General features: G+C 39.8%; 1 protein-coding gene across 2 annotated transcripts; it reads right to left on the bottom strand.

The window, feature by feature from the left end:
• Positions 1-16,061: 16,061 nt before the first annotated feature.
• Positions 16,062-153,528, bottom strand: CNTN6 (contactin 6). Of its 2 annotated transcripts, XM_090148467.1 has the most exons (24): positions 153,042-153,055; positions 131,233-131,367; positions 108,529-108,655; positions 101,249-101,424; positions 86,881-86,976; positions 79,943-80,146; positions 78,512-78,614; positions 71,755-71,939; positions 69,208-69,344; positions 65,775-65,904; positions 64,649-64,799; positions 50,117-50,244; positions 44,895-45,070; positions 44,437-44,554; positions 43,752-43,910; positions 43,510-43,659; positions 39,343-39,413; positions 36,715-36,949; positions 36,060-36,175; positions 34,912-35,098; positions 31,361-31,473; positions 29,950-30,118; positions 28,513-29,329; positions 16,062-16,451 (listed from the first exon to the last, which is right to left on the bottom strand). In XM_090148467.1, the coding sequence occupies exons 2-23, from the start codon at positions 131,285-131,287 to the stop codon at positions 29,229-29,231; spliced, it is 3,087 nt and encodes a 1,028-aa protein (XP_090004593.1). In that variant the 5' UTR covers positions 131,288-131,367; positions 153,042-153,055; the 3' UTR covers positions 16,062-16,451; positions 28,513-29,228. The 2 variants fall into 2 exon arrangements, with proteins under 2 accessions (XP_090004593.1, XP_031461532.2); XM_031605672.2 differs by lacking the exon at positions 16,062-16,451 and having other exon boundaries at positions 28,092-29,329; positions 101,249-101,373; positions 153,042-153,528.
• Positions 153,529-231,533: the final 78,005 nt, after the last annotated feature.

Here is a 231,533-nt window from a genome sequence, read left to right as displayed (position 1 = left end):
GAACTGAAATGAGCAACTGAAATCCAGCATGCCACTGACAGCCAACTTGCAATAACAGCTAGCCCGCAGAAGCCTTCAGGTTCACAAGAATGACTGATTTCCTTAGGAGAAGGCTGAATCTGCCCTTGCTAACGAGTCACTGGTTTCAGTGTGGGAAGACCCACTTCAGTTTCAAAAATCTCAAATTGACAAGTGAGCAGATGATGGAAGCGTCTCAAGTGCTGATGAGTTTGTATGCATAATGCACTGAAGTGCAAATAATTAAGAATTGCACTGATGATGGAGTTTTAATGTAGCTTCAAAATTCAGGTTAAAATTGCACAAACACTTCTTTCCATTAGCAAAGCTGCCCTAAGCCTTTCCTGCTGGCTCCTTCCCTGCCTTCCCTCCAGCTGCAGCTGTCAGTCTCCACAGTGCGGATTGCACTCATTTTGGGGGCTGTGCTGGGAGAAAGACAGATGTAATTATCCAGATTAAGAAACTCAAAGCACAACAGATCTTCAGGTTATTTTTTTTTATAACTCTGATCGTTCTCTGATCCACTTTACAGCACAGCCCCTGCATTATGACAAGAACAAGGAGTCAAAAGAGCGGGGAGGGGAAAGAAAGATAAAGTCCATCAATGTTTCTGCCTGAGAAGACACTCTTCCATCTTCTGTGGCTGTATATTGCTTGCTGTGACCACCAGCACAGGGCATCACAGCCTGTACTAAACCAGCATCCATCCTATGAATCACAGAATCACAGAGCAGCTCAGTTTGGAAGGGACCTCAAAGATTATGTAGTTCCAACATGCCTGCCATGGGCAGGGTTGCCAACCAGTAGATCAAGAGCTACATCATGCTGCATAGGGACTTGAGCATCTCCAGGGACGTTGTTCAGTAGCAAAGGTAAAGGTAAATTCTTTTTAATAAAATTGGAAATGAAATCTAAAACAATGCCGTATCTCCCTCCAAAGGAAGAAAAAGAAAAGAAAAAAATGAAGAAGAGTGTATCCATTGTGACAGAAAGTAATGAAAGTCCAGAATATTTGTCAAAATAGAAGTGATAAGCTGGCTCACCGACTGACCTGATCTGTACTCCGTGATGAAGGACCTGTCTGTTTCGTTGCTTTGTTTCCCTTTTAACATTTCACTGTCTTTTAAACATTTTTGGGGAAGTAAAAGAAATAAAACAAGTTGTTTTAGTTTGTATAGGCAGTTATAAAAGAAGTAGAGTTGTAGAAGATGCTTCTTCCTTTCTGTGAAACAACATGAGGATGGAGGAGTTGGAAAAATAGAAGTCTGACCATCTCAGCTCCAAAGCAAAGCAGTGTTCTCCTCCTAGCTCCCACTGGCACTGGTGGCCTCCCCAGCCCATGTACTGGGACAGTGGTTTACCTGTGAAGAGCTTGCCCTCGCTCCATGTCCTCCAAGCATCCAGCACCATCATTCAACAGGATGTTCTGCTCCTCCAGATCTTCCACATTGCAGATGTAATTGTTCCTCAACCCAGTTCTGTCAAAACGATCCAGTTAATTTGAGCACTTCTAATAGTAGAGGCTTTTGGTTTCTTTTTTCAACCTGGATGATTTTGACAGACTGTGGAACCGAGTGGGCAGGGGAATGAATTATGCTTGGACAGATGGTCCTTGAATTCATGGTGCTATTACTGCTTCCATGGTGGTGCTGCAATAAACCCAGTGGTGATCAGAGCTCTGTTACAGTAGGTGCTATGCAAGCAATGATGGAAATAACTCTTACTGTCCTGTAAGACAGAATACCCAAAAGGAGGATAAATTGGAGCTATGTTTGTGAAGTGACACATTCCCCTCAGTGCCACGAGCAATAATTCAGTCTAGGTCCTGTAGGGAAGCCCCAATGAGGACAAAAGATCTTTGTTTCTCAGCAGATTCAGGAGGTTTGCTGCTCCTGAGAGATGATTATAAATTAGGGGCCCATCCAGGCTCCCCTCAAGATGCAATCAATGCAGAGCTGCCTTTGGGTGTTAAAACCAGAAGAGCCTTTGACATGGTTCCTCATCCTTTCTCGTGGTTGGCCAAAGACCTAGTGGTCCCCACTGCACTGGAAATGGGGCCACTTTGTACTTGTCCTTAAGGGCAGGGCTCAGCACAGGGTCCAGCAGAGACCCAGCCCTTTGCTCTGCATGCTGTACAAACACACAGCATGACAAATTACCTGGCACGAAGTGTGCAGCCCAAGTGAACAACAAAGAGTTAGAAAGAAGCACTGTTTTCCCACTATTTAAGGAGAACCAGAACACAGTGAAACAGCAAGTGACATCCTCAGAGGTGAGTGCAATATGTTGCCAATTTTAGTTTTCTAATAATTAGACCATTGCTGACCATGGGTAGAATATTTGACAGAATTTTAAATTGATAGAATAGGTTGGTGTTTTTTTTTTTAATATCTTTTCACAATGCAGCATGTAAGACAGCTCTCTGAAAACTCTTGAGGTCTGGCTGTTTTCCTATTATTCTGGTATATGACAAAGTGATCTGCCAGGTAATACCAAGAGACAAGCCTTATGTAGGCATTCTATGTTATGGGCCCAGAATATATTCCCTGAAGCTCAGTGGAGATGTGTCCATCAACATGGGAGTATAATAGAGGAGGGGCAGTGCTGGGCACTTAAAGCTGAATTCTGAGGTTTCTGTGTTTTGGAACCTGCCTTACCTACATGGCTGCATTGCCAGGTGGTTTATCAGACTGCATAGGTTACATATATTTGGGATATCTTCAGATTTTGAGATAAAATGATGAGTGTACTTGTAAACAATCATCATAATTAACAGAACATTTCCAAAATGGCAGAAAGACAGATTGTTAAAAAGACACAAGATTCAGGTAACGTAGAGGAGCAAAACTGAGCTGTAACTCATCTGTTCTTGCCTGAATTTTGCAGTGGGAGCCTGGGGATGGCAGGAGGGCTCCTTTGGACTTCCTGCCAGGATCTAGCCTGCAGAGTTTGCCCAAGCTCACAAAGTGAGCCTGTCACAAGACCAAAGACTGAACTCTTTTCTATATACATTGAGGTGACCACAAAACCATCACTTGCTGCAACCCACAAGGCTCTTTCAAACCTTGCTAAATTAATTTGATTGTTTTAAGGGAGGGAAAACTGTTAATATAGTGGATAATATTTTAATTATCTTCTGTGTGCCGGGGAATTTATGTATTTTTTCTTATTTTTCCCTAGGCTACATAGAACTAACAGAATGTATAATCCTGCCCTAATTGCTGGTTGATCATTTCTTCTTCATTCACAGATTGTCTTACCCTAGAAAATGCCTCTGTGATATGAGGAAAGAGGTTAAAACTTTGTTAGATAAGGTCAGAAATTTCTCTGACAAGCACATGTATGTGGAATACTGATCCAGACTCATCAGAGATTGAAAGGTGAATGGGAATAATCACAACAAATATCACATCCCAACAGCTTACCTGTGGGTTTTCAGCTATGATTTTTCTCCATGCATTTCTGATTAATTAAACTAATACTGTATGATGCTGTTAGCAGGGCTCCTTATTCTTCCTTTGATTGTCTTAAAGCCAGTAAGTGGAGGTTGAACAATTATGCAATTAATGGCTCAATACAGTTGGCAAGTGTGTTGCTAGGGAGATGGTCAAAATGATTTTTTTGATTAGTACTGTAATTCAGGGTGGTCCCAAAGAGTGCTGTAGTTTGTGCCTTGTTTGCTGTCATCTCTGCTCTAGATGTCAGAGCGAGAGAACCTTGCTCATGTAGTTTTAAGAGCATAAAGAGAGTGGAATAGAGAACATTTTACTGTATTGATTTTTCACTTGTTTTTTTTTCCATCTTCCTCAAGCATTTTCTGGCCTTTTGAATCCTCCCTATCAATCATGTTCTTTTTCTTATTGTCGGAATAGTAGTAAGATGTTCTCTATAAATGTTTTTCCCTTATTATATAATGCCCTTAGTCAGGCTGAAGTCTATAATTATTTTCTGGTTTTGCCTTTGTCTGTAAACACCAGCATGAGATTTTCTCCTAACTCCTTCACAGTAGCACAGTCGTGATTTTATTTCCAAAGGACATCAGCTGGGCAGTTATAAACCCTCCTACCTAGCTCTGGGTAGCACGTGTCTGCCCATGACTGTGAAAAACCTTGTTGAAGAGCTGCTGACCGTATGTCCAAAGCAGGAGACTTTGGTGGTGGTTTGTGCACCAGTGCCTGGTAAGACCAGCTGTAGCCAGGACAGCTTTGCTAGTCTTTCACTGCAGGGCTGCAATGTCACTGTGCCAGGAAGCAGCTGGTTGTGCTGCAGGATACCTGCATGCAGGATCTCTGCTTCAGGCAATGGGAAATCAGCGTAACCTCCTCCCCCAGCTGTGAGGGGTTTGAACTGAACAAACTCGGGGTGTGAGTGACATAAGGTAGGCAAAGAGGTCTGGGGATATATGGAAGTGACAATAAGTGAGACCATAGATAAAACTATTTTGAAACATATTTATGCAGCATTTTCAGGTCACTTGGTAGATAAATACATTGAGGAAGGCCTATCACGATGCAGCCTTCTTAAATTTTTTGTGGTTTCTCTTCTGGCTGCTGCTAAGTTAACAGTAGTGTATTCATATGGCTGTAACAAAAGGTGGCAGATATCCTACAGATGGTGAGTAACACCACTTGCATCCTATCCCAGCTAACACACTATGATTCAGAATACAGCCTCGTAGCAGCAAAGCCTTCCTGTAACCATTGGCTGGCCGTTTCCAGCTGCAGTGAGTGATGAGAACAGACCAGTGGTCCCACAGCATGAAGGCTGCCTGCTTGAGTTCCCAGGACAGCTCTGAAAACTTTGGAGGCATCAACTTCCAGGCAAACTTCCTTTCCATTAACCTGAAGGATATTTGAAACCCTGCTCTTGCAATTAGCAGTGAGCCCTGTGGGAACAGAATCTAGCTTGCAGGCTTCGAGGGACTTGTGTGCTAGATGCTGAAGCTCCTCTGCAAGATGTGCTGTTATTGTGTTTTAATGACATGTCAGAGCGATAGCCTGGGGCGGCAGGAATCCATGGATGTGGGGGTCGTGTGCCTTTAAGATATCCACAAGATTTGGGATATTCACAAAGATTTTCTGAAAAAACAGTGTGTCATATTTTCCAGCGTATAAAGTTATCACTTTAGCAAAATGAAAATTCTGCTCTCCCTCCAGTCCTGGGAGAAAGGCTTGAAAGTGAAAATGGATGTGTTTGGACTGTGTGACTCAGCAAAACTGAAATGGAGCACTATGGCTGTGACCCTGCAGTTTCCCCTAATCTCCGTTCAAGCAAACCTCCCACAGAGTTGTACTGCAGTCACACCTGTCACTGAGCTCTGCGGCCAAGACTCGTACAGGTGACAATGGCTGTTCCTGGCTTTCATCTGCCTGCTCATTACAGTCCTTATTTTGACAGCAGGTTTAAAGGAAAAAAAAGATTATCTGAAGCTCCTTCTGCTAACGAACAGTTGCAGAGGTGGTAGAGGCCCACGGAGTGGACAAATGCCCTGTGCTCCAGGGTCCCACACTGAACGTCCCTTCTCCTGTTCCACCAACTGGAGGCTTTCTGCCTGGGCATCCTTCCTTGATGATGCAGTGATGTTGTCGTGTCAGCTGTCATCATGAAGAGCGAAAGTGGGAGATGTGACACGGTAAGGCAGACGTCTGGGTACGTAAACTTCCATGGCAAATCACTGTGAGGATCTGGAAGACAACTCGGATCGTTTTGCCAATTTGCGGTATGAAATCTGTGGCTGTGCTGCCACGAATCCCAACAAATAAATTTGTTCTCATTTCAGAGAGTTTGTACACCCACCCCAGCAGCCTCCTGTTCATGCTCTTGCTCTTTCCCTGCTTCGTTAGTATGAGTCTAAATCTCATCTTTCAGCATGATCAGTGTGGATGCTGCTGGCTGAGGCACCACGCGTCCCTGATTTACAGCACTGCCCGTGGGTCACAGGTTTGACGTTGAGCAGCTCATGTGTGATTAAATAAATATTCAGATGATGAGCAAAGCCCTTGTGTGGATGAGCGTCCCCGCAGGACCGAGTTAATGATGAATGAGTCATATCATTTAGACTAACCGATCGTGCCTTGTGTATCTGTTTATCAAGATAAACAGCTTGCTTCTGCTCCTGCTCAGAGTTTGCCATAGAAATGAAGGAACGGGAGCCTCAGCCTCCAGAAAAGTGTAGTGGGATATTATAAAAGGTATCTGGAGGTGAATCGAGTGCCTGCAGTACGGTTACATGAATGGCCACCCTATTTTTTTGGAAGAAAGAAGGCTCAGAGGGAATTGAGATGGGAATTTGGAAAATACATGGATTTCAGCTCGTAAAGCCACTCCTGAAGAGGAAGGTTGCACAGTAGAGCAAAACTGAAGCCATTTGGCTCTCAGATTTCTTTCTTAAATGAAAACGAATTAGCTGAATTGAACATATGAAAAAATGTATAATATGAGGCATTGTAACAACTGCTTTACTTGCAGGTAATAGGGAGAAAGCCCAAAGAGAGATATTACTTATTGAAACAGATTAATTAAAACAAATTCTACTTCAGCATGATGCTGAGGATACAGTTTAGTTAGATACCTGAATATCCACTGCTGTTCTGTCTCTGCGGTAAGGGTTTTCATTTTGTTGCTTTTCTCCTTCTAAAGATACCACAGAGACCAGAAAGAGAAGATTCTCTGAAGGCCAATTTGGTACCTCACTCACAGGGATTTGGACAATGTGGAGATGACTAATGCAGCTATTTCAGCTGGAAGAAAATACATTGAGTACACAGGGAGCAACTTTCCCCTTGATTCTTACTAACAGGGCTTACTGAATACACAGACTGCTGAGTTGTTTGATTTTAAATGCATCTTTTCAAGAGCAGTGAGCAAAGCAAGGCCAACTCCTCAGATAGCGAACAGAAATCTTGTCTGGATGGGTTTCTCTGCAGCCTTGTGTAAATGACAGATTAGTCACATCATTTTGACTAATTGATCTTGTCTTGTTATTTGTTTGTTAACAAGAAACCACTTACTGCTGTTCCCATTTTATGTTTATATAGAAATGAAGTTTGCACGGAGTTAACAGTTTGGTTTCCAATGGACTGTAATGGTAAAAGGCAACCATTCGTTTTCAGGTGTTTTTGTGCTCATGTAATCAAAACAGATTATTACATTAAGTGGCAAGCCTAAATTTGACTTGGTTCTAGCAGTTCTAGCAGTTCAAGCAGTCACTGCAACTAGAAAATGTAAGAATCTTGAAACATGCCCAGCAGGTACATGTTGGTTGCCAAGGTATTGCTGTAGCCTTGGGATGGGTTCATGCACCAAAAACAGCATTCAACAGGAAAAGAAAATGCAGAAAAATACGAAGGAAAAGTCAGAATGAGTCAGTTAGAATGGTTTGAAAATTTAAAGGAGGTGTAACACTGCAGAGGATTATCAGGAACAGAATGTGTCATGATGTAGGATGTAAGAAATGTTTTCTCGTTGCGTGATTCCTACCTGAAGGCAGCTGTGCTCATTGGCAGACCCCAGATCAGTTTAAACACAGGCTCCTTTGACGCTAAGATTGACTAACATCAGGAAAATGGCTGAAGGTATTTTTTTAACTGGAAAAGACCAGAGGAATTATTTTCATCTCAGTGCTCGGTATCACTTTGGGGAACACTTTGTGCTGAATGCATTGAAACAGGAGATGTAGAACAGGAGGAAATCACAGCCCGTCGCTGACTGCCATCAGGGTGACACTCCCCAACACCTGGAAGATGTGTAAAGCCTCTGGTGGAAAACTTCAGCAAACACAGCATCTTCACTGCAGGAGTACATCGTGCCCACTGCCCCCAGCGCCCTGCAGCGTGGCTGGATGGACAGCTTACATGACTTTTTTCCACCAGTTTTCAATGATCTCTATGATACAGTCCTGGCAAGTAGCTTCTATTTTACTTCAATATTGGTTTTAGCAACAGGAAGATTTTTACCGTCTGAAATATTAAACTCCTTTTAAAATATTAAGCAGTTAACATTCTTCTTTCAGTTCTTAAATTTGTCCTGAAGGCCCGGTGTGGGCTGTACGCATGGCAGGGTGCCCCCGGCGTGGGCTCCGCTCCTTGTGCAGAGGGAAGGGCTTTGCAGCAGGAATGACTTTGCTTTTGATCTGGTAGGATACAAATCCATTCCCATGAAGCTACAGGGCCAGGCTGATCAAAAGAACAACAGGCGGGTTGTTGTTCAGGTTTCTTTCTCCCCTTTCTGTTCCAGTTTTAACAAATGCAATTCATTACAACGCGAAGGTGGATAAATGACAAAACCTCATTTCGGTGCTAACCTCTGGGGGGAAAATGCTATCCCCGCTCATCTGCGGCGCTGAAAACAAAAGGGACAAATAAAAGAGCACCGTGAAGGGGCAGCTAAAAGGAGCTGATGTTGTTTTGGGGTGAGGTGTCCTCGCCCTCCCTCTGCCCCTTGCCTCTGCCCACATGGATGTACAACCGCAATCAGTGGCTGCTTTGCTTCCAGGATGCAAAGGGCAAAAGGTGTGACCAGGTTTGCAGGCCTTGTTATAGAATTTGTGGCATTTGTCTCAGCCCAGCCGCAGACCCCAGCTTCTGCTTCTGCAGTGCAATGGGTGAATGCTACAGAAATGCCCCAAAGCTTTTCCAAATGCCACCAGAGCACGGAGCTCTGCTCTGCTCGCCCTCAGAAATGGGAGAGGAAAGTAAACAGTTGGTGTTTGGAGCACTCACAGCCGAGTGTCTGTATTTCTAAGGGGGAAATGACATTTCATAAATACTGTGCTGCTCTCAACCTCCAATTTCTCTATATTCAATTCAGTTCTCAAATCTACTTTTTCAATTCAGAAGACTGAAATGTTAATCTAACAAGCAGTTTTATAAGCAGCATGTAGCTTTTCATTTAATCTGACAGTTGCATTTAAATGACCCTATAGCTCTGGGGCATTGCAGCAACCCTTATTTCATTATAACATTTCTATACAATAATAAATAATTCTATGCATGATAACTCTTGAAAGGAAATAACGCATGTATGGTATGGCTGGCACCCAGTACTGAAAGAATATGTGATGTTATGGAAATTTGTCTATGCACATCACAGAAACATCTATTCCCAGAGGCCAGAAATCAACAGAGCAGTAAAAATGAGCAGCTCCTCATGATGATTTACCATTTCCCTTGTCCTAGAGAGGCAAGTTTTTTGACTCCTGCATTGGGGCTGTCAGTGAGAAGTTTTGCTAATGATAGTTCCAGTAGATTTTAGCATTTGTAATTCTGAAGCCAGCTAAGAGTTTCTGTTCAGTGTGCCACTGAGTAGTTGTCAGCTGTTAATCAGCCAAAGTCAATTAGTGCTCCTGCCATGGATTTGTTCAGTGTATGACAGCACTGGATAGCTCTTTGGGACACGAAAGCAGCTAAGAAATGGGAAAGGAACTTTTCTAGAAATGGCTTGTTTCTATGCTTGAAATTCAGGACACTTCTGTAAGTTTTCACTATAATCTGTAAGCTGAAGGTCTATAAAAAACAGGGTCCTCACCACACCTTTGGTCTGGTTGCCTGTTGCCACTGGAAGCATCCTGGATGCTTATGGGGAATGTGAAGGGTATCTCACATATGGATAAAGGCAATGATGGCAAATATACCTCCTTTTTTGGGAGACCAAAATACTGAAGTGACATCTAACTTGCCTGCAGCCCACTGTTGGACAAGGAACCTGCTGAGGTACCTTCTGGTCTCATTTATCCCATGCCACTAAAAAGTGGGAGGAGAAGGACATTTCACAGCTTTTTGAAAGTCTAAGAAATGTTGGGCTGAGTCTTGATCAGAAAGCAGGTTGCGTTTCTTCATCTTGACTCTTCATACAACTCAAATCAGCCCAATTCCTCCTTATTTTCAAGGATCTGTTAAGAAATGAGCTTCCATGTTTATAAAAGTCCATTTTTTGTTTTTAGACTGCAGTTTGCAAGTTTATCTCAGGAGATATATTCCACAGAGCATTGAATATATGCACCTTCACAGACAATGGTGATTCATTAACTGGATGAAGTGTGGAGACTTTTGTTTGTTTTGTTGACACTTCCTTTCATATGGAAAAACCAGCCAAGTTTTCATCTATTCACGTTGTGTCACCTCTTGTAAAAGTCAATATGTCACTGTTTTCTGTATGTCAGCCGAGAATGATGGGAGTGCTGACTTTAAAGACAGGTCAGAAAGACATTGGGAAAAAAAAAAAGCAACAACCTTTGCTAGAGAGGAGTGATGCTAAATGTCAGAGAACAAAGATTCAGATGCAAGTGAGAGAGCTGACATGCAAAACGTGTATACTGTAGAGTTCAGAGATGGTTAAAATGTAAGAAAGTTTATAATATTATCCAGATCACAGAATGGCTTGGGTTGGAAGGGACCTCAAGGATCATGAAGCTCCAACCCCCCAGCTGCAGGCCGGGCTCCAACCTCCACATTTAATACCAGACCAGGCTCCATCCAACCTGGCCTTCAACACCTCCAGGGACAGGGCATCCACAGCTCTCTGGGCAGCTGTTCCAGTACCTCACCACTCTCATAGTAAAGAACTTTCCCCTGATATCCAACCTAAATCTTCCCTCCTTCAACTTAAAACCATTTCCCCTTGTCCTGCCATTATCTACCCTTATAGATAGTTTATTTCTCATCCTTACCCAAAGATATTTGATGGAGTATCTTTTAAGGCACAGAGATCTCTTCCTGCAGCATTGCAGCTCTGACCACGTAGTGCAGTGCTCAGCAGTGCTCTGCAGGCTGTTCAGCTTTTACCACCACTTGGAACTGTGTCTACTCAAAGCCGTTTCAGGATATTCTCTCCCTTCACATTAGTCCATTATCTCCAAATGGATTCAAACTAAAAGTTTGGCTTAAGGATGTCTTTGTCTAACCAGACCCTCATTAGAGCTGCGTATGGGGAAAGTAGAGGCACTGACTGGAAGCTCTTCAGACCTGGGAATTCTGTGCTGGCATTAGTCCCATTTCCATTTCTTTTCCCTTGCTGTTTTTGAAAATGTATGCAGCACCATAAGAGTGCAAAGCGCCACAGAAATCTTTACTGTGGTTTGCCTTTAACACGCAACAATTTCAGTCACAGAGTTGAGCAGAGACTCTCATTCATACAAGTAATTGCCATCACAAAGAACCATCCTCCCTGCAGTGAATGGTACGGAATTAGGATGCAGATATCTTTGCCTGCCACTCACTAGAGGTCACTGTTTTGGACTGATGAATCACAGTATCTGCCAGTGTATAGTTTAAGACCTGATTTTTGGATGTTCCTCCCTGTGACCTCTATTGTTGTGCCCATAGAGTAGCTTCAGTGCTGGAAATGAAAGGCAAGCACAAACTAAAAATATTGTGAGCATTGAATAATCTGGTTTTACCTTTATATTTCAAAGGATCTTTTACATTTTTCCATGAGCCACACGTTCAAAAGGACAACACCAACTATACTGGAGGCAGCAGTATGTTCATACGAAAAATTATCAATTCTTTAACTGAATTCAGGTGAAAGTACGAGTGAACTAGAATCATAGAATTGCTCAGGTTGGAAAAGACCTTAAAGATCATCAAGTCCAACTAGCTATTCTCCATTCTAGTAAGGTGCTGCAGAACCCTTCAGCTCCAGATCATTTGATTTTTTAAATATCTGTATTTAAATATCTGATTTTATGATACTCTGTTTATAGGATAATAAAACAAAATGAAAGCAATCTTCTGCCCATTCTATTTCTTTCCTGAACCTATTGTGGAAACATTAAAAAAAACCCACAAACTCAGCAGAACTCTTTTTAAACTCTAACATTTTACTTTCAGCTTTTTCTGACATTCCTTCTGAGGAACTTCAAGGGTCTCATATGCAAGGTGCTGAGAACTTTCATCAGCACGATGGTTTGAGTCATTGTGACTGACAGACACAATTATATAGACTATTGCACTGTGTAGCCCCACCTCCCCATTAATGGTTCAGGGAAGAATATATGTATCATATTAGCATAAATTTAATTTAGTGTCTCGTATAAAATGCAAATCAATAAGATTGAACTTTAAGAAGCATTTATTTAGTTTTCAATGCAGGGCTCTTTAGGGCAAGGATTTGTACCAGGGGTGAGGAATAAACAAATGAATATAAATCTGAGTAATTTGAAGTTCATCAATGGTGAAAATGCACAGTTAATGGTGGTGACTATGTTGAAAAACAGTGCTTTGTAGCTGAGAATTTGCTCTGTCTGTCGTCATTTCCATGGAAATAGGAGGCATTACTTTCAGAGTGATCTACTTGTACATATATATATAAAGTCAGAGCCCTTTATTTATCATAGGATTTGACTAACAAACGACTTCTGCCTTTGATTGCATGGGAAAAAAACATTTTATAGATGCCTCTATTGAGTTCTAAGGGTTGTTTAAAGTCATCTGCTCTTTTAAAGATGGAAGTTCAAGGGAAATAATTTCAAAGCACCTCAGACGAGAGAAACTGAAGTTGGCATCTCCTCTCATTTGTGTATTCCTCAGCTCTCATTTGAAAGAAGAAAAATTCTTGTTTTGTATGGAGAGGAGAACTGAGATAAAAATTGCCAAAAATTTGAATCAGCTCCAAAGGAATGGAAGCAGTATCACCTGCTGGGAATTGGCCGTTCCTTCATTTTAGATCTGGATGCAGAAAATACAACAAGAGTTGTAAACAGAGGTTAAATACAGGATACAGTGGTTCGACCTCTCCAGTTCTACAATGTCTCTCTTAAAGATGCTGCTCAAGGTAAAGCATTTAAATTAAATCTCTTTAGGAAATTTCAGCACAACTGAATTATTTAAGAAAACATGGTGAAAAGTTGTGCTTTTGTTTTGTTTCTTTTCAGCATCTTTAATTATAAACTACCAGCTATGCTCAAAGAACCATTCTGTCACTATGAACCTTTCTTTGAAGGTGGGAAGGGCCAAACCCAATCTAGGAGATTTTATAGAACTGGAGGATGCTTTCTATGTTTAGCTTAATATATTAAGTTCAAATAATGTTTCAGGAATTGAAAATGTATAAACAGCCTTCAACAGGAATTGCATGGGCTTTTTAATAGACACTTTGGGAGTCTGCTGCTTCTCTTCAGAGTTCCAATGAAAGACAGATACTGCAAAAATGGCCACATCCTTACTGAAGGATGCAGCACCTCGTACTTAGTCTTTCTAGATTTCATGAGGTTCATGTGAGCCAACTTTTCCAGCCTGTTGGGGTCCCTCTGGATGGCACCCCTTCCTTCTATCAAGTCAGAAGCACACCCCAGGTTGGTGTCATCCACAGACTTGCTGAGTGCACTCAATCCCATCATCTGTGATATTTATTTTATGTATCCACTGGGGGGGGGGGAAGTCCTGAACACAGCAAGAATCTTTATAAACCATTTGTCTGATCATAGAATGGCCTGGGATGAAAAGGACCACAATGATGATCTATTCCCAACCCTCTGCTATGTGCAGGTCACCAACCACCAGCCCAGGCTGCCCAGAGCCACATCCAGCCTGGCCTTGAATGCCTCCAGGGATGGGGCATCCACAGCCTCCTTGGTCATTTCTGCTTAGAAAATTGTCTTAAATTGTTATATTACATTGAACACACAAAGATAAGAAAAAAAAGTTCATTGATTAAAAGAAATAGATTGATGGCCCTTCATTTCCCATTGGCTCGCTTTCATTCCTCTGGTCTCAGGCACCTCCTGAGCTGTTCACAGGAATATGACACAATAATTTCAAACAGGATAAAGTGATTATATTAGATAATTTAGAATACTGTTGCATCATGGGAAAGCAGATTATGAGACAAAATGGTGTGTCAGCTTTATTCAGGAGAAAAGAGAATTGTATAGATTATTTTTCCTTCAGATCTAATATCTGCTGTTCACAGTAAGTGACTGTATTTTCTGCTTGGTCATAGTTAATTTTCTTTCTGTTTTTGACATATTTTCCTGATTTTCATAAAAATATTCTGTTATTATACTATTTATAAACTCACATTCTGTTTTAAAATAGCCTCCCAATTTCATTTATTTGCATCTTCATCTAGCTCCATTTTTTTTTCCAGTATATTTGGAGCTCAATGACTTAAGAATCCTCTCCAGAATGCTTAAACGAAAGCATTTGACAGCTCATTTTAGTCCTCTCTCAGCTAATCCTTTCCAGCTTGCACACCAGATCCGTGCTGCTCCTCTCTAACAGCTTGCCTCGAGCCTGGCCTTGAAAGGCAACTGCACAATAAAGTGTCTTCGACAAACATGCAGTAATTCGTTATTATTATCATGAAAGCAAATTAAGAATGATAAAGTTTCTGAAGATCACCCTTAATTAGCTGAGCAAATCATACCAGCAGGCCAATGCCCAACGAGCAGGTTTCTGCTTGCTGCCTTTCTGACTCTCACACTTACCATCCTGCCCTCTTGCATTTGATGTTTGATCAATATTATCAGAAACATGATCTGGCTGCCATTGAAGTGACTACAAAACTTTCTTTGTTTTGATTGGAAACATGACCGGGCTCAAAATTTTCATCTTTTAATTAACAAGAGGTTTTAAAGATAAGTCTCATTATATGGCTTCATTTGATCTCTGCAGTGACCTCTCAAAGCTATGTTTTTGAGCCCAGTGGTGCAGGGAGAGCCCTTTCCATGGGGGCAAAGGCAGCATAGCAGCAGCAGAATAAAACAGACAGCTCTGAAGATGTCCAGAGCTGAACAAAGAATAAAACTAATTAGATTACTTTATGGCAGTGTTTAATCTTTTTAAATGAATTGAAATCTGTTTTCCAACCCCCTTCCCTGGTGATTTCTCAGAGCTATAAAGTGTATTCTTTGTAGATGTAGTTCCCAAGGCTGAACAAAACCCTTGTGAAAATGTCTCACCATCTGATTTTCTCAATCCACTTTAGTAGATTAATGTCTAAACTGAATGCAGTATCCATGAGCACCTAGCATTCTCTGTTGTTTTCAATACACCTTCGTATAATCACTGGTCCCAAGGAAAGGATTAGTCTGTCATTTCTTACTATTAATTCATCTTCTTCAAATCCCTTTTCAATAAATCTCTGAAATTAAGACAAATGCTATAAATATGGGATTTAATTCAACAATATAGTTTTAGGATTCATTTCCTTTCAGAGTGGATTTGGTCTCAATGCTTTCGTAAGTCTATGGAGGTTATTCAGTTTCTCTTGCAATCTTTTCATCCCATCTATATGAAATATTAAACTTTCAGCATGTAATAATGATGTGTAAGACTGAGCTTACAGCAACTTAAAAATTTTTTTGCTTTTATTTCAGCAGGTGATGCACCAAGAGCAGGAGAGTTCTCAAATCCAACTGTTTTCTTTCAGGTGCTTTTGTTGCTGTTCATTTATAATTAAATATTCTTTAGTTGACTGTTCTTCTCAACATACTCTTATTTTACTTCAGCCTTGATGACTAAAGAATCTGAGCTTTGCCTGATCAATTTACCTGTAAACCATTGCTTTTCTTTTTTGAGCTCTGGGTTTAGGAGTGCTCTCGGGTCTTTTGGCTTCCCAGTTCTGCAGAGGATGGGAGCCACATTCCGCCTCTTAGCCCAGCTCAGCCTCCCCCCATGAGGCTATTGGAGAAGAAATCTGCATTTCTGAAAACACAATTTTAAGTGGAGCATGGAAGAGTTGCTTCCATGTCAGTTGCAGATCTGAAAATATAATTAAGTTTCTTAAAATCCCAGTCCATCCCACTCTTAAGCCAGTCCAGTGACTTCACATGAAAGGAATTGGTGGTTGTGCCTAACAACTATGTCTCATCTCTTTTCTCATCTCTTTCCTCTCTTGCCTTCTCCTTCTCCTACTTTTGGTGGTTCTAGATCTTCATGAAAAGCCTGAAAATAGATCATTATGCCAAGGTGAGGCTGAGGCTCCTCTGATTCTTCTTTTCATCACTGCAAAACTTAGTCAGGGTCAAACATACGAAGCTGCTGAAGGTTGTTCCTTTAGAAGAAGGAGCCTTCATTATTGCAGCTCTGAGGCAGAAACACATTGTAGACTTTACATATGATTTTAGTTTCTTGTTTGCTCTGCTTCACTTTCATTTCAAAATGGGAATGTAAAAATAGCAAGTGTCTTCATTTTGTTTATGGTTTATGTTCATCACTATGTAGGGCAAATTCCTCCTGGTTGCATGGCTTCAATCCATGTCTGATTCAACGTTTTCTTGCTTGATCTCTTTTTTGGTCAGTAATAAAAGTAGCTTTGGCAACAATCTACCTGATCCTTCTTGTGTTCTCTTCAATGGTTTTCATTACGTGGCTTTTCTGCAGTTATCACACAAACGTGCCACAGCCAACGCATACATCATAACAATAACACCAAGATACAGTAGTGGAAGCATCCTAAAGACATTCTCTGTTCTGGTGCAGCCCTTGTTTTCCCTTCAAACGAGCACAGAAAAAAAAAAAAAGAAAAAAAGAAAGAAAAAAGTCTGAAAGTTTCCTTTTTTTCCCCTTCTTTTTTATAAACTTTGTTTCTCCCTGCCTGGCAGGAGGGAGAAGCAGCTAATGTCTCCCTGCTGAAAGCATTAACTGATTGCATTGTTGCTTGAGCACAGCAGCTGTCCTTTTGCATTTAGACTCCCAGTGACAACAAAATTAAGGCAGCCTCCCCTTCTGTCAGGCAATAAAATGATTTTCTCAACTTCTTTATTTCTTCTGAGAACTTCTTAGTGCCTGCCGTTCTACGACTGCAGTAAGATGCTACAACCATAATGAAGGGGACCTTTTAATCAGTGTTTTCTGGAAAGTCAAATGGAAAACACAAAACAATGCAGATTCTAGTGTGCCCTGAGGACTGATTTCCCCCAGATTTTCTGTTTGCTTTAAATTTGTTGATGTGTGAGGGTGTTTAATCTCATTTATACCACAAATGCTATGCTGATTAATTGCCCATTGCTTTCTTGTGTCTGATAAAAAGGATCGTGCTATGACATCCACAGAAAAGAACAAATCCCCAGCAAAGAGGAAGGAGAGTGCTGCTGCATGGTCTTAATTTAATTTTTGAGTCTGGATGGACCCTAATATTTTGTAATATTCTTTGTACTACATCAAAATGAGTCCTTCCCAAATGATGCCTTCCGGGTAGTTTCAGCTGCCTAGATCTTAGGGCGATGTGGAAACTGAGTAAGAAAATAACTTTAAACTCAGTCCTTTTCTCTTCCAGTGACCTATTTTGGGTACTTTTCTTTAAGCAGACATCCTGCCTGCAATGAAAGTGCAATAGGAATGGAAGCTGCTGCTGAAAACTGAAATACATTTTTATTTTGAATGGATCTCTGTATCCTCAGTTTCTGATTTTACACATACTTAAATATGCATTCTTTTTAATGAGAGGAAAGAACAGTCTTCAATTTAATAATTTTTCTGGTTCTGATTGCATCTGTTTATGTGCAGTTTGTAGGTTCAGTGCGATGCACCAAAAGCATGGGCTCTACTATAACTTATGGGTTATGGGAGGGGGGAGGTTGGGAACCACAGTGTTAGGCTAAATCATCCACATTTGCCACAGCGGGATCCTTCACCTATTTTCTGAAACATTTAGTTTCATTTTTTTCCTCTGGATCTGACCCTCACAGCTCAGTGTGGGTAATTAGCCCCCTGCTTCTTCTGTAGCTACTAAAAACTGGGGGAAAATAAACGTTTCCATTTTAAACCATTATTGCAAAAGCACAGCCATGGAACACTGGAGATTCACTCATGATGTAAGGGCAATTCTCATAAAATGACACGCAGGCATTTGGATTCTTGCCTTCAGAATTAAGAACAGTATATTTTCTTAAGAAAAAAAAAAAAAAAAAGGAGAAAATGGAAAATGAGGCAGTTCTGTTTCCGTGGTTTCAGAGTAGGAATTCAGGTATTGAAATCTCAGCTTGTGGTGTTACCATCCTAAAATCACTTATGCAAGAAACTCTGATGTGAAATAATAACAATTAGCGTTCAAGTAAGCAGAGGAAGAGTCTTTGGTAAAGTGATTTCTTCTCCAGTGGTACCCAAAGGAAATGATCTCTGTATGGCAAGATAGTCAAGTGATGAACTTTTAAAAAACTGTTATTGCAGGACATCTGCAACGTGATTTGCCATCACACATCATCTTAATAGCACTTGAGAGCTTTCCCTCGCAAATCCCTTGACAAAATACCCTTCCAGTTAGTGCTTCTACGCCACTCAATTCAAAATTAAAGTTTAGACAATCAAGCAAAAGGTAAGATCTGCTGTTAGTGGCTGCTCAGTTCTGCCCTTTTTGCACGCTGACACAATTAGGCAGATACTTCATTAAAGCAGTCAATACCAAAATTAAGCCAGAATTTACCCAAACATCCAAGGCAGTATTGCACCACACAAAACTATGAATCTGCTGCTCTGTTTCTTGCTGAATCTATGGATTTAAAATTAAATCCCATTTTCTTCTTTCTACAAAGGAGGTATTAGAACAGACATTATTGGCTGAGAACATAATCCTGCAATGGTACCATGTCCAACTCATCCAATTTTCTTATGAAATTCGATGGTTTTCTTTAAGCTCCAGCTCTCTGCATCAACCAGTTGCATAAGGAGCTCAGCTATTCATTTCAGCAGAGCTGAAGTCCAGCCTCGACTTGGGTACACACTAAAGGCTCAAAAAAACCCTACATACACAACTGTTAAAGTTATTGCTCATTTTGGGGGAGAAATTGTGATTTTTGAATGCCACTGACAGTGAAGGCATTGAGTAATTCAGAGGGGAATAGAACTAATAGAACTAATAGAGAAACAACTCAGCATCCGTCGGCTTTGCTGGAGGAAGACCTGCTCTGAGCAAACACATTCACTGCTCCTTATTCACCCATCTCTCTCTTTTGCACTCCTCACAATTCTCAGAGATTAATCCAGAAATAAAGTTGCCTTTTTGTGAGTTTTTCTCAAGTTCCCCCTTTCCTATAAAGGTTTTATCTGCTCTTCTGTTGACTTGATGCCATTTTGCTTCAGAAATTCTGCTCAACCTCAGCTTTTCCAATAGCGCAAAAGCAGTTCTGAGAGCCCTTAAAGACATCATTAAAAATTTTATTTCCATGCCTTTCAAAGCCCCTGGAAATACGTATTGTATTACATGCCATCATCATAAACAGCATTTCTCTTAATGAAATAATCTCAGTCTAATCTTTCGGCAGTGTGAATATTCTAAAAGGAAGGTTTAAAGACGTAGATGCTAAATAAATTAAAGTGAGCTAAGGGAAGGTGCTTTATAACTCTAGAAATATTGCAAGCATTATTTAAAGCAGTGAATATTTTTACAGCCTCGTGAATGCTAATCTCTGGGAAATCTCAGGTAGCAAATATAGTTTTAATTCTCAATTTTAGTTATCACAATCTGGAACTGTAAATTAATTTCAACACTATAAAAAGTAATAGAGACGTTTATTTTCCTAAGCAATCTGGCTTATTCAGCTGCAGACTAAAACTGAATTAACGGTTCTGATATGATGAATACAAAGTTAGTGATGATGTGAAACACAAACAACGACAGTACCTGCTGGAAGAGTTATGCTGGAGTCCAACTTTTTCCTCATTAATAAACTCCATTACTATTTAAAAAATTATACTGAGCTTTCTAACTGGCACTTGAGTGCTCTCCTGGAGTCTTTTCTATAAGAAATAACACCATCTGCAGTATTGTTACAGCCTAAATGTACTTCTTCCTTTGGGGATGCATTAAATGCAGAATTCTGACATCTGTCACATTTGTATAACCAAGAAGTAAACTAAGGTAAAAACTTGGCAAAGTCATGGGATGTGATGGCCAGCGTTCAGTCCAGGGAGGGAGGTGAGGTTACAAAAGCCATCAGAAAATAGAAACAAAAGGGATCAGCGAGGAAACCACAAGGATGCCTCAGGAACAGAGTGTGATTCAAAGACAATAGTGCTGTTCAAGAGCCATTGGTACTGCCCTGTGTCAAAGAAGAGGTTTCTTATATGTTGAAGACTTGTACGGATACAGGAGTATTTTTGTAAGTCTACGTACAGGAGTGACATGGGAAGAGATGAAGCAGTGCAGAGGCATGCAAGACTGAAAATAGGATCAAGAAGGAAATAAAGCAGCTTGAGAAAAAGTAGCTGCCAGTGTCTGATCCTGTTGTGCATTAGCAAATGGCACTGTTACTGTTTATGACTGATTTCCCTAAGTAAGAAGGTATTGCCAAAGAAAGCTATTTTTTTTTCTCCCTAACAGAACCCATAGATTCCTCCATCTACAAATCAGGTTCACCTACAAATTACAAGTTCATCAACAAATGAGTTTTACTGCAATGGCCGGGCTATGTAGCTGATGGTTTAATTACAGGTACGTTGACTACATTCAAGTGAAGAGTCTGAGTATACTGATGCCTGTGAAAACCTAGCAGGGAAGATGGGATGATGGGGTCGGTAGCTCCAATGCTCCAAAGAACTCAACCTGGCCACGCTGCCCTCATGCTCAAAGTCACCTGAAAGCCCTCACAACTAGGAGTTGAATCACTCTGTACTCGTGGCATTAAACAAAAGTCAAAGCAAATAGCAAAGCAGGAAAAAAACTTCTCCAGGATTAACAAGAAATACCTTTAACTTGAGAGCTTGTGGACAAATTTGTCCCACTGCTGGGGATACTGAGGTGATGCCCTCCCCCCCAGGCCATACTGAAGGTGCTGCTGACATCTGCCTAAAGAGCATTGTCAGCTTCCACTGAGAACACAGCCACCTCCAGCAGCCCAGATAAAACTCTGCTCTGGGATGGAGGAGTGTGCATCTCCTCAACCAACCAGGGATGCTCCTGCATGGTAAGTACAACACAGAGGGACTCAGAGAGCTTTGGCTGCCTTCTTTGGAGGAAAATGCTCCAGTGAATGCAGAGCTATGAAAAGCTGGTTAGGAGAATTTGCCAGGGCCTTTCCTCTGCAAGAAGAGTTGCATCATAAAGTTAAAGCAGAACAAAAGGGTTACTAATTTAAAAGGACAACACATATGTACTTTAGCACCCAGCCAAAAAAATGTGTTTTTTTGTTTGTTTAAAACATTTACTGAATCTTGCATTGCCTAAACACAAAATATTATGCCAGTATTAAAGCCTGAAAATGAACATTATTTACTAGAAAGCATAGAAATATTTAGGTTTTGTTCTAAATCAGAAAAAACAATTTGAAAACTGGAAAGCACTAAAAACATTTCTGCACATCCCCAATTGGGACCTATGTTTATGACAGCTCTTTAAGAGCAATTCCCCCGAGAGCCTTGGTAATCCTGCAGTTATTTGGTTACCAGTAAACTGGTCTAATGCAAACTTTGCTTAGAAAATACATGGGCGTTTTAGTGCAATTCTTCAGGAGTGCCAGACAAATCAGGTACCTCTGGTAAAGCAGTACATGGTGTGCTTCCTATGCTGATATCTCCCTTCCTTGGAGGACACATGTCTTCCTGCCATTGCCTGCAGGGCTGAGAGAAGAGCACAGCTCCAGGCCCCATGAGTGATACTGGAAGCTTTAAGAAACACTGGAGATTGCACTGATTAAAACCCAATGGTGATATTTGACCAGGGACATTTAATTTTATTAAATGCCAAGCTGTGTACCAGCACAGACCAGAGTGCTTATGAATCAATAATTGTTGGCAGACTCATTTTATTTAAAGTTGGGAACTGCCACAAAGTGACCATATTTCAGTTGATATCTTTAATTTAGGAAAAGGAAAAAAAAAGAACTAAGTTGTAGGGATGGGGTGATGATAACCATGGCCATGATTTCATTTTACAGGTGCCTTTGAGTTATTTTATTGAGATGTTTTATATACAAGTTTTAAAGTACAAGGTGTGTTATCATTTTATTTCCTCGGAACAACTAATAAGCTGGAAAGCCAGCCAGATATTTATAGAGGGATATTTTTATAGAAGAAATCTTCCAGTGACTGGGGGGAGGGATGGAGAAGCACACACCACTCCTAATGTAGAGAAATGACTGGGAGCTCATACTTACGAATACAGTGCCATAGCTAAATTAGATAAATTATTATGGGCCCTAGATACCAATGTCTGCTGCTATACACTGCCTGCTGCAGAAACAGCCTTTTGATTTTCCTTCTCAGGGAGAGAGGGAAAAATGAAAAATGTATTACTCTTTTCATTACACAGCTCTCTATTTTCTGCTCCTTATATATGCGTTTATGTCTGTATCTACATGTGCATAGATATACACGCTTAGTTACCAGCTTTTATTTTTAATTTCCTTGCTACTGAGTGCACTCATCTCCTGTATGCGTGGGAAATGCTGGTGCCCCAGTGCTGCTCCACCACCAGGTACCAGCGGGCAGCTCCACCCACACTGCTTTTGGAGTGGTACATTTATTCTGAGAATGAGAATGAAACCTGCTGTAACTCCATAAAACCAAACCCTTTTCTCCAATAAACGCATGGCTTAATGCAAGAGACTTCAGTGTTTGCCAACCAACACAACAGGCACAGAATAGAGTGCTTCTCTTCTACATAGATACGGGGAGAAAGGTCTGTGTATTAGCCAGGAGAAAAAGGGATGCTCTGGGGAGTTTAGACTTTAGGAAGCTAATTCAAAAGCCACGTGTGACTCAGGAGCCTGGGAGGTTCTCTCTAATAGAGAGCATCTCCAATTGGAACAGTGTGGGTGCTCATAGATGTTCTCTATTTCTTGAGCCATGATGATTTTACTGTACAGATTTCACCACATAACATATACATGTATACATAAATAGGTACAGTAATGCTGCCTTGTAAACCTCATGGAGAGCAGATTACATGAAATAAGATTTAAGATGTTCCACTCCATACGTATTTCTCAGATTTCTTACAACCGCAAACGAGCATGAGACAGAATGGTGCAAAAACTTATTCAGAACCTATTTTGGAGGTATCAGAAAAACTTCCTTAATTCCAATAACGCTGAAGAAATGTTATTACCCTGTCAGGCAGCATAAAGCTGCATGTGTGCACACTGGGATGGGAGAGGGTGTAGGAAAGAAGATACTTTCCTCCCTATCAGTCAGTTATGCAGTAGGAATCAAACCTTTTTACCCCGCTCTGCACCACAGTCTGCCTCCTAGTTCCTGTGCTAGGAGCAGGAACACAAAAAAGTAGTTCCAGCTCAGCCAGAGGATGATTTTTATCAGCTCATTTTAGTCAATAAAGAATGGAGTCAATCACTCTTAGAAAACAGCACTTTGCAGTCCTTGTATACCGGGCCGGTACAATCACAGAATAAATCAATAACCACATTAATCAATGCAATGTAAACTGCTGATCTCTGTGGATAAATTGTACTGGTGTAAGAAGGCCCTCAAATAAATCCCAAACCCCCTCAAACTGCATAGGTCTTAAATCTACTGAGGGCAGAGGGACACGTGAAAGATCTGCCTCTGTAAAATCTTGAAGATGTTTCATGAAATCCAGGGTGGGGTTTTTTTGGTATCTCACTCTTTGTGTCTCAAAGTTATTCCAATTCATTTTTTAAGGACAGGATAAATCTATAGATACTGAAATATATTGGTGTACATAGAATAGGTTAAGCAAAGAAATAATACATTGGAGTGTTATTAACATGACATTCTAATTGCTACAGCACACACATTTTCAAGTACTAAGTGCTATGAACTGATAAAAAAAAAAAGTTCATACTGAAAAAGCCTGAATGATTGAAGCCATTTAGAAGCCCTTATTGTACCACGCTGTCAAAATGTCCAAGTGACCTTTTCTACATGGTAAATTTAACCAAGAGAGATTTTATACAAGCTATTTTAATAGCAATGTTTTCCCCCCACACACACCTTATAGTTTTGGGATTAGATAATGGTCAAATCAAGAGAAATGCCACATCTTTATACGTACTCTGAAGATGACTGGGGCATTACATGCCCAGTTTTTAGGTAGAGAGATATTTCTGGCATTAAATGAGGAGGTTGGTGGCCCTGCATGTGGCAGGGGGGTGGAGTTTCATGATCCTTGAGGTCCCTTCCAACCCTGGCCATTCTGTGATTCTGAAAGCATAAGTACAAATGCACAAAAGCTATACTGTTTTTCCATAACAATCCTTTGCAAAGTGGCAGCTTCCCAATAATCTACTCTCAGTGGCAGAAGGCAGCATGCAGATATCTGAGCCCAACAGAGCCACTCCTCAGGATAAATAATGCAAAGACAGTATTTTCATACTGTCCACACTTGGAAGACCACACTTGTACCAACATTCCAACAGTCCACTACAAATATTATCATACCTCAAACCACATTCACCCAAAGGCCATAGTGGAGCTGCATCAGCATAAAGCAATGCAAGCTTCCAGACAACTGATATTCAAGAACACTGGGATACACAGGATGGTACCTTGGACGTACAGATACCAGAGTGTAGGAAAGGCATTAGGGATACTTGTTGTAGGGCAAGATTCTGGATAGCTTTTACCCAGGGAAGTGCAAAGAGCACTTGGACATGAGTTCTCTTTTAAGACTAAATAGATAAAACCTGTATCAGCATCCTCAGCCACCAGCCCAGTGCATGCCAAAGCCTCTCTGAGCAGATTAATTCTGGGTTCTGCACAGCAAATCGTTGTGGGAAATTCTCTGTGACTGCAGTACATTCAGATATTAATAAAATCTTTCTTTGCTTTTGCAATGTATTTATACATAAGTGTGATTTAGAGCTCTGTGTCAAGTCCTCTCTAGCACTGCATTCCAATGACCTGCAAAAAACACAGGGTGTTTCTGCACATCAGGGTAATGCTGATTTAGGGGTTGGTACAATAGCATACACGGGCTATTTTATTTAGTTTCTTGGCATTCATATTCAGAAATTGCTCTATAAAGAAGGGAGGAGGCATTAAAGAAAGTTTAAATGATCTTAAATCACAGTGAAACATTGCATTTGGAACCAACTAAAACATTTGGATAGACTCAAAATTGCTTTTTTTTTTTTTCCCCAGGGACAAATATTTTGTTGATGTATTAAATTTAAAATGAAAATCTGACTGTGACTGTTTTAGTTTTTTGATACTTTGCTTATGTCATCAAAATATTATAGATATTACTCTTGCTGCTGTTGGAAATATCAGTCTTGTCTTGGATTTGGTCCTATGCTCTGAAATCTGGGAGGACTGCACCCAGCATTTCCAGTATAGGGCAAATAAGTGGGGTTGTTTTTCCTTTCCCTTCTCTCATCTTCCTTTTGACTTCTGGTTTTAGGGAATTTATATTTTTATTTTCAAATGTTTTCTATAACTGCAAGTAACAAAACTATTTTTGCAACCTTCCCCCACCCCTTCCAGTCAACCAAACTCTTTCTATTTCAGCACCAGATGTCTTAATAACATTTTATAAAGTTATAACATGAAATCATTCAAGTTGGCTACCTGGCCTTTCCAACACCTCTCTGTAGATTGACGAGTCCAGTTACATTTGGACATCCATTTTAGTGAAACAAACAAACAAAAAAATGATAGGGAAGAAGAGAACATGGGCCTCCACAATTTAACAAACTTCATTTATTTAGAAAGAGTAGAGGGCCATATTATTATTTAATGTTATTCTCTTAAGACTGCTTAGAAGCTGTGTTTTAAGGCACTCTTCTTTCGTTTGAGTTTCTCAACGCTAGGTAAATCTACTTTAGGAAGCACAGCAGCAGAACAAAATAGTGAATTAGATCAATTTAATTTCTGTTTGCTGAAGTAAACATCTCCTAAGGGAAAGAATGAAAAGATTATTTGCTAGAGCTGCACGTCTTGCTTGGTTTTAGTGGTTATGATGCCAAACACCTTACTCCCCCAGGCAGAAAGGAGAGCACTTGGCCACAATGGTGGAGCAGAGTTCTATGATAGACACTGGCCATACGGTGGCTCATGGAAGAGCTAGGAAACAGAAGCTGTAACCATCAGTCATTATTGCCTTGACTTTTTAAGGGTTCTTCCTGTGTAAGCACACGTGCATATCCCTCAACTGGAAGTCACTAGGCAGAATAGTTACTTGGTAATCCACTTACGTTCCAGCTCTAAGGAAGCTCAGCAAAAGAACAGCTTTATTCAAGTCAGCAATCTTCCAATTCCTAGGGTTTTCCCTTAATTTAAAAGGGGATTCTCCCACGGAAATAACAGAATAAGACAAATGTAGAAATTATGAGGTCAAATGCAGGTAAAGAGCCCGATTTGAAAATTATCTTTTAGAGAGAGAAAAACACCTTGCAAGGAAAATCAGTAATGCATGCAGAACTGAAAACAAATCTTAAGAAAACGTTTCCTTGTTTAGCTTCACTGCAAAGAAAAATATTCCTCGTTAGGGTATTAACAAGATTTCTAAGTACCATATCCACTTCATTCTACGCTGTTCTTTTCTACTGAAAGCTGTGTTAAAGCTCTTCCTAGTAACTCCTGCAATTAGTATCTTTGTAGAAATCTCAGAGGACAGGCTTCTAAAAGCAGCATTATATTTTTAGAACCTCCCTGTAATTAATCATCTATCAGGCCTCCTATACAGTTCCACACAACTGCTCTGCAGAAAATATTTCTTTCCTTGAATGAAAAGAACCTTTTTGTTTAAACTTAGTGAAAGAATCACATTTATGTTATAAAATAAGAGTTAAGTTACATTTACTGAAAAAAAAAAAATACCCCTTGCTTATTGGATGATAGAAAATCTGCATGCAGGCAAGCTGCAATGGCAGCAACAAGCTGCTGCTAGAGACCTGCTGGGATGGAATAATGCAAAAAGCTCTGTCAGAGTTCCACTGCAGTGGTCATCTTTTTGAAACGCTATGTTGAATTCAGTATGAGGATAATTGAATATCATCAGATGCAAGTAAAATTTATTTGTCCACAATAAAGAAAAGCCCACATTTCTACACTCAATTCTGTAGCCACAAGAACATGAAATACACTCTTCTGGCTTTGATAGCATCAACAGAAAAAGCAAATATTTAACAGAGAGTGCAATTCCTAGTGAAATACCTTGTCCTAGGGATTTAATATCCTTTTCATCCTCTGGAGTATTAAATCAAAACTGAACATCGTTTTATAATGCATGCTCTTGCTATGTGTTTATTATTTATGGTTTTACTTTATGTCAGAGCACGCGGAGTTCCCTCAGCACATCCCAGGCATCAAAATTTTGGTAACTTCCCATACAACTTCATATTTTAAGGGCAATATGTATGAAGAAAGGCTGAGGGAGTTGGGCTTGTTTAGCTTGGAGAAAAGGCGGCTCCACGGAGACCTCACTGAGGCCTTTCTGTACTCGAGGGGAGCTTATAAACAGGAGCAGAGCAACTCATTGCACAGTCTGATAGCAACAGGCTTTGGGGGAATGGCTTTACACTGAAAGAGGGGAGGTCTAGGTTAGATGCTAGCAAGAAATTCTTCACTCAGAGCTGTGGACATCCCATCCCTGGAGGAGCCCAAGGCCATGGATGAGGCCCGAGGCAGCCTGAGATGGGGGGGCAGCCACCCCACAGCAAGAGATTGGAACTGGGTGATGTTTAAGATCCCTTCCAACTTGAGCTACCCTACGATTAAGACTCTTGCTTCCACCTTTGCTTCCCATACGTGTGGATGTGAAATATCTTTCATTAAGTTTTTTAGAAGATCATCGTGCACAGCTTAAAGCATATTCTTCTGCTCATTCATGTGCTTACACAGTGCCATCTCCCTTTGAGACCTTTTCTTTCCAGAAATATTGGGGTAGGGAAGGAATTTGATTAATTTGTTGTTGCAAATGGTTACAAAGATGAGATAACATATTTGTCAGTAATGAAAAGAAAACAGACTTCAGAACGTAGTGGGAAGGATGAGAAGGTTCCCTAGTAGTGATGAGAGACAACAAATACCTTTTACAGGATGTTGTTAAAGCTGACAGCAGTGTGACTTCATGTTTTGAGCTCTATCTATTCACCTGAAAGTCATGCTCACCCTGGTGTTTCATTTGACATTCTGATAACTCAATAGATTGAAGGGTTTAATTAGATGCTTTTATTTATATTTCAAGATGATGAAAATCAGTTTTCTTCTTATTTCCCTTCACATCCATACCAGAGGTGAATCTACACTTTCAACCTACAGTGAAGAACAACAGTACCAGCCGAAGGAGAAATAAACATGATAGAAGACATATGTTTTAATCTCCCCTTTAAAAAAATTGTTGATCAGAACAGCCGTTGCATCAAACAACCTTTTAAAGCGTACATCTCAAATCATAAAAGGTTCCACCTTGTCCAAACCTGATTCAAGGCTTGCTGGTTCCATTGAAACTCCCTTAAATTCAAAGGTTTGGGGTTGGTCCATATACCTCCTTTTAATATGGTGTATCATTTCAGAAGAAAACAGTATTGCTCTGCTCATAAAGAAGCAAAATTGCTTTTGACAGGTTCTTAGAAATACCAGCCAAAGCATTCACAGGTAAGCCAACAGCCACGTATAGAAAAAAGAACCAAAAACTCACCCAGTTGGGGAAAGGGATCCCTGTTTGTGCAGCCCAGGTGCAAGAGATGCTCTCCTTGCAGCAGCTGGCCCTTATCTGAGCCCAGGGGGCCTCTACCCCTTCTGGTTAAGTGGGGAGCACATGTGCAAACAATTTGCTGTGCTGTCTGGGCCAGGCAAACCCCTTCACCAGGTGTTCAATCACCAGTCAAAGCCCTGAACTAACAGTTCCCCTACAAATATATTTCATAAAATGCATTCTATGGTAGTTCCTGTAATACAAAAAGTAAACAACTAACTGTTATTTATTTGAAATGCTTTTGGTGGTTTTTGTTTAGAGGTTACATTGAAGAACGTGAGATAATTAATATCCACATCACGAGCAATTTCAAGTCTCTTCTCAGTTTCCTCCTGGCACAAATCTTCCACATTTACTATACCATTAAATTGGAGTTTCAGTAAGAATTAGTAAAAAAAAATTGAGATCACTCTTTTCACAATCTCCAGTTATATTTGGTACCACTCTATTTAATTAAAGCATATACATTTATCTACGAATTTCAAAGCTTATATTTTTAAATTAATGCATTATTAATATTTACATTTCCTTATATGTGTACAATCTCTGTCTCCCTCCCCCATCCCCACTATTTTTCTTTACTGGAAATTTTGGTTGTGATAAAGTATTAAGACAGAATCTACAGGTAGCTCAATTTTTAGAGTCCATTGCTTCAGTCATCAAGGAAGGGAGTATATAAGAACAAAACTCAGGAGTAGGATCCCAGATGTCAATATATACAGTTCTCTTGGAGACAATTTTATTCCTCCGGAGCTTAAACCTGTAAAGATATAAGCATAAAAATAAGGAAATTTCTGTCCAAAAACATTTTCCTATGCAGTCTAGTCTAACAATGCTCTTTTTAAAAATATCTGCAAAATAAAATATCCAAAAGATGGCTGCTTCTTTTTCACTTTTAAGTTGTAGCAGCAATTCTAGGAAGTTTTGAATGGCCTTCCCATGCCCCCATATAGATATCTGCTGCATGCAGGAGGGTTTGGGTTGGTAAGTTATAACCCAGGGTTCCATTCTGCATGAGTAATAAGAGCAGAGCCTGGGCACCTGCACTAGCTGTGGAGTGCAGCTGAGGAGCTCTACCTTGGTGTATGCAGCAGCTCCAGATTGGATTAAAATCTGCAGTGTATACAAAAGCTGCAGAGTTGAGTTCAGTAAGAAAGCTTACGTCTCTGAAAAGCATTACAGATAAAGTCACATCTAGGTGTTGTGAAATAGTTTCTCCACTAATGAACATGGGAAAACTGGAGACTAATCTACGTTCCCCCAGTAGTACAAAGGGAGGTCAACAGTGGTAGCAAAAACTCTGTTAATCCTTTTTGGAGGCACACAGATTTCTTATTACACGCTCATATTCAGAGAAAGGAAATACAGTATCTCATGTACTTGATATTTTTGGGATCCTGATTTCCTCGCTGCTGCTGCCATCCCCACCATCACTGATGGTTCTTATTTCTATGAGGTAATCTTCTTCAGATGGCACCAGGAGTTCAGCTGAAGTGTTGTTTGTCTCCAGTATATGAGCTTTGCTGTGTCTGTTTTGTCTGTACAAAATCTAAACAAAAAAGGATTAGAGAACAGAGGTTACTCGATTACTTCAACTTTTATGTTGTTCTTTACACGGCTGAGAAATGAAAAGACAGAAGTTTGGACAGTAGCATCTGGGTTTCCACTTAGCACGTTTCTGCAATTAAATATGATGGACCCAGTGCCTGCCTGCACATAGGTCTCTGATTTTTCTCTGGGACAAGGTGTGGAGCAGCCCTGAGTCCACATGCCCTGGGGAGATGGAGATCCTACAGACTGTGATCAGATTGGGCCTTCTAGAAGCCTTTCTTCTTTATTAGCACTTGACAATTGACAAACTTTTTACATAGTTATGATAAAAAGAGCAATTGAAGAGCAAAGCAGAAGGAGAAATAGAGTTAATGGAGATTGTACAGAAAATATTGTGTCGAGTACTCACAGCACTCCCTCCACAACAAAATATAACAGGCAGTTATAACTGAGAAGCAGATATGCTAGATACAAGGGAAAAGAGCTTAAAAGTCTGATTTTAATGTCTTCCCCAGTGTGTGGGGCTATTCAAGCATGCTAACTAGACTGTAAGAGGATGTGATATCAAGAAAAATTGCAAGGTAGAATATTTTTTCTGTCCTTTTCCTCCCTCCATCGTTCATAGACGCTTAAATGCTGAGCAACGCAAGGATCTTGATCCTGACCACCTTTCCCCATTTAAGTGCTCTCCAAAGCCATTCTGACCACTTTTCAGGTTTTTCAGAAAGTCTTTGGGGGTTAGAGACACTGGAAACAAACTTTAAACTAAATGTTCCTGTTCTTAAAAAGCAGATTTATAGAACTGTTTTTTACTTCACCCACATTGATTTTATGTGGGTTTCTTCCTTTCTATTTTCAAAGTTATGATTATGAATCGTCAGAGTAAGGACTTTTAAACATATTTTATAACATCTCTTTAATTCTTAAGAGGGTGTTCTCTATTTCTTACAGGCGTGTGTGAAACTCCTTCAATGCAAGAACATTATTCAAGTAAGATTACAAGGGAAAAGGAACAAGAGGAGTCCAGTAATGGGAATAGAAAACTCTCGTGTTGGAATAAAGACCTCCAACTCCAAATGAGACATTCTTCCTTGCCTTGTATAAATGTCAGCCAACCATCCCAGTGACTCCAGAAAATTCACCTTTTCATGAGTAATGAATAGTCACATTCCAACAACTCACTTTTTTCACCTCTATTAAAAACAACGTGTATGATTAATGAGATAAAGCAATGACTTACTTTGTATCCTAGCACCTCTGATTCATTCTCCATTGTTTTCACGTGTTCCCAATTCAAGCAGATTTTGGAATTTGTCAGTTTCCATGCGATATTTGCTGGAGGTTGACTGGGAGCTTTAAAAAAAAAAAAAAAGATGATGATAATCACAAGATACAACTTTATATTACACAATCACAAGATACAACTTCATATTAATTTGCATAGTGTAATTGAATGAGACTCTGACATGGAAGTAGCAAATGCATGGGTGATTCAAGTCTAAAAGAGTGAAAAATATTTTCCAGTTCATCATTGCTCTCTTATTAGTCAGAATAAAGATCTATTCATAGCATAGAACCACTTACTGTGAGTTCATTTTGGAAATTAGGCAAAGCCTGACAGCGCCTGACAGTTCAAGTTACATTTGATAGATTTTATTTAAGTATTATGTTGTTCCTATCTATCTTTTAATGGACTAGAGAATGTTTTGCTGTATGGATTTCAGAAAAAAAGTTGAAACTAGGAGCAGAATACAAAAGGCTCGATTTTCATCGGCCATGAGAATAGGCTACAAAGAGTTACACATTAAAGTCTCCATGTGATCCATCATGAAACGTTGCAGGATTTTATAAATTCTCAGTATAATAGGCCGAGGGTAGATTTTCAAAGGGTTTTTATGCCCAAATGCCAGGACTTTGAAAATTTGCCTACGAGTGACAGAAATCGAATCCTGTGTGAACATGTGAAGTTGAAACTGTGCCTTTGAACTGACTGTCTCAGATTTACATCATCTCCATCTCCATGGTGTGCTCCCCAAATCCTGCCTGGGAGGAGAGTGCCAGGGGTGTCAGAGGAAGTAAGGATTTGAAAATAATTGAGAAAAGAGAGGAGAGATCTGGAGAACGGGCTTCTGGTTTGTAAAGGTCCCAGGCCTGACTTTAAAATGTTAAACTTCTGGGATTCTTCTTCACTCCCAACAATTCCTACATCCTGATGGTTAGCATACATAACTCAGGAGGCACTGCAGACTTGGTAATACTCCATCATCTGTTTATTTCCCACACAGAGAGAATGAATCAATGGCGTTTGTTGTTATGTATCCATCTGCTTCTGGACTGTGGAGAAGTTTAATCCACCTCACTGTCTGGAAAAGGAGGTGTTACTGGGTCACTCAGGTGAATCTAAGCAAATATCCTTCCATGAATCCTAAATCCATACTGTATAAAGATTATTTTTGATTTGAATGCATTTAAATACATTCACATGCATAAAACCACAAATTTACTTAATTTTTGTTTGAAACTTCTTTGCTGCTTTCATCAAATGTTTTAGATAAGGAATTTGGACACAAAACATTCATAAGATATAAAAGATGTCAAATTTTTAATTGATTGGGTACTTTGAAAACAGTTTGACGCCCTCAAATATGGGTGAACATCATCTGATTCAAAATCTTTTAACATCATAATTAAAACCATTTAAATTCCCAAACTTTGGGTTGAAAAAAACACCACTGGGTGACTTCCTAAGCTGAATTATCCAGTTTACATCTACAGTCAAGGACCAGAATAGGCAGTACTGGACAGCCCTTTCCCAAACCCACAGTGGTACGCATAAACAAGAACACTGTGAACAGCTCCTTAGATTTAAGATGACCAATCCTTTCCACAACTAACTTCTTATCAACATTATCAAGAACATTTGATAGTCAAGTTAATGAAGTTACTCATGTTTTAGGAAACCCTCGCAGGTTTTTTGAGTTGAAGTTTAAAGTTGCAAAGTATTTCTAATACGTACATCTGTTGAAATATGCACTAGTAATTAAAAAGCAGTGAAATCCCTTAAAACAATGATGACACATAAATAAAATAAGCAGAATAGCTGAGCCTTGTGACACTTCCTTGTAGAGCAGTATACATCATTTCTACTTTCCTAAGCAGTAAACTTACACCGCGATATCAACTTAGACATTAAACTGATCTTAGATAAGTACATTTCAATCAGAACTGCACCTATTTGGCTGAAGGCCCATTGTACTTTTAAGTTTTGCTTAGTCTATACAATAATGCCATGTATAGAACACTAGGAATCTTTGGCAATGAGTGTGAACACAGAGCTATTTGCTTGAAGCCAAAGCTCCTGCTGTATCGTTTAAATGCTCTTGATGTACTATCTCTTCTCATATTGAAAGTGCCTGCATCTTTCAGAAATGAGAGCTTAAAATTTTAATATACGTTTTTAAGTATTAAATAGGTTGTTTTGACTTTAATTTTTAAGTGAACTATTAGCACCATCCTGAGTTTGACAGAAGATGAAATCAATGTAAATCAAAATCAAATTTGTCCCGTTTTTGTTTTGCTTCTTGACTGATGTGTCATCTTTTCTTTCATACAAATATACATACAGATACAGACAATCATTTCCAGAGATGAGTCCATTTTACATTGCCTGTGAGAAAAGCCTTCCTTGAAATTTTACAAAATATTTTCTTTGGCTTTATTTTGACTACATTAAATTTTATCATGAACTCATTTAAGTAGTCAGCTCCTGTCCAGCACTTTCAAGTAATAACCTAGAGTAAATCATGGATAAGAGGACAAATGAGGAGAGACAGAAGATTCCTTTTTTGTGCAAAAGTGTTGATAAATTGGGAAAATGTAGTCCACTGAAAGTATAAAAAAAGTAGGGCATGTGGGTATATAGCAGATTAGCAAGATTTCCTGTTTTATGACTATTTCACTGTTAGTGAGCGTTTCCTTTACAGGTTCTATCCTGCAGAACAGCACTCCTGTATTATCTCAGAGGATGGCCCCATGAAAGCCTACATTTCACATAGCTTTTAATCTCACAAGTAGAAAAGCACATGTTTTTGCTTCTAAAATTGCAAGGAATTTAAGCGGTTACTGATTAAATAGCATTTAAGTGAATGTGCCACATACATTCCCCTCCGCACGGCACAACTTAGAGGACCCCAGAAATATCTGGAGAATTTAACAGTTTCCTTAAAAGAAAAAGAATAATAATAAAAAAATAGAAGCCATAATCCCATACCCAAATCTACAGTTTGACCTGTGGAATATCTTTCCTTAATTGACTTTGAATCTCTTTTGAAATTTTCTGAAAGCAAGTGGCACACTGTTGCATTTGAAAAGAAGATCCTTCCTAATTGTTGCTACTGCTGTAGGAACAAAAACACCCGTATTATCCAGTTTTGCAAGTGTAGAGAATTACCTGAGCACATACGCAGAATAGGGTAAAAGAAATCGGGGCTGATTTCAGTCACTGGGAACTGCAGCTTCCACTGAAACTGAACTGAACGCCAATCTAAATACTACATTAACATCTTGCATACCAGAATCTGAACAAACTCAACGTTGACCACAAAATTAGGAAACAAAGAAGAGACGGAGAAGTTTCTCAGTCACAGACTTCACTGCTTAATTTTATGAAGAAATTTGGGATCCCATTTTCCTCAGTATTGCAACATTTAGCAAGCTGGGTCATGGTAAGCTGAAATGTCACTATCCCACCTGGGAGTCTGCAACATTTGTTGTATAAAATTGAATACTCACGTGACTTTTTAGTGGTGACATTTACTGGGGCACTGGAGGGTCCCATCCCTGCTGTGTTGTAAGCCCGAACTGTTGCAAAATACACTGTGTTAGCTTTTAGGCCTGTGATATTTTTGGCTGTTACGTTCCCATTGACTCTGACTTTACCAGCTGTGCTTTCCTTCGGATCATCGGTCCAATATAAAACCTGAAAAGCCAAAACAAAGAAAAGGCAATTTATTGTTTTATATCAATTACAGGTTTGGCTGGCAAGTAGACAAGCTGCCACTGAAGATTTCAAGGAATACTGGATTTTTCATACTGGATTTTTCATATACAAAACTAGCAGGAAATAAAACCAAGCATGGATATTTATAGAGAAGAAATAAAATTTCAGAAACAGAATACAAATTAAGAAAGCAAATGAAATCCTTATAAAAGTCCAAAAGGAAAACTTTGATAACGTGAGATATTTTAAAAGCTTTTTGGTTTTAAAGTTTGAACAGATTTATAAAAAAAATCATTAAAAGATACAAAGAAACACTTATCTACATCATCGAAGAGGATTTTAATTATTTTGTATCCTGTCTAATTTTCTCTCTGTGACAGCCATTTAGCCATTCTTTGTTTTTTAATGAACATTTGATTTGGAAGGTTTGGGTATTACTACTCGCTGTAAACGGGGGAGAAGCTCAAAGCCTTTCAAGCACACCGCAGCAGAAGCTTTGGTTGGCAATAATGTGCATTCTCTTCTGTAAGGTATGATGGAGGTCCTGTGCGTGTTTGCTAAATATCAACTTCTCCCATCGTGCTCAGGCAGCCCTAAAGCTGTGTAAGAGGAGGGAGGATCAACCTTGTTTTGTGGAATGAAGAACAAGCACAAGTCCTTCTACAGTGGCCATCACAAATGATTAATCTTGAGGTTTTAATTTACATTACAAAAAGGCTGGGTGAGAACTGCAGTCCTGCTCTGTAAATGCTTGTGATTATCTCAGGTAAAATGCTGCTAATGAGAGTCAGGTGAAGAGCTGCATTATCTGCTGACTTGGCAGCAAGGAAAGAAAAACCAGAATACCAATATTGTTGGGGAAGTGATGTCTGCAAAGTGCCCAATCCCAGCCCCAACCCCCATCCCACCTCAACAACAGCAGCAGCAGCTGCTACCTCACCTCATAGCCCAGCACCCTGCCTGTGTGTCTGTTCCACGCAATGGGCTGCCAGGAGACCTCCACCTCTGCCGCAGAGATGCTCAGTGCTGAAGTGCCTGCTGGTGCTATCTGTGGCTCTGGATTGGGAGAGAAAAGGCAGCAAGCGGAGCATTTGTAGTGTCAGAAGGGTGTTGCATCAGAAAATTAGAGAGATTCAAGAAAAAGTCAAGACTTTTGGTGGAAGCAGCCCGGAGAGGATTGGGAAACCTGGTGTGAATCTTTATTTTGCTGCCCGTTTATTGTGGAACAGTAGCAAAACTGTAATTTTCCAAAATTGGTCATAACCTGTAATCTGGGACAGATTTTTAGAGATCATCTGTACTGAGTGGTCTGGGCTCTCTCTATATAAAATGTTCTGAATGTCTCCTGCTTTTTCTCATCCTGCTTGGTGGGAGCTCCTGAGACAAGTGTATTCAAACATGCCATCTACTTAAAGTAACTCTGAAAATCTTTTCCTTGCCTTTGTTCCCTCCAAATCCCCATCCTCTGTCCTGTGTCTCCTGAGAATCTGCAATGAGCAGCTTTGAACAGATTTCTTACCATCCGTATGGAGATCCGCATGATCACACCTGGGACCTATAGGCTCTACTTTACTAGTAAGAGTAACACACTTTACCATCTTCTCCAGAGTAGACGATGGATATGGAGCTCAGGGTCCCTTCTCCTTCATTGTTGTAGACGCCAACTTTCACTTCGAAAGGAGACAGAGGTGTAATGCTTTCATTCCTATACACATATTTACTTGCTTCTACGGGAGCCACCGCTGCTTTTGTCCACGTTGTTGAGCCAAGAGGACGAAACATAACAATATAGCCAAAACCACCTCCATTTTGTAGTTCTTCTGGCACCGGCTGTAGTGACAGGGCAGTCAGTCAATAAGCATTTGCAAGTATACACTGTTTTAATTGAATCTTCATTTTCTCAGAATATTTTAGGAGTATTGATTCAGTTGATTGTGCCTTAGAGAAGATAATAATGTTTGCTCCATCAGTCAATGTAATATTGAAATAAAAATCAAAATAATAAATCTATTGAGGCAATCAATTTAGAAACAAAAGATCTGATCAGCTCCATTAAAGTTATTCTCTTTCAGGCATGAAGTTTTCAAAATTAAAAGCAATTCACTCAGCACAGTTTATAGCTGAAATTCTTCCCCCAAGGGGCGTAGGAACACTAATTTTAAATGATTTTAAAAGAAAGAAAGAGATGGGAAAGGAGCAAATGTATGTAGAGGCACATGTCAGCTGTATAATTGCTTGTGCATATGTAGAGCATATATTTTTTTAGAACAAGGGAGAGTTTGGAGTGCACGAACGTTTTCTTATTTAAGTTTGTTTAGAACAGAAATGTTATTGCAAGCTAACATGACAAAATTAATGTTTCTATTAATAAAATCTCATGTCAAGATACGTATTAATGACTCATACCGAACAGGCAATTACATCGAGACTGTATCCAGAATGAACACTTCTATTTTCTTGGGAAAAAAAAATACTTCTATGCTGGCTTTTCAAAGCAAGAGAACATTTGTAAAACAAGAAAAGAACAGCAGTACATGGAGGAAGGAAGTTTTGCCAGCAAAATTTCATTTATTTTGGATGCTTTCATCAAAGCAAGGTGCCCAGAAAAACAGCCATGAAAAATGGTACAAAGGGCAAAACTGCTGCCCCTGAGGTTGGTCCTGGCTCCTCCATCAGGAGTGCTACTGGTGTGAGAAGGTGGGAGGGAAAAATCAGGGAAACATCAGTCAATTTCAGAGCACTGAATTTATTTATTTCTTCATGAATTACTTTGAATGTGATAGTAAGATTGTCAGATTATAACCCTGGTATGACATACTTAACAAACGTTGTCATCTCTTAGGTGTTTTACAGGCATTAATTCATCCATCTGCCCCCTTCCACTTCCTATCCAGACCCAAGAGAGTTAAAACTGAGAGCTGAGGGTGCAGTGGGGATTGATAAGAGCTCAAGCTACTTTCCAGAACATTTAGTTTGTTTTTGAGGCTTCTGTGACCTCAGATTTAATCAGAATGTTTAGTGAGTTCATCAGAGAAAGCCAGAGAGTCATATCCAGTGTTGTTCACTTATTAATTAGTATTTTTTCCGACTATTTTTCAGGACACGCCATGGAGTCCACCAGGATAATTTGATTGAGATCTCTCAGGCTGTTTTTCAATTTTCACATTCTGCTCCCAAAGAATAGATTGGTGGAGGAGAAGATGAAACACAACAGAGAAAGATGCACATGGAGGAAAACTCAGTTCAGTAAAAGCAAAGTTTCACTCTGTTTGGAGAATGGAAAGGGGAAAGCATGGCACTATTATTTATCTTGTGGAGATTCTGGATTTCATTTTTTTCCTCTGTCACTTCCCTTCCTCTCACATTGGTTAAATGGGAAAGTCATCAGCATACAGGACAACACAGGTAGATCATTCAGCTGATGAATAACATCACTTTTAAAATTAATTAATTTCTTTTCCTGTAAACTATGGACACAAGGTTGGCTTTTCTTTTGAAAAATAATGAAGTCAAGGAAAAGAACAGGTTTTTTTTAATGAATTAACATTTTCCATGACTTATGAAGGGAGATGGTAGTTTTGAAGCCGTGGCCCCAGTTGAGAATTAAATGAAGACCAGGTGCAGCTCGAGACACACAACTTTAAAGTCATGAAAAACACAGAGGTTGGACATTGGTTGTTGGCCATTTCATCAGGCTGGAGAAGGAGGGCTGCTTCCTTCTTTCTGCTCTCCACAATGACCTGCACTCCCTCACTGCAACTTGTAGGATGGTGCTAACGGTTCTGAAATTGTATATTCTCTCCTCTTGCTGGAGTGCTGGAGAATTAAAGGGTTCATCTCCTTTAACACATAATAGGATATGCCTTGTCAGCACAGTGCTCCAGAATGAAAAACATGTAAACAAAAGTATGAAAAACGTTAATGCAGAAAATGGCCAAGCAGATTAGTGTGTTAAGCACCTCCTGTACAATGGAGATAAGAGGGTTATACAGACTTCTAAACATCTTTATAACATGCTTCTTAAGCTGTTTATTTTTATAAATGGTTCACTATACCACAGAAAACTTGCTGTGTATCTTACAGACTGTTTCTTCTCCAGATGCAGGATGAATCTCAGGCTCAGCCCAAGCCAATAGCTGAAAGTCTCTGAATTTCAGCACAGCTGTGATTGTGCCCATAGAATCCCCCATCAGACAGCTCAAGTTAATTGAGTTACCAATTACCTCCCACGTGATGACCAGCTCAGAGCGGCTCCCTCCTCCTCCGCTGACATTCGTTGGTGCCACTGTGGGAACTGGAGGACAAAAAACATCAGGGCTGCAACAGCCACCACTGCTGGGGGTCTCCTCAACTGCAAGAATAAAGCTTTCCTCTCACATGCAGCTACTCTGCCACTCAACATGTGCAACAAGGGCTGCGTTCTATTACAGTGCATTTTAAGTGAACCGAAATGATGTTTGCACATTTTCAGGTTTTTAAGGCTGGAGCCACAGATGTATTTGATACATGAGTACCCTGGTTCAAAAAATTAATTAAAGAAGCTAGTAGCATCAAGTATCTGACATTATTATGCCTCATCAACTAATTGGCAAAATGCTGTTCCATTCAGACTGTAGCTGCAACACTACTGATTTACTAATTATGCATTTGTTCGGTAAACATGTTGTTGGAGCAATATATTAATTTTTTTTAATTGGCTGCATGCTTTCCTTAGGAAATTCAAAACTCATAATTTGCTGTTCTCCTTCTGCCAGGATTGTAAGAGACCCAATGTGCATCGATTGGAGCCTGATTTCCCCAGCGGTGCTCCAAGTGTGTGGCTGCAAAGGTCCATGGTTGAGGTCAAATATGTTGCTGTTGCGGGCTGAAGGGACTTTCATTTGTCTAATGGCTCTTGGTGGAGAGGCCAAGAAAGTATTTCTTGCCTCTTGCTCCATATCTCAATACCCATACTCACCTCATCAGCCTATAAACATTTCTGCTTTCTGGATGCTGAACTGTGATGTGATGGATGGGATTTAGACAGAGCAGCTTTGTTCCTATAGTATAATTTGCAATAAATTTACTTGTGAGGATGATGTAATGCTGTTTTTCTGCTACTGGAGAAGTATAAAAAGAAAGGGACAGCTGCACAACTTACAGAGGCAAAAACCCCCATAAGAGGGCATCTGTATTGTTTACCACCTCCAAACCTTTGCTATTATTTCCTGATGTTTCAAGATTGTTCTTACCTTCAGTCAGCTTCCACTGCCTAAAAATGGTGCTGAGATAAGGCCAAAGCTTTTTCAGCAGCTCTGGCAAGTTTTGCCATGATTGCCCATCCTTCCTCATGTCTTCCTCCTGGTGTTAAGCACAGCTACAGGAGGAGCAATAAAGGCAACAGCAGTTCACATTCCCAGAAAGGTTTGCGAACTGGCTGCCACTTCTTGGCTGAAACCCCCACCTAAATCTTTACCTGACTTAATTCTCTCTAGAAAAGTAGAGATTTTAAGGTGATTTTGTTGTGCACTCAGAAAAGAGAGTGAAGGTGCAAATGGACCTTTTTTGGGGAGTTCAGTGCAGGTGTTCCATTTTGTCACTCACAATCCATGTCTTTGTGCACATCAGAGATAAATAAGCTAAGACTGAAAAGAACATTAAAGGAAAAAAAGTAACAAAATGGATATTCAAGATTACTACTTCGCTGTTTCATGAATCAGCTCAGACAAATTCAGATCATGTCTTAAATGTATTCAGCACTTACTACTTTTGCATGGGAAAAAAACTGATACTAGTGCTCAGCAAAGCCTCAGCTGGGCCACAGGTGAGAAACAGATGAAAGATTACAGTTGAGTGCACCAGAAGAGCCTCAATTAATTCTCTGCTCCATCTTAATGGAACAAACGGTGGCTCATTTGCACCCACAGCTCTACTAATACTTAGATTCTAGCTGGCAAAATAGCCACTGTAACAGCAAAGTTGAAATTCTCCCTTCACTGCTGGTCTTTTGCTCTCCACACAGTGGTGCTGCATGCAGTTTCCTATTCTATTAAAAAATTGAAGACAAGTGTTACTCCTACTACACAAAGAGATGCTTTGAGGCAGAGCAATGGACAGCAGTGAAGGGATTCAGTAAAGGAAACCTGATGTGAGTCTTTCTGTTCCCTTTGCTGAGCTTCGGCTTGCACTAAACTGTAAGGAAATAATGTTCCTTATGCTACTGCCATGATAAATAATAGTAATTTTATTGTTTTTTTCTCTTTCTAGCCCCAGCCTGGTGAATCCTCCCAATAAAACTGATGAGAGCTGTTACTGATTGCATAGGTGGTTTGCAACACCACACTTCACAAAGCCCCAAGGCAACATCAGTGAGAAAGACCCTCTCAAGACTAATTTTGACTCCATGATCAATTGTGTGTTGGAAAGCATATATCTGTGATGCTCTGTGGGGAAATATAGAAAATTCAGCCTCTTCCTGTCTGAAGCTTTTCTTTAGCCTTCCGTTTCCACACTGCCCTTATTTCTCCCATGTGAAAGCTTCCTGGGGTTCTCCTGAGAGAGGAATGGGTGCACATCCCCTCTCCACCTGAGCACAGGATTGGTCCCTGCTGCAGGCTGACAGCTCTCCAGCCCTGTGCTGGTGAGCAGCCTGCAACCCTCTGCATTGCCATACTGGCCAGGTGGTCCTGACTGCTAATGAGCCTCATTTGATTTCTCCCTCTGCACCTGGCAAGCAGACAAAATCTATCAAAATTGGTGTTCTAACATTCAAATAGTTTTTTCTGGCACCAGTAATCAGAAGCATCTTTTACTTCAACAATAGGAAAAAAAAACCAAACCCTTTCTTATTAAATTTAAATCAACTGATTTAATACATTTTGAAGTAATTCTGCCTTGGGAAAAATATGGCAGGTAGACAAATAATGTGGTGGGTATTCTGAGAAGTAGATGGATCTGCCTCTTCAAGACTGTATGCACTTAAATTGCTCCAAAAGAAATGCCTCCTTTTTATGGAAAATACAACAGCTACAAAGAGCACAATAAGACTACTTGATAGAGCAACATCTCACGTAAAAAAAAAATAATTTCAAGACAATCACTGCCTCTAGCTATGTATTTTTTGCCTGTGATGAACATGAGCTTGCATGTGCTCATCAAAATCTACACCAGCAGAGGTGACCACTGTCACCATTGCTGTTGCCACTGCTCAAACACACCACCCACCCTTCGCTGTGGTCACATGCACTGTTTGTCTCCATAAATGTTCAGCAAGCATAAATGAATGTCAGTGAGTGTCATTTTTTCTGCATTTCACAGACCTTTGCTTCATACACACCATTCCGTCAGACTGCTCCTCTGCTGCCATCTGCCACATGGCAATAAAATGTAACAGAATACTGGTGGGAAGGTTCAACCTCTGCTGCCATACCACCAACATCTGCCTCTGATATCATGGAGCAACATAATAAAATAGGAGGCATTACTTTTGGAGCAGATCTCGCATTTTCTACTGTATAATCTACAGTATTAAATTTTGAGTTCAGTCTTGAAATGCAGCTTGCCAAGCTTCAGCACATGGCAAATGAGATAAAAAGAGAGGAGAAAGTGGATTGTAAAAGCTGCTTCCACTTCACTGCTCTCCATCCTACAGGTGTTGGTTTTATGGGTGGGAGAGAGTTGATACTCAGGGGGCTGAGAGAAACATAAAACAAAGCAAAGGTTTGAGCTTCAAATAAATTGTACCAAACAGAGAAGGTTAAAGGACTGACAGTGTTGGTCATCCAAGAATGAGCTTTCTTCCCATGAGGTTCCAAGTCCCGGAAGATAAATGTGTAAAGGTTAGACAGACTGATAGGAAAGATCCTGTTCTGGAGTCAGTAGAAGCTATTAGCCTCACTGGGCTTTGGATGTTGTAATTTATTTCCTCCAGTTAAAGCCAATATCCTGTCTCCACTGATGTTCAGATATCAAGCAGCCTAAGCAGCAAAGGCTTTATGTGCCAGAGAGCTGGCTTTATCATTTTTTGTTCAAGTCTCTGAGCAGAGTACAAGCACACTTATAACAGGAGGAAAACAGAAGTTGCTCCACAATTGCTTCAATGAAAGCTTGCATTCAGGCATGGGCGTTAGACGCAGTTGGGGGTGTATAAAAGCACAGCCCAGCTCCAGCCTTTATTGCTGGCTCAGGTGATTTTGTAGCTGGAGAAAAATGCACGTGGTATCAAGGCATGTCCAAGCATCACTCGCATCAGTATTGCAGGTCAAGGAGACATAAGAGCCACAAATCGGTAAAACACCAAAGAGGTATTTAAGAAACTCTGAAGTAGAGAGGCTTTGCTTCCACAAACCTCTCACAGTAGCAAACAGGCAATGTACCTGTGCTGAAAAACCTAAGAGAAACCAGGGATTTACCTGCTGCTTTGGTTTTCAGTAGAGCTGATGGCTTGCTTGGCTCCCCAGTTCCAACACTGTTGCTGGCAACCACACGGAACTCATACTCAACCCAAGGGCTTAAGTCAACCACTGTTGCTTTGTGAGTCCTACCATTGAGGACTTCAGGAACTAAAAGTAAAATAAACATGTCAATGAAACAATATTTTTGGAGTAATTAATGTTATATGCATAAAATACAAGGCAACTCTCAAATCATTCACCTGTTGAAGCTGCCTGCCATCCAACTGAGAAAGGAGTCCTTGTCTGAATGCTGTAGATCTGGACTGGACTATTGTTATCTATTCCAGATTTCCAGGATAACACAGCAGTAGTGCTAGAAATATGTTCAACTCTAACATCCTCTGGTGGGCCTGGGGGACCTAATGCAGAAAATATTTTAAGATAAATGTATTTAAAATAGAAGACAACGACTGAGGATAATCAAGAGTGCAAGGTGGTACCTTGTACAGACATCTGATTTCTACTAATGGCTACAGGATTTGCTCCCATCAAAGAATTTCTTTTGCTGTTGACAGTAGAAGGATTAGCTAAAATTTCAATCTTATCACTTAGTTGATCATAGAAAGTGATCTTTCATATTATCTCCAAAGAGTGGAAGATGACCTGGTGTCTTGATTTTTGCCAGCCTACATCATGACCCAGAGATGCCCAGCAAGGAGCAGGTGACACCATTCTTTTGAAAGAAGAGCACTTCCCTATCCCCTGCTCTGCTGAACTGCATAGCAAGAAAGAATAACCTCCAAAAAAGGCCAAGGCACAATTGCACGGATCTCCCACTGAGTTACCGAGATCTTAGACTGTCATCCTAGCACTTTTTAAACAACAGCTGATGCTAAGGAATACTAATTTCTCCAGAAGATATGTGTCTACATTTAATAAACATACCTCTTACAATTATATCTACTGCTGTAGATTGACTGTCTAAGGTTGTTTGCACCATGCACACATATTTCCCAGTATGATGAAGTTGAATATTTCTTATCATCAAATCTCCAACAGATTCCTGGAGATACAAAGAAAGTAAACTAATCACTCACAACGTGCTTTTCATACTGGACATTTTTATAAATTGCTCAATATTAATAAAGAATCCAGCTTTTAAATTAAAATATTCATAGCTATCATCAGTTTTTCTCATGTGGACATTTTTATTATGGCTTCACAAATAACTCAAGTGCCTTTATGAAATCTAAGAAAGAAAAATAAATGGCTGCAATCCTTTTAAAGAAACAGAGATTTGCCACGCATATAAATAGTGATGGAAAAATTATGAAAAATGCTTGTGTGGCCTAATGACTGTGGCAAATAGATTCATTAAGCACTAAAGAGTCTTAAAAACTTACTCCTCCAATTCTCTCAAAATGATGTATTCCTCTTTTGAAGTCAATTTTGTTGCCATTGAATGACCAGGAGAACGCCACAGCAATGGAGGGGTCATGAGAAACCTGGCATGGAAGGACTATGCTTTCTCCAACTGTTACATCCATGTTAGAAGGTGGAATAGTAATTACAGTCCTTTCTGTGGAAACAAAACAATTTCCTTTTTATTAAAATGCTTATAAAAATAGTAGATCTTGAATGAGCTTTGTACCATTGGCGAAATGATGTAAAATTGGCCCAGATGTTCCATAATAAAGAAGATTATATCTAATATGGTGATGACTTCAGAGCACTCTCACCCATGTGCAGCCTATTACTTCTGCAGTATCGATACGAGCACTCTGTGTGCTCTGAGAGTGAGCAGATGTCAGAGGCAACACGCTAAATTAGTCATATGTTACTCCGTAAATCCCATCGTCCGTAGATATGATTTCAGCTTAAAACGTGCAGAATTAATTATTGAGACTGTTAGAAATATACCCACAGTTCTTCAGGTTTGAAAACGCTTCCTTATAGGAAACTGCAGCAAAAACAAAATTGGCATCCATCTCCGCTTACTGTATATACAGTGAGATCTTTAATCTACATTCTTAGCAGTAGTTTACTGCAGAGTAGCTTACACTACAGCCTCAAAAAAGCTATCTCAACAGACAGAAAAAATATCTATGTAATCTTTTTTAACCCCTTAGACTGAGAAATAAAGCTGCAGATCTTATTAAGGGAACTAGTAGTTTGCTGAACGGGAAGGAAAGGGGTTTATATGGCTTCATTTTTGTTGTTATGACTGGCAGATAGATTAGAGATAACAACCACTTTGTTGTAGCAATTCCACTGAATAAAGCTTTTGTGCATGAAAATGTTATAAAATGGTGAGAATTGAGAGGCACATGAATAAAATGAGAGCAGAATCTATTCAACAGTATTAATGCGTTCCGAAAATAACATGAGAGGAGGAGAAGAAACCTTGCAGGAGTCGTATTAGTTTAGTGTTCATGCTGGCTTAACTCTATCTGTTATAAATGCATTCAAAAATTCAGAATTTTGGTTACCAAGGCTATGATTCCAAGGGGTTGGTGCATGATAGGGCATCCAACACTTCACCTTCAAGTACATTTTTGTTCAGATTGTTACCACCATTGTAGTAACCAAATAATATGTAGGTGCAAGCAGGCAATATGGACTGAAGCTTGATGGGCTTCTTCCCAGCATCTGACCTGCAGTGTTGGAGTGACTGTTACAGCAGTGGTCAAGAAACAGCAAGGTAGGGTGGTGTATATTCTGCCAACTTTTTGAAACAAAAATCTCCAGTTTCAATGACGTGCCTGCTGTAGATATCATACACCTTTATCAAAGGAAATCAAAGAGTTTGTCTGATTTCTATTGCTATAGGCCAATTAGGTGATTTTTTTTCTTTTGGATTCTTTTGGAATCACTGAGAAGCTGACTGTCAAAGGTCCCCATCATCTGGAGTCCAGATTTAGAGCACTTTATTAGATTTCCCTGTGTATTCTGATTGCTCTTCATGCAAAACCACCATCATGGCAGATCCATCCATTTGTCTGAAGTCAAGGACTGCAGAAATGTGAAAGCCTCAGATGACTGTCTTGAAGATACTTGATCATTAAGTTAAAGCAATCTCTCCCTCTCCCTGGAAGCAGAGTGTCAGTTGCAATAAATTCCAGATGATTCAAGGGCCATACTCTCTGTTGGCACAACTCCACTGATTTCAGCACACACTGGCAAAGAACTTGGCTCCATAAATCTCAAGCACAGTAATTCCATTGTGAAGTACAGTTAACTTTTACAGAATAATGTTGAAAAGTCTCTAAGAACTACAGAAAACCCCCACAAACTTTTACTTTCCTGCTCTTATTCTCCAGCGCTTCTTTTTCCCACAGCTGAAATAGATTACCATGAAAAACACTTGAGGTAAGAACTGAAGTAATGCTGTGTACATTAAAAGAAGAGTAAAGGAAGAAAGAAAGAAAGAATTCCTTGGTATAAGATAAAAACTGGAAAGATGGTTCTGTGATAGCTGGAACTGTCCTTTGCCACCTGCAGATGGAGAAGCATGATCTGGCCCCCAAGCCCATCATGTCATCCTCCAAGGCCATCCTGTGACAATCTCTCCATCCTTAAGCCTATAAACACTGTGCATCTTTACAATGAGCTGCTGAAGGCAAATAAGTCGGGAAGTAAAGAAACATTAATGTCTGGATAAGAGTGAATGGTTGTTACAGGCTTCAGGCCACTCAGAGAGACTCCCAGGTCCCAGATGAGTTCTCTGCTGACTGCTATGAACTGCTGCTGGTGTTTTATCTGTCCTGCTTAAAGATGACATGAGAATGCCTGATCTGCGTTGCATTGGTGGCAGCCTGAAGGTACCCCTGAATTCTGCCACCACAGTGAAGCTCCAAACCACAGCACCTACTCCAGGGATGAAATTCACTTTGTTTGCTTTGGTCCATTAAGCTTTAATAAAGCTTTGCACCACTATTGAATTTTCCATGTCAAATACTCCCTATCCTTCAAACTCCTCTTTAAAATACCTGCCCTTCACAAGCCCCACCTCACCTCTGTTGCCAGAAGAGTTAACACTACCTCAATTTGTAACTCCTACTTCTGTGCACTGGATGGCTGGTCACCAAGATTGGTGCATTTTAACTCTTCTGCTATGCACTGTGTACAATTACAGCAGTCTATAAATAAGTAAAACACTACAAATGAAATCAATTTTATTTCTATGGAAAAGTTGGAGCAAAACTAAGCAAGAATGATAGCAACAGGATTGCATAGAATTTATAATCAGATTCAACAGTTATGTTCTGAAATCCACAGAATACAAATAGAAAATGGTGCTCCATGCAGTAAAATGTTTAAGACTCCTCCAGAGTCAACGGGGCCATCAGTTTGCTGGGTGGGAACTTTTTGAAATTTTTTTAATCAGAAAGTTCCAAAATTATTCTGATTGCCTCTTAAGGTCACTGACATTATTTCTTGTGCCATTTGATTGTACTTCCAAGAGATCTGAAATGAGATAAATGCAATCCTGTTATGAAACAGTATTAGATGAATTGAAAATCCCAGAGATCATGTTAAAACCTATTGAATTCCTCCTTTTTAAGAGTTTTTTAGGAGTGCTAGCAAAAAAAACCACCCTATTTTGTTATGAGATTATCATCCTGTTGTGTCTTCTGTTCTAGCCTGCTCATAACCAGTGGCATCGCTGACGCAGAGTTGTTCACTTGTGTGTTATTTTCTGCTTCCTTTATGGAGCTGTCTTTAAGACGACCACCTCAAATACTTTGAAAAGCCTCTTACAGGCTCACGGCTCTACATTATCTATCTATCTTGTTTAGCAACTTCAGATGTGTATTAAATGGCAAGACCCATTCCAAAGGAGAAAACAGCTAAGATGGTGCGAGTGCTTGAGGTATAATAAAGATTTCTCACACAAAGAATAAACAACTCAATGAGCAGCAATAAACTTAATTTGCACATTAGATATGCTTTTCCAAGTTCTGACATTTCAGTTGAAAATAATGCTGAAGCAACGAGGCCTATAATTGAACAACCAAAACTTCTCCAGAGGGGAAACAAAAACAAATGTTCCCTGCAAACAAGATCAGTTTTATAACATGTTGTTACTCAGTGTTTTAATAAACTTCCTAAATGCCAAACAAAATATTTTTTTTCATTTTTTTTTAAATGGGATTTTTTCATATTGCTCCATTAGGATGTATACGTGGGGTAGCTGTAATGGTGTCTAACTTCAATGAAATCAGAGCCACCTTAACCCTAAAGTTCTTGGTGTATTCAGGGCTAGTTGTGCTGTAACATCAGCTCAGATTACACATTGCAATGCATCAATGTTAATTGCTCTTTTATAGTATGAAAACATACTATACAGTAGGTCAGGAAGAAGGACATTCCTGCAGGCTAGAGTAAATATTCTGAATTCATTGAAAATGAAAATATTAAGAAAAAAGGCAGTTACAAACTGCATGTAATAATGTGCTCTCCTTGTAACTGCAATCATTAACGTTAGCTCTTTTGCAAAACTGAAATATGTTTACTACAATCTCACAAGTTCCACACTTTAACTTTTCTTTCTCATTTAAAATCAACAAATATGAATACTTGCATAAGAAAATATCAGTACTGAAAAGATCATGCAGGAAAAAAGAGAAAGAAAAGACACTGTTTGCCTTAGTTTTCCTTCTTTTCTTCCCCTCATTGATCAGACATCAGAGGATACAGAGCACAGTCATTACAAATGCTGCTCACAGGAACAGCTACACAAACAATATCTCTTTTTATGTCCTTCAGCTCTGGACTGGCCCACCTGAGAGATAAGTTTGTACTAGCACTTTTTACTAATGGAGATGGACCATCCATCAGTGCTGCAAAAACTTGAAGCAAAAGGCTGCTTCGATGTGATAGACTTCAATGTTTCCCACAATGCATTTATCTGTGTTTCAAAGAAGGGTGGAAACTGCTGCAGGGAGGTAACCCGTGTGGAGCAGCACTGCCCTGGAGCACAGCCAGGGTGTGAAGTCACACCAGCAGCCCCATTGCAGCCCCTTATAACTGCCCATACTGAGAACCTCAAAGAGATGCTCTCCCTGTAAGGGTGCCAGAATAGCACCCAGCAGCTGAGTGGGTGGCTTCAGGATCTGCAGGGATGCAACAAATGCAACACAAATGACACATATCTGTGTCATGATGAAGGAAATAAAAGCACCTAATATTCAGATTAATTCCTAATGCCTTATTTCATTTTACACCTATTTTATAGTCTCTTCTGCAGGCTCAAATGTGACAGAAATTAAAAATGAGCAGAATAAACGCATGCAACAGGGGCATCATATTGGACCTGTGTTGTGCTAACCTCCGGATGCCCGATGCCTGCAACTTCTAAATAGTACTGCAGTGCAAAACATCACTATTAATGTTACTGTGCATTTCAGTTGGTATCTTGGGAGACCTCTCTGATAATCACACTGATCTGCTGTGGTCATGAGGTTTCTTTGCTACAGACATCGCTTGTTTTCAGCTGTAAACTGCAAGGAAAAACCTCTCAACAGCAACAGTGATTGGTATAGCCTTTGAGCATCCCAGCAAAACAAAACCAAACCCCACACTTTCTACTATTCACAAAGCACAAAGGAATATACTAAAGTACCTTTCACAATCAGGTTCCCTGAATTTCTGGCAACTCCAAACTGATTTGTTGCTATACAAGTGTACACCCCAGCATCTGATTTGGTGATGTTGTAGAGCCTGAGACTGCCATCCTCCAGTAAGAGAGCCCTGGGAAAACATACAAACAAACAAGCAATAAAAGAAGAATAAGAAAAAAAATCTTCTGTTACAGGAACTGCAATAAAAATGCAATCCTTCTTTTAATATTTAAATGCTTCCATTATGTTTCTTTTCTCTTTTACAGCAAGCTGGATATGCAGCAACTAATTTTCACCTCTGCTTGTTATTGATTTCTATATTGAGAATGTTATATTGACATACTGGAATTGACCATTAACTTATCCAGATCGCTTGTAGTAAAATTAGGAGTCTCAAGAGAAAGAAGGAAGACCCAACTTTTTATCTAATTGCCCTGTATTTTACCATGGGGGGCTTTCTTTCCAGATCCCAATGCTGAGATGCTATACTAATGTTATGTCTGAGGCCAGCTGCCCGTGCAATTTTGTCAGGATTATTAAAAGACATTAGCAGAGTAGCTAAGATGCTGAAATGCCATCTCACAAGCCAAGGAGCCAAATCAAATACACTGTTGTCTCCCAGGGCCCTCAAATCACCTTGTTAGTCACTATATTGTTCACATAAGTTTGCAGAGGATTGGGTAAATTGCATTTAATAGTAATTTCAGAACCACTCCTGAGTTTTGAGGACAAAATTAATTTTTAAGCTTGTTTACATGCTTCTTCATGTCAATGAGACACCTTTCGGATGCATGCCAGCAAAGTGCTCAGCGTGAATTTTCTGTAGGTAGTTTTCTGTAGGTAGGCTTTCACATTAGGCCTGGGACCTCTTCCTGTTACATATGGGGACAACAATTCACAACTCAGGGATTTCTTTCGTGAATATACAGAAATGGAATCGTTAGGCAATGAGCTTTAGGTCAGAATGACATTATTCCATAAGATTTTCTCAATTCGATGTCAGTTCTTCCATCCAGCTGTTACTCTTGGTAGATGTTGAAGCTTTTGATAACGTTTTGAGTTCAGAAGGACAGTGGGATGAAAGATCCTTGAATCTCATGAAGATGGGGTCGGGGTTTCAGTGCACAGCCTTTCCTGCTAGTAAGGCCCCTGTGTGTGCACACTCCTTAGTAGGCATCAGAGAATCTGCACTGCACAGGGATGAGCTGCACTCAGACATCACGCTTTGCTGGATCTGACAGAATGCAGACGTAAGTCATAAATCCCCAGGAAAAGATGTTTCATTCATTCCAGTGCTCACAGAAGCACTGCATTATTCTTTTATATTCCCCTTTTAATTGACATTTAAATCTAACACAAGAATTCTTTTATAAAAAGAAAATATCTAATTCATGCATCACAACTTGGGTATTTAATATTTATTACTGACAACATAAGATTGGATGATGCAATGAATTATTAAAGGAAATGAACAATAACAAGAGCAGTAGTTGAAGCTGGCAGTACTATCATAGCTGTTAAATCACAAAAACCATCACAGCACCTTTCTGTATTCCTCTCTTGTATTTACATGCTTGTAGCTATATGCATAACACACATCAGGCCTTGTTCTTCTTCCCATTACCTGTTTTCAGCCTCAGCTGAAGAAGTGCCAGATGTGGGTTTCAGAACCTGTCCTGGAGCAATGGGGCCAACCCATCCTGCACTGTGCCAAGGATGCAGAGTGGGGGCTGAACAGAGGTGATGTAGTGCCCACCTGATGAGGGGTGATGAGGGGAGAGGAGCTGAGAGGAAAAAGGATTCAGGTTGGAATGAAAAATCTTTGTTACCTTGGCAATAATCACCACTACTGCAGTGGTTGCTCGCCTGCAATTTGGAATATGATGAGAAAATAAGTTGGGCTTTAATAATATATCCATATTAAATTGGAGAAGAGCAATGAAGTACACTCTTCAATATAACGATGACTCAACCAAGTAACATTTTCAGATATGGATGAACAAGCAAGAAAGAATTTAACCTTTCCACTGGCATCACAATGCTGTGCATCAAACCGGGGGCTAGGAGTGCATCTCCTTGGTGCCCTGGTTGGCTGATGTATGGTGGCTTTATCATATAGCACCAACAGGTACTCAGATGTGATCAGCAAATGTTCACAGATTGGATACCTGATGTATAAGCTATCATGAGCCAGTACAGTGTCTGTCTCACCTCCAAATGCTGACGCCCTGTTATTTTAACTGCAGCTGTATGTAAAAGCATTAGGCACAAACTGGAATCTAGAAGTGGGAATGAGGAAAAGAAGACAATGCCAGTCCCCAAAATCTTATACTGTAAATATCTGGGAAAAACAGTCTGAAGAAATGCAGAATAATAAAGGAAGAAACTTTGAATGCACAAGCTCTGTGCTGAGTCCTCTACGGATTACTGGTTATGGTTTTTCCATGGAAGTTTAGTGATGCCTGGCTCAGATTTCTTTTTGTGTATTCTTTGTTAGGAGCTGGGATCTGAATAATTCACAGCTTTGTGGTTTACCCACTACCAGGGGTTGATACTCCAGTGCTGACAAGGCAGTGTTTGATCTGTAGAATTGTTGTTCTGAAACAATACTTCCACAACTCGGCGAGTTGAGATAGAATGGTTGTTTCAATGGATCAAAACAGAGCTTGGCAGAGATGAGCCAGGAGCTAATAAAAGCTCCAGAGCAGTGTGAAACCTGGCAGAGGTCACGTTACCTGAAGACAATTAGAGAGATAGTAGTACATATGATGCTTGGGCAGAATTTATGTAAAAGCAGAATGGAATCTGGAGTAATTGGCTGGCAGAGAAGAGAATTAAAGCAAAACAAAGAAAAAAGTAATTTACAGATGTACCGAGGTCTGTGTCAAGAGAGGGATGAGAAAGCAAAGCACAGCAGAAAATCAACATGATGCGTTTTGAATACAAGGGAAAAAGCTCTATGAAACACTGACCCCATTGCCACGTACAGCAAAGTTGCCATAAGGTTCCTCCAAGCCACGACTTTATGCTGTGGGTGGGTTCAGAGGGGCTTCACTTTGTCCTCTTCCATTTGTCTTTCAAATTACAGCACTGCGCTTCTGACCGCGATGGGAATGTTTCCTTTAATGGGCTTCGGATCAGGCTCTAACAAACAATTTAAGAAGAAGCTGTGAAATGCATGTCTCACCTGCTGAAAGGCTTGCTGAAAACCGCTACTTTTCACAACATTTTGCACTGTGTGAAGGCTATGGATAATAATTCTTACCACTTGCATCGGGAGACAAGGTAATTTCAAGTAATGAGACAAGATAGAAAAGTTTAACATGTTGGATAGAATGCCAGTGGAATATTTTCTCTGCCAGGAAAATGGGACTTTACTCAGTGAGCAAACAAGGGTTTGCCAAGGGACAAAAGCTGAAAGGTCTGCAGTGAATCTGGTGAATGTGTCCCTGCTATGGAGGAGGAAATGCAATGAACTGCTTGAGACACAGCTGCTCATGAAGTCCTGCTGCAGCAAGGGATTGCTTGGGCAGAAGCCTAAGTCTAAACTGGCATTTCTGAGTTACAAAGTGCTTAAGTACTTAACAGAGTGCTCTAATGCTGGTATTTCTGCCTGAATTATGCAGGTTCTATCTCTGGGTAAATAGCTCAATCAAGCAAAGATGCTATGAGGAAAAGACGAATAGAAAATTCAGTGATACAAACACATAGAAAGTTCCAGCACACAAGGGCTGGTTGGAAATACTCAGAAATATCATTCCCCATGTAACAAGCCTGGGAACCTACCCCACAGAGGTGGATATGGTGGATGAAGTTCCAGTGGATCATAAGAACATAAGGTAGCCATAAAGCCCAGTTCCAGGACACAGCTCTCCAATTCCGCAGCCGTTCCCATGGAAGAGGTGAGAGCAGGGACTCACAGTTCTGTCCCAGCACCAGGTGGGCTGCAATGCGGGTTTGGTTCCAGCAGCAGTGCCTTTCCAAGCAGGATGAAAACCACCTTCAAGAGGGGATCCAGAGCTCCTTGCATTTCTGTCAACCTTCAATCACGCAGCAGTTTGGGAGAAGTTTCTCCCCAGTTTATTAAGCACAGTGATGTCCTTTTGTTTGTTTTTAATCTACTAATTTCATGGGATTGATCCATGTCCTTGTCCTCCTTGAGTGACTCCATTAACATGCAAGATAAGTGCAGAAGTGAGAAGGGAAAACAAACAGGAGACTCAAGAGTCAAAACTCTGTCATGTTCAAAAAGAAGAGACTGCAATGCTTCTGCAGAAGACACGAGACTGGGAAGAAGTGAAAGCTCATTAAAATTGTCACACATACTTTTTAGGTAAAGAACTTGAGAAATCAGGCAGGGACGATAGATACAGCTTTTAATTAACCAGGCCAAACAAACCATCTCTGAAAGCGTTGCCTCATGTGAACAAAAGATTGTTGATGGCTATTTGCTTTGATCTTAAGGGCATGAAAGAATAATATGTATTTAACAAGGCTGATAGAAAAATAAAATCTGAGAAAAGAAAGAGGTGTCAACTCATTAGATTTTAAAGAGCAGCAGAGGTAATTTTGCACACAGCTGTATTGTTCAGCCAATCCATGTTAGAGAGGTACGATTCTAATTCATGGATGTGAATTGCATTAATTCAATACAGCAAAGGTCTTTGAAATCCCCATCAAAATCAGTTGAGCTGCATTGGTGTAATAGCAGGGGTGATTCAAACCTATGCCTGCAGATATCAGCGCTGCCAGTATTATAGTTATCTCTTCAAGGGCATAAAATAATTCCTCTCCAAATAAAGTAACCCTGATACTTGATGTACAGATTCACCCTTCTTTTCTCCTGTCTGCCTCCAACATCAAGTGTCTGACACCTCGTAATGTTATTGAAGCCATCACTGTGGCACTGTGCAGATAAAAAGGAACACGCTGGATCTGATGAAATCAGAGGCAAAGTAATTTTTATTATCTGAGAGATCCTATTTGTAACTATATCTTCTCAGTCTCACATTGGTGCTCGAGAGCAAAACCACTCTTGATTTCATAGGCTCTGAAAAGCCACATTGTTTATACATTTCTAGTGGGTATGCCAGCAGTCACCGAGACAATAACTGACTCTTCCAATTTTGCAAAGATTGGTAAAGCACGAGGGAGGCTGAATTAAAAAGTATGGGGGGAAGCGAGCGAAGGGCAGACGCATGAGCACAGCTCTCCAGTGACTCAGTTCTTACTGATTTATGCAGATGTAAATGTGAGTAAAGTTTGACTGAGTGAATGAATTGTACCTACGGATGACAGCTCTGGTATTTTTGAAAAGGTCCCACCGAGTCCCATCTGAGATCCAACTGTCTGTATTATATGTTAATGATCTTTGTACCTGTTTATCTATTCAGAGTGTAATTTGTATGCTAATAGTACTGCCATTTAATAAACTACGCTTAAACGAAGATTTTCCTTATCTGAACAGCTTCAAAGTTGACTGACAATTAACTGGAAATAAAATAAATACCATTAAAATCCATGTTAACTGTTTAGATCAAAACAAAATTACACAATCAAGCTGAATAGTCTTATTGAAGTATCTTAGAAAAGAATGCCATTAGCAATGGTAGAAGGTGTCAGCAAAACACTGTTACTATTTTCCAAAATCTCTCACTGTTCCTAAAAACAAACATTATTTTTGCATAGAATCTCTGCTATTTGAGATTGCACATATTTATGTTATTCAAATATATACAGGCATCTGAACTGAATTTTATGCCATCATGAAGCTTCAAGACAAATTATAATATTTTCAGGAGATGGCATTCCCATTAGCATAAAATAGTTATGGTTGCTAGGCCCTGTTTTTCAGATACTTGAGTGCTAAATGTGAGGCAGATGTCTTTATGTGACGGCCAAAGGAAAAAAGCAGCAAAACCATCAGTCTGCAGCTCTGTCTGAAGCTATTGCATTACTGTGTCACCAGTCTTGTAGCTGAGGAATCCTGGGCAGCAGCACCTCTATGTGTATGGGAAAGAAAGATGTGCCAACCAAGTAACTGGGTTAGTAATGAAAGAAAACAAAAGATCAGTGCCAAAACCGCTTCCATCCTTCCAGCTTTCTAAATCACTGTGATAGTTTTAAGCTGCTTGTGAGCCCTTTTATCCCCAGTCTGCTGCACCAAATAAACATGCACTGTTCTGGTCTTCTCCACATGGAGAAATGGGACTCATGTCGTATTACAAGATATGGCTCATTTATGGCTCTTCTCTCCTATGTCTGTCCTTGTCCTGTTTGAAATTTGCATCTAAAAAGCCAGTGCCATGAGATGTCAGATGAACTTGACTGAGACACGAGCTGCACCCCAGCAAGCACAGCCAAAAAGAGATATTTCTTGGTTATAGGTCTACCTCATGGGCAGGGCGTAATGAAACGTAGCATTTACATACCTGTACATCAACATGACAGTCATAGCTCACAAAAATAAGTGATAAAGAAATACAGTAAAAAGGAAAGGACCAAGAACCGGACTTCACAAATTCTGTGGTGAGAACCCACATAGAAATTAAACTGAATTGTCAGAGAAAAAAGTTTGCAATATTTTCTTTTTGCTGGCAAGTTCTGTTGCTTTTAAGAGACCTTTACATCAGAGAAAAGTTCTTCCAGCACAGGATGGTATGCCCACACTAATAGTACTCAATCTAATCCCACCATTAATCATTATTTTTATGATTCAGATCTTATCAGAGGCAGCCATTCATACAACCAAATTCACTCCAGATGTAAAACTAAGCCCTTAATGTGGGACTTAAGTAGAATTTAAACAGTACATAAGGCCCTGAATTACCCTCTGTGTGGGAGTTTAATTCACTTAGAGAAATCTTCTTCCCTCTCTGCTTGTCAGAATGTATTTCAAAAATAAAAGTACAATAAAACCTGCAGTTAACTTCAAATTGTTTTGTATATACAAGTGGCAAGTGACACCAGGTACACAGTGTGGTACTGGCTTGTTTTCACAGATCCTGAAGCAGCATGCTTGCGTGCATGCTCACACATAATAGACCTGCAGTACTGGGGATGCTCTTGCTGTAGCATGTTCTAATGTTGAAGCGATTAATTTTTAACAATCACATCAGGAAAGGGGTTTTGGAATGAGTTGTTTTAACTCCCTAGTGAACAGGTGAACTATTCCTAAGACGGCCCCAAAACCATGTTCTCCTCCACTGAGGAGCTCTGGCTGCTGCTTTACATTTGACTTTCTCTCTGAGCTCATCCCCTGAATCCCTCTGCTCTACTCAGCCTGACTGCATTCATCTTTGTTGATCTCAACCTCCACACCAATGGCCCAACTTAACTCTGCGCACCACTTTCCTGTCATGCTAATCAGTATCACTCTACTGCATCTTTCAACATCATCTCTCCAACATATGATGATCTATCTGTTGCTTCTTAACATTATTTTTAGGGCAAAACTTCTTCAATCAGGAATCTTTTATTTGGTCCTTGTGCAGTGTGGCACAGCATGTTTTCCACCCATTACTATTATTTCTGTATGCAATGGCAATATGCACACGAATAAGTGCAGCAGTAATGACGTACATGGCAGTACAACTTGGACTAGAAGTGGAGCACAGAAGGTTGCATTCTCTCATTATTTTTTTTTTTGCAAACTCCTAATTAGGAACCTTGATTCAAAGCCTGTTGAAGTCAATGGAAAAGCTCCAGTGAGATTAGCTGGCTTTGGATCAAATCCTAAACATCAATCAGAATATGTGCATGAAGCAGGGATAGAACATGAACTGAAAGGGAGAGAGGGCACAACACTGACACTCACTGGGGCTTAGTTTATTACAACTCCATATGACATAGAAGAGTGACAGATTGCTTGGGACATCTCAGCATGTAGGACAGCCCCTCAGAAAGGCTCACCTTAACAAGGTTCCCAGGAGCGGTCTAGGAACAATTTAAAATTGTATTACAGAGATGTCATACAGGAGGGAAATTGTAATAAATCCAGTATTGTGCAGGTTGTCATTCTTGGTTGAACGTGAGAACATATGGTTCATTTGCTTACTTGATGCTCATGCTATCTGATCTGCTAAACTCTATTGCATTAAGTAGTCAGTAATACATGATGAAATTAAGTTTATTGGCTTGTTCCATTATGAAACTCCCTAAGGAGAGAGAAGAGAAAAGGAAAGAAAAGCCCTTTTCCTCTGTCTTCCATTGCACTAATATTCTGCCTGCTGCCCGACAGAGTTCCATTGGGTCAAGTAGCAATGGGGGGGCCCCTTTTGTCTTCTCATTACTTTACAGTGGATCGACTTCAAATGAAAAGATAACAGAGAAAGAAGAAAGGGAAAAAACAAAGCAAGATAAGATTAAGAAGAAAATTAAAATACTGTCTTTTTCTTCCCCTCCTCTGTGCTCATTCTTCCTTCTCTCTGTATCTCTTTCCTCATCTTTCACTTAGTCATCTGCTTTCTAATCCCTGGCCTTTCCTCTCATCTCAAGGTGAAGGCAGAAATAACTGTAAACACAAAAAACACGAAGGAAATGTGAAGGTACTGCAGGTCAGTCAGACATTTTCTAGCATCCCTGTGGTGCTAAAATTTTTCTTATGCCAATATTATCATTTTTGCCGGATCACCAAAAGTTTCTGCTCATGCTTACTCACTCATCAGTGTGTACTGCAGTGTTTTATGGTCCTGATAGATTTGATGACATTATCAAGAAACGGGAAAAACCTTGCATGCTTACGTGTCCACCCAACAATGGAAACAGTAAAATAGCATGGCTGTTAGCAAACAAATATTCTAGAACTATAGTTTTCCTACTTTTACTGGTCTTTCACAATATCTTTTCAACTACCATTCAAGCAGAAACAGAAACCATTATAATCTGAGAATAAGATATTTTTAGCCAGAGTGTAGAACAATCCCTGAAACTTTCAGTGCTCCCTTGGGAAGGGTGTAACGATGGGTTTTGTTTGGTTACCACTGAATACGTAGTAGTAGCACAGCTAGAGAGTTGAAAACCCAAAGCAATTCTACACAGCAATCTCAGGTTTTGCAGCAGTTTTCATATCTTAATACGCAAGTTCAGACCAAACACGGTGGAAGGAGGCAGGTAAATTCGTGTCTTTGATTTCTGTCAGTCTAGTTGTTAGCAAGGAATGGAACTGAAGTGATTAATCAGATTTAGCAGATGTGGAATCAATTTCATTGGTTCCCTAAGCAAAATTAGAATTTCATCAAGAGAGAAGCTTAATTTGTATTCATGTTGACTTACAGTGATAGTGTCTAAGATATCTGGAATTGCTCTGATTGCTGATGCCCACACTTCAAGTGCTCTATTTAAAAGCTAAAATAGGAAATGAACTTCTTTACAAGCACACAGACAATGATAAGATAGAGGGGTTAAGGCATATCATCAAAGCTATGCAAAGCCTCTTGTGATGGAAAAGCAAAAGGGATAAAGTGGAGATACACCTAATCCAGGCTTCAGAAAGTGGACTTAAAAATAAAATAATAGCAACATTCATATCCCATTCCTATTCATCTAGCCACATCGATGTAGAAAGCTGGGAATAGAATGCTAAGTGCTGGAATAGTATAAGAAAATGTGGTGCATGTAAAACTTGCTACTAGCATACAAATGTCTGCACTACCTTTATCTGCAAACAGTGAGTGCATAAATCAGGGCAGTTTGTGGCACTAAGCAGCACGACAAGCAAAGCTTCTCTTTGTCTGTACTGTACAACTGTGTGACTTCAGTACACACTTTCTTTTCCAAACACTGTGGATGTTTCATTCCCCAGCTTTGTTCATCTAAAAGTTTGGCATCTCATTTGAGATGGAGGTGCCTGCCAAGAAAAAGTAAATAACTACCTTACACTGCATATTGACTTCAGCTAAATAAAAGTTAAGTAACATCAATCTCCTCCTTTGTTAGTAGAGTGCAGCAAAACTTGGAATTTTCAATCCGTTTTGTCATGATTCCTCCCCAAGCAGGACTTTTATTTATTTATTTTTTTAAATAATGGATATTCTGGAAGGTTTCGATACAAGCTAAACAAACAATGCTGACATTCTGGTAATTGAAATGTTTCATTGCAGTTTGTTGAACTGCCCTGACACATTTCTTCTCAAATTGGTTCAAGCTGAAATGCTATTTCACAGTACAATATGCTTTGTGTGTAGTATTTGAGCAGTAGATTGAGGACTTCTCATGTTTACCAATTAGTTTTCCTCATTTTTTTAAATCCTCCTTTCTCTAATTCCAACAGTAGCCCACAAGAAGACAGTCTTTATTTATTCTCTTTCTTGCAAATAACCAAAAAGTTTTAAAATTATGTATATACATACGTATTTTTGAGATGGGGATCTGACTCTCAACAGTGGAGCAGCAGAAAAAGAGCAGCAGCAGACAGCAGCTGGGCACACTGGAAAGGCTGAAGAAGAGCAATCATGCTCAAGAGACCCACGAGCAGCTGAGATGCAACACATGGCTATAAGAGGAGCCAACCCTTCAGCCAATGCAACCTGCTGGGTTGCTGCATCTCACCTGAGAGCAGGAGAATCCCCCCAGCTTGAGCCTCCAAAAAGCAGCTGTAAGACCTCAGCAATTAGCAGGTCATCTTTCTGCCCTCATAATGGTAGGCTCCAGCCACAACATCTGCTCAGAATCACACAGAATTCTTGCAACACAGCTTTTCATTTCAGCTGTTTCAACCATTCTTCCATATTTCCTCTGAGAAATGGCAATAACTTGAATGCAAAATACCAACGGCAAGTGTGGCATGGGAGAGAGAATATGCCAGGGTAGAGCAGCTTTACTTATGGCCAAAAATCAATTACCATCCTTCATTGAGATAGGGCTGAACACAATCCTGCATGCAAGACCTGGAGCCAACAAGTATTGAGCATGTTTTATTGACATACTTCTTGCCCAGTCCTCAGGAAAGGATTTAAATTATGAATATTTGCTTATTACTGATTATTAATGCATGGAAAGTGCTGTATATGACTAATGCATTTTTTCAGCCTACCTCATTTCTCTGTTTTCCCTAAGCAGTCTTCATTTAAATTCTGAGTGGAGTGAATCATATGTTTATATGCATTCACTACAGTGTTTGGGGATCCTCATCTCATGCTGAGGGAATGGCACCTCTCCCTGGTAAGTACATAGGGTTCCAATTCCCGTTTATTAAAATGCTTCAATCAAAAAGAATTTTTCAGGAATATGTTTGCCATGAGGCTCCCACCAACGGCACTAAAAAGACAAGCATTCATGATGAGATCAGTATCTAGACTAGAAAATTTGCTGTGTTTAATATATTAATTGTTCTCCCTTTACGTATTTTCTCTCTACTTCTCCTCTGTGGGCATGTGAGATGATAGCAGTGAGGTGTGAGATGAAGAAAACTCCCTTTGGACTTACTGAGAATAGCTAACATCAAAACAGCTCACACCTGTGTCAAACTCCACAGCTTGGCATGATCCCGAGGAGCAGGTTGGGGATCACAGGAAGGAGAGAGCAGGTAGAAAGAGCTTGGGTTAGTCAGCTGCAGGATTTCCTTTTGATTCCCGTATTTGATAACCTCAAGTTCTGTCTCTAAAGCAGCCAGCTGCATGAGGCAAGGATAAACCCCACTATTCAGGGAGTGACTCCTGACAGTGGATTTCAATTATTTTAGAGAATCTTGAAATAGAGTACTTAATCAGATAAGGATCAGGAAGCAGATCTGATAGAGGTACAGACAGTTTCCTTTGCCATCTAACGTGAAAATTTATTAATGTGGGAATGTTTTGAAGGATTTTTGTACATGATTCAAAAGTAATGAAGTATTCTGTACAAGCAAGAGCACAAAAGTAGTTGAAGACCTGGGCAAAGATGTTTTTGAGCTACAGAGAAGTTGGGAAAAAGAAGTGGGGCTGAAGAAAGCTGTCTGTGCCCTGGGAAGGGGCTGTAGGCTGAGGACCTTCTCCAAGCTCTGCAGCTTGGCACACAAAGAGGAAATCAAGTATAAAATATTTCACAGTGCTTATGTTCATAGGATGGATGTGTTTTTTTTTTTAACTCTTCCTAGTTAGCACATTTCTACTTATGTACTTAACTGACATTAATATAATATTGCAAAATAACACTGCTTTAAGAGCTCATAGGATCAAACAGAGCAGTGATCATATATGCCACAACCATCACAAATAAACTATTACAAGTCTAAGGAGGAAGGTGAATAAGAAAGAATATCCTTTTCCCCTTAGGGTGAAACAAGACTAGCTGCTGTATTTCTGTAACAAAAGATCAAATTTGTCCAAGTCATTCCCAGGAAGCTATGGGGTTTGACTTATTTTGCAACGTGTCCATCACAGTTCTGCTGTCAGAACCATGTGGGATTGGTATTTTCTTTCTTTTTCCCTCCAGCATACATAGCCCAACCTGACTTAAAAAAAAAAAAAAAAAAAAAGCTAGAAGAGGAATCTACAGAGATTACAAATGCTGCATAATAACATGAGAACTGATACAAGCAAAGGTTTAGTTAAAACAGTGTGTTTGTACGTGACATGGCAGGATTTAATCATACACACTAGTAAGTCAAAGCAGGTTTTTATGAGCAAAGATGTGTGATTTTAGTACTTTAATTAGCTGTGAAGAGGAATTACAGCCATACAAAACCTCTTTTCATTTCTGCTTTCTATCACAAAGATGTCTGTGAAAAACACCATACAGATGATTTACTTTACTTTCTCTAAAGCTGTGGCATTATCTATTTTGTCATTTAATAATCCCAAAGCCTCAAATTCTACCCCGCACCAGTGGACACACAGGCAATAATGCTTTGCACATGAAGTGTTCTAAAATCCTCCCATTCACTTCAGTGCAAATCCTGCTCCTTTTGTTTACTTTTGCTCAGCAGCAAAGGCCTTATGGGATGCTTAAAAATTACAGCGTGCTTATAATTATTGTTAGTGAATTAATACAGGAGTATAAGTAAATACTGTACACAGTATGTGAGTATTTTTTATGAGTAGATCAGATGGGGAATATCACTGTGCTGGGACTTCAAGGTCTAAGCTTAATTCAGTGATTTGAATTGTAAGTTTTAGATGGTGCTCTCTTCACTCCTGTTGCCTGACATCAGAAAATTCAGAGCTTACTCACGGCAAACTGCATAACTGAGCATGCAGTGTGCTGTGGTAGACCACATCCAATAGGAAAGAATAGGCATTTTTGTCAGATAGACCGTGCAATCAAAATGCAAATAGGAATACCTGAGCGAGCACTAGTTAGAAAAGTATTCTTAGTTAATAGCTGAGTAGTTAAATGGAAAATAAAACTGGCATTATTCAAGAGACGGAAAAACCACTGGAAATTTCTCTACATTCTCTAGCACAGATTGCTTGCCCAGTTTTTTCTGTTTCGCTGCAAGTGCCTCAGTGAAATCTCTCCTCAGCTTTGCACTTTCTTGCACACAGCTTAAATTCACTTTTATCAGCATTGTACACCACAGCAGTATGGGATAGGAAAATACTTCCTTGCATCACAGTTTGAGATAAAGTTGTTTTAGAGAACTGAAGTGATATTCCATACGTGACCCAAAGTAGCATCTTTGAACAACTGGTACTGTCTGCAAAATCTGGTGTTTGACACCCAGAACTTTATGAATTACTAGCTCTGGTTTAGGCTTTGAAAGTGATGATGTGATAGAATGGTGTTGCTGTTACGTCTGTGAACTGAAGGAGCTGCTGAGGAAGATTTCACTTCTTAGACACCGCTGCCTATTCTGCCTGTTTGCCTTCATTTCTATATAATAGGAATATCTATTATATCTAGAATATAATATATGGGGATAGAATTGTTTTACACCGTGTCTGCTATTCACAACTTACTCACGTCTGTAAGTTACTTTTAGTTTTGATACTTTAGTGTTTAATTGCTATCAGCAGGTAATACTATAGTGAATTTGTGGCAACTCACAAACCAGCTATTTAGCCAGGACAGACCCCAAGCCAGCAAAGCCCTGCACAAGACCATGCTACCACATACCAGTGTGTAAGGGAGCACTCTGGCACACTGATCCAGTGGCTCAGTACTGCCTGAACAGCACAGACAGAGGATATGGAGGATGATTTAGGCATGGGTTGTTGTACAACCTGTACAGATGCCAAGCAATTATGCTGCAGCCTGGGGGTACGTTCCACTTCCCTGAAGCCTCCACTGATGTCTCCTACATGAAGCTGATTCACTCAGGCTTTTGCACGTGGCAAACAGTTGGCTTTAATAGCGTTGCAGTGAGTTAACTGCTGATGAACACAAACGTATGTATCATACAATTACCCCAGCGTATTCAGTTTGTCTTTGTTCTCAATCAGCTTTCTATCTGCAGGACTGTATGGCTATTGCTAAAGAAGAACAGGCCTCTGGCATCAAAGCTTTCCATCAATAAGCTGTCAAAAGCAATACGAACTCAGCTGTGTTGCGGTGATGTTTAAATGATATTAAAACAAAGAACACCCAACAATCCAGCAGCTGCTTTATTACAGTACCTTTTGTTCAGGCGCAGCACCTCGGGGCCCTTTCTCCAGTCAATAGCTGCTCTGGGAGAAGCACTTGGTCTACAACCAATGGTGACTTCACCACCAACTTGAACAACAGATGTTTTTTTCACTGGATTTTTGGAAAAATCGGGGGCTGCCGCTAAGAATAAAGAAGAGCAGAATGCAGCTGATGAGTTATTAAACAAACTTGCTGAATTCTTTTGAGTAACACAGTAGGTGAACTCAGTAATTGCTTTGCTTTTTGGGTTTCTACAGAAGTGGATGTGTCAAACACGTGGAATATATCTGAGTCAAAAAGCATGGAATTCACTGAGTCTTATTTACACTGCTCTTCTGAACTCTCTAGTGAGACACCTCTCCTTGGGATTCTCTGTAGACTGGGACAACATGTCTGTCTGGGGTAAGGGAGGCTCCTGAGCCACATCAGCAGTAGGGACAGAGCTCACTCCTGACCCCAGTCACTGCTCTTCACCCACAGCGTTTAGAGGATTCAATTACAAACACCATTTTTCAGTGACTGTCAGTTCATCTGTTTTCTGAAAGCATTATGCACAGATCTGTCCAGTAATCTATGGGAAAATTCTCTCGGAGAAAGAGAAAACAAGTCCTGTACAACAGTTAGGTGCTCCCAAAATCAGTGTTTCACTGCTTTCAGTGGCACTTAGCTGTAGAACAGCCTTTATGTTTTGATATCTATACTGGAATACTTTTCACAGTTTGTGAAAGAATCCCATTTTATGTGCATCTCTGGTTATTCTTCATGAGATTATTTGTCGTGTTATGTTTTTATATAAACACATGCCATATGTGCTTTATGTAATATTAAAACTTTTCCCACTTTCTGAAATTATTTTTAAAGCTGCAAAATAGCTATGAATAGCTCAAAATACAAAGTGAGAAGCATTATTTAAACTTGGAAGAGATCACATGTGGGATTAGAAATTTCCCCCAAAACAGCCATGAAACCAATAAACATTTACATACAGTTTGTGAAATTCAAGCAGCAAAAAAATAGGAACAACCTTGAATTGCCAGGTAAAATTTAGCCATTTTTTTTATCTCAGATTTTAAAGGGAGTGTCCCATTACATGCCATTTTAATGCCATTTACTCACCTATGACCCTCAATTCAGCACTGGCATAAATAGTATCGTACTTGTTTTCTGCCACACATTGATAGAGGCCAGAGTCTGACATATTCAGCATCGGTATGATAAGAGTTCCATTTTCCACCTGAATTCTCTCCTGATAAAGGAAGAATAATCAATCAAAAAACAAAAGAAAGAAAGAAAGAAAAAGATTAACATAGCTAATAAACATACAACAAACATACAATCCCAAACATTTTTGGTATCACACTGTTGCACCTGATCATAACTCAGGAGTAGAGGTGCTATTTTCTTTGAAAATTTAGAAGTGAACAAGTGATCAGTTACAATAGTTGTTATCTTTCCAGACCTCCTAACTCATGGTCTAAACCCCCCTATTCTATTAATCCAATGATCATAACTGAAGGTGATCAGAAAACCTCCCCAGGTGACAGAGGTATTCAAATAGCCAAAAAGTCTGAAGTATCATTGGATCCACTGAGAATGTTCTGAATCGTAGAATGGCCTGGGTTGAAAAGGACCACAGTGCCCATCTAGTCCCAACCCCCTGCTGTGTGCAGGGTCACCAGCCACCAACCAGGCTGCCCAGAGCCACATCCAGCCTGGCCTTGAATGCCTACAGGGATGGGGCATCCACAGCCTCCTTGGGCAACCTGTTCCAGTGCCTCACCATCCTCTGGGTGAAAAAGCTCTCTGCTGAAAGCCAACTCCTAAATTTCTATTGGAGCACATAGGCAGCTGTTCAGCTCAGAGGAACATGTTCCTCATGGCTTGAATTTCTATTTACATACACTGCTTTGGTGTAATTCTGCTGAAATAGAGAAAACTGCACAATAGGTAAATTTGGACAAGAGGTTGATTTTTGTGTACTAAGTTATTTTGGCAAATTAAAAAGCCTGTTTCATGATACAAGCATAACTTAAAGCCAAATATTCTGTGATTTAATTGTTACTAGTCTTGGAGAGCTCTGGCTGCACTGCAAGTGTAACACTGAGAAGGAAGAGCAAGTACATTCTCCAAAACAGATCTGCGAGGAAGAACCCCACAACAGGCAATATAAATTCCATCACCAAGTGCAAATCTGAAACAACAGATATTGCTATTATTATTATGCCTCTTCTTTACTCCGGCTCTACTGCCTCTGAAACAGTAATGGGAACACACGTTAAGCAGTACAGTCCTTTGCTGAACAGCTAGAAGCATCTATAAGATCTCTGTGAAGCGCAGAACAGATTAGCCCTCTGCATCCCTGCGGGAGATTTCTCTCTGTGCTTGCAGAGAGGAGGGTGCCACCTACTGAGCCATGGAGCTCTGTGTTTTAGTGCTCTGTCTTTTCCTTGGAGGTCTCCCAACCAAGAACTGACTGAGTCCAATCTTGTTCAGCTCAGAAATTTGATGTGATCACAGCCTGCGGCTGTATGGTTGGTGTATTGCAAGCTAATTAACAACATTACATTACTTATCTACTGTTAATTTTTTGAGGCTCTTGCTACAAATATCTTCTGCGTACTTAGTTTTACCTTCAGGCTGTTTGCTATCCTCTTGGTGCATTCTATTTTTACAAACATCCTTTGAATACAAAACCCCCTTCTGAAGCAAACTTGCATTTCATACACATGCTGAATCCCACTCCATTCTCAGCTGGCTCTTTTGAACTACACAGACAAAGAGAAGAATAAAGCACACCATGTACACAAGCAGGAATACTGCAGAGATGACCAACCAGGTGGTCAGGGAAAAGGGCTTTACAGAGAGCAGATGATATCCACAGAATCAGCCCCGAGATGGAAAGCATCATATTTCCAACAAGCAGGGTGCTGTGATGGTCTGAATATTTTATTACACATCTCTTGTACTTTCACCTGCAAACTATCCATTTCATCCATTGAGCAATAACATTCAGTATTTTGTTGCCTGAAGTATTCCATTTACAATATACTGTAAGCACTGTGAAAATGTTTCTGTAGAGTTTTATCCTTTTTTTTTTTTTTTATTGAAACGATGCAATTGTAGAGTGGCAGGCTTTAAATATCACTGTCTTCAAAGAGAAAAACTAGATAATCTTGTGTAGGAACAGGCAACAATATGAGTAAAATTACTGGGTTCTGAAAAACTGCAATCCAAGTAAATTCTGGGTAGCTTTCTCAGGTGCTGGTTGAGCTCTGTTTAGGACTAAGCCAAAAGAAGATCACATGGAAGATTGGACCCCCTTCCAATTTTTTCAAATAAGCACCAGTAAATCAAACAAAGTGTAAGTTCTGCACCCTAGCAGGTACAGAACACATTTATTTTGGAAGTGCTTCTGTATCTGTTCTTGTTAGACAGAAACTAATCACAGTATTATTTTTTTCCTATCAAGTAAAAAATGCATTACAAATGAGCCACGCCATTTCACGCTCAATAGATGCTGCACGGATGCTAATAAAAAGGGAAACGTGGCCTCAGCAGAACACAAATGCAGCAAAGAATCTCTTGTCACAGAAGTCGGAAGACTGGAAGATGGATGTACCAAAGCTTGGCCGCCACAAAAGAATAATTATACTGCTCTCAAAGAGCCAAAGCTGAGTTCTCAGAAACCAAACTGCATAAGTAACTGATCAGCTCTTTTAAATGTCTGAACTCCAATTGATTTCCTCTCTCATCCCCCACTCGTACCACTCTACTGCTTCCTTCTCCACTTTGGTCTTTCTTTGTCTTTTAAGTGAGTTTATCATTTATTCCCCTTTTTCTAGTTACGTTGTGGTTGGACTCAATGATCTTTAAGGTCTTTTCCAACCTGAGCAATTCTATGATTCTATGATTCTTATAACTTTATATGGTCTTCTTTGGTCTGTTATTCCACTAGTGGGTGTCAGCTGTCTACTAATCAGTTAATAACCGATTACTCAATTAAGTTAATAACTGATAACTCAATCAGTTAATAACTGATTTTCATGGCTAATTCAGTTAAAGGATTAATATGCACAAGAACAGCCATACTGCATCAGACCAGAGGTCCATCCAGCCTCCAGGTTAAGAGCAGAAGCCACAGAACCAAGCAGTTATTGGGCTGATCAGATTGCTCTGAAATACTCTTCCACAGCCAGCCAATTAGGGCAGGCATCCTACAGGCTTCCCAAACTACACATGGCCTACACATGCGTTCACTATTTATGGACAGACCCTTATTTCACTAGTTATAATGGTGATTTATTAACCCGTCTATACTTAGTGTCACATCTTGTAGCACTCAGATGCTTTGCGAGATAAATTATAACTGACATTTTCAATATATATGAACTCAAAGTACCGAGGCTTTATGTTGCAAAGTTTATGATGTTACACTAATTATCATTTCTGAAACTTATTACATTTATGAAACTAGTAACATATTTTACAGTGAACGTCATAACTAAACCCTGTAAAAATAAGACAAGAAGTTAAAAAGACAGAGCCTTACCTCTGACATGAGAGGCTGGCCATTTTTTAACCAGCTGTAGGAAGGGGTTGGTTTTCCTTTTGCCTTACATTCCCAAAACAAACTGTCATAGAGAGACAGAAAGGCATTTTCGATTTTTTTATCCCACTCAGGGAGTGCTGAAAAGAACATGCAAACCATTTTAAGCAGGAGGAAAAAATGATTTTGCTGGAAGTATGCTGCTGTTAATTAATGAACTGAGCTAAGCTAATTAGTATTTGACCAAAACATTCACGTTGCCTTACAAGTAAATTCTGCACAACAGATCTCCTGGCATTGAACTTCAAGACTAACTTGGGAAGATGTCAGAAATTAAGTGATCAGCAGATTCAGTTTAGACATTGTTTTTCATGGCCAAAATTTGCAGAAATGGTTATTTTAGATGCCCAGAAGTCTGGACACTCCTCTCCAGGTGCTATAATCTGTGTACCAAAAGTAGAAAAATCCAAACTATTAGTCACTAGCTAATCAAATTCACAGACTATAAGTGCTACCCACTGTGTTTTACACGCATACCTGAGATGATGGTTTTACATCACAGGTTCTTCAGGTATAACTTACAAGGGACGCTATGCAAAGGAACTGGGGTTATTCAAAACAGCTTCTGAACACTTGTGATGCACTGACAAAAGGTATTACTTTATAAAAACAAACAAACAAGCAAACAGAATATGCAAGAATCACAACGAAGCTCTGTAAACATCCAAATAAACACAGAAGGATGGAGCTGAGGAGGAGTTAGCATGAGGCTGACATACAAAATAGTTGTAATATATTGGTGAATATGAGAGCCAGGGAGAATGACCAATGCCCAGCAGGCTCTGAGATGCACCAAAGCCGCTGACAAATGTGGTTCTACATTGCATCCCCCTGTGCCTCAGGTGAGTGGCTGATGTCTCAGCATCCCACGAAAGATTCTTGGCTAGGTTAAGTCATAAATCTGTGTGTGCATATACTCCAATTTCTTATATACAGTAATTTCATTTCAGGAAGAGATTTGTTATCTTTTAAGATGAGCAGAACAAGCTTCTAAAAAATAATCATTAAATAAACCTACCTCCATAGCACAACCCTATGGGGATAGCCCATGGCTGTGCCCCAATGAATCACCTTGACACTACTACAATGCCTTCACAGGGCATGAAAGTCTACTAAAGACAGACCTCTCCACGCTCAAAAGTGACTCTAATTACACGTTGCCTTTATTGCTCTCAGAGCCTAAGACATATGCACAAAGCAGCATCCAGTGCCCAACAAAGAAACCCTATTTCCTAAAGATGAGCTGCTTATACAGTGAGTAAAACACAGCAGCACATGAACTAAGAGGAAGTCAATTATGTAGATAACATGCAAGTGCACTCCTAATATGATAAAAATTCTTGTGCAAATTCTTCACTTTCTGTTTACATATTTACTATGAACAGCCAAAGCACAATTAATGAGTATATTCTTTCAAACTGTAAGAACTGATTAAAATTTTGTAGTTGCCTATGTTGTTATCAGTCACGTCCAGGTAGTTTAGTAAAATTAATTTTACTGGAATTCTTTGACATTCTGTGCAAATTAGTGAGCAATATGAGCAAAAATAACCCCTTAAAAGCAAAAAAAATAATTAAATATTCAAAGCAGCAGCAGACTGCTCTATTCCCAGCATAGATCTTGATGTTAGCCATGGCAGCAGGAGTGGTAGCTTATTAGCAAAGCTTGCATTGCTTTCTTCGTGAAGGTCTTCTCACCAGATATTAATTGGAGGCACATAGTCTAGCTTTTCTGTAATTCCTTTTTTATTAAGAAGTTTTATTTTTTCTCTTATTTTCAAAGACCCATAAGGTAAGGAAAAGACCTCCATATCTCTTACTCACACACAAACATTGCTTTTTTTTCCTGAGTATTAAAAACAGGACTAAAGAGTATATAATTTGCTTTGGCTAAGGGGAACATCATGCATAACTTGGACCAGAGGAAATTAATGCGTAGGATGGGAAGGGAAATGGGAGAACAGTTTCACAGAAATATTATTGCCTGCTTTTACACAAGGAGGAAGGAGAGGGAGGCAACAAGATGAGTTTCCCCTGCTTTGCCCTCATCTGTTTCTGGAGAAGCATCGTTCAGCTAGAACTCATACGAACCAAAATCTCATGAATCCTTCCCTAATCTGCATCAGGGGCAGCACAGTTTTTTCTGCTGCTGTGAGCTACTGAGAGTAAATCTTTTTGCCTGCCCTTAATGTTTCATGTAAATGTACCAGGGATTTTTTTTTCTGCTTTGTATTAACCTTTACAACTTCATCATGGCACAGCCCACACTTTCAATCTGAGTTTTAATGCAAAATATCTTTATTTGCTGAGGATATAATTCAGTGAAGGTCACTGCAGACCTGCAATCATTTTTTAATCAGCTTAACCTGAACTACATTTCATATCTCCAGTAAGGGGCTAATAGACTTCATCTACAAAATACATCTGAATGTTATCAGGCCATGTAGAGGAAAAAAAAAAAAAAGAAGAAGAAATTAATCAATCTGCTTACCATAGACGAATAATTGACCTCTTGCAATGTTTCTGCCTCGAATGTTTTCTGCAATGCACTCATAAGAGCCTTCATCTTCTTGCTGAACATCTGGGATTTCAAGAACTCCTTTGTTTTTGTCGTGTTTGATTTTCTTTGTCAACGAGCTTCCATCAGACCTCCTCCAGCTGATATTAGGGACTGGACTAAATAATTATGTTTGTTAGAGAAAGAGTGAGTGTTTGTTACAGAAAAAAAGATAATGTGAAATCCCTTTGTAAGAATCATATTTCAAAAAAGAAATCATTTCAGTTTCTAAGAGCGACTTGCAGAGGTTCATAAGATTGAGGTTTTATAACTCACCCAACCTATTTAGGGACACAAGCCTAACTGTGGTGTGAAGCCCTCAATGATTGCTTGTAAAGCCAATTTTTATTTTCCCCACAGTAACTGTGAGAGTTCGGTGAAGGGACAATTCTGGAGGTCCAAAAAAACACTACAGAAACACAGAATAATTGACTTGTTTTGGAGAAAACAAATTCCCTCCGGCAACAGAGGTATTTTCACTCCTCAAAATAAGAAACATTGCACAAGAATTCAAAGAAGCTAAAAAAGACCAATAAATCTAGGTATAAAAAATGGGATCTGAAGTAGAGGAGGGCAGGAAGACAGTTGAGCAAGGAAGTGGAGAGCATGAGAGGCTGAAAGGAGATAGAGACTAAAGAGAATATTTCTTGTTTCATGTTTTCATTTTCATTTACATTTAGATCAATGTATTCTATATGATAAAAACAGGCAAGTGTAAAGAAGGCTACAAATAATTCTTGGATTCCTGGTAATATCATACACCATACAAGCTTCGCTATCATGATCTATTATGTCACCAGAACACTTTGAAATATTAATAGCGTTGGATTTCACAGTTGCCTTCTGCTACAGCAAACCAAAGTAAGCTGCTTTTTTTCTAAGCAAACGAGCAGTGACATTTTGAACAGCTTCTTACAGTGGTTTTGATTAAGACTGCCATCTATTCCATCGGAAGTCACATCAACAACAAACACTTGGTGCTGAACTTTAAAGCACGACGTCCATAGAAATCAGAAGCCCACGCTGCCCTCACCTGTCAGTCCCTAAGTTCTCTGGCCTGCAGCACTGATGTACAAAGCATTTTTAACAGAGACCGTAACTGCTCATATTTTGAATTATTTAGGTCCTTGGCTCGAACTCTTTTTTTATTGACCAAGGAAATCAAGTCACCAATATATAATGGAAAAAGTACTTAATGCTGTAAGCTCAGGTCTAGCTCCTGTGCTTTGAGACTAGAGCCCATAGCAAATGCAATACTTTGCTTAGCATGATTCCCTACTAGGAACTCTGAGGGGACTGACTGTTTGCCCAACACACTGGTCAGCGCTGTAGAAAGTACCATCTCCCCACCAACCTTTGTGTGATATTTCTCATGCAAAATTTCTCTAAACAGAGTTTTTTTAGTCATTTAAAAGAAAACTCTTGTGCAGAACAGGCCCTTCCCAGTGCTGCCATGATCAAGCCAGGAAAACAGCCAGAGGTACTCTGCAGCCTCGTGATGGACTGACACAGACCATTGACAACATGAAGGAGAGCACTGCTGGCTTTAAAACACTACTGCATATTAAACAATGGGTGAATAGCTGCTGTATAATGGAATCCTGCAGTACTCTGAACGCCAGAAGCATTTAACTGCTTATTTTAAAGGCACCTCTTCTGTTTATCTTTTTTTTTCCCCCATATTTTTTTCCCAAATTAAAGGAAGCTAATGTTTATGCAGGAGAAGAAAAGCAATTATGCATTCATTTATATCCTGCTATCTGAAAATCCTTCATCTAAATATTTCCTATTCTATGAGTTTATTTTCCATAGCATGACTATGAATGAAGGGAAGCCTGCACTGACACTAAGGCCAGAGGCAGGGCTCTGTGGAAAAAGACCCCTCCGTCAACTTGTCAACTCAAGTTTACCAAAGCTGGCACTGAAAACGTTGTCCTTTTTTCCTTCTCCACACCAGATACTTATAATGACATCCTTGGGGATGTTTCAAGACAAACTCTCCTCCCTGTCAGCCCCATCCTTCCTAACAAGGCTGCCTCTGATGCCAGCTGCAGCAGGATGACATAGAAAACCGTTTGGGTTAGCAACTTGACTGTCTTTAAATGCATAATTGCAATAAATACTTAACTGCACTTTGTTCTTCTGGGAAAGCGTGTGCTGAGCAGCCTAGTTTTGTCAGAATAAGGAATTCATTTGTCAGGAGAACAGCCCCTCACCAACCTAAAGGTTCAGCAAGCAGCTGCAGGAGGAGCCACAGCTGAGCCTTTGGTACCATGGGGCTGGAGGAGGTCTGCATTTCTTCATTGCCTGCATTACCTCCATCCTCACCTTAGGATTTCCAGGAGCTTTAATCACTGTTTTGCAAAAGGCAGGGTTTGGGGTGGTTTCACCTTCTTCCAAAGTTAGTATATACTTTATTTAAATATATATATATCAGCACTAATATTACGGGGTGTCTGAAACATTTCAAGCTGAGAAAATCTGAATGGCTTTAAAAAGAATGAATGTAGAATTTACTTCAATGGTTTTGCCTAGCTTCAGAAATACACCCTTGTGAGCTTCTGCAGGATGATGCATGGAGGTTGGAACTAGATGATATTTAAGGTCTCTTCCAACCCAAGGCATTTTATGACTGTACTTCTCATAACCACTCTATTGAAGGTCATTATCTGACATTCCAACACAGACTGGTATTTTCCCATACAGATTTGGGGTGTCTGCTTTTTGTAGTGGTTTCTAACAACCAAATTAGATGGAGAATTAAGTAATTGCTTGGGGTTAGGAAGTTTTTGAATGCGTAAAGAAACAATGAGTGTACTTATTTATTACACTTCACAGGCAAGTCTTGCTTTCACCTGAGTAAATAAGAAAACAGTGCATAAATATGAGAGTGTCTCTGTACATAAATCTATAGTATATTTGAAGTCTTCAGAGCCTCCAGGAGTACTGAGCTCAGCTACTAATTTAATTTATACTCTACCATACCCATGGCAGGATCATAAAACCGTAAGTTACCAACTTCGAAAGAAAAGGAGATGGAAAATATTTTTTGGTTAGTGACAAGTCTTGTCACACTGAACATCAGATTAATCCCTCCATAGCATCACACCCCCACACCACGAGGACAGACCCACTTTCCCATGGCAGAGGCTCAGCAGCCAGCTGATGCATGGCACCTTGACCACAGCTTTAGCCCTCTGCATCTGAGGGCACTTCACAAAAACATTAAATCACAGAATGGCGTAGGTTGGAAGGGACCCCAAGGATCATCAAGTTCCAACCCTCTGCCACAGGCAGGGCCACCAGCTGGCTTCAATAATGAAATCTCCAGCTTCAATAATGAAGACAATACCTCGTTAAACAAATGCTTCTATTTGACTTGATGTATTACTTTGGAAACAACAAAGAATCCACGTTCTCTGAAACCTGATATCATCTTTCCTTCTCCTGTGGTCACAGGCTATTCACATTAACTCCTGTGAGACTGGCCCTTGCAGAGCTGTTTGCTCATCTCTTAAGGTACAAATTCTCTGGTATTTGTTCTATCAGGAATGCAGGCTGAAAGTAGCAAACTTTACTTGTACTAGAAAAACTGATTCACATCATGTATGGTTTTTAGAATTCTGTGCTTGATCCCTCTACAGCCTCTTGCATAAAATCTTAAAGATGTTTTTAAAAGAAGTGAAGCTTGGAGTTGTGACGTCAATTTAGTAAAGATGGTTATTTGGAACCCACTTGTGGCTGCGTTGTGTATTTGTACTAACAGCCTCTAGAAAAGCTCAGCTCTGAATATGTAAACAATAGGAAGATGTAGCATCTTCCCCTGGAAAGAAAAAAATAGAGTATTTTGGGTTAAAAGAAATCCTGTTTTGTATTATTCAATATGCTTTTTTACAACCTCAGCTAACAATGACCCATCTGCAAGGATTCTGAACAGATTATCTCCTTATCTTAACAAATTAAATGCAGGCACAATTTAATAACTGTGCACATCCAGTACTGAAACTATTTCTATTAGTACACGAGAAAAAAGTTACTTGAGAAGAAATCTATAGAAAAGGACAGTAAGTCAGCTGAACTAATCTGTGAGCAACTCCTTCCATGGCACTCAGTCCACTCAGACAGTGAGCCATAATTTAGATATATGGCAAGATTAATATAGCTTGATCCAAAACATGACTTTTAATACTGGCATAGTATTAAACACTGTCAACATAATGAATCTTATTGCAGAACACAAAGTCTCATCTCTTCTAATAAATTGCCACAGGCTGCAGCATCTGAGATGGTCACATTAGCGTTTCATATTTCAGTTTTCCCTCTTCAAAGAATTAAGCTATAATGTGCAGTTGTGTTCTGTTTGAATTCTCCATGCCAATCACCATAGAGATGCATGCTACTCACACTCCTTTTGTGCAGCCACATAGCATCACAGTGAGGAATAATTTACTTCTCCAAAGCTGCTATTCACAGTTTCTGTACTACAAGAAGAGCTTGCCCAAGCGCTCTGTCCATTTGAGATCCATTCCTCCAAACCGTCTCTCTGGGAATAAATAGCATCTCTTTGGCCTCCCTGTATTTATTTTCATCAAACAGGCAAGGGCTGTGTGACATCCACATTTTCATGCAAAATGCATGAACAGAGCTTTGCAACAGATTGCAATGGGGAGATCCACAAATGCTTCGTGCCAGGGGGGTGCAGTAAGTGTTGAGCACCCCAAAAGCACCCTCAAGAGGTGCACGGAATGCATTACCTCTGGGCACCCTATGGTCTGGTTGCATTTAGTTGGGTGACTTGGAGCTCCCTCAGGTAAAAAGGGCTTAAAACTCAGCCTTTGGTCAATCTGGTCTCCTCTACTTGTGTTTTAAATGCAGAAGTGCTTTTTAAGCAGCATCCAAGAGGTATGATTTGCTGTTCCGTATAGAAAAGAGATGCTATTTCTCTAAATACCGTGAAAGTACTTTCATTTAAGACTTTTGGAGACCAAAACCGCAGCAGGTTGCCTATAATCTGCCTTAGATGTGAAAGATTTCTGTTATTCAAAGTGCGAGGCAGCAGCAGCTGACAGCTTTGTCTGAACCAGTGGACTAACAGTATGAATATAGAAAATTATGGATAATGGGAAAGCAGTTCTGAAATCCAAGAGAGATAATAACCGTTAGTGCTTGTGGCAGATCAGAGGTATAGTTCAACAAATGCTGAGCTGAATTGATTTTAACATAAACAGACAATAGTAGAGGCTAGAGTTTTGGTGGAATTGAGGCATGTAAAGGTGCAGATGACCGCATCGCTGCACTTGTGAGTGCCTGACTACAATTGCAAACAGCTGGAGGTAGGAAGCTTAGTGATTGAACACCACCGCTAATTACCTACATACCTTTAAAAAGCTGGCCTCACTAATGAGTTAAGAGTATTTCACCTGTAATCTGTTTTTCTTGCTTTATTCACATACAAATTTCAGCTCCGAAATAATGCTTTTTCCCCACTGACTGAAAATGTACTTCAAAGCTCTTGTTCAGAGAAAAAACTCAGATGAAAAACTGGAGACATCTAACCTGCTACAAAAGGCTGGAAAGGAGAAATTCTGCAGCACTCTAGCAAGAGCCTTTCCTTACGTACATCAGGTGTGATGCACCTACACAGGCAGGAGGTGATGTGTTGGCTGAGATATTTCATTATCCATATCCTTGCAGAACACATTGCCCATGCTTATAATGTTGTTAAAACAGCAAAGCTAACATGACCTGTCTTCATCCCTCCATTGGGAAGGCTCTGTTTTGTACGTATTATTTTCTGGTTTTGAAATGCTTTTGTGTAGTCAATATACCACTGCTAAATGCTTCCTGTGCAACAGATGGAAATCTATAGTGACAACTTGTGGTGTAAAGCCTGCACTGACTCACACTGAATTAAAGAGGTATTTAAAGAGAAGTAGCTTGATTGTTTGGAAAGGAAAACCAGATTTAGCAGGAATGTTCCAGTCTGGGACTTGTTTAGGGCCAAGAAATTCGTATGCTTTTGAATATGACTGCAGAAATATTTTCTGTCCAACTAACTTGGGGGCTAATTTTCATTTCTATAAGAACTTCATCTGTAAGGCAAGGCCATACCTCATCTTACTAGCTTTATTTGCTTTATTTTTCTACTTCTCAGCATAGGTTCCACAGGAACTTTTGATTAATTTGTGCTGCCTGCAAGTTAGGCTTTTAACCTCCGGAAAAGCTCTAAACACTTTAAAAGCCTTAAAAAGGATTGTCAAAGCGAACTTAAGCTAGAGGTCGGCAATTTAAGGTTATTTTAGCTCTTCCATGGAAAAAGGGACACACTGGAAAGGCGAGTTACACATTCAGTTAACCATCTGCTCTCAGAATACAGAGCATCTCTCTTCATTTGAGCACTCTACTGCTTCTGCAAAGGAGGACACCCATGTAAGGAGCCCAGGCACAATGCACTGTAGCTTCCCAGGGCTCCTCAGCATCCCTTTGGAGAAAAGGGTGATGAGAGCCACGTGGGACCCATTCCAGAAAGTCTCAGGAACACATTGCACAGAAATAAGCCAAGATAAAGTTAAAAAAAAAAATTATATTTTCATGTTCTGACAAAAAAATCTGCTATGCCACTTACGAAGAAACAATTTCTCACTGTACAACTATGTTAGAAACCGCAATTAATAAAAAACAGGAATCTTACTTTCCAAGGGCAAAACATTCCAGTTTAACAGACGAGCCCTTTGCTGCGTATGTCGTTTCTGGAAAACGTGCTTCAATCTTTGGTTCATACTCTCCCATCACACCTGTTGAACATCAAAACAGCTAGCACTCCAGTTGAGCTTCAGACCTGTCTAGCACAACAGAATTTCAGTGTAAAAGAAAGGATGGCATTAATAGTGTTAGAGCCTTATGCTTCACCCATGGACATCCACATGTGATGTCTGAAGACTAGTTTTCAGTGTTTGGGTGAAATCCAAATCTGTGCTGAAAAGCTCGATGTGAAATGTGCAAATTCTTCATATTTGAATTGGTGAAGCATGTGCAAGTGCAGTATCTACGTGCATTAGGATTTCAGGGAGAATTTAGGGCTCACACCTTTTGTTAGTTGCTAATAAGCAATGCCTATGACATATGTCACTAAGTTGCCACTTCTAAGGACACCAGGTAGTTCTGAGCACAACTCAAAATTAAGGGGTTCTGTGTCCAAACTAATTACGAAACACTTCAAGCTTCTTAAAAATAACCAGATGTGAACTCTGGGCTTGAGAAAGGCTAATGTAATTGGATATAGTTATCACATCCCCAAATCTCATCAAGTATCTGATAAACCAGATAATCCAGTATCAGTTTAAGGGCATTTGACCTTGCAGCAGGTTTGGGATTGCTTTAGAAAACTGAATTTTTAGCTGAAATTCTTAAAAAATGCATTAATCTTTCAGTACAACTCATAGAATCATGAACGATGAAAATCAGTCTCCCTCAGAGTCTTAGCCCAGATCTCACGCAGAAAAATGAATTGGTTCTTATTTTACATTGAACAGGGGCCCATCTAACACAACATGTGCTATTTTGTACAGTTCCCTTGAGACTGCCTGCTTAGGACTCAATCCAGAGGCTACCAAAGAGAATAGGAGAAGATTAAGAGACTGATGAGACTGAGAAAAGGAATAAAGCACGATGATGAGAAGGAAGAAAATAGGCATAAAAGATCTAAAGTATTTACATGCGGTACCAAATTATTAACTTTCGATTTTGGGAATTCTAACTTCATTTAGCATGATCAGATGGAATGTTATAAAGCAGCACAGTCTCTAAGTGTGAGTATTATGCAATAATGCACAGCTGAGTTTTATTTATACCAGAAATATAACACTGTACTGACTTTGGTAACAACTTGTCACTGCTGCTTTGCAAGCAGCACAAATACTTTGAAATGTAGGTGAGCAAACTTACAAAACCAACCTTGTGTAAAGATCTCCCAGGTATGCACTTCTCCATGCAAACATTTATTTAGAGGCACTGCTGAAAAGGTATTTGTATACGTGCAGGTGAGTCCCTCACCTCAGGAACTCACTCAGAACAGCTTTCTAGATCTGATAGTTGAGCTATACCTAATAGTGAGTGTACTTACCATCACTGCGCAGGGTGAGGGGAGTGGGTGGCCCCTGAACACTCTGCCCAGCCTTGGAGTTGGTCACCACACAGGTGTAATTGCCCACATCCCACGGCTCTACTTTGGCAATGTACAGATTTCCCGTTTCTTGTGAAACAAAACGCCGTCTGTCCTCCTGAACGTATAAGGTGCTGTTGTTGAAGGTCCATGCAAAAGACAAGCCTGGAAAAGAGCAATATACGTCATGCATCCTCAGATTTGCTTGCTTCTTGTTAATGCTTTTGCTGGTTGAAAGAAGGAGCCCGTTACGGGGCAGACCATTGGGGATGCACAAATTAGCACAGGCAGGATAAGCACTGCTTCAGTTCTAAACTTACTTCGAGCCATTTCAGAAGGTCACAGAAGTTTCTGTCCCTTGCTGCTTTTCATTTTCCTGTTTCAGCCTATTTTTAGGTAGAAATGGCAGTGCTGCAATGCCATGAGAAAGCTGGCTTAGTAAATAATTCCTATCTATAGCAACTTCCCTCTCAATACTGAGAGCCAATTGCTGATCATGCAGCACTGCTACTCCTTTCTCCACTCCACATGTGGAGAAAGGAAACAAGTAACAGAACATCAACAGATTCTCACTGAGGGAAAGAACCCCGCTGCATCCAAACATCTGGGACATTAATATCTACACACCACTCCTTCTCTGCTTATTTCCTTATCTTCCAAACTTGCAACTGCTCCATACTTCTTGTCCTGTTCTGACTTCCTAACCTTATTCTGCTGCTTTCTTCCATAGCATTTCACACTGCACACCTTAAAAAGGTACATCCATAGCTTAGCCACTTTAAAACTTATTTGGCCAGCAGGACAGAGCTCTATGAGCTTGCCATCCTGCTGCCCCAACCCTGAGTTTCCATCAATGCCAGAGGTTTCCTGCCCACCCCATGCCCAATACTGGGCTGCAGTATTCAGCTCTGCAATGGCAGCAGCAGGACAGAAATTCTGTCATTAACAAGGCCCAGTAAATCAGAACTTCTAAAATCTACCAGTTTAGCTCCCTCTAATTAAATGTATAATTCATAAGCTAACAGTGCTCTGCCAACAGCTTCATTTTTGCACATTTCCCCTATCAAATATAGCATTTGAAAAAGATTATTTACATTTCTTTCCCCTCCCTCAGTTGCAGCATAGGTACAGGATGATAATAAGTCTGCAAACTCCAGTAGTTTTGTGGAGTTTTATTTTATCATCTTCTAACATTTTAGAACTCTCATTAGAAATGACACGTCTCCAGGGAGCAATCAGTGACACTTTCTATCCTTGGCTAAATTCTGCAATAGGCTCTGTTTTATTACAGTATCCTTTTATTATTATTATTATTATTTTTTGACATACAGTAAGCCCAGAAGATGCAACAGGTCCTAAAGCAGTGTAATATATGTGTGTACATAATTGAACAGTATAGCTGGACACCCATCAGGCTTTCCATGCCAAGACAAGTAACCCAAAAGTGAGTTAAATAGGAAAAAGGGGTTTGATGGTTCACTTCCTAGAGTCCAGTTCCAGTGCTGGCAGTTACAGGGCTGATGAGAGCCCTGACCCATGGAAAGACTTCTAGGTCATCCTATGGCACACCATCCAAACCCTGCTGTGGCTCCTGCACCACCCAATGGTACAGCAAGCTTCTCCATGTACAACAGGGTATACGAACCTTAATGAAAACCTATTAAAAGTAGCTTTATGCTGCACAGAGCTTGTTCAATCTACCTATCAGTAGGTAGGACAGCCAGTTCTCATCTCTTATGGTTTCAGCACAGGGGTTTCCACCTGATGATCTTGCAGAGTCTCCATTACATTCTGTCTGTACTGAACCATTGCCTCAGTGCCTATTAATATTCTCATTAACTAGGAATGAGTTCAGGCCTCTTCTTTTCATATTTCAATTCCCTCTCTCCCCACAACGAGGCATATAAACATTGCCACTCTTCTCACTGCAGGCTCATCATCACCAGCTCCCAGACCTTACTTGCCTAGAGCCTAATTCAGATCCATTAAACTCTGTAGAAGCTCTAATTTTAATTGACTTCAGTGGGAGCTGAATGAAATCTCAAGAAAAAGATCCAAACTTTGGAGATCAAACTTCTTTCCTCTTCTAAAGCATAGCCCCAGCAGGATACTCCCTCACACAGCATCTTTTCACAGAAAGCTATGATAAGCAAAAAATATTAATAGATTCAATAGACCAGAAAATGTGATATTACATTAAAGAAGGAGTTACTTTTACTTAAATGTTTCCATTTTGGGTCACTTGGAATAGATCTGATTTGTGCTCCTTTCTTTTTCCTCCTTTAATGGCTCTGGTACAAGGTCCATGCCATCACTTTTGGGTTATACTCATTTACATGAGTAAATCAGCAGCTGGGAAGGCTCTGGTGAAAATAATGGTGAACAGAAGGTAGCAGAGACATAGAAGGGAAATTATCTAAAAAATGTAGCAACCTGCTAATGAAGTCTAGCTAAAATAGACTTGAAAATCGCTGCCACCAGCTATTTTAGTGAGGAATAAGAAGTTACCTTTCTAAAGTTTATTTTGCTTTCCATTTTGCCATAGAACTTCTGAAAATAAGAGCTGCTGGGTTCACATCCCTAACAAAAATCCAGAGCTGTTGAATTTCAGAGGCTGCTATGAAAAGGCTTCAGTAAGGGTCTTACACAACCCTTCGCCATTATCAGCACCAATTATTTTTTTTGTTCCCAATTCATTTTCCCCTTGCACAGAGCCTTGTATATCTGCCACTTTCCCTCTAGGTTGACTACTTATGTGACATTGAAAACAAATCAACATGCTTCAAAGTAAGGGAGCAGAAGGGGACCAATTAGGCCAATTTTTGTTATTCTCTTTTCACTGTGGTTAACCTGTGATGCTTTAGAAAAGTAAACTATACGAATGCACAGAAAGCAGAAAAGAAAAAAAGGGCTGGGGAAGAGAGGTCTTCTAAACCCTACATAGGGTTAACTCCTTCCACAATCTATGAGGTTGATTCTTCCACTTCACAAAAACCAGGAAATCCCAGGACCTTACAACTAACTTTCCTCAAGTCCTTTCCTCAAGTGCTAAGACTGCATAGATAAACACCCACCTGTGCCCCGAGGGGGAATGCTTTTAAACTGAGACAGGGGAAGTTTAGGTTAGATATTAGGAGGAAGTTTTTCACACAGAAGGTGGTGAGGCACTGGAACAGGTTGCCCAAGGAGGCTGTGGATGCCCCATCCCTGCAGGCATTCAAGGCCAGGCTGGATGTGGCTCTGGGCAGCCTGGGCTGCTGGTTGGCGACCTGCACATAGCAGGGAGTTGGGAATAGATCACCATTGTGGTCCTTTTCATCCCAGGCCATTCTATGACCAGACAAATGGTTTATAAAGACTCTTGCGGTGTTCAGGACTTTTTTTCAACCCCCAGTGGATAAATAAAATAAACATCACAGATGATGGGATTGATCATTGTGGTCCTTTTCAACCCAGGCCATTCTATGATTCTATGAAAGTTAGCCAAGTTTTATATAAATATAAAAGCATCTTTAGAAATGTTTAGAGAAACAAGCTGAAGCACATTTGGGCAGTCTCTGTTCAGTCGTGCTTTAGGTAAGAGCCAAAACAGCAGAAGTTGATCACACCTTTTGTTTTAATCTTCTTAAGGAAATCACATACAGTAATGTCAGGCTTGTTCTAAAGTCAGGAAAAATGAGTATGATCTCCTCCTGGGTTGGAAAAGATCCCTGCTAACCTTATGACAGCCTTACGCCCAGAAATGACCCCACTTCCTACAAATAATGACAGAATACAACATTCACAGCACTTTACAAGTTTCAAGACTTAGTTCAGAAAAACTCCAACAGAAGAGAGAATGAAGTAAAATTTATATCATTTCTACCCTCAATTTTTTAATTTAACACTTGTGTTGGTCTCACAGACAAGCTTAGAAAACATCAATCACCTTCCTGTAATTAATTTTTTAATTCTGCCCAGCTACTGCCTAATAATGCACTACAGCTCCTTTTTCACTTGTGCAGCCGATTGGCCTTAGCCCAAATTAACACGTTTGAGCTCTGAACACTGGAAAATGATATTTGCTCTCTAAAGTAATCCTGGTGCCATTATTGACTCTGTGGGAAGAAGGTGCCTTGAGTGCACAGAACTGCATTTACTTCAAAGGGGCCGCGTGGCAGCGAAGGGATAATTACAGCAACATAGACTTCATTATGCACATACCAGCTCATAGGCTTTTTTTATTAGTGCTGCAACCCTAATTGTTTGGATCTTAATCGAAGACAGGTGACTGTGCAGGATTTGTCTCACTCCTCACCCAGGCCCCAAGCAGTGAGCCCAGCTCAGCTCTCAGCACCAGGAGGGAGCACTGCCAGCTCAGGGCACAGCTGGGAAGGGGGGCAGCTGATAACCATCTCTGATTTATCAGTCTGGGGAATATAACATTTCAGAGCTCTCCTCCTCAGCCCAAGCAAATTCAGATCAATATTGCTGGTTCTGCGGGAGGAGAGCACAGGATGGTCTCAGGGAAGGATTAAAGATTCATAGGAGAGCTCAGAAACAGGAGCAGAGGGAAAGCTGCTCTAAAGCAGTGATTAAGGCACTCAGCTTTGTAAAGGAAGATACACATCAATCCATCACTTGGAAATTATGCATGTTATCAGATGGTTGTTTAATACAAAATGCAGAAACAACATGAGGAAGCAGTCAAAGAGCCTTTCACACAGAAAAGTACTGCTCATCTCATCTCCACATACCCACTCTTCTGTCCCCTATGCCCTTCTGCCAGCTGAGGACTCAACATCTGACTCCACTGAGCAGGCTTCAGAGCTCTCACTTCTTTAAGAGCCTTTTTGGTTTTTTTAATCCAGCTCTGCTGTTGTTACAGCAGTACAGAAAAAGCCCACTGAGTCAGCATCCCAGCTTTGAGCCCCAGCAGCCCTCATGCATGAGTAAATGCAAATGCACAAGTGATCCTGCTGCTTCTAACAAGATTAGCAACTTTCTTAAGGCTCTGCAGGGATCCAGCTTGGAGGAAACAAGCCTTATATCACACTTCACCTCTAACAAAACAAACGAGGAACAGCCCAGCCCATAGTTCTGTGTCAAGTATTACCACTTAGGGAACAACTCCTTAATCACAGGCAGGTCAGGCTCATACTCAGCAACAGAACTGAAAGCTTCTTCAGGCTTTCTTCCTCCCTCACAGATGCTTTTCAATACTTAACTCTATACAAGATGCTTCTCTCTTTCTTGTAAGTAATAAAGAAACAGCATATGTTATATGTTATGTGCATATACAGAGAAAAAAATTGCTGACCTAAAGAACTTTAGCTGCAGAAAAGATGCGTCCTAAAGAGAGAAATACAGCTTACCTCTCCACCCTTATACCCTAGAGCCTCACTAACAAGCAGAGTAGGGTCAGATGCTGAACTTTATAAGGTGTGTTAATGAGCCTCATAAATAACAACAGCTGAGGCTGAAGAGCAGCAGGTGCATAAATAGGTAAGAAGGGAGGGGTGGAGAAAGTAAGAGCTGGGGTGTGTAATTGTTGTTTAAATGACTGTTCTATTTATTTATTTTGGTCTTTTGGTCAACAGATCCCACCACCTCTAGCTTAAACCTAGTGACAGAGGTGTTGTTTATGGACAGGGTGCTGTTTTTTTTTTTTTTCCATGCAATTAACATGAAGTAAGCTCACTTACTACTGACATACTCATTCTTGCTTTACCAAATCATAATTTTATCTATCAGCAGGAAGAAGACAGACAGCTTACTGTCTCATGGATGGATGCATTGTCTTTGTCCCACTGATACATTTCAGGAACTCTTTGAAGCTTTCTCTGCTCTTAAGGGCCACATTTCACTTCATCTCCTTGATTACATACCTCTTTCATAGAGCTGCAAGCACTAAGTGAACTGATGTTTCCGTTCAAGACTTGTGGGTTTTAAATTGACTGATGGGTTTCTCTACTTCTTTGATATACTGCATCCTCCTTATAGATTACAATTTACCTTCTTCTTATGGGAACAGCTATTTCTTAAGAAGGATTGAGAAAAACGTACTGAGAGCAGGACGTTGGTGCTGGCTCACAACATGCTGCTTCTCCTGTGGGTGTGTGGTTATAGCTGAAAGCAGGAGGTGAGTGCTATAAGAACTGTTGATTCCCTCAATCCAGTAACCGTACTGTTGATGATCTGCACCTCTTTAATGTGCATCTATTTTTCCAGGATAAGATTTCTGATCATCTTCAGCTGGTTATGTTAGAAAACTGTAGTCATTGCTCTGAACCTCACAAGATAAGCACTTATAATGTGAGTTCTGGCACCTCCAAAATAGGATTTGAAAATGCAGACGGCTAAGAACTTGCAAAAGTCACTGTTGGGGAAAAAAAGAATCTCAAAAAATAGCTTTCAAGTGCTTCTTGCTTCTATCAGATGCAAAAAGTGGAGTTAATAAGAAACAGTACTGCTCCAACAATAGTCTACACACATGCTCAAGCCTTTGTATTGGTCTGAAAACACTGATGTTGTAGGTGGATTGTAGCTATATAGGAGGGGTACGAATAATGCACCCCTTGTTTAAGGATAGCTTACATTAAAGAAACCAGAAACATAACATGAAAGGTACTCTTAGCTCATTGCATGTCCCCAGAACTTTACCTTGTCCAGAGCAATAGCAGCAATGGTAATAGAATAAGCCCAAATCCATTCTTTGGGCTGCACCCAACTCACAGAATCACAGAATTGCCAGGGTTGGAAGGGACCTCAAGGATCGTGAATCTCCAACCCCCCTGCCACATGCAGGGCCACCAACCATCCCACCTAATGCTAGACCAGGCTGCCCAGGGCCCCATACAATCTGGCCTTGAACACCTCCAGGGACGGGGCATCCACAAACTCAGAGCTACTCCACGTACCTCCATGATGTGGTGGAGGACCACAGAGCAGAACCACTCCTTGTCCTTCTCTGACTGACACTGTGCTTCTTGTTTTCATTTCAAAATTCTCAAGATCTGAAGAGAGAAGGAGAAAACAAAATTGTGTTATAGTCAGATTTACTCCGAGCTACGTTCCAAAATATGCAGTGCTTATAGATTACTCAACAATATACATTTCAGTGGTATAAAATCTCACTATGCAAACTGAAGTACTGTATGGACAAATAGCTCATCCAGCCTCCTACCTGGTCCTTCAGCAACCATAAAATAATTATTTATGAACCACTTAAACCTTAACAAGTGATTTTTATATTAATTACAATTCCTCTTTGTAAAGCTAGTGTATTCTGTGAGTTTTTCTAGTGACACATCAAAATTTAGTCGTCTTAATCTGCACGAATAAGAAAAAAACATTTTGGGTTGTTTCCTTTTTTTTATATCAATTAAACACAGGTGTGTGTTTCTGTAAGTATAAATGATAATTAAACCTCATCAAAACTCCCACAAAGTGTGTGTTTAAGTGATAAAAGTATGCCATGTTTTCAATGAGCATGTTCTTTCCTAAAGCTGTCTCTGGTAAGTGGGCATGTTTTTAATTGACTTGAATGAACCTTAGCAGTGGTTTGAAAGGGGAGGATAAGAACACTTTCATTGAGAAAAAAAAAAAAAAAAAATCACATGATGCCCCAGGGAAATTGGTGCAAAAACACTGATGCCTGGACTTCCATGGGTGATTTTCATGTGTGCTTATCAATTTTTAAATTATTTTTACTGAATCTAATACAGTATGTTCTACTTTCTCCCATTTCACTAAAATGTAGAAGTCTCTCAGTCTCATTCTTTTTAAAAAAAAAAGAAAACAGTTCAGTTTCAGGACATGATGTAACAGATGTTCTTTAAAAACAGATTATTTTTTGATCCAGTTGTCACCCTAATAAGCTGATTTACTACTTTTGTCAGAGCACTTTGGGAAGCAATCGTTTGAAATAAATTCAAAATGTTTTAATAACATAAGATTTAAGGGGAAGCTGCAGCTCTTAAGTCAACGTGGTGTGCTGCAGGTTCTTGTTTCAAACAATTGTTCCATTTTTCATCAGCTGAACAACTACCTGATCCAGAGTTCAATAGAAAGAAACAGTTCTCATTGGTCAAAGCCATCACGATTACTACCTGTACAGCCTCAGCTATTTATGTCAATATATCAATTTTCTCTCCCTTAGTTGAACCTTACAGAGTAAATTTTTCTTTTCCTCCTCTTCATCTCCTATATATTGGTCTCCTATGAAGACATTGTCTACCCAGAGGTGACTGAATTGAATTAGGCAGTGGTGGCACCTCCTCACACTGTCACAGCCACAATAGATGGTACCTGTCAATACACAGGAAAGTGTTTTAAACTCTGATGTTCTTTTAATTGCCTGCCACCTAGACTGGCCTTGCAGTCCAGAGGGACACCAAAAAAAGAGAGAGATGAATGGAGTGAAACTATAAACATTTTTCTCCCTCTCTTTAATACTAATTGGGAAAGAAAACAATAGCATGCCTTCATAAGAGTTTTGATTCGTATCCAAAATATACTTATCCAACTTCTGAATGTGTGGATTGATTTATTGACCTGTTCTGAAAATTCGCTCTGAGAAAACTGATTGTATTTCTTTTTCTTTCCTGTGGGTTAAATTATTTCTGAGAAGGAGAAGACCGGAACAAATGTTGGTCCTTGGACCTAATGGCAAATCAGCACAGGGGAACTGCCCAAGGCATGTGTTCTGTGTGCTGTGGGAAGAGACATCAGCTCCATATGTGTTAGAGGAGTTAGGAAAAAGATGGGGAAAAGTCAGAACATTCAGATGCTAGCAATGAAAACAGCTGCATCTCCCATTCCTATCACATTCCTTTTCTTGATTTGCTAATGCAACACGTCGTGCAGTTCCTACAGAAAAACAGATTAAAAATAATTGCAAATCTTTACACTCGTATGACAAATATATGTAGCACAACCAGTGGTGTTCATTACGGTTAATCAGATCTACATTTCTGCTGAGAACAAAATTTTACTGGGAAAGAAAGAAAGAAAAAGGAAGTCCGGTGCTGCAGTTAACAAAAGGTTTTCATGACAGTTCAGAATTAACTATGGGATACTTTAGTCTGAAACTGGCATAGTTTCTGGAAAGTAATAAGTTGCTAGTAGCAATTCTTAGTTTAATGACACAATATGTCAAGGTATCATTTTACCCATTTAAGAAACTGTCACCTGTCCATGTTCACCCATTAAGATAATGGCAAGTTTTCCTGGTTTGAGCACTGAAAAAGTAGAAGTACTAGATGGCTCACGGGTTGTGTTATTTTATAATTAGCAGGACTAATTACATGTGGTGAAAAATTTAACTTTGTCTTTTTAACCTCTGAAGCACCCAATTCTGCATGCAGGAGCACTCCCACTTCCAGAGTATGCTTATACTTTGGTTATACACAGCAGCCCATCTTTTCCTGCTGCTGGAGAGATTTTTGTCTTCTTATCAATAGTAAACGGCAGGTATAAAAAATGTTATGGGGACACACTAGTGATCATTTAATCTACTCATCATGTCCATCACAGGTTTGAGTACACATATATCCTTCCAAACAGATAATTATCTAACCCATTAGACTCCTAGGGACAGACATTTCCTTTAGATGATCCATTCCAGTGCTTGGCTCTGGACTCATCACACTACAAGCAGCTCTCACTCCCAGACCTGTAATAAATCTAAACAGGAATGATCCTTTTCTTCCTCCACCTCAGGTCATTATTGGTAGGTAGATAATTGTACAAAATATTCAATGTTTGTCTAATAAAGAATCATTGCAAAAATCCCTGAAAGAGCAAAACAAAACAACAGAAAAAGCAAAAATGATTCGTTGTAGGAGTCATTCTTCTTTCATTCTTCATCTTTAAGGGACCTTCTTTCCAGGCAGGCTCCATCTCCCACAAAATACTGCAACACCTCATTCAGAAAGTTATCAGTAATGAGTTACAGAATTGTCTGTCTTCAATACATAGCCCAGGGTGACACCCAGGAAGGAGGCAGACCATCAGGAAAAACGTTTCTTTTGGCTGGAAGCGATCTTTTTGCTCAAAAGATTTTTGCATCTATTTTACCCTCTTTGTGTATTTGCAATGATTAATAGCAGCCTAAAGTGTGCTAAGCAAAGAAAAGAACTTGAAGATGAATAAAAATGCAATATTTATATTTGCTCGTTATTCTGAATATCTGGCTGCTTCCCAAAACCACATCTTTGCCTCAAGCACACGCTTACACCAACAGTGCACAACCACCCCATCCTCCCTGTTACTCCCACCTAACATAGCTCTATAACGTAACATGACATAACCTAATAAAGCATAATGCTGCTTGTCAAAAAGACTATCAAAAGATAGCTAAGATCAGGTGTTTGGCACACATTTAGATTGCTAATATGCACTTAGGAATAGTGTGACTATTTAACAGATGGTATACTTGCTAACTTCAGTGTTTCTGCAGAGATCTATAAATAAATTATCACCTAGTTCCTCTATTCTTTGCATTTATCTCACTTTATGAACAATGAGTGCCCTCACTGCTCTATCAGCTACAAGTTTTAACAAACAAAACTTTGTTCAGCACAGCCCGTGTTGGCAGATTACTATCAGTGTAGCACAATTAATCAGCTGGATGCAATAACGAGGTCATGTAGGCTAAGCAAAATGCTCAGGTGAACAAATGATTCTTCACGGGGAGAGTGGAAATATATGAACTCAGCTGTGTGTGGCAAAGAGTCATCATCTTCAGCTGGGAACATTTGCAGACCTAAGCAGGAAAGGTATGTGCCTGAAACATGGGAAACATCTGTTATTTTGTGGAACGTGGATCAGAGAACGACAAGGCTTCCTTTGATGGAGGTGGGAATAGCTGGGGTGGAGGCACGCAGCTCCTTACCTGGTATGAATGCACAGGCAGGGAGGAGTAATGGGCCACAGCTTGTTTCAGCTGGTGTAAATCATTAGGACCCCACCGAGGTCAGGGAAACGATGCTGATTTATGCTAGCAGAGGGTATGGCTTGCAAGTTTTCACTGTAGGTACTCAATTACAATAAAACCAGGAAGTGACAGGAACACTGCTTATAGGTAAGGCTGACCATCACCATCGCTCTAGTGAGCACTGAGCTGCAATGAGAGGCCAAGCACCTGCACAGGTATGGTTTGGTGCTTCCCTCAAGTGACAGATGCTGATCTGCAGAGACTGGCAGGTGTCAGTGTAACAGATAAACAGAAATTCTTCCTGCTCAAGTACTTCTGTTAGTAGGTTAATTGTTAGATTCAGCCACACCTGGAAAATGTGAATTTTCTTTATTTATCTTAAAACTCAACACTGCTGCTTGGGTAGTGAAAACATCACTCTTCTAATTTCTCCCCAGCTATTATTCATTATAACAATCAGAAAGATCAGTGCAGTGGAATGGCAATACAGGTAGGGTAACAATAAAATGACTACTGTGATGGAAAGGTGTTACAAAGGAAAGGTGCTCACCTGCCTCTGAAGACCTAGGTTCTCAATAGAAACTCCACAAGGGATGGATCTCCAACCAGACAGCCTTCCCCAGTGGCAGTCAGCCCTTAAATGGGGTCTAAGAGGTGCAGCCAGGCTGTACCCCTTCTGCTCACACAGCTGAATTGCCTTCAGCTGTGCTCCCAGGGCTGACCGGGTCCTTTTCCAGATGCTCCATCAGTGGTTCAGGCAGACTCAATAGTTACCATACACTCACACATCTGCATTTTTTTCTTAATGTAAAACTACCTTTAAAAGAGTTCAACTTACATGCCAGCATGTGTAAAAGCAGAAATAATTTTCCTAGGATTTGAGAATCACTTTTTAAACTTCTATCACAGGAATAAAAAGTAATTGCAAGTAACAACTCATTCCTTCCAGCCTCTTTGCTGTGTGTTTTAAGTTCCTCAACCTGCTCAGGGATGCGTGTAACCCTTCTTGATTGGTCTGGCATAAGAACGGGCATCTTCATCCCACTGAATAATAAACAAGGAAGCTGGGATATTTTATTATATAAAATTGTTACAGACAATTAGAAAAAGTCCAATTCATCATCTTACATAATTACTAACAATTCATTTGAATTATTGTAATTTCATGCTTTCTTGAATTTTTGATTTTTTTTTTCCCTAAGTGTTTTGTCATTACATAATCCCAACTATTACAGTTGGAATTGCTTGTTATTGAAATGTGCAATGAATGCTAAGGCATTAGATGCAAGAACACTTTATAAATCAGCTCCGCTCCTGAGGATGAATCAATAAACTTTTCCACGTTTCGGTGGGGCTCTGTCAAATTGTGATGTATTGCATCTGTTCCTATTTCTTCTGCTTCTCCTATTGGCTGTGATATATTGCAATAGGATCGGTGTTCCTGGATGTGATGTATCACAATAGAAATTCTCTTGCAGCAAAATGGGATAAAATTATGACCTCAGCAGTTTTTAAAAGAAGCTCATTGTTATGATTTGCTATAAGCATTTCTAACACCTGTGTTATGGGCTGACAATTAGTTACCTTCACTTTCCCTTGACTGTAATAAATTAGGGGGCCCATTGGTAATTCTTGGCTTGAACTCCAGGCCTGATTCAGAGGCATAAGGTCTGCTGCAGGTGCAAGTAGAAATCCTTATTGCATCCCTATCTCAACTTCTAGGCTATCCCATACTTGGACATATTTTGTTTTTGTGTTGTTGTTGTTTTCCTTTACATGCAGCGAACAAAAACACTTTAAATACAAACTGTGCTCTTTACCAAAAGACTGTGATAATCTTTATCAGATCTCTCCAGGAGAAGTTCTGCATTCAGAAGTCCCTTGTTTCTGCTCAGTCCTGTGGTACTGAATAGCTCGTTAAGAGATTAGCACAAATCTCTGTTAATTTAGTTACCAGTAGAGTGTGTTAAGGAAATCTTTCTCCACATGCTTCCCAAGGGAATGGCCACTTACTTTCTGCAACTTTCACTGTTAAGTAAACTCTCTTCTCAGCTTTTAGAACTGTAGTAAACTTGCTAAACAAATCCTCCAACAATTCCTTTGTCCTGATAATAGTGTCAATACTATTAATCATTTCCCTCTACCATCTAATCTCAATTTTTTAAATGTTGTAATTGATTTTCCATGAATTCAATTCTACAATTAAGAGCTGTGTTATCTCTAATTAAGGTGTCTGAAAGCTGCTTAGCATTTCCCATTTCCTGATTTTTAAATACTTGTGTTTTCCACTAAATACATAATGAGTTCAGTTCCTTCCTACTGAAATGTATGAAAACCTCTGCTCTGTCAGTGCTGAGGCATCGCAGGGACTGCAGGACTTGAAGGACCTGAATGTCCCCTTTCATCAGGATGGGTTAAAAATCAGCCATAATTCACATTTTTTTTCTTTTTAGTTGTTCCCCTGCGCATCCCATGAGAAGGCCACCAGCAGAGCCCTGCTGCCAAACCCAGAATGAAATGTGCAGTCACCAGGTCTTGTCCTTTTCCAATGCTGCATAATCGACCAAGGACCTTCATCAGGGCTTCTTTATTTAGTTAAATTGCTTTGGAGCTTCTAAGGGGAGCGGAGCTGTAATTTACGCATTAGGATGCACACTGGCCCCAGGTCTTCAATTCAGCTTAAATGGTATGAATAGCCAATCCAGGCACTAATTTTCAAGGTGGAGAATAATAATTTCTGCCACAGCCTGATTGTCTTTTTCAATTAAAGAGTGAAAATGCCCTTTACAAAGTAATATCAAGCTTCTCTAGAGGAAAAAATGGAAGGTCACAATTAAATTAAACGGAGAGAATGAGGGGGAAAAATCCCAACTTGGTTTTTGCTCAGGCACCAAGAATCTGGTGCGAAGAAATATGTGCCATGAAGCTGTGCTGCTGGTCTACATCTGCTTTTTGTTATTTTTTCCCCTTTTAGAGATTTAGCAGCATAAAATATTCAAGCTTTCTTTTGATCTGAACACAGGCATCGCACAGAGCAGTAAGTGTTGCTGCAGCCTTAGGGCTCTTACGCTAAACTCCAGCTACAGGCTGGAGGCACGGTGGAGGATCCGGCCCTCTCAAAGGGAGGGGGACATAAGAAATTCATTTTTTAATATTTTATTCGCAAACAGTTTACTCACTTGTCACAGCAGAGTTCATTTGTCACCTGTCATCACAGAGTCACTTCGCCGTCTGCGTGAGTTTTCTCCAGATTGGAGTGCTCTTAAAAACAGATTTCTCTCTCCAGTGTAAATCTCATGGGCCAGATTTCTCCCTGACAGAGCTGTGCTGCTTTGACTGACCCACACCGGGGGTGGCCTGGGCCCCCTGTGTCCATCCACCTCATGGCAGAGGTGCTGACTATATCCAACATTGGCTTCTTTCATCATGTGCCTTAAAACTTCTGTATTAGACAGGATCGACCTTCATCATAAAAATAACTAGTAAATTAATTACATTGCTTTTAGTCAGTCATTCCAAACAATTTAATACGTATATTCTTGTTCTCTCAAGCTTCAATCTCTAATTTATTTATTTATTTATTTATTTATTGTCAGACTGAAGAATGAGGGAGTTGATGCGGACACTATGAATGTTTCATTCAATAACTTATTGGAATTTAAGTCATATCATGTGCAATGGAAGTAGGGCAGATAAAAAGAAAATCACCCAGACTGCAAGTACAGACTGGTTTTATCCTTCAAAAATATTAAATTTTATTAATCAGAATCTAACATCTTTGGGACCCGCCACTGCTTTTTTTCCCAACCACATCTCAATCACATATATTGCTTTTCCAATACAACTTGCAGTGGGCTGATTTAGGATAACCACTTTTATAGGAACCGCAGAATAGTGAGAAATATATAACTAAAAGATAATCTTCAAATACTTATGCATTCCATATTACTACTTTATCTGAGTAGCCTTATGCCTGTAAAGCTCCTTCCAACATCTCTGTAATGGATGTCTCCATTTTAAAGATAAAAAAATTCTTGTATGAAAGGAGTGAGAGCCAGGTATAATAGAAGTTTAAGGAACTAAAAATTAGACACTGGTGCAACTCAACCTGATAGGATGAAAGAGGTTTAACAAAGTGTACTGATACAGCATAGCCTTGAATGGTGGTTAGACTCACTGAGAGAGATGAGTTTAAAAGCATTTGAGAGGAAAAAATGCATCTCGGGTCTGTGATGCTGCCTGGTCTGGTGCCATCAAATGAAAGCAGAATGTTGCTGCCATCAACTCTGGTTCAAGTGTTTAACAAGAAAGGGGAGGATGTGACTGTGTGTGATGTTGATTCCCTCGAGATGGGCTCTGGGAACACACAGGACTCGAACCTTTGGGAAACATCTGACAAAATAAAAGCCCTCTACTATGTAGACATCTCCTTATCTTCTGGTTTTAAGATTACAAGGTGTTCTTTGTGTCTTCAGGAACATCCGGATGTTTGCATAATCCTATTCTTGTAGTATCTGAGCTTTAGAACAGAAATGCTATCATTAGCCTGCCTGATCCTGTCAGCAAGCAGGGGAACGTGTCCCAGGCTCCTGCTTCATCACTGCTGAAGGGCGGCTGATGACTCTTTGAGTCTGAGTGTGCATAGAATGCTGTGAAGAATAAATACTGGAAATCTTAGCAGACAAACAGATGAACACAGCGAGGTCTGGTCTGGTTTTTGGTCTTTGTGCAAGGATGCTGCATCAGTTATAGTCAGTTCTCCGCAAGAATTTTGCTTAAAGCAACCTCTTAAGGAAACACAATGCTTGGATTCAAGGTGGCTGGAGCAGTACATCAACCCATTTTGAAGCAAAGCATGGCAGGATCCCATCATGTCTTTCCTAATTTTGTGCAGACTTGAGGAGGAGGAGGGAAAAAAAAAAAAAAAAGATAAAAGAAAGCCTGAGGTTGCTTGGTCTGCTCCATGGAGAGCATCCATTAAGGCAAAGGCCTTGGTGCAGAGCTGCTGCAGTGAATGTTGGAGAACTGGCACAAAGTGTCCATAGCAATCAGAGCTGATAAATGAAAGTTCAGTTTGTTTTTACTCCAGGCTGAGTTCTGAGAAAATATGGGATGTATTTCCAAGTAATAATCTGATGGTATACTTAGTATGATTCATTTTATTCAGAAGCTTGCTCTCCACCTGCCTGTACAAAGGGAAAAGCAAATGCTGCTGCTGTAGCTGTGTTGCACTGTTTGACTGGTTAGGAGCCCAGAAGGCAATTTTGAGCTGTAAGCCTATTTAGACAGGAGGGATGACAGTAGCATTTCCATCCTCCAGACAGGATCATTGCTACTGCAAGCTGCATTTTATTCTCACCTGCCCACAGAAAGATGCGGATTGTGTGGTGTTGCCAGGGCCATTGGGAGGGCTGGGTGAACCACTGCTCTCTCTCTGTCCACACATCTGCAAGTCAAGATGTGTTTCTGCAGTATGTGTAAGGCAGACTTTCAAGACTGAGAGGTAAGTTGTATTACTTGGCTTTTGGGGTGTCCCTAGAGAGGACAGGGGAACGCAGTACATCAGGAAGAAGTTGTTCAGTGAGCAGTTTGCCATCCCTGCCCCACTTCTCAGTGCTACGTTGAGGAGCACACAGCTCCTTCTGAATCAGAAAGAAGTTGCAGTGCTCACTGTTCAGCACGAGCTGCGAGGCAGCCCCATCAGCATGGCAGCCCTGCTTGGGCTGATGAATTAACACTCAGCTTAAGGATTGAGACAGCTTTGCTCAGGGTGGTAGTTACAACATCTTGCACACCTTCTAATCAAATACAGTTGTTACAGGGGGATTTCTGGGCACACACAATACTGAGGTACAGCCAATGCAGAATAGTGTGTGCTATTTAGACTAGAATCCATGCTTGTGCAGACTTTGCAAATTCAGACTATCTGATCTGATTTAAGTGCATTGATTTTTCCATTTTCTATTTCAAAGCATATGCTACAAGTAAAAAGGGTTATGACATTTTGAGACATGCTGTATTGCTTTGCGATGTTTGTGTAATTTGTGTGCAGTCAAAGGTAAATAACATGATGAAGTAATCAGATGAAAAGTGGGCTTTCATGCTAGCTGAGCATCTCACAGACAGTCACTCTAAAACGGCTTTGCAAATGCTTCAGACTGTCACAATCTAGCAAAGACTAAACGGACTTGATTGCTTTTAATCTTTCCCCTAAAATGGTTAAATACTACCAACAGATTATTATTTTTCTTCTCAGAATGGAAATACTCTGTCCAGGAGGAATTATTGCCTCTTCAATTTGTGATTTCAGCAAAACCGTGTCATCATTTGTCTATCTGATAAAAGGCACTTGGGATCTCCAGGTTTCTTCCAAGTGCTCCAAAACCATCACTCTCATTCATGCTGCCCTGAACATTGTCCTCACTGGCCAAGAGGAGGGAGGATGTATGTTCTTAGAAAAACACTACTTAGAAAAAGGCAAAAGCAAAACCCCTGACCGCTCCACTGAAAGCCACGACAGTATGACTGCATCCCAAAAATGTCAAGGAACAATCCTTCCTTACTCCATAGCACTGGGAAAAAAAAAATGTTTATAAGAGGTCTACTGTCCTGTGTTATTCAGGACAAAATGACTAAACCTATTCATGAATTTAAATTGTTGTCATTGTTTCTCAGAATTCATGTTTAATTAATGAGACCTGAGGTCTGAGAAAGCTGCAATCATCACAACAGCCTACCAGCAATACTAGAACAATGGGACCGAGAATCTCATTTAAGATCCCCAGCCAACCAAATGTTTTCAATAAGTACTGAGTTTTCTGGGCTTATGTCTGGAATACTTATGGATCAGGTTCACATACGATTCTTTCTCATGGGAGAGTACAGTTTTTCTAGTTTGTTCAATTGCACTTCTTACTCCTGCTATCCATCTCTTAATGTCTCTATCACAGACACATATGAGAACTAAAAGAGTTACTAACTGGCCAGGACTGTCTGTTTCACTGCAACTAGTTATGGAGATTTCCCTCAAGACCAATTGCTTGCATACAGTTACTTTTACTTAAAACTGATGAAATAATTAAAACAAATCCCCTGTGTGCCTGCAATACAATTCTGGTTGCAGCAGTATTTAAGCAGTTCTCTGTAACAGGTTTGTTTGTCTTTTTATTAAGGTGTGAAATGCAATTTAGAAGACCTACATAAATAAGAACAGATTTATGCTGTCATCAGTATACATGCAGGTACAGCTTGGTTGTCTTCGCCCTCTCTTTTACTCTGAGTTGAAGCTCCACTGGTGCCCTTGTGTTGGATTCCAGTTACAAGTGTGGAGATGGAAAAGCACAGTGCAGGTGGTGGTTGTGACTTGGGAGCACATCTGGGGGAGGCTTCAGTGCCTGCCCGGCTCTGGCTTCACAAACTGGGCTTTGACATCCATGTTTCTTATCCAGCCTGCAGATCTAAATCACCAACTTCACTGCTTGCAGGACACACATTTAGCTTTTCAAAATGTACTGCTTGGGTAGCTGGAGATGCACAGGATTTATAGGGAGCTTTCAACTTTATTTATGACAAAACAAACCTTCACCGGGAAGTACGAATAACACAGGGCTGCCATGCTATGCATCCTGCAAATGCATTTATGTGCTCCTGCTCTGCTCTCTCTCGCTGGTGCTGTCTCTCATTTTCAGCCTGTAGCTTTAATAATCTATGCCACTTCCTTCTGTACAATATTCCTCCTGCAGCTTTCATTTGACAGCTCTGTTTTTAATAGAGGATAAGCATGAAACTCTAGCTGAATCTGAAGACGTATTTCTAATCTCATACAGCATTTATTTTGCTTCTCAGAGAGCTTGCTATCTTGAAGAAAGGAAAAAGTATTTTTCACATATTGAGATGTACAATAGGTTTCCAAAGGTATCATTAATTCAAACTCCAACTCAAAGTTACCTTGTACTGAGAAGACAAATGCATAAATGCTGTTACCCAGATAATAGGCTTGATTCAATTATTTATCATGGTGACTGCTGTAACATGCCAGTCCCATTCAAGGAAGAGTCCCATTTTGTTTGGTACTGAATGGAAGTGTCATAACAACAACATGCCTGCCTGCCCAGGTTTTAAGATGTAATCTGTAGTACTGGGTGAAGCAAACATGTAAATTGGATGTCAACATGAAAATAAGAAACAGGGAAATGTTAACTGTGAAGTAACTGTTACAAGGTAATTCGTTCCACTATTATTGTTATCAGGTCATTTTAGCATTTTCTATGTACTGTGTTCTTTTTTCTCTTGTAAGACATATAAAGACTCATACTTTCAAAGTGGTATCACTGAACTGAAGCATTTTTCTGTATACTTTGGTTTGCAAATGTAAATGGCATTTTAATTTATCTGTCCTATTTCTTTGATATGGGAAAGGATGAACACTTCTGTTTCTGGCAATGGAAAAATTACATCCTTCTTGGAAATGGGATATTTTTACTGCTATGCAGCTAGAGGATCAAAGCAGGATGGGAGCTGTAGTTTTGTCTGCTGCCATGGACAAATGAGACCCCATTTTGTTGTGAACTGCTCCCTGCAGTAACTTTGGGAAGAGTCTTGGTGGGAACATGGAGCCTAAGAAAAGGAACTGCTTGATATTTAGCCCATCTGACTGTCCTGTATTGGCTTGAGACACTGAGATAGTAGGGAGTTATGTGCTTCAGAGGGAATGCTTCACCAGCATGGACTATTAAAGAAGTTGTCTTTAACAGCTGAAAATACTTAAGGCCACTGACAAAGTCCATTTTCTAGCAAAGAGTTTCTCTAGTTGCTCAGGAGCATTGATTGAATGATGTTGGAATACACTTTGCCTCAGGGTGGCTAGAAATCCACAGGCAAACCAAAGTGCTTCTAGGAGTTTGAGTCAGGGACAGATTTTTCCAAAAGAACTTTGGAAATTAGTGAGGAATGTGAGATGCTGACCAATGACCAGAGCCTTTTCATCTTCCACTTTTCCTGGATATTCCTTTTTTTTTTTTTTAAGATTTCTTTCTTTTTTTTTTTTTTTGTCCTTTGAGTCTTCATGTGAAGGTGTTCCTTCTCTTTAAGTCTTTTCCCCACTCCTTCCTGACCTCTCATGTTTCCTTGTGGGTTACAGATTCTACAGTTAATCCTGAGGCCACCCATTCTTCTTTAGAACTAAAACAGGATTTGTTCTGTCACTAAACACTTCTTATCTTCAAGCCTCAAAATCATTTCCCATATAGAGAAGTGGCTTACAAAGATGCTTCAGAAAAAGTGGAAAAAGTAATGAATCAAAATTTTGCTTTCCATCTGACCAGCTTCTGGGAATCAAAAGCTCTTTGAGAAATTCAGGGTAAAACATTATTAAACAAGACTCTAGTGATATACCATTTGATCTGCTCTACCAAAAGAGAGTCTGTGAACCATCCTGACCTCTAATGTCTCCTTTGTATAACCCCTGTGACACGAGATTTGCTATGAGTAATGGAAGAAGATTAATAATTAATACATTTTCTGGTGTCTGAAATAGCGGCACAAGGTTGGCTTTCGGCACATGTTTTATTAATGAGGTTGAAAACAATTGCTTTCTCCCAGCAACAGATAGCTCAGACTTTGATACTGAAGAAATCGGAGTGGAAGCAATATCCGTTTTTTTCAGAGGTGGGTTATTTATTTATTTATTTGTTGTTTTCTTTAGCTTTGTTTCCCCAGGGCATCAACACAACTCAGTCACCACACGTAAGCGGTGCAGAAAAGGTTGTGAAATTGTGAGGAAGTGAAATGGGGAGCAAGGCTGAAATAAGATGTAAACTGGCTCAAGACAGCATACGTGCTCTGTCCAACTGAGCTGAAATACGACACGCTGCAGAGCCTAGCAGCATCACTTTGCATGCGGTGGAAGGGGAAAGAATCCTACTCTGTTAATACAACAAAATGTCAGTGTGGCAATTAGGGGAACAGTGTTTTGTACCCTTCCTTATGGACCTCCTCATGCTCAGCCTAGCTTTCAGACACATTCCCCCCACACAACTGTTCTTACCTGCAATGCAGCACAGAAACCAGTCTTAAAAAAGTGGGAACACCTCTAAGTGAAAATAACTGCATTCATCTTTCTTTAGCTTTCAATTTTCTAAAAGTTACTCTTGTTCCTGAGGGCTAGCAGCCATCAGATGTCTGGTTTTGTTAATAACATTTACTAGAAATGATTTTTTTAAAGAATAAGCACTGCTGAACTAGGCCAAACCTTTTGAACAGAATCATCAACGATTCTTTAATTATCCAATATATTACCATTCATGCACAAAATTAATAATGCTCTAATAAATATGATCTTCCCAACTTACATGCAAATTCAAGCTTTGCCTTCCTGCTCAGAATTGTTCCAAATGAATTTGTGGCCAAACACTGGTATGTTCCAATATCCTGTTTTTTACGTGGGTTATTGATTGCCAAGCTGCCTCCAACCAACCTGTAGTGATAACTCATGGTAAGATCAATATCTGTGCCATTTTGCTTCCACCTTTGAGGGGAAAAAAATCAAATTATGCTTATAATTTACAGAGCCTATTCATATTTATCTTAAGTAGCGTGCTGTAGCACACCTGTAATGATAAAAATGTAGTTAAATATCAGAAAATTATATCATTTTTCACACAAGACTGCTGCTTATATCAATCTTGATCATGTCAATAATTCTGTCCTTTGAGAAAAAATCTTTACTGCTTTTGTGCTAGTCACCAGTGTTCATCCAAATGTCTACAAAAAGTAATTATAACTCAATTATAGAAACTAAGTTACCCATCAGACTGATATTATGGCATATTCCTTCACTGAAGCTACCATATTTTTTAGGACATAAGTGGTACCCAAATATGTTTTATGGTCTTTACAAATGATGTCATAAATTTGGTTACAGAAACGATGTGGAGATATAAGTCAGGAAGGATTACACTTCAGAGCACAGAGGAAAACAAGCAGAAGTTTTCTTGCTGCAAATTTAAGATGGATAGTTTAATGATGATTACAAAACTTGATTTGTCTCAGCGTTAAGTAGAAAATGGATGGTGTCTGCAACATTACAAATGTAAAAATGATTATCTTACAAAGAAAATAATTATCCGTTTATTAAAAAAATGTGGCTTTACCATTATTTCTGTAAGGGCTGACCTCTCTTTGCCCAAAGGAAAAATAAAGGTCCTCAGTCACTGAGGTCTGCAAGCTTTGAGCATGTTTGTGCCACGTTTTATGTTGTGAGCAGCCCTAATGCTCCATAACCAAGTATTTTTTAATCCTAATTTGATAGCATGTCTTCAGCCCGTGTCAGTGCTGTTGGCCTACAAGAGTGTGATGCTGGCCCCTCTGTAGGATGCAAAGACCACAGAAGTGTCCATAGAGGAGCAGAATTGTCTCCTAGTTACCTGTCAGAAGGATCATAGTGGAAAAAATGTGTGTTTATTTCTTTTTCTGTACAGAGATGAATTTACATACAGACAGGGAAGCATGGCAGACTTGTCTGCACAGTTAACAACTTGAAGCAAACTTGCATTATAACTATAGTGGTGGAAGATCTGACCTGGGTACACAGCACAGTGCTTTGCTCCTCGCAATCAGAGACCTTTCTCAACACAGTCAGACTGTGCAGGTGGCCACTTCATCAGATGGAAAAGCACTGCTGTGTTCCAATGGCAATCCTGATGAACTTGTGTAGAGGAAGCAAAGATCTTGACCTCTGAATTGGGCACTTGTTTTCAAAGACAAAAAAATAACTGATTAAAATGGGAAATCAGTTGTCTTCTGTTTACAAATTCTAACAAAACAAATTCTAAATGAACAAATTCCAATTAAACAATTTTTCAGGTCTGCCAATTACTGCTTCCTCTTTCATGAGTGCATTAAGAAATTTAGAAGCAGTATTGGAATATGGGTAATTCTTTCTACCAACTGCAGCTGATTTTTTACCCTTGTGTACAACTTCTTATTCCTTTGTTTGTTTGTTTGTTTGTTAATGTTTTCCCCTAGTTGGCCTGGATTATTGTTGCTTTTTTGGTTTCTTTTATTTGTGTCTGCTTTTATTTCTTTCTTTTTCTCCCCAAGAAGAGAAAAATCTCAGCCAGTGCCCCTCCGTGTGCCTCTTTTATAAAGCAGTGGGAGGATTTTGCAGCATTTCAGAATTTGCATACAATGCATGCTCTCTATGTTTTCAGTTCTCTAAGATGGGATATTCTGGTATTTAGTTTGCCATTTCTCTTTAATTTCTGAATCAATCACTGAAATAACTGCTGTCATCATTACATGGCTCCCAATTAAGCTCTATAATTGTTTTTCAAAACACATGCAAAGTTGTTGGCTTAGTTGTCGCAAATGAATTCTTCACAGTATCCCAATAATCATTCTAATCACCATGGTACAATGATTATTAAACTGTGCATATAGATCAGGGGTTCATCTCCCGGAGTGGGCTTTTTCCTAATTAATATGTTTACATCATTAAAAGAACAGAATTAATGAATTCATGTGATAGGCAACAATTTAATGGCTTTCTGCGTTCTGCAGTATGGGGTCTAAAACACAGAAAAAAAATTCTTTGAAGAATTATTTGAAGAGAATTTTAACGGGTTCATGTTAAGGCATAGGTTGCCTATGTATTTTCTTGAGATTTTTCATGCTACTATTGCAAAATACTTTCAATCAATTAAATGCATCCTGGACCAATCGTTACAGAATCTAAACTGTTTAAAATGTGCTCTATTTTGAATTCAGTAGTTTGCTGGGAATATATGACTTCTCAAATCCCAGTCTAGGTATTAAAAAACAACAGTAAAAATATGCTCTATGTGTTTTATGAATTAATAGAATTGATTGTCATGTTCTTTCTGTTTTAAAATCCCACTTTTTGAAACAGTCATAAAACATTCCCAATAAATCCCTCATTGAATTAACTGTTTCAGAAGCGTATAAATGGAGCACCACCCCATTCATCCCATCTTGATTTAAAGATCTCAAGTGATAGTCTGATTTCTCTTGTTCTCCTTTCTTAAATTGTTCTATTATCAATTTATCCTGATATTTGAATGTACCACAATGCCAACATTCTTCCGAGAATGAAATCTGCTTCAGTGAGACAAATTTGGTAACCTATGATCTTTGTTATTTTAGTTGTAAAAAAATGTTTTTTTGACATGGGATTATATTTTCTGAGCAATACAATTCTATGCAATGGAAATGAAATTCTGTGTAATGAAAATGAAATTTCAAGGTGCATCAGTTTTTGTAAAACAATCAGTGTGGGCTTGTTGAAGCCATTAAGGAATGGCTTCATTCATTGATAAGATTCTTTTTAGACAATGTGCAAATATTCAAATGTAATCTTTCATTAATCTGCTTTTCTTGTCTTTTTCTTCTGATCATTACACCTCCACGCTGTTTTGTGCACATCAACAAAAACAGATATCTAAATCAGATTTTTTATTGAGGTGGAAATACTCCTTTGATAGAGTAATCTCTATGGGGATTGTTAAGTCAGATCCCTCAAATTATTATCTTAATGCTTGGTGGAGCTCTGCTTTGAGGAAAAAATATTTACCTTAAGCTGACTGACATGGGGAGGCATAGCTCATTCTCTCCCTAGGAACAATAGAAAGATCGTTTCTGACCTGATCATTTCAAACAGAATTATTTTCGGTAAAAATAAGGGAGAGGAAAGCACATCAGAAGCTTTTGGAAATCAAGAAGGATTGTTGAGAGTAGTACTTAATAAAGGAAAATCCTTCTATGTGGGCTTAAAAGATTCTGCTTGTTTTCCTTTGTTTTACCAACTGAAGAGAGTTTCTGTAGTAAGCAGACAACAACCAAGATCCCAAAAGTATGAGAACCTTGTCTTCAAAAGGGGGACACGGAGTGGGATAGAATCAATCTGCAGACTGATTGCTCCACTTACTCTGCCCTGTGTTCTTACAGAACTTCAAAATACCTGAATTTTAGAATCAATGGTACTTCCATTCATTTCAGTGAGCTTTGGGTAAGGTTGCAAGCTTCCTATCTCTACCTTATCTCTACCCTGCTCTATTTCATCCAATCTTTGCCTGTCCTGAAGCCTTAGCAGCATCTTCCCCTAGAATCACAAAGCTTATTTGGGACTTCTGATTTATCCCCACTTCTGAGTTATTTTCCTCTATTACCACTTGATTCATTACTGAATGGATCTTATGTGCATTTCTCAACTGAGAACTAGTGAGAACAATTAAGTAACCAATGTAAAAATAAATCGACAGTACCCAATTTTAGTTTGCATAAAACAATGTAAAAATGAAATAAAAACACATATACAGCATGAAAATATACATCCATGATTCTTCTAATAATCTTCTCAGGATACTCTTATAACAAAAGTACTTATTTTTTAAGTATTCATTAAGTGTTCTATGTTCCTGAAGTTAATTTCATTCTAACAGAATGTGCCTTGCTAAGTCTCCTGAAAAGTAGTTGGATTTTCATAGTTTCCATAGAGGCCAAATATATAATATACAGTTTAAAAACCATTGGCTGAATCAGAAAATAGAGGTTGTAGAAATTTTTAGTTCTATTTCAGTGTTGAAGCAATGAGTGAAGGGACAGCATTTGGCTCAACAAGCACACCACAGGGTGGGAATTGGTTCTTCAAGATTATGGTAAGATAAAAATAAGCCCAGAGTTACCAGGAATAACTCTACAATCCCGTGCAATTTCTATAAATATCTTTTATGATATTTGCAATCACTGTAGTCTTTCTGCTATGGCTTCTTTGCTTTTATTTGACTGTTACAGTTCTGTTGTGGGGCGCTTTGACTTGGATTGAATTTGAAACTCTTTATCTTATTTCTCTTTATCTTATTTTACTGCCTCGTTCAAAGTTACACTGAAGTACTGAAATGTTGTTCTATAATTAATCGAAGCCGTCCTTGGATTTTTTATTTTCTTGTACAGCTGATTGCTCTCTGTGTAGATCTGGAGGAGGAAAACCCAAAAAACTTGCTTTCAAACTTTTGTGAAAATATTAGTTTACGTTACTCAGAACCTGAACTCAGGTACTTCTGAACCTAAGTTCAGAAAAAATGTGGCGAGTTAGAACTAATCACCTGAACACAAACAGGAAATGTCAAAATATTGCAGAAAATATGAGCTTGGCAAGCTCCAGGCACCATCTCTCCTTTTCTGCAGTGTGGAGGAAAGCTAGCTCTATTAAATGGAATGACTTAATGGAACAAAAATGTGGAAGAGCGGTGAAATGTGCATGGATAACCTGTAAGCAGGAAAAAAAAGGTAAAATTCATTTCTTAGGGTAGCTGATAAGCCTGTGATCAACTGTAATAAAACAGTCCAGTACACAAAATTATAAATGTAATTTGAAAGGTTGTATTTACCACTGATATCACACAGAGGAAGAGCTGTACCTCATAACGTACCTGACAGTAGAAACACTTTGCACAGAAGACATCATAATAGATTACAGGATGGTATTTAACAGGATATTTATCTAGATTTCCCAACATATGCACAAAAAAATTCGGATGTTCCTCTATTTTTGTTTCCTTAGTAATCTGATCTATGTTTGCTGTTATTTCCAGGAGAGGCAATCAGTGTCTCTCTTTCTGTCCTTAGGCCTGATTCAACCCTATGCCATTCTTGCATTGTGGTTTCCCAACACGTGGGATTTTGAAACGAAGTTGCAAAAGGTCATCAATATATTTCATGAGCCTTTATGAAGAATGTAATATAGTACATAAAAAATAAGATTTTCAGGAAATGCTAAGCATTTTTCTTTAAAGGAAAGGTTCTAATCAGGATATTTATTTATGCAAATAGTTCCTAAATAGCAAATCAGTTTAGGCTTAACTTTATTCCTACTGTAGTGCTCTTATATGTATGAATCAAGTCTTGCTGTAGTCCTTGCTGTTCTTTTCTATCACTCAGCAAAGGATATTATTAAAATTTCATACTGTGCTTGATTTGTCTAAAATTGTTGGAACTTCAAATATATGAGCTCAATCCTTATCTGATAAAACTGACATTAGCTCTACTGAAATCAAAGAAATGTGCTGAAGACTTCCTGTTCCTTTCAAGTCCTGGTAAAAAAAAAAACTCCCAAGTTGTTGTAGCGGCAGTAATGGTCTGATAACTTCCAATTGACCTAGATGGGTCAGGATCCCAGAGGTTGATCTGGTCTTACCAGAGCAACTGAGGCAAAGGAAAAAAATGAATTAATTAGAGGACAGACAGCAAAAGAAAATGAAGGGAAATAGGAATTTTGGATGCCTGATGAGAGGAGACATCACAGCTCACCCACCTAATGAAATCTACTGTTACTACTGACTGTGGGTGCTTGAAGTCTTTGGATACAGCGCACAAATTAATAACTTCTACATCTCACTGAGGAAGCTGCCTATATAACTGGATATGAAATGGACAGATGACATGAAACAAAGGATGATAGTGTTGAAAACTGCAAAAATGAATGTGGATGAGGATTTCTTCTCATACAAAGAGAAGTAGCATTGGGAAAACGTGATAAAGTATTTCTTTACCAGCACAATATTTGGAAACAACCTAATACATGAAGCACAAAAGCCAACTTCATAATTAGTGGTGGTACCATACAGGGAAAACTTTTTGGTGAGCAATTAAAAGCTATAGAAGGAGTAGTGGAGCAGTGCCTAAGTATTTGGTAGGACATACAATTTTCTCTCACATCCTGAATGAATTGGTTCTTGTTTTTCACTTTCCTTTTCCCAATCCATTAGTTTACTCTTCTTTTCTGAAGAAAGCACTGTCCTTTCTTTTCCATACATCCATATTTTCCTGTTATTAGACTCAGGCTTGAAAACCCTTGGTGCGTCAAGCTACATTTTAAGTGATGAGTCCATAGTTATTGAATAAACAAACATTCCTATGTACCAAGGTTATATTAAGTGAGTCTACGGAGTGTTGTAAGCTAGATATCAGAGCTGTGCCTTGCTGTTTCTCTAGATAAACACTATAAATATATACATGAAATCTCAGAATTAGGAATGGGCAAGGATGTTGCTCTTTTGCTTTCATAGCATTTATAGATGTGCAGAAAGTTTTAGCAAATACAGATGCACAGCATCTCCATTTTCCCATTTTTCACAGCTATTCTGTGGATTCAGAAGTAATTTTGTAGGTTTTAAAATACTTTGGGGACAATTTTCAGTGCTAGGCTTTATTTTCCTCTGTCAATTTTCTTAACAGTAGACTAGCAAAAATATTTTCCTTTCATTTTCTTTACCCTAGTAGCTTTTAAATTTTCACCATTTTCTTCCTCTTCCCCTCAGATGTTCTTTTGAAGTAGGCTTCAAATTATGAGATGTTGTGCCTATATAATTTTATATATATACGTTTTCTTTCTGAAATAAAAGCAACAAATGTGAACTTATTTCAATTTCAAGTGCAGATGAGCAGTCCCAAGGAAAAGCAGTAAACCCAGCCTCAAAACGTGGCTGCGGGGTCAAGATTTCCTGCTACCACCTGGCTTGCCTTGAGAATTTGCCATGCATTGAAGTCTATTTCTGATTAAAAACATGGTTAAAAGATCTACAGTGAGATTATACTTTTCCAAAGTTGACTTCACCTGTAGCTGGGGAGGGGATATCCTTTAGCTGTACAGTTCAGTAGGACTTCTGGATTCACAGAGCCCATAGAATAAGTGATATCATATGGCTCTTGGATGAAAATAGGACCATGTAGTGTTTCTTCCCCTGCAAAACAAAAACAATAATTTAAGATTAGACAACTTTAGCATGTCCTTACACATAAAAGTGTCCTTTGGTGTCTCTTCCTTTTGGTCAAAAGTTAAGATCTGCTATTATATTCAGCAGAGAGAACACCTCCAGACATTTTGCCATTAAGGAGGAAATATTTCAAGCCTGATTGATAATAAAATCACATATCCCAGGTGTAGCTGATTTATTAAGCAAGTGACAGTGAAAACCACCTTCTCTGCATGTCTTCTATGGAAATTATACAGCCATCTACTAAATCTTCTGCATCTACCTCATACATATGGCTCAGATTGAGACTGGAAGCAGAAATGGATGGTGTTCTGACTCTATGTGTTTGCAGCTTGTATCTCCCTCCTCAGCTGGTGCAGTGCTCCTTGTTTAAGGTTCTTCTGCTCTGTGAGAACACAGAGAGGGATACTGAGCACCCCTTGCAGACTGGCAGAGCTTCTGGGATGGAAGGTATGTCATACGGTGCTGGCCCTGGCTTTCCTTCTCTGGCCTCTTCCTGTTGGTGAGGCCATGAGATCATTTTCTTCTCTTTAGTCTTTCACCATTTTTGGTTGAACAGTACTTTTGTATAATATATCTGCCTTCGTTTCAGGTCTACATTTTTTTCCCTCAATTTTGGGCTCTTTTAGAAGAGCGGTAGCATAAGATAAAGTTGGATCATTCATCATGCATTTTCACTAGAACCTGTTCCTGTTGCTGACCCACAGAATCTAATTAGGGCTTGAAATCACAAAGGGACAACAGACGTGGGCTGCAGCAAGGCCTGTTTGTCTCAGCAGTTCCTGCAGAAAAACTTGCACAGAGGTGAAGTGATTTGTGAGAGAACAGAGAAATGGTCCCTAATCTTTGAGTAAAGCTTAGCAACTGGATCATCCTCTATTTATCAGATAGTTTTCACAAATTCAAGGAACCCAGAAAGTTTGTAGTAGAGTTATGCAGGTATCTTGGGAGAGACGTGAACCTAAAGATTGGTAGCTCTTCAGTTGTGTTCTGGAAGCAACGTAAATGTTGGCAGTAATCATGTCTGGTTTTATTCACCTATTTTATCTGTTTGTCACTAACAAGAGAAGGAACATACAATATATTTCCTCACAGCCTGCTTTGCCCCACCTTCTGGATTTATTGCAAGCATGGGTTGCCAACTGCAACCTCCTTGCTCTATAGCCCTGTAACCCCTAAAGGATTTTCTAAGCTGCTGCAAATAGCTCTTATCCAGCTGACACTAGCAGAGTTTCTTCCTGCATCCCTGAAGACGGGCAGCTGTCCTGATGCATTAACTCAGCTTGTGCCCCAGGCAGTTCTCCAAGCTTCACCCCAGCCAGGTCAGCTCATCACTGGCACCATGTCAACCCAAGTGCCTTCTTCAGGGCCAGGAGTGACTGCACAACTGCACGTCAAAAATCAGATCCTCTGTATCAGCTTTCAGCTGTATCCATATTCAAGTGCTTTTGTACTTTTCAACCACTTCGATGTATTTCCTCTAGATCTGATAAAAAAGCCAGATCAGCACTGTTGTCAGCTGTCATCGTTTTCTGGCACTCGGTGCTTTTCTGAGAGTCCTCATCCTGGAATTGTCTGAATAATTTGATTCATCTGAAGTTTTATTTTTTAAATGTAATTAAAAAAAAATATTTATTTAATCTCTTAAATATTTTCAACTAAATTGAAAAGTTAACACTGGAATTTTGCTAGAAGTAAAATAGTTTTCTACTGATGAAGTGGTCAAACTTTTCTACTTTGCTGGATCTAAAAGAAAGAACATCTTGCAAAAATATTGAATGATCAAAAAAATTTTCACACCTAAGCTTTTTTGACCTCTTGAAGAGTGGCACCTTATAACCACAACGTTTTTTACACATCTTAACATTCATACCCGCTTCCACATGTCTGTTACCCAATTTACTGTGTGTATCCTTCAGAATCTCAGAAAGTCAGCGCAGTTCTGTGATTTCATGAGCACTATCTGTGAGAAATATCCTTCGAAAGAACTGGAGTAAAATTCAAAGTAGCAGTCAAGAAAGATTGATTTGTTTTATACCACAATAGCTGTTTGGCTGGGCACATCTCTTTTTAAGAATATCTCATGTTATATAGGAAATAGCATGGACATGCCAGAAAGAGAAAATACATCCTTTCTGTTTAGGATATAAAGTCTGGCTAGTAAAAGATCTGAAATGAGCTAGTGGTTTGAAGGCTGAATATTATATGTGATGTTATAAGTGACATAACAGACCATAAAATGCACTAAATCACATAAAAAGTATTCATTTCCATAACTCTCTCATTCCACTGAACTTTGTAGGCTATATGTGAATTTAATGTAGGCTCCAAATATTTCCTGACTTATCTGTAACTACTGGACATTCAGAGAATTTGAAGCAAACCCAATTAAAGAAGCGTTAACTCAACTATATTCAAGGTATTACATTATCTTGCTGTTAGCAAATGGTGGGGTTACTCAATACCTAAAGATAAGAATTTCAGCCTTGTATTTCAGCCCTTAGCTCAGCCTAGAGTTTAAATTCACACTTCTTTTTATTCTTCTTCCAGGAGCCTATGGTATTAGAGAAAGTTTCTGCAGGAAAAATTAATGTTTTGTACCTCACAGTATCTGCAGGTTGTTCAGAAAGTTATACATCTTCCAGCACGTATTCAAGAGCCCAAGTCATTTTCTTCTCTGCTTTGCAGTTTCCCAATCAAATGGTTGTAAAGCAGATCAGAATTTCTTCTATTTCTCGTTAAGTCTTTTTATTTGTCTATTTTTGCAGATTTCTGAACATCTTAGTTCTTCTATCTCCTTTAAGAGTCCTTAATAGAACACAATATTGAATGAGGAACCGTGGCTTACATGTACCCTAACAGACAGCTCCTTTATGGCAGACATGCTGCAGCATCTGTCACAGAAATATTGTCTGTGACTTTTAGTGAAGGTGGCTTCATGCTATTATTTTGTTTTCTTTTTTAATATCCTTTCCTTGCCTCCTAATCCGTAACAGAGAATACCACCAAGTTTGTGAGAAATGATGTGCACTTTCAGAGCCAACGGTGTACTTTAAGTCCATCTCTTATTTATATGAAAGGTCAGATCGGTCATATCTAATTTCCTGATGCATCCTTTTGCATTTGGTGTAGAGAATGGCCATATATTTCCCCTCTATTCTCCAGAATCACTGAAAGCCACCATGATTTCTCCAAAGATACGCATGACAAACGAACCTCTGTAGTTCTGTTTGCTTGGAGCCACGCAGGAGGCTTGGAGGGGTTGTGCTGCTGCCTAGGCAGATATATTAGTGTATACTTACTGAAGATCGTAAGAAAAAGGAGGCCAGAATAACGGTAAAACTTGTAGACTAAAAAGCTTCTAAATGCAAAACTGCCATAATTCACATAAGCAAACCAGATAAGGAGAAATTTATCCAGGCTATTAAGTTCCAGGAAGGCTGTAAATTCCAGGGGTAGTGAGTTTCTAATGAATCTTTCTTAATGTGCCTGAGATAGAGCCTCATATCTGATCCAAAACATTAATATGACTTTATGGGCCAAGGCTGACAACTGATTAAGAGGCCTCTTTTAAATCAGCTTGATAGTAAAACACCTGTCAGTTCTAGTATAAAGGATGGGGCATGTGAGTTAGAGACTTCCTTGTAATGACAGCATAAGTAGAGAAAACTAGGAAAAATCAAAATGACTTCAAAATCTGTCTAATTTTCTTCAAAACTTAAGACATCAGTAAGTTTTAATTGGAAGAGGGGGGAATTTATGGAGCTCACAGGTCTTTAAATATGATTGAGTCTTTACTGGCAAATAACACTGGGGCTTTTGATTGAATCTTGACAGAAGCTGAATGGAATGATTATTTTTGTCATCCAAAGCTTGGATCTGGTAGCTCAAGGACTTTAAGGAGGATGACTGATGCAAAATGAGAGGTAATGGATGAGATGCTGTTTGTTAGCAGGAAAGTGTGAACTTAAGTAACGCACGTCTGTGCAAGGAATCGTGTCAGCACTGAAAGAGAAGATGGGAAAAGAAGTGAGAGGAACAAAAGAGCCATGAAAGCATTCCTAGAAAAAGGAAAATAGCTTGTCAGTATTACAGGTAATGGGAAGCAGGCTACTCTCCTTTCCCTCTCATTCAGTTCTTAATCAGAGAGTGAAGCAGGAGACTTATACACAGAGAAACGAGATTAGAAGAGATGTTACAGGTTTGAGCAGGCAGAAGCAACCTAAAACCTGTAGGATTTTCCCAAAGGGCCTTCAACTTTCATGTGTTTTCTCCTTTCAGACACTGATGTACAGAGCTCTAGAGACACTGGGTTCCTTTCAAGTTAGAGCTTCTATCGAAAAAGTCAAACTGGGAGTAGTGGTGAAATTCCACATTGTCTCTGTTATCAGACACCCAAACCAGAAAGACACTTATCTGTCTGTGATGTAGGGAGAAAGGTGGGCGTCAGGGCGGCACGCGGGGTGAAGTCCTGGCCCTGCTGAAGTCTGAAAAACTCAGTAATGAATTGAAGCTTGGTGCTCAAGCCCAGGTTTTCTTTATGAAGCCGTCTATAAAATGACAGCCAATGGTGCAAGGCATCCCTTTCATCTGGGATACAAGCTCTGTGGGCCAGCAGACAAATAGTGAGTGTAAGCAGGTGAAAGGAGCCGTGCAGCTCCTCCAGCCCTGGCAAATGGTACAGAAACATTAAAAGCAATCCTATATCCCTGACCTTTATTCTTTGAAAAATATTCACCGACTCCTTTCTCAGGTTATATTCCAACTCTGCATTTTCCTTAGGTACTTGGGTGTGAAAACAAACAATAAATGTGCAAAAATGCCATTAATTACTAACAGCCAGCTGACAGATTTGCCAGAACCTTACATATGAAATGAGACTGTAATATATCGCAGCAAATAATTATTATGCAAAAATGACTATTGTCTTGAATTATGAGCCTTGTCCATACATAGTGACAAAAGTTTTGTCCAAAACTAAAGCTTCAAACACTTTTTACAGTTTGATTATGATAACCACTATTGCTTTAACTTTTAAGCAGACTGTTTTTGAATATAATTGGGTAGCAGTGAATTTACTCTCCACCTGCATTTTGGTCTAATAGACGCGTGCCTTCTAATTCCAAAATAATTAATGATAGATCTCTAAATGCCAAATTTGACGTCTCTCATAATATCCTACTGAGTACTGCAATCAAACATAACCCTGCATTTACATGATGTTAACCGCATTCAATTCAAAAGCAAAATATTCCCAAAATATTCTGTTCCATAAATTTAAGTTACAGTGTTGTACAATTGCTCAGAACTGATGCACTCTGAATGGTGCTCTGCTGATTTCTACTCTTGGTTAGAGACAGATTTAGATATGTGTAAAAACACTGTGCTCCAAATGGTTATAGGGAATATAAATACTGAAATGTGTGAACTATATTAACATAATATTTCATTAAAAATAAAAAGCAGGTAAGGAACGATGTTAGAGTTGCTAACAGTGCATGACTTCATGGCCTTTATGGAAAGATTTTCTGAAGGCTTTTGTGCTACCGTGCGAGATGTAGGCAAGATAAAGGAAGCCTTTTCATTTGTGCAGGTGATTTGTTTTATGTCATGAACTTGGCCATGTCCTTCAGATACAGAACTATTGTGGAACAGACATCTAATTACAGAGACAAATATCCACAATGAAGTTAGAGGGATGTGTCTTTATGATGTATAGTAATCTTGACGTGCACTCTTCTCAATGAAATTTCATTAGTTTTTGTGTTACTAGGCAAGATGAATAAATAATAACGAACCTTTTCCAATCTACTGCACAAGCACTTTGTTCACTGTAATTTCGGCTATAAGTGAGACTTAGATTCAATGACAGATACTGTTTGCAGCATTGTACTGCTGTGATATTCATTTGGCACTGTTGCCAAACTGACTGAAGGCTTAATTCAATAATTCACAATACAGGAAAAGATAACAGCTATATCGTGTACTATCTTGCCAGTTAAACAAATCCAACACTTTGTTTCTGCAACTGTTTTTTTGGTGAAAAATTTAACTATGATTTACTGTTTTGATTAATTAAGCTCAGATAATTTTTACCACTGCTAGTGTTGGTCAGCTCCACTTTTTTTGATGATGACCCTAAAGCTCCATTGCCCCTATTGACAGATGCACAGTATAAATTGTAAGAGACAGAATCACTAGCTTCAAAAAGTACATAACAACTCAGCAAGCTACAGAGTTCTTATGTTCAGCATGAAAAACAAAGAGAAAACCCTGACTGCTCTGTGAAAAATTTCTTCCAAACTTTATGCTCAGAGTCGTTTCAGTCTTTTCATTAAGCATCTTGCCTTGCATCCCTAATTCCCATCCAGTGACTCCGGAGACAGAAACAAAAAGGAATTGCTCCTCCACCTCCTTCCTGCAGCTCCTGAGCATGTGTTGGGGAAGGAATAGCCCATCTCTCTTTTCTCCTTTTTCTATGATAGGATAAACTGTATGAGCAGTTTCAAGGACTTGGAATGAAATGCTTTATTACCCTGCTCCCCGCCCTCTCCACGTTCTTGGCTGAAGTATCAGAGACAACCAAGTCTTTAAACCTTCAAGATCATTTACACAAATCTTTCCTGGCACCTTTCTTCTTTCCAACCCTATGGCAGAAAGACTTGGGTAATCTGTTGGGAAAATACAAATCAAATACAACTGCATTTATAAGAATATGTCCTTTTTTTTTTTTCTTTTCTTTTTCTTTTCTTTTTTTTTTTTTTCCCCCCAGCATGATTGTAATTCCAGCATAGAAAACGCTCAGCAGCCTGATGGGTGCTAAGTTTGGCTAACAGTTTTATGGCTGGCAGTAGATATAGTTTCATGCCCCATCAAGCTTTTTCTTTTCCTATTTAGAGAGTCAACTTATGAGCCAAAGTGCTTTGAAGTCAGTGAAAGCCTTTCATGAACTTCAGTGGGCATTGAATCAATCCCTAATGAACAGAGTAGGTGCAACTGAAGCTCCAGTCCTCTGTGTGTGTGAAAACACTGTGCTATGTACTTTACATTTAGTCTATATTTCAATGCATACATAGTACACAGAGTCTTACAAGAAAAAAAAAAAGCATATTGCAAGGAAAGAGGAAAGAACACATCTTTGCTCTTCTATTCTGACTTTATCATGTGTAGTAAAGGATGATCGGTTCACTAAATACTTTGGTGTTCCAATTCTGTGTACAAGAGCCACTGGATATCAATGACAGCTGTGTAATTTTCACGCAGATACTTAGCAGCAAAAATCCAGCCACATTAGAATGAAAAAGAAATGATGAAAAGGGCGAGTTTGCAAGTAGCCTGAATGTACTAAAGCAAACAACAATTCCTCTTTTGTTTCCAGAGGGCATGCTTTGTAATTCCCATTTATGTTCAATAAGAAACATGTCGTAATGTGAAGCAGTGTTTTGTTTTTTGCAGTATTATGACTCCCAGACCTTGTAGAAAGCTAGATACAATCACCATTATAGGGGACCTAAATTGGAGGTGGATGTTTAAGCTGTGTGTACGTGTTATTTAAATTCTGCTTATTTACTTTAAATAACTGGAACTAAAAGGCTGTTTCATAGATGTTAGCTTTTCTCACCAAGGCTTAAATAGCAGACATGAATGAGGCAGGAACTGGCTGTAAGAACTTAACATCAGAAACAATTCTGTATGCATATAGGAAGGTCCATATTCTGGAATAATACTTAAAAATAATCGAGAGCATGATGAGAATAAAAGAAAGCCATGTGGAGAGAATTTATACTTCTGGCCCAAATTATCACCATGGCAGAACTATTCAGAATATAGGAAAAAGGAATCCCAGACTGCTACTCGCCAACGATTGATAATTGGGGAATAAAATCTTGGGGAAAAAAATCATCTTAAACAATCAAGGTAGTGTCAAGCCAGACAAGATTAAAAGGGTTTTTATTTTCTTACATGTAATTAAGGGGGAATACAAGAGGTGTTTATAACATTTCTAAACCAAAGGAAGATCCCAATTTAAATTAGATTTATCAAGTAAGGTATTATCTCACATGTGTTGTGATGAGTGATTCTCATAAGCTTGTTGTCACAGAATTGACACTACTTTAGTGGACTGAAACTAAACGTGGAACTTAAAATGAAACTAGATATCAGGTCTTTCTAATTTCAATACTGATAACTGGCTGGTCACAACACTCAGGGCTCAAGCAGAACGATCTCCACGTTGCTCCTAGCTCCTTGTATTGCCATGCAGATTGAGAACAGCTGCAGGCTGTGCAGGGCAAGGGCATGGCATGCTCCTCTGCTCTGTGTTCACCGTCCCCAATAAAATGATTCTTTTCTGTGCTGCTTTGTATGTAGTGTGAAAGTAATACAGTATTCCAGCTATAGAGCATCTCTGCTCTCTCACTCTTCTTTAGGAGTCTGCTTTTGTCTGACTGCCGTTCGATAGGTTGGATGCACCTTTGGTATGAACCAGTATTTTCTTCTGTAGAATCACCTGCAGATCTGGTTCATCCTTAGGTTGCTTATATTTAACTATTACTATTTTGGCATTCTAGGAAAAACAAACAAACAAAAATCCTGAGTATCACAAACAGCAGAAGAGAAATAGTGATGTAAAAAGCCTCTATTTCAGAAAAAAAAAACACAAACAACTGGTTGGGATTTCATGGGACGCAGCTCCACCATGAGACATTCAGTGCATTCTGAACACCAGCTGATAACAGGAAGGTGCATTATTTCCCCACAAAAGGGTATGGTATCATAACCCATCTATTGTGGAAAATATTGGGCAACCTAAAAAAAAAAAAATAATTGTGCTGTGTATTTTGCTATTGTGTCAAGCACTGAAAGCTTTCAGGCACTTTTACAATAAATAGGATAAACAGAGATAAATGAAACTGAACTCTGCTAAATATCATCAATGAAAATTTGCTTTATTACTGGCAATTAAACAGTAAAAGTCAAAACACAAGCTATCATTATCACTCATTGATTAAAAACTGGTTAGAACACTGCATTCCAAACTAACCTACTGCTTTGCTCGTTATGCATTTCAGCATGAGCAACAGCACAATATTTCAGAAATAATTAGGAACACAGCATAAGTGATCAGTGCTAATGTTCCTGAATAAAATTGCCAAAGCAAATGATTATAGATCAGCCAAAAGACACTATTTGAAGCCATCATCTTCTGTGACTATTTAGTATCTTCATGATGATCCTTCTCTGAGCAAATACAAATGAAGTTAAAGCCATTCCAGTAACGGCATCCTAAAATTTAGCAGCAGCAACAAACATAACTTTGTAAATGCTCATGTTTGGGAAAGTAATAGCTAGCAGTGGAGTTCTCAGACAATTTTTGTCCTTAGTCTCTGTTTTAAAGAGGCTAATATCAACATCGTTGATGTGTGGAAAGCCAAGGATGTCTCACTGTCAAATCACTGTTCTTTTCCATTCAAGAAAAAAAAAAAAAAGATCTTTCTCTAATCTATTCTCAACAAAATGACAGCACAAATAGCAAAACAAAACACAACGGAATGGGGAAAATATACATGGGCTGGTAGGGCTGCACTGAAACTCTGCTGTGGAACAGAGATGGGAAGGGAAGGGCTCAGGAGGAACCACGCCAGCCACTGCTACACTGCGGGCCAGGAGCATGAATGGGAAACAGAGCTGGTGATGTAGGCAGGCTTAAAAACCTGAGGAAAAAATGGTCAACTGGAGAAGTCTTCTGTTACACTTTTTCCTTCTTGATGGCTTCATTTCAGTGCTGTGCTCTTACAAACGGGATCCCAACCATCTTTCCTGGGTGTCCCTGTTCATGTTTCCAGCAGCGCTCACTCCAAGTGCAAGCCAGTGGAGCGTGGGATGCTCTGTCACTTGGGGAGAGTTTGTAAGATTTGTCCTCTGTGCCTCCGATGCATGTTTCCAGGGGGAAACCACAACCAGAAATGCTTTTCTATAAAAGAATGTATCTATATCTATACTTCTACCTACTTGATTACCAATTTCGTTTTAGCAGGCTGGAATCTTTTTATCTTTGTTCTCGCTTCATTTGATCTTTAACTTAAATACTTGTTGTAATCCGGCAATTTTAAGAAACAGAAATTATTAATATTTCTATTTTATCCAGATCTTGAAAGCTGTAGTTTCAAATCAAGACTTTGTTACCCTCAACGCTATTTTGCAAAACTGAATTTTTTTCCTGCTGTGAGCTACACTGATCCCTCTGCAATTAATGCCTAGGGCACAAACTCTGATTGCTGCTCTTGCCCTTGCTTTCATTTAAACTTCCTATTTTCCTTTTTCTTTTAAGAAGCTCGTAAAAACTAATGTAAGCCCTATGCCTTCTCCCCATCTGAAAACATTCCAAAAATGTCAGAACACAGGGGGAAGAAGCCAGGCTTAGGGCCTCCTTATGCTTAATGCAGTCCATTGAGACCTGCACAATTTTGTACAATGTCACTGCCCGGGCTGGAAGCAGAAATAAAGACAGGGCAATCTGCATTCTGTTGGAGGCCTCAGTGGAGGGACAATAATGAAATGTAGGCTAAACATTTCAGATGTATGCCTTTACTGTAATTTTTCTCTAATCCAAAAATCACAAAAATGCTGTAATTCTGCACAAATCTTGTGGACTTGGATTGCATATTTTTCCTACCTACAGTAGGAACTGATAACAGGCTGCTAAATTACTGCTTAATAAACCACTAAATGAGTGCCATCTAAGATAACGGGGCATTAAATGACAACTATTCAGGGAAAAAGTAGATGTGCAGAAAGAACTGCGGGAGGACTCTCTGCATAGACAGAAATTAGTCATTTCATCTCTGCCAGTGGTGAAATTCAAATTGAAGCAGATGTGAAAAAAGGGGAAAGTAGTTTGATTTGTAATGCACCAAAGGAAGGAGTGCACTCAGTGCAGGGGATGTCCCCTCTCACCACCAACTCAAGTGGGGTGGAGAAGATTCCATTACAGGGATAACACAAGCAAAAACCAATCATGATGAAGGGGCACAAAAGCAGAAGGAATTAAGTAACATAAAATTAAAACATCGTCAAACAAAACATCAGAAGAAAGAGAACAGGTGAAGGATTCCAGTCTGCAATGACAGAACTGAGTTCAGGCTCTTGATCCCCCAAAATTCTATGAGTTTTGGCATTGAAATACCTGTCTGCCCCATAAGAGTAAGGAACTGCAAAGGTGTGTGAGGCATTGCTGTGCTGCAGCCCATCCATCACAGCCTGGTGTCATCCATCTGCAGGCACAGTTGTCCCAGCAGGCTGAGAATATATTTGTTTGACATGTAGTAGCTGGAAACTTGTATGATCCTGACTAATGCTTCATGTGTCTGTGGTGTGGTATCACCTGTGGAGTTATGACAAAGCATCTGAAAGCCATATTTCTGGGGAGTGATATAATCAACAATAGATACCAGTCTAATTTAGGCAGGTTTACAGTGCTTTTTATAGTGCTTTTGTTTCCTCTCCTTGCTATTTGCAGCCAATTGAATTGCACCTTGTTTAAAAGAGTTTATTTTTTGCTTGGTAGTATTTTCACGTCTCTATCATCTTGGAAACTGTATGGACATTTTAGTTAAATGTCAGTGCATTATAAAATATTGTTGGTTTATTATCTTGGCCTGCAAAACTGATATCCAACTTTGAGCTGGCAAAAGTGCTCTTTTCTCATCCTTTACCCATAAAATAGCTATGTACATTTTGTATGCATTAGACTGCAACATGAAATCTTAGCTCAGGATAAGTTTTCTTATCATACTTGGGAATTTCAGCCTGATTTTCAAATGATACGTTTTAGTATTCTAATTAAAAAAGCAAAGATCATCTGTCCTAAGGAACAAAATGGGAATTGGGCTGGATATTGTCCCCAGAGTTTCAATCTTTCTTTCATACAGATGTTACATGTCATACAGATGTTATGGGAAGCACTGGCAGCTGATGCAATTTTACACTGCATTTAATATCTGACTTGAGAAAAGGCCATTTTGATGCTGTCATGTTGCTGACCAAGAGCAGAGTGTTATCCTTTGTTTCTTACCTACTTTAGCCACTGTACTGCTTTTGAATTGAGAAAGCTTTGTAAAAGTAAATATCACTACAAAACACCCTCAGAGGTTTAGTGAGGATAAACCCTTCAATATTTGGGAATTTAAACATTCTGTCATAGAAAGTCTTGAAAATACATATGGAAACAAAAATGAACTTGCAACCCAGACAGACTTCATGTGGCTTTGGATTTTATGAGGAGTATATATATTTTATTTCTTTCAAAAGCAAACATCCAGGAATAATAGTAAGACCTGGCTTCTTGTTTGCTCTCTCTTGTTTGAGACATTTTTTTTTAATAACATGGAGGTGTTCCTATTCCCCAGCTCTCACGGTGTATTTTCAGCATTATGAGGTTATTCTTTAACCGCCTATCGAATTCGTAATCAATTCAAAATAGAAATGTACTTTTCTTAAGGCAAATTGGAGGAGTACACCATTTTAATTGCAACACCACACAGGATTTGGTATACCAGCAGCTTATCTTTAAGAGAGGCTGGGGGTTAATTTAGTGAAAAAAATAAGTGTACACTAATTAGAAGATGACAAGTCATAGCTGATAAGGTCACTCGTCACGCAAATATGAATTCAATATCTATTGCAGAAATGACTGTATTTACTCTGCCCTGGAGCAAACAATTACTTTTTTTGGAAGACTACAAGTGTTTACAAGAAAGACACTGAGAAAACTCCTTTATTTCTGCTGCATTCACTATAAAATAGAATAAATCTAATTAGAAACAGCAGTTGGAGGTATAATGTTATATTCCGATCTAAGTTACATTATTGTCAGTCATTTCAATAGCATTAGACTAATATGAGTGAAATATAAATCTGATTAATGCTCATCAAGATGTTAGTGGAGATTAAACCCTGGATTTTTTTCACATTGCCTGTTCCAGCATACATTTTTAATATATACTGTAGGAAAAGTAATCAATCATCACAAACTATTTGGCATAAGTGTATGAAGTGAGACAATATGAGAGGATGAAGAAATTGTGTTCCATAAATCACTTCTCTGTTGGTGGGGAGGCCATCTAAGCACGAGTCAAAGTTTGGATGGATTTTACTCTAAACTACAAAGCCATTTTAAGGTTGAGTTCAGGGCACAGCCTATTAGATGGAGACAAAGCTGCTGTTTGGGAGGAATGGCAGCCTGAATGTCTGCCAGGGCCATAAAGAAACAGAAACAAAGGTCTGTCCAAGAGCACACAGCGATCCAGCAAATGCTCATTCTGATGGAAAGGGTTTGTTCTCTGAATTTGTAACTCCTATTTTTGGAGATGATTCTCCCAGATGATAATGAGCTTTGCATCAGTTAGTTTTTAAGATCGAGTTGCAAACAGTGTCAGGATGGCACTGCCAGCAGGTGAGATGGGACAGCCCAGCCTGCCTCTACCTGTAGCTACAGCACTGCTGCAGCTGTCTTGGTTCTGCCTGCTCAGTGCAGAAATACCACTGAACTGAAGAAGATGCAGGACATCAAATTTCATCTAACGATGGCACTGGTGTGCACAAGTAACGCCTGCAGAACTGCTCTGGCACAAGGGTTTCAGGAGCACACACACTCTGCTGTCTTTTTGTACCAGACAAAAAGATTTCAGAAAGAACTGGACACAGCGGTTTTGATTTTCAAGGATCTGTGTATAATGTTTGTAATACACAAATAATGCCAGATGTCCTACCACAAAAAGGGAGTCACGCTCACTTCAGATGCGCATCAATAAATCCCAGAACTATTAATGAATTTTCCCTAGTGGCTCAAGAATACCATCTGTGTCTTCTGCTTGGGAACAGCAGTGATGTTGCCTGTTCCTAAGAATACAGTCTGATAGATGTGATCTTGTATGTGAAGATGTCCCAAAGCTATGGTGACATTCCTTGCTGATATCTCCAATAGTTGGATTACTTCAGTAATCTTCCACTTTTCCCTCTAAGCCCTCCTTCTTCTTTTGTGCCCAGTTTGGAACCATCAACTACAATTATTCTATTTCTAAGGCCTTCCAGGACTACAGTGAAAGGTGCATTTGTCACTACAAAAATATCTTTGTCCATGAGAACTTTTCATTCCTACTGACAGCAGCTCACGCCATAGCAAAGCTCACAGGAGCCTTGATTAAAAGATCTCACTTACGTAAGTAGAAATGAATGACTTTCAGGCAATTATAGTGGGTTGAAAAGCAGGAGCGTGGTGTTTGGAGCTAAACAATTTCACAGATAGTGCCTTAATTAGCAGCAAAAGAGATTTAGAAGAGTAATATTATAATACTGATTCAATTGCTACAAATTATTAATAACAATGGCACAGAATAACCAATATCCAGTAACAATGAGATGCAATATCTGTCAGAGGAAAACATATTGCCCCTTTAATAATGAGAACATAATTAGAGTAGAACAATAAAGCATATATTAATATTGAACAAAGGACAAAATACCATGGTATTGCACTATACTGGAGAAAAAGAATCCTACTGCCAAAATCCTGAATGAGTCTAAAAATCAAGCTTATGAAAGTATAGAGATTGGTATTAACATCCATAGATTCACCTCCTACAGCAAAGCTGACCTGACTTTAGTTTCCTCTTTGAGCCACCCTATTGGGACAAGGATTGTCACATGGAATGCCCTTACACAGACCTTGGGAAGCAGATCTTGGGTTGCTGGTCTCCTGTTGAGAAAGCCTTATCTACGGATGCTGATGTCGATAACTATATTGTTAACACAGATCCTGAATAGTGTGGTTCTTTTACACCATTCTTGAATCTGTGCAATGCCATGAGAGTGAAAAGCTGCTTTTCACTTTGTTTCAGGGTTTTTGGTTTGTTTTAAAAAGATTCCACCCCTTTTATGTGGTGAGATGGAAAAGGGGAGTTCTGGAGGGTTAAAAACAAAGATAAGGTAAATAAAAAGAAACTACGTGCATTATTATTTTAAGGTTCAGGACTATAATCTATCTCATGGAAAATGGCTTGAGATTTTGATTGTGTTTTGGGTTAATAGCACCAAAAATAGGAAGAGTACAGGATCTGGGTATAATAAGACCACTGAGAGGACTGCATTACAGATGGTACAGAAGTAATAGCTTCAGTCAACAAACCGGCTCATCTCTGTCTCAGACATTTTCATTCTTACACATGGCCCTGCTAGACTAATCCATCCATATTTCTCCCAAATTACATATCAGCATGTGACTCAGAGTTGGCTTCCCATGCATACACAGCAAGCAATTTTAGTGGTAATCACAGGAGCTTCTCATCCAGATAGTTATGAAAAAAATGCCACACACCCTAGGAGGTTTATGTTGGTAACACAGGCATGAGAACCAAAGCCTAGATAAAACTGTATTATCTGAAACGACTCTGCAGATTCAAACTCTGTGACAATCCCATTTGCTGCCCCAGACAAGTAGCAAGAATAATAATAGTTAAAAATAAATAAATAAATAAATTTGTTTGTATAAATCTCTCTTTGCTGCCAGAGATTGGAGGAGAAAATGAAACAGGTTTTTGAAAACCCCAGTTACAGTCATTGTTCCAGCAAGCTTTGCCCAGGAATGCCAAGCAGGTATGAATGCAGTGAATTCCAAGGAGTTTTCAGTGTTAATTTCTGCTCAACAAGAAACACACACACATAAACAGCAATCAATAGTCACTAAATGAAAAAGAAGTAGCAAATCAATAACTAGAGACATTTTATTTTCAAGCTTCTGCAAACAATGGAAGGGATGATCAGCCTGTGATTATGTGGAAGTAGCAGATATGGTTACAGCTCTTAAAAGCTGGAGAGCAAGGCTTCACCCACATCAGCTTGTGCAGATCTGCTGGATGGGAATGTGAAGACACATGGAAATTAGATCAGGATTTCCATTTCTGAGTCATTTTTTGCACTTCCAAGGTCTGTTTTCCAAAAGTTGAATAAATCCTTCTGATATTTACTATCCATTTGCTGCACTTTTCTACTAGTGGAGTAGAAGTTAGAGAATACAACCAGGTTTCTCTTCATTTCATAAAGAACATTTGTCACTCTGAGCATACTAAAATTTAACCTTCCACACGCCACTTGGAACTCATTCCAATGGGTTTCAACAACAGAAAGTATTTGATTATTATATCCATGATTTGATTACAGTAACTATCAAGAAAAATGCCACCACTTCAACTCTGAAATGGGGAACCTCAAAATCCAGCTCTGGGGTTTTAGCAGAACATTTCCTTAATAAAGCACCCTGCTCAAATAATGAACCTCAGCAAAAGAATGTCTTCAATGTTAGCTTAATGGTAAGACTGTTACAGAAGTAAGAGGCCAGCAACCCACTGTCTCCTTCTTCCTAAAGGTCTCTAGGTTTGAACAAAGTCAGTATATGACCCTAATGCCAGGAAGAAGTCCTGGGTAATATGGGAGAATACAACATATCCACAGTTGCAGTTGGTTTTGTGCTTATATGAGCTGATATGGAGTTTCAGAAGTAAAATTCACACCTTCGCCTCTGAAACAGATAGTAAGATTTATATTAAATATACAAACTATATTCATTTGCTCTTGAACACAGTGATGCGTCTCTAACTTAAGTCAACTGTGACAGTGATATATTATCATGCCATTTTAAGGTGTTTTTTTTTTCTCTTCACTTAAACTTTCTATTGCTCATGAAGACAGTGCTTAAAATATTTTAAGTGCTTAATTACCTGCTAACTTCTTGGCAGTGAAAAAAAGAAGTATTTCTAAAGTACCAGTATGAAGTTAATGAGCCTTTCAGAAGAAGTGATGAAATGACTTGGTATAAAACAGAAAGAAAACGTGTAAAATTCACAATATAGAAAAATAACATTTCTTTTTAATGTAAAGTAACTAATTGAGGAGATTAGGAAGCAGTTATTATTTAAACCCCTATAAAAACCTGTTAGTCCTTTCAGGCTATAGGAAAAACTTCTGTACTGGAGCCACACAGAAAACATAAACCTCCAGTAATGACTTCCATGAATTCTAGCACGCTCCACTTAACTTCAGGAACTGTAAATAACATCTTTCTGACAGCTAAATCAATGCAACCTAAAATTTGAAAGTGTATTGACCCTCAAAGAAGCATCTGAGCTCTAACCTCTTTTTCACCATACGTCTGTGCACTTGAGGGAATTCAAGAAAGACATTTTTTCTTGGAAAGGAAATGTAATAAGGAAGGTGCTTCTATAACGTGAATCTAGCCCATGTTATGTAACATTAGATGGTATCATGCCTTGTATCCATCAAGTCAGTTTGACACAATACAGTCTATGCAGGAAGCATCCTGGTGATACACTTTGTTGTCCATTCAGAAAGGCTGCCTGGGAAGAGTGCTGTGGGTTTTTTACTGCAAAGCTGTGAGAACTATGTTTAAAATCCTTAAACATAATAGGCGAGGCTTTCAGAAATTCTCAGCCTTACTCTAATCCTTCCCTTTTCAAAACAAGTGATAAGATTTCCAATGCAAACTGTGGAAGCGTAAAAATACCAAAGCTGTGTCCTCAGCTCTGCTCATGTCAGTTGCCATTTCTTTACTGATGTTACCATCATTGCTGCATCATCATTCCTTTCTACATGTGATTTGTTATCATGGCAGCTGAAACCACACACTGTTGTGAATGTCTCTCTCTTGGAATTGAGCAATGAAGGAAATAACTCCATTGTGCATGATAACATCCTTCTGCTCCTGCAGCCAGTAAATGGTAGAGCCAGAAATTGCTCACGGGCTTCCTGAGCACCACTCCTCTCACTCACAAGAGGATTCATCCTTTACATTGCCTTGTGTTGAAGGAAGACATTCACATTTCTTACGTACTGGCTTATTTTGTCTCCTTTTTGCCCTCAAGTTAGTAACAGTTTGCAGTTCTGATAAGAGACAGGAAATGGAAATAATAACATTGTTCATTCTCATTCCTAAAATTAAAGACCAGCTCTGTGTAAGCCCTTCTAGAAATGAACAGAGGCAGAGCAGCTCACTCTCCACAAATCACCTGCCCTCTAGCTTAAGGCAATATTTACGGTAAGATTTTCTAAATGCTATGTCTGCAAAACCAGGCGATGGATTAGAAAAAGAACTTATTTTCCCTTCCTGTCATGTTTTCCCTTTATCTTGCATGTTTTCATATCTTTTTCTTTCTTTCTTCTTCTTTTTTTTTTTTTTTAGAGTCCTTTTTTTCCCCTACTAATTCAAAGAGTAGCATGTCCTAGTTTTGCATCACATGTGGTAGATCTCAGAATACTGGATTTCAGCTGGGACAATGCTAGCAAGGGAAGAACTAGTCACCTTCCTCAGGCTCTCTACCTGTCTGTCACCCTCCCAGTCTCTGCAGCCATTAGGCTCTCATTTTCTGGCTTTGTTCTACCAGAATATGTTTACTGTTCACTGCAATCAGGAAACAAGCTGAACCAAATGGCATCCCATAAAATGGAAATAAAGGTTTTCCTTTAAATGTCACTTTTCACTCCCCTGAGAAAGTCACTGCATTACCCGACATCATCTCTTGCCAGATGCTTGGAAGTCATTTACAGAAACACAGCTTTCAGGGTCACTGCTTGCCAAAGTCATCAGAACTTCCATGTTGTCCAAGGGAGACCTAATTATTATCTTTCTCTGACTCATCAGTGGGTCTCTGAATGCCTCGGGTTGTTCAGAAACGCCCTAACATTTCCGGGCTAGACTAGTTCTTCTCCACAGTTTGCTGTTAGAAATAGCAAAGATGTCACTTGTCTTAAAATATATGGTCTGCTGTTCCATTCCTAAAGGTGCTGTTATGCTAACAATAAATCTGCAAGAGACTGCAAGCAGAGCGTGGGATGTGATGTATTCAATATTCATCATGCTGTGACCCAAAGGAGCGTCAGGACACTTTACATCAGGAAATTTCTCTCTCTAATTTAGCAGTTTCAAAATGATGGGCCAAAACACAGCCCAGGAGGTTGCAGTTGCATCTTCAATTGAATTTTGTCTAAGAAGCCAACAGACTGTAAAAACATAATTACTGCTTCATTTCCAAAATAAAACTTCAGAATAACTGGTTGGCTTTTCATACTTACATTGTCCATAGCTATTTTTAAGTGCCTGACACTTTCTGTTTTCTTCATCTTGGAAAATCTACTTGCTTCCATGATGGAGTCAAGATGACTAGCACAGCAAAGAATGGTTGCAAAGCAATCTCTACACTGAAGTGTGTGTTCTTCAAACACAGAAGCCACTGGAAATCAGAGAAAAGGGGAACCACAGCAGCCCTTGGGAATGGGAAACACAAGCAAATTTTGTAAAAGCACTCCAGAAAGAAGAGAGAAACTGCAGAAATAATTATAAGATAGCTCTCCTTCTCTTCCTGAATGGTAAAGAGCCACAGAGAACTGCAGGAAGGAAGCAGGGAAGCTGAGATAGTTGCAGTGAAATTGGTGCCAAAGTGGGACTGTACATATGGTGCTGTGAAGAGAGCTACCAACAGACTTGTTTATTCGCCCAGTATCATGTGTTCACATCACCCAGTGGGAAAACCAAATAGCACCCGTTTCTCTTTAATTATTTTCTTTCTTGAAAGCTTAGGCCACTCTTCTGTTCAGATCAACCTTTCAAAATTCTGTCTAAATCTTTAATACATAAAGTGAGCGCTCTTGCTTAGCATGTTAGTATCAAGCAATGTTTAAGTTTCAACAACGGTGTCTGCAGATGGCTGTCATACATCCATTCAGCAAATACACAGAACTTAATGATCTCTGTGTTTATCTTCAGCACCCTTCATGCTTCTGGTCCTTCACTTAGATGAGATTATCTCATTTAAATTGCAATGGGTTGTGAAAAAAGCGTAATCTGTTCCCTCACTGTGTCACTGTGCATGCATACATGACTTTGTTTTATTTTATCCCTTAAGGCACTTGCAAGAAAACCCCCAAGACCCTTGTTGAGTCATGTAAAAAAGCACTGCTGGAAAACAAGAGTTGGAAGGAATATTACTCCTTCCATGAGCTTTCCAAAGATTTGAGAAATATAGAGAGTAATTTGATTTCTGAGTAGCTGAACTGCCATTTTGGGGGGTAATAATGTCTAGCTTTACTGTGCAGCAAATTTAATCCTTAGATTTAAAATTCGTTTATGGGTCAATTTCATTTTCATTCTACACGTCTGGTATAACTGAGGTAGAGACAAGAAAGAAATGGCTGACCAATGTCATCTAACAACCTGAAATTACCTTTCAAGCCCCAGCCCACAAGACTGCTCTCTAGCACTGTGACTTGTTTCAAATTTTCACACTCAGTTCTCTAACTACTACATTGATGTGAACCATCCATATAATAAATCAAAGAAGTTTTACCCATAACTGCAACTTTGACTACTACCATCAAGCATATTTCAGAATGCCACCTAGTAAAAATCAGCATAAGCCCACATTAGTAATCTACACTCAGGTACAAATTAACTTATCTATGTGAAGTCAGTAGGCACTTTGCAATTCCTTCAACTGACAGCTAAATCAGGACACAGGTGCCATCATGATCTGCTCCTGGTGCTTAGAAATATAGATCATTTACATTTTTAGCTATTAAGTCTTCAAAAACCTGAACACATTAACGTAAATGAGAGCTCCTAATATCTTTTAGCTCCGTTGGCCCAGGATACTGGTCTCATTAAAAGATGATCCTCTAGCAAGGAAGATGAAGATGACAGAAAGTTTGAAAAATGAAAGCTTTGTGAAAAAAAGCGAAGGGAAAGGTTATATTTGGAAGTATAAAACAAGAGTATTAAATATCTTGTTCATCACTAAGGTATAGTGTGCCTCATCAGTGTTTTAAATTTCAGGATCTCCATCTATTTCACAACTGGTAAAAGCAATCAAGGAATCATAGGGGTGTCCTGCACTCTAAAAAATCACCATAAGATCTTTAATTAGATGAGAAAAGAAGGAAGCAAACTGTAAGAAGCAGCCAAGTAGGGCAGGTAAACTCTGTGGCAGTGCAGTGGGCTCCAAATGTAGTTACAATTGCAGGCAATTAAAGGGAAGATTGGGCTCCTAAACATACTGCTATGTTTTCTTCAGCATATCTGCGATTAGGGGACTGACTGCTTATTTGAAATCTGCAAATTGTGTATTACGAAGTCCTTAAAATGCTGGCTGTTTGTTACTGGAACAGGCACTTAGTACTGATTTGACAGAATGTCAGGTCCTGAGATTTACATTTTCACCTGGAATCTATTAATAGACAAAATACTGTGCAGTTTAATTTAAACAGTATTTTAAAATACCACTGCAGTCTGCAGTCTGCTTCTGTAGCTTCTTCATTTCCAACAGTTGCTGACTCATGCAGTAGATAATTAATTTAAGTATCATTTGAGGTTACTTTAACAATATTTCTACATAAGTACACGAGAAACATATCAGCTATTTAGAGTTCAATACATTAATTATAGGTAAAGTCAGTTGTCATGGTTTTTATCACAGACAGTGTTAAAGGTCAGTTCATCCCCAAATTCATTATAACCTCAAAGTTACTATTTGGAGCCTGGTCTCAAATGGGTCTGTAATGAATCATAAGCATTAATTCTACTTATAGGATTTTATGAAATCAGAATTTTTGTTACATGTTTCAAATTAGAAGAAACGTTCAAAAAAAAACCCAAATGAACTCAGAATAGTGAACCTCTTGTGGAGGTTCACTATATTTGTGGTGAGCAATGGCCATCCAGGAAGAAAAGAACACTTTGCCTTACAATACATCAGCAACAAGTTACTTAGTTAAGTACAAAATCTATTTAAGGAGGAGAATGGGGAAAAGCAGTTCTGCCTCCTCCAACCATACTTTCTTCTCTGAATACCACCTGAGGATAGAGATGATGCCCTGGATTTTAGATCACAGACCACATGGGTCGTGCAAGGATCTATCACCATGCCAACTGGAGACAAAGAAGGAAGAAATGTCTGCATTTGCTTTATTCCCATCATTTCTGGCATTTATGTTTTGACAGTCCTTGTGATTCTCACCAGTTTGGGATTTCATCAATGAATTTAAATGTGATTTAAGACACTTTATGAGTGCAGATGAGACATAAAGGTGTGTTTTTTTTTTTTTTAAGTGTAGACACCAAACTTCCATACACCTCACAATGGTGTTCTGTTCTTTAAACTTGCTGGTTTGGGACCCGATTGTGCTGTGGCTAGGAAATGCCTTTCACATGCATGTTGTAAGCAAAGTGACAATTATAATTTTTCCTCAGTTTAAAAGCCATTACCTGAAGTACACTTTTCTTATGATCTTGAAACATGCTTTCCTGGTTCAAAGGCAGCAACTCGTGTTGCTTAAAATTAAAGGATGTCCTAATGAGAAGCTCCTTAATCACTTGTTCATGCGAATAAGTGCTGTTAGTTTTGGTAATTGCTTCGCCTTTCTAGAAGAATTATGATACTAATACAGATTTATCAATCACAAACACAAACAGGAGAACGTTTTACCTGTGCTGCAGCTCATGAATGGCAGCAGAATTATTAGTTTCCATAGCAACACCATCTCCACTTTCCAAGGTCAAAAATTCCTCCCATCCAATCAGTGGAAAGTAAAGTGTGTCTTCCTGTGACTACCTTGATATTCTGTAAAAACAGGAAGAGATATTGAGTAATTGAAGTATGCATTCAAAACAAATGCCCCAATTTTCTCTATGTAAAATGACGTTTTACTGCACCATCGAAGACTCAGAAACATAAGATGCAATAAATGACCTAATCAGGATCATCCCAACGTGAAAGTAATTCCAAAATGACACAGAGCCGGAAAGGAGGTTGATGATAAGCATAAGTAATATCTGAGACTCATTCATCCTCTCCACGTGGCAAAGGGGTGAGCTTCTAAAAGCAAGACAGTAAAACCTGTTCTTGGTCCATTCACCACCACAGCTGGGTTAGGAAGAATGGTGTTAATAGGTAAATAGCAGAATGGTAGCTGTGGTATGCAAGGAAAAAGCAATATCATGTTTTACATGCACTACATAAAAACAACAACAAAAAAAAATCAAACAAGAAAACATACAACATTTTTTTTTTTTGTCATAAAGTTTATTCTTCAGAAATGAAACGTGTACCCACAAGGATTTACATAACAATTTGCTTTAATTTCCTTTGACATTTCAGTCAACGTATGATGAATTAAACTGAGAAAAAAATACGTGTTTGGCCTTTATTCCCAAAGGGTAAGTTTGTAATTTACTGTTGGGAATCAGTTCATAAAACAGATGAAACCAGAAGTCACTTAATAAAATGGGTTTACAAAATCATAAAATCATTCTAAACCTTTTAAGTGCTAAAAAATTTCCACTGAGAAATTATCTTTATGAGTCATGCTTATGGAACCATATCCTCTTTCCTCTTGTCTCATTTTTCATACCAGTATGAAAAAAAAATAAAATCATACAGGGTTGCCTTGGAACTTCTGGGCTGATGTGAATGAGAAAGATGTTTTTTAGATAATGAAGAAATTCAGCTCTTGTGGAAATCATCTCACTTTTATAAGGAATCTCATTCTGTTCGCAGGTTTTTATAAGCTTCACCTAAAAGTCGTAGGTGGTCCCAAGGGAGGCACGGATCAACCTGGTGCACTGTTGCCAGTTTCTATTTCAGATGGGGAATGATCAAACCTTGACAAGCTTCTAAGTTTTCGGGGAAAAAAAAAAAAAAAAAAAGAAAGAAAAAAAGCTGTTTCTTTTTAATCTTTCTTTTAATCTTTTGTAAGGTCCTACTTCACACACACCTGGGGTCTTCACACACACCTTTAGTGCCATTTAAAAGTGTAAATGGCTTGAACTCTTTAAAAAAAAAAAATGAAATCCAAGTTTGGATAATTCTACTGAAGAAGAAATGGAGCTGGATGGTACCTTTATGTATCAGACAATCCTGCCCCAAGTAACATTAACTGTACCTAAAAAGTCCTCAGCAAATATTCACTACCTATTAAGACTCAGAGTGATGCAAGGCTTTCCACATCTTCCTTAGAAAACCCTGATAATATTCTCAGTTTAGATGTTATTCCTAACTTCAGTTTGAAGTGCCTTTATTTATCTGCTCTCAGTAGACATGGATTCCTCTGCATACCTCTGCATGTTCGAAAAGTACGATTCTATCTTGTATGAGAGGCTTCCCAATCTGTTTATCGTCCATCCTAGTTACAGCACTGCTTTTCATCCTTGTCTCTGCTGGATCCCTCTGGCACTGCAGGCCCTTTTCTTCCAGCACACTGCCCAGAGCTGTGCTCAGCCCTCGGGCTGAGACAACCAGTGCCAATCTGCTGTTTGCTATTCCCACAGTCCCAAATGAGGATCACTTGCTTTCTATACTTGCATTCAGTTCAGGCTCCACTCTAACCCCTTCTTTAAACCTCCTGCTTATGCTGAAGGTGTGTATTGATTATTTCTACCTAAGTGTGAAACCTTGTACTTTTCCGTATTGAATTGCATCATATTTTTTTCACACGCTTTCTTCTGTTTGTCAATATTTATCTCAAAATTGGTGTACACATCACTGATATTTAAGGCTAGAAAAAAATCTTATCTTTTTTTCCCTTGTCCTTCCTAAACAGAATGTACTCTTTCCGATCAATACTGCAGACATGGCAATTTAGTTATCTGGTTTTGTTTGCCAGTTAAGGGAGAATTTTTACCAGGATTTCATGTTAATTCTTCCCATGTAAGTCCTTAAGTCCCCACTTTCCCCAGCCTCCTAGTTTTATCTAGAGTGTCAGGAAGGGTCTGTTGTCTGTTGGAAGACACCCCAAGCAATGGTACCAAAGGTACTAATTATGCTCAAAAGAAAAAAGACTTAAACTCTTCAATGTCACACATGCTTTCTGAATGTCCTGAACCACAAAGAAATCACGAATGGAACCCAACTGATTGATCACAGGCGTCCCCTTCAAAGACACCTGACCCTTCTTACAAGAACAGTTCCTCCCAAAAAACTCCTTGTTTGCTTTTCTCCTCTCTCTGAATTATACATGCTTTTTGAAACCAAGAAGCAAATACCTCCTGCTGACAGTATGCAGAATATATTTCCAAAAATCTTTGTATTCATATAAGCTATTGATTAATCCCCAGAAATGTAATTTCCCTTCTACTAAGGTCACAAATTTCGGGCATTATTGCGGATATATAAATATATATGTATGTATGTATATATATTTACATTATATTTACATTTCCTTTAAGTAACTCAACTATTTTACTTATTTCACTCTGACAAACACAAGGACCTAACTGGCAAGTAGGCACTTAATAATTTTTACAATGCCTTTCCAACAACAGCTTCCATGGGATTATTTACTGTCAAACTAAATCAAGAATAAATGAAAAAACTGAAATATTTATGACATAAGAAAAATCTGGTTCAGACTAGAAACCCCAGACTGGCATTATATCAAGAAATGTAACAAGATAAATTGTGCCATCATACTCTTTGTTTGCTGGATGTAACACTATCACTTATTATAATTGTTATGCCACAGTTTGAACCGTCGGTCTAGATAGATAGATGGAACACAAAGTATGTTAAATATGATCATAGGGGAAATATTATACTTTCCCCCTAAAAATTCTGATTGCACATCCGTTTGTCAACAGTGTGAAATTTACACAAAAATGTTTGTTACAACATCATTTGTTGTTGTTTTTCCATTAGGGAAAACAAGTCGGTAGGAAAGGAATCAAATGTGGCTGTCATTTCTTCCTCTTATTTGCATGGTAAAGAAACACATATATTCCTGAGACATCCAGATGTGAAGTGTGGGACGTACAGATGCATGTTGGAGATGAACAGAGGGAAATAAGGTGGCTGCAATGAGTTTTGAGGAAAACCACTGGTTGGCCACCACACTGCCTGGTGGGGTCATGCAGCAGCCACTTCCCACTGCAAATGCCACAGCTAAAGTTATCGGAAAGAAATGGCACAAAAATATTGCATTCAGCAAACATTCCTTTGAGGATATCTGGAATATTGACAACTGCAGTCAAAACATGGGATATGAGTAGATGCATTGACTTGGTGGCACTGCACTTAGCACACAGAGTGAAAGCTTTTATAGCATGTGTCCTAAGCTGGCAATTTTATTGCTTTTTTTCTCCTGAAAATGTGATCCAGAGGGTTAAGGTAAAAACTCATTTATTAACAAAGTTGTCTGACGTGTTTAACACATTAATGTAAGTGCCAATATGCTGTCCATTATTTCAGTGTTGAGTCAAGGTTTGAAGTATTGCCTTGGCATTAGATTTTGAGATCTAGACTTTCTTCTACTGCTTATTTTTGAGTAACAAAACATTCAGAAGATCAAGTCCGTGATGAAGAGGAAAACACACTTTTGGCATCACTGGAGTTTTCATGCAAACACACAACATTTCATATTTCTGCCACAACTGTCTGCTGCTTTCGTAAAAGCAAAAAGGAGTCAGTTCAGGTGGCAAACTGACATCTTTCTGAGGTTGTCAGGCAGTGGGAAAGATGAGATTTTGCTCTTAGCTAAATTCAAACAAATTGACATTTTTACCTGTGGCAAAATGTAGCTATGTCTGCAGGAGGAGCGACTTCTTGACCTGGTGAAAGAAAGCAGTGTTTAACAACAGGGAGTTGGGGCCAAATTTCACAGTGGTGCTGGCAGAAGAGCTTCGCTCCAGGACTGGTGTATTGGTGTAAATACCCATAGAAACACGTATGCAAATACATGTAGGAGGAAAGGTACAAAAATGTGCAGATAAGAGGCTATTACAGAGTACATGCAGACTTTTTATTCTGCAGCTCCAGCTCTCCCTCCTACCAGCTTCAACACATCTATATTATCTTTTGAATTTGGTCTTACAGACTTTTGTACTCTTCATCTGCCAGGAAATAAGCTGAGCCTGTCCCAGCTAGGCTTGCATTCTTGGCACACCATAGCTCCTGATCTCTATATTGTCTCCAGAGCACCTGATTTGAAGTCATCTAATGTGAATTTTCTCATGAATGCCAATGATATACAGCTACATTTTTCTTTTCAAACTTTCTATCCCTGAGGCACTTTCTGCACTCAAACTATTTTCCAGATATCCATAACAGACTGAATAGCAAATACTTGTAACTACCAGAGCAGAAGGAGAAGAGACCAGTTTTACAGGCTCCAGCAAGATTTACCTGTGCTGTTGTGGTGCTTACTACTTATTTAAAATTACTGAACTGTATTTCAAAGGAGAAAAGAACCCCACTGTATTTAACTGAGGTGTTTGATACTGATGACTTCCATGTTCCTTTTCTCACAAAAGGACAGGAATTGTCATTTCTTCACTTCTCACTGCTATTGCTTACTTTTCCTAGAGAAACAGAAAATACTGAAGCTTATTTTTAATTCAAATTCAGTAATTCAAATTCAAATTTGGGGGCTTCAAATCTTGGATCTTCAAAACATTTTCCTAAATCGTAACAGCTCATTGTATTTCAGGTGACACTGAGATCAATATACCATGTGATGGTATGGATCTTTTGGTTCCTTATCTCTGCACTAAGGCATCACGTTAGTCTAAGAGGAGCAGTGGACTGGACTATACACTGGTATCTGTGATGGTATGGAAGTTTTGGTTCCTTACCTCTGCATTAAGGCATCACATTGGTCTAAGAGGAGAATGGACTGGACTATACACTGCTATCTGTGATGGCTCATCTCAGCTCCCCAGATAGATTCACTGGTATTAAAAGAAGCAGATATGATGGCCACAACTGGCTTACTGAATAAAGGCATGGGCATGGGTGAAGTGCATGGGCAAAAGGCTTGGGCTGAGCAAGCTGCCAAAAAGGATCCACCACCCTCCATCAGATGAACCAATTCATCATCCCACAATGAAGGATCCTTCAGAGAAGTCACCCCTTCTTCTAACACATGAATACGAGATGCAGCAGGATTTCTTCAACAATTATAAAGCTTTACACCATGCCTTTGAATACTGTCCAATGGAATCATAAACAACCTGGATGTGCTTGGAAACAGACACACTCCTTTTCCAGCAATGCACTGCAGTAGTGACCATGTGCTCTGTCTCACTAGCATCACTGAGGCAATGCCCTGGGAAGATGTCAGTGAGTCCACTTTCACTGGAGCACTGGGGTACTGCACTGATGTAATGCAGTAGCACAACCATTTGCACAGACATTCACACCTGCAAGTAATCGTGCCTCTGTAGGAAAGAGGCAACGCAGGAATTTGTTGCATTTAACCCAAACATAAAGACTGAAAGATATAAACCCTAGTGTGTGGCTGACAAATTGGCATAAAAACATCTTTCAACAGTAAACTGCTTAAGTCACAAGGAATGTAACCATCGTAATACAACTACAGCCCTTGTGCTTAGCCAAGTCTTAAGAAAGCACACTACGGGTGCAGTTATCTCATGTGAACCATGTTGCTTGAAGCTTATTTACTAGTACTTTGATTTTTTTTCTTTCAGTTTATACACTGTATGCAACGCTAGTAATCATTTTGAGAGTGTTGTCTATTGGGCAGTATAAAATTTTGCTGCACATTCTCACATTTCAGCATTGCTGGTCATGTTTCCTTGTAACTTACGAGATGTAGATGTATTAGGTTTTTATATATGCATGTGTCCATATGTATATATGTACATGAGTCTGTGTATATATACACAGCACAAATAAAGGTATAATTTGATTCAATCAACTCTACTGTAGGCAGTTTTTTGACATATGAGATTACAGTGCTATCTGTATTCTCTGCAGTGATACGTATGATAAATAAAGACAGAAATATCTCATCGTGGTGTCGTGGGATAAAACCAGCACAGAAATTGGTTTCACTTGAAGAGTGGTGAAGGCTTTTCTATTCATTACCAGCTCTGTCTCCTGTACTGGTCTCTTACTTTGAGACATATTAGTCAATGTGGGTAATGTTAGCAGGCAATATACCTCCCTCCAGGGTACATCTTCACACCTGCAGCCTTTCAAGAACGACGCTGGGCTGTGCCAAGTGCTGGCCTCAGTCCAGATGCATCTCCAAATATCTTTCAGGGAAATGATGAAATGAAAATACTCTACCAATTCAGGCTAACACCGCCCAGAACACTAAATGGCATTCAAATAAACTGCTTAACCCATTACTGGAGCCATGAGCCCTGAATTCATTATAAATAAAATTCCAGTAATTGCATTCCCCTTTATAAGGCACGCTCCATAATTTCCATTTCCAGTTATCATGCCTGGAGTTGTATATAAACATTCTTTGGCTCAAGTCAGTGGAAGACAATGTATGGTTACAAAACCAACATATATTCTGCACTCCTACAGTCTCTAGCACATGAAAGATTACCTGCTGGAATATCATTGATATGTAAGACTGCCCAAATTGACGATAGCATAAAATATTTAGCACTTAAGTGAGGCAAAACATTGCATGTGTCTCTTAAAATATTCAGTGAACAATTGCTTTCTGTTAGTTAGCCACTTCCCTTTACCCTACATAATGTAAAAAGCAATTGTATCAGTTTAAGTAGTTTAGAAATACATGTCATGAACATTAGTATTCGTTACTGATATTCCTGGGGGCAGTGAGGATCAGCATCCATTTACAATGAGCAAGCTCCTCATCTTCAGGATCCTGAAATGTGATATCAAGAAACACAAGGTCTCCCACCCCTCCACAGTTGAGCTTCAGTTCCAGTTATCTGCTCAGAGTTCTCTGCTCCTTGCAGAAATTACCGCTTCTGATTTCCAGAAAATGTGTTTTTAACAATGGTTTTGTAGTAGGATGAGCACAGGTGCTTTTGACACTGCCTTGCTAGCCCTGTAACTCTTTTCATAAACTAACAGAAGTGAGGCAAAAGCTGAGTGAAGCAAAGCAGAGTAATTATTTATCTTATCTTGCTTGATAGTAAGAAAAATGTCAGCCACAAAAGCTTCCTGGGGCAAAATGGATAACCTTAAAGAGAGATTTGCAGCAGATGATAGCAGCATTTAGCAATGTCTGCCATGTTTCCAGCGACTGAAGGAAGGCAAGACTAATTCAACCTTAGAATTTTCTGTAGGCAATATTTACAGTGGTTTGCCAAAAGATTATGTGCTCCTGACCCACCATCTCTTTGTATTTGCAGAAACACAGGTCCTGCAATATGCTGGAAGAATTAAACTCAGATACAATTTTCCACTTCACTTCTATGTTTGTGTGCAGTTTAAGTCTTTCACTGCATAACAGGCAGTATATATGAAAACAGAAAAAGCAAAATGCATGAAATATGTTGCTAGACCTAAGAATATGTTCTATTCCACGTCCAGGTGTGTAACTCAGCCACAGTCTATGGCCAGAAGGCATCAAGATGACATGGAAACTTCAGTCTAAACTTCAGATATTTCTGCAAGCCCCAGAAGAGAACAACGTCCACATGAATTACAGGTTAGAAGTTACCATCATATAGGTAATTTCCAACAATTAGAAGTTTCAATACCAATCACTCAATACAGTCTATAGTAATTACTGAACAAACACTGAGATAGAAGAGGTCTGATAAGAAAGACTTGAAAGGTTTGCTGGCGTTGTAGACCAATTTTCAATGCAATACATTATGAAATAAAGTGAGAGATCTGAAAGCATTAAATTCACCAAACCTGAAAGAACAATTTCTGAACCAATTACCACATTTGTTAACATGGTCACAAACACGAAATGTCTAAATGTTACTCATAAACTAAGAGCAGATATTCTTCACAAATAAAAAGTTTAATATCTACTTAATATTTGTGAGCGAAGGCTCTGAACTCTAGAAAACTGCCTTCCAAATATGACCAGTGTAGTAATGATAAAAACCGTGATTCTATTCCAATTGAAGTCAATAGAAAAATTCCCATTTCTTCAGTAAAATAGGATCAAAATTAGAATGTCATCAAAAGATACTATGCAGGTTTCTTCAAGGATAGGGATGTTATTAAATGAACTGCTGATAAACCTTTACAATGCTATCTTGAAGACTTCACCTCTTTCAAGATCTCACGCAGCGGTTGTTTCAATATGAGCCTGTATCAGAGGAATGCTTTAATTTCTGCCACTGTGAAGTCCGCTATTCAGAGTTCTCATTTTTATCTTTCGCTTGCCTCATATTTAATATCCCAGATCTTTTTATTAAAATCCATATTAAAGGTATTGTGATATCTTTATGGTGCTCTCCTTTCAAACAAAATAATATCCTTCAGGTAGGAAAGCTCTTCCTCCTGCATTCCTTACACCTCTGCACCTCCAACTGGCGGCTATGGAGGGGATTAGAATGATGAGATGCATTCACATCACCTCATTTGGTTCCCATTTCTCCAATTATGGCCAAACTACTGCTTGACAGAAATACAGCAACAAGCCTCCATCATCCTTCATGACAGACACCATGCTGGTGCCTTTACCTGGAGCCTGGCACACAGCTAATGGGTGACAGGATTTCCACGCAACAGCTCACAAACCTCCTTTGATCAGCAGGTAGCAGGAATTTACTGCTCACTGGGGGAGTCTCCTTTTTTTTAAATCGTTCTTGGCTTCTTGACATATCGTATATTTACAGGCATGTGTTCTCATTTGCAGTTTATTGCCCTAACATCTGAAATGATCTCTCTTTCTCATTTCATTTTTGCTCATTGTTTGTTATTCCCCACAACTACAGTCAGCCAGCACCAAATGCCAGGCTCCCAAGCCCAGCACAGGCACCAGCTCCTCATCATAGCAGCACCACCTGCTTAGCAGCTTCTCCTACTTAAAAAAAAATAAATAAATACTGTTATGGACAGTTTATTAAGAAACTATTCATTTTCATATTCTGGAGAAGAAAAGCAAGGAATTACGTGCTTTGCATGCAAAACATGCCAGGCACAAAGTATGAAAGAATGCAGGACATGACATGCTGCGAGTGGTACTGAATAAGTATTAAATGCTACACTTGAAATGATAAGTTTGTTTTGTGGACTCACTGGGGTTCACATGACCACAGCAATGTGGTTGCACACCACTCTCAGTCTCCCATAAGTCCACTAAAACCTATTCGTAAAGCAACTGTGCAGTCAGCTAAATACTAATGGGACTCAGTCCTTTTAGAAGAGATGGAGAAATGTCCTTTTAAAGCAGGGGCTTGGACACACAGTCCTTCAGACGAACAAGGAGGTTAGAAGGGGAACAGGGAGTCTGCCCATCACTTCTGCCTTGGGCATTCATGGATGAGAGTTATTATTTGTAAACAAAGCAAACAGTGAAACGAAAGCTGATTTTAGACAAGAACATGGAAATCTGCCAACTTATTAGCAACTGGTCTTTAGCCTGGCAGAAAGTATTAATGGCACAATGAATGTAAATTATTAACCTTAGATTTCCCTGGAGAGCTGTCGGGAAAACTTTTAGATTTTGTAATAGCTGTACGTTGCTGTACAGCAATAAGTAGGTCTATTTCTTTGCTGATCTAGGAGGACACAAATACCCATAGGTTAGATAGATTTAGACTAGCTGGCTATGAGACTATGTTGGATACTAAATAATGTAAATAGGAACCAGGCAGGACTGTAATGCCAGGGTGACTTTAAGATTAGCTGAACCATACACGACCATTATTTTTGCCTAAGATGAAGTCTCTAATCATTTTATTTGCATGCATATGTGCACATGTGTGTCAGAAGGGAAAGTTAATTTCCGGGCTTAGTGTTTAACAAGTAAATGATTCAGCATGAAATGATGATCCTTACCATTCCCTTCCTCCCTGATGATGTTATTTCTGTTTATCACTATCATTTAGAATCTCTTTGATAAAGAGGAAAAGAAGAAAATAATCAAGTGGGTTTCTATGTGAAATTGGACTTAATTCACCATAACCTTTGTATTTTGAGATAGGGAATATATCCAAGCAGAATTAGTAGTGTTATTATATTAGTGTCTAGACAAGGTCTGGAGACAGGAACAAACATCCAGATTATTCACCTGTTCTCTTTGAATAACAGATCTGGATGCTGGTGGAATAGGGAAGAAGCAAAAGAGAGAGAAGTCAGGTAACCCATCAAGGGAGAAAAGTACTGGACTTTCTAACAGCATCCCCATGTCAGGTGCCTCTTCTATAGGAGGTTTTTGGGTGCTACCGTGGAAGAGGGCAGCTCTCAGGCTGGCTCAACAATAATTAAATCATTGAGCAAGGCACATCCAGCTCATATGACAGTTTGCCATTCAGACACCAGTTTGTCCCTTACCACACATAAGGTCAGGCCAAACTGAGCCTTTTGGTTGTTTATTGGTAATCTGAATTTTAGAGGGAGCAAAGAGCTCTGCAGCAAGAAGCAGAGTCCTAAGCCTTATTACCTACAACTTACAACAGACTTCTTCTTTTAGATTAACAAACTGTAGAGAAAATATGATTATGAGCTGTGCTGTTGAATGTATACAAAGAAGGACAAAAGCATAAGGCTAAAGGCTCTTTTTATTTCACAGAACCTCCTGATACATTCAAAATAAGTCTAATCTCTTTTTCCCACAATTGAATATACCTTCCTTTTCCCCAGGAATTATGTAGGCATATCTAAGTTCCTTCAAAGTTACTTCAAAGTCAGTTCACACTTCATATACCAACTTCATCACATTGCTTAAAAATTATGTTATTCTATGTCTGAGATTAATTGATCTGTATTTGTTTATTAATGAATTTCTACTACAATCCATCATGTTTGTGAGGTCTTGTGTGAGCAGACTTTTCAAGAGTCACCAAGCATGGAAGTGAAAAAGAGAGAAATATTAACGTATTTGATTATGTTAATTACTACTGGACTCCTATTCTGCACATTGCAGATGATTTGTTAGAAATTGATTGTTTCTTGATAATTATGCTGCACTCCAAACGAGTCATGCATGCAAGTATCAATACATTTGCATCTGCTGGATATGCAGCAGAACATTTATATAGATTCAGAATATGTTAGAAAAGCAAAATGTTAGCTTGAATAGTAATCAGTATTTATGCATGTTTTTTCTCCCTGGACACAGTAAGGAGATTTGAGCTTGAGCTTACTATTCTGGAGGTGTTCTCATTTTCTGACAGGTAAACAGGGTTGGATACTCCAGCAGAGTAAGCAGGAATAGCTTTGAACTTCGTGGGGAAATGCTAATTTACAGACAGGAGCCAGAACCAAAGAGATTTGGAAGAAAAAGCCTTCACATTTATCTGCTGTAAGATAAGGGTAATGATTTTACTTAGGATTTCCTAATACGGGGAGAGATAATATTTAGGATATCTTTAGCCTCAATGTATGCACTTATTTAAAATGTATCAGTGTAGAATTCTAAACTGTGAAGTCCCATGAAAACTATCTGCATCAAACCTGGCCATGACTGGATATAAATATTTAGCAAGAGTCTGAGTGGCATCCAAGGTGTTTTTTTTTCAATAGAACCTCCTTTCCACTGCTTCTTTGTTTCCTCCTCTATTAGACTGTACACTGAAAGCTGATAGGACTTTAACCTGTTTTCTTGTAACATCAAAGCTCTGAGAAGCCTCTTTTATACTCCTCTATTCAGCACTTTATGCACCAAAAAATGTTGTTAGAATCACTGACAGTAAGCAAGAGAAAATTGCACAATGCTGAATGATCTGTTATAATACAGAAAAAAAGAAAGAGCAGTGAATTAAACACACAGCTATCTTACCCCAGGCCATTTTAAGGAGCACTTGTTTTGCAATGCACTTACGCAAATGATTCTTATGATTAAGTTCCCCAAAATATAACTCAGTGCTAGGGAATGATACACATCCCTCAGCAAAACACCGGCCTGAGAATCCCAGTAAGCTGCACCACATTAATTGACAGGAAAGAATTACCATAAAGAAGAAATCCTGAAGCTTAGAACTGCTGTGCCACGTAAAGGATGATGATGAAAATCCAGCTGTAATCAGCTCTTATCCATTCCTTTTATCATTCTCCTGTTGTCTCCTTTCTATCATAAGCATTCTTGTGTACTTCTTAATCAGATGCTGCATTCTTAATCTGTACAGGGCTGTATTTTTGTTCTAGTAGAGTACGTGAAATGTTCTAGGCCAAATTTTCTTCCAAGATTTACATGGCTGAACTCAGCATCGCAGCCTTGTTTTCAGAAAGGAACAGGCATCGCTGCTGGTGCGAGTGGTCATGTTCTGTTGGTAGCACTGGGATTGGGTTTGTTTGCTTCTCAGAAGGATTATGCTCACGCACAGAGAAAGGAATACTGCAGGCAAAATCCTCCACGTGGATCTAAGACCAGACTTACACTGCCTTTTCTTTTTAAGTGCAGAGGAACAGACTACAAATGTAGTCTTATGAATTAATTCACAAGGATCTAAGGAAACGTACTTTCCCACTTTTATCTTGTTCGCCGTACTGTTCTTAGGTGACTGCATGATCCTTTTCCCTTCGTGTTGGCACAACTTCATGGCTGCAGAGTGTGAGGCTCTGCTTTGCTCCCAGCCCTCCTGGCAGATGCTCTCATCTACACCCAGAAGGAGCGGAGCGTCCCCTTATCCATACAACAGAGACATCTCCCATCTCTGCATACACCCATAACCTGGACAAGAATACACTGCATGCCAAATAAAAAACTGAGCACTGATGTCAGTGCACACTTGTTAATCACATTTCAAAACCCAAAAACACGGATTGTCATTCCCTGCAGTATAAACTAAGCTACAAGAGTAGCAGAAATAACTGAAGATGCTCCAAAATCCTCTCCTGGATATCAGAATGATCCAGCCTGCGTATAATAACCCTCGTGCAGCTCTTGAAGCTCTCACAGCTGTATGCAGTTCTAAGGATCCTAAATCAAGAAGCAATTTCTGCCTTTTGACAATGATATAAAAAACACCGAATTCCTCTGGTTTCATACCTGTGTAAAACAGTGTAAACTGTCCCTCTTGTTGTTTTAACAGACTTTAAGAACATCAAAATACAATAAAGAGGATATCACCTTATGCCCTCATCATTTCCTTAGCCCTTATCAAAAGCAAGGGTTGCTTTTTGGAGTTCCTATTAAATTGTGTTATTTCCCCAGATCTCTTAGGAAGGTTGTCCTCTGTTTTAAGCCACAGCTGAAAATACACTTAGAACACAGAAATATGTTCTGTCACAATAAATACTTGAGAGCATTTCTTAATAATTGCTTTTACATTTTCTACTTCAATAAAAATGCGTCAACAATCAACATTTTCTTGATGCTTTGTGAAGGCACTAGAAGGGAAATTTTCTGCAAAAATAGAGGTTGGATTATTTAACATTTCTGCTAATATGTCTGGCTAGAGGATATCAGGAGGAGCATAAGGACTTCTTACAGGAAAACAGAATTTAGAGAGTCTTTAGGCCATAAACTTTCTACTTCAGGGTCTGTCTACTGCTAAGTATGTAGAAAAGTTGGGTTTTAACAGCACAGGTTTAGTAGTTAACATATTTCCAGGTCCTTCTGTGCATTTTTTGCTGTACTTGTAGGACCACTCTTAAAAAATGCTAATTATCTATTTAGGTGCTTTGCTGAGCTGCGACAGTGTATGAGAAGATTCTTTCCCTTGTAAGAGCTGTCTGTCTGAATGGTAAAGCTGAATGGATAAAATTCCACAGTCATACTTCTTTCCCCATCCCCAATTTCATTAGGTGTTTCCACACAACAGTGATCCAGAAATGAACACTACTCTTGAAGGCTACACTAAGGTTCGAGTGACTTCACTGACTACACAACTTCTAGGAATGCTTCTGACAAATGTGGCTTGTATACCAACAGTAATTACAGACTAGCTTTGGACATAGTTGTTTCCAGGCCATTTGAAACTATGGATGAACATACAGAACTAGTGTGTAATAAATGAGCCAGAAGAGCCCCAATCTGATGCTATCCAAAGTCCATCAAACCCACCCCAATGACTGCAGAAAAATTATTGCACGAGTATCACTTTGCATGCTCCTCTATCAATATGTTTCTGCACATTTCCTTGGAAGCATATTTGTGAAACCTCAAAATAGAGTTCAGTCTCTAATGGGCTTAAATATGCTTCCTGTTCTGCAGAAGAGACATTGAGTAGGATCTCGAAATGAAGTGTCTGCAGTTTTGTATGCTAATCATACTTTTACCAGAGTTATGTTCTTAATAATGCAGATTGTTTCCTGGGATATTGCAGCTTTTCCCCCAACTTCTTGTCATCCACGTATTTGATTGCACTCATAAATTGCATGTGGGCACTAATAACTTCTGCTGATGTTACACTGCACGTCACGTTGACTCTGCCCCTCTCATAGTCCAGGATTTCCTCTAGGAGCAGAGGTTATAGGTTCAGCAGGAGTTTAGGAGATCAAACGAGGACAATAAGAAGATGATGGACTTGCATTTCATTCTTGAAAACATCCATTTACTGGTACTGATCTAAACAGTGTTTAGATCAGCTTTTTTTTTTTTCCTTGACATGTAGAACAATGTTACTACACAATAACACAAGTCAAGTTTTTTATTACTTCTAAGCTAAGAGGAATGAAGGGATGGATTGTATTCCTCTCTTGGCCTATTCCTCCTTGAAAAATTTATCACCTATTAGAGGGAAGAGCAGCTATGAGGTCTGAAGGGATCCACTAGCTTTAGCTTTTACCTCCTTAACAAGCAAATCAGTCCTCATCGGTGCTCAAGATCATCAACACATATTTCAAGTTCTGTATGCATTAGAATATATCAACCACAATTACATTATGTAGAAGGTAAATCACGTAGTAATTAATGTAGCTAATAAGAAGTATGCAAGCTCTGATTCAGCCTTATGAAAGTCAGGGAAACGTACCCCACTGACTTCAGATCTGGATCAGCTTTCTAAAGATTAGGATCTTCGCTTACCTTGTGATATAATCACACAGTGCAGTAAATAAGCTTATGCTCTCTGTGCCTGTACCTGTAGGTCAGCACCCTCATACTTCAAGCAGGACCTACTGAGCAAAAGCTCCTTTTATACTTTATGTGTCTGGCTCAAAAAAAAAAAAAAAAAAAAAAGATGTGCTCCAACAAAGTGAGCACCACCTTCCTTTCCAGGAATTAGTCACATCCTGCAGAAAGTTACTACCAGAAAATAAACATAAAGTATGTAACCATGCTATAACTGCTCTTCTACACTCACACCCTGTGATATGTGATGCAAGGGTGAAAAAATCCCTTTCACAAGGTTTATAGCCTCATAAGTTTTCTTCTGTTATTGCTCAGAGCATCTCCAGCCACCCACCATAAAATCCACGCGGCCAACCTGTGAAGCTACAAGCAAACAACTGTGCTGATATAAATAAAAGTTGTCCCTTGCAGTTCAGGCAGTTTGTGTCTGTTTATTTTGGTCTCATTAGGCTGCCACAACATGATAAATGGTTTAGGTTAAGGGTAATTTAGTTTATGGCACAACAGGCATGAAAGGTTATTCCTTCTTATGCACTTCTCACATAAAATCTACCTTAAAAAAGTAAAGTCTTTATGTCTCAATAAACAGAAGCCACATAGATATTGTGTAACAAATTACATATTGGATAACAATCTATAAAATTTTATTGGCTTATGAGGTTTGCATCGATTTGAATTTTACCCAAAAGCAAAGCATTACTGTTTCTCCAAAACACTAAAATAAAAGAAAAACAGAAATCTCCATTACAGTCACCAGAAATGGCTCTGAGCAATGCAATCCAACCCCTGGAAACAGCTGAGTTCACCATGTGCATGATCAAGAAAGCCTTGCAAATCCGCTCCAGCAAGGCATTTAGCACTGAGGTTCACCACAAAGCCCAGAAACAGCACCTGACACCGGGTGGTAATTGTGAGACAATTCTGTAAAGCTCCGCTGCCACATTTCCACTCTGAGATGTCAGTGGTTTACTGTGTGTATGAGTGATACCGCTGCACGGAATTGCGGGTGAGAAACAAGAATTCAGGATCATTTTGCACAAGGATCTGTTTTATGAAATGCAGAGTTTTGGGGGAAAGATGTGAATCGTGGTGAGGATGAATCTTCCTTAACCCTCTTGCCACTAAGTGCATATATACAAAGAAGGATTGGAGATGTGCATTCTTTACAGTAAAAACTACTGGTTCATAACATAAAGAGGTGAAGTACAAAGAAGTCTGTTATTACAGGTATTAACTGCTGCTATTCTATCCAAAGGAGGGCAATAGTGGCTGTGCATTTCACTCAGTATTACTTTACATGCTTTCTGGCACATGAAACTAAGACATGGATATTTTTCATGCTGTTTTTCAGTGATTCATATTACATTACCCATTGCCTGCAAACATGACTTGCCCATATACCTCACTGCACTGAGCAGGGGGCTCTGATTATTCAGGGCATGGGGCTGATTTTTAGATATTATGGCTGGCCGCTCAGCACTGTCAAGCAAAGCATTTTCCTGCTAATTCCTTTCAGGGCTTAGGTGGATTTTCAATCAATCTTGCTGAGAAAGTCAGCCAGACAAAAGGTAAATTCGTGACATGGTTAGTCATTTATATTTTACCTGAATCAGTCAGTAGGGAACTTTTTGCCAGTTCGTATGCTTCGTACAGAACTCTTATCCTATCGTTTTTCTGACAGAAGTTTGACTTTGGCAATCTCTTGGCTACATCTCCCAAATCAATCTCCTGAATCCCTAACCCAAAGTTTAAAATCATCCATTATTCAACACCTCGGCTAACAATAAGGCTAACTTTAAAACTAGTAATCTCTCAATAAAGCTGAGCAATTAATGCTGAAATACCTCAAGTACAGAATAGCAGCAGCTAGCACTCCCCATAGCCTTCCTCAGAGCATCCCAAATTACCAATAGTCTTCCCGACATCTCCAGTTATCAAACATTCTTTAAGACTTAGTGGTAGACTGGGGCTCACCTAAGTAGAATTGCTTAAAATTCAGAACATTTTTTCCTGCAAATTGAACCTGTCTGACCACAGCGCACCTGTTTTACGCCAGGTTTGAGTGATCAAAATGACCCCCAGTGCTGCTTAGCCCATTCCAGCTCATCCTCTCTCTTTCCTCACTCTGGATCACCATACCAAACCATGCTCTCTGTGTGCTGTGGTTCCCCGCAGCCCTGGAGCCCCTGCTTTGGGATCAGGGGGCTGCTTTAACAGGCTGCAGTTTCACTTCTCCTTCTGGTATCAGGCTACGGCCTGCACCTGGACAAAGCTCTTGCTTTACAGTCTTCATAGCTGCAGCAGTGTATGTTTTATATGAAAACATTACGTTTACTACAATATAAAGAGGCCATTATTGCTTAAGCTGTGCTCACTGCTGTTCTTCCTTCCCTCCCCCCCCTTCCCATCTCTTTTCCTGATGTCTTTTCAGAGTTATACAGTATATACTAGGCTTACTTATCCCTGCTTGCACTAGATTCAACACAGTTATGTTTCTTCCCCCAAGCTCAGTGTCCTCAGAGGACTATTTAGGTTAAGAGCAGTTTATTCCTGGCTGGAACTGCAGCAATTGTGAGTGGGTTCATAAACCAGGATTCTCCTTTGCTGCAGGCAGCTGCTAAAAGCCCAGGTGATGTCTCAGATGGAGACAGAAGTGGGGAGGTACATGGCAGCAGGGGACAAAGCATCCCTGATGCTGCTGTATGGATGCTGCTGAGGGCACAATAGCAGCCCTCTGTTCCCCAGAAAACACGCAAGAAAAGGTCTCAAAACAGGGGAAACAAGGTCTCAAAACAGAGGGAAACGAGGGCAGGCTGAGGGTGCTCCTCGTGGTTTGCAGGGTCTTAACATCTGCCCATGACACCGGGGTGAGGTGTGAATCTCAGCACCCTGCCATGCCTCCTGCCTAGGAATGGGGGTGCTCACAGAGGTCCCAGTCTGAAGGTGACCTTACTCTGCTCACTGCATTTCTTTAAATGCAAGGACAAGTAACACTTGCACTACAGTACTCCTAAAAGAAGTCTATCACTGAAGAATGAGGTTTTTTTTTCCTTTGGCTTTATTTTTATGCACAGAAAATCAAATGTCTAACTTCCTATTTGAACTATATGGGAAGTGAAGATTTCCCTTTTCAGCAGAAGACATCCCAATGACAGGTCTTTTCGTCTCTGGCTGTGCCCTCACCAAACCCAGGAATCACACAGATAAATGGTTAGCAAATACTGCTATTTAGTATGGAACTCTGGGTGAGGAAAACATGCAAAGACCAGAAACCCACATCTAGCCACGGTGCCACAGAGGGACCAGAAAGGTGTTAATGAGATTAGATGTGCATCCCTATGGCTTCAAGGTGAGCAATATCGGGGGAAAAAAAAAGAGTTGAATATATGTGTATATATATACACACACACACATATATATACAGCTTTTAGCTTTGTCTGATATCTTCAGCAAGGACTGGGTCACCTCTGTGGAGAAGCTTCAGCAACATGTCATAGCTAATGATGTCAGAGCTGAGAAAAAGGTGGCAGTTTAAGTGAGAATAATAGGGGTAAAACCTCTAACCCGCTGTGCAGACAGAGTGCTCCCGTTAAGCCAGCAGACAAAACAATTTTCTGGGAGAGAGGTGATTTTGTAGCATTTCCTCAGCCCCCAGCTCTGCTGCCAGTTGCAGAGCCTCCCTGCTATTATCATCCAAAGGAAAGTGAAACCATTGGGGGATAAGTGCCTGAATTAAGGAAATCAACAGAACGCGGCCAGTCTGAGCAGAGCTTAAATGCAGCAGTAACACTACAGAGAGCCACACAGCGTGCACCAGTTACCATCCAGGGTTTAGCTGACTATAAAGGATAGGAAGACTCTAACACATTAGTTGTTGTGCTAGTGGCTGCTGACAGACAGGCCACAGGAGTGCAACAATGCACCAAGGACGATCAGCAGCAAAACTGGAGATCAGCCCAGACACTCAGCGTGGCTCTCCAAAGGCTGTGTGTCTCCTGTGTGGAGAACAGTCCCACAGAGCAAATAACAAGCTTGGGTTTATTTATCCCATTCAAGGACAGGCTTCTTGGGATCTACGAGATGCTGGGGAGGGCAGGGATGCAGCACAGCTCATTGCAGATGCACCTGAAGCCTGACCATCTAGACAACAGAGTGATGCGATGGGACACTGAGCCCACGCAGGATGCTGGGGAACCTGTGTGGCACAGTCTCATTTAGGTGATATAAATCTACACTTTATCTGGATTCCTTTACAAATGGAGGAAGCACAATTTATAGCAAGGTTTACTCTGGTCCCGCTGTGGTTGTGTTTTTTTTTTTTTTTTAATTTCATGGTAGAATTATCAGAAAGTGCTTGAAAAGATGAAGCTGCAGAAACTTCAACGCTTTTAATCCTCGTTTCTCTCACCAAAGGAACCACGCATATGCTGTACACATCACCTGGGAGAAATGGATTTGGGTTGGTGAGGTGTACCAGGGTTACAGAAACACAGGCAAATATCCCAAGGCCTAACCATCCCTATTTTCAGCAGACTGACCCAGCAACAGACAAGGCAGCAGGACAGGATGAAGCCTAAAAAGCACAAAATATATTTCTGGAGGGGAAATAAACATTAACCATCCAAAAACTCATTCATTTTGACTGATGCAAAACTTTTGCCCAGCTAGGCTCTCTAATTGTATGCTGTGTTAATCACAAGAATGTGAAATGAAAAAAGTGCTGGTAATCTTCAACCACAAGAAGTGGTTATCCTCTTGTGCTTGCTGACAGATCAGCTCAGCACGTTCTTTGTCCACAGCAGAATGCTTTCCTCATTACCTGGGCACTGGTTTCTCTAAAATCTACTCCTCTCCAGTCAGTTAGCAATGGAGTGAGATGTTCAGTAGCTCAGAACCATAGCAGCAACCCCCACACATAGAACTAACTCTGATAAAATTTTATATAGGAAGATTTCTTTAATACATAAGAAAACTGCTGAAATAAGGTTCCAGAATAGCAAGGAGTTTAGGTCACGAGCAGCAATAAAATTTCTGCTCTGCCTAAATAGTATTCTCGTGTTCCCTGGAGAGGGTCCTAATCCCAGACTGCAGGCTGCTGTCAGCTCATCTCCCCCAGGGTTTGATCATCTTGACCCTGGGAAAACCTTCTGAGAAAGGCTCAGCAAGAACAGCAGAGAGTAATCCACCCGATCCAGGGTAGCAAATTAACCACTGATCTTTTTTTGCACATCAAAAGGTTGCAGTTATGAGATCATTGCCCTAAATCCCAGATGAGCGGCTGCTCCAAAATACACTGCTCAGCCACTTCTGCACTGGAATGGAAATGAATAAAATTACACCGTTTTCAACAAGAGGATTCTTGCTTTCCAGCCAGCCCCTTCCCATGGTAGCTTCCTCACAGGCATTGCCAGTGGTAGGACCTAAGAACTTTATATCTTTGTTACAGCTGTGAGATATACAGCTCATGAAAAAACAGGAAACAGTCCTCAGATTTAACCTGAGGAAATTTATATATTACATGGATCCTATTGGTTATCACATCAAGGTGTCCTAAAGCAAGATGAGTACTTAATTTAGGAACAGTTAGGTAACATCTTTATTTCTTTGAAAGGCTTCTGGGAGCTGTGATGGGAGCCCAAGAGGGCCATAGTGTATTTGGGTGGCTGGGTCACATGTGTTTGTTTATAGCTAATAAAAACAGTTATCTGGAAGCCAACCATCTCAGTTCCCATATTGTTATGTTGTGTAAACAGCAAGGATGTAGCAGTGCTTCTCTCATCTTTCTGTTCTACCTCTTTTAACAACAGCATTATACAGGTGCTGTCAAGAATTTTAATAAAACAAACTGTATTTCTGTCTTTTTTTTTTTTTTTTTTTTGTCTTTATAGGGTAGAAACATATTAGAGAGACTAAGAGAGGTATATTACTCTTCTCTCCTTCCACCTCCTGTTTCTGTCTCTCAGCTGCTATTCTGTATGCTACGAGTTTTTCTCTTGCAGGAAAGCCAAAATACAAATAATCCCATGTAAAAGCCCCCAAAACATACATGGCAGCCTGGATACTATCAGTAAGCCTCCTGCACTGAGCCCAGAAGAGCCTAACACGGTGGGAATGCCGTCCTCAGCCCAGCCTGCTGTGTGTGCAGGCAGGAGCACGAGGAGGAGCGGTGGCAGCCCAGGGACACTGACATGGAGGGTTTTGAGTACCGAGACATCGAGGACAAAACAAAGTAAACCTCCAGGAAAGATGCCAATAACATGCAACCTGATTAAATGTTGCACAGCTGCAGTGCAGGAGGGATCGTCTGTCTGCTGTCCTCCAGCAGAGCACGGAAACCGCTGCACTCGTGAAAATCCAATCGTGTACCTACCAGTGGAAGAGCTGCTTCTGTCTGCTTGTTCACAGCTCTGTCCTTCTAGCGACTCGAGGTAGGTCCTTTTCAGCTCCCTTCTGGACCTTGCAGACACGTAAATCCTGCCTTTGAGATGTCCCGAGGGAACGACTCTGCATCTTAATGAGGAAGAAGTAAAGCACGGGGCAAGGCGGGTCCAAAGCCACCTGCTAAACCAGGAGAGCTCAAGCAAGACCACGTTAAGACTGGTGTTTCTCCTGCTGTGCTCTTCCTATGTTTTCTAAAGCTAGGAAAATATTTTGGGGAAGAATCCTAGAAGATTTCAGCATCCTGCCGTGCAAAAAAAAGCGTCTACGCAGAGACGAGAGAAAGCCCTTACTGCAGGCATAGGTTATCCACCCTCACGTGCTTCCTACAGCAATCTCAAAGGAACAGTTTTGCAAGGTGAATTGTTGCCCCAAATGGGTTGTTAAGAGCTGTTAATTAGCTCCTGGTGGGACGAGCAGCTGGGCCTGGTCTGTGGGGTGGGGAGGTGCAGCTGTGAGCTGGCAGAAACTGGCTGCTCAGCCTGGTAGATCTCCAAATATTTGAAACTGGTAGATCCAGGTTCTCATTTTTGGCTGTTTTTATTTTATTGTGCAAGAGCATCCTGTTATCACCTCTCTTTGTGCTGAGCTGGTCTGCTCAGCAGCAGCCTTGGTGCTCTGCCTCGGGCTGCTGGCATCTGGTTGTTCCCCAACAAGGCACAGAGCTGTAAGTACCACATCCTGATTTACCATGCTGTGGGTTGGTTTTATATCTGATGGTTCAGCTTTTCAAAGTTACTTTGTTTAGTGGTACAATATTTTTTTTTTTCTTGCGTATTCTGCATTTGTAGAAAGCTTTTGTGTAAATAAGAAAGACTTGCAGAAGCACACCAGGTTAGGAGTGGAGATAAGGGCGTTACAGAGCGGTGTGTTCCCACAGCGCTGGGTTTTTGGTATCCCAGAGATAACTACCAGCACTGGCATCTGTGGTTGCAAAACTGTCTGAAGTTACTTGAGCCTTTGCTTTGTAAAGAGATTGCTTTGCGCCTAGCAGACCAAGCTGCAAATGTGCTCTCATACCTAGCTATAATCCACGCTGAGTGCAGCCTTTGATAAAAAGGATAAAAGGGTTTTTGACTTTTTTTTTACCTCTGGAGTTCATGTGCATAGAGGTGGGTGGGTTTGGGGCCTGGATGCTGTGAGGAGGGCAGCAGCTGGCTGGGCTGGGGCTGCAAGCAGGTAGGCAGGCAGCAGCAAACCTCTGCAATGAAGTCAGTCGTGATTTTAAACAAAAGGAATATTGTCTTGCAGTAAGATGCAGTTAATACTTCTGGGGGGAAAAAGATCACTGAATGTCATTTTGAGGAGTTGATATAGTTCTATATACTCCCAAGACAGAGACGGACCTTCTAATGGAAAATTCCTGCTCAAGTACAAATAGTGTTTTGTGGTCATGTAATGCAAACACACAACTTTGTATTTCAAGTCCTCTTGGGGATGCTGGCATCTTGTTTTGTGATGGAAATATTTGCTTCAGCAGCAAGAAATTAGTTTTGGGGGAGCATACCATGCACCACAAACCTTTCTAATACCGACTGTAAAGCTGGAAGAAACATGTCTCTTCTTTGATTTAAAGCACTTAAGTTGTTACGTACTATTTATAATTTCATTCTCAGCATGGAAGGTAACACACCTAATACGTGGCAATCAGTACCTCACCAGCATTTGAAAACTATAGCTGCATACATTGGCGTGTTTTATTTTTCTTTTTTAAGCAATAAAATTTGATATACAATAGTTGCTAACTTCCTACAGGTACTGAGTTGGAACTTTTTAATGTCATAAAACCTCTGATGCAGAGACTCACGGAACGTGAAACACTGAAATAGTGCCTCAGGAGCACCAAAGCAAAAGCTGGCTGATGGAGATGGGTTCTTTGTGGTGGTGTGGTGCCTGGAATTATAAATGCTGCGGGGTTTGCATACACACAACTCTGTGAACTTGCAGAACTTTACGAACTGCTGGTGTGACAGTTCCCCTCTCTTGAGAGGAAGAAAATAAAAAGGGTGAAGAAAGTGCAATTTCCTAAAAATAAATAGTCTGATTTTTTAACTGGTAATATTTACCTGAAATTGGCTGCAGTGCTGTCAAAAGGACAAACAACTTATTTAAACAGGCTGCAGAGTGTTTGCTTCTTGTTTAATCATTCGGATGCATAAGCGCTGCAGGAAATTGTTAGCATTCAGCCTGATTGTGCAGATGCTGCTGGAGGAGACCCTTCAGACATGCAACAACTGTCTGAGTCAAGGTGTTTGCCTAAAGAGCACCATGGGAGTACACGGCTTAACAGAAGGCGCTAGTCAAGCAGTTGCTTCTGGAAATGTGGACTTCCAAAAGTTTTTATAAAGTGTCACGTTTCTTTTAAGGCTGCATCATATGCTGTAAGTAAATGACAACGTCAAAACTAAAACTCTTGCACATCTTGCAATACCAAAATTCAGTATATGCTGTAACCTTGGCTTTTTTAGCTGTTAAAACGAGCAAGAGGAAAGTCTTCCTTTAAAGACGTGCTTAAATTTTCTTAGGATTTATGTTTATTGCTTTTACACCTTCAGCTGGTAGAAATTAGATTGGGCTCTGATTACCCACCTTATTATTTATATGCCGTACAAAGTCTTACGAAAGTGCCAAAATTAGCACTGTCATCCTCTGTGGTGTCTGTTTTACTGCAGCATGGAGCTGTGATACTCTCAAAAAATATACCTGTAGTGTCTGTTACTAGCACAGTCTCCTACTCCGTTTGACTCAGACCTCGCATGCATACAAATTCATTATGTATATATTTGTCTCTTCCAAGAATGTATTCATTTGGAGCATCAGTTTAGAGACAGAACAACATAAATAAAGCAGTGAATTTTCTACCCCTTATGTTAATGAAAATTACTGATTTAAAAAAAAAAAAAAAAAAAAAGACAATTCCCCCAGCATTATTCACATTGCAGTAGACAGCGCAATTCTGTACTTACAGATCTTAACAGGGAAATGTCTCAGGATCTTTACAATTTTCTGCAGAACTGTTTCAAGCTCTCAGCAAGGCACAGTGTTCACCGAGGCAGAACGGAGCCGTATGGAAGGTCTATGCAGCTGGGAGATAATGGAACTATTTTCCCAGCTGGGACTGGAAGCCTTTTATCCACTGAGCATTGCGTGTCTCTTCACTGGTATAAACCGTGAAATACACTGCTCTCCTGCTGCACTGGTGCTAGAACCCACACAATTAGTGCTTGAAGCAGATAAACAGCTACTACAGTGTGTGCATATTCCTGTCTGCAAATCTTGAACGTAAGAAAATTAGCTCTGCACTGATCATCCTTCAAGCAAGCTGAGAGTGAAAGCACAGCTGTCATACTCGTAGCATGAAGGATTAAATGTGCTCTTGCTATTCTTTTCCTACAAATAGGAGCTCCTGTCAGGTAATCAGAAAACCTCCCTACCTGGAAATTGGGTCACCACTCAGTATTGGGTTTAAAACAGGAATAGAAATATTTTGTTTAGTCCTGGGTCACACAATTGCTTCCTGAGCTCCATAATATGAAGCCTATCAGATGGGAGCTGAGTCGCTGCATCCCAGCACTGACTGTTGTCCTGAAGCATTTAAATACCCCTCATATTTTGCATATTCAAAAAAAAAAAAAGAAAAGAAAAAAGGCTTGTTTGTTTGAAGTAGCACAGACATAAATCCTTATTACACACAAACTTCTTAGATTTCCGTTTTTCCTCCTGAGACTGCTTCAGCAGAGATCAAATGCAAAGCTCAGACAGGGAAATGACTTTCTGTTAGTAAGCAAAAGTTATTTGTATTCACGAGGGATGGAAGTGGAAAGAGCAGTTTTCAGAATGTTTCTGCCAAGAAAAGTGCAATTGTGTCACAGGCACTGCTGCCCCACATTTTAATGTAATCGTGGTGTAAATCCATTAGTTTGTAATGGGATTAATTGCATGCCTGTCTGAGCAATGGCAAGTGGAGAGGAAGTGGAAGTCAGGTGGCAAAAACACACAGCGGTACACAGGTGCCTTGAACAGACAAAACATCTCAGTCTGCAGAGGAGGAGGTGGTGCACACCTCTACATGACTCGGTTGGCATTCACCCCACCTGTAGGATGGATGGGTGCTGTCCCTTCTGCCACCATACCGATCCTTTCAGGCTGCTGCTCTCCTCCATCCATGTGTTCTGGTCATGGAGGGGTGCAGTGGGTTTGTCTTTGGGAAGCCCGTGCATTGAGGTTGCTCTAACTGGACGTGGCTGTTGAGACAGCTTTGAAGACAGATGAAGTAATGGTAGGAGAGAAATTAAAGATATGCCTCCTAAAAGCAGAGGGCTGGAGGAGGTTTCTTTAATTTGTGTGCAGAGGAGGATGGTGCTTCAGGTCTGTTTCAAGAGATCCGGGTTCAACTCAACCCCTGTGGAGAACTGCCCAGGAAATGCCTCAGATTCCTGCTCTTCCCTTTGTAAGGTGGAGGCAACAGGTCCACAGGATCTCATGGGCTGTTCTTACATCCTTCACCAGCCCCACAGAGACACGACTGGATCAGTCCCCTCTTGATCCAGCACTCATGTAGCCATCCTCACGATTAACATAACCAATCTTTGTGCTCCATTTGAGATGCTCCATTGTGTGAGCATCTCAAATGACTTCACTGACAATTAATTAAGCCTTACAGCACCTTCCAAAGTAGACAAGCGTTATAATTAGCAGTCCTATTTTTAATTAGGAATAAAATTTGAAATGGAACTTAAGTATTTCCTCATTAATTTTTTCTTTTTAAATAATGAGAGTGCTTTTTAAAAGTTGTATCAAGAGTAAATAGACAAGGAGTTGGTTATAACTGATTAACCCAAGCTTCTTATCACTAGTTTTGAATATTTATTAAAAAGCTAATCTCATCTATATATTTAAAAAGAAAAAAAAAAGACTTGTTTAGGCATGGATTGTCTAATAAGACTGGGAACAGGGATTCTCAGTAGCTGGAGAAACTAATGTGTTTAGAACTTTCTCATTTCCAGTTGGGAATGGAAACAAAGATGTCCCCACTAAAGGCAGATTATTCATTTCAAGATCTAATATTTTCACTTAGAAAATATTTTAACAAATATGTTTGAACTTTGGACTTCTGAAAGTCTGAATTTGTTCCTATTAAAACTTGGTTAGTTCTGATTTTCATTTTCTGAAACATATTATCGTGTATTGAAGATTATGCCTATATTTTTTAGAAATGACACAGTGAAGACAAAATTGAATATCAAAACAGTCTGTTCCTAAAGGTCAAGACAGAACATTTAAATGTTACCAAAATGTTGTATTTTTTTGCCCAGTTTTCCTTCAGAACAAAATTTCATTGACGTTGACATTTCATTTTGAACAATTACCATATTCTGGTAGGGAAAGCTGTCTGTTTTTTTTTATTATTTTTATATTTTATTTTTTTAAAATGCAGATCAAACAGAACTTTACAGGGTTTCCAGCAGTCAGCAGCCATATAAACCTTTTCACCCATAAAACCTTTTTCTACTGGGGTCTTGTTAGTGTCAGAGCATGGGCAGATGTCACCCCAAAAGCTGGCACTGACTGATAATAAGCCAAAAGTTTCCAGAGCTCAATAAGAACTGCACATTGTCCTTGTGTACCTTTCAGGACACTGTTTTAGGCTAAAAATAACTCGGAGATAGGATCTGGTCTATAAACCTGACAGTGGATAGGATCGGGAACATAAGCTGGAAGACAGAAGTGAATTAGCAGGAGTTGGGCCAAGGTGTCTCTTGAAAAAACTCTGCTGAGAAATGGGTGGGAAGACATTTTCTCTTCTGTTTTCCCTGTAAAAATTGGAGATGCCTTCAGATGATGCATGCTTTTTTTTTTTTTTTCTTTTTATTCCCCCTAAGCTGTCACTGTGCCTTCAAAAGGAGATAGAGCTCTCCTGCTTACTGCTGACTTCTTGTGGCTGTCTCGGTTTTTCTATCTCTCCTTCAGACAGAGTAGATAAATCCATGATGTCCTTAGCAACATTTTAAAGCAAGTTAGATCAAGGACTAATATGATCTAGACTGTTCTGTCGTGCTTAAACAGCACCTTGTCCCCATGATCACAGAGGCAAAATTTAAGGATAAAGATGAAACTCCCTTGAACAAAAGAATGTGTGTCCCATGAGGTGCTGTATTCAGGCAGTGCCCGAAGACTGCTTTGAAACTCATATATTAAGCAACCTAAATTGCTCTTTGGCATTTCCGCTGTGCATTGGATTTTGGTTGCTGTAAAATCTTTGATCAGCTTTATGAATCCATAGGCACTGCTCAAGTAAGATTGAAAGTGAGTTTTGCAGGCCTTCTCCAGTTGTTGCAGAGGCGATACTCCCAGTCCCAAGCCACCAACTGTAAAGGTTTGCATACAATTACTGGCTCTGGTGTAGGCATTCCTGAGATGCTGGAGAAAGCCCCTACCTAAAGCTTTGTGAAAACAGTATTTCTGTGTACTGCCTACAGTCATTTCCACTGTTCAGATGTTAGAAGGGTCCTTGATAGCTAGCACTCTCCAAAGCAACATCAAGCACACCTGGGGGGCATCAGCAAGAGCAAGAGGCCTACCCTGGGCACCAGATGTAGAGGCAATGTCCAGCCTGGTGTGCAGAGCAGGGGAATTGAATGATGGGGTGTGAATTGCTTTGCTCCAGCTGCCTCCGCAGTGCAGGGAAACCTGGCAGTGACTGAATTACTAATAGACGTGTGGCTATGGCCATGTGGAGGTATGTCTGCAGTTTCCTGGGAAAAGGAAAGGACTTTTTCTCTGGAAGTGATGTGCATTCTTTCTCTCCTCTCCTCTCCTCTCCTCTCCTCTCCTCTCCTCTCCTCTCCTCTCCTCTCCTCTCCTCTCCTCTCCTCTCCTCTCCTCTCCTCTCCTCTCCTCTCCTCTCCTCTCCTCTCCTCTCCTCTCCTCTCCTCTCCTCTCCTCTCCTCTCCTCTCCTCTCCTCTCCTCTCCTCTCCTCTCCTCTCCTCTCCTCTCCTTTCTTTTTTCCTTCCCTTCCCCTTCCCCTTCTCCTTCCCCTTCTCCTTCCCCTTCCCCTTCCCTTTTCTTCTTTTGTTTCCAGAGGCTTTATTTATAAATTTTTGTTATGCTCTTACCATGCAACTGGAGGGAGCAAAAAGTCCCAGCAGCATGTCTTCTCTGTATGCTTTAGCAAATCGAATTATGAGGAAGTATGTTAATGCAGAAAAAAAGTTAATGTAATCTGTAGGAAATATACTTTGATAGCTGTTTTCTCTGTAGTCTTTGTAGATTTTACTTGTTTGTTTTTTTTTTTTTTTGAGAGGGCAAAGCTAAAGCAAAAGGGATTGGCAAGTTTAATGTAAGCAGTTTGAACAGGCTGTGTATATTTAGCTGCCTTTCTGCTGAGTGTAAAAAATACAATTAAAAATATTGAGCTTATTGGCCTTTTCCACATTAGATCCATAGAAGAATCAAAACAGCCTACTTCAGCCCTTGTTTGTTTTCCACAAAACTCTTTGCTCTGTGTGAACTGTAGTTTGTGATTCCTGTATTTGGTGTGTTTTGTCCCCACCTTATTGCTGGTGCAGTGGTGACTCTTGTAGGCTCGGCACATGGTCATGTTTTGGTAATGTAGGTTGTTCCAGATACAGACACACATGTGGGTAACCCAGAAAAAACAGTCCTCTGGACTCTTGTTTCTAACTCACTGCAAAGAGAATGAGGGAAAGAAAGAATTCAGCAATTCTGTTCATCCTCGTGTGAAAGCCCCACGTTGAGCTCAGTCTCCAGAATAAATGTGGAGGTTTACTGGATGTTAATCCTCGCAGAATGCATGGGTTCTTAATGATCCTTCCAGAAAAGGTGACCTCTGGAGCTACGAATAATGCTCTCAGTAAAACCTGAGTGGTTCCTCTGCTTTCATTTGATCTGCATTATTCGCCGATGCCGTTTCGCTTTTGCTACATGGCAAGGGATTTGAAAACTTTCTGTCCTCTGCAGATATCTGGTTCTGAGTGGGGTGGGAAATGCTCAAATCAATACCTGTGAGCTTATCTATAATGGAACTGGGAGCTCTTTCACCCCAGGAGTGAACTGTCAGGCTTGATTGGAGATAATTGGACAAGGAAATTCTAAAAGTATAAGCAAAACTAAACACGAAGGCTTTTACAAAAGTTATTTTTGATACAGCTGGTAGTGTTATCAAGTGTGGTTTCTGTTTGGAAAACATAGCCAAGTGCATCCACTGATGAACAGCTTTAGCTTTCAAGACAATTGTAATATACTCGGCGATACCTTTTAATATCCTCAAAATGGGTTTGTGGCTTAAGTCTCACACGATTTTCTATTCATAGGGTCCATGTTAGCAATTTGGGTGTTATTTCTTTTTAATTTCTTTAGGGTTTTGTGTCTGTGTTTTTGTTTTTAGAAAACAACCATCTGAGACATTTTGAGATTTCTAGGGTTGTATTTGTGGTTGTGGCTTCTGGATGTGAAGTATCAGATAAGCGGGTCGCTTTTCACATTGATTTTTGTTAAGGGAGAGAAAACTAGAAGAATGGAGTCTGGGAATTACAATGAAGTTGCATTACTGCACCTCACAATTCTGCTAAATGGTCAGTGGATCAATGTCTGCCTGTGTTATGTGTTGGAGAAGCCTCTGAAGACATCAGCGGTTTCAAGGGTAGGGTACTAAGTGTCACATAATGAGTATCAGCTGGAAGTAGTCATTTAGCTATGAGAGAATGCAGAAAACCAGACAAAACCAGAACAATTTACACAAACTCTCAATTTGCAGATCTTAGTGTAGCTGCACACTAGATGGCTTCATTCAAACCTGGCTTTCTGGAATGTAACACTTCATGTATTGTTCAGAAGTGCTTGCAGATGTTCCCTGTTCCCTCTGCAGCCCTATCCTGTTGGACTGACAGTGTGCTGCAAGCAGAAGGCCATCTCCTGGTCCATCTCTCACACTGCCTCTCATGTGACCCATGTTCCTTAGGACTTTCATGATGGGAAGTTTTTGCAGCTTCTCTAACACCAACTGTAACAACAATTCCTGATTGTTTTGAATGCATTTGTCTTTCCACGTCTGTTCTTTCTTCCAGAAATCTCCAATGATTCTGATCTCAGTTCTTTATTTCTGGAGTGAATGCAGAGCTTTTCCCAGATCCCTGCCAAATAAAATGTCAGTAGGTAACAGTCTGTGCTGTTCAGCAGACTCTCACAAAAATTACTTTTGACACTGCTAATAGACCTTCTTACCATTTCTTTGTCATTCATTTTGCATCTCCTATATTACATGTCATTATCACAGTGTCTTTAAGGAATTTCTGCTCTGATGTTACTCGTTGAATTAATAAAGAAGAGGGGAAGGATGTACACTTCCAGCCAACCTGCATTAATTAGGAAGCCCTGCTCTGTTCCTTCCTCAGCAGTGGTTATGCCATGTTGGCTGTCCCTCACCAGTTCTGGCAGCTCAGCCCTTTTTCTAGGTAGTGAAAACAGTGTTGCATAGGAGTTTGTTGTGTTGCCTCTAAATGTTAGCAAGGCCATCCTACCTGCTGATGAACCCAATTCAGCTAGCCAGGCATATCCAGACTAAGGCTTCCTATGTGTTTCTACATTTGCTTTGCTATATATTTTAAAATAAATAAATAAAATAAAATAAATAATTTGCATAAAGAATATGAAGGAAGATAATAGGGTTTCGATTTTCATGATTTAGAGGCTAAAGATTGCCAAAGAAGTGAAAATGGTCTGTAATGATATGCACGAATTGCAGCGAGGAAGGATCCATCACCAGAAAGACATTCACCCAAGCATCTGCTTACCTTCTCTCCATCTGGAGTGCAAGTGCAAGGAAGCAGATAATTGTTGATTAAGGAGACACAGGTTGGAGAATGCTAAAAATGAAACAGGGACAGTAATGTAGATTCACTCGAGCAGGTAAATGGCTCAGTGTTGGAGCTAATACCAAAATACCTGGAAATTAAAAACTGTATATGCTGTACCATAATCTCAGTTTATGCAGAGACAGAAATAGATACGAAGTAGATTAAAAGCAGAAAATGTATTCAATTTTTCTGTCACCTTTGCATCCTTTAAAAGCTTGAGTCTCTCAGCATATTTCAGAAGATGCAGGGTTTAAGCTTTAAAATATATCCGTCTTCATCTAAAAGAAGTAAACAGACTTCTTTTTAAGAAGATGTATATAGTGGCAGTTCATATAAACTACAGTCAGATTAGATCAAATTGTGTTTGCTCTGACAAAGATGTAGCAGGAAACCCTCAAGTATTATTGCACAACTTCCTTATGACTCTGGTACTTTGATTTGAAGCTTGGCATTGATGTCAGTTGTATTAGATCAGCGTAAGGGAATAATTAAACTGGCTCTGTGTTTATCCAGCCAGCCGCTTTCCACCGGCCTCACCAGGCCAGTGTTTGAGCATCTCTGACTTTAGCACCATTTGATCTAATTCGAAATATAAATAGAGAGAGTCCTTGGTAAAACACTCGCTGTTATATTAGGTCTTCCTTTAGGTAGCTGGTATATAACAGCCACTTATTAAAAACATGAGAATGGTGGATGGACTTTACAGATCTGGTTTTACTGCAGGAAATGCAGTTATTTGGGACCTCAGAAATGACAAATCCACACATAGGCTTTTACAGTGCTGAGTTATTTGAATTAAAACATTCTTATTTTCTGCTTCCTTCTTTGTACAACATTTGAACACATTTTTCAGTTGGATTTTTTTTTTTTTTTTTTTTTTTAATTTCAAACAGCAAATACAAAACATTCCTCTTCCTATTTGTAGATAAAATTAATGAGAGGAATATCATATCCAGACAGGGACTGTCTGTATAATATAACTTGCCAGGTGCTTTGTATAGAAAAATACCCTTGTGTTTTGACATACTGATTTCTTATTTTCTGACAGTGGTATAATTTGCTTTAAGAATTGTTTTAGTCACTTCCCAAATATTTCTTATGCAGCACTGGATAGAAATAATTGGATTTTGTAAAGTTGTACAACCTTTATTATGGGGAAAAACAGAAATCTTTATGTAATCCTATCAACTTCCCCTTCAAAGATCAGCTTAATTAAAACTACAGTCTCTTAAAGCAGACCATCACTTAAGCTTAGAATGAAATCACGTAGGTTAGTTTTTGTATCACACAAGAAAATTTCTCATTGCTATTGCCTTGTAAAATTGTAATAAAAGGTACTGTAATCAAGGATCAGTCTGTCTTTCCTTTTTAAACCCTTCATATATTTCAGGGGTGCATATAAGCCTGCAAGGATAAGTCTTGCAAAGGCAGCAGCTTAGAGAAGAACAAATCTCAGCTCAGGGAGGGCTTTTTGTTTTTGTTTTTGTTTTTCCTTCATGGTCTTCCCAAAATGGCAGGGAAAACTGATGGGAAGTTTGCTGTGGATGTCAACCAGCAGCGTGTTTGTTCTGCTGCTTAGAGTTGTTTACAGGATCAGCAGGGCTGATGCAAATAGCAAATGTTATAAAAAGCAGCACTAAGACAGTTCTTGCTTTACTGGAGTCGGTTACAATTATATTTTTAGAAAGGGGTTGAATCATCTGATTTTCATGGACTTCTGATAGTGACTGTATTTAGCCCATTCCCATTTCTCAAATTATGCTCTTATTTGAATGGTTCCTAGTAGCTTAATGCCTCACCACTCTTCCTGTAACTCAGCCATTTGTGTAGATCCTTGTGAGGATAGTGCTCTCCACTACCCAAATCCTTCTGCATCTTTCCAACATGCAACGGATTGTGTCAGACTATTAAAAATAAATTATGCAGGCTTCATGCCACACAATCAAATCCCTGCTTGTTAAGCACTTACTGCCAGTGATCAACCTCCCTAAATGTCAGAAAGGTTATAGCTTAGCTGTGTTACCTGCATGAAATAAGAGCTTGTCTTGGGGGCTGTGGTGTAATTTTACCCAATGGAGAATGGTTCAGAAGAAAGCTGTTAGGTGAAGCATTCACTCAGATCCTGGTGCTTCTTCCATAACAGATGCAGGTGCAGCTGTGCAGCAAAGGATTTGTGAGGAGAAGAGGAGCATTCCTTTCTTTTATAGGCTGTTGTGTGTTCCTGGACTTGATTCTAGGCACCTCCTTTTGGTTTCAGTGTTGAGCACTGAAATCCAGAGAATCGCATCCTTTTTCATTTTACCTTCAGCCTATGCCACTGTTATTCTAAACACATGATTTAATGAAATGTTACCTTTTGGCAGGGTCAGCCCTGCACCTGGTTTACTAAAAAATATTGCAATTTCTGTGTGAAACTCTTAAACCCAACAATATTGATTTGAGTTATACCAATGCAACTATTCCTTGACAAACCCTCCTGGTTTCATGGTCTCTTTACATGAGAAAGGACAAGAACGATTTAACAAGATCACTTTCCATGTATAGATCTATATATCACATTCAGTTGTTCCCATCTTCTTAATGCTATTTGTTTCAACTTACTTCTGGCAACTGTTGCACCATTTTTTCTCATCTTGGTGCATAAACTATATTGAAAAAGCAAACATCTCAAAGTAACTTCCCAGTAGCTTGTTTTAATTTTGCCTTGTGCTGTAAGAGGGCTGATAACCTAAATCAGCCTGATTGCTATTTCAACTGGTAAACAGCATATATTACCCACTACATATTACTGCTAATAGGTTGTACGTAATCCTTGAGGCTATGTATATTCTTCTAATAATTAATTTACTAATACTATCCGTGTTGAGGTAACAGGAGATGTCTAAAGGTGGCAGAAAGAGGTAAAACAAGAGAGGATACAGTGCAGCCTGTATACAAAAATCCCTCATTAAGAACACATTAGACTCCTGTAATTGAACTCAGGGGAAAATGATCACTCAGGCTACTGTTGGGTAAATTTCCTTACTTAAACTCTTGATCTTTAATTGTACTTTCCGATGTCTGGTGAAGAATGAAATGAAGGATTGCAGAAATAAAAATGTGTCTGAAGAAAGAGAGTGTGGTTGCTGGGGCCTTCCACTAGTGAACCAGTCTTTAGACAAAGTGATTAGTAGCATGGCCTCAGGCATGGTATGAGAAGGGCAAAGAAATGTCAGTAATAGCAGCAGTTGTATGCTGAGGAAGAAAAAGAAAGGTTGCAAAATAAAAGCACTTGGAGGTGATGATTCTCAGAGGCTGCCCTGGCTGGAACAGCAAAGTGGACGAAGCACCCAGGGGCTCCTCACCCAGCTTTGTGTCCTGTGAGTCCCTGGCACAGGGTGAGCCACGTCCCCTTACAGAACCTCCTCTGCATAAATGCCCATTGTTACTGCCAGTAGTGGATTTACTCCTTTATCTCTAGTAATAAATGTCTGTAATTTGGATTTCTGGTTAAAACCTTGTTCTGGAAAAGCTGGAAGTGGAATCCAATCTGTTCTTCTCAACACTGCTAAGGACAGAAATAGCAATGCTGTTGTTTGGTGTTGGCGAGGAAGTATACAAAGTTAAAAACACAGATGGATAGTAATGATGAGCTAGAGAACAGTGAGAATCAAAGGACAGAACCAGAGAATCATTAAGGTTGGAAAAGATGTCTAAGATCATCTAGTCCTAGAGTCCACCACCATCAATCACCAATGTTTCCCACTAAATGTTACTTAGCTGTTGTGAGAACTGGTGTGGAAGTTGTTAGGCCATTTACCTCAATCAAGAGTATGAAATAACAGAGGGAAGAAACGCGTGTTGGTGTTATTGCTGTGTTAATGGAAATGGATTAATTATCCTCTGCTGTCTTCAGAGCAGGTCTGTTCAAATACCACATCTTTGTCCAGGTCAGCCATTAGTGCTGCGCTGGACTGAAGGAAAAGCATCTCTGCCATCTTTTGTGAGCACAGTGTGTGCCTGGGCTGCAGCTGCAACTAAACAAAGAGGACGTTTACATATCCTGAAGTGCTCCTCATGAATAGGTTTTATCATTCTCAGTCCCACAGGAAAAAAACTCTCCAAACATATCAGTTGACGCTGGCGTGAAGCGTGGTGTTTGAAATGAAACCCATTTGGCTTGATTTCCAGCCAGCCCGGTTACATTTGTCACAGGACTTGATGAGGTTGGCTCTTCTTTCGTGAGCTCTGGCGTTCAGGTTGTCTGAAGCTGTCCTAGCCATAGAATGAAATATCCCACTCTTGTGGTAGTTTGCTTTAGGTCTGCGGGCTTTGGGGAATGATCTGGCTGTAGGACATCAAACATATCAGAAGCACAGCAGTGCTTGCTCTCGTCTGCCATGAGCATCAGTGATGCTGCTTGAATAGAGGGGCAGCTGTGATGGGCAGGCTGGCTCTACAGGCTCTGGGGTCCATCCTACTGATGGAGAGCTGCCATTTGTGCAACAGCAGTTTCTGAGGAGAACAATAAGCCAGAACATTCATGGATTCCCCGAATTTTATGTGACTTACAGTGCTGACAAATCTGAAAAACCAAGAGTTATCAAGGTCAAAACAGCAAAGAAAAATCCTATTTCTCCTGTGCTGCCTAGGCTTTCCAAATCTCAGTGCCGTTCAGGATCACTGATAATGGGGTGGTCTTAGAGAGGTCAAGACTGCTTGTGAAATGCTGATTAATAAATCGATTCATCGACTGATTAGATGTGAGGTTTAGATGTGGATTACAGTTAAGTATCAGTAGTAGTTGAGATAAATTTATAGCACAGACTAAGAATCTCAGCCTTAGTATCTAATGATATTTCAGTAATAAACCCTTCCTTTCAGGTGATAGCCCTCACCATTATAACAAAAGTTTAATCAGAGGATTAGAGATGCTTTTTTTGTTGTTGTTGTTTATAAGCTGTAATTCTTTTTCCTTCTGGAAACCACCTTAAAAAGAACTGCAAGAAATATAAATCTTAGGAAATGAAATTAAGCACCATTTTTAATTCCAATAAAATTACTGAGAGCATTCTGCAGATTTCACACACGAATATATCAAAACACTCTGTAAATGTATTTATCTTTACAACATCCTAAGAAATAGGGACCTGCTGCTTGAAGAAGGGCTCTGTGGGAGAAGGAAAAGACAAGTCTGAATCTTCTGAAAAGCGGCTTGTTCCCTGACCCCACAGTTGTCTTTCCTTTCCAAACAAACCTGAAGCTTGCTTTAAACTGGAATATCCCTAGCCAGTTCCACTGCCCTGGAGAATCCTGCTTACTAAGTCAGGCCATATCGCCTAGCAGCTGACTCCAGGTTCACGTCTTCAGGAGGCTTTTATCCAAAGTGATGTGGACAGAGTGTAACCAACAAATGGGAATATTTTCTCATGGTGGTTTGGGAGAGCTACAGTCACAGTATGTACCTCATATGTCACAGTATGTACATAACTCATGTGAGCACAGCAATTATTTTCCCCTACGTTAAGATTAGAGCTGTTTAAAATCCTTGATGAACGTTGAACGCAGCACTGAGTGAAAGTTACAAGAAGTTTCAGTAAACAATATTCTGTATCCATTCAAGAGGTGATTTAGGTATGTTCTTGTATTTGGTCTAGCTAAGCAAGATTTCTCTCAAAATAATATTAAATAATGAAATGCTCGTCAAAATGTCTATTGTAATGCAGAATCACCGTCTTGTAATCATAAATTGAGCACAGTGATGACTTCTGAGGACCATGGAAAATGAAAATCCATTTCAGTTACTTTATTACAAATCTAAATTTCCCTTTCTAATCCTGTAGTATTAAATAACTTTGTCATTTACCACTAAGTGCTGTGGTACAAACTAAGAGATGCTTTCTTCTGTACCTGAAATTATACATGTGACCTATATGTTTGTTGTTCTTTGCTCTCTTTCCTTCTCTCTCTCTTTTCTTTTTTTCAATGCATTTCTGCTACAGGTCTTTTTTACATAAATAATTCATGGCTTCAAATGCAGTTATTGAAAATTTTTGCAATAGCATTTAATCCCCTCTATATCTTAAAGGAGATGTTTGATCTTTAGAAGGATTTCTTTCTTGAGAGAACTACAGCAGTGCTTAATTATTTCTGTTTAAAATCAAGCAAGCTTCACAGGCAATATTTTTTGTTAACCTCAGTGGATTTACTTTTAATAGCATAAAGGAAGTGTGGATCATGATAAGAATCTAAAATTCTTCCATATTAATTCTTTTCTGACCTGCTTGTCTTCTCTAATCTTTGGTAAACGTTTCAAAAAGCATTCCTTAAGTTTCTTCTTCTGTAATGTACTAGAGATTAATTTTTGCTCAGGTTTCAGGGATTTTTCAACCATATTCTCACAAGTATTTAGGTTTCACAGAATCACAGAATTGCCAGGGTTGGAAAGGACCTCAAGGATCATGAATCTCCAACCCCCCTGCCACATGCAGGGCCACCACCATTCCACCTAATGCTAGAGGTTTCTGGTTGCTGTTCATGGCAGGAGTAACAATAACTATTTCAGTGTTGGAATATCCCATTTTCCAATAGATTACATACAAGACATTTTGCAGAGTATAGTTTATCCATCACTTGCTGTGTGCAATTATAGCTGAAGAATATTCAAATTCATCAAGTGATTTATGCATGAATTAGGCTTGAGAATATGCTGATTCCTGTCATCGTAATTGAATGCCCACCCTGGAAAACGAGGAGTTCATTGATCCCTTTCTGTGAAATCCTATCTCTGTTGACTACGAAGGGACTTTTTCCCTCTGTATATTTAGGTTGAAATTCTCTCCTTGCTGTTGTTTAAATTTAAAAAAAAGAGAGAGAGAGAGAGAGAGAGAGAGAGAGAGAGAGAGAGAGAAGCAGCCCTCACTTACTGACTGCTTTGCAATCATGATGTTGCCAGTCATTTTAAAAATCATGTCCCCTATCTTTTAAAATAAGTAAAAAATAGCAGCGTACCAAGTTGGTGCTCACAGATGCCATTACTAGTGTGTATGGGAACAAAGCCAGAATAATGTGACTTGGGATTGATTCATTATACTCTTTTCTTTGTAAAAACATTTGATTCCTTTTTATATTGTCCAAGTAATCAAAATAAAAACAAGTGCAATACATTCCAAAAATCCAATTCTTAAGGGTCTCAAAAGCAGCTTTTTTCTCCCTGCTCGCTCATTTCTTTTCAATAAATCTTCCAAAAAACAAAAACAAAAACAAAAAAAAACCACAACCCAAAATGTATTCAAAGGGACCAGAAAATCAGTAGCATTTTATTTCAAACAAAGGAACAAAACAAAAACAGGCTGCAAGTGTGAATTTCCTTCTGCTTCTTCCTTTGTTTTGCTTTAGCTCTTTAAATGCACCTTTTCCTTGGGGGGGAAAAGAATCTATATTGTCCAATTGTCTTTCCATTAAAATCTACAACAAACCCCTACAGCGTTATAGAGGACCAAGATCAAGGTAGGCATATTTGTTCATGTATTGATCATTCCTGCTGGATATCATGCCTTTTCTCTGGGCTGATAATCTACCATCGCTTCCTGATCTGGTGATTTCTGCTCCCTGAAAGTTGTATGGCAGGAAGAGATTGCTGCTTTTTGTCTGTGTAATTGCTTTGAAGATTTAGGGTGAGATTTTAATCTCAGAAGGGCAATATATCTCAAAGAATCTCAGAAGAAGAAGAAAAAACATCGCTAATGGGTATGCAGGCAGAATTGCAGCAACGTTTTCCATGTAACAAACAATGCATGACATATACCTGAGATTAGGATCTGGCAGTTGTGAAATTTAGAGGGAGAACCCTACAGAGAGCTGTTACTAATTTCAGTGCCATCAGTCATAATCTCCTATATAATAATCGGAATGCTTCTTTAATATCTTTATTCAAGGATCTGTAAACCCTTCCACATTCAAGTCCAGGTTGTACATTTAGGAGTACTTCTCTTCCTCCTCTCAAAAAAGAAAACTACCCTTTCCTCACAGAGCAGCACTCGAGTCATGGTGTGCGCAGTGCCATGATCCCAGCTGCATCTGAATAAAGCACAAATTGAGTGGCCATGCATTTTTCAAGACCTATCAAAACACTGTAACAAAATCCAGAAAGTGTCTGTATCTGTAATTCTAAGAAATGATATTCTAATCTCAGTGAAGTTTTTCCACATTTATTTGAATTTAGCCAAGTGCAGAAGACAAAACTGCTTGGGCCAGAACGTAACTTTAGAATCATTTGAAAGATTTTTGAGTGTTTATTAGAATTTAATGTTTCTGTTCAGACTTTTTTCACCCTTACAGTCACTGCACAGAAAACTACTTTTCTTGGAGGGCTCGTTACCATGATCTGTCAACAAAACACACTACCTTGTCTTTTCTATTGATTACGGATGCAGTCAACTTTGTGTTCTGGGTAATGTGCTCCTAGCGTGCTGCCCAGGCTGAGGTGAAGTCCCTCAGGGTTGTGGTTCTTCACTGCAATAGATTGCAACCTGATATTTTTGCCTCAAAACATTTATATTGTCTACAGATTGGAGTTTTTTTCAGTGCTGGCTTGACATGTTGAGAAGAGATGGGTCTTGGGTAGGTAATGAACGACGCTGGTTTGCTGGCAGGTTTGCGTTTTTTCTGACTTGGAGAGGCTCTCTCTATGTATGTATATAAAATAATTATCACCAGTTTGGTTAAAGCAGGTAGCACATTGGCACTGAGGCCCTATGTGACAGCTTTGACGTGTTGCAGGAGACCTCTCCAGTCGCCAAGACCTCTGTGAGATTCCTGGATATGGCACTTCTGTGGCTATGCTGCACCTGGCAGGATGTGCCAACAGCACTGCCCATCTCTTCAAGAAGAGCAGTCCTCCTGGTTGGTTCACTGACCAGATTTACCCATGAGATCACACAGTGTGTAAAACTGGGAACCTAATGAAAAAACAGATGTGATGCAACCCATGGTGTTAACAAGCCTGAGGAAAACTGATAGAAGTATTTGGAAGCTTCAGTGTGAATACAAAGACTGATGATTTTTTTTGTTTTGTTTTCAATTGTTGCTACTGAATACAGAGTGTGTTTGAAGATCTGAAATTTTCATTTGAGGAAAAAGTTGCCTTCTTGTTCTTTTCCTCATGCTGTGTTGACATGTTTTCATCAACTACATCGTATTACCTCTTCTACATTAAAGGCTAATCACAGACTTGGAGTCTGCAGTTACCAGCTACAAATAGAACGATTTCTCCCTGTGAGACCACAGCATTCCTCAAGCAATTTTCCACCTTTATGCAGGTTTTTTGTTTTGTTTCATGAGGGGTTTTTGTTTGTTTCTTACCATCTGCCTTGCAATTAAGTTATTTAAAAGCACCCGCATCAAAGAAGTGTTCTGGTTCTCTACAGACAGCACCACTGCAGTGCAGCAGTGACAAAAATAATCTACCCAGTTCCATTGCTCATTATGATGAAACAAATAGTTCCCTTACTATTTCTTACTGACAATTACAAAATCAAATCACAAAAAACCCCACATTTTCAAAATGTGTGAAGAAAACCATTCTTCTTCAGATAAAACCCAGCTAGACAATGAAAATCAGATCAGAAGCATTTATCTTCTATTTACATATACATAAAATATATATAGACAAATCATAAAGTTGCTGGAGATTTTCATTTTTCTTGTGTTTTTAGAATATGTTGAATACATTATCTGTATGAAAATCATAATGGTATGATCCAATATCTATATTACATTCATATTTTCAATGTAAAAATGTGTATGTTGCTTTAATGCTCCTTCTAGTCTTTAGGCTTTATGGAGTGTGGAGAACAGGTACAGTTGAAGAAAGGGATGGAAGATTAGGGCTGAAGAGCAATCTTAGGAAGCTCTGAAGCAGCTAGTACTTCACATTAATTGTTGTTAAGAGTGTTGTAGGGATGAGCTTTTCAAAGGACACAATATTTAAACTGTGAGGCTATACTAAATGTAAAGGCAGAGGGGAAAAAAAGCATGGATTAGGGGAGCCATTTAAAAAAGAAGCCAGCTTTGGCATTTTTCCCACTTCTGTTTTTTCCCACTATGCAATAATAAAGGGAGAAAGAAGGCAAAACACTTTAAAGAAGACAGTTTCTATCAGGAGGAATGTAATTATAGTGGAATGAGAAGACATGGAGGAAAAGGAAATGCATAAAAGCCAATGTCTCAGGAAAACTATTTGCAAAGGTGAAAATGTTCACAGTGGTCTCCATGACATGGCAATCAAGAACCTGTACAAAAAGTGACCAGAGCTTGCAAGTAATTGGAGGTAATGTTTCATTGCCCAGACAGGTGATTACCTTTGTGTTGCTCAGAGTGGCCTCCCCAAACAATCTGAAACCAAGCTGAGAAAATGGGATTTTCTGTTGTCTTCCTCTGTGACCTCTACTGTCAGCGTAACAAGAAAGTAAATTAATCATGGTGTGTTTGCTTTATTCAAAGAGAAATGCTTGCCTTTGACATGTTTTCTTTTATTTCCACGGCTTGTGGTTTACATTCTTAAGAGAAAAAAACAAAAAAACAAAAAAAACCAAAAAAACAGAACAGGAATTTTGCAAGTTGCATTTCTCTTATTGAAGACCAAGGAGAGAACGGAGTCATGCTCTTCTGGCTGCCCCGACACAGAGGCAAGGAGAGGAGCAGGGACAGTTTTGAACCTTATATTCAATTGTTAAATGGTCTCCATGGATTTCAAATCAAGTCTCTGTCTCAAACAAGTTTTGAACCAAGAGGCAGACCTCCAAAAATAGTTGCTAGCCTGTTCCTCTGTGTTGCGACATACTTTTTAGGTGAGTGACACCAAAACTGCCTTTCACTTTGAAATTTGTTTTGGAGTTTTAGTGTTCCTCTATTTTCAGACTTGACGTGTCCCTATGTACTGGAACAGGCTGCCCAGGGAGGCTGTGGATGCCCCGTCCCTGGAGGTGTTCAAGGCCAGATTGGATGGGGCCCTGGGCAGCCTGGTCTAGCATTAGGTGGGATGGTTGGTGGCCCTGCACGTGGCAGGGGGGTTGGAGATTCATCATCCTTGAGGTCCCTTCCAGCCCTGGCAATTCTGTGATTCTGTGATTCTATGATTCATTTACACAAAACTCTAGAATTTCCCCTCTGATTTATCTAAAAGTGTAAAGGAATTATTTTCTCACAATCACTTATTCCTATGCAGCCATTAAAATGTCTCCTATCCTTCTGCAAGGCCATCTGTGACTTACAGCAAAATTTCAGTCTTAGAAATCCTTTAAAAGTCCTTACCTTCCTAGATATTTGGCTGTATTTTTTCTGTTCCGCATTTCAAAAACCTCAAGTGTCACCTTCACTTCCAGGTGTGAAGTCAGTGATGTGCAAGGCAGAGCCAATGCACAGCAGTGCCTCATCCCTTGCCCTGTGATTAAAACCTGGGATGGTAAAATCCTACCAGTCATTACCACTGTGTCGCTTCCCTATGGAAATCACCTTTTCCTTCACCTTTGCAGTTGCTGAAGTGAGATCAGTGCACAGCAGTGCAGCGTGCAGTTCTGGAGCAAGGTGCAGAGCGGTCCAGCTGTGTGGGTGGGCCCTGAGGAAATGAGCCAGCTGGAATCACCATTCCTGGGGATCACAAGAAAGATTTTCTGATTTATCACCGGTACTTGATATACTAATCTCATTTATGCTTTCATTTCAGTGATTGAAAGTAACCCAACTTGAATTAATTGTCAAGTTTTGAGAGAATTAGGCTAATTGTGTTCAAAGCGATGTCAGAAGGAAATATCTCAGCTGTGGCAGTCGCTTTGTTGCTGTGCGTGGTGATTGTCTTAGAAACTTCCCCGAGATGAGACTCTCACATAGATGAAGGATGTTGGGTTACGAAGAGATCCTTGAAAGATTACAGGTGCCATCTTCCAAATCTTCTCATCTAGCATCGCTTTACAATGAATCTTTTCACATATTGTTTTCTTTTGGGATATCTCCTTTGTACGCCAGGCCTGATCTGTAGCTTAGTTCAGTCAGTAGAAAGACTTGTACTGATTTCAGCAGGCTGCTTCTCCACAGGAAAGAAGAATCCTCACTTGTGAGCACTACAGCCATCAGTCAGTGCATCTCATGTCCTGCTCCATCAGCCACTGCCTCCATAATGTGTACTTCAAAAAGCCATGCAGCCTCACCATGGCCCAGTGCTGAACTCACTGTATTCTTCTCCAGCGTTAAGGAATGAAGTTATTCTTCAGGGGAGACCTCTAAGGCTGCACTTGTTATAAGAGCTGGCAGTGTGGAATTCAAAGCACAAAATTAAATGGAAAAATTGTAATTCACCAGGGAAAAAAAGAAAAGAAAAATAAAAAAAAAAAGCCTTTTTAAAGAAAAAGCAAATATTCAGAGTGAGCTCTCTGGTGCTGCTACATTGCTGTCTAATATAACATACACTTTAATAGGCAGGTGTTAATGAGCAACATCTTGAAGACTGAGCTATTCTCTCAAGATAATAGCTGCTTCAGAGATAAAACCTTTTAACCTGAACAGAGTGAAAAAGCTTAGATCTTGAGTGTATGTGGAGCTGCATCCTGTCTACGGAAGAATAAACCCAGACAGCAGCCCACAGCGGAAAGCTTAACAAATTTGTATAATAAATGTTACATATTATGTAATGCAGAACTGTCTGGGAGACTGAACATCATAATTGTGCCAAAGGTATTAATGGATCGAGTTGTTCATTTCCTACCGGGGAAATCTCAAAACATCAGAAAAGTTACAGCTGAGCTGTGTGGACTGGGTTGTTTCATTTTTCCTTTTGAGGGTGTTTTTTGATTCAAAACATGTAAAGATGTTTTTCACATAATTCCTTCAAAAATGATCCACCCTGAATCCCCTACTCATGTCACTGCGTCAGAGCTTGTGCGGGCAGGGCAGCAGTCAATGCAGCACAGAAAGCAGCTGTGACACGCAGAGAAAAAATATAATCAGCATGAAAAATGGCTGTGGTTTGTTAGTAAAACTGCTGTTACTAACCTAAGCTATTATATTTTTATTTCTGTTTTTAGGTGGATTTCTTTTTATGACCCCCCCCCCCTTTACTAATCTCAGTTTTCTGAAGAAATATTGAACAGCCTTGCCCTTCATAATAAGAGGTGATGACTTCTATCTATGTAGTTCTGTAATTTTGATGGGTTCTCAAGAGATTCATCAACTTTTCAAGTTCTGTTTGCCTGGGCCATCACCACTGTACCTGAGCTCATCCTGGGGGAAAAAAATTCCATGCCTTTATATAAAAAAATCTTAAAGCAGGAATACTGAAGGTTCAAGTTTTGCCTGACCAAAAGATTAATAAAATACATTGCACCATGGAGACAAGTTTGCAGGCGGTGTTCAGAGTGCAAAGCTGTCTTTCCTCCATGATAATAAAATAAACAAGGTGGTTTTCAACACAACTAATTGTCAGAGATAAGAAACAAATGTCAAGAAGGGAGGTGAATCTGGCACCCGGCAGAGCCTGACATGCAGAACATGTTAAACACCTTACCTGCGTCAGGAGCTGAGATGCTCCTTAGCGCAAATGAGATCAGAACAGAGAGATTAAGCCTCATTTGCTTTGGAAAGAATTGTGGATGTGTTTTGTATCTAAAATACTCAAAGTCAAACGTGCACTTCAATAATAGACCAAAAAAGAAAGGCTCAATCTAAATTCCCCATAGAATTTGCCTGTTTGGGAAGGAGTTTTTTACCCAATGCCAGAAACAAAGAGAAGCATAAATCAGAGAGCTGTGTAAATAAAGCGTTCACAAATGTATGTTTTCTATCATTAGCCAAACCACTCATTGTAAGTATTCCTGGGAGTACCATTTTACCACAGTCTAAGCACTGTATTTGTACTACACAATCCTGCAATAAGTACTTATTAAAGTCAACTATACACTGTATTAAGTGGAAACCATTTATAAATATAATCTGAGAGTTAAATGCTATTAGTCATTTTGAAAGTATTGATAGAGCCTCTTACTAGAAAGATTAGAGATATTACTTATCCAGCCACTTACACAGGAATCAAAGTGTACAATGGAACAGAATTAGCACTGCTACGTTCAGTAAAACCTTTACTACTGGCAACATTACACGTTGGATGGCAGGTTTTGAGTCAGTGACTGTGCTATGCACGTGGACCAGCCCCAAGTACAGTTCTATCTAGTCAGTGTAGAACCTTCAATCTTATTCTGGATAGGCTTCTGATGCAGATGCTGTCTATAAGTGAAAAAGAAGTTGGCTCCCAGTTAGCCTAAATGCCCCTTTCACCCATTTGTCATTTTAAAGGGGTTTAAAATATATAGGTTATATTTGTACATAAAAAATGTCACAGTTCTCCCACATGATGGGAAGACTGGAGAGATGTTGCCAGAGCCTCTCCATGCAGCCTCAATGAAAGCTTGAAAGAAAATGTAGATATTGGCACATCTTGGGGGGTACACAGCAAGGTTTAAATATTTGCAGTGACAAATGTAGAAACTGAAAATAATTCCATTTTTTTTTGCTGATGATTCTGTCTCTTCCAAAGCCAGCTGCTAGTTGTTGGCTTTAGCAGGGTGGGGAAAACAGCATTTTCCTCTGCAGAACTTTTCAAATGCAATGAAGAGAAACAAACGGTTAAAATAAAAGCTACAAGAAAGCACAGCGAGACAACAGTTCAGGAAACAGCAATTCCCCATGGACTGTGAAATGAAAAAGGCTTACTAATTCATAAACTATAGGTGTCTGTGCTTTAAAAGAGAAAACTTATGAGACCCGTACTTCATTTTTTCCCTTTTATTAACCATATGATGTGCTGTAGGCATGTAATTTCTTCAGTCTGGAATTCATCAGATTCCTCAGCCCTGACTTAAAATAGCTTTCAGCACCTTGAAATAAGAGCAGTGTCCAGGGCCAGGCTTTGCTGGCCAGGGCTCACATCTGCAGAGGGAAAAGGCATCTTATCTTCCATAGGGCTGCAGTGAGGAAGGGGCTGGGAGGCAGCAACGTGGAAACAGAGCTCTGATGGAGGCAAAGGAAGTGAATTTCCCTTGATGCTCTACCATTTAATTACCCTTAAAAGAGCTGTTGTTGTTGTTGCCACTATTAGACTGTGTTGCGATAGATTCCTGTCTGACTTTGACTTTGGACCTAGCCAGTGAAGTACTCTCCATTCACATGGACCTTCTGTATCCTGTGGATAGGGTTTGAAATTTAAAAATAAAAAATAAAAAAATTGCATGTGGAGTATAGGAAGTGTTGTTATCACCTTTTTACAGACAGAGACACAGAAATAAGTACAGAGAGAATATGGGAAAATGTGGTAGCAGCATGAATCAACTTTGAGTCTCCTGGGCCATAGTCTTGATGCTTTTTCTATGACAGTTCAAAATGTATAAAATTTGCTAGTGATGATTTCCAAGAGGAGGGATTATTCTTTACCTGCCATGTTATTAAATTATTTCATAATCATCACTGCCACAGAGCAGAAGCTTGCTAAATATGCCCTTAGTCTGACCAGCTGTAGCAGTTCTTAGGTTTCTTAGTACTGCTGAAGGTTGACAACATCAGAAATAAGATTCTTCTCCTCTGTTTGAAATGCTATTAATTTTTAACTCTGGCTTTCAGATGAACCATATGATGAGATTATAAACTCTTCTGATTAATTATTAGAATTCTGCTTTCTATTTTTGTGCCTGAAATACAATCACACAGTGCCATATTGCTGCTAAAGAGGGATGGCCAGGAACAGCTACAGGTGATCATTCGGTTCATCAGCAGGTGATTTATGAAGCCTTCTAGACAACGTAGTGTGAGCAGTAAAAAAAAAAAAAAAAAGAAGCTCTCCAGGGAATAGTAAAGCCAGAGCACAGAGTGGAGAATTGAAAGATGCAGTAAAGAAAGATTATTTCACTTAATTATGCTTCTCAGTTCAAGGACTGGTTCTCTCCGCTGATGGCAAGACACCTACATCATAGTGAAGGGAGAGGGGGACACACAGAATCATAGAGGTTGGCAAAGCCCTGTGAGATCATCAAGTCCAACCATTATATGGCATCTGCTGTTTCTCACAGATATGTCTTTAAAAGAATATACAGATAGGGCTCGTCAAAGTGCCTGCAAGACGTCTTGGCTTCCTAAGGATCTTTTTATCCAGATGGTATAGAACTATCTAAATGCAACTATCTAAATGCACAGAAAATACCTGACAGTGCAAAGCTGTTTAGTTCAGCAGGTAAAGCTGAAGCAGGAGGTGCCTGCAAGCTCCAGCTGTGCACAGTCAGATTGGAAAGGAAGCAAACAGCCCTGGTGGTGTGGATAGGCAGTGCATCAAGTTTACTGCAGAATGAAGAATGTTGGTTTGGTATGTTTTGAAAGTTTTTACATCACGGCCAGTATTTTTTGGAAAGGAAACCTGTCTGTGGGAGGTGAGTGTGCCTGCCCACCTATGAAAGTCCTAAGGACTTTGCTTTGTGGCTTCAGACCTCCCAATAAGGGAAACTATTCCCCAAACAAGCAATCCCCAGTCCAACCTGCGGGGGCTGTGTGTATACACCAATTTCTACAGGTGTGATATAAATTTGAAGTTTTGGGCAAACTGTATGGCAAAATAGTTTAAACAGTAAGTTAAACAACTGCATTTCCAATTAGAAATATTTTTGAGTATTTTCACGCATTGTCTTACATGATTGAGCATTGCTGTGACATTTAAAACCGTTGGGGTGTGGTGCTTGTAGGAATTTGCTAGTTAAATGCAAATTGAGACCTTCAGGCTGAATTGTAACTAATTATTCAAAATAATACTTTTAGTAGGTGAGAGTAAATTATATGAAAACTAAAGCCTGGATCTGATATCTAAATTTTATGCAGTATGAGTATTGCTCTCAGAGACTTCTGTGAATATAAATTTAGAGTGCTAAATATTGCTGGATCTGCCATAATTGCATTGTGATGGTTTTGCAGTAATAATATTACGTTCCTGTTGCTAATGAGAACAACAGATTGGTTTCAGCTGGTCAGACTGGACACGTGTAGCATCTACCTGGCAAACAGGGAGTGAATTTTATGAGCAGTGCTGTGCTGGGGAGAGAAGGAAACAGTGTTGATCCTGACTTTATGGGACTGAATCAGTCTCTAAATACCGTCAAAGATGTTTTCAAGGGTGACCTAATCCTGGCATACCAGGGTATGGACAAGCGTCTCACTATGATGAGCAGCTGTGACTTGAAATGTGACTTTAAAGTAACTTTAAGATAGCTATATAGAAATGGACTCACACAATTTTGAACTTGACCTTCAGTAAGCACATAATCTTCAGCACGTTTTTTCACTCCATGAACTGTAGTCACCTTTCCAGTGGCCCACAGATTCATGGCCAAGTGGTTTTTGAACAGCTAAGGAAAAACAGCAGAAACTGGGCTGAAGTTGCCAAGTGTCAAAACCTGGTGAAATATAATTGAATTTAATCAGGGAATTAAAAAAAGGAAAAAAAAAAAAAAGAAAAAAGAATGAATATTCCCAAAGACTTCAACTTTTCTAACTTCACTAGCTGAAAGACAACCCTAGAAATTTTAAAATGCCCCTGACAAATATTCAAAGACACTTATTTCACTCTGAACTTTCCAGTTACAGAGTTTAAAAATTCTTCACTTCTACATAAACTAAGGAAAGTTCATTTTTTTTCCTGTATATATATCTAGAACTGGAAGCAGGCTTTAACTAGGAATACACAAGCCAATGTTTGTGTGTCAATAGCAAAGACAGGTTGAGTCTAATTACAAGAGAAATTTTAATGTTTTCCATATGTTAATATGAAATCCTTGTATGGTTTTATTTTTTGCAATATTCCAAAGCTGATGGAGAAAATGAACTCGCATAATCTGATTTCCTATCAGGAGCTGTCCTGCAATTTTAGTAAAACAACATTTACTAATCTAAGTAAGTCATTGATATGATAAAAATTATGCTTAATAAGATAAGACTTCATTTTGCATTAAAGACTCTCCTATCTCATCAGGGAATTGTAGTCTCACTATCGCTCTCCAGAACTCTTACAATAAATAAGTTTAAGTTAAGTAAAACAAGATATGCTTAATGATTTTACAGCTGTTTCAGTCCAGCAGCATTAGTGTCATCAGTCAGTCACTCAGCACTTAGGCAGTGCTCTCATTTAGTATTTCCCACACCTGACAAATGGGATGTACTGCAATGCGTGAGTTTGCTATGGGGATATCACCAACTTTTTCCTGGTCTGGGTGTAGGAAATCATTTGCTTCAGACACGTAGTCTTCAATTTCCATGTTTTCTCTTTGACAAGGAGCTGGAACCATATGCTTTGGAAGGAAGGTGGTGTCTCCAACATGCCAATTTGGAATGGCAGCCACTCCGTCTTCATTCATAATTGTTAAATAGGTGGCTCTAAACACAGATGCATGAGGCTTCATGTTGCTTGTCAAATTGTCTAGCTAAATAAGCTCAAAATAAATGCATATTGCTTTATTGAAATCTAAATAGACAGAAGCACATCATGATATATCCTCACTGCTTTTGTTAACTGTGTTGAATGACCAGCTTTTAGAATCTGGCTGTTTTTATTATTGATAACATTTGTAACAATTAATTTCATACACTGTATGGAGAGGATTCCTTTTTGTCCACTTAGATTGTGTCACTTTTCAGTGATCACCTGTTGGTACAATTTGAGACAATGAGAATGCTTTTGCTGCCATTCATTACTGATATAAGATGGACAGTCCTGCTTTTTGAAATGTATTAATTCCAATCACAGTGCAGTTGTTTCTGTAACCAAAGGGGAAACGTCAACAAGAGGTCAGCATACCTTTATTCCATGCATCTGCCAAATTAATTAGCACCATTTTCCAGAAATGTGCCTACAATGAAAATGTTTGTAATGGCTTAATGTATATCTCCTAAACATACACTGAATCTGATTCCCATTGGAGGTACCTGTAAATATAGTGTCAGAGGGGTGACAAAGGATCCCGTGCTGTGCTTGTGCTGTGCAGACCTGGAGGACCAAAGCACACAGGAGGGTTTGAGAATCGCCCTGCAGTCGTTCCCTGGCTCCTCCCCTGCTGTAGGTAGCTATCAGAGTATGTTAGATTACAAAAATGAGATGGTAGTCGCTCTGTCAGACAAATAAGTCATAATTCCTCCAAGAGAAAGGAGTCTAAGAATAACTCAGAGCTGAGAGAGGGAAATGCTAATGAGTTTAAATCAAAGCTTATTTGCATGCAAGAACGCAAACTCTTTAAGTATTAGCTGTGTAAGCTGTACAATAACCTCTTGGAGACACTGCTAATGTGTTTGGTTTCAGCAGAGACGCTGGGCTGACAGCTCTGGAGCCCAATGGGCTGTTTGCTCAGCTCAGAGATGTGCAGCAGTTGTGGTGCAGGATGCGTCCTGCGGTGCCAGGGCTCTGCTGCACCCCAGGGCTGGGCACCTCCGAGCTGCATCACACTCCCAACCACATGTATCACAAATAAGCCTGGTGTCTGCTGCTTGTTTACCCTTGTATTCTGTCTTCCTGCCTTGGTATGCGTTTTTAATTAGATGCACTCCAGTTCTTTCCCTGCTTGCTCACGTTTTAATTTGGGAAGCAGAGTTTTCATTAGCTCTGCAAACATCCACTGTTCTTTACAAAGTCAAATCTATTACTTGCAAAATAACCTTGCTTAGTCCTGGTTATCAGTTATACCAATAATACTGCGCTCTCTAATTAGTCCAGCTGTTAACTGTTCAAATTCACTTGACTTAGCTGCATTATGTAGCTGTACCTCACTGTGATCGGTGCTCTCACTTGGCAGATCTTTGCTTGCAGAAAAAAGTGCTGGAAGAGGTACAGATTTTTTTTTTTCTCTTCAACTTTCAGAATGATCTTGTCTTGCAGCTTTGCTGTTTTCCTCATAATCCCACTGTAATGTACTGTCTGTTTCTAATGCCACTAAACCCGCCACATGTAACAGATTTTTCTGTCTTCAATATCTCTTCAGAGCGACTTGCTTCCAGTGAAATCCATGAGTGCTGTAATCTTCCTTTCCAGCTCTGGGCTGCGCTCAGCTCCTGGCTGATGGATTCAGGTGGCTTCATTTTCTGCCCAAGGTTTCCCTGCTCCTGACACCGTGCTCCTGACACTACAGCTGTATTGCAGGGCTCAGGGGTTGTGCCACAGCTCTGGATGCAGGTGATGGTGGATCCAGCTCATGCCCTTGGTAATTGCAAGGCTCCATCCACCGTTTTATATTTTTAAGGCAATTCTCAGATATATATCTTTTGCATTATCTTTTCTGCCCTGGGCAACAGATAGCAGCCAAGTATTTCTTATGGACTGTTTCAGAAATATCACAGAATGCTTCAAATTTCAAATCTGATACTCAACTTACTGCATCATGATAAATTTATTCAGTGAAAGAAAGGAAAACACAGCAAAGCATCAGGGCCGTCCATACCTTTTGCAATAAATTCCACCTTCTTAATTGTTAGGTGTTCACTTTCTAATAGTATTTTTATTCTGTTTTTAAAGACATTAAAGTTCTAAAGTAGGAAAGGGCATGTAATTTTGGATCTGAATGGAACATTTTGTTCAACTTGGAAAGATGCTTAGTTATTATCTTTAAGCTTCCCAGAAGCTGAACTAAATTTTCACATTAAGGTGACCAAAATGTTTCTTAAGAAACATGAAAACAAACTGCGTTTTTTTTTTTTCCAGTGCTGTACCTATAACTTCCCTGTTAGAAATAAGACACAGTGTCAACATGCAAAGGAGGGCAGATATGACAGTGGGAGGCTAATTCTCATCCCTTTTCCATCACAGTATGGTACCACAGCTTGCAAGCAGACCCACTGCCAAAGCAGAACCTGCTCACAGGACCAAGTGTTGCTCACTGTGAACACACTGACAGCATCTGTTCCCTAGAAGTAACCCAGGGCTCTGGGGTGACTCATTGCAGCAGGGCACAGCCCCTGCACCAGCACAAACTGAGTCGGGGTTGGATTTGGGGTAAAGCCTGGCTTCCTGAGCTCTCCTTTCCCAAAATCACTATGGGAGATGTTTGAGACAAATGCACATCAGAATTGGGAACAAGTCAACGCCCTGGCATGTGTGGACATATTTAAACTTTTCAAGAAAAACGTGCACATGTGCTTGTGATCTCCGTGCTTGGAGATCACAATATCCTTATAAATGGCTTCACATCCCTCCCGGTCCACAGATGGAACTCATGCAGAGACTCCCAAACTCTGCTCTGAACAACACAGGTCTCCACCGCCAGTAATTTGCAGCCCCAGCTCTGCTCACCAACCCTAAGCCAGCTCTGGCAGGTTTTGCTGCAGGATCACTGTGGAAGGTGGGGGAACTGGGGCTAATCAGTGACAGCTTCAGAGGAATGCAAAAATAAGCACTTTAAGAACCTCACTGAGGTTGCAATCAGCTTCAGATATTGAATCGGCAGGAGTAAATATTTTTCTCTTTCTCTGTTAAATTGGGCTAGACTTATCTTTTGTACAATAAATAAATAATTGAATTTACATTTAACTATTTTTGTACTAGCCCAGATAGGAGTGAAACAGTATTTGCTACAATGTCTTCCTAGAGCTGCTAGAAAGTTACCCTTGTAGTAAATAAACAAACAACTGTATATAAAAGCCTGATTTTCAGCAAAGATGCACAGGCTTTGTAAGCAGCCACTGCACTCAAGATTGTTCACAACTTAAATCCAAGTTTGGAAAGCATCCTCACTTTGTTTGCTGGAAAATATAAAAGAAACTGCAATTTCCCAGTGGAGTGAGATGCAGTTTCCTTTGCCTTGCAACATCTACCATCCAGTCAGAGTTCAGATTTGTAATGCCTAACCTGCAGATGTAAGTTTACACATATAAAGACCTGTTTACGCTTCTGCATTAGGCAGGATGCTCAAGGAGAAATCTCAGGAGGTAACATCAGTGCATGTTTTTTTTTTTTTTGCAGAGACTTCTCTGCTTATGCCAGCGTGATTGTTGGGTGCTGAGGAAGCATTTGACATGAGAGAATGGCTGTTCTCCAACGATTTCAATTTCATTCCCACTGTTAACGTGGGTCAGAGTGCTTTACACCTATCTATTTGAGGCTGCAAAGCCCTGTGGTGTCATCTCCTCATATTTCCCACCAGACCAATGCAGGAGATAAGAAAGTGTGCTTTCTCCTCTGTTGTCCTTCAGGATCAAAGGTTTTAATGGCTGCGATTTGGATTGCTGAGCAGCACAGTGAATTATGCATCTTGAAAGCTGAAAATAGGATTTCAATTATTTGCAGGTAGTATATAGATTTTTTATGACTGATCCTAATAAGCCCTCCTTAGCATTTGACAGGCAGAAGTGTGTGTGTTTTTACCCGAGGAAATCAAATGAGGGAAAGAAAAGTAATTTGATTATACATGGTGGGAGGTAGTTGAAAAATGGACAAGTAAAGAACCGTATTGTAAATTGAACTTGACCCAGGACAAGGTGCAGGCAGCTGAGCAGTGCCTCTTGTTACTCCTGGGTACCTCTGCCTTGGATGAGACTACTGAAACTACTGGGCAGGCTCTGCCTGCTAGACATGAAAAGTACTGGACACCTGCAGGTCAGGTAATTCCCTGCATCCTTTTGGCAGAAATAATATATAACTATCAGTTTGCAGCACTTTGCAGAGGATCTTGAGCCTGACTGCTGAGCGGGAAAATTCATAAAATAAACAGGCTCAGCAGGCCTGTACAGAAATTGGAGAGATCAGCAATGTCCGAATGGTGGGACCTTTGCTCTGGGCTGTGGTGAAGTGACTCCTCTGAGGCAGGGTGGGTGGCAGGGCCTCCATCCCGGGCTGCGGCCTCTGAGGGGAGTGTGGGCCGGGCTTTGCTCTGGCAGCTCCTGGAGGTCAGCAGCTTCCTGCCAAGAGCTGAGAATAAGGCATGAATAGGAAGCCATCAGTCTGTATGGCTCTGGATGGAGGCTCAGGGCTCTGAGGGGAGTGCTGTAGGACCCAGGCGTGCTCAGGCACAGCACGTCATCCATGCATTCCTGACCTCCTGGCTGGGGATATGTCTCCGTACTGAAATCAGGCTCTAGGCTGATGAAACACTGGGTACTTTCCAACCTGATATCTAGGGCTGGAGTGAGGACGACACCCTAAGTGGAAGGATTTGGGGCATAAGGTACTTCCTCTTCTTTTAACAACAGTGACATACACCCCAGCGTTAGGCTGAGCACAGCTATCACACAACTCAAAGGAGTTGAGTGCAGAGATGCATCTTTTTAAAGATAGATCTTTGCTCTTCTTGTACTCCCACACAGAAGCAAAATGCCAGCGGGGACAAGTTGAATTTCTCCTTTATGTCAGATAGATGCTTCTGTGGTCCCTGTTACCTAAGCATCTCAGCATCTCCTAAATCTGTCATTTATTTCACAGCACTATTTTAATTTGGTACTGTGGGGTATTGATGCACTAAGGGGCTGAAAAACGCAAACAAGTCTTCGTGGGGGGTCTGGACCCCACAAAGCAGGAAATTGGTCCCTCATTTCCTAACTATTAGAAAACACTCTTCCCTGTGTTTTCATCCTTCTCCCAGAATCAGATCTGTTTCTGCAAAACACAAGTGCTCCAATTTCTTCCTACTGTTTTCTCTGACAACTTCCCATTTTATCCATTAGCTTTACAATTTTAAAGTGTATTTACTCCAGAAGTGTAAGGTTATGTGCTTCTTTAGTTGTATGCCTCATCCAGTAAGAAAGCAAATTATTTCACTTTGCCATTCATCTATCACGTTGTTGCCACAGCATTTGGTGCTTCATTAAAAATAAAACCTGGGAAAACTCAATTTGTGAATGTCTTTGTAGCCCTCAAGCCACAGTACGTCTCTTGGAATAAGACAATAATATATTTACACTAAATACTGGAGTCCACACTCAGGTACTTTATGGGATGCAGTGTGCAAGTAAACCTGTTTTTCTCAGAAGTCATCTTTATGGTGGTCTTTGTGCATGGGAATAGCAGAGACGGCAATGAGCTTTGTGGGGAGAGCTGCTGGCCATGGCTGTGTGAGCACACAGCTTCTAAAATAATGCCTCCAGCCTGCCTTGGCAATAGCACTACACTCACTAGTACAACAAAGGAATTGTTTCCAAAGATGGTATGAATAGCCAGCATTACACAAATCCTGCCTGTATTCCAGACTTCATAACATGGCACTTTGTCAGTCACTTGCAAAACAACCTTGTGAGCATCATCGGCTGTGAGCTCAGTAAAAGCTGACCGTGTTTTGTTGATACAACTTGGGAGATGCAGCTTGTGACTACTGAATCACATCAGTCTAATGCATTTATTCTTTTCTTATGAGAACACATATCCTCATATATAGTTTCAGACAGAGAATAGTGGTGGCAATAAACAGATGTGTTAGATTGGTCCAAGTAAAAGTGGTGAGGAGATAAGTAAATGGGAAGAGAGATGCAGGAGATGGATTCGGTAGTGAAAGCTAAGGGGCTCTGAGCAGCCATGCTCTGGCAGCTTACAGCTTTATTGCTGGTAGCACTGCCTGTAAAAGATGGTGTACAATGCTGATCTGACAACCCTTTATGTAAATACTTAAGAAAACATTTGAGGGGAAAAAACACTTCAATCTCCTGAGTCCATATGCCTGAAAGGAACTTGCCATGAGCCTTATTCTTCTCTAGGAAATTTCCTTTTTATTCCCCCGAAGGCAGAGCTATTAACAAGACATGAGATCTCTATTGTTTTTGTGTCGGTGCTGGAGGAAAGGATCCTATAAAATATGCTTATTAACAGGCAGGCTTTTCCCTTGCTGCTGTGTGGTTTTCTTTTTGTTTCTTCATGTAGACTTTGCAGAGCATGTTTCTGCAGTAACAGGTCTACTTTTCTCTTGTAATACTGAATTATTAACCTGTGATGGGGTCAACAGAATGGCTTACTTCTCTAATGGTACAGGTCCCATTATTCACATTGAGAAGCACCACGCTCAGCATGGGGCCTCGCTGAAGGATCTATCCACAAAGTGTGCTGCTGCTGGAAATTAAATTGGTAGTGCTTCATATGCCACAGTACAGGATGCAGAAAATCAGAAGCTGTAACACAAGTCTGAAAGACATTAAAAAATCCAGTTGTTGTGGGATGCAAATGATTTCAAGCTTTGTTTATTCAAAAAGAATAAAACAAAACAAAAGGCAAATTACCAGTGGGCTTTTGGAAAACCTCTAATCTTCCCCTAGTTCGGCTCTATTTCTGTGCACTTAATTGAATCTCCTCTCTGTTTCAAATACCTACTGCAGATCTTGTGTAACACAGAATTAAATTGTTCACTTCCTGAAACTGAGCATTTCAGTTCCCAGTGCTGAAATCTGTTGAAACTTTCTATTTACTTTAATACAATAAGATTCTCTGTAATATATCCTCTTCTTCACAATTTTTCCTTGGGCACAATGTTATATCCTGATTCCTATATATATTCTAGTCTTCTTTATGCTCTATTCTCCACAGTATGCCTCAGTGAAGGAACAAAATTTACAGTCTGGTGTCTACAGCCTTTTCTCCACAAATAAAAAAGAAATAATGCTGAAGTAAATAACAGATGTCAGATCATGTCGCAGTGTTACTTTGAGATGAGAAATGTAGTGTTAACCAGAGTTTACAAGTCATACAAGCTAGAAGACAGTTAAGCATTGTTATTGCTAATCAGACTTATTTAGTAATAAATCAGTTAATAAAATACAGAAATCAAAGGCACATTTTGTATGTTCATATAAAGGTCCCTAGGAACAGAAGTCTGTGACTGATATAGTCTTCTATGTGAAGTACTTTCCATATGCTTACTTGCATTGAGCTAGGGATGTGTAGGATGAGACCTTCATGAGGGGTCCTACTATCGTGAGGGAACAGGATCTTGGTTCCTAAGCCAAAATAGTCCATACATTTCAAGAAGAAATTCTTTTTCAGTGAAAATATCTGGAATTTAGTGGGTATTTACACATATGTATTGATTGAAAAATTGAAGAGCAGTACTGTGCATATCAAGTATTTGCATTTCAGAACAACAGTGGAATTTGTTCCCCTGGCTTGATCGCTTCCATTTTCCATGCAGTCTTTGGAAACAGAGCTGTTTTCCAAGGATACAGTGAAAGACCCCTGCCTATTTAATTTAAGTGCCCATACTTCAGGGAAGAAAATATCCCTTGGATGCTTTCAGTAGGACTTATATCTCTTATTTGACTCTAACTTTGGCATAAATAATGTTCAGAGATAGGTAGACTGGCCCTTGCTCCTTGCTTACTTGCTGAAGGAGGAATAGGAAACCATATGTTATTCAAGCTGTCTTACCAAGCACTAAGAGACGTTCAGTCACTGTTGTGCTAATGGTGGTAACCATCGAGTTGGATGGATATTTGTGGCAACACTTCTAACTCTGCAAAATGTTGATTTGTCGCAACTGTTCCCATCCTTTTTCTTATATTTATTACTATTCACTATTACATCTCCAGAAGGAAGAGGGAATTTTGTTTTATCTCAGAGTGTCTTTTTGGAACGTGAAAATTATTCACTGTTGAGATCTGGCTTTAGGGCTTGGACCATGCAGCCAGCAGGGTTTTGTCTGAGAAAGGAAGAATTGCCTGGGATGGGTGTCCCAGCACTTGGGTCCCTCTGCAAGGCAATGCATGGTGGAAGATGTGCCAGTGAATCTTCTATGTGCCACAGTTGTTTCAAGAATCAAGTATTAAAGCATTCTTAAATTCTTTTTGCTATCCTTGAGCTTTATTTTATTAATGGAAGACATTTTCCATTTTAAAAATGCCCAATAACATTCATACAGTCTCATGATTTTGGAAATCTTGCTCTGCATTAAAATTAATTATAGCATTTCATGTAGCCTGCCTATTTCTTCACCACTCGGATTAGGTACAGACACAGAACGAGCAATTAAACCAAGCTGAGAGGAAGAGCAACGTGGGCTCTGTGTGTGGGATGGTTTCCAGGTGGGATAGCTTTCATAAGAGCCTTAAAAAACATTCTGCCACATGGCTCTTTAGAGGCCACCCCACAGAAGCAGCTCAATTATTCATTCAGAGCAGAAACTGTTTTATTACATGTCTTGTAGTTTGAATGGTTAGACTGAAATGTGGGACACTCTGCTCTCAACAAGGTTCTGGTACTTGCATTTGTACTTGCACTTGTCCTGCAGAGCGGTAAAAGAGTTGCCAACACCAGCTGGGAGATTGGAATATCATTAGCACATATTTTGTTTTGTATCTTCAAGGTTAGTGCAAATCACAAAACCTCTGCAGCTGAAAGAGAGAAAAAGAGCACAGCTCTGGAACGGAACTTATTCTTCAAATCAGGCTGGACAAGTGTAAAGACACAAATGAATATTTGTCTTAGGTCCACTGCTGTATCTGCAGAAGATATCTGCAGTATCACATCTGTTCAGAGTTGATTCTCACTTGAAAAATCTTCTGTCTTCCCCAAAATGTGCATATTCTCCTTTCAGCCTCTCTGTCTGCAGTGGGCAGTTGCAGTGGGAGCTGCAAACATGGGATGTTCCCCACTCTGCACCCCTCCCACCCAGGGGGACAGCTGAGTCCCTGCACCTGCCACAGCTGTGTCCAGCAGCACAGATTCCCTTCCACACACCTCCATAGCTGTGTCTGCCTTTTTTTAAGAGATTCATCCAAAAGTGGGGATTTACTGCTGCTTTGGGTTAAGAAAATACACATTTTTTAAAGCATCTTTTTGGTTAAGGAAAAGAAAGAAACTTTCCTTCTTCTTATCTATCACCAACTTGTGTGAGCTCAAAGTAATATCGTGCCATTAGGATCCATGGCTGCTTTGGAGGCTATCTGATACCACAATCTGGCACTGAATTAGCAGTGAATGATTTTCAAAGATTTTCCTTGAACTAACATTGACTTAATTGTGTAACACATTATATATTACCATATGTACACATTACCAAGGCTCTTAATTATTTTCTAATTTAAATTTCTCCAGCGGTTCTCTAAAGGACACTAATTCAGTACCACTCTAAAAATGAATGTTACCACCACGATGCTCCTCTGGAAGCATCAAACAGGGCAGAATATCTCCCCATCTATCCATAACTTCATATTTCCCCAGTGTGAGGAATTCTTAGTTAACTGTGGTCAGGATTTGCACAGTAAATGAGCATCGTTTCAAAGTTTTCCATTTTGAAATTGGATTAGTTTATGTTTCTTCATAAAGCAGCTACATTTAGTCAAGCTCATTTGTTGGCACTCCAGAGACAACAACAGTGGCAAATGAATCATCTAATCAAACACACAAGTTAACTTTGCCAGTCCGTGAGCTGTGCCATCTCCTGTGGGCATCCTGATTTCCTCATCTCAAAAGGTTGGACTAAGCCAAGAAGGTTTCCCAGCAGGAGGTGGTGGCCTCAGAAGGAATGTCATTTCTGAGAGCAGGGTCCTTGGTGGCACAGTGCTCCTGGAGCCAGCAGTGAACTGCTGATGAATAGCAGCTACAGGCTTGCTCTCGCACCATTCTCCAGTTTATATCCCCAAGACAAAATGTTATTCCAAGTCTGAGAGAGCAGAATGTCTATATTCTTGCATGTTTAAGAGTTGGAAAAATAGGGAAAAGATAAAATCCTACTTGTCAATGTACTTGGTAGGGTTGTCACTGGTGTGCCTGTGTGCTCTTCATGCTGAGGCATTCACGAGATTTAGAAAGTTTTGCTTATTCTGCTCCACTTCACTAGTTTCTTCTCTAACATGTGCTTTGAGGATCAAAGGTATATGAGGACTTTAATGCTGCCAAAAGAATTAGCAAACAGAATGCAGATATGTATGTGTCAAATACCAATACTGTGCTCGGAGCTTAGAAGGTGAAGTCATCAGTCATGACCCTGCTGAGATCCCCTGTTGCAGTTTACATGCAAACCTCAGTATGACAGCGTGCCTGAAGCTTGACAGCCATTGTTCTCCTTGATTTTTTAATGTTTTTTTCCTGCCTGATCCATCAAATTACCTTCCACTCACTGATCTGCTATTGAGGAAATCAGTGGGATGTCAGTCATATAATTCATGCTGCAATTTTATTAGAAAAAGAGAGGTCCCTTTTTCTGCCCATAAACTATTAAACAATGGTACCTTTTGCATATGTGCAATACAAAATAATAGTAAATTAACCAAGGTTCCTCCCTAGAGATATTTGAAACTTCATGCATTTTTCAGAGTGCCCTGAGGTTTTAATTTATAATCTAATCCAAACTCAGAGAAACTGCGACTTCATGATTTCATGCCCAGCATGAGATGACTGCAATTGGCATGCACACCATAACACATTTAGTGAATATGCTAATAGGTAAGTTAAGGTTAGGAAAGGAAGATGGGAAATCTTATGGCAGAAAACATCTCAGAATTCAGATGCCTCCTCAGTTCCCTGGGCACTGGTAACTGTGTGCATCCTTCCCATGACTCCTTCCATTCAAAAATTTGGATCAGTCTTTTTCTCATGAAAGAAATCATCATAAGGAATTAATGATAATAATAAAAAGCTTGAATTAAATACAGAAGGAGATCTGAACATCTTTGAAAAACTCCAGATCACATCTCAGGTTGAAGACATGGGCAGTCCCTTACAAACAGGGGGGATGTTCCAGCTGTGTTCTCTCAAATGTGACTGATGGATAGGCTCTGGGGATGCTGATAAATGCAAAATAAGTGAAGGGTTAGATCATACATTTTTAAAAGAGATAAAAGATAAAAGGACATATAAATGTATGTATAGTGATGGCTTCATCTATGTCAGGCAGGTGACCACAACTGATGTGGTCAAATGCATACAGGGAAAGGCCACATACATGATACTGCAGGTGCTGTTATCTTTTGGGAAGAAAACACGATTAACACAGAGCAATGTTTGGATTGCTGTGACATAGACATTTATTGTATTCCTGTGTATACCATCACACATTTATTGTGTATTCCTGTGTATACCATCACACATGTCTAGATACACATGGGGACTGTTTTATCTCTTTATTCCTAAGTTACTTTTATAAGATCTGATGTAAGTAAATTGTCTTCCTATAACTCATGTGTACCTGGACAGGACTCTATTTCTCAGGAACTGATTAAATCAGGAGCTTTAAAACAGTTTGTTTGGTTTTGTATGAGTGTTTTTGAACTCTATTGAATGAGAGTTTGACCACAATGAGTGAAACATTAATGCTTGGTCTGTGGTATATTCATAGCCCTCAGTGTCTGAAACAAGTTTATCCAAAGGATTCTACTTGTGTGGGAGAAATTGCTGTGATCAATCATTGCATAGTCAGTGATCATAGAAAATGTTGCACCGATGGCTGGGTGTCATTTCTGCATTCAGCAAAAGAGAGGAGATACAGCAGGGGAGCTGTTACATGTTCTGCAAGGAAGCTGCAATTAATTTGTCATATCAAAATGAGGTGAAAACATACATGTTTAGATTTGCTTCACTGTGTATATTTACTTTTGAGAGAGAAGCCAAAGGTTTTGGCCACCCAGGCTGTTGGCTTCAGGCTCTTCTCCTGGAGATTGGATATGGGCACAAGACATTTTGTTCTCTGTTTTGTCCAGATTGCTGTCTTTTCACTAGAAAATATGTGAAAGCTGGAGCAAAATCCAAATATACAAGAATTTGAGTTGATTCTTCACTGAACAAATAACACTTGTCCCTCTCCCTCCCTAAAACGTGTCAGGTAATAGCTGCTTCTTACAAGGTTATAATGTGCAGTTGAGCCCAATTTCACGTGTCAGCTAAGTGGGAAAATCTGTAGGTTTCTTATTAATATTGGCTATAAATGCACAGTGCCTGGGCAGCCAGCCTTGTGCTGGGACCTGCCATGATGGAACAGCACGTGGCCAATGGTTGCTTCCCATCTTGTTTTGTGGAGGAAAGGACAGCAGTGCCCTATCCATGTCTTCAGCCAGTACATCTGCACAGCTGCCTGGCTGAACAATAATACAGTCTCCATAGAAGGGAATTACTTATTGCAGTATTTTTTCTGGCTTCTTCACATCTTCCTGGCGAGGGGGAAAAATGCCACGGTTTCCTCAGTCTGTGTGTCAACACAGATATGTGAATTAAGCCATTTCCCAGCAGATGCATACTGCACTAATAAGGATTCAGCTGGAATAGCCTGGGAGAGGTCTCAGGAGGTGAAACACTGTAAGATTAACTGCTTTCTTATTAGGGTTCACTTTCTTTAAATGGATGATGAAACTGTGTCCATAAGAGTGTATGTTTAATGCAGATTATTTTAGCGACCCAGGCTGACTAAAAGTGGTTGAAACCAAGAAAACATATTAACACTCATCTTCAGAAGAGCTTATCATTGCCTGCTCCCCACTGTGGGGTAATTAATCAGCTTTGGTGGGCACCCAGGGAATCTCTCTCATTCAATGAGCAGAGGATTTCTAAACAGAAGCATAAATGAGTCAGGGACAAACTGCTACTTTGGAAAAACTGGTGGCAGAACTGCTGGTAAATTCATAAATTTGTCAAAGTCTATTTATAAGAACCCAGAATTCTCATTTATTTGGAATTTTTAATTGTTTACTGAATTCTGATTTGTCACTTTGTGATGTTTCCAACTTCTGATCTTCACTGGGACAGCTTCTGATTGCAAACCAGTGTTCCCTGGGCTGCCTGTCCCTTTGTGGCCAAGGAACTTCAGGCATGGTGGAGCAGGTGATGGATTAGCTGAGCCTGTCCTTTGAGCCAGCCTCTGATCTGGTGGCAAATCTGACAAATTTAATCAAAGACTGAAACATATTCTGAAAGGCACTGTTTGTTGTATTCAAATGATGAGATGCAGGAAAAAGGACTGTTGATACCATCTGTAAGAGACCCTTGCAGCATCCCGCAAAGTGAACATGAATTCATCTACCTGCAGAACAAATTTTTTGAAAGCTTTTGTGTATACAACAGTGAGTCAGAGTGTCTAGAGTAAACTGAAAATAGCAGCCGTGTGCCAAAGGGAACCTACAAGCTAGCTTAAGGGTAGCAAGTGCACAGCACTCCCAAAGTGGGATAAAAGAAAGGTGCTGTTGAGGTCTCGGCCTGACCTGAGCAGGTTGTTCTTGGTTCCCTTCCACTCAGCGCCTTCAGCCCAAAGCTGCAGACACTGTGCAGCACTCCTAACCCCAGGGCCATGTGATGAAAGCTAGAAATAGCAGCAATTAACAACCCTCATTTGCCCAGTGGGACTGTAAATGGAGCAGTTGCACGCCCAGGGCACGGCTGGGAGCTGAAGAGATGTTGCTAAAAATATTGCTGTGAATTTTTAAAAAGAAGAGAAGGAGGGAAGAAGTCACAACTATTTGGTGGCTCCATGCACTGAGTGTACCCTCTGCAACCCTTGCACAAGTGTTCCACTGATCTATGGGATCATGTGGGGCCACCAAAGTTCCCCAGCCCCACGTGGACATCACCAGCCCCCAAACAGGGCTCTGAGGTAACACATGGCTTATGAGTTTGGGCACAAGATGTTCATCACGCAGTCAAGATGGTTGGGATTACCCTGTGTTTGTGATCACCAACATCTGGTGGGCCTTCAAGAATGTTGTCAGCAAGGATGTTTGCCAGAAAAGGTCAGTGATGTTTGAGTTTCACAGGGGGCTTTACTCCTCTTACAATTCAGGCTCTTAAAGGAAGAAAACTGACGAAAAGCTTTAATTAACACGCCATGAGATGACTGCAAAATTCAACATTTTACCATAGCCTGAACCTAGTCACATAATTTAGCAGCCATTTAAAGAGCAGCAGTCTCTTGAAAAGGAAATGCAGACTCTCCTTTTCCAAAGGCCAGTGCAGGGTGGGTGGCAGGAGGTCAGAGCTAGTTATTAAGGCAGTGTATCTCTAAACCCAGCTTTGTGTAAAACACCATTTGCAGGAAGTTCTGATGTCTTTGGTGCTGCTATAATGGAAGGCTTTTTGTCTCTCCTTGTATTTGTTACTGAAATCCATTATTTTTATTTATATAAAGGATATCCTTGACCAGAATAACATTGTCCTTGACACTAAACAGTTTTTAGATGTCTGCCTTGGCGTAGGACCCAAAAGTTTGTTGTATTCATTCTGCTTTCCATCCTGTCCCATACCTGGAATATTGCTGTTGTGTTTCAAGGTCCAGGCCCTGTCAAGCTTAATGTTGTGCAAACAAAGATAAAGGGAAGCATCTGCTCTGAAGAGATAAGATACACGATCAGGCAGGATTTGTACCCTCCAGGTGAGCTGTCCTCCTGCTGGGCTTCTGGCTGGCCAAGGAGAAGGTGAAGCCAGCTCTAGTGGAGCCACCTGGATATATTAGATGGCAATCTGTCCCCTAGGGATGCAGGCTGTGACAGAAATGCAAAGTTTTGCATTGTTTAATCGCTGTGTTGCTCCAGGCCATGATCATGCTGTTTGCAGATGGAAGGACACCCTGACTTTGGTTTGACATCAGCTGGGGAGTCTGCACAGAAGGCCATGAGAGGCAGTGGGAGCCATCCCACCACCATGGCCTGAGTCACAGTGTGGGCACTGGAAGCAGCTGCCTCACCTCACTGTACCTAACACAGGAAGTAGGACAAGGCATTTGTTCATGACAGCAGAAGTTGTATCCACCAGCCTGACCTTCATCATCAGTCCAGCAGCTCACCTCTGGGTCCTGGATTCCCTGGATCAGCTGGAATTTGTGTCATGTAGCCAAAGCAGAGGTCTGCAACACTGGAACAGCCCTTTTGGCATTGCCACATTACATCTGCTATAAAGAAGTAAATTTTAAAGCCTCAAATATTTTATATTTTAAATATCAAACACTTGTAAAAAAGAATCAAAAGTTAACAGTAAGTAAAGTCAAGAAGAGTAGATGGAAGTGTGAGTTTGGGAAGGGCTCAAGTGAAACTCAGTGACTGAACAATCTTTGCTGGATGAAGAGGTATTAAGAAACATACAGCACAGGCAGCTTGTCTATACATCATAAACCCACTGACAGATCCTGCAGGGATCAGAGCCACAGCTGATAGATGTTAGATACATGCAGGTTGCTCCCTGATTCAGCTCTGAAGGATGGGCTCCTGCAAGATATTTAATAAACAGCTACTGGAAAAGGTCATTAGGAAGCTTGATGAGGTGTTGGCTTCTTTCTTCTTGTAAATGCTTCCTTGGGGCAGAGGTGGAGGTGGCAGGAGCCTGCTTGTAGGGCAGCAGCAGACTGAGCTCCACCAGGATGAAGGCAGTTTTGTTGGCAATCACAAAAACAGCCCTAATTCTCCTATCTAATTGCTCACATCCGGTTGGAGAAAAAAATCCACTTTAAGTCTTGATTGCGTGAGCTCTGAATGTCCTTACACAGCCCTCTCAGCTGCTAACAGACAATTTGGTTTCCACTCCAGCCCTGTTCTTAATGTTCAGTAATAATAAAATCCTGGTAAATAAAACTTTTGCCCTCATTATGGCTTTTGTTTCAGATATTGATAAAGCTGTTGCAAGCATTAATTAGCACCGTTAGGTATAATAAATACTGTCTAATTGCTGCTCCCACAATTCAGTGAGAGGATCACCCAGAGCTGCTGCTTTTCCCAGCACCAATTCTTGTGGATTTTTTTTAACAACAATAAAGCACAAAACAACACTTCTGCAATTCCTCACTTATTTCCCTCACAACTGAGTCTTCTATTCTGCAGAACTTAAGCTGTTCTATTAAAAAAAAAAACCAAAACAAAGTTCAAGGTGTTTGGTCTTCACGGCTGCAAGCTTTAGGGAAATCACTCAGCAGGAGCAAAGGTGCTTTAAGATATGAGGAGACTTTTTTCCTCTTCTCCCCCTGGAGCCCTGGCACTGCCAATGCTGGCAGGAGATGGGGTGATACCTGGTCATTTATCTTGCTTAAACTATCCATTTTTTTTTTCCTCTTTGCAAGAAGTCACATTGCCTGAGCCATCGGGTGGATGCTGCAGAACTTTGTTTAAAGAACTACACAATAAGATCACCATGAGAGCTTAGGAACACCAGATATGTAACAGATAACCTGAGGGGAAAAGAAAAAAAAAAAAAGGAAAATAAAGTCCCTTTGTAGACCTGTATTTCCTGAGCTAATTAGCTAATTAGGCTATGGGCTTCTCTTAAGTGAAACATCTCTAAGGAGCAGCTCATGGTCTGAGAGCTATGACTTCTTTGCCAGATTCAACAGCTCTGCACTTCTTTATTTGGCTGACAACTGTGCAAATAATGTTTTTATGCCAAGATGCCTAACTTGAACTAGCTGGTGCAACATAACATTCTAATGGCTGAGATATGTGCATTTTCTACCTTCATGTATATGTTTAAGTCAATCATGCATCCGCCCCCATCTTGTTTGTTTAGCCACATAAATGTTAAAAAAAATTGTTTTGTTTCACAAAATTTCTATCTTAAAATGTTCTTAAAGACACTGTGAGACTTCCAAATTGTCTTGAGAAGCCTGGGTTGCACTCCTGCAGCTCTCATTTATTTTATTTATGTATAAATCTGTTGTAGAACCGGGCTATAAATTGTTGTGTAGCTTTATGCTTGTTGAGCACAGACTTCATTTCATCTGAGAGGTGGTGATATTTAAGTAGCTGATTAAGTGCGAGTATTCAGGATGGAAGATGCTTTACAGCCAAAGCCACCTATACTCTGCATTACAGCAAAGTTAAATGCTGTGTGAAAAGCATCATAAATCTGGGTCTCACCGAGTGCATCCTGCAGAATGCACGTTCAGTAGTTTTGACAATTAAAGTTTTTAATTGGAAAAGATGAGAATGGAAACACAACCTGTCATTTTCTTCAATTTCTTTCTATTTTTTTAAAGCTACTTACAATATATTCTTTTGCTTTCAGTTTTCCAGCATTGATGATTTGCATCATTTGAGCTGCGTGCAGAGCTGCTGCTCTACAGAGATAGAAGATTTTAGGAGAGAAAAGTTGTGGTGTGGGTATTGATAGCAAGGTGCTGGGAGGATATGTTTGCCTTCATGTTCACCATTATGTAAGGAAGTGACATCTACACCCGAGTAGCTCTGATGGCCCCCAGGTTGCCCTGCACTGTGTGTATGACTTCTGGTGTAGCTTGCTTGCAGGATTTACCTTGAGATGTGACTTCAGGGGCTTGGTGAATAAATCCTGCTTGCAGATATTTTAGCCAAAGAAAACGTCATCGTTGTGCAAGCCGGTTATCCTGCTTTTTATCTTCTTGGATTAATTATTACATAAACAGCAGAGGTTGGGAAGGTCTGTTTGCTGCTCACAGGCTGCCTGGGCCGACCTCTGCTCTGGATGAGTCAAAGCTGAATAGCTAAGAAGGACAATGACTCGTGCTATTAATTGAAAGCAAATAACACCCCTTTCAATCTGTGTAGTATTTGTTTCAGGTAATCTCCTTCTGCTCAGCTGTCTCCAATGTAACTGTTGCAGTTCTGGATCAAAAGAACTGCTGTCAACACCTATTAAAAAGCAAAAAGTTTTGGGACGACCAATCACACCTTTTTCAAGCTTGTAGTTTCTGCATTTGTGTCTAATGAAGTGTTTTGACTTAATCAAATTAAGATGGTACAAATAGAAGTACAGACATCTGTCTAGTTCTCTCATATGTTGCAGTGTTTTTTAATCAGTATTTCATCTCTTTATTGTGAAAAGTAACTATGGGAGAATTGCAGCAGCCCAAAGCACTGTGCTGCAGTGTGGGCTAAAGGGTCTGAGCCCAGGGATGGCCCCTGTAGGAACTGGTTCTGATGATGGCGTGTTGCATGATGAGGGGTGAAACATAGATCCAAAATACATACTTCTGTTGCAGGCATACAGTAAAATCATGGCCTTCATCACTCAAATTAGAGGAAAAAAGCATCACATGGCAAGCTATTTTAAGGATTTCTCATCCAAAGCACAGATGCTATGGTACTAGAAAGAGACCACAAGTACAGTCTTTGTCTTCAAAGGCATTAAATAAAGGATGTTATTTAGTTTCACTTGTGCTCTCTCTTTCTAATTACCAGAAATAATTAAAATTACATCACACTTGCATTTTCTCCTAACTCAGCTGCTATGAAATACAGTTCCAAATATGAGGAGTAAAATGTAACCTTTCTATCTCTACCCAAGTGGAAGGTCAGCTTTTTAGTATCCTCAGCTTAGCTGGCAATTTTCAGTTTGTAAACCATAAGAAGAGGCACGAAGCACACAGGCATGCCCATTGACAGGGGACTGGAAATAGTCCCACTGGGCATTCCTAGTTACCATACACTCCTTATCCCAGGTAGAAATGCCCCTGGCATCTTGAAATGAGCGCAGAGTTTCCTTGTGCCTTATTATGTCTTTGTTCACTTGTGTAGAGGGAGGAAGGCTTGCAGGCATCATGCTCCATTCCATTAGCAGCAAGTGTCATCCTCAGGTTGTGCACTCTGCTCCTGCAGAAAGGCAGCTCCCTATTTATCTGTGCAGGGCATGGAGCATCTCTTACGCAGGCTGGATTCGTTTATAATTAGCCTCTCCAGAGTCTGGTTTCTCACAATGTGTTTGATATTAAAATAATGCAGGAAGGCTGTAAACATGGTCACATTACATAAAAAATAATTGTCCAGCATCTCTGCTAATAAAATTACTGTGTTCAGTTTGCAGCTCTTAGACACAGCTGCTAAAATTGATCACTGACTTTTTGCTGAAACTCATTTTGTTTTGATTTTGTGTGTGTGTGCATTTGTGTAAGAGAGTAATTTATGAAAGAAGGAAAGACTCATCGATAGTCAAAACTGTTCTAAGAGATCTTAAGGGTATTTTCTGAAGCGTTTGTGACACTTGGATAATATGTGCTTCCATTAATCACAAAATCATAGAATGGCCTGGATTGAAAAGGACCTCAAAGATCATCTAGTTTCAACCCCCTGCTAATTGCAGAGTTCCCAACCACCAGACCAGGCTGCCCAGAGATAAAGATCAGTACCAAAAAAATATTTTCAATGCTTTATTTCAGTGCTTCTGCCATGTGGAAAACATTATGATGCGCTTTCTTCTTATGATGTGCTTTCTGGTTTCAGTGGTAATGACCAAATATTCTGCTTTAAAAATATTTTGCTTTGTAAAAAAAGTTTGCATCTTTTTGTAACTCGTGCCATTATTTTTATATAGGAGAAAATCCATAGTAAGAGTGGAGTGGCACAGACAGCAGGAGGTAGAGCCAGGAGGAGATAATGGAAGCTTTCACTGAATGAAAACTTCCAGCCTATGATTCAAGAGAAGTGAATAGGATGACTTATTTTATCCAATGCAGTTTTGGGCAACTGAATGTCTTGATGGCTTTCTAGAAAAATCTATCCTTACTCTAATCCCTGAATGAGAGTGAACAGAAAATCTCCCTCACTTTAGCACAGCTGGAAATGTTCTTTGGGGTAGCAAGAGAAGTTTTTAACAAGCTAGAGGTAAAAAAAGTTCTCCTAACCTTAACTAAAGTAGAGGCGATAGTTAAGACTTGCTTGTCTTTCTCAACCCAGGACAATAAAAAAGCACTGATGGGTTTGATATAATTGCAGTGTAGTGGTGCTGGGAGACCTCAGTTTCATTCCAGTGTGAACCGCTGCACCCGTGCCTTACTGCTCTTGTGTATTAAAATAAGATTTGGTCATATTATCCAAGAGTTGATTACCTATACCAAATAATATGTTCTAGTATGCCTAGACTAGCTGACCATCCCTCCTTGTAATAGAACTTGATCTCAGTTCTGCTCATAGAGGGGTCAGCATGCCAGGTTCTGCATGTCATTTAGCTGACACTGTCTCTCCAGCTGCTTCCTCTGCAGACTGATGCTCAGCTGACTCTGATCTAGGCATCGTCCTTGTTAATAGGTGGTTCTGGCCACTGGTACTACTTTCTGCATCCTCTGATGAACTTTAGGCAGGGATATGGCAGGTTTGTACACTCTCTGACAGGATCAGTTCAAAATTCATTTTATCAGAATCCTTGATCCTGAGCGATAGAAATTACCCCTCAGCTGTGTTTACCTTTAGATACATGAGAAATTAGATTTTTGTAGCTTCCTAATATTCTCTCAGCCACCTCAAAGACCCATCTGAGAAAGCTCTGTGGTAGCCTTTTAGTTAGCCCTGGTACCAAGTGTTGTCTAAAGGTCTGCAATCTCTCATGGGCACTGTGATAGAGCGTTTCTTTTCTAGCTGGAATCAGAGTAATAGAGAATTGGGTTTAAAAGATGGTGGCTTTTGTAGTTTTAGTACATGAAAAAATAATAGAATACGCTAATTAGAGATTCCTTGTAACCCTTCACTATACGAAATGACACTGAATCTGAAAGCTTCATAATATTTAAATATATTTCATGACAGAACACTGGCAGCATTTAAAAGGTCTTAGGTGTTTTGAATTCCTGATTGGCTTGACAGCTTGACAGTGATTTGTAAACCAAAGGTGTTTGCAGGGCTTGCTCTTCTGTCGGAGCAGATATCAAAGTTCAGATCCCAGAACAGTCACCGCTGCAATGCAGAGATGAAAAATTACTCTCTGATAAATGTTTTCAATGTGGAAGAGGCAAGATTTCGCTCCTGAAAACAGTTAGGCCTGATCTGAAAACAGTTCAAACCAATGGAAAAACCTCTATTGATTTCGATGGCCTTTGAATCAATCACTTTTTCTCACAGAACCTATTTTATGACTGACTGGGTGTTCTGGGGGTTTATCAGAAGACAGGCTAGAGCTAAAACCCCTAGTGAGGGTGCACCAAGATGAGGGGTTTCACCAATGTTAGGCGAGGGAACAGGGCTTAGTAAGTTGGAGCCAGTAGGTAACAGTGAATTATGACTTGGAGTCATGTAAATTGGGTTGAACATCAGCCTCGAGTATCTTTTTCTTCCTTTCTCAATCTTCCTGCTGAATGTGAATTCATATTTTCTTTTTGACAAGAAAATCTGAAAGCAATTTATTTGGATTCTATTGAGGTTTCTCTGTAATGCACCTGAAGAACAGTGTGAGCTATAATAGGACCACTTAAAGTTACAGGTCCATAATTTTTAAATAAAAATAATTTCATTTTCAGAGATGGTCTGAAATAATTAACTTGTGCAACTGAGCACGAAACACCCCACCTGCAAAGTTTGTTAGCCATGAAACTTTACAGTTGTTTCCATTGCAGTTCTCTATTTTGCACATTAGACTGAACCGATACCATATTATTAAACTATAAATTTTCATGGCTAACAGATTTTGCAGGTGTGATGTTAAACGCTCAATTGCACTCGTTAATTATTTGCATGATTTTTAGCATCCTTGTAGGAGATGTGGAATCTGCTCAGGTGGGCAGTGACAGCCCTGCCTAGCCCTTGCCTGGGAAAAAGGCTCAGAGGTGCTAACAAATTAAAATCACAGACATTTTTTATGGTGCTCCATTTTTAGCTAAACCCTGGGAATATTGGAAAGGCAGTCAATGCTCTGCAGAATGTCAAGAAATCCTTTCTAAAGGGAAAGGTGGTGAAGAACTGGAAATAAATAGGAGTTAAGAGCCACTCCTCAGCCTAAGCTATCTGCTCATCTTTGCACTGTTGAGAGGTGGAAGATCTGCTCTCAGCAGCTATAGACATCTTTTTCCTTTCTGTGTTTTCCTTTCTGAAGAGCTATCACAGTTTCTTCCTCATTGAGAGCCCTCCTTGCCCTCAATGGCTGCAGACCTGAGAAGTGCTCATGGAAGATGCTCCCAAGATCGGAGTGCTTCTGTGCTATAGCCCTTGGGATGTGATGGCAGTCCCTTGACTGTTTCACAACCAGCAGAATGTCCTTAGGAAAACAAGGAAAAAGGGATAAAAACCACCCATTTAGGTCCCTGTCAGACTTATTTGACTCGCTTCTGTGTCAGACTCACAGACAGAATATCCCTATTTAGTGTGAAGGCAATCTGAAAAAGCCCCTGCTAACTCTTGTATGTATTTGCTGTGAATACCCAACTCTGAACAACTTCATGTTGAACTTCATAGTTTTTTTTTTTTTTTACTTCTATTTCTTTTTCACATCATAAAATGTAAGCATAATTTAGCCCATTTTGTTGGCCTGGGACTGAGGCAGAGAAGAGGTCCATACCTGTTGTCTTAGCAGTGTTAGTGGCAATATAGCAAATTGATGCAAATCATGGCTGATCTGATGCAATTCACCCATGAAATAAATCACTGGTACAAGTAAAAGTAGAACCAGGATCCTTAATCTCAGCCCCAGACCTTGTCCCTTTGTATTCTGACTCCAGGAACAGCCATTTTTTCCAGATGCTGCTCCCCATTTAAGAACGTGGCTCACTCTCAGCTGCAGTGCTGAGAATCACTGATTTTATGGTAAGTGAAACGGAGAAGGTCATCTGAAATCTACCATATGTAAAATGCTTTATGTTTGCATGCTCATTTCAGCTGCCTGGCACATTACTTAGTTTTACATTAGGTTAATGCAGAACAATATTAATGAGGAAACCAAGGTGTAATGTTCTTGCAAGAATGCTGACAGAAGTGAGACCAACTTTTAACCAGGGATTGCTTGCTTTAGCATTATCTCTATTGCCGTTAAACATGTTCTACATTTTCTGGGCAAATATCATTTGGAATTAATTGAATGGAAAGGAGGATGTTCAGAAAGTGCATCTTTAGAGCTGTTGAAGTATGACTTTTTAATCAAACCGAATGATTGTAAACATAAATTAGTTTTTGTTCTTCTTGCTGACTTGGAATTGCAGAAACGCGTACACTTTGAGGTTAAAACCTTTTCCTTGTGACTTTGCAGTTTCAAACCTTGTGGCTGTTCGGCTGTTCTGGTAGAACCATTATGTAACAATTATGACTTGAATGCTATTTGAGGCACACACTTTATGCGTATGCAGAATTTTCAGATTTTATTAAATTCTATTATTCTCTACATTCCCAATATGTTCTCTTATGGCAGAACTCTATGTGTACATCTGTCTTCTTCCTCCGGGAGGACATCAGGTAAAAACTTTCAGGATTTCCTTTCCTCAACACTTTTTCTTATGTTTTTTCTTCACAAGGAGTGACTTTAAAGTTTCAGACAAAGCAGACAAAAAATACAACCTGTATAGTTCCTCCATACGCATGATTACTTAAATAATATCTATACATATATTATCAGAATAAAGCTTTGGAGTTTGTAGATCTGCTTTTCTGAGTGGATGTTCTTTGGGCATCTACATCATTGAGTATAAATTGCAAAGCTGCATTATCTGGTCTTATATCTGAAACAGTCTGATTAAAGTTTAGTCTGAGACATCACAGAAATAGAAGTCTGAGCAGAAATGCCCATACCTGCAAGAAAGGAAGCTGTTCTATAGAGACAGCATCTCGGTCTATTCGAAGATCTTATAGAATGCAATCCCATTGCATAGATTATATAAAGGGGAGTTAATGGATGCTGTATACATATATATATATACATATATAGGTGTTTAAAGCCGTTAAGTCTGCAACAAGCAGAAGGAATATACAAAATGTCAGTGGATAAAAGTGATAGGAGAACCAAATACTTTCTCTGGGCGTTTTCAAACCTCTCTTCTGATGTACCCTGCAGCTCTGGCTGGGGTATGGCTCTGCATGGGGTGAACATGCAAAAAATCACTTCAAAGGGATCAACTGCAGAATTTCATGTCAGAAAAAATAATTTTGCTGAAGGTTCAGAAGTCATAGATTCCACATTTCATTTCAATGAATGTGTCTATCTGGGTTTTGAGAGTCTCTTTCAACGTATAGTTAAGCAATAATTGCTTTTCCCAAACATAACAAGACTGTAAAAATGTAGATGAACAAAAGAGAAGAAGAACATTAGAGAAGAACTAAGAGGGCAGGTTTTCATTTTGTTTCTTAAAAGCTAAAAATAGATCCCCTTTGCACTGTTCCTAGTGAAGTCAAACAAGGAGCTGAGTGGCAGCTGTGATGCACAGCGCTTGCAGACTGGGAGCCAGCCGGTGTGCAGCTCACTGCTGTAATCCTAATTAACGTGCTGCTGGCTCGTGCTCTCTCCACCTGGAGGCTGTTTCTGTGCTTAGGAAAGCTCTGGGGACCATCGAGGCCGTTGTCTTGTGGTGCCTCTTGCTGTACTCACAAGCAGGCTCCAGATGTGTTTCGCTATGGTGCAGCTTTCCATTCTCAGTCTTATAAAGTGTGGTCTTTCACTTTGTGTTCTGGCTCTTTATGAAGCACGCTTTTAAGCCAATGTTGCTATTAGTTCTTATTGAGTGTAGGAGGGAACTAAAGGAGATCCTGACTCATTATTCTGTTGCTTATGGGATGGTGGAGATGTAAGAAATTGTGAAGCTGTGAGAGGCGTTTATGTTAAAAAGTCTTCAACAAGTGCCAGTAGGAGAAAGTACTTCATCCTCCCTAGGAATTTAATGTGAACTGGTGTAGTACTGCAGGACATAAAATCTTAATTCTGCTTGCACATGACTTTGCAGCCCACACCTAAACTGTGAATTCCCTTTCTGGAGCTGCAGTGATGAGCAGAGGTTCACCATGCTGGCAGGGACCTGTTAGTTAAACCAGAAGTAAATACCTGCAATTAAACTCAAACTCAGGACTGCTCCTTGAGCTAGTTCACCATGGGATTCACAGCTGGAAGAAGGAGGGTAAAAGTGAAAGGATGTGTGCATGGATGTGTGCTTGGGAAGGGAAACGCTCCATGTCATCCCTTCCAGCAGCAGCACCATGGCCTTGAGCTGCTCTGAGGTGCACCGAGTGCCTCTGTCACGCTGTTGTGCCAGGCTTGTGCCAACACAGCAACTGAGATTTTCCTCTGGTGAAGGAGTTAGCACGCTCTCCCTGTCTTGGGAAGTTCTTTACTCTTTTGGCTTGAGCAATACACCGGAAATGTGAATTTCTGATAATTCATTTCACCCATTTGTGCTTCAGCTAAAATGGCTAAAGATGCTGAACAGCTTCAAGAATAGTCAGGCTCAGTCGTATCTCAGCAGGCTCTTTATTCCAAAATCCAGTTTTACCATTGCAACACTGGTTGTTAAACAGTAGCAGTGAACAGAGGCTTCACAGCACTCATTTTTATTTTATTTTGTTTTTTAATTATCATAACCTCAGACGGCATTAAAGACAACAGAAGCTGATTCCTCCATTACCCTTCTGAGGTTTGGTAATAATTTCTGTAATTGCCAAGAATGTTGTTAGCAGAACCTGGAAAGCCTGACATAAGGAAACCATCCAAGAGCAAAACCTGTCACTGCTTCCCTTTCACTCTCGCACTGTAGCAGTTCTGCCCCGTACAACCATTTGATCAGCAGCTGGCAAATCACAGAAGATAAATCTCAGTCCTTTAGGTCTTAAAGACCCAGCACCAGACATATTATTGAAGTCTCTTAAGAACAAAGCAATGGTGTGTGGTATTTTAAGCGCAAATTTGTGCTCTCTTTTGCCAATTCTCATCAAACCGTAGGGATATCAGCACAATCTCTTGGACAAACACTAAGTGGAAGTATTGTTTCAACCTCCCCCCCCCCCAAGCTCCTGTGTTTTGCTGTGTGTGGTCTGCCTGATAAGCCACATGGCACTGAAATAAAACAGCAGAATATGCTGTTGACTAAAAAGTGAAAACACCTTATTTTATCTTCAACAAAATCAATGTCATCTCTTGGGTACTGCTCCTGATAAGAGAATACAAATGCGAGAGAAACTCCTGCAGTGCTTTCCACTGACATTTTTGACAGATGCAGTTTATAAACTTTTAAGATGACTGCTGGTGTTACTCTTTCCAAAGTAAAGCTGTAGGCTGCCTGGTTTTCACTAGGAGAGGAAACAACAGAGGGCCACCGGGCAGTGGCATGTATCTGACCTGTCCTTCTTCCTCCCACCCTCAGTGCAGCCTGCAGGTCTTGAGATATGGCATCAGTAACAGAATGGCTTTAGCTTCACCTTTCAAATAGAAATTGCTTTCTGTTGATTAATATGCTTAAGCACCTGGGTAAATGCAGCTGTTTGAGCCTGCTGTACGAGGAGGCTACGACAGTATAAAGCCCATTAGCCTTGCAGCTCTCATTAGAGCTAAAGCCCACATCTAAATTGGAAATGATATTGCTAACATTTTTGTCTTCATTTTTTTTGGAAATGAACATGAAGGAAAATGAAGTGGTGCTAGCAACTTCCAGAGAAGGTCTGTCCACATCAGAGAATTGCTTAGACTGTCAGATGGGACCAGACAGGAGGGAGCAATTGAGGTGAAAGGGACAGCATGCATCTCGCCTTGAGAAAGAGAGAAGTGCTTTCTGCAGCAAGTGTTCAGCCACATTCTTTCGTTGGGACTTTCTATATGTCTGTGTTATATTTATGATTTATTCGAGATGATCTGCATTCAAAAATTCTCTTTGCTTTAAAATCCTAAAGATTTCCTAAAGAGGTGCTTCCAGCACAGTCTTAGTGAAGTCTTCTGCACTTCACTGAATAGCATCTGGCTGTTTCTGAGCTCTCTCTGAGTGCTGTGTGAAGCCAGTCAACTTCAGTCATTGTGCTTATCTCAATTAAGCCTCATAAAAATTATCCAATATATGGCACAAAGCCCCAGGTATATAAAGTTTGTAATTTATTTTTAATTTCTATTTTAAGATCTTTGGGATTGCTGAAGAGCTTGGGCATCTTGTTGGTGATAGCACTACAGAAACACACCTATAAATAACAGGGTTTGCCATTCTGCTCCCTTACAATGAACAGAATATTGCTGGCATACAATTGGAGGAATACACATATAATAAATCGGGTCCAGAGAGAGATCCAGAGCACTTAGTGTAGGAACACAGAGACAAGCCAACAGAAATTCAGCTGCTAGTAGAGAAGCAGTCAAAGCCTCCATTCTTACTTTCATTATTCCCAATAAATAATTCAGATTGTTTCAAATTCAGATCATGAGTTTACTTTCAACAATTCCCTGCATATACTGCTTTCATTTCCCTTTTGATAGGGAAAATCATAAATTATCCACTGTGCTGTTAATGTCACATGGAACTAATCAGACATATAATCACGCGTGATATATTGTAAGTCCTCATGTACTGAAATAATGTTAATTATGACGATTCCATTTATTTAATATGGAAATATGCAGCTCTACTATATAACACAAATTAATGGACTGTAATGTTGAAGTGTTACTGAAATCATTTTCAGTGTTCCTTAATTAGTCACGTGTTATTCTTTCTTTGTCTGGGAACACTGATGCTGTGTTCATATTACATGTCTTTCCTTGCTAGAAATCACAGAAGGTCAAAATGAGAGATTTAAGAACAAAATTAATTCTCTTCTGGAGATCATTTTACAGAATCGAGAATTTCTCTTCTTCAGAAATTGAAGCTAATGCAAGTGAGGAAGAAATACAATGTAATTTATGTTATAAAAAGCTGTAATTTGATTATTGTTATTGCATGAATAATCCTACTCATATTCAGCACAAGAAAATACCAAGACTCAGCTGTCACATTGGGTTGGGTTAAAAGTAGTGCAATCTATGCACTGGAGCAACAGTTGTCAGTTGTCCGTATTAAAGCAGCTAAGAAATGTGGTAATTATACAGTAAGACTTGCATTGATGCACTGAACAGTGCACAGATGATGCACTCCTATCCTCCTGTTTTCCCCCTACTTTGAAAATCAGGAAATTAGACCACAGCAAGGTGTATTTTTGTCTCACTTGGGTTCCTTCAAAAATCCCATTAGGCACTTATCAGCATCTCAACATGCCTGATAACTCATGAAATTTGTTCTAAGTGGTTTGTCTGTGTAAATGTTGATTATCTCTAGCATTATCAGAAACTAAATCAAAGGAAGGTCTCCCGACTCCTTACAGACATGCATAGGACCTTTCCTGGAACAGTTCTCTCATTGCTCATTGGGTTTAACACACACTTGCAGTGACTTCAGGTCTCTGTGTGTGGACTTTCTGGTTGGATTTTGTTGTTGTTTTTGTGGTTTTTCTTTTTCAGTTGGAAATTACAGCTTTCGTTGAGATCAGTAATATCATGACATCTCAGAGCCTCTGAAAATGGGTCTGAAGGCAAGTCTGGAGCAATTTCTGAAAGTGGTTGAAATTGTCCCAATTTAAGGGTATCGTATTTGAAAAAAAAAAAAAAAAAAAGAAAGAAAGAAAGAAAGAAAGAAAGAAAAAGAGGGTAAAAAGTTTTTGACTTACATTCCTTCTTTCCTAAGACTCCTTGTGTCTCCTTCTAATAGACTTTCTCTGCTCACTGGTCTTCCAGTTCATGTTATGCCCATCCATTGACCATCCATAGTTTTCAGCACAGATCATCCTGAGCCATCTGAGACAACGCAGCACAAGTCAAGCCCACATTGAAGCCAAATCTCTGAAAGAAAAACATAAGAAAAATAGTAAGAGTTTAAAAATAAATAAATGAAATTGCACCAAACCAGGACGCTGCTTTTAAGCTGGTGTTCCTAATGTGCTCAAAAAACTCTACAAGTTGTCCACATTGATGCTGCAAACAACTGGAAATGGATTAGGAAAATGGAAACCTTGGTGAGATAAAAGTACAAAGTCATTGTGATTTTTGGACTCCTAGTAAATCCATTTCTTCCCTGCTGCTTGACCTGATGCCAGGTACCAAGTCCTCCCCAAACACGTGTTTAGAGAGAAATTACTTCTGTAATGGAACAAACGGTCAGGAAACTCTTGCTAAAAAATTAAAACTCCATTGTTTAAAAATACCTTAACAGGAAAAAAAATATGCATCCAGCAGTACTGAAGACTGAAGCTTCCCAGAGATGCCACAAATCTTTTTTTTTTTTTTTTGTTAAAGACACTGAGAAAGCTACAGCTCAAGAAAACAAATACAGATCTGGATTACCTCAAAGTGCTTTATCTGTTAATGTGACTAACGCTGCTGAATAATGTGAAGCAGAATACACGAGGGAATTATTTGTTTATGGTATAGTTATTCTTTTTACAGTCGAGAGAAAAAAGACCAACTTTTTGTACACGACAGTAGAGCAGGCTGTCAAGAATTACAGATACGGAGCATTGTTTACTTGAAGACCTGTGAACAGCAGCTGTCAGACGGTACTGGCAAGCCCTGCACACAGCCCAGCCTTTTTCAAAGGTTGCTGACACTGAAACACACTTTTTACAGAGCAGCTGCAGAAAATCAGAGCAAAATACAACAATGTGGAAACGGTGGGGTTTGGTCAATTGCTTTTAGCAATTGCTCTGGAGAGTTACAATCAGGCTCTCTATTACTTGGGTCTGCAAAATTGCTACCAGTGGAAACAGGAGGTAGGCTTGTGTGGAAACATCAGATCCACTTTGTCCGTATTCCTGGCTCCCATTTCAGTGAGTTTCAGATGGATTTCCAGATCTTGGCTTCACATGTTAGTACTGTGTGGTGGACCCTGGAGGTGGGCATTACTTTCTGACTTTGGAAACGTTTGGATTTGGTTCACAGTATGGCTTTGATTTCGTTCTTGAAAACGCTTCAATTGTAAAAAGTTTTCTTTTCCAGAGTTTGGCTCTATGGTGATCAGCCAAGACTTTTTTTTTTTTTTTTTTTTCCTGACAGTGGAATTCTTCTGTTTTGTCCCAATATTTAGAGCTACTCACAAAAGTGGCTTCGGTTTGCAAGTATGCATGGATAGCACTTGGAACAGGGGTTTAAATTTACTATTAGTCTGCAGAAAAAGAACATACCCTCCTGTGTTTCTGAGTGTATTTCTTGTGATAAAACACTGTTTGAAGGGTATGTTCAATGTTGAGGCTTAGGACAAGGTACATCCCACAGCTCTGTTGCAGAAAGTCTCCATCATTTACAATATTTGTAAGCTGCTCCAGTTCAGTGTTCCATTCAAAGCCCTGTGAAAATGGTGTTATAGTTATAAACAGAGATGATTCTATGGACTTGATTTTTGCAAGAGACTGTGAATTCTAAATTACAGCAAACAGCTTTTAGCTGCTGTACTGTTTTCCAGGGGTACTTTGCTTTCTTGGGAGATGGAGGGGGAACACAATGCAGTGCTCTGCCTAAGAACTGAAGGCTATTTATTCATCCAGGCTCTTGCTGCGGAGGAGACGTGTGGATGTACGTTACCATAGGGTGGTGGGGTATGAAAATTCCTTCTGTCAAGTGCCCCGTGTGAAATTATAGAAGAAATCAATCATCAGAGAAATGCATCAAAAACTTTTGTGCAAATGAATCAAGAATGACAGATGGTCTGAGCCTGGAACATATGGATTTTGTCAGACAACAGAAAAAAACACATAAGATCACGTTGTGGAAAAGAACATGTAACCTCTGTGTGTGTACTCTAAGAGAGAAAGAAGGCAGCAGGATGTTTCAAAACTTATCATTTTTTCTTTGACAATGATTTAGAGAAAAGTGGACCACAAATTATTTGGTATTCAACCTTTCTAACCTCCCAAGTAACGCTGATGCCAGGAAAAACAGATGGCACTCAGGTTTCTTCTGAAATGATAGTCGTTCCACTCTTGCCAGATCTCTGTGGTGTGCAAAATATATGGTATAAGTCACTATCAGAAAACAAGTCATTAATTAATAACATTTCACAGCTCAAAGATCAGGTAGGTGGGAGCACCGGTCAGGCAGCAGCCTTTAGGAAATCTGTGTGGCAGAGGAGGGGAACAGCTGCAGTAAGAGACTGCTCTCCACCGCCTCTACCTGCGATGGAAGCATCCATCATTACATGTAATCAAGCCTACAAGTATTTATCATCCCTAGGGCACAGAGCCGTTTGAAGTCCAGAGTATAAAGAGAACATCAGTGCAACAACAAAACGATCAGTCAAGGAAAAAATAAGAAGTGGGAAAACCAGATAGTGGGATAGCAGAAAGATTATAATTAAACTCTTAACTGTAATTAAATTCAGTGTGAAGTGACAAACAGCACTGGGTGAATGTTTTTTTGGTGTGTGTTGATGTGTTTACTGGATAATTTACACGTCTTTTCTTTGTGGTTACCACTGTAGTTCTCTTTTGCCTAGTTTCAAGCAGGAATAACCTTCAGGAGCACAAATAGTGCATTCTCCATTTACACTGAGATTTTTAGTGGGCAAAGCTTTGCAGACAGTTTGAAACCAGGGCTTTCTGGAGAAACATGCCCTTAGCAAAAGCAGGGGCCTAAATGCTTTTCATTGGCTTCACCACTCTCGCATTGATGTGTGGAATGTTTATAATTATACTTTTTGGGTAGGAAATATCATATGCATGATGGATGTACCTGTGTTCAACTTAATAGAATGCTTTTTGTGCCTACCAAGGACTTGTCTCCGGATATGCTGTCAGAGGTAAGCTCTTCTAACCAAGTTCTCCTCTTTTAACCGACCTATCCACACCTGTATCAAACTGGGTGATGTGTTCAACCTAAAGCCCTCCTCTCTGACGGGATGTGTTATCAGAGGCAGTGCTCCATGTTCCTGGAAGACTCAGCCAGCATTAGCACTCTGCCGTCTGAGGTTTTGTATCCCTCGCCAGTTCTTCTCTATATCCCATCATTTTTTTATGAAGGAGTCTCCCACCTCCAAACTCTGCAATACAACAGGGTGTAAACTCTGTTATTTAACGTGTGAGCCTTAGGAATTTCACTGTGAGCTCACTCTGCAGTAGCACAGCCAGCAGTAGGCACCGGGTTCGCTGCTGAGCAGATTCCTCCCAGCTTCTTCAGCCAGCTGCCAGCAGCTCCAGCTCCCAGGTGTGAAAGCAGCTGAACTTTTTGTTCTCCAAAGAGAAATCTGCCTTCACTTCCCCAAATTTCCAAAGTTTCACAACCTCTTATTCCTCAGTGCCTTTTGTTTTTCAGTAATTTTCTTCCAGCTTGCTGAAGAGAATTTCTACCCTTCCACTGAGCTCCTCAGGGAGGAACTGGAAGTAGGCTGGGAAGCTAAAGATGTGCATGTGATTCTCTACTCCAGAGCTCATTGAAAACAGTGAGAAAACACGGGGCTGCTGAGGCTGGGTCACAGGAGGTTGGCTGCCTGGGAACTTCTCATCAGCCCAGCAGAACAGCCACGGTAAGATGTGCACTGCATGTTGGCACAGGGGACACAACACAGGAAATCAGCCTCCAACGGGGCAGCAGCTGCATGATTTAATTGTGACTTCCAGCAAGATGCATTCAGCTGAAGATATCCGAAAGGTTATTCAATGCCTATGGAAGAAAGAAGACCTTGGGCATTGGGTTTTCTCAGTCCTTGGCTTCTAAACATCAAATCAATCTTTCTGCTGAGAGCAAAGACAGGTCTGCAGCGGTGACACAGCTCAGGGAAATCTTTCTATGTAATATTTCTTGATTAAACAGGAGTAGAAAGAAAGAAGCACTCCAAAACCAGAGAAATAGGAATCCTCTTCTTTGCTATTCAGCAGTTTCCTTGTACTCTTCTTTGCTCTTTTTCTGCTGTCTTGCTCATCCCAAGACAGGTTCCTGGATATTCCTCTTTTATGATTCTTATTCTTGTTGCTATAGTTGTAAAGTGCATTTGACTTGATCTATTTAATTAGGAACAGTTACTGTCAAGGGGACTTATAACCCGATCTTCAAGGAATTTTCATTTTAATTATCTGCTTATTAGTAAATTTCTAATTTGTAGTTGAGTCTGTTGCACACGACTTTATTGACGAAAGTCAAATTATACATATATACCAGCTGTATCTCAGCCTTGTTTTAAAACACAGAATAGTCCTTTAAACATGATTATTCTAATTCAGCCTGCATCCCGACTTTCTCGAGGATAAAAGAAATCTCCTGGCAGTTGAACAGCTCTCCAGCAATAACCTTTTATGTTACCTAGAGATATTATAGGCATGTAGGCATAGTGCTACAAATGCAATACTTTGCCCGTGTCTATTAACTGCAGCTTCTGATTTACTTAAAATGCATCCAATTGCATCAACAGTAAATTGTGACAGAAGATTCAGACCATGACCTCCCACTTGCTCCAGTCAAAGATCAGCAGCCAGAAAGAAACTGTATTGCATTTTATAAGCTTTAACTCCTGTAACTGAGGTCAGAGTAATACAGAGATTACAGAATATTGTCCCAGAGCAATGCTGCAATTAAAGCCTTAAATTAAAGCAAAAAAAAAAAAAAAAAAAAAAAGCATTTGGTGATGACCCAGAGATTTGGGTACTGGGAAGTAAAGTGAATGATAAAGAGGGCTGTCATTGTAAGGATGGTTGTTTTGGCTGTAGTTAGAAGGTATAATTGATGCCACAGGTGGAAACTGAGGGTAGGGCTGGGTGAGGTTTCTGAGTAATTAAATTTGAACAGTGTTAAGAGAGACAGTCAGAAACTGGACTGGGACTCTGAATGCATTTGGAAGCAGGCAGTAGGCCTGGCTCAAACATATGGTTCAGATAGTCATGGGCTGCAGTCCCATGACAGCTGCAGAGCTGGGCAGAGCTATTGGCACTGCTGCAGGCAATGGCAGTGTCTGCAAGGCAGGCTTAGGGTGACATCTAGGTGTGGAACCAAAATCCCAGATGTGGAACCAAAATTCAAGATAGTTCAGCTGCTCAACCAAGAGATTGAAGCCAGAGGATGGTTTGGGACTGCAGATTGGTGAAAGCCTCTCCAGGACTAGACTGAGGCCACAGATGGGAGCAAGGCGGTGATATTTGACATGGAAGATGATGAAGTCTTGGGTTAGGATTTTGCCCAGTGCTGATGCTTGGTAGTGCTGCAGTGAGTGGGAGAGATGGGGAGAGCTCGGGCTTGGAGATGGCTGTTACACTGGAGGTCTGAGCTTCCGCCTCACAGGGCTGAAATAGGCTGAATGGGATTAGCAGAATATTTCCTCTGTGAGGAAATAACTTCTTGAACATGCAGAAATTAATCTCCCTGCGTTTTATTCAGCGTTACACAGAAATTACACTGATGGTGAATACTCAAGAAATACAAGCTTGTTATAATGAACAGATGGTGGCTCAGTGAAGATTTGTATGAAGAAGATCACCAGTCCTTTTGTTTACAACACATACATGTCCTGTTTTGTTTTAATTACGCTGTTGTTTTTGCACTCAGGCTATTCACTTAAAAACAAAGCCCACCATCACTGTGTTTATGTCAGCAAAGCTACTAAGCAATCCACAGGCTGGAGCTGGGTAAGCAAATGTTCATGAATATTGAGAAATCTCTGATAGATGTGGCGTCTGCCCATGTTGCTTGGATCCATCCTGATGTCCCTGGTGAAGCCCAAGCAAGAAGCAAACTATTTGCACTGGCTGTCTGGCCAGGAGCTGAGTGCTCTTCTGAATATTTTTACGTAATGCTTTGTTAAATCTATTTAAGAGCCTTACGTTCACGAGTCTGAAATGCATGAAAAGGGAGAAAAAAACCAAACGCTTTCCCTTTTGTCAAAGGCTGTAGGTTTAGAGACAGGATTTAACCAGTTCCCACCTCTTGTATTGTCTCATATACTATACACTGCGAATGGCAAAATTAATTACAGGTAATAAACACAGAAGCTGCTAATAGGATTACCAGCAGCAGCTTTGTGTCGGAAAGGAGCAGGTACCACACGCTGTGCCCTCAGCAGTGGGCAATGAGCCGGGGCTGTGTGCGGGGCGAAAGCCCGGAGCCCCCTTCACCCCCACCGCTGCCCGGAACTGCGGCGCCCCCTGGCGGTCGGCGGAGCGAACAGCAGCAGAGTGCTGCACCGCGCTGCAGCGCTGCGAATAAGCGGGTGAGGGTCATTCCTTTCCAGCGTTTTAGGGGCTTTGATGTGTTCTCCTCCTCCTCCTCCTCCTCCTTCTTCTTCTTCTTCTTTTTTTTTTCTTTTTTACACCAATTAATTAATTAATATAGCCTTCGCTTTGGATAAGTAGTATAAGCCATCTACTTCATTTTTTACCTTGTTTGGTGGTTTATGCTAAAACCTAAATCATAATAGACCTGCCTTCCAGCTGCCAGCTGTGACTGTTGTTCATTCAGTTGCACTGAGCAAGATTTAGCGATGTACTCTTACATAAAAGAGCCAAAGCAAGTACAACTTGTTATGTTTCACATACCCAACATCCTTACTGAAAAAAACGTGAAGTCACTGATGTCCTCGGGAAGAAAAACTCCTCACGGTATGTTATATATTACTTATTACTGAAGTATTTTAATGTTTCATAGAAGCACTCAGAGCCTAAAAAGTTTCAGAAGTCTTTACTGTCAGCATTACTGTCAGCAGTAAATACCCAGAACTGTGTGCATATGCGGTATTTCATGCTGGGCTTCTGCTTCAGTCAGTAAACACAAGGGACAGAGCCCATAAAATTAACAGCTACTCACTCTAATCTGTAGCTGCAAGCCCTTGTGTAAATCGCAATCTAACTCCAAATGTTATTTTCCCATCATCTATCTGACAATTTTTCAGCAATTTGGGGTAGCACAAGCCCTTGTATAGTTCAGGAAAGATGCAGTGAGTGTGTGTGGGGGGGGGGGGAGGGAAGAGGGGGGGCAATACTGCATGTTATGGGGGGAATAATGCATGTTATTCCCTTTTGCAGTTCAGAAACTCAGGAATGATATTTTGACATCAATGGCAGAAATCTCTAATTCATACTGCCAGTATAGAAGGTCCATGGTAAGATGTCTGAGAGTGCTTAGCATTTCCCAGGGCTGTGGGAATAATTTTAATCTGCTTCAGTTGTTCTGTTGTTCTGAAATATGACCAGAGAGATCAAGCTGGGAACATGTACAATATCGAGTATGTATTCAGAGCCATCTTTCAAAACCTAGTCTTGGCGATTTACTCGTCACTGCAGTAATTCTGTGCTCCTTCAGCTGCCTTCCTCACAGAAACCACCTCCCCCTAAAATCCTTGTGCCTTTTCTTCTCCACTTCTGCAAACTTCACTAAAAAAAATGAGCAAAGGCTCTAGGCCTTCAGCACACAGACCGAAGTTTTTCGATTGTGTCAAACCTGTGCTTGGAGATTCACAGGAAGAGAAAGATAATATTGCTGCAGATGAATCTGTTATGTGTCCAGAGTGGCTACCAAGGCAAGATCCTGGATCCTGGCTTTCCTGTCCACTGAGGATGGTGGATTTTGACTTTTGATATCATGCAAAACCAGGTATTTGTTTTGCTTTCCTACCCATTTTCCTTCATTCTCACAGCCAGGACTGTGAGCATTTCAGTTGTTTCACATAACCAAAGGTAAGTTTAAGCAGAAACAGTACCTTTAGAAGGAACCTTCAATACATAAATGGATGAGAGATGGATAGAACTGCTTTTTTATCCAGTAGGTTCAAGATAATGAACTATGAGTACAAGTTAGCAGACTGGTAGCACTGTACTTGAATTTCAGTTCATTTTCACTGCAGAGAAAGTTTGAATCATTTTGGTAATTTGTATTTTGGTGTTTGCTGTTGTGGTACTTGACCTTACACTGACTAAAGAATCTGTTTTTTAGAGATCTTGAGTTATCCTCACTTCAGAAAACAGATTCATTAGTGAATACTCAAGGTGCATTCTGTGCTGCCTGATTAGCTCTCTCCTCTACTGGAAAATGTTTGGTTATTCTTAACCACAAAGTCCCCCTTCAACTGTGTGGGATAAAACCCACGTTCTTTTCTGATGCTGGTTTCTCAGGATAATCTGTGTTGCCTTGGCTAGGATTCAGGACATGTCATTGGTCATCCTGGCCAAACTGATGCATTTCTAAAATCTTTGGGTTTGGCCAATCACAAGCGATTTGCCTTTCACAATGCTTTGAACAGCATTACTTTATTTTGGGGTTGCTGTACATCCATAGCTATAGGGAAAATTGCTGCTTTACTTCTATACCTCCTAACTTTCAGATTGTTCAAGGTGTAGGAAAGTGCAGACTCTAAGATGTGTTGTCTGAGCTGAAGCTGAAGACATGGATTTTCTGTTATCCATTTTACAAACAGATTCCTGGCATGACTTTAAAATTAGCCCACTTCTATATTACTCCAAAATATCAGAAATGGACCATTCATAATGGCCACTTGTGGTTCAGGCATATTTCAGCTTTTTGGAGCCTTGTGCTGCAGCACTTTTTATATTTTTCACCAAATTGTAAACAAAGATTTTGTTCTGAATATCAGTGATGTAAAGCTGGATTTTTGTGTCAATGACTTTCAGAGGAGAATGGGGGATGCACAACTTATTTCTGCAGGGCAAGTCACCCATAGGGGAACCAACAGAAAGCATTCTTCATCAAAAGAACTGTCTTTCATTTCAGCTCAGCCAGTTATGCAATTCAGTCATTCCCCTGGCACTCCCTGTAGAGAAAACTTGAAATGACCCTTAAGTTTTCTCCACTTGGCTCTCCAAGCCTTTTCAAGCTGACAGGCTGCTGTTGTTTTCAGTGTCAGACTGAAAAAACTGGGGCTTTGGTACAGTTCTCTCTCGTTGCAGCACTGTTTAAGGCATGAACACTTGGCCTGTTTTGTACTTTTTGTCCTCTTGGTTCCTGGCTTTACACTCCTGCTTTGCTCAACTCATGTGAAGCCATCACACGTAGTTTTGTAAGGGCAACCCAGCCTAGGAGATCCCTGTCAGAAATACTGATCACCTCTAGTAAGAAGTTGCTTAGATGTGTTTTCCCGTAATGACTAACATCATCCAATCCTGCTGCTGTTCTAAATTAATTGTTCTCAAAATGTGAAAACTATGATTTCTTCTTGCCCATCTGCCTTAGCAGAACCTTTGCCTTACCCTGAAGGGGAAGGTAATATCAATTCCAGATGGTAAGAATGCCTTGTGGATGTTCTGTGATTGCTGCAGCGGATGGAGAAATAAGAGGTGCTGTACTAGCTGAACCGAATGAGGAAAAGGTCATTCTGTTCTATGGCACATCCCTGCTTTCATCTTGTTTGGTTACAATATCTGGATGAAACAAATTATCAGTACTTCTGAAGCTTTCTTAAGAAGGAAGGGAGGAAGGGAGGAAGGAAGGAAAAGGGAAGGAGGGAGGGAGGGTGGGAGGGAGGAAAGGAAGGAAGGAGGGAAGGGAAGGGAAGGGAAGGGAAGGGAAGGGAAGGGAAGGGAAGGGAAGGGAAGGGAAGGGAAGGGAAGGGAAGGGAAGGGAAGGGAAGGGAAGGGAAGGGAAGGGAAGGGAAGGGAAGGGAAGGGAAGGGAAGGGAAGGGAAGGGAAGGGAAGGGAAGGGAAGGGAAGGGAAGGGAAGAAGGGGATTGCTGTTCTTCGATGTGGCATGATGAATGTGGAATCAAGAGTGACTGTTGGTTCTTTGATATTTGCAGAAGATCACAATACCAGTTGGAATATAGTCACCATGTTCTGCATGTAGATAAAACCATTTTGTCCAGGTGTTTAACCTGATATTGCCTGCTCTGGTTGGATGAATGAAACAAACAATACAAGCAGGCACTGAGCAAGGGTAGGATGGTCATGGTAAGGCAGAATGGGAACTGATGTATTGATGTGTGCTGTTATTGGTGTAATAATACCAGGAAACTACTAAGTATAGATCAGCCTAAAGATATTACTAACTTGAAAGGTGATGTACTGAAACAGTATTAAATGCTCGTGATGGCATGCAGTGAATGTTTGGAGTCTGACGGTTTCTTGTGAAACAAGACCATGCAGCTTAGCCCTCTGTCTATGGGGATTCTAACCGTGGGTTTTGTTTTGTTTTGTTTTTCTGGTGAAAGTAGTGAAGCTGAGGGAAGATTTTCCATTAATAAAGATTGGATCAGATTCTGAGACTCAGCAGACTAGCTGAAGAGAAAGCAAAACATTGTGCTATCAACTAAATGAACAAGCAAGTTGTCTGACAGTGCAGGGGAAATCTGGGGTGCAGTAGTCACTGTTAGTGCTTTAACTGTGTTGTTATCTGGTCTTCGGCACACATCCTTATTTCTACAGCCCCTCTCACATGAATAACAGTGTTTGCATCCAGGCAGATGATGGTAAAAGTACCTTAATGGATCTTTGTTACTCCATGAAAAATACAGAATGCCAAAGAAGACCTAAATGATTTATTTTCATAAACTCTTTTTTTTCCTTTAGAAATGTAAGATTATGAAAAGCCTCAATTTTCTCACCAGCCACAAGTAGTAAATAACTTACCTGTATTGCATTATAGCCATTTAACAAATATTCCCCAACCAGCCAGCAACACTTAGCTCGGTGAAATAGATTTGTTCTGGATATAAACCAAGGCGAGCAGAACACGTATTTCTTGGCCCTGGTGGATATATGTGATGGAGTTGTGCTGGATGACTTGAATTAAGATGGAGCATGTGTATAACGAGTATTCCCTGGGCAGTGATGTCTCTACATTTCCTCCTAACCTCCCTTTTCTCTCCCTCCCTGCTTATTATGTCCCCCCCTCCCCCCCCCAACCAATAAGTGAATGTTAAAGTTATGTTACAGTTTTCTCAATGCTGGGTAAATGCGTGTAATATATCTCTCATAAAATGTTACTGCGCTGATGGGACTGGGAAAACTTTTTCAGTTTATGAAGCCATCGTTAGTAATATCTACCACTTATGAATAATAAAATAAAATGGCCTTTGGCAAATTTCAAAGTTGTGTTTTACTTTCTGTGGAAATCCTCGAAGAAAACGAGCGCTCAGAAATGCAATGATCAAAGATTATGATACAGAATCTCCTCAGGTGCAGTCACACAGCCTCTGTGCTTCACAGGGGCGATGCTTTGTGCACATGCAGCAAATCCTTTTGTCTTCTCTAGCTTTTTGGTCACAATTCTAATTCCAACAGTCGAATCTCAGTTGCAGCATGTTCTCATTCTTCGTTTTAATGGGTAAACAAAGATGAGCTCGGTTACTACTATCTGTTTATTTGTTTTGATTAATGTACCCTGTATACTTGTCTATCTTTGTGGTGGCAAATGAATGAAGGTATTAATAATACATGAAAACAAACAGCCAGTAAATACAAGCTGGAATTAAAATTGACCAGAGGAAGGGAAGTAGAGGGTAAAACTACAGTTTCACTTTATTAGGAGATAAACAGTGGTGAAGGGTAACTGGGTCTAGAAAGAAAGGGGAAAATCTGGCTGGTTCAGTGATGCCAGTGCCTTGGGGAGCTGCTGTGCTGATTGCACATCGCACTGCCTTGCCCCAAACTGAAGGGAAGATTTGGAGGCAGAGAGGAGCAGGAGCAGATTGAGACTGTGTTGCCACTCCTATGCATTACAGCTGTCCTCTCTGGCTGGTGTGGGACACTGAGAGCACAGAGTCATGGGTCAGAGCCCTCCTGCTTCCAGAGCTCACAGTGGATGAGACTGGAGTGGCCAGAAGGGAGAAAGTGAGCAGGATGGAGGCTGGTGTTTGTATTTACAAGAGTGACTCCACATGTGACAAAGAGCATGTGAGCTGCAGGTAGCTCCTGAGTGTACAGAATGGATGGAGCCAGTGGGAGCTGTTCCTGCTCTGCCAAGCCAGATGTGCTGCAGCCTGCATGGGACTGCATGGGACTGCATGGGATTGAATGGGACTGCATGGGACTGCATGGGACTGCATGGGACTGCATGGGACTGCATGGGATTGAATGGGATTGCATGGGACTGCATGGGACTGCACAGCACCCATCTGTGTTTGTGAGAAGTTCAGGGCTGATCACAGTGCTGTCGCTCATCCAGAGGCACCAATGGAAAGAGCAAAGAGGAAGTTGTCACAGACAATGAAAAACTACAGTGAGTATATTGACCAGTGCTATGTGATTAAAGGTTCAGTAAATGAATACTTCACCTTGGAACCTGGGAAGACTTTAAAAAGAAAACATCCTTGGATAGCAAAAACGGAGCATTAATGTTTCAGTAGGCAGGAAAATGAGAAAGAGGCTGAGGTGTGCATCATTTGTTAGCAGTTCTCAAGAACTGGAAAATGATGAAAGGGAATTTTACAAAGAATGCAAAGGCACATTGTTTCCTCAGATGTAAGATTGCCAGGAATTTCCTGCAGACTTTGGAGATTTCAGCAGGTTTGGGATTTGACCCTCCTCTTCTGTTTTTGAAGAAAAATGAGATGTGTGCTTAGTTCTGCCTTTGGCAGTGCACAGAGTTACTTTTGTTCATGTTCTGATTTACAGAGCTGGTCACTGTCAGGTATCCGTTGCTGCATGGATTAACCATGCAGTATTTCTCATCATTCTATGCAAACTTCTCACTTAAGAAAGATAAAATATTACTGATTATCAGTTGTGGTATTTCTAGTAAGAAAAAAAACATTAAAAGTTTAAATTATTAAAGCACCACTTTCTCTTACAAAAGCAAGGGATAAAGGGTGAAATTATACATTTTTCTGAGCAAGTAAATTATATGGATGTCTGTATTTATATAGACATGTTCTACTTCTATATAACTGGGTATTGTGATGGGAACTGGGATCAAATAAAACCATGATTCTGTAGAGACAAGGATCAGAACAAAATGTTTACATGTGAGCAGTATGACTGACTCAGGTGGGTTCACCTGGAGTTCTAAAATGGTTTTGCAACATTATGTCATAGCTGGAGCCTTGCTTGCTCAATAATCCATGTCTGTCAGATCTCAAGCTTTCATTTAATTTGATTTAATTAGTAAGAAGTGAAATGAAAGATGTTAATGTCTGAGGTGAGAGCAGGGAGAGGTTGAAAGCTGATGTTCTGTGTGAACATTCAGTGCTTGGAAAATGGACAGCATGCCCTGTTGACTTCTGATTTTTGTTCTTTCAGGTCTTGTCTGAAAAGGACTTTTAAGACTGGGGTTTATCCAGTTTCAAAAGATAAGTAATTCCTAAGATCATACTAACTGAGTGCAAATAGATCAATAAAACAGATTATGTAAATTTTTGCAAATTTGGGATACTTATTGCTGAGGCTGTTTTATCAGGTACATTATAGATGCCAATACTCCTGCTAATGGCATTTCAGTACAAGAAAATACTCATGTATGTTAGTGTGTAAATTTTGAGAGAAAAATCTGACTAAAAATACTAACATCTACACAGTGAGTCATGCTGCAAAAATTCAGACTAATTCCATATGTTCTTGGTGCCTGTTTTCTTCGTCCTGCGGTGAATGAGATATTATGCATCATCAAGTTTTCACAAAAGAAAAAGCTGGAACATTCCCTGCTAAAACAAAGTACCCCAGAAATACCTGAGCTTTTCCTTGACCTATTAACATTACAATGCCACTTAGATTTATAAACCAGAAATTCCTCCTGTGCCAAATGCAACAGGAGGTTCAAGGCTGCATATACACACAGATGGATTCAGGCAAACATCAGCAGTTCATCCCAACCTGATGAGACATCACACAGTTTCAGTCTCAAAATCACATACTAAAGTCAGTGGAGTGAATGAATTCCCATCAGCTCAAGGACAGGAAAGTGCTCATACAGCCAAAATTTTTCAGGTCAGCCCTGAAGAGAGTGGCATGCTGGGCCACCTGTGTAAATCATCTTTCCATCTTCTAATCACAGCTGTTACGGAAATGGGATTCAACCTTTGTTACAAAGCTTTTGTAGGCTGCATCGCCTGAGATCTTGAATGATAGGAAATAGCTTCATGGTGGTGGCAGAGTTCAGTTCCTGACGGGGTAATGGGCATGCCTTTTTCTCACTAGTACTTGCTGTTTTCCACTCTGATCTTCTTTAAAATGTTTGGTATGAATTGGGTCAAGTACATAAAACAAACTCTTCTTTACTAGCAAAGCTTTAAAAAAAACAACATTGTCAGTTACTTAAAGGTTTATAAATATCTTTATCTTGAAGATTCAGGACCGTCTCTTCTGTTCTTGTTGTAAATATTTATAAACATCAAGCACAGTACTATCTCTTGATCCTTTTTTTAACCTTTCACTGTTACAACAGGGGCACAAGCTTGTCTCATCCATAGTCTTTCTGAATCATACAGCTGTCGTGTTGTTAATTAGTCTCCATCAGGAACTGGGAGAGGATTCCACCATCAGCTAAATCAAAGGAGTTAACTGTGCCCACTAGAGGGGCAATTGCATTGCTTGGTCTTTATTTTCCTTATAGAGGAACGTGCAGAGTAGCATGACTTTTTACGTCAAGATTTCTTGTAAGCCACCTTTCCTATTTTAATAGGAATGATTTGTAGTTAAACAACATTGTTTTCAAGAAGGGTGCTTACAATGCTTCTAGCCTGATTTACTTGAAATACAATTCTCACACTTCTGACTTCAAAAGTTGATTGCTTTTGATACCCTGGTTGCGCTGTGGCTGCACGTAGACAGCTTTATGTCCTGTTTGGGCTGAAGCCCCTGGCTTTGATAAATTCCATTCAAATTGAATGGTGGTCAAAAGAACATAAAATTGTGACATATTTTATTAACTTCTAGTCCAGCTCATAAGAAACAGATCTGTCCTTTGCTCCACATTATTTTGTTATCCTGATAGTACTTCTACATCCACTTAAAACATTACATCAAAATTGAATACAACCTCAGTTGCAGTTCATAAGAGTACAACAAAAGCATCTACTGTTGCATCTTAATTTCAAGTCAATCTTAAATTCCAGACCGCAGTTTGATTATATTTGAACATAAGCCCATTCTTCTACGAGAATATTTCTTGTATCAGTTGGTTGCCTTTTACAAATCCATGTGAAGAGAAACACATATGTATGAGTATAGAAATATAGAATGAATACAAAAATCAGTTCAGGTAAAGAAAACAGTGGGTAGGAAACGGAACAAATACAGAATCAGCACTGCAGATTGTGCAGCCCCATGGTTGGAGCTGGGATACAGTTTGTCCCATTGGAAATTCTTTGTGAAAAATAACAGCTTTTCTTTCAGGATCTCGTATTGTGTTAAGTATGATGACGATATAACTTGAACATTAATTCTGATAAAATATATTTGGAAGCTAAGCTGATTCAACTTCTATGAAAAAATCTGGGATCTCATTAGAAATGGGATAACAATGTGAATAATTGCCATGTAACATCTGTGGTCTGTAAGCGTAGGTTGCAGTCCTGGAGGTGGAGAAATACACATAATGGCAATAAAGGTTACCTCTACACATTTCTCACCCTCCCACATATTAGCCTACGTATTTCCTGGGTGTCCAAAACTTGCACCAGGATATATAATGTGTAAGTTACATTGTCTGACCAAATATGAAAAGTAGCTTCTCATATATAAAGGCAGCTGACTTTTAATATGGAAGCTTTTCTTTGACCTTGTCTCTTAAGAGCCTTTGTTTTAATGAAATTCATCATTATGGTGCCTCATTTTGATGATTCAGTGTTATTATTCAATTGAAAAGGCAATTTGCTTTGATGATGTATATTCTTTATTCACCGTAGACGAGAAAGAAAACAACTACTTTGGGAGGCAGAATTCAGAATTCTGTAACTCAGGAGAATGTTTTCCAAGAAACTGGGCATGAGGGATTCATTTACATTAGAGAGGCAAACATACTTTGAGAGAGAGATGCAGGTAATGACATCATTTTTTCTCCAAGCAATACTGCTAAATTTAGATCTGGTCTCAGGGTAAATTCTAAAGATCTTCATATTTCAGAAGTTTTCAAACTCAGACTTTCATTTTTATCTATTCAAAACACAGTTAATTACATCCTGCCTTTGTTTGTCAACCTGCGTCACCACACAGAGAAAGGTATTTACAACACATTTTCTCTGCAAGCGAGTGGGTCTTTGCCAGGAGAAATTACAGTGGGCTGCAGTCAGGCAGCCTCCGGTGCAGCCCCAATCCCTTTTGCTGACCGTGGTTTTTGTCTTAACTGGAAGAAAACCAGTGTTGCTGCATTACATCGCTGATTGCTCAGCTCCAAACAAAGTGAAGTATGCAATATGCTGGCATAATAAAAGGTATTATCTGAAGAGAATGACTCTGCAGGATGTACTCATTCTCACTGTTTCACACTGCTGGTTTCTTTTCCTCCCTTTTTCCATATGATTGGATAGCTTCTGTGGCATAAGCTGGAGATAACACATAGGACAATTTGGGGCCATTTAAAAGCAGTAGGCTTTTAATGCAATTTTGAAACATATCTCATAATTTCAGGGGCTTGAATCCTTCATTCAGTACTGGAGATCCCGTAACTTTTCTTCACCACTCCTACCATGGTCTCCATCCATCTATCTGCACTAACGATGGTGATAGTCAAAAAAATCTCTCCTCATCCTGGAAGTTACCAGTCTATAGAAAGGGAAAATTTCTTTTACACTCTTGCATTGCCTCAAAGAATTATTTATATACTAGCTTGTAATATCAATATTAAAAGATCTAATCAGATCTCATAGGAACTTCTTGCAGAGGAAGTTCTCTATGCATATGGGGAGTGCAATGGGACCCAAAGGAAATGCTCTGATCAAATTCTGCTTTATGATTCCATAAGCAGTTTAGGTTTTACTGCTGGTAAATGCGGGAGGAGATTTTCCTCCAAAATTCTCTCTCCCACAACACATTTGACTGGCAGCTCTGAAGAGCCCTATCTGTCACAACAAACTTTACTCGCAGCAGCTGTTAGATGGATAAGCTGGGATACACAAGTGGAAATAAGAGGGTCACATTTCATTGAGGAAAGTATAGACCACATACAATGTAGAAAAATATAATAGTCAGGTCAGGTCGTGAGTTTAAAGGATAGGAAGTGAAATAGAAGTGTGATGCCGACAACAGCAAAACTGTTGGATTTTTTTTTTTACTGTTTATTTTCTATTTGTTAAAACAACACTACGCATATTGCTGTAGAAGGAATTTCATGCTTAGAGAATTATATGCCAGACAAATATGACTGGGAAAAATACTTGTAGATGATGTAGTGCTGTGACTAAATTTGGAAGGTTAAACCTCTGTGCAGTCAATGGCTTTCTGAGTCACAAGTCACACAGTGTTGACTCCCTCATCAAATCTCTATGGGGTAACAACCCACCACTAGAACGTTCTACTGCATTTGAAATCTCTTCATTATTCTTTGTTCCAAAGCTGTAAGTAAATATTTTTGGTCTGTTTTTAATTTATTTATTTTTTTCTACTGAGAATTTTGTAACTCCTATCCTGTGGAAGAAGATACATAGGAGCAAGTATAATAGCAATCACTATGATGCATGGAGAAGAGGACCCACTTACAGGGACTGCCCAGAAATTTCTCACTGCATATTCCAAGTTAGATTTATTGAGTTCTACAACTATTTATCGCTATCATTTTCCAGCATTCCAGCTATTGCAAGTTCAGTTAGCCAAACAGTGGAATTCTTAATTAAAACTGTTAATTAAATTCTTAATAAAGATGCGGCATCTGTGAAAGTATGCTGCTGCTTCAGCAGTTTGGACTAAAATGTGAAAAAAAATGTTAGCATTTCCTAATTCCCCAGTGAATGGAAATTCAGCCCTAATCCGTGTTTGCATGTATCAAACATACACATGGAATTCATCTAAAACAGAGTTATTTTTTGTTTTGTTTTGTGGTTTTTTTTCCCCTCCACATAAAACAGGTAGGTATTGAAAATCTACCATTGTTAGTTTCTTTGTGTCAGATGTGGCATTTTCATTTTGAAAATGTTTCTGTTAACTATCAGAAAGTACTCGCTTGTAGCAGTTGCTGTTATACCAATGATATAAAAGGGTTTAAACCAGATTTATGCCAGGGAAAGTAAAAGAAGGACCAAGTCCCAGTGTAAATCACTGTTAAAGGATGCAATACACTGCATTTGACAGATGGGGACTCAGTGCCCAAGCCCTATCCTACTCTGCAGATATTTTAACAGCACAGATCACCTTTCTATCTAGGGCAGAACAAATCACACCAGATGGTTTATTCCTATCTTCATCCATTGGAGAAGACTTTCACACTGAGCATGGAAGAAGTAAGTATGAGTAATTCAAGTTCCATACTTGTAAATGGATGAAGTTAGGTTAAATGAAGCCAAACACAGTCTTTGATCCAGAATCTGCTACTGCTTTGTTCCCATAACAAACTATTCTACTTCTGAGAAAAACTTCACAAAGTTTCTCTTTCTGTCGAGTGATTTGCATCACTTGACTGCAAATACATTCTTGGCAGAATGCCTGTAAAAGCAAATGTATGTGAATCAGAGATCTCACTAGCTTGATCTGAGCACTTTTTTCTTTACTCAGTTTGAGAAGCATCACATGCAGCCGGGGATGAAATCTAAAGACTATGCAGTCTCACTTTCTAGAAATGTTACCAATCACGGCATCACAAGTCTGCATGGAAGGTGTTAGATGTACTTCAGCTGTGCCACGAGTGAGAATTCACTTCATAGTTAACACTGTAAGCAAGTAACTGAATCATGAAAGCCCTACCTAAGAATGCCTCTTAGATAAACATTAAAATGTTTGGGAAGGAATTAGTGTTTGCATTTTGTTGAATTATAACATAATATGTTGTTTCATGCACAAAGATGGTGGAAGCAAATCCAACCCACAGCTGTAGGAAGCTCTTCTTACTCCCTCGATTTCAAGTGGTTTACTCCTAATCTTTATCAAGAGTCATGAGAAAGAATCCAATTCCACAAATGCACCTTGCAAGCAGACATTTCATCTGCTAGATCTGACCTTTTGCTTCAGTTTTTCCACACTCTAATATCCCTGCATTGAATGACAGGTTTATGATTAGGAGACAACATAAATGTTCGGGGAAAAAGAAGAGTTGGCTCTAACCTTTGGTGTTGTGGTGCCAGGAGGCTTTCAGACCTTCAGACACCCTGTGACCCAAATTAGAGGAAAAGTCCTATCTAAAATTCTTAATAAAGTTTGAAGAAGCATTGAGTTGGGAAAAAAAAAACTTTCAAAATGTCTGGACCTTGGGAAATCTTCTCCCTAATTGTGATTCAGTAGTTCGTTCACTGTCAAATGTGTGATAAATGCCAAAGAAGCAAGAGCACGTTCTGCTCAGTATGAAGTTAAAGGCATGTTTGCCTTTAGACCTGTGAATTTAATATACAAGTTTTTAAGTGAACCCTATTCTTTCTGTCTTAATACCATTGGGCTGAGCAAAAACTTTATAGCTATTCTCTTTTTTTTTTTTTTTTTCATGCACTATTTGGTTGTCTGCTGGGAACAAAGGCACAGCTTGTACATGAAGGAAAAAATCTTATTTCCTTACCCCAAAGTGTGTTGGTTTTTGTTGTTGTTTTTTGTTGTTTTTGTTTTTAATAGCACAGTATTGCAAGTTCAATGTCAGCAGCACTTACTCTGAAAATCAATAATTCAAACAATTCATGGCACCTATTTGCATATGTAACTGACAAAATGTCATTTCATCTGTCCCAACAAAGGAAATGAAAGATTTGAACACTAATTTGTACTTTTCTGTAAATGAAAGGTCTTCTGTGGTGCTTCTATTGATGCATGAAATAATGAAGAGCTGAGCTAGCTCAAGTTTTTCCATTCTTTTATTCACCTTTGTACATTTTTTTTAAATCAAAGAATATTGTGAAAATAAAATGAGAACATCAGAGCTTGATCTCCAGATATTTAAACTTTTGTTATCCCTTATTCACCTTGTTAGAAGCACTGAGGAGTAAAGACAGGGATTCTCTTGGTGCTTTCTGAAGCAAGAACACTCCCACAGCTATTTTTCTGGGCATTTATCGTGCTGGAGTGGAACCTGTGGTCAGAGAGGGTGAGTCCTCCCAAAATATTCAGGAAAAAAAGGTTATGGAAGAACTAGCTTCAAACATAGGCTCTGATACAGGGAGAAGAGACTTGATCTCGATTTTTCCACGTTTCAGGTAAAAAAAAAGTCAGCTTTTCAGAACTTTAATTTTTTATGCAATTGATACAGTCCTTTGGGTAGTTGAGAGAGAGAGGAAAAAATAACAACAGACCTTCCTACTGCAGGCCTCTCTGCTCCTTTCCTGTCACCCTCATATTTTAAGAACATTTGCAAAAGAACTCATTCCTTTGGAATGGGTGCACATTGAAGCTGTCAGCGATTTATAAGCACATTCAATTCCGTAATACTTGCATACTTTGAAACATGGAGATGTACAACTTGAGAAATTTTGGGGAAAAAAAAAACCAACATTGCTCTGACGTTTTCAGTTAGAAAACCTCACAGTAGAAACCTCCTATGGAGGTTTTATGTAATGCTTCCATTAGATATTGATCAGTCACTGCTAGCATTTGCTGTATTGCCAGTTTGTTCCCAGCTCAACGCTTTGGGTCAAAATAGACTAAGGCTTAGACAAGATGTCCTCTCAGCACAGAGTAGCCAAGAAATCGCCTTCTAACGAGAGTGAAGAAGGCAGATTAAATGTCTAAGCAATTGTAGCAATTAAATAGTTAGTTCTGTCCTTGACTTGCCCAAACCACAGTTGTTTTGACTTACTGACCCTGCTCACCCACCTCACTTTCTCTTTTGGTCATTGTTTGTTCTCTTTCCAAAAAAAAAAAAAAAAAAGTACTGGGCAGTTTCTATGGGGAAGCCATTTTCACCTTGAATTGCAGTTTGACGTAGTAGCTGGCAATATTACCTCTGCCTGGATTTCACTCTTGAAGCCTTCAATGATTAGAGATGGCCTGGACAGTGTTTCGAGA

The sequence above is a fragment of the Phasianus colchicus genome, chromosome 11 (genome assembly GCF_987193195.1).
Source record: "Phasianus colchicus chromosome 11, bPhaCol1.hap1.1, whole genome shotgun sequence".
Classification (NCBI taxonomy): Eukaryota; Metazoa; Chordata; class Aves; order Galliformes; family Phasianidae; genus Phasianus; species Phasianus colchicus.
This window is presented reverse-complemented; position numbering and strand designations above follow the sequence as displayed.

Bases quoted from the DNA above. Each gene is read 5' to 3' on its own strand.
- CNTN6 (XM_090148467.1), bottom strand. From the start codon at position 131,287: ATGGTGTTGCTATGGAAACTAATAATTCTGCTGCCATTCATGAGCTGC. The intron at 69,345-71,754 runs GTAAGCAGATTG...TGTTCTTTTCAG, and splicing joins AGGTCAATTATTCGTCTATG to CACTCCCTGAGTGGGATAAA. The intron at 30,119-31,360 runs GTAAGTCATTGC...TTTTTTGTTTAG, and splicing joins CAGAGGTGCTAGGATACAAA to ATTTTGTACAGACAAAACAG.